Here is a 257,500-nt window from a genome sequence, read left to right as displayed (position 1 = left end):
CATCAGCATCAAAATATTTACAGATAGATGAATTAAACCTGTCGCTCATATCTTTTGTTTTTGCGCTTATAACGTCATAGATCACATGATAACGTCAACATGGCGTATCTCATTCATACTCAACGAGATTTGGCTGTAAAGTACGTACTCTTTTAGCACTCGTTAAGTAAGTACTTCTTGAAAAAAAGTACCTACTCGTTGAGTATGCGGTTTCGGATGCAGCCTGTGTCTAGTAAGAGCTTGATTAGCTGGTTCAAGTGTGTTTAATTAGGGTTGGAGCTAAACTCTGCAGGACACCGGCCCTCTAGGACCAAGTTTGGAGCTGTAGGATCAAATTATTTTTATTTACATTTTATTTACTTTAGGTACACAGCAAAAAATGTGAAAGTGTTAAAATAAGAGTGTTAAATTAACACTGAAGCAGAGTTAAAGTTAATGAGGTAATTAAGAGTTTCATTGAGTGGTGATTAGATTAGATTAGATTAGATTCAACTTTATTGTCATTGCACATGTAAGGTACAAGGCAACGAAATGCAGTTAGCATCTAACCAGAAGTGCAATAAGCAGAGGTACAGGATATACAGTGCCTACAATGTTACATATGTACAGAATATACAGATAAGGCAGTAGTACTATGGACATAATTTACAAGTTTTTAAATACTATCAGTATGATATACAGATGGGTGATATGAACATACTATACAGATGGGTTGTGCAGTAAATGTATGTACACTATGAGCAAAAACTATGAAAATAATTACAAATGGATATGAATAAGCTATAAATTAAGATATATAAACACTAGTGCAATGAACATTGAAAGTGCATAAAAATAAAAATTTACAGTACATAGTACTCAGTGTGTAGATTGGTTGTTTTTTTTTGTTTTGTTTTTTTAATCGATTTAATGATGGGGAGGGGTGAAGAGTTTGTAGTGGTGTGTGAGGGGGGTATCATTGGGCAGAGTTTAGTAGGGAAACAGCTGTAGGGAAAAAGCTGTTCCTGAGTCTGCTTGTCCTTGTTCGGAGGCTCCTGAAGCGCCTCCCAGAGGGCAGTAAGTTAAACAGTCTATGGTCAGGGTGAGAGGAGTCCTTAAGAATGCCGCGAGCTCGACGTAAACAGCGTTTTCTCTGGACGTCCTCAATGGCAGGGAGTGGTGTCCCTGTGATGCGTTGGGCGGTTTTCACCACCCTCTGTAGTGCCTTGCGGTCAGCAGCTGAGCAGTTCCCATACCAGACTGTGATGCAGTTGGTCAGGATGCTTTCAATTGCACACCGGTAGAAGTTCCGCTGGATGATTGGAGACAGGTGGTTCTTCTTCAGTGTCCTAAGGAAGAAGAGGCGTTGGTGAGCCTTCTTGACTAGGCTGGATGTGTTGGTGGTCCAGGTCAGGTCCTCCGAGATGTGGGTTCCCAGGAACTTGAAGCTGGAGACACGTTCAACAACCATCCCGTTAATGTGGATGGGGTCATGCGTTCCACTTTTCTTCTTCCTGAAGTCCACAATGAGTTCCTTTGTCTTGCTGGTGTTGAGGAGCAGGCTATTGTCAGCACACCATGCAGCCAGGTGCTGTACCTCCTCCCTGTAGGCAGTCTCATCGTTGTCTCTGATGAGGCCAATCACTGTGGTGTCGTCAGCAAACTTGATGATGGAGTTGGATCCATGCACAGGCCTGCAGTCATGGGTGTAGAGGGAGTAGAGAAATGGGCTCAGCACACAGCCCTGTGGTACGCCGGTGTTGAGTGTGATGGTGGTGGAGCAGGTGAGGCCTGACCTAACATGCTGAGGTCTGTTGGTCAGAAAGTCCATAATCCAGCTGCAAAGGGAGGTGTTAACACCCAAGTCTCCAAGTTTAGTGGTCAGCTTGGAGGGAATGACGGTGTTGAATGCTGAGCTGAAATCAACAAATAATATCCGTGCATATGTGTTGTTGTTTTCCAGGTGTGTGAGTACCGAGTGCAGTACTGTGCCTACTGCATCCTCAGTGCTTCTATTGCTTCTATAGGCAAATTGGTGTGGGTCCAGTGTGGGTGGGAGGCAGTTCTTGAGGTGTGCCAGGACCAGTCGCTCAAAGCACTTCATAACAATGGGTGTGAGTGCTACGGGGCGGTAGTCATTCAGGCACGTTGGGGAGGAGTGTTTCGGCACTGGCACAATGGATGTCGACTTAAAGCATGTTGGCACCATTGCTTGGGTGAGTGACAGGTTGAAAATGTCTGTGAAGACCCCTGCGAGCTGCTCTGCACATGTCCTGAGCACACGTCCAGGAATGCCGTCGGGGCCAGCAGCCTTGTATGCGTTGATCCGGCTCAATGCTGTGCAGACATCTGTGGAGGTGAGTTTGAGGGTCTGATGGTCTCCTGAGAGTGTGATCTTGGTGGCTGTCTCCTTGTTGTTGTTGTCAAAGCGAGCATAAAAGTCATTTAGCTCGTTAAGGAAGGAGACGTCTGTGACCGTTGGAGTGGAGTTGCATGGCTTGTAGTCACTGATGACCTGGATGCCCTGCCACATGCGCCGGGGGTCAGAGTTGGAAAAATGCTCCTCTACCTTTAGCTTGTAGCAGTGCTTGGCCTTCTTGATGCCCCTCTTCAGGTTAGCCCTGGATATGCTGTAGGCCTGAGCATCATCTGATCTGAAAGCAGTGTTGCGGGCTTTCAGCAAGAGCCGCACTTCCTTGTTCATCCATGGCTTCTGATTAGGGTACGTTGTGATCTGTTTCTCTGTTGTGACACTGTCAATGGAGGTATTGATGTAGTCCAGTACAGAGGTGGTATAGATGTCAATGTCCGTGTGAGAGCCACTGGCAGCCTGAGAAGCAAACATACTCCAGTCTGTGTGTTGAAACTTGTCCTGAAGTACAGACTCTGCTCCCATTGGCCACACTGTGATGGTCTTCACTGATGGCTTCACACGGTTGATGAGGGGTGAATACTTGGGGGTGAGAAACAAAGAAAGGTGATCAGACTGTCCGAGGTGGGGGAGGGGAGTCGCGATGTAAGCTCCTGCGATGTTTGTGTAAACATGATCCAAAGTTTTTTCTCCTCTAGTGTGGCAGGAGACATGCTGATGGAATTTGGGGAGCACTGTCTTTAAGTTGGAGTGATTAAAATCACCCGCAACAATAAATGCAGCTTCCGGGTGTACAGTCTGTTGTTTACTAATGGCCGCATGCAGTTCGTTCATAGCAAGCTTGGCATTAGCATCCGGGGGAATATAGGCTGCAGTTATGATGGTGGAAGTGAACTCCCGCGGCAGATAGAAAGGTCTACACTTCACCATGAGAAACTCTAGGTTAGGTGAGCAGTGTTTTCCAACAATGTCAGAGTTCGTACACCAAGCTTTGTTTACATAAATGCACAATCCTCCGCCTCTGGTCTTGCCGGAGTCATCTGCCGTTCTATCTGCTCGGAGCGTGTAGCGTCCGGTTAGATCAATAGCATTATTGGGTATGTCGCTATGTAGCCATGTTTCAGTGAAAACCATGACATTGCAGTCCAAAAGTTTCTTACTATGGGTGATGCGAAGTCGTATCTCATCCATTTTGTTCACCAATGACCGCACATTAGCGAGGAAAATGCTGGGTAAAGAGAGCCGGTGCGGTGTTAGCTTTAGCTTAGCTCTTAGTCCTCCACGCTTCCCCCGCCTTTGTTTACGATCTCGGCGCCGCCTGTGAGCACTTCCACCCGGCCGAGCAGAGTGCGTTGCCTCGGGTGTTCTGGAGATCTCCGGGATGAGTCGATGATTGGTTATAAGATTGTTGGAAAAGAGCAGACCGATATCCAAAAGCTCCTGTCGGGTGTATGATGTTAAGGCAAAGCTGTTCAGTGAGAACAGACCCGAGATGAGCAGGAAAAATACTGCAAAATTGCAAAAACTGGTGAGACGCTGAGCCTCGCGATGTGTTCGCGCCGCCATCTTGGTCGATGTGATTGACCATTATTGAAGACACCTGATGTTAACGAGCAGAATCACCAAAGACGAAAATCACAATTTCTGTGTCACCATTATAGTGGTCAGCGTTTACTTTAGTTGGGCTTTAGATTTTGCTTTGCTGTTAAAACCGAATTAGAACAGACAGACAAACAAGGTGTGTGTGTGTGTGTGTGTGTGTGTGTGTGTGTGTGTGCGCGTGCGTGTGCGTGCGTGCGTGCGTGTGTGCGCGCGTGTGTGCGTGCACCTGGTATTCATCACGTCCTGGGGACCAAATGTCCCCACAAGGATAGTAATACCAGTAAATCTTAATCTTGTGGGGACATTTTTTGGTCCCCATGAGGAAACAAGCTTATAAATCATACAGCATAAAGGTTTTTGAAAATCTAAAAATGCAGCATGTTTCCTGTGAGGGCTAAGTTTAGGTGTAGGGTTGGTGTAGGGCAATAGCACATACAGATTGTACAGTATAAAAACCCTTATGCCTATGAGATGTCCCCATAAAACATGGAAACCCAACATGTGTGTGTGTGTGTGTGTGTGTGTGTGTGTGTGTGTGCGTGCGTGCGTGTGTCTGTCTGCGTGTGTGCGCGTGTGCGCGTGTCCGTGTGTCCTCATTGTTGATTATAGCAGTCTTGTGATTCATTAGCAAAGGATTACCAGCATTTTCAATACAAGCCAAGGGATTTCTTAAAGTTGTTTGTTCGAAAATCTTTGAAAAGAGTCTATTATTTAGACACACAAACATCAAGAATCAACCTGTGAATCTCAACAACTGTGACAATCAAAAAAGCATGTTGCAGTGCATTCTGGGTGCCACCAATCAATTTCATCCATGGCTCCCATGATGCATTGCAGTGTGAATAAATTATTAGCTGAATTTTTTTAGTAATTTCCTTTATTCTTACTATTTTTTTTGTGACTTTTAGTAGCTTGTTTTCTAATGTTTAGAGTTGATCTGTTTATGCTGTTTGTCACCGTTGTTGAGATTCATACACTGATTCTTGATATCTGTGTGTGTCTAAAATAAGATTTTTTTTCTTTTAATTAACAGAACAACTTTCAAGGAACCCTTTTAATTATTGAATACTGTTGAATAACAGGATATTTATAATCAAAAAGATAAATCTGACTGTTTTAGGTTCTAAATGAGTTTGGTGATATAGATCAAATGATCACTCTTGAGTGTGGTCTCACATGTACTCCAAGGAGAGTTAATTTCACTCTGGCTTAAGTGCAACTTCACATTTTCATTTTTTTTTATTATAGTGTAACAGTATTGTTATACAATATTATATATAATATATTATATACACTCACCTAAAGGATTATTAGGAACACCTGTTCAATTTCTCATTAACTCAATTATCTAATCAACCAATCACATGGCAGTTGCTTCAATGCATTTAGGGGTGTGGTCCTGGTCAAGACAATCTCCTGAACTCCAAACTGAATGTCAGAATGGGAAAGAAAGGTGATTTAAGCAATTTTGAGCGTGGCATGGTTGTTGGTGCCAGACGGGCCGGTCTGAGTATTTCACAATCTGCTCAGTTACTGGGATTTTCACGCACAACCATTTCTAGGGTTTACAAAGAATGGTGTGAAAAGGGAAAAACATCCAGTATGCGGCAGTCCTGTGGGACGAAAATGCCTTGTTGATGCTAGAGGTCAGAGGAGAATGGGCCGACTGATTCAAGCTGATAGAAGAGCAACTTTGACTTAAATAACCACTCGTTACAACCGAGGTATGCAGCAAAGCATTTGTGAAGCCACAACACGCACAACCTTGAGGCGGATGGGCTACAACAGCAGAAGACCCCACCGGGTACCACTCATCTCCACTACAAATAGGAAAAAGAGGCTACAATTTGCACGAGCTCACCAAAATTGGACGGTTGAAGACTGGAAAAATGTTGCCTGGTCTGATGAGTCTCGATTTCTGTTGAGACATTCAGATGGTAGAGTCAGAATTTGGCGTAAACAGAATGAGAACATGGATCCATCATGCTTTGTTACCACTGTGCAGGCCGGTGGTGGTGGTGTAATGTTGTGGGGGATGTTTTCTTGGCACACTTTAGGCCCCTTAGTGCCAATTGGGCATCATTTAAATGCCACGGCCTACCTGAGCATTGTTTCTGACCATGTCCATCCCTTTATGACCACCATGTACCCATCCTCTGATGGCTACTTCCAGCAGGATAATGCACCATGTCACAAAGCTCGAATCATTTCAAATTGGTTTCTTGAACATGACAATGAGTTCACTGTACTAAAATGGCCCCCACAGTCCCATGAATAATTAACTGTGCATATTAGGGCCAACAAAAAAACTAAAAAAAGACAAGAACTAGCCAATCAGCTTCATCCTTTCCCGTAACAAAATTGAAAGCTAAGCCAAGATGGAGAGACAGCTGATCATAGCTGTACAAGGATAGCCATTTTTTAAATAAAGTTAGTTGCAGAGCTACTGCAAGGAATTTTTAGTGCTGGAAATCAATTTATCCTTTGCTGAAACTGCTGCGTCTTCATGGAGAGCACAGGTCATGGTTGCTTAGCAACGGCAGACGCCACAGGAGCGCGAGCATAGAGCGCAGCTACAAAGTGCTTTGGAAAAAAGGAGAATATTAGGCGCGACATGCGAATGTGGTTTTGTTTTGAAGGAGAAAAAAAGCATAATGCTGGACTCGGTCGAGACCAACGAGAACATTTGGCGAGTCCAATAACCAAGCCCGAGACAAGTCCGATTGCAAACACCAACGAGTCCGAGACGTACTACAGCCCATGTATGTATGCATGTATGTATGTATATGTATGTATGTATGTGTATGTATGTATGTCATCATAGGTACACTTCAACTATGAGAGACAGAATGGGGGGAAAGAATCCAGGAAATCACATTGTTGGATTTTTTTAATGAATTAATTGGTAAATTCCTCGTTAAAGTAAGTATTTGGTCACCTACGAAACAAACAAGATTTCTGGCTCTCACAGACCTGTAACTTCTTCTTTAAGAGGCTCCTCTGTCCTCCACTCGTTACCTGTATTAATGGCACCTGTTTGAACTAGTTATCAGTATAACAGACACCTGTCCACAACCTCAAACAGTCACACTCCAAACTCCACTATGGCCAAGACCAAAGAGCTGTCGAAGGACACCAGAAACAAAATTTTAGACCTGCACCAGGCTGGGAAGACTGAATCTGCAATAGGCAAGTAGCTCGGTGTGAAGAAATCAACTGTGGGAGCAATTATTAGAAAATGGAAGACATACAAGACCACTGATAATCTCCCTCGATCTGGGGCTCCACGCAAGATCTCACCCGGTGGGGTCAAAATGATCACAAGAACGGTGAGCAAAAATCCCAGAACCACACGGGGGGACCTAGTGAATGACCTGCAGAGAGCTGGGACCAAAGTAACAAAGGCTACCATCAGTAACACACTACGCCGCCAGGGACTCAAATCCTGCAGTGCCAGACGTGTCCCCCTGCTTAAGCCAGTACATGTCCGGGCCCGTCTGAAGTTTGCTAGAGAGCATTTGGATGATCCAGAAGAGGATTGGGAGAATGTCATATGGTCAGATGAAACCAAAATATAACTTTTTGGTAAAAACTCAACTCTTCGTGTTTGGAGGAGAAAGAATGCTGAGTTGCATCCAAAGAACACCATACCTACTGTGAAGCATGGGGGTGGAAACATCATGCTTTGGGGCTGTTTTTCTGCAAAGGGACCAGGATGACTGATCCGTGTAAAGGAAAGAATGAATGGGTCCATGTATCGTGAGATTTTGAGTGAAAACCTCCTTCCATCAGCAAGGGCATTGAAGATGAAACGTGGCTGGGTCTTTCAGCATGACAATGATCCCAAACACACCGCCCGGGCAACGAAGGAGTGGCTTCGTAAGACGCATTTCAAGGTCCTGGAGTGGCCTAGCCAGTCTCCAGATCTCAACCCCATAGAAAATCTTTGGAGGGAGTTGAAAGTCCGTGTTGCCCAGCGACAGCCCCAAAACATCACTGCTCTAGAGGAGATCGGCATGGAGGAATGGGACAAAATACCAGCAACAGTGTGTGAAAACCTTGTGAAGACCTACAGAAAACGTTTGACCTCTGTCATTGCCAACAAAGGGTATATAACAAAGTATTGAGATGAACTTTTGTTATTGACCAAATACTTATTTTCCACCCATAATTTGCAAATAAATTCTTTAAAAAATCAGACAATGTGATTTCCTGGATTCTTTCCCCCCATCTGTCTCTCATAGTTGAAGTGTACCTATGATGAAAATTACAGGCCTTTCATCTTTTTAAGTGGGAGAACTTGCACAATTGGTGGCTGACTAAATACTTTTTTGCCCAACTGTACTTTAAGACTTTTTCTCAAGTAATATTCTAGACGGTGACTTCAATTTCTATCAAAGTCTTTTTCTAGCAAGATATCTGTACTTTTACTTGAGTGTGGCTTTCATGAACTTTATACACCAGGGGTTCTCAAAGTCTACATTCAAAGGTCCAAATCTGAATATTCATCGACGTCAAAGGTCCGAACAATTGGTTATTACAAAACTTGTTTTTAATAAACATACAAAACAAACAAACAAATAAAAACACTATTTTTTTTTTAAATAAAGTGCCCTTTGCATTCAAAATACATTAACAAGTGCAAAAGTGGCAAAACAATTTTTTTCTCTGGCCGATGCCGATATTTATGATTTTATTTTTTTTTTGGCTGATATGTTTGTTTAAAATTGCAATTTTCTTTTTTTCCCCCCTTTATCTCATAAAAGAGAGTAGAGTAATTGTTTATTGCAGGGCATCAGATGGTAGTAGTAGTAGTAGTAGTAGCCTAATTTATAGTAATAATACATGGCTCAAAACTTAAGCATCTTCTCAAAACAGTTCTGGGGCCTGTTTCATTAAACAGATTTACCAAATAAGCCAGGTTTATTTCAGTTAGTCTGATTTATTGTCAATTGATTTGGCTCAAAATAAATCAGATTAAATGAAATAAGCCTGACTTGTTTGGTAAACGTGTTTAATGATCAAGCCCCCTGAAGCATGCTTTTTGTTTATATTTGCTGACACCAGTGTTTCCCAAAGACTTACAAATGCAAATTGATTCTCTGCCAGCAGGTAGCACTGCTGGAGCGGGAGATATAGTGGTTTCCACGGTAACGGCTGTAATCAAATCAGTGCTGTGCTCACAAGTACTACTTTATCAGGCATTACAGGAAACACGAAATGAAAATTACATCAAAGCTTTTCTGAAGACGATCGGTTCTTTTCAAAGATACCGCTGGTCAGTTTGCTGTTGAACCGGCTGCCGAAACTGCTGGTCAGTTTCTTCTCGTTTGGCTCGCAGCGAAGGCGGACGCATTTTCTCTCCCTCCCTGCCCTAGCCTTCCCTGCTTTTGCTTCTTCGTCTCGTCTCACTGAGAGACTCTTTCTGCAATGCTCACCAAACTGAAAAATCATGGATTTGATCAACTGGTCTCTCAACGAAATTGACACCATCTTCTCAACGAGAAGCTCCGACATCTACCTATTTGGAACCACGATAACGGGTTTACTGCTGATTGGATTAGGCTTTGCTCTGTATTATCAAAGAATTAAGGAGACGGAAATAGCTGTCCAAAGCCTCACAAGGCTGCCCGTCATGATTGAAGCAGTGGGCAGAGCGGTCAGCTCTGTCTGAGACTATTAACCGCAATATGGATACCATCACGGGGAAGCTCACGGCTTTTGCAAAGGAAAATTTGATTTGGAGACCAGTAATGGACTAAGAGAGTAGCCGTCAAATTGGAATGCGGCTACTCGCCCCAAGACCAAACAATCGAATCTTATCTTCTTTCGGCTCCCCTCAACCAGCTGGCTCGGCAAGGTCACTGCTGGTGTAAACAACCCCGGAAGAAGCACTGCAGTGAAGACGCTCTCGCGTTCCTCTCCCCTTCCAGACACCTGCTGTTGACGACTGTCTGGGACCTGATCAAGGCTGTTTCCGTGGCAACCTGCTGTGTGGCTATTACAATCTGCGGACTGAGGCAACTTGATTTGAATTCCAGCGTGACGACACGCCAGGCCAACGAACACACGAACTCCATCACGTATACTGATATGCATTCACCTCCCAACCCCCATCCAACGCCTTCGCCGCTTCGCACCGCCACTGTGAATAAGCGGGTCTGTGACCGGCGCCTTGGAAGGCCGCAGGACCAGATGGCTGCTTGCCAGAGCTGGATTATCACCCCCCGTTGCTAGTCATGTGTCTATATTATGATTATGTGCTTCTGTTGCTGAGGTTTTTTTTTCCTGTTCTCATACTGTACTCCCGCAGGAGCATAGTCTGGGGGCTATATATTTTTTTCCTCTCCCTTCCTTATGTTTATGCTGTATTATCTTCCTAAATTCCCTGTCTTCCTGTCCTGTCTACCCCCTTGTCATATTGTATGTATGTTGTGTATGTATGGACAGGTTGATGGCTAATTTCGCTGGTACTTGTGACTAGTGACAATAAAAAGCTACTACTATAAAGATACATTCATATAAAACACCTGCGTTGCATTTCATTTTTGAAACGTGCAGAGCTCAGTTTATTCAACCAAGTACAAGCCTTTTAGAAAATCTATTTGTGGCGGTCAGTTTTGATATTGTGACGGGCCGCAACAAATAACTCAGTGTATGGGAAACATTGGACACTGTCAAATAGCCATAATCTAAGTGCTAAAAAAAATCTAATGTTTTTAAAAAAAATTACTCATTAGCGGTGAAATGTTGTCCGATTATGTGAAACGTCACACACACAGTGGATGTCATGACAACAAATGCCATGAAGGAAAAGTTTCAATATCTCGCCCTTGTTTACATTTCGGACCATCTCCATAAAGACCATAGCAACTAAACAAATGATTTACAAGTTTAGCATGCGTTTATCAAAGTAGGAAATGTAATTAGTGCTCTTGGAATACGAAATGGAGGTGGGTCCGGATTGAATTCCCCCCGGGTCCGGACTTTGAGAAGCACTATTATACACCAATGGTGTTTTCTGAATGAGAACATGGTTAAACCTGTGCAAAAGGAGGGCATTTTGTGTAGTGTTTTGCAGAAAAGGTTAAGCAAATTGGATCATGTGTGAAAGCAGGTGAAATATGTTGAAAGTATTGAGAAATGTCTTTTTGAACTGAACGAAGACAATAAAAAAAAAAAAAACAGCGGGTTAAAATAAAATTCTACTCGAGCAGATTGTTAGCTTGTATTTATGATCCCACAGAAGTGTCTTGCAGGCTATTGCACTTTTAGTTTCTTAAAGAATTCAAATATCTTTCTTGGAGATAAAAAGAAGGTAATTTATAAATGTACATTTTTGCAAGAAATAATAATAAATTAATTATAAACTTATTAAATTGAATCCAAATCAGAATGAGAATGAGTTTTATTGCAGGTATGTTTACACATACGAGGAATTTGTTTTCGTGACAGAAGCTCCACAGTGCAACAGAATGTAACCGTGACGGAACAAAAATATTATTTTATTTTACAATGTGATTAGGTTATTTAATTTCTAACTTTTGTTCTAGACTCCTTTTGTTTGTTATGTCGGCCTGTGGTCACCCCAAAGAGATGCTCTTTGTTTCACCAATTCTCATTAATAAACCTCACAGTTTTGCTTACTTAATCCGTGCGCTTGTTTGGTCCCCGATCAGAGTGATTTCTTCTTTAATTTGTTTGGGAATCCATTACCAACCTTATCTTCATTATGCCCCATTCGTTCCCTAGACTCGGAGCGTAATAATCATACATTTTTAGCTGATAAAAAAGCTTGTGGATAAATTCATTGTTATAAGAGTCAGTCACTTTCGATAATAAACACACTGATTTCAAAGTAAGTGAATAATTGTTTCATCAAACTGATGACCAAAGGAGCAACGGGGTGAAATACTGTAATTGAGCAGGTGTATAATTAACTGATTCGTTTCAAGAGAGACTTGAAACTTTGTTGTGCAAAAGATATTTTTGTCAAAGAAGCCAGAAGTTTTTCCGCTCTGTCACTGAATGTATTTTTTGAGAACAAGCTGATCTGAGCTGACAGAATCGGGGATCATTTTCATGTGAGTCACACATAAAGAATCTGACTGGAGGAACAGGATAATAAGATGACGCTAAAATCCAGTTAGGTAATATACAGCCCCGTTTGAACCCCAGAATAACCATTCTGTCATTCCTGAGTTACCCTCAGTGTCGTCTGGAGAAGTCTCATACCGGAGTCTTTTTCTACTAAACTTCTTTATAATCGCTAGGACACTTTTCTCAAATAATTTTTTTTAAAACTCTTCACACAGTTATCCTAACCATCTTTCAGCTTGACACAGCAGTTGATTTCACATTCAAAACACACTAAAACTAGCTAAACACTTCATTAATGCCTCAAATCATGCTATTCTTACATAACACTAGCAAACAAACACATCAGAATCAGAATGAGCTTTATTGGCCAAGTATGTTTACACATACAAGGAATTTGTTGTAGTGACAGAAGCTCCACAGTGCAACAGAAAGACAGCAACAGGACAGGCCACAGGTAATAAAACAAAATAACAAGAAATAGCCAATAACCATGGTGGTGATGGCGCAGTGGATAAGACACATGCCTTTGGTGTGAGAGACCCGGGTTCGAATCCACTGTGAGACACCAATGTGTCCCTGAGCAAGACACTTAACCCCTAGTTGCTCCAGAGGCGTGCGACCTCTGACATATATAGCAATTGTAAGTCGCTTTGGATAAAAGCATCAGCTAAATGAATAAATGTAAATGTAAATGCAACCAATGTACAAAGCAGCAAAAAAATAAAAAATACACAATATATAATATATAATATAGGCGACTATGTATGTACAGGTCAAGTATGTGCAAATTAGAAATGATAAAAATAAAAATAAAATAAGTGAGTGTGGTGAATGGATAATGAATTAGTTGTGTGTTCCACGTTTATTTATTGAGTGTTCATGAGATGGATTGCCTGAGGGAAGAAACTGTTCCTGTGTCTGGTCGTTCTGGTGCTCAGAGCTCTGTAGCGTCGACCAGACGGTAACAGTTCAAAGAGGTTGTGTGCTGGATGTGAGGGGTCCATCACTCTTGACACCCATCACTCATAACACTACAACCTAAAAACACTGACAACAGGGAGAATTATACGTTTTCTACTGTAAAATTTCTTTACAAAATAAGAATGATACTCTCTACTGTTTATAATTCACTGTAGTATATGCTCCATGTTTATATTACAGTACAGAATTATTCCTAAGTTTTCTCCTTTTGTACAGATGGTAATGAAAGTCAAAGACTAACACTTGTGAAGATGTTCAGCTATATGCAACTGCTTTGATAGTATTTCAGTGTTTACATTCAGAATATTTTTCTATATGATATTACTGTAGAAATTATGCAGATTTCTGCCTTATTCATATGCCTTATTTGGTTTTGAGCTGAAGTTTAACAGTTTTAAAAACAGTATGTTAACATGCAAATTGGCTTGTATAGCACATAAAACGTTTTGGTGGTGTTTGTGTCGAAGTGACAAAAGAATTCATGTAATTTCACAGATGACGTCAATTAATGCATTTTGTGCCAAAGCAGTGATAAATGATCCATAGTTTATCCCACAGACTCTGATGTTGTGCTCGCTGTGTGAAGAGGTTTGAAAAAGTGACCCAAGTATTGAGAAATGTGTCCTAGCAATCGTCAAAAACTTGTTGATGGGCCCGCTGATGAATTTGCCCATGATTATGGAGTTGAGGTCGAGCGTCGTATCTCAACAGGAATATACAGGATAAATAGGGAATAACTGCCAACAGACTGTTGACTTACTGAACATGAATGGAAACCACACAGGAAAGCAGATTTATGCCTCTGGGTTTGTCAATCTAAACATTCACCAGAATCTTCTGCGAAACTCAAGGGTGTTCATGTGAACCTGTCAATCACCACACAAAGAAATACATAAACTGCAGCTGAAGATGACGCATTAGATGTGCGGAGCCAGAACAGATAAATTCTCTGCATTTTTGGGCTGGGTTATGAATGTTTATTATGAAAACACAGCTTACACTGAAAATCACAAAATGTTCAAAGTATGATTTCTCACTGCACAGAGGTGACAATATGTCATGGAGGTGGACTGGGATGGACCACATTACATCTACAGCTAAACAATATATAGAAATAAAACATGAATAAATAAAAATTAGTGTGATGAATAAACACTACTAAACAATCAACAGTAGCACATTTATAAATTTCTAAATGGCTGCTAAGGTTAAAAGAGCTGTGCACTGGTAAAGAGTTACCAATATGATGTAGTCATATTCAGTCATGTGGTCAACATGTAATCGACCACTGTCTCTTTCTCAGCAATGTGTCTAAAAGCAGTAGGATATCAAACTACACAGTATTCATGAGGGGTGGTGATGGCGCAGTGGATAAGACACATGCCTTTGGTGTGAGAGACCCGGGTTCGAATCCACTGTGAGACACCAATGTGTCCCTGAGCAAGACACTTAACCCCTAGATGCTCCAGAGGCGTGCGACCTCTGACATATATAGCAATTGTAAGTCTATTTGTTTATTTGTATAATCATTTTCACAAAGCACATATATGAAGGAGGAATTTATGACTGTCAGTTTTCACTAAAAAACAATTCCTTGAGTCTTAGTTGTTCTGAAGACCTAATAAGGGATAAGAAGATGTTTCAGTCCTGAACAATTGGCGAAAGCTTGATGTTTAAAACTAATTGTACACAAAATGCAGTGGAGAATTACACTTTCTTTGTCATTCTAAACTACTGAAAGCTAAAACATTGTATCCAGAAAACACCATCCATGAGGGTGAATTTCACAAAACCTGTCCGGCTCATATTGTCTAGAGATGCATTACTGGAATTACGTCTTTGTGATGATGTTTATCATCATGATTTAGTTTGGCATGACTCATTTTCCTGAAGGCAATGACAGAAAGAGACCAAACCACATTCCTTTAGGGATTTCCTCATTTGTAAAACTGGTATGTAAAAGTAATGTAAACAATTTTGTTTGTTTGTTTTAATTGTAAAACTGCAGATCATTTTCTGTGAGGGGTAGGGTTCTATAATGTTCCCATTTAAGTCAAGTCAAGTCAAGTCACCTTTATTTATATAGCGCTTTTAACAATGTAAATTGTGTCAAAGCAACTGCACAATATCCAAAAAAAAAAGGAAATAGTGTGTCAATAGTGTAAAATGAAAAAAGAAAAAAAAATTGCAATCAGGTCGACGATATCACTGGAAATGAATTGTCCCCAACTAAGCAAGCCAGAGGCGACAGCGGCAAGGAACCAAAACTCCATCAGAGACAGAATGGAGAAAAAAACCAGGCTCAGTCGGGGGCCAGTTCTCCTCTGGCCAAACGAACCAGCAGTTCAATTCCAACTGCAGCAAAGTCAGATTGTAAGGTCTCAACTGGTTCCAGTGGTCATTTGGTAATTCTGTATGTTGTCTGAGCGTTGGCATCCTCCGAAATCCTCTGAGGGGTTGGCATTATCTTTTCTCAGGTGTTCGGTCATCTCAGATCATTTAGGGGTTGGATCCAGACTGAAGCTTCTGTAATTCCTAGTTACCACGGGATGTTAATCCCGTGGCAGAAACAGAGACAAATAGAGACATAATTAGCATTTAGATCTTTGATGTCACATCATATTTTTGATTGGAAATATTGGCGCCAGGCCTGCTGAAAAATCCAGCATATGCTGGTTAGGTAAGCATGTTTTGAAGCATGGCTGCTGGTTTAAGCTGGGGTGTATTCCAGAAAGCAGGTTATGTGACATACCCGGGTAAGTTTGAGGATAAGCGAGCAGATAAACTCGGCTTTCGGTTCCAAAATCGGAGGTTACTTTCGGGGGTATGTAAGTAACCATAGTAACTTGCTTTCTGAAGATAACCTGCTCCGGAGCAGGTTATGTTCCAGGGTTAGTTCACTTCAGTGCTATCAGAGCACACCTGACCTACTGACCAGCCTTCAGTGGGCCTGACAGATAGAGCACAACGTTATATAATATTAGATTATGTAATATAGTCTTATATATATATATATATATATATATATATATATATAAAGCGCTAATATAAATAATAAATAAGGTAATATATTATTCTAATATGGTTATTTTATTGGCATATATAACAGTTATCTGTATAAATTATAAAACACTATGACAAGGTAATGTTTAATTTATTATATATACTTATTACATTTTATATTATCATCTCACACATGGATTGGCATTTTCTATAATGTATTTCTATAATAAAATACATATCTGATATGACTTAATATATAATTAGCGTCAAACTAAAAATATAAGTCATATTCAAAAAGATTAAAGATTAAACGGGAAAAAAAAATGATTACACAACCGTCAATTAGGTGGCGATATGCACTAAGCATGTAAACGACCATTGAAGAAAAGAAGAAGAAAGAAACCGCATGGTGCGCTTTTTCTTAGCGTCCGTTTCCATAGTGACTCGTCGATTCGTCGCTCTGTTGAGAATGTCTTGAGTCTTAATCAGGAACATTCTCTGTATTGAATGAACTTACTCCCGGACGCGTTTTTGGAACCACATACCTCGAGTAAGCAAGGTTTGGGGTTAATCAACCCAAAGTTCAGGGTTTAGCTGAAGGTAAGTTAACCGTGCTTTCTGGAATACACCACAGGTCATGTGCTGGTCCTGAGCAGGAGCTAGTTGCTTAAGACCAGCTTAAACCAGCTCAAACCAGCAGCCATGCTTCAAAACATAACTAACCAGCATATGCTGGATTTTTCAGCAGGGAGGGCATTGATTGACTTAAATAATTTGATACTAATTTCATATTAAGAAGCACCTTTGAATTAAGTGACAATGATCACATTTCTATCCAAAATGACTTGTATTTGATCAGTTGATGAGTGACCTTGGCACTGTCAGCACTGGTAAGAGCCATGACTAATGAACATTTATTCCAGTGTTTAATGGTCAGAAGAAGAAGCGAGAGCTATGGAGCCAAAGGCAGAGGACGACTCAGGGAAAACCAGACTATGCCAAGCATGATCAGCAAACCGGCTCGACCGGTGTTTTAGGTAAGTCCTTAGGTAATATATTTCATAAGAGCACACAACTGATATTTGAATTCAGAGAAATTATTTGATCTGATAACTTTCACACTTAAATTATGAGACATCAACAATCTAATGTAATTATGTACTTCATGAGCTATGCAGTGTTGTAAATGTGCTACTTTTAAGATGGCTGAAAACTGATTCAGATATGTAACATAGCAGAATCAAGAATAGATGTTTGTACAGCCCAACCCAAGGGTTAGCTTCCCTCTATATTTTCTCTAGAACCTCAACCATCTGCACTGATGGAGGATTTCATACGGTAACTGGGTCCAACCATCACATGCCAACACAACACCGTCACACATCTTAAAACACTCCGGCCGTCGCCTGAGAACACTGAAAATAACACAGAGGAGCAGAAAAACAACAATAAAAGCAACTTGCATACAGCCAGCGTTATTCATAGCACATAATGTGGGGTTTAGTATAACACAAGACTTATAACACAAGATATTTAGCAAATCTCTACTCTACTGGAGAGATGGACACACACTAGTCCTCTAGTACACACACTAGTACACCCACTAGTCCTCTAGTACACACACTAGTCATCTAGTACACACTAGTACACAAACTAATCTTCTTGTACACACACTATTGCACACACTAGTCCTCTTGTACACACACTGGTACACACACTAGTCCTCTAGTACACACACTAGTACACACACTAGTCCTCGAGTACACACCCTAGTACACTCACTAGTCCTCTAGTCCTCTAGTTCATAACTAGTCCTCTAGTACACACCCTAGTACACACACTAGTCCTCTGATACATACAGGTACACACGCTAGTCCTCTAGTACACAAACAAGTCCTCTAGTACACACAAACTGGTGCACACACTAGTCCTATAGTACACACACTAGTACACACACTAGTCCTCTAGTACACACACTAGTACACAAAATAGTCTTCTAGTACACACACTAGTCCTCTAGTACACACACTAGTCCTCTAGTACACAAACTAGTCCTATAGTACACCCACTAGTGCAGAGGTCTTCAACCCTATTTCTCGGGACCCACTATCCTGAAGAGTTTAGCTACAACCCTAATCAAACACACTTGAAGCGGCCAATCAAGGTCGTCAAGACTACTTGAAAATTGCAGGCAGGTGTGCTGAAGCCGGTTGGAAATAAACTTTCCAGGAGAGTGGGTCCCCAGGAGCAGGGTTGAAGACCTCTTCACTAGTGTATGAAATGCCTTTAGCTGAAAATTGAGTGTTTAATCTTGTCATTTTGCATTATTGCCACATTATTTTCCTATTTTGATATTGTAAAGTTTCTTTGACGCAATCTGTATTGTTAAAAGTGTTATATACACTTGTCATCTAGTACACTTGTCCTTTAGTACACTATTCCTCTAGTACACTGGTATTGGGGTGTGGCGCTGCTCCAGTATCAGTCCTGAAGGCCAGAGTTTCTATTTGATCGTTTAGTGTGTTCAGGAGTGAGATCAGAACAGGTTTGACACCTACAGTCTGTTCACACCAAGATGAATGTTCAGCATGTGATTGGTTTGTTCAAACAATGTGAAGAAAAGATCAGACCGACTGAATGAATGTGCAAAGTGACTCTGATAGGAAGCAGAAACACCCCAAAAGGAAAGCATGCAGTAGATTCCAATTCAACCTACGCAAAAAAAAAAAAAACTATTTGCATCAGTCTTTTTGAATCATGGCCGCTTCTAATATTTAATAGAACTTTTGTTCAACCCAAAAACTACACTGAGTTAGAGGAACTTAATATGTAACATAAACCTAAATTGTGTGTTTGATTACTCAGAAACATGTAGTTGCTCCAACTAACAGAGTTTTGACTCTGGAAGCAGCTAATCTTGTGTGTTTGAGTTCAAATCAACAGATAACACAATAGCATGTGCTAAATGCTACTTATGTAGGACATCAATTTAATGAGCAGTTGTAGTAACACGTGGTCTGAATTGATTGTTAGAGTGTTTTTAACAAGTGCTATCCATATTTCTGTATTAATGATTTGGATTATGATTTGTACGTGACAAGACAAGGAACCTAGTTACACATAAAATAACACAAAGTGCTATATTTAGAAACAGTAATGGATTGATATATATATATATATATATATATATATATATATATATATATATATATATATAAAACTAAAACAATCAATACACAAATATTTATCATTAAAAAAACACATGCTGTTGTTCTCACGCACACGCTCTGCATTCGAAAGTTATGAATCATAGACCACAAAAAAAAGAGAAGCTTTGGCTCTGTCAGTGCATTCTAAACGCTCAAGACTCTGTTGCTTATTTATACAGTATTATGCATAGAAAAAAATATTGTCTCTATTTTTTGGTTTATTTTTTTAATAATAATAAAAAAAAGATTTACAAGGTACGTTGTTTACATTTGTCATCCGAGATTCAATTGCACAGCAGTTTGACGGCTGAAAGAAAACCCCTAAGGAACATTCAGCTGTATCTGAATCAAACTCCAGTCTGTTTAGGGGCTTGTTTTAAAAGCAGGAGTGGAACGGGCTGATCAGGCCACATTTTCTCTGACCGCTGCTCATTCTGCAGGATAATATCAGCAGCATCCCTTCCTTTAACTGACTCATGGCCCTTGTTAGCACACGATGAACCATTCCAAGATCTGGTCCTCTTCATCCTTTATTCCTCCAGCAGTTGGAGGAATCAAAGACCACATACGTTTCTGAAGCAGATTTGTCTAATGAACTCAGAATGCTTAGTCAGCTGATGAGCCTGATGGAGACGATGGATCTTAAAACAGAGAGAACAGGTTGATCTCTAACTGAATTCTGCATTCCTGTCATTCCTGTCAGAGAACCGATCACTTTTCACCCTATAATATTACAGATACGTGATTTATAATGTTTGAATTGTGTGATTCTCTACATCCCTTCAGGTGAGCCTATCTGTCCTTCATGAAATGGGTGTGTTCAGGGTCAGTGGGGTCACTAGAGCTCTGTCCAGAGTCAGTCAAACTGGACTCATCTCTTCTGGGTGTGATCAGCACTCAGATGACTGATGCCTGCAGGTCCGACTGTATACCTGAGGAACACACACACTCACACACTCCCTCTCTCTCTCTCACACACACGCAACGTACGGGTAAGAGCTGGATACTTTGTGAATATCATCTTTAGAAGCAGCAAATCTCTTAAGAATAAAGATCTGGGTGAAAACAGGGTTATATTTGTAATGAATCATCAAATGTCTCCGCTTAATTGCTTATGATAGATTTCAATAAAAGGAGTTCAGGAGAACTCATCAGCTGATATTTCATATGTTTCTGTCTATAGATTTTTTTTCTTGGTTAGTTTTTAAGAAAAGAGCTGTTTATTCACTTAGATTTCTTTAGCAGACAGATAGAAGCAGAAGCACTTTTAGTTATTTGTTTGTTTGTTTTTTTGGTGGGGGGTAACTGACAATTGTCATGAACATTTTTATAATTACATTTTATAATTTTTATAATGACTTATTAACTAATTGGTTTCAGTAAGATTATGTGTGTTTTGGAACAAAGATTGTTGTATTCACCAAGGCTGCATTTATCGGAGTACAAATACAAATGTTATTCTAATGTAAAACTGCTGTTTTCTCCGTGAATGTGTTAAACTGTAATGTATTTCTGTGATCTGCAGCTGTATTTTCAGCATCATTACTCCAGTCTTCAGTGTCACATGATCCTTCAGAAATCGTTCTAATATACTGATTTACTGATCAAGAAGCATTTCTGATTATTATTAATGTTGAAAACAGTTGTGCTGCACAATATTTTTGTGGAAACTGTGATACATTTTATTTTTCAGGATTCACAGATGAATAGAAAGTTCAAAAGAACAGCATTTATTCGAAATATAAATTTTTCGTAACATTATAAATGTCTTTACTGTCACTTTTGATCAGCTTAATGTGGCCTTGATGAATAAGAGACTAAACTTATTTTTTTTTTAAACTGAGTAGTAGGGTATATATATGTATGCTTTATATATGCTTTAAATAGTCAGCCTATAGGCTTATAAGTGTTTATTAAATTTACACTTGTGGTCTGATATATATAAATTCAAATGTGCAAATATTACTCATCTACTGTCACCAGTGGCCCACTTGTTATTATAACTATTATCTTGACAAAATATATATAATTTGAAAGCTTAAAGACATCACTTTCCTATTTTGTGACTGATTTTCAATATATTTTACAGAGCAAATGTAGTTTATTAATTTGCAATAAGAGTACTCAAGAGTCAATGAGCAAGTTCTGATCTTTATTTTTAAATAGTGATGCACATATAAAACCACAAAAAATGTGTTGTCCATGAATATAAAGAAAAACGATAGATTCTCTGTTTGTGATGCAGTGTGAACTATGACGAACGTCCAGGGTTCATGCTACATGTCTTTTATGTGTTTGTTAGAGGTTGAATTCAAATCAAATGCTGGCATACTGCCCATAATGCTTCTCAATATTATTCCTCCTTCATGAAAATTGTGAAAAGTATGGAATAACGTGGTTCAGGTCACTCAAACCATCTATGGAAATATGGGTGCCCTAGCAGTATATGGTGACTAATGGAGTTTGGTGGTCATCTAGTGGAAAAGTTTGATACTGCGCCCTACTCAAAATCCTACTGAAAGCTCTTTTTTTTTTTTTTAATATCAACCTTAAATTTGGAACTCTAATTTTTGCCATTTTAGAGTTCAACGGGTTTTGTCAAATATACATTTTACATAAAATATTAACATTTACAGTTTTATTTTGCTATCACAAACTCAAACTTGCATAACTTTCTTATTTTAATTTTTCTACAATAAGTTGCCAAAACAGACTGGACTTAAAGGGATAGTTCACCCAAAACAGAAACATTTGCTGTTAATTTGCTTTCTGTCAGGCCATCCGAGATGTAGGTGACTTTTTTCTTCAGTAGAACAATAAAGAAGATTTTTAGCTGAAATTGCGCTCCTTGGTGATTCATAACATGGAAGTCAATGGCTACCGGCACTTTGAGAGTAAAAAAAAAAAATAATTATATCAGGCAACACAAAATAAATAGCCGTGGCTCCTGACGATAAACTGAGGTCTAATGAAGTGAACCTGTAATCCTGAGTTTCAGATAGATGGGGAAATACGATTCTTTTCCATCAATGAACTGGTTCAGTTCACTAGTGTAACCACGATGGCACAACCTATACTCAATTATATTATTAAAGCACCCAATAATGATGTGAAAAGATGTTTTACATGTCTAAAGCATATAATGTGAATAAATGAATCATTATCAGCTCACATTTTTACATAAACAATGAGAACCCATAAAATCGTTAATTTCACCCTATCATTCTAGCTCTCAGTTCACACATGCTCATATCAGCGCCTCATCTGTCTTCGGTCCGAGTCAGAGTGACTGTCGGGCGTCTGAAAGTGAGTTTTGATTGAGTAACGTCATAACGTAGATCTGAGCTGCTCGAGCCGCCAACTGATTCACACTCTTCAGTCCGATTTGATGAAAGGGTTCCACTAATTCACTAAAAGAACCAGTTCAAAAGAATGATTAATTCACAAACTGAACCGTATGTCTGAGGCTCTGGATTACAGGTAATAATGCTGTAAATAATCGTAGACCTCAATATATCATCAGGAGTCACGGCTATTCATTGTTGCCTGATGTGTGCTTTTTTGACTCTCAAAGCCACTGACTTGCATTTAATGAATCACCAAGAGCATGGTTTCAACTAAGAATTGTCTTTATTGTTCCACTGAAGAAAAAAAAGTCACCTACATTTTACATGGCCTGAAGGTGAGTAAATAGACAGCAAATTTTCATTTTTGGGTGAACTATACCTTTAAGTCTGCGCTCCAAAGTATTCTAGATTTAGAACAGTTGAAGTTGGAAATGTTATTTTCTGGTCAATGCTCACGAAGTGGAACTGACAGCCAACCGGGTAATCATTATGAGCTCTTGAAGGTTCTTTGTATAATAGTAACATATTGTACAATCATCATAAAATTGTTGTGTAGAAAGGTTTTAGGACAGTAAGACATGTCACGTCAGCCAGTCATTTATTTCTAATATGCTGACTCTGTATCTGATGTGTCATTCCAGATATAAACACCATGATTTGATATGACGATGACGGCAACAACGAGGAAAAAACTGCTCAGCAACAAAGTTCTTATTGTGTTTATTCTCTTCTGCGGTGAGTTACACAAACGCTTTATTTTATTTTGTATTATGATGCAATGAAATATAGTGCTGCCGTGATTATGTACATTTTCACCCTGTTTCTCTCCACAAAAACGTACGTTTTTCTTTCATAGTATTTTGCATTATTGCAGAAAAATATGATCTCCAACCAACAAAAGTTTGATTCCTACATGTTTTGTTCATCGTGATAACATTGAGAAATAAACTTGACATGAACATGAATTTTAAAGACTATATACTATCAGCAGAAGTAAAAAGGTAAATGTAGGCTATAAACAAACTACATCACAGTCACATGACTTTAAGGTGGCCACCATTAAGCTTCTGACAACTCTCTGTCTTCCTTTAAAAACATGCGGCCTGATGACGTTTAATGCCATTTAGACACTTGATGGCAACTTCCTTTTTCCAAGACAAATAAAAGCTTTAAAAATGTCAAGGAGGTTTTACTGATGTATTTTATGTCATAGAATAAAATATAGAAAAAACTTGAGCTTGTGTTCACCACAGGCCTTATTTTAGGCATTTAACTAAAAACCAATTCAAATAATCACTGACCTCAGTATGATAGAACTGGATTTGATAAAATGCAACTGGTTTCTGGGTTTTGGCCTACAAAACCACTTCTGCACTTTATCGGGTGTGCAGTCTGTGTCGTACTTAAAGCAGTTCAAATAAAATAAAGACGCTGAAAGGAGTTGAGGCCCCTGCATTATTTTAATTATTTTAATTAGTCCGATGGCTGTTTGTGTGAATGCAGTGGACATTTACATTGCAACTATGATTACAGTTAATTAGGATTAAAGACATCTGTGGTGATTAATATTTATTTACTGAGTGTATTATGTCATTGTACCTCAAACCTCTCTAATATGTCTGATATTTAATACAGTAAAGCTAAAGTTGCTTTGTTTAATACTGTTTAATAATACTGTAATACTGCAAAGCTGCTTTGACACTCGAATAGTCCAAATCAATGTAATGAACTTGACCTGGTATCACTGTAGGGCTCCTGTGACTGCAGTGAGCGCCATAAGTCAAGTCAAGTCAAAATTATTTGTATAGCGCTTTTAACAAATGCAAATTGTGTCAAAGCAGCTTTACATCGGCTTGATATAAAGCTGGGTGGCTTTATATCAGCTTTACAGTATTTAGACGGGGAAATAGCTTGTCGAAATAGTGTCATTCTCCTCTGGCCAGACAAAATAAGCAGTTTAAATCTAGGCTAAAGCAGAATGAGATTGTGCAAAGGACTCATCTGGTTCCTGTGGTCTTGTCCCGATGGCCGTCTTGGAGACAGGGTCTTCACTGGGGATCAGTCTCTGGGGCTCATCTAGGTGTCCTGGCTGTGGAGGTCATCTCTAGGTGCTGATCCACGGCAATACACAATAAAAGCGCTATATAAATGCATCATTCATTCATTCATTCACTCTAAAATGTGCAGTTTTATCACACAGCACAATGCCACAGATGTCGCAAGTTTTGAGGGAGCATGCAATTGGCATGCTGACTGCAGGAATGTCCTCCAGAGCTGTTGCCCGTGAATTGAATGTTCATTTGTCTTCCATAAGCCGTCTCCAAAGGTGTTTCAGAGAATTTGGCTGTACATCCAACCGGCCTCACAACCGCAGACCACGTGTAACCACACCAGCCCAGGACCACCACATCCAGGATCTTCACCTCCAAGATCGTCTGAGACCAGCCACCCGGACAACTGCTACAACAATCGGTTTGCATAACCAAAGAATTTCTGCACAAACTGTCAGAAACTGTCTCATGGAAGCTCATCTGCATGCTCGTCGTCCTCATCGGGGTCTCAATCTAACTGAAATTCGTCGTCGTAACCGACTTGAGTGTGCAAATGCTCACATTCGATGGCGTCTGGCACTTTGGAGAGGTGTTCTCTTCACGGAAGAATCCTGGTTTTCACTGTACAGGCCAGATGGCAGACAGCGTGTATGGTGTCGTGTGGGTTAGCGGTTTGCTGATGTCAATGTTGTGGATCGAGTGGCCCACGGTGGCGGTGGGGTTATGGTATGGGCAGGTGTATGTTATGGACAACGAACACAAGTGCATTTTATTGATGGCATTTTGAATGCACAGAGATACCGTGACGAGATCCTGAGGCCCATTGTTGTGCCATTCATCCACAACCATCACTTCATGTTGCAGCATGATAATGCACGGCCCCATGTTGCAAGGATCTGTACACAATTCCTGGAAGCTGAAAACATCCCAGTTCTTGCATGGCCAGCATACTCACCGGACATGTCACCCATTGAGCATGTTTGGGATGCTCTGGATCGGCATATACGACAGCGTGTTCCAGTTCCTGCCAATATCCAGCAAATTCGCACAGCCATTGAAGAGGAATGGACCAACATTCCACAGGCCACAATCAATAACCTGATCAACTCTATGCGAAGGAGATGTGTTGTGAGGCAAATGGTGGCCACACTAGATACTGACCCCCCCGGACCCCCCCAATTCAGTAAAACGTGTCAGGTTACGTATGTAACCTTGGTTCCCTGAGATTAGGGAATGAGACACTGCGTCCTCTAGGGGTCGCTATGGGGAACCCCTTGGCGTGACCGGTGTGTGCTGCTCCGGGTGTGTGTTCACGGTGTGTGTGTGTGTGTTCACTGCTGTGTGTATGTTCACTGCTGTGTGTGTGCACGTTGGATGGGTTAAATGCAGAGCACGAATTCCGAGTATGGGTCACCATACTTGGCTGAATGTCACTTCACTTCACTTCACTTGGCGTGACCGGTGTCTTGAAGCATATATCTAATCACGACAATAACATTGGCCGGCGACAGCCTATGACGTTACTTCCTGCGCGGCCACAGTATAAAGGGGCGCCGGGAAAATACGTCATTCACTTCTTCGTCTGAAGCTTGCGTCCGAAGCATGGCACCAAACCTAGAGGACGCAGTGTCTCGTTCCCTACTCTCAGGGAACCAAGGTTACATACGTAACTTGAGATGTTCCCTTTCGAGGGAACTTCGAACTGCGTCCTCTAGGGGTCGCTATGAGGAACAGAATACCCACGCCACCATGCTGAGGAGAGTGCAAGCCAAGCACAAAAGTCAAGCACTAAGTACCAACTCTACCCGGCTAAGGGAGTTGCCCCTGGGATGGTAGGACGGCTGTCAGTGACATTATCCCCTTCGGCCAAAGGCCTGAGCTGCATACCCCAGAACTTACCTCTTAGGGGCCGGGCCTCCTGGACCCAGGGTAGAGCTCAAAGGCTTGGAATCAGAAGAAGAGATTCCTTTAAGGGGATACGACCAAGCGCTTAGGATAGTAACCAAGTCTTGGCCTGTCATCTAGGGGCTACTGCTTGCTCTGCAAGAGCTCGCTGAAGGAACTGTCTCAAAAAATCCTTGGTAGCAACACCCTGTTCAAGTAGTATCACTGGGGATACATAGGTAGAGTGGGGCCCAAGGTGAAACCGGGGTCTGACCGACTCAAAGAAGGGCACGAAGCCACAGCACATAACCCATACCGTACAGGATTTTAGAAAGACCACAAAACACTTGGTGTGCGATCTTACCACAACGTGGCTTTAAGAAAGTGCACAGAGACATGCGTGCGCACTTACCATATCATGGATTTGAAATATTCTCGGGAGGGAGCAGTATGCTCATAGGTTACCCTCTATGCTGAGGGAAGCGAAGCTAGCTCTACCAACAAGGAGAGCAACTTTACAGGGAGGCAGAGAGAAGCCTAACAACCTGAAGTTGCTGACTCACAGAGCTGAATTCTTTTCAGATGCTCTATCATGGCTTAGAGCTCTGGAGAGCGGAGAACTTAACGCTCAGCATGAGAGGGCACTCAGCACATACATAGGTAGAGTGGGGCCCAAGGTCAAACCAGGGCCTGACCGACTCAAAGAATGGGAACGAAGCCGCAGCGTGTAACCCATACCGTACAGGATTTTAGAAAGGCCGCAAAACACTTGGTGTGCGATCTTACCACAACGTGGCTATCAGAAAGTGCAGAGACTAGCATGCGCACTTACCATAACATGGATTTGTAAACACCATCTTTTCAAATGCTCTGGAGGGAGCAGCATGCTCATAGGTGACTCTCTATAGTGAGGGGAGCAATGCTAGCTCTACCAAGGCAGAGCTCTGGAGAGTAACTCAGACGCTCAGAAGGGAGCGGCATGCTCATAGGTGACCCTCTAAGTTAAGGGGAGCAATGCTAGCTCGACCAACAAGGAGAGTTCGTGAGGGAGCAGCATGCTCATAGGTGACCCTCTATAGTGAGGGGAGCAATGCTAGCTCTATCAAGGCAGAGCTGTGGAGAGCGGAGAACTTAACTCTCAGCATGAGAGGGAACTCAGATGCTCAGAAGGGAGCGGCATGCTCATAGGTGACCCTCTAAGTTGAGGGGAGCAATGCCAGCTCGACCAACAAGGAGAGCTCGGGAGGGAGCAGCATGCTCATAGGTGACCCTCTATAGTGAGGGGAGCAATGCTAGCTCTACCAAGGCAGAGCTCTGGAGAGCGGAGAACTTAACTCTCAGCATGAGAGGGAACTCAGACGCTCAGAAGGGAGTGGCATGCTAATAGGTGACCCTCTAAGTTGAGGGGAGCAATGCCAGCTCGACCAACAAGGAGAGCTCGTGAGGGAGCAGTATGCTCATAGGTGACCCTCTATAGTGAGGGGGGCAATGCTAGCTCTACCAAGGCAGAGCTCTGGAGAGTAACTCAGATGCTCAGAAGGGAGCAGCATGCTCATAGGTGACCCTCTAAGCTGAGGGGAGCAATGCCAGCTCGACCAACAAGGAGAACTCGGGAGGGAGCAGCATGCTCATAGGTGACCCTCTATAGTGAGGGGAGCAATGCTAGCTCAACCAAAAAACAGCCTACGAGGGTTACCGTGTGTCAGGCTACCGTGTGTCTCTCACGCCACGTCCCCTCTCCTCCTAGCGTGATTTCCAGGAGCAGACAATCACGTGACAGAGGGAGCGTTCGTGCGCACCACATAAACACAATTACACAAATGTAAAACAAGAGTTAATTACAGACTTCGATTCGTGCAGTTATCTGGGTGCGCTCCCACGTCTCATTCTGGTTCTCCCGCACAGGTGTCTGTCTGCCAATTCTCCAGTTGCCTAAGAACAATAAACCCTCTTGCCTGAATGACTATCGCCCAGTTGCCCTCACATCTATAGTCATGAAGGTTTTTGAGAGACTTGTAAAGAGCCACATCTGCTCCTCCATACCTGATACTTTGGACCCTCTTCAGTTTGCCTATCGCCCAAACAGATCTACGGACGATGCCATCTCTCACGTCCTCCACTCTTCTCTCACACACTTGGACAGCAACAATGGGAATTATGTAAGGCTGCTATTCATTGACTATAGCTCAGCTTTCAACACTATAGTCCCCATCAAGCTGGCCTCTAAACTCACAGACCTCGGCCTAAACTCGTCACTCTGTGACTGGATTCAAGACTTCCTCACCGGCAGACCTCAAGTGGTGAAAGTTGGCCAGTTCACCTCAAACTCCATCACACTGAATGTAGGAGAGGGCTGTGGGGTTGCGTCCTGAGTCCCCTGCTCTACTCTCTCTACACGCATGACTGCGTGTCCTCTCACAGCTCCACATCTATTGTCAAATTCGCTGATGATACTTCGGTTCTGGGCCTCATCTCCAACAACGATAAGACTGTATACTTGGATGAGGTAGAGAGACTCACATCATGGTGCCAGGACAACTGTCTCTCTCTGAATGTGAGCAAAACTAAAGAGCTGATCATGGACTTTAGGAAGAGACAGCAGCAGCCCTACACTCTTCTTATGATCAGTGGGACCCCTGTGGAGAGGGTGAGTAACTTCAAGTACCTCGGTGTAAAAATCTCCGAGAACCTGACTTGGACTACACACATCCAAACACAGGTTAAGAAAGCCAGGCAAAGACTGTACCATCTGCGACAGCTGAGGAAATTCAGGGTCTCACCAGCAATCCTGAAAACTTTCTATTCAGGGTCCATAGAAAATGTATTGACTCAGTGCATCTCAGTGTGGTATGGAAACAGTTCCAATCAGGACTGCAAAGCACTACAGAAAGTTGTGCGCTTAGCTGAGCGCACCTCAGGGTCTGCTCTCCCCTCTATGCAGGACATCTACCTCAAACGCTGCAAAAGAAGAGCTGTTAAAATCATCAAGGACTCAAATCACCCTGGTAACCATCTATTCACTTTGCTTCCATCTGGTAAGCGCTTCTGTAGCCTGATGGCAAAGACTGAGAGACTTAGGAGGAGCTTCTTCCCCGGGCCATCAGGCTCCTAAACTCTAACTCTGTGTCATAACATCACTTGACTCCATGTAAATATCATCATATCAATAAGCTATTCATAATTTTTTCTACCTCATATTGCTGCTATTTAAATACCCTGTACAACTTTTTGCACATTCTTTTTGCACATTCCTCTTTATTACTATCTAAGTCAACAACATACTGACCCATACTGGGGAAGCACTCGAGCAGCAGAGTTTTGTATAAAGATTTAGCTGGATGATTAAATGGTTAGAAGTGCATGCGTTAGCGTTATCAGCTCAGCGTTTAAATTTTTAAAGGTTTGGATAGCAGAGCACACTATTAAGCAGTGGAGACTAAGCTCTTCTTTTTCTGTTGGACTCAACACGATGAGTCTAACACTGCATTCTTCACATCAGAGCCGCTAGCGTAACACTTGCACCTTCATCAGGTCTGTTTGGCTGGCTTGGGATTTCCCTGCTTTTCTTCTACAGATGTATTTCATTACCGCTCTCTGCAGTTTTTGCCAAGCTCTCCTGAAGGCGCCTGTGCCTGGCATGCTTTGTTATTGTTCCCACTATAGGCCTGCTTTCACATCTCGTTTCAAAGTATTCTGTTCAACAGGTCTGTCTACAGGAATGTTTCCTTTCATGGGTGTTTCTTTGAGCAATTTGCCACTCTTTTTGCCAGTGTCATAAGAGACCATTCAGTATGAAATGATTGCAAGTCAGATGACGTCTAAATACTAATGAGGAAGACAAATCCTCAAAACGTAACAAACTGTAAGCAAAGAACATACTCAAGCATCATTTATTTTGAAGTATATTTCTCAAGTCATTGGCAGAGGCTTCCTATTACAAGAGATTTTTACAGAATTCATGCCACGTTGAAATGCAGGCTGGGTCATTGTTGGATTAAATGCACCATGATATGTCTTTTCATTAGTAGCCTGTGGAAATATTTGGCAATGCTGCTTATCTCATTGTTTTAAAGAATGAAAACGTAAATTTATGCCAGAATGAAAACGTAAATTTATGCCAGAATGAAAAACATTTGCACATTGGAATGTAATCCATTCCACTGTATTGCATTTCGTTACGGGACCTTTACACTTGGCAAGCGAAATACACTGCTCAAGATGGTGTCTAAACATGCAAATATCATGCCACAGTGAGGATGTAATCACTATCTAATCATAGGCCTGAAGAGAAAGGGCTGTGTGACAAGGAGACTATTTGTAGCTAATTGGCCAATTTCTTTAACTTAACCTACACCTGCTGTGATTTGAATTACTCATGTTAAGAAAATGATATAAAGCTGAAGCAGAACTGTATCTTCGCTGGGCTTTCGTTAGCTTGAAAGTCAGCATCTGTTTTTTTTTACAAACCCCGCTCTAAATTTGGATTGGCGTTTATCCAGCAAAATACATCAATGAGTCTGAGAGAGAATTCAGCATTGCTTAGAAATCCGGTTCTTCTCTTCACCTGAGCCGTGCCTGATGAGTTTGATAGACTGCTAGCATCTTCTGAGCAAGACGTATGGCCTTCCGTTGCTCACATTAATCAACAGGCATAAGTGAAGATACGTGACAGAAAGACAGATACCAGGGAGAGTTCGGAAGCTATAATGAGGCTTTAAATCACTGACAAAATGAGCTAAAAGAAACGGAGGTAAAAACAGCAGAGGGCACATGAACAAGCAAAGGAGTCAGAAGAAAGGTGTGGCCACAGGGAATCTCCCAAGATGCCTGATTTCTGCTGCCTCAGATAAAAGAAATGAATGCATTTAATACATTTATTTGATCTTCTCCTTAGGCTACTTTACTTCAGTACTGCATGGACAGGTAAGTAGAGCAAATGCATACAATTAATAATAATAATGATAATAATAAAATGATCTAAATCTAAATCAGTGTTACCCAATCCTGTTCCTGGAGATCTGCCTTCATGTAAAGTTTAGCTCCAACCCTAATCAAACACATCTGAAGCAGCTAATTAAGATCTTCAGGCGCACTTGACAATTACAGGCAGATATGTTGGATCAGGGTTAGATCTCCAGGAACAGGACTGGGAAACCCTGTTTAAATCAATGAACTCTGACAACCTCTCCATGATGCTGGAACAACCTCCTGGCAAACTGCAGCATTGCAGTGAAGTGAAGATTGTTTTTTTTCTAAATCACTATTTAGTGTGACCACTCTTTTTTCCTTGGCACACTTGCCCACAATTTTTAAAGCTGCAGTCTGTAACTTTTTTTGGTTAAAAATGATCCAATATCAATATTTGAGCAAGTACATCACCAACCAGTGTTCAAAACTATTGCTTTACTTTAGCCAGATTCACAACGGTTAGGTTATAATAATGTTTTCTAATTTGAGTGGTACGGGTAGGTTTTCGCTGGAAATTTGAGCACGGCATTGTGTCATTACATCACGTCTGTAAACATGAAGAAGTTTTCTCGGCTAGTAGGCTATCGCATGTGAGGATCCTGCAGGTGACGGATCGTTTATAGTCTTTTCTCACAGCAGCTGAAATAATTACATTTATCATTTTGATGGCGGATTGTAATCCAGAAAGGATTATGTGTTTATGAAACACATGTGAATGAAATTAAATTATATTCCAGTTTTAAATGTGCTTCTGATTGCAGATAGCCTGGGATTACACAAGATTTGTATTTTAAAGACAACCAGTTCGAAGAGAGCATACTTTGCTTTTTGGGTTAAAATAATTTATTAATAGGAAATTCGAATGGCATGACAATTAGTTTAGACTGTACAGAAATTGAAATCTACACGCTAATACACATTATACCCATAGTTACGCAATGCTGATGTTGTTAACATTAATAATTTGAGAATAAAGTATAACAATAATAATAATTTGCACGGTTTGATGTGATATGAGCTAACCGATCAATAGATTTAATCACCATTGGTTGCGTGATTTATTATAATAATTTTTTTCCTCAGTTGAGCGGTTCCTTGTTACTTACTTGTTCAGATGGCAATATATGGTGAAAATTCTTATTTGGGTCATATATTCCAAGACATAGGCTAGAATCTGTGATTCTGAAGTACAGTAAACATCCAAAACACCGGTGCGGTGACTGACAGCTACACATTCACCTCAAAACATTAGATTAATCCGCGCTGGAGCCGTGCCGGAGCACAACGCCACGCAAGCAAGATAATTCCGCAAGCAGCTGCAATTCCAGGTTTTCAAACAGAGATAGTGACAAAGAGGCAAAACTTATGAACTGCAGCTTGAAGGTAGTTTCTAGGTTGGTCATTCCGGCATCTTGAAGGATTGCTACAGTTCTTCTATGGATCTAAGCTTTTATCTCAATTGCTTCTGTATAATTTTAACATAATATCATTTAATATGACTTTTAAAACATGATTTTTCATTTTCATTATTAATGCATCCAATATTTGATTTTATGTTTTACATGACACCCTTTTCACAAAAAGAAAAAAATCTTTCACATTTATTTTTCCTTATTTCTGCAAAAAACCCGATGACACTTGGTGTAGTGGGGCATGATAACTACATTCAATGGTTCCTAGTTCTGTGCAGTAGCATGTCAAATAGAGAACGTTTACAACTATTTAACTTATTTCTCCTGATAATATTTTGGATGAAGCACTATTGTTCTGAATATGTTGCTCTTAAATTGTTGTGCTTTGTTTTATCTTTAGTATGTCACAGATCATTTTAATGGTAAGTTCAAACATAGTTATATTGACCCCATTAAGTGTATATATATATATATATATATATATATATATATATATATATATATAAAATAGTTCAGAATAATTCTAGTGTGATTACACAGAACACTGTAGCTGTTGAAACTGAGCTGTCTGCTACTGTTCATTTTCTTTCCCAGCAGAGATTCAGCAGGCTGAGTCAGAGAACAGGTCCGAACAGCTTTGTGATTATGCCTACCTTCCTAAATTCATAGCATTGTAAAAAGTCTAAAGAGAAAAAGTGTTTTTTTTTTTTGTTCCCAAACAGGACGCTGAATGTCTCGATAGAAACTTATGACTCGGCAGAGGTGAACCACACAACCTCAGCGGTAAGGACGTCTGCCCACCAAAGGCCTCAGCCTAAAATACCTCCCTAAACAGCTGTTAACAGTAATATATCTGACACCTTGTTCATGTTGATGGAACAAACCAGCAGTACATAACCTTTAGATCAGTGATAGGATAAATCGATTAAGTGATGGAAACGTCTCCAGTGATAAACATGTAGCTCAGTCATATAACCGAATCAGAGCTGGATTTCTCTGTGGAGCTGGTCCGTAAACTCACACAACACACGAGTCCAGCTCCATCTCTTATGTAGCTTTCTAAGCTCGACGAGTCACAGTTTTCTGTCTTTTACAGGGCTCACAGAAAAATGTCAGTGTGGCTGATTTCTTCGCTTCTTTGGACGATCTCACTGAAACAACCATCCATGATCTAGCGTTTGTTGAGAACTGGCTGTATTTGAGGTTTCTGCCTGTTCTGTCATATATGAATGAGGAGTTTGTGACACAACTGAGCTGGATGAACTTCACCTGTGGGGCCTTCCAAGTCATGTACATGAAATTACCTGAAACACCATAAAAATACATACATTCATATTTAAATATTTCACCTTAATACCATGAGTGCTAGTACAGCAATGTTCTTTTCTGAATGGACAGTGTGGAAGTTCTCGGCAGGGAGGAATCGCTGATCACAGACAGGCAGCAGAAGCTGATCTTCACGCATCTCATTTACTCTTTCCTGTCCAGAGCAGATACAGCAGGTACACAGACATTAACTGTCAAGTGTATCAAAAGGATCCTTATGGAGCATTGGAAGTCACTGATGCAAAATGTTTAATTTCAGATCCAGGCTGCCATTCAAACATCACCAGTAACCATGAATGGATGCAGAGGAATTTCGGGATCTTCTCCAAATATGCAACACTCAGCCAACTGCAAATATTGGACAGCCATTTCACTGAGGTGAGTTGAGTTCTGAAAGTAATGATCTAACAACGGTTATGATGCAAATAAGCTCCAGCTAACGACTTTTTGTATTTTGTAGTTTGATTTGTTAGGGTTATTGAGTCCATCTCAACTAGCAGAGCTGACAGCGACTTCTGGAGTGCTGAACAGTGCGAATATGATCGACAGCATTTTTGACCGTCTAGAGGAAGGTGATGCTTTCCAGAACATGGATCAGTTTTTCTGGACACTCGTTCAATCTGAGGTAAAAAAAAAAAAAAGAGGAAAAATAGTGTGTAATAATGCAAAAAGACAACAGAAAACCATACATTTTCAGTTTACAGTCAGTTGATCGCTGATTCAGTGATGTCATCATCCCGCTCAGTTCAGTTTAAATAGTATCTGTGCAATCAAGTCGGCTATATCACTGGAAATGAAGTGTCCCCAACTAAGCAAGCCAGAGGTGACAGCGGTGACAGAATGGAGAAAAAAACCTTGGGAGAAACCAGGCTCAGTCAGGGGGCTACTTCTCCTCTATTTCCAATAGGGTCTGGCTGCAGACTTGCACTTGCACTCTCAGTATTTGCACTCTCAGACTTGCACTCTCAGGCACCTGTGCTTCCGCGAGTGACGTCACTTGCAGTCTTTTTTATTTTGTTCTGTTTATTGATTTTTTTTTTTTTGGAATCTCTCAACATTTTACAACAGTAGCTAGGTGGTGAAGACAAGAAAAAATAAATTAAATTACGTCACTTGCAATTGCCGCTTGCACATTCCGCTACCTGCAACGTCACTTGCATTCGACACAAATCGTGTGCGTTGCCAATGGAGACAAGATGCCGTGGTGGTTAAACGATTAAAACTAATTTAGTACAATAACAAACAGAGTCCTGCAAGTCATCTGTAGGAGAAAAAGACAAGACCCGCAAGAACAGCAGAATATGAACGCAATGCGCAGAGTTTCTCATTAAGCGTTTTCCTCCCGCAGAAAACCATAAACACTTAATATGGCTTAATGTGTTAAAATACATTAAGTGCAATTAAAAGATAAAATTCAATGTATAGTTATTATTAAATGTACTACAAGGTAAGCAGACGCCCACAATACGCAAATTTTCACTTGTCCTCCCATACAGTAAAACGCTCAATGTGGTATAATGGACTAAATTTAATATAATAATAATAATAATAAGGGACTTAAGCAATTACATCGCTTTCCTTGATCTGAGCGGTACAATACTTGGCTACTTTTCCTAAGTTTGGCACCTGAACACACACACACAAATGGACTTGATTCAACCAAGTTAATTGGTTGAAAAAAAAAATCCCAAATTTGTCCTTCATGGACAAAAGTGGGCACCCATAGGAAGTGAATGGGAAGTACACATTTACATTTACATTTATTCATTTAGCTGACGCTTTTATCCAAAGCGACTTACAATTGCTATATATGTCAGAGGTCGCACGCCTCTGGAGCATCTAGGGGTTAAGTGTCTTGCTCAGGGACACATTGGTGTCTCACAGTGGATTCGAACCCGGGTCTCTCACACCAAAGGCATGTGTCTTATCCACTGCACCATCACCACCCCCAAGTACTATAATTCAGAACTTTTTTTTTTTATTTGTCCAATAAAAATCAATAAATCATAATGAAACATAATGCAACATAATGCAGATCATACATACACATAAATGAAGGGGTGAGCCTATACAACATTCTCAATGTGGAAAACATTCACACACACACATGTTGGTTTTTGTGGTTTATGGGGACTCTCCATAGGCGTAATGGTTTTTATACTGAACAAACTGTGTGTGCTATTGCCCTACACCAACCCTACACCTAAACATAGCCCTCACAGGAGACTTTGTGCATTTTAGTATGTTTTTTAAGCCTTTTGAATTGAATTGAAAGTGCAGAAGGGCACTCCGAGAAACAGTTGTTTGGTCCTCTACACCCTTCAACCCTTCGAAGTTCTCACTCCGGAGGGTAAACCCTTTGAAGAGATTAGGGCATAGGGATGAGCTCTTCCAAATGGAACGCAGGGATAGACTAACTTTTTCTTCTTCTTCTTATAATGGCAGCTTGCATCCTTGGTGTTGCATTACCGCCATCTTCTGGAGCTAGTTACTTCCCATGTACATCATCTTGTTTTTCAAATTCTTGATATTAGTCTCATCTTAGTAAAAAGAAACAAAACAAATCAAATATTTTATTCCTTGTCCGCTCCTTCTGCATTCCAGTATGTTCTTTAATCCACAACTAGTTTATCCTGTTTCCGCCATGTCTTTTACAAATATCATCCTTTGAATTTCATATTTTGTGCAATACACAATCACGTGTTCTACATTCTCAGGTACTTGGCACTGGTCACAAAGTCCTGTTGGAGGTTTCCCTATCATATGAAGCATACTATTTAATTTACTGTGTTCGATTCTTAATCTGGTTAAAATAGTCTCTTCTCTCCTGTTTTTCCCTTTTACTTTCCACTGTACCAACTCTTTTCTTTAATACATATAGATGTCTTCCTTTTAGTTCTTGATACCACCTCTGCTGCCATTCTTTAATTATATGTCTCCATACAATACTCCTTCTTTCTGATCTTGAAAGACTGATAGCAATATCTATATTCTCTTTTTGAAATGCTTGCTTAGCTATTTTATCTACGTTTTTGTTTCCTAGAATACCCATATGGACTGGAACCCACATAAATACAATTCTGTCAGGACCGCTATTGTCAAAATGATAGACACTTAGCATACAGTTTGGTTTGGCGGTAAGCTTCTGTTCTGGGCAAAAAACTCCCTGCCCATCCATGCAGCCTGTTATGAATGAGCAGGGAGAGCAGCGATAATAAACCTAGTTATTAACTAGGGTTAACAGAACAGAACAAAGCAGATATCATTACATTACTCAAGATAAAGGAGTCTGATTCAAAAAGTAATATCAGAAAGCCAAGTCTTGATTGTGGCAAAAGGAGGAGTTGGCGATGGAGGAGAGTAATTACTCCTGAGCAAGCAAAAAGCTGCTGAATAATACTGAATAGAGCTTATGTAGGAATGATGCGGTAGGTGTTGTATTCCTATAGGTAGATGTGATCAGCAGAGAGTCGGCTGATGCAAGCTTGACTCACGTGACCTGCCAGAACGAACGCTATACGATAAATTTTCATAATCCTCAGTCCAACCAAAACTTATTTTTCTCTTTTCCTTTTTACCATCAATCTTTCAATAAACTTTTGGTTGGGTGACTATCTATATAACGGGGCGAAGGAGACGTGAGGCAAGCAGATCCAAGTGCAAGCTTTTATTAATAAATATAGTCAAATCACAGGCAGGGTCAAACAACAGCAAACGGATATGGCATGGGCAAGACACAAGCGTAATCCTAGGGCAAGCGTGGGTCTTGATCGGCAAACAATATCCAACAGGGCAAGGCAGAGAGATAATCCAGGAACACGAGCAATAGTCCAAGAGAGGTGCAAACAGAGTCTGAACGGCAAGGCAAAGGGTTAATCCAGGAAACACAAGCAAGAATCAAAACCAGAGAAAACGCACAAGGCAAGGCAAGACTATGACAACTACGTGGGCTCCGCAGAGTAGCTATCACTAGGAGAGTGATAAACGCTATACAAAACTCGGCAATGACAGAGAGGAAGTCCAAGGCTTATAAAGAGTGTGTGATTGTGTGATCAGCTGTGTAAACAGAGCAATGTGAGATTGGTGACAGCCATAGGCGTAATTTATGGGTGGGACATGTCCCCACCACTTTTTACCAGGCTCGATATTGTCCCCACCACTTTTAAAAAGTATCTGAAAAATAGATTGCGTAAGGTATATATTAAAGGAAAAGCACCATCTACAAATCGTCACTCTTCATAATCTAATTCATTCATTTAACAAATTTTTCCGCCGGTCAGAAGCTTTTCAACGTCCTCAAAGATGAATATTAAGTCTCGTTGTGAAACTACCGCGAGATACGCGATATGCGTCATGGGATATGTAGTTTCCTTTCCCTATAGTCTACAGATCCTGTACCTCTTTTAAAATTTATTTGTAGTCTACAATGTTAATACTGTATTTTAATTTTAAGGTCTCTGCACACTGAGTCCAAAATTTTCGCATGCGTTTTTTCGCATTCGCAATCTTAAAAATTCGTCACGCACAGACACTGAGTCCGATGCGTTTTAATTAATCCGTTGCGAAAAAATTCACAAAACTATACAAAATGTCTTCATGCAGTGAGGATGATTTTGTTGTCCTCTCTCTTTTTAAAAAAAGAAAAAGAAAAAGGAAATATTGGGTCCATCCAATCCTTAGATTGCGCAGCGAGGAAGGAGAGTTCCACCTCCTTATCAAAGAGCAGCGGGATTATCCCAAGAGATTCAAAGTTTATTTCAGGATGTCAGTGCCTCAGTTTGATACTTTGCTAGCGATACTGAATCCACATTTTAAAAAGAAGACCACCAATTTCCGTGAACCAATTTATCCTGAACAGAGACTGTCTGAGGTATGGATACACCAACAGACACACACACACACACACACACACACCGAACTGCGGCATCGGAAAGGTGCGTGCCAGGCATAAAAAAATAGGCTACAGCAGTTCTTTATATTCTGTATCTTTGTATTCCGCAATTTGTTTGTCATAAAGTGCTCTGTGCTGCAAGACGAAGTGTATTAATTTGTCTGACACTATTTTGGATTTTGGCTTTCGCTTGTACGGTGGCTCTGAATGGTCAAAACACCTTCTCAAAGCATCTCAAAATGCTTTATACGGATGCGAAAAACGCAAAAAATCGAACCCGATCCGAATTTCTTTTTGACGGACGACAATTTCGGAGGCAGTGTGCAAACGTGATTGACAACGTGAGGTCGTATTTATTTTTCAACGTGCGAAAATTTCGGACGAAAAATTCGGACTCAGTGTGCAATGGCCTTTACTGTGCGTGGCTGCTTCACTAAAAATCTTTTGGACATTTTGTTGATGTTTTAACATTTATGCTATAGGTAGCAACATTTACCGTTAATTAGCCTTTACATGTGGGGTGGGGGAGGAAAAAATAGAGCTTTTATAAAAACGTAATAAAAAAAAGATTTGTCAAAACAATTTCATTTATTTAATTATTTAATTAATAAAGGTAGTTTAACCATTTTAAACACAAATTAACTCTGTTTACTATGTTTTACACGAGGTTTTGTGTAGTTCAGGATTGGTAAATTATTTGATTGGATGAGGAAACATTTTGTGGGCTTGTCTTGACTCTTGACGTAATGTTGATTCTTCCATGTTCAGCGCGTGCATCGATTACACCTGCTTTTAGCAAGTTGTCCGGCTGGTATTAAGAGAAAATTCATTCATTCAAGTAATTCAAAGTAGAATGAATCGTAATACACACACACACACACACACACACACAATTGTGCAATTAATGAATACGCTGCAGCTGAGCTGACCATGAAATGGTAAGTTCACCATATTTATCTTGCGTATTTTGATTGATATTAGCTACCCTGGATGTGTTGTGATAAGCAAAACGTAACATTCACATTGTGAATGTTACGTTTTGCTTATTTGGATGTTTATAGACATATTTGTGAATGTGATGCATGTGTACATCAAAGTGAAAATTAAGTGCATTTCCAACTCTGAACTCAGTCCCCAAGTAAATTCGGTTATTAAATAAACAAATAGCAAAACGAGTTGTGCGGTGTCCCCACCACTTTTCAAAGCAAAGTTACGCCACTGGTGACAGCTGTGTGTCGTCGGTGCAATGGATGATGGAAAATGTAGTCCAATGGTGAAGTGCAACAGTGGTGTAATGCAAGAGTCCATGCGGTGAGCGGGTGACCTCTGGTGGTGAGTGAATGGATGTTCATGGACCGGATTCGTGACAATCTATATGCCCTCACAAACTAATCCTGTAATTCACTAGTAACTGCCTTCACTGTAGGGTCAAAGGCATTTCCTCTGCCTCTACCTGCAAGGAAAGGAAAAGGAAAGGAATTGATGTGTGGCCAAGTATGGTGTCCCATACTTGTTGTTGTTGTTTGTTTATTTATAAAGCACATTTAAAAACAACCCAAAGGTTTACCAAAGTGCTGTACTGAAGGTAAAACTTTAAAATACTGTTCCATCATTAATGAATAACTACACAAGAACACATGAATAACGCAATATTAGAACTAGTAACTATTAGTAATTAACAAGAAACTCTGATTAATGAATTAGTAAGTAATAGTGCTTAGTCGAATGTGGTAGTTCATTATTAGCTAATCAGTAATTATTATTTTTTCATACCTCCCCATTCTATCTACTAAGAAATACTGCATACAGGTTCATAATTAATATGAATAATACATAATGTATAATTAATTCTAAAGTAAAGGTCATGGTAACCCACTAGTAATGACTCGAACTGGAATAATGACTGGAATTACCAAATTCTTCAGAAGGAATTACTAATTATATGGATCAGTATTCTAAAGTGAAGATCATGATAACTCCCTAGTAACGAATGAAATCATTGTAAGCTTTTGAGAGTGTTGTAAAGCATTGGATAGTAATTATTCAGGTGTTACTACATCCTTCTAAAGGAATTACTAATTACTAATTCGCCATGATCCAAGATGGCAGCATGGTCAGACGCAGCGGCTGCTCCGGGTCCCAAAGACAGTGCTTTTATGTCTTTTAATGTAGTCTGTTCGTCTCCAAATAGTGTAAAATTACCGCTAACTCGCAAGGAAATCAATCCAAAACACATCTATGATCGCCAAAGCCTTTTGAATATCGGCAACGCATACAAACAACAACTCTTGCCAGCGGCTAATGAGAAGCTACGAGGCCTTTGTTTACTGCTGGAGCCGCACCTCGAGACCGCGGCCTCGCCTACTGACGCTACCCGCACAAGGCAGCGTCGCAATCGGTGTGAGAGAGGACGGAAGCGCGGTAAGCGCGGAGGTATACGAGCTAGGCTAAGAGCTAACCCAACAAGACCGGCTCTTCCAACACTCATGCTCTCAAATGTTCGCTCTCTGGAAAACATACTGGACTTAATTCAACTCAGTCGGTCTACACAGCATGCGGCAAGGGATTGTTGTGTGTTTGTTTTCACTGAAACATGGTTAAACGACAACATCCCAGACTCCGCCATGCAGCAGCACGGGCTAACCAGCTACCGAGCGGATCTGGTAAGACCCGCGGAGGTGGCTTGTGTGTGTATATCAACAAAGACTGGTGTAACAATGTTGCGGTATTACCAAAACACTGTTCATCGCTGGTGGAGTTTATGTTTGTGAAGTGTCGACCATTCTATCTGCTGCGGGAGTTCACGGCCATTGTTATCGTCGCGGTTTACATCCCCCCCGTGTGCAAACGCTAAGGACGCGCTTCGTGAACTGTACAGCGCCATCAGCGAACAACAAACAAATAACCCTGACGGCTTTTTCATCATGAAGTGAAGTGATATGACATACTGCGAAGTATGGTGACCCATACTCGGAATTCGTGCTCTGCATTTAACCCATCCAACGTGCACACACACAGCAGTGAACACAAACACACACACACACACCGTGAACGCACACCCGGAGCAGTGGGCAACCATTTATGCTGCGGCGCCCGGGGAGCAGTTGGGGGTTCGGTGCCTTGCTCAAGGGCAACTCAGTCGTGGTATTGAGGGTGGAGAGAGCGCTGGACATTCACTCCCCCCACCTACAATCCCTGCCGGCCCGAGACTCGAACCTGCAACCTTTGGATTACGAGTCCGACTCTCTAACCATTAGGCCACGACTTCCCTTAATCACAGCCGGTGACTTCAACCACGCAAACTTAAAGACTGTTTTGCCAAAGTTCTACCAACATGTGAACTTTGCAACAAGGGGAAACAACACACTGGACTTTGTTTACACAACAGTAAAGAACGCTTAAAAAGGCTGTACCCCGCCCCCACCTCGGGTACTCAGACCACATCTCTGTTATGCTAATCCTAGCATATAGACCACTTCTCAAACTTGCCAAACCAGTTCAAAAGCAGATCACAGTATGGCCAGACAATGCCACCTCAGCAATACAGGACTGCTTTCAGTGCACAGACTGGAACATGCTTAAAGAGGCAGCCAAACAGTAAACTCCCCAGAGTAAAATTAACTCTATTCAGAGAACATTTGGCCCCACTCTAAATAGAGTTAAATTAACACTGAAGCAGAGTTAAAGTTTGTGAGCTAATTAAGTGACTAATTAAATGATGATTGAGCATTAGTGATGAACACATGTTGTTAACAAGCAGAATCACTTAGGAAAAGAGAAACACAAGAACTACAACTGACTTCAGCCTCAGATGAAATCAGCTGAAATAAAATAAGACGTGAAATCTCTGAAGATCTGATTAAACAACTCCACAAACATACTAACCAGACTGAGTTTATTGTATGTCTACAGAAACTCTAATTGAGAATTTACAAAGGTTTATGTTGATGTTTTATTGGTCAAGAAACAAACAACAACAACAACAACAAACAACAACAAACACATGATACCACCATAATAGTGGTCAGTGTTTACTTTAGTTGGGCTCTTGACTCGTTTAATAACTCATAATTTTTTGCTTTTGAGCAATTGCAATATTGTTTCACAGCAATTATTTATGCACTGCTAAATCAAAAGTTGGAAGTAGCAGAGTAATGATTTCTGCTTATAACTCATTTGAATGAAAACCAAAACAAATAATAATAATATAATGCTTCAGTTTTGAATATAAAAAAATAAAAAAAACTGCATCAACTCAGGCTTTTAGACATGGATACGTATCATATGATCCTCAATAGTGGTGACAATAATTATTCATACAGCAGTGCATGATGGGATTTTTTTTTACTGTGCTGGTACACAGCATGCATTGCAGCATGAAGTGTTTTGTATATTGTCGCCATTGTTGAGATACATATACTGGTTCTTGATGTCTGTGTATCTGCATAATACAGATGTTTGACATTTTTCATCAATTATATGGACTTAAAATCATTCACAATAACTATTAGAACAGCACTTTGTTTGGCAGCTGTAGTTTCACAGGGTTGATTATGCAAAACCTAAACACTTAATGAGAAGGGAAAAAAAAATTACATGTAATCAAATCAACTCATGATGACTATTTTATCATACAAACAGCTAATATGTGCTTAATGTATACCACTGATCTCTCTGCTTTATAACACCACATGCATTGCTACAGAGAGAGATCTCACAGAGGAGTCAAGGGTCAAGAGACCAAATAAAGTAAACACTGCTCTCCATGATGGTGGCATCATTTTAACCAATAAAACATCAACATCTGATCCTCTGTAATTCTCAGTAAGAGCTTCTGTAGACATGTGATAGAAATATAGTCAGTCTGGTTGGTAATGGGTGAAGCTGGTGATGCTGTTTGTGGAGTTGTTTAATCCTCCTCTGCTGAGATTTAGGTCTGGTTTCACAAACGGGGCTTAGCTTAAACCGGGACTAGGCCTTAGTTAACCCTCTGAGGTCTGAGGTAATTTTGGTAAATTTTTACATTTAAAAAATGTAGCTGAAATAAAGCCATAAAAGCCACACTAAATCGTCCTGAATAAGACTTTTGTGTAATCAGTCTTGTAGGCTAGAATATTTACTTCACAATTATGTGAAAATCATTCAGCTTACTCATTCACAGAAAACAATATATTGATTTAAATGTTTAAAGACATGTTTTGTGATCGAAAGCCAATATGCGAGGGAGTGGTAATAGCCTTGAATATTAAGTGATTCTCACCTGAGAGACAAAGGGCCCTCCCCTAAAGCTGCTAATGGCCCATCAGTGTGACTGTGACTGAGGCAGGTAAGAGAGAGAGTGTGAGGAGACTGAAAAAAATTTGGGTTTTTAAATTATTTGTATTTTATTTACAACACAGTATAATCAAAACATACATAATGAAGGTCAAAGACACATTATTGTGCACACTGATCTAACCACAGAGATGTGAAGAGACTTTGAGTCATTCCTGCAACAGATTCTGTTCAACAAGTGAAACAAGTACCTGAAATTTACTTATTTCCATGGATTCAAGAAGAAAAAAGCATAATCAGTAGTCAAGGATCTTGTTTTACCATAGAATATCAGTGTAGTTGACCATCTGATGTTGGTACAGCGCTCTCAGAGGAAAACATCTTGAAGAAAGTCATCAGGATTCATCTGTGGTTCAGGCACCTGATTCAATAAAATACAAACAACCAAAAAAAAAACATTTGTGAGCATAGACTCATGCATGCTTTGTACTATCGTACACAAAAAAAGACATTTTATATCTGAGAAATTAATTATTATTGTTTAGTACGTTATTAAAAACTATTTTTGAACAGAGAAGACTATTAATAATAAACATGTTGTAAACATACTTAGACTCGTAGCATTCATCATGTTACAATGTACTCTCATATTACTTTTATTGTTTTATATAGAGCATGAAAACAACAGTTTGGGGAAAAAAAAACAAAAAAACACAACTATGATTTTGTAGTCATACCGCCTAGTATGCATGATTTTATAGAAGCTGTTATGATTCTGCAGCCATAGACTCATGTATGCTGTGAACCACAAAAGGATGTAATTTGTACTATAAAAAATATTTTATATCTGAGAAACTATTTATTATTGTTTAGCACATTATTTAAATCTATTTTTGAACAGAGAAGACTATTAATAATAAACATGTTGTAAACATACTTAGACTCGTAGCATTCATCATGTTACAATGTACTCTCATAATACTTTTGTTTTGTATAGAGCATGAAAACATCATTGTGCCGTAAGAAATTTAAATACAATGAATTGTCCATCATATTCAAACACTGTAGTCTGGAATTACAGTTTGGGAGAAAAACAACTATGATTTTGCAGTCATATAGTCTAGTATGCATGATTTTATAGAAGCTGTTATGATTCTGCAGCCATGACTCACGCATGCTGTGAACTACAAAAGGATGTACTTTGTACCATTAAAAAAATGATATTTTATATCTGAGAAACTAATTGTTATTGTTTAGCACGATATTAAATCTATTTGTGAACATTAAACATTCTTAGATGCGTAGCATTCATCATGTTGTCGTTTGGGAAAAACCCAACTAAACGCGTTCAGGTTTGTCACAATAACACGCTAACTAATGCAAAAACAAGCTTTACTTACTCAGATCGATCGATGTCTTCTGGATGAACTCTTGCTGTTATTCTGAGGTAAATCCAGCCTTTACTCAGCGCGTCTTCTTCCAGCAGAGATGAACAGAGTCTTGTGACTGTTTGTTTGTTGTTGGGCGTCTCCAAGCGCGTGCAGGTCACGTGGTTATTTACATGTGAACACGAGGGGACGGGATCTCATTAGAAATAATGAGTTAGACTGGACAGACTGAACATCGTGTCGGTTTCATACGGATTACTTTATCACAGAACATTTGTTTTCGACAGTTGAAACAAACTTACTTCAGTTGAAAGCAGACACTTTAGGCTTTCTATAGAGATAACTCTCATGTTTCTGCGTTGAGTATTTGCTGAGTTACACTTCATTTTAGTGACGCGTTACTATAAACAGATCGCGGAGACAGAGAAGACAGAGAGCGCACCCTGTTTGTTTTCTTTTTTCCCCAAAACCACAAAGTTTTGTTGTAATCGTGAGTGTACTCAAAAAAAAGTAGACACTTAACAGTTTCGATTGATGTATAACACTTATTTGTATGACCAAAATCAACAGAGTATTTTTAGTGTCTTTTGCACTTATCTTAAAAAAACAGAGTTCATATCGCCGGCGATACAGCCGACCCCAATGGGTTAAATTAAGATATTTAAGCAACTTTTACAAAAATGCCTTAGAAGAAAACATTACAGGTGTATATCTTGACACAGAACAGTGACCCTGACCCTGACATATTTTAAGATAAGACATATTTTGAAATATTTTAAAATAGTTTGAGTTGAGACAGCTCAAACACGCATTTTAGTCTGGGACTAGCTTAAGACTTGTCTGTGAAACCAGGGGTATATGTCTTATTTTATTTAGTTGATTTAATCTGCGGCTGAAGTCAGTTGCAGTTCTTGTGTTTCTCTTTTCTTCAGTGATTCTGCTTGTTAACAACAGGTGTTCATCACTAATGATCTATAATCATTTAATTAGTCACTTAATTTGCTCATTAACTTTAACTCTGCTTCAGTGTTAATTTAACTCTATTTAGAGTGGGACCAAATGTTCTCTGAATAGAGTTAATTTTACTCTGGGGAGTTTACAGTGCACCAACAACAACCACACAGACCTGCATGAGTACACTGAAACTGTGACTGCTTACATCAAAAAGTGCACTGATGATGTGACAGTCACCAAGACCATCACCACACGTGCAAACCAGAAGCCATGGATGACAGCAAAGGTTCGTGGGCTGCTAAAGACCAGAGATGAAGCATTCAGATCAGGAGATAGAGTAGCCTTCAAAACAGCAAGAGCCAATGTGTCCTGTGGCATCAAAAATGCAAAATGGTCACATGCTCAATAAATCCACAATCACTTCACAAACAGCAGAGACACACGGAGCCTGTGGCAAAGCCATTCAGATCATCACTGACTACAAGCCACTGCCACAGGCCTGTGATGATGACACATCCCTCCCCGATGCACTCAACCACTTTTATTCACGGTTTGAAATGCAGAATGACACACCTGCACAAAAACTGCCCACACCTCCCAACGACCGGGCGCTCTGTCTGTCTCCAGACGACGTAAGGAAGACCCTATCTAGGATTAACCCATGCAAGGCTGCGGGTCCTGACAACATACCTGGCCGTGTTCGGAGAGACTGTGCTGCACAGCTGACAGATGTCCTAACAGATATCTTCAGCACCTCACTGAGCCAGGCAGTCGTCCCCACATGTCTCAAATCCACAACAATCATACCGGTGCCAAAGAAATCACCTGTGTCCTGTCTAAATGACTACCATCCCATAGCACTGACTCCAATCATGATGAAGTGCTTTGAGAGGCTAGTCATGCACAACATCAAATCCAGCCTCCCCAACACACTCGACCCGCTCCAGTTTGCATACCGTCCAAACCGCTCTACAGACGATGCAATTTCCTCCACCCTCCACCTGGCTCTTACCCACCTAGAAAATAAAGACTCCTTTGTTAGAATGCTGTTCACTGACTTCAGCTCGGCTAATAATCCAACAACAGCTCATAAATAAACTAAACTTGCTGGGCGTTAACAATTCCCTTTGTAATTGGATCCTGGGCTTTCTAACCGGAAGACCTCAGTCAGTCCGTGTTGGCCACAACACCTCGAGCACTACCACACTGAGCACAGGTGCTCCACAAGGCTGTGTGCTCAGCCCGCTGCTCTTCACACTGCTGACCCACGACTGCACTGTCAAGTTAAGCTCCAACCACATCATCAAGTTTGCTGATGACACAACAGTGGTAGATCTCATCAGCAACAACGATGAAACGCACTACAGAGAGGAAGTGGCACAGCTGGCTGAATGGTGTGGCACTAACAATCTGTCCCTCAATGTGGAGAAGACAAAGGAGGTTGTGATGGACTTCAGAAGAAACTCCGTTGACCAGCCCCCACTGACCATCGACAGCTCGACTGTGGAGAGAGTCAGCAGCACTAAATTCCTGGGGGTGCACATCACAGAGGATCTCACCTGGACCACCAACACCATGTCACTCTCCAAAAAGGCACAACAGCGCCTACACTTTCTCCGCCGGCTGAAAAGAGCAAGTCTCCCTCCACCCATCCTTACCACATTCTACAGGGGCACCATTGAGAGTGTGCTGACCAGCTGCATCACTGTCTGGTACAGGAGCTGCAGTGCTGCTGACCGCAGGAACCTCCAGCGGACAGTGAACACAGCTGCAAAGATCATCGTTGCCCCTCTCCCCTCCATCCTGGACATTTTCCTTACACGATGCTCCAGCAAAACCATCAGCATCGTGAAGGACTCCACCCATCTCTCCCACAGTCTCTTCTAGCTGCTACCATCAGGAAGATGGTACCGAGCATCAGAGCCCGCTCCGCCAGACTGCTCAACAGCTTTTTCCCCCAGGCTGTGAGAGCCCTGAACTCATACCACTCCACCCCCCTCTGAAACCCCATGCAAACCCCTACTTCCTGAAACATGGAACATTGGTAAGTTGTTCCATAGTTTAGGGCCTACCCATGCAAAGGCTCTGCCCCCTCTATGTTTTAGCTTAGTCCTGCACACAAAGAGTAGTCCAAGATCCCCAGACTTAAGTGACCTAGTTTGCTTATGAGGGAGTACCATGACAGACAGGTAACCTGGAACTTTTATAACTTCAACAGTTTTAATTTGTGATAAAATCTCAAGCTTAAGAGATTAAGTTCTTTACAAAAATAGTCTGATAGTATCAAGTATCAATAGTATCAGCCTATATGCAGCCATTGAATACTATAGCCAAATAGAGGTTTTTCATATTTGTATACCATCTTTTGTCACCAAAATTTTAGATTTTTGCTGTCTGAATTACTGGATTTTCTTTTTAAGTAAACAAAACAAACAGAAGTAAAACAAATTTTAAATGTAGCATAAAAGTGAGCATATTTCACCCCCAAAATATGGTAATTTTAGAGGTAAATAAAAAACACACCAAAAATTGCATAAATTCATAGTTTTTATTTGATCAAATATAGTGATGTCACGTTTATTTAAAAAAACAACAACCACCTCTGGGCCCAAATGTGTCCACAAAGGACCAATTAAAGGCTAAATGAAGGATGCTTAAGGGTTAAAAAAGCATTAAAAACCAGTTTTAAAAGACATATTAAAAATGTGTGGAACATTAAAGAAATTACCTTTTATTTAATTTTCTTTTTCACATTTTTGTCAAGTCAATATTATTTGTATAGTGCTTTTAACAATGCAAATTGTGTCAAAGCAGCTTTACATCGACTTGATATGAAGCTGGGTGGCTTTATATCAGCTTTACAGTATTTAGACGGGGAAATAGTTTGTCAAAATAGTGTCATTCTCCTCTGGCCAGACAAAATGAGCAGTTTAAATCTAGGCTAAAGCAGAATCAGATTCTGCAAAGGACTCATCTGGCTCCTGTGGTCTTGTCCCGATGGCCGTCTTGGAGACAGGGTCTTCACTGGGGATCAGTCTCTGGGGCTCACCTAGGTGTCCTGGCTGTAGAGATCATCTCTAGGTGCTGATCCACCATCTGATCTGGATACAGTCTGGATCTGGGTGGCTACGGTGACCTCGGAATAAGAAAAAAACAGACTAATATTAGCGTGGATGCCATTCTTCTAACAATGAAACAAGTACATCAGGTGTTTTAGGAAGTGTTCCCGGTTCCGGTTGACAATCCTTTAACGGATTTGAATTATAGAAATGCGATAGTGTATTATGTGTAAGCCAGGTTAAAGAGAGTGGGGGCAGTAGTGGCCTAATGGATAGAGAGTTGGACTTGTAACCCGACGGTCGTGGGTTCGAGTCTCAGGTCCGGCAACCACGACTGAGGTGAGACCCTTGAGCAAGGCACCGAACCCCTCAACTGCTCCCCGGGCGCCGCATTGATGGCTGCCCGCTGCTCCAGGTGTTCCTGGATGGGTTAAATGCAGAGAACGTCCCTTTCCCCCTTCCCCTTGGGGAAGTCGTGGCCTAATGGTTAGAGAGTCGGACTCGTAATCGAAAGGTTGCGAGTTCGAGCCCCCGGCTGGCAGGAATTGTAGGTGGGGGGAGGGAATGTCCAGCGCTCTCTCCACCCTCAATACCACGACTGAGGTGCCCTTGAGCAAGGCACCGAACCCCCAATTGCTCCCCGGGCGCTGCAGCATGGCTGCCCACTGCTCCGGGTGTGTGTTCACGGTGTGTGTGTGTGTGTGTGTGTGTGGATTTGTTCACTACTCACTGCTGTGTGTGTGCACTTGGATGGGTTAAACGCAGAGCACCAATTTCGAGTATGGGTCACCATACTTGACAATACGTCACGACTTTTTAAACTTTAATGTAGATTCAAACTGACAGAGTGTGTCTGCTTCCCGAACAGTGTTAGGTTGATTGTTCCAGAGTTTGGGTGCTAAATAGGAAAACGATCTCCCACCCGCAGTTCATTTTGATATTCTAGGTATTATGAAATGGCCAGAGTTTTGAGATCGGAGCGGACGTGAAGGACTATAATGCAATAAGAGCTCACTCAAATACTGAGGTGCCAAACCATTCAGGGCTTTAGGTAATTAGTAAGATCTTAAAATGTATACAATGTTTAACAGGGAGCCAGTGCAGTGTTGACAGAACCGGGCTTATGTGGTCATACTTCCTGGTTCTAGTAAGAACTCTTGCTGCTGAATTTTGAATCAGCTGGAGTTTGTTTATTAAACGTGCAGAGCAACCACTCAATAAAGCATTACAATAATCTAGCCTCGAGGTCATGAACGCATGAATTAATGTTTCTGCATTTGACATTGAGAACACACAGTAGGTCGTAATTTAGATATATTTTTAAGATGGAAAAATGCAGTTTTATAAATGCTATAAACATGTTTTTCGGAGGAAAGATGATATAAAAAAGTACACCTAGGTTCCTAACTGATGACGAAGAATTTACAGAGCAGCCATCAAGTATTAGACAGTGATCTAGGTTATTACATGCAAAAGTTTTTGGTACAATAATTAACACCTGTTATTTCAGAATTTAGCAGTAAGAAATTGCTAGTCATCCAGTTTTTTATATCAACTATACATTCCGTTAGTTGTATAGCAAATTGGTAAGTTTCATCAGGTCGCAAAGAAATATAGAACTGGGTATCATCAGCATAACAGTGAAAGCTAACACCATGTTTCCTAATGATATCTCCCAAGGGTAACATGTTAAGCGTGAAAAGTAAGGGACCAAGTACTGAGCCTTGAGATACTCCATACTGCACTTGTGATTGGTATGATACCTCTTCATTTACTGCCACAAACTGATGGTGGTCAGGTAAGTACGATTTGAACCATGCCAGTGCACTTCCTCTAATGCCAACATAATTTTCTAGTCTATTTAAAAGAATGTTGTGGTCAATAGTGTCAAACGCGGCGCCAAACACGGTGTCAAAAGTAGCACTAATAGAGAGATACAACCACGATCAGATGATAAAAGCAGGTCGTTTGTAATATGATATGGTCTAAAACCTGACTGGAAATCCTCACATATATCATTTTTCTCTAAGAAGGAACATAGTTATGTTGATACTACCTCTTCTAATATCTTTGACAGAAAAAGGAGATTCGAGATCGGTCTGTAATTAATTAATTCTTTGGGGTCAAGTTGTGTTTTTTTAATGAAAGGCTTAATAACAGCCATTTGGAAAGTTTTTGGGACATATCCTAATGACAATGATGAGTTAATAATATTCAGAACAGGATCTATTACTTCTGGAAGCACCTCTTTTAGGAGCTTAGATGGAACAGGGTCTAAAATACAGGTTGTTGGTTTAGATGATTTAACAAGTTTATACAATTCTTCATCTCCAGTAGTAGAGAATGAGTGGAATTGTTCCTCAGCTGATCTATAGTGCATCTATCTGATGCAATACTGTGGCTGACAGCTGCATGGTTACAATTTTATCTCTAATAGGAAGTATCTTGGAAGTAAAGTAGTTCATAAAGTCATTACTACTGTGTTGCTGGGTAATGTCTGCACCTGCTGATGTTATATTTTTTGTTAATTTAGCTACTGTATTAAATAAATACATGGGGTTGTGTTTGTTTTCTTCTAAAAGAGACGTAAAGTAAGCAGATCTAGCAGTTTTTAATGCTTTTCTGTAGGATAGGGTACTTTCCTGCCAAGCAATACGAAATACATCTAATTTTGTTTTTCTCCAGCTCTGCTCCATTTTCCGGGCTGCTCTCTTTAGTGCCCAAGTGTGCTCATTATACCGCGGTGTTGGACTCTTTTCCTTAATCTTCCTTAAGCGTAAAGGAGCAACCGTATCTAAAGTGCTAGAAAAGTGAGAGTCAGTAGTTTCTGTTACATCATCAAGTTGTTCTGAGCTATTGGATATGCTGAGGAATTGAGATAAATCAGGAAGATTATTTATAAAGTAGTCTTTTGTGGTAGAAGTGATGGTTCTACCATATTTGCAACAAGGAGTTGGCTTTACAGCTTTAGCTATATGGAATATAAACGAAACTAGATAATGATCTGAGATATCATCGCTCTGCTGCAATATTTCAACGCCACTGACATCAATTCCATGTAACAGTATTAAATCTAGAGTATGATTTCAACAATGAGTAGGTCCTGAAACGTGTTGTTTAACACCAATGGAGTTTAGAATGTCTATAAATGCTAATCCCAATGAATCTCTTTCATTATCAACATGGATATTAAAATCACCAGCAATTAGGACTTTATCTGCAGCCAGCACTACCTCAGATAGAAAATCAGCTAATTCTTTAATAAAGTCTGTATGGTGCCCTGGTGGCCTGTATACAGTAGCCAGTACAAACATTGCAGGGGATTTATCATTAACACTAGTTTCTTTGGATAATGCTATATATAATGCCACGGGGAAGTCGGACTCGTAATCCAAAGGTTGTGGGTTCGAGTCTCGGGCCGGCAGGAATTGTAGGTGGGGGGTGTGAATGTCCAGCGCTCTCTCCACCCTCAATACCACGACTGAGGTGCCCTTGAGCAAGGCACCGAACCCCCAACTGCTCCCCGGGCGCTGCAGCATAAAATGGCTGCCCACTGCTCCGGGTGTATGTTCACGGTGTGTGTGTGTTCACTGCTGTGTGTGTGCACGTTGGATGGGTTAAATGCAGAGCACGAATTCCGAGTATGGGTCACCATACTTGGCTGAATGTCACTTCACTTCATATAATTATTCTTAAGTAATTACTGTAATTCACAAAGCTTTTTTTTTTTCTCCAAAGTTTGTAGTACATTCCTAGTGACTAGACTGACTTACTATAGGTGAAATTTTGCTAATACCTCCCTTAATGTGCATAAAGTACATCGATATTTTATACTACAACCTTTGGAACATGAACAATTCCTTTTTTGGGTTCTTACTGATTTTGTTTTGTTTTTGTTTTAAATAATTGTAAATTGTACATACAGTAAGGGAGATATTGGCAAAATGTCAACGTACTACAACCTGTGGAACATGAAAAACCCTTATATAGTTTTTCAAAAAATATATTTGTGTACTGTTCATACCTAGCAACGTACTACTGTTGGAACATGAGAAAAAAAAAAATAATAATCTTTGCAGGGATTTTTTTATATGTAAATAATTGTGTACTGTACATATATAAAAAGGGCGGTATTGGCACAATCTCATCTGTAGTAAATCACTATGAGCAATACAAGCTTTACAGTTTGAAAGCGTGTTATTTTAAATGTTAAGTCATTTGAATTTAAATACATTGGACGTTTTAACCCAGTCGGTGGAATTGTCAGACGGCCCCTTACGTGCGAAAGCGCGTCAATGCATTCTGCGGTTTACATTTGCAGCAACAATACACCTAGGCGGTTTTGAACTCCTTTTTTATGTCGATATAAAGTGGTTGCTTACTGTTAAAACTAATCGTGGTATTGATATATTTGTAGGACTGTCGACTCTACAGATCAGTGGTAAGGGAAAGCAACAAAAATGCAGCGTGTTGCGTTCTTCTGACCTCATTTGCTTGTCTGTATATAGTTGGCATAATCATCAGTAAAGTGTTCTGAGATCTGAGGTCTTGTATCACTGTATTAGTTATATCACTGAGGCGCGTTACGCGTCATCGGGGAATGCTGGATTGTGACGGGGAACCCCAGTATTACAGCACAGTCACACAAGCCATGATACAAAGTTACAGAAACTAAGCAACCGAAATAAAGAATTAAAAATAATCAAAACTTCTACTTAGAGCTTGCTCCATTTCTGCAAATCAGTTTTTGTGAATGAATGGCCTTCATCAACAGCCGATTGCGCCACCTGCTGGTGAGTGGTTGACATCAGCTGGAGATCATGCATCGATGCTCTACTGCTATTCCTGCGGGTTCCGGATGTGCAACGCTGAATTTTCTGCCGAATTTTAACCACTGAATTTGTGGCAGCGAATTCGGAAAGTGAAATAAAATGACCGAAATTTGCCTGTCGAATATTATACATCGCATTTTTAAACAGACTGAATATTTTGGAAGTGAATTCTGTAAGGTGAATATGAATTATTGAATTTTTAATTATGAAAATGTGTGTGAAATATTTAGAATTTAAATATTCACAGTTTAAATAAACAACTATGTTCAATTTCAGGACCTAAAAATGCAAGCCCTGGAAATACAAGGCATTAAAATGCAAGCACTGTTAATTGCAAAGCATCTTTTTTTTCGATTTGTGGAATTCAGCATGCTTTATGTTTCAAAAACTATTGGCATTCTTCTGCTTCCATAGAAAAAATTCTACATTTATGAACTGTCCAGAAATACGTATAACGCAGGTTAATTTTACAGCTTCATGCTACAGTACATTCACTGTTTATCTAAGACTATATACCTCCACTTATCACTGGTTGACAGTAATTAGATATAGCACTAATGTTTCGAAAATAAAAAAGCATTCCTTAAAATTTTGGTAACTGATCAAGGATCAAATTTACATAATAAAAATACGGTAAAACTCTGAAGGCTTATGGATGAATATAGGATTATGCAGGTGTACAGGTCCTTCTCAAAAAATTAGCATATTGTGATAAAGTTCATTATTTTCTGTAATGTACTGATAAACATTAGACTTTCATATATTTTAGATTCATTACAACACAACTGAAGTAGTTCAAGCCTTTTATTGTTTTAATATTGATGATTTTGGCATACAGCTCATGAAAACCCAAAATTCCTATCTCAAAAAATTAGAACACCAAGCCTTATTCTGTGTGGGAAAAAAAAAAAAAAACATTTCGAAGTGCATTCGTGACAAAATTCCAGATGTGACAATCGCTTTCTTTGGGTCATTTCCTCTAGGATTTGGACATCAACCATGTGGTGAGGGACATCATGATGAATCGAACCTTCACCATCATCAGTCTTCATTTTGCCGACTTTGTGACCTACGACTGGGTTTCCTGGTTCACGGTGAAACTGATTCCTCTGCTTCCCAGCTTGACTGCAGAGATGCTCCAGACAGCAACATTAAACACCGACTGCAACGAATACCACATCATGTACGTAGCGCTCCCTAAGATTTTGACCGCTCTGAAATGCCTTTGTCATAATACTGTCAAAAAGAATGTGAGGGTGTTTCTAAAGCAGTTTCAGAGGGTGGTGAAAATCGATGTTACTTAGGCATCGTCCTTACCTTTTGTTTTGATCTTTGCACTGTAGCGTTGGTGCTCTGAGCAGCATCTTTGAGCAGATGACTTCGCTGAGACAGCAGGAGCTCGCTCAAGTCCTGTTGGGCTACCTGAAGCAGAGACACGCCTCGGGTAGGTCCAATAAGGGTTATGATTTTTTTTGTGTTTTGTGCCAAAAGCCTGCGCTGCTCTGGTTCTGTGAATGTCTGCGTCTCCTAATGAGCGTTTCCTGTGCATTATCGTTGCAGGCTCACCTTGTGGGTCCGACACCAGCAGCCTCAGTGCTTGGCTTGAGGAGAGCTTTGGCAAATTCTCCATCTATCTGGATTACAACGACCTGCGTGAGATCAACACGGGCTTTGACAGCGTAAGCGTACCGTCATGCTAGCCAGTTGTTCACCTTACTGTTTTGGCCAACCATGTTATTTCTAATGATGTTTTTGTTTTCTCCCCTGAAGTTTGAGGCGCTGGACATTCTGAGCACTTCTCAGGTTGCTCAACTGACGCTAGAGTCTGGAGCGTTGAACAGCGAAGCTCTGATAAACATGGTCTTTGAACGTCTAGAGCACGGCAACTCTTTCCAAAATGTTGAAGAGTTCTTTGTGACTCTCACCCAGACCTCACAGGTTCGTTCTTATTACTAAGATGGCAAGCCTTATTCTGTGTGGGAAAAAAAAAAAAAAAACATTTTGAAGTGCATTCGTGACAAAATTCCAGATGTGACAATCGCTTTCTTTGGGTCATTTCCTCTAGGATTTGGTCATCAACCCTGTGGTGAGGGACATCATGATGAATCGAACCTTCACCATCATCAGTCTTCATTTTGCCGACTTTGTGACCTACGACTGGGTTTCCTGGTTCACGGTGAAACTGATTCCTCTGCTTCCCAGCTTGACTGCAGAGATGCTCGAGACAGCAACATTAAACACCGACTGCAACGAATACCACATCATGTACGTAGCGCTCCCTAAGATTTTGACCGCTCTGAAATGCCTTTGTCATAATACTGTCAAAAAGAATGTGAGGGTGTTTCTAAAGCAGTTTGAGAGGGTGGTGAAAATCGATGTTACTTAGGCATCGTCCTTACCTTTTGTATTGATCTTTGCACTGTAGCGTTGGTGCTCTGAGCAGCATCTTTGAGCAGATGACTTCACTGAGAAAGCAGGAGCTCACTCAAGTCCTGTTGGGCTACCTGAAGCAGAGACACGCCTCGGGTAGGTCCAATGAGGTTTATAATTTTTTTTGTGTTTTGTGCCGAAAGCCTGCGCTGCCCTGGTTCTGTGAATTTCTGCGTCTCCTAATGAACGTTTTCTTTGCATTATCGTTGCAGGCTCACCTTGTGGGTCCGACACCAGCAGCCTCAGTGCTTGGCTTGAGGAGAGCTTTGGCAAATTCTCCATCTATGTGGATTACAACGACCTGCGTGAGATCAACACGGGCTTCGACAGCGTAAGCGTACCGTCATGCTAGCCAGTTGTTCACCTTACTGTTTTTGCCAACCATGTTATTTCTAATGATATTTTTGTTTTCTCCCCTGAAGTTTGAGGCGCTGGACATTCTGAGCTCTTCTCAGGTTGCTCAACTGACGCTAGAGTCTGGAGCGTTGAACAGCGAAGCTCTGATAAACATGGTCTTTGAACGTCTAGAGCACGGCAACTCTTTCCAAAATGTTGAAGAGTTCTTTGTGACTCTCACCCAGACCTCACAGGTTCGTTCTTATTACTAAGATGGCAAGCCTTATTCTGTGTGGGAAAAAAGAAAAAAAAACATTTTGAAGTGCATTCGTGACAAAATTCCAGATGTCACAATCGCTTTCTTTGGGTCATTTCCTCTAGGATTTGGACATCAACCCTGTGGTGAGGGACATCATGATGAATCGAACCTTCACCATCATCAGTCTTCATTTTGCCGACTTTGTGACCTACGACTGGGTTTCCTGGTTCACGGTGAAACTGATTCCTCTGCTTCCCAGCTTGACTGCAGAGATGCTCCAGACAGCAACATTAAACACCAACTGCAACGAATACAACATCATGTACGTAGCGCTCCCTAAGATTTTGACCGCTCTGAAATGCCTTTGTCATAATACTGTCAAAAAGAATGTGAGGGTGTTTCTAAAGCAGTTTGAGAGGGTGGTGAAAATCGATGTTACTTAGGCATCGTCCTTACCTTTTGTTTTGATCTTTGCACTGTAGCGTTGGTGCTCTGAGCAGCATCTTTGAGCAGATGACTTCGCTGAGACAGCAGGAGCTCGCTCAAGTCCTGTTGGGCTACCTGAAGCAGAGACACGCCTCGGGTAGGTCGAATAAGGGTTATGATTTTTTTTGTGTTTTTTGCCAAAAGCCTGCGTTGCTCTGGTTCTGTGAATGTCTGCGTCTCCTAATGAGCGTTTCCTGTGCATTATCGTTGCAGGCTCAGCTTGTGGGTCCGACACCAGCAGCCTCAGTGCTTGGCTTGAGGAGAGCTTTGGCAAATTCTCCATCTATGTGGATTACAACGACCTGCGTGAGATCAACACGGGCTTTGACAGCGTAAGCGTACCGTCATGCTAGCTAGTTGTTCACCTGACTGTTTTGGCCAACCATGTTATTTCTAATGATGTTTTTGTTTTCTCCCCTGAAGTTTGAGGCGCTGGACATTCTGAGCACTTCTCAGGTTGCTCAACTGACGCTAGAGTCTGGAGCGTTGAACAGCGAAGCTCTGATAAACATGGTCTTTGAACGTCTAGAGCACGGCAACTCTTTCCAAAATGTTGAAGAGTTCTTTGTGACTCTCACCCAGACCTCACAGGTTCGTTCTTATTACTAAGATGGCAAGCCTTATTCTGTGTGGGAAAAAAGAAAAAAAACATTTTGAAGTGCATTCGTGACAAAATTCCAGATGTGACAATCGCTTTCTTTGGGTCATTTCCTCTAGGATTTGGACATCAACCCTGTGGTGAGGGACATCATGATGAATCGAACCTTCACCATCATCAGTCTTCATTTTGCCGACTTTGTGACCTACGACTGGGTTTCCTGGTTCACGGTGAAACTGATTCCTCTGCTTCCCAGCTTGACTGCAGAGATGCTCCAGACAGCAACATTAAACACCAACTGCAACGAATACAACATCATGTACGTAGCGCTCCCTAAGATTTTGACCGCTCTGAAATGCCTTTGTCATAATACTGTCAAAAAGAATGTGAGGGTGTTTCTAAAGCAGTTTCAGAGGGTGGTGAAAATCGATGTTACTTAGGCATCGTCCTTACCTTTTGTTTTGATCTTTGCACTGTAGCGTTGGTGCTCTGAGCAGCATCTTTGAGCAGATGACTTCGCTGAGACAGCAGGAGCTCGCTCAAGTCCTGTTGGGCTACCTGAAACAGAGACACGCCTCGGGTAGGTCCAATAAGGGTTATGATTTTTTTTGTGTTTTGTGCCAAAAGCCTGCGCTGCTCTGGTTCTGTGAATGTCTGCGTCTCCTAATGAGCGTTTCCTGTGCATTATCGTTGCAGGCTCACCTTGTGGGTCCGACACCAGCAGCCTCAGTGCTTGGCTTGAGGAGAGCTTTGGCAAATTCTCCATCTATGTGGATTACAACGACCTGCGTGAGATCAACACGGGCTTCGACAGCGTAAGCGTACCGTCATGCTAGCCAGTTGTTCACCTTACTGTTTTTGCCAACCATGTTATTTCTAATGATGTTTTTGTTTTCTCCCCTGAAGTTTGAGGCGCTGGACATTCTGAGCACTTCTCAGGTTGCTCAACTGACGCTAGAGTCTGGAACGTTGAACAGCGAAGCTCTGATAAACATGGTCTTTGAACGTCTAGAGCACGGCAACTCTTTCCAAAATGTTGAAGAGTTCTTTGTGACTCTCACCCAGACCTCACAGGTTCGTTCTTATTACTAAGATGGCAAGCCTTATTCTGTGTCGGGAAAAAAAAAAAAAAACATTTTGAAGTGCATTCGGGACAAAATTCCAGATGTGACAATCGCTTTCTGTGGGTCATTTCCTCTAGGATTTGGGCATCAACCCTGTGGTGAGGGACATCATGATGAATCGAACCTTCACCATCATCAGTCTTCATTTTGCCGACTTTGTGACCTACGACTGGGTTTCCTGGTTCACGGTGAAACTGATTCCTCTGCTTCCCAGCTTGACTGCAGAGATGCTCCAGACAGCAACATTAAACACCGACTGCAACGAATACAACATCATGTACGTAGCACTCCCTAAGTTTTTGACCGCTCTGAAATGCCTTTGTCATAATACTGTCAAAAAGAATGTGAGGGAGTTTCTATAGCAGTTTCAGAGGGTGGTGAAAATCGATGTTACTTAGGCATCGTCCTTACCTTTTGTTTTGATCTTTGCACTGTAGCGTTGGTGCTCTGAGCAGCATCTTTGAGCAGATGACTTCGCTGAGACAGCAGGAGCTCGCTCAAGTCCTGTTGGGCTACCTGAAGCAGAGACACTCCTCGGGTAGGTCCAATGAGGTTTATAATTTTTTTTGTGTTTTGTGCCGAAAGCCTGCGCTGCCCTGGTTCTGTGAATTTCTGCGTCTCCTAATGAACGTTTTATTTGCATTATCGTTGCAGGCTCAGCTTGTGGGTCCGACACCAGCAGCCTCAGTGCTTGGCTTGAGGAGAGCTTTGGCAAATTCTCCATCTATGTGGATTACAACGACCTGCGTGAGATCAACACAGGCTTTGACAGCGTAAGCGTACCGTCATGCTAGCCAGTTGTTCACCTTACTGTTTTTGCCAACCATGTTACTTCTAATGATGTTTTTGTTTTCTCCCCTGAAGTTTGAGGCGCTGGACATTCTGAGCACTTCTCAGGTTGCTCAACTGACGCTAGAGTCTGGAGCGTTGAACAGCGAAGCTCTGATAAACATGGTCTTTGAACGTCTAGAGCACGGCAACTCTTTCCAAAATGTTGAAGAGTTCTTTGTGACTCTCACCCAGACCTCACAGGTTCGTTGTTATTACTAAGATGGCAAGCCTTATTCTGTGTGGGAAAAAAGAAAAAAAAATTTTTGAAGTGCATTCGTGACAAAATTCCAGATGTGACAATTGCTTTCTTTGGGTCATTTCCTCTAGGATTTGGACATCAACCCTGTGGTGAGGGACATCATGATGAATCGAACCTTCACCATCATCAGTCTTCATTTTGCCGACTTTGTGACCTACGACTGGGTTTCCTGGTTCACGGTGAAACTGATTCCTCTGCTTCCCAGCTTGACTGCAGAGATGCTCCAGACAGCAACATTAAACACCGACTGCAACGAATACAACATCATGTACGTAGCGCTCCCTAAGATTTTGACCGCTCTGAAATGCCTTTGTCATAATACTGTCAAAAAGAATGTGAGGGTGTTTCTAAAGCAGTTTCAGAGGGTGGTGAAAATCGATGTTACTTAGGCATCGTCCTTACCTTTTGTTTTGATCTTTGCACTGTAGCGTTGGTGCTCTGAGCAGCATCTTTGAGCAGATGACTTCGCTGAGACAGCAGGAGCTCGCTCAAGTCCTGTTGGGCTACCTGAAGCAGAGACACGCCTCGGGTAGGTCCAATAAAGGTTATGATTTTTTTTGTGTTTTGTGCCAAAAGCCTGCGCTGCTCTGGTTCTGTGAATGTCTGCGTCTCCTAATGAGCGTTTCCTGTGCATTATCGTTGCAGGCTCAGCTTGTGGGTCCGACACCAGCAGCCTCAGTGCTTGGCTTGAGGAGAGCTTTGGCAAATTCTCCATCTATGTGGATTACAACGACCTGCGTGAGATCAACACGGGCTTTGACAGCGTAAGCGTACCGTCATGCTAGCTAGTTGTTCACCTGACTGTTTTGGCCAACCATGTTATTTCTAATGATGTTTTTGTTTTCTCCCCTGAAGTTTGAGGCGCTGGACATTCTGAGCACTTCTCAGGTTGCTCAACTGACGCTAGAGTCTGGAGCGTTGAACAGCGAAGCTCTGATAAACATGGTCTTTGAACGTCTAGAGCACGGCAACTCTTTCCAAAATGTTGAAGAGTTCTTTGTGACTCTCACCCAGACCTCACAGGTTCGTTCTTATTACTAAGATGGCAAGCCTTATTCTGTGTGGGAAAAAAGAAAAAAAACATTTTGAAGTGCATTCGTGACAAAATTCCAGATGTGACAATCGCTTTCTTTGGGTCATTTCCTCTAGGATTTGGACATCAACCCTGTGGTGAGGGACATCATGATGAATCGAACCTTCACCATCATCAGTCTTCATTTTGCCGACTTTGTGACCTACGACTGGGTTTCCTGGTTCACGGTGAAACTGATTCCTCTGCTTCCCAGCTTGACTGCAGAGATGCTCCAGACAGCAACATTAAACACCAACTGCAACGAATACAACATCATGTACGTAGCGCTCCCTAAGATTTTGACCGCTCTGAAATGCCTTTGTCATAATACTGTCAAAAAGAATGTGAGGGTGTTTCTAAAGCAGTTTCAGAGGGTGGTGAAAATCGATGTTACTTAGGCATCGTCCTTACCTTTTGTTTTGATCTTTGCACTGTAGCGTTGGTGCTCTGAGCAGCATCTTTGAGCAGATGACTTCGCTGAGACAGCAGGAGCTCGCTCAAGTCCTGTTGGGCTACCTGAAACAGAGACACGCCTCGGGTAGGTCCAATAAGGGTTATGATTTTTTTTGTGTTTTGTGCCAAAAGCCTGCGCTGCTCTGGTTCTGTGAATGTCTGCGTCTCCTAATGAGCGTTTCCTGTGCATTATCGTTGCAGGCTCACCTTGTGGGTCCGACACCAGCAGCCTCAGTGCTTGGCTTGAGGAGAGCTTTGGCAAATTCTCCATCTATGTGGATTACAACGACCTGCGTGAGATCAACACGGGCTTCGACAGCGTAAGCGTACCGTCATGCTAGCCAGTTGTTCACCTTACTGTTTTTGCCAACCATGTTATTTCTAATGATGTTTTTGTTTTCTCCCCTGAAGTTTGAGGCGCTGGACATTCTGAGCACTTCTCAGGTTGCTCAACTGACGCTAGAGTCTGGAACGTTGAACAGCGAAGCTCTGATAAACATGGTCTTTGAACGTCTAGAGCACGGCAACTCTTTCCAAAATGTTGAAGAGTTCTTTGTGACTCTCACCCAGACCTCACAGGTTCGTTCTTATTACTAAGATGGCAAGCCTTATTCTGTGTCGGGAAAAAAAAAAAAAAACATTTTGAAGTGCATTCGGGACAAAATTCCAGATGTGACAATTGCTTTCTGTGGGTCATTTCCTCTAGGATTTGGGCATCAACCCTGTGGTGAGGGACATCATGATGAATCGAACCTTCACCATCATCAGTCTTCATTTTGCCGACTTTGTGACCTACGACTGGGTTTCCTGGTTCACGGTGAAACTGATTCCTCTGCTTCCCAGCTTGACTGCAGAGATGCTCCAGACAGCAACATTAAACACCGACTGCAACGAATACAACATCATGTACGTAGCGCTCCCTAAGTTTTTGACCGCTCTGAAATGCCTTTGTCATAATACTGTCAAAAAGAATGTGAGGGAGTTTCTATAGCAGTTTCAGAGGGTGGTGAAAATCGATGTTACTTAGGCATCGTCCTTACCTTTTGTTTTGATCTTTGCACTGTAGCGTTGGTGCTCTGAGCAGCATCTTTGAGCAGATGACTTCGCTGAGACAGCAGGAGCTCGCTCAAGTCCTGTTGGGCTACCTGAAGCAGAGACACTCCTCGGGTAGGTCCAATGAGGTTTATAATTTTTTTTGTGTTTTGTGCCGAAAGCCTGCGCTGCCCTGGTTCTGTGAATTTCTGCGTCTCCTAATGAACGTTTTATTTGCATTATCGTTGCAGGCTCAGCTTGTGGGTCCGACACCAGCAGCCTCAGTGCTTGGCTTGAGGAGAGCTTTGGCAAATTCTCCATCTATGTGGATTACAACGACCTGCGTGAGATCAACACAGGCTTTGACAGCGTAAGCGTACCGTCATGCTAGCCAGTTGTTCACCTTACTGTTTTTGCCAACCATGTTACTTCTAATGATGTTTTTGTTTTCTCCCCTGAAGTTTGAGGCGCTGGACATTCTGAGCACTTCTCAGGTTGCTCAACTGACGCTAGAGTCTGGAGCGTTGAACAGCGAAGCTCTGATAAACATGGTCTTTGAACGTCTAGAGCACGGCAACTCTTTCCAAAATGTTGAAGAGTTCTTTGTGACTCTCACCCAGACCTCACAGGTTCGTTGTTATTACTAAGATGGCAAGCCTTATTCTGTGTGGGAAAAAAGAAAAAAAAATTTTTGAAGTGCATTCGTGACAAAATTCCAGATGTGACAATTGCTTTCTTTGGGTCATTTCCTCTAGGATTTGGACATCAACCCTGTGGTGAGGGACATCATGATGAATCGAACCTTCACCATCATCAGTCTTCATTTTGCCGACTTTGTGACCTACGACTGGGTTTCCTGGTTCACGGTGAAACTGATTCCTCTGCTTCCCAGCTTGACTGCAGAGATGCTCCAGACAGCAACATTAAACACCGACTGCAACGAATACAACATCATGTACGTAGCGCTCCCTAAGATTTTGACCGCTCTGAAATGCCTTTGTCATAATACTGTCAAAAAGAATGTGAGGGTGTTTCTAAAGCAGTTTCAGAGGGTGGTGAAAATCGATGTTACTTAGGCATCGTCCTTACCTTTTGTTTTGATCTTTGCACTGTAGCGTTGGTGCTCTGAGCAGCATCTTTGAGCAGATGACTTCGCTGAGACAGCAGGAGCTCGCTCAAGTCCTGTTGGGCTACCTGAAGCAGAGACACGCCTCGGGTAGGTCCAATAAAGGTTATGATTTTTTTTGTGTTTTGTGCCAAAAGCCTGCGCTGCTCTGGTTCTGTGAATGTCTGCGTCTCCTAATGAGCGTTTCCTGTGCATTATCGTTGCAGGCTCAGCTTGTGGGTCCGACACCAGCAGCCTCAGTGCTTGGCTTGAGGAGAGCTTTGGCAAATTCTCCATCTATGTGGATTACAACGACCTGCGTGAGATCAACACGGGCTTCGACAGCGTAAGCGTACCGTCATGCTAGCCAGTTGTTCACCTTACTGTTTTTGCCAACCATGTTATTTCTAATGATGTTTTTGTTTTCTCCCCTGAAGTTTGAGGCGCTGGACATTCTGAGCACTTCTCAGGTTGCTCAACTGACGCTAGAGTCTGGAGCGTTGAACAGCGAAGCTCTGATAAACATGGTCTTTGAACGTCTAGAGCACGGCAACTCTTTCCAAAATGTTGAAGAGTTCGTTGTGACTCTCACCCAGACCTCACAGGTTCGTTCTTATTACTAAGATGGCAAGCCTTATTCTGTGTGGGAAAAAAAAAAAAATTTTTTTTGAAGTGCATTCGTGACAAAATTCCAGATGTCACAATCGCTTTCTTTGGGTCATTTCCTCTAGGATTTGGACATCAACCCTGTGGTGAGGGACATCATGATGAATCGAACCTTCACCATCATCAGTCTTCATTTTGCCGACTTTGTGACCTACGACTGGGTTTCCTGGTTCACGGTGAAACTGATTCCTCTGCTTCCCAGCTTGACTGCAGAGATGCTCCAGACAGCAACATTAAAGACCGACTGCAACGAATACCACATCATGTACGTAGCGCTCCCTAAGATTTTGACCGCTCTGAAATGCCTTTGTCATAATACTGTCAAAAAGAATGTGAGGGTGTTTCTAAAGCAGTTTGAGAGGGTGGTGAAAATCGATGTTACTTAGGCATCGTCCTTACCTTTTGTTTTGATCTTTGCACTGTAGCGTTGGTGCTCTGAGCAGCATCTTTGAGCAGATGACTTCACTGAGAAAGCAGGAGCTCACTCAAGTCCTGTTGGGCTACCTGAAGCAGAGACACGCCTCGGGTAGGTCCATTGAGGGTTATGATTTATTTTGTGTTTTGTGCCGAAAGCCTGCGCTGCTCTGGTTCTGTGAATGTCTGCGTCTCCTAATGAGCGTTTCCTGTGCATTATCGTTGCAGGCTCAGCTTGTGGGTCCGACACCAGCCGCCTCAGTGCTTGGCTTGAGGAGAGCTTTGGCAAATTCTCCATCTATGTGGATTACAACGACCTGCGTGAGATCAACACGGGCTTCGACAGCGTAAGCGTACCGTCTTGCTAGCCAGTTGTTCACCTTCCTGTTTTTGCCAACCATGTTACTTCTAATGATGTTTTTGTTTTCTCCCCTGAAGTTTGAGGCGCTGGACATTCTGAGCACTTCTCAGGTTGCTCAACTGACGCTAGAGTCTGGAGCGTTGAACAGCGAAGCTCTGATAAACATGGTCTTTGAACGTCTAGAGCACGGCAACTCTTTCCAAAATGTTGAAGAGTTCTTTGTGACTCTCACCCAGACCTCACAGGTTCGTTCTTATTACTAAGATGGCAAGCCTTATTCTGTGTGGGAAAAAAGAAAAAAAACATTTTGAAGTGCATTCGTGACAAAATTCCAGATGTGACAATTGCTTTCTTTGGGTCATTTCCTCTAGGATTTGGACATCAACCCTGTGGTGAGGGACATCATGATGAATCGAACCTTCACCATCATCAGTCTTCATTTTGCCGACTTTGTGACCTACGACTGGGTTTCCTGGTTCACGGTGAAACTGATTCCTCTGCTTCCCAGCTTGACTGCAGAGATGCTCGAGACAGCAACATTAAACACCGACTGCAACGAATACCACATCATGTACGTAGCGCTCCCTAAGATTTTGACCGCTCTGAAATGCCTTTGTCATAATACTGTCAAAAAGAATGTGAGGGTGTTTCTAAAGCAGTTTGAGAGGGTGGTGAAAATCGATGTTACTTAGGCATCGTCCTTACCTTTTGTTTTGATCTTTGCACTGTAGCGTTGGTGCTCTGAGCAGCATCTTTGAGCAGATGACTTCGCTGAGACAGCAGGAGCTCGCTCAAGTCCTGTTGGGCTACCTGAAGCAGAGACACGCCTCGGGTAGGTCCAATAAGGGTTATGATTTTTTTTGTGTTTTTTGCCAAAAGCCTGCGTTGCTCTGGTTCTGTGAATGTCTGCGTCTCCTAATGAGCGTTTCCTGTGCATTATCGTTGCAGGCTCAGCTTGTGGGTCCGACACCAGCAGCCTCAGTGCTTGGCTTGAGGAGAGCTTTGGCAAATTCTCCATCTATGTGGATTACAACGACCTGCGTGAGATCAACACGGGCTTTGACAGCGTAAGCGTACAGTCATGCTAGCTAGTTGTTCACCTGACTGTTTTGGCCAACCATGTTATTTCTAATGATGTTTTTGTTTTCTCCCCTGAAGTTTGAGGCGCTGGACATTCTGAGCACTTCTCAGGTTGCTCAACTGACGCTAGAGTCTGGAGCGTTGAACAGCGAAGCTCTGATAAACATGGTCTTTGAACGTCTAGAGCACGGCAACTCTTTCCAAAATGTTGAAGAGTTCTTTGTGACTCTCACCCAGACCTCACAGGTTCGTTCTTATTACTAAGATGGCAAGCCTTATTCTGTGTGGGAAAAAAGAAAAAAAACATTTTGAAGTGCATTCGTGACAAAATTCCAGATGTGACAATCGCTTTCTTTGGGTCATTTCCTCTAGGATTTGGACATCAACCCTGTGGTGAGGGACATCATGATGAATCGAACCTTCACCATCATCAGTCTTCATTTTGCCGACTTTGTGACCTACGACTGGGTTTCCTGGTTCACGGTGAAACTGATTCCTCTGCTTCCCAGCTTGACTGCAGAGATGCTCCAGACAGCAACATTAAACACCAACTGCAACGAATACAACATCATGTACGTAGCGCTCCCTAAAATTTTGACCGCTCTGAAATGCCTTTGTCATAATACTGTCAAAAAGAATGTGAGGGTGTTTCTAAAGCAGTTTCAGAGGGTGGTGAAAATCGATGTTACTTAGGCATCGTCCTTACCTTTTGTTTTGATCTTTGCACTGTAGCGTTGGTGCTCTGAGCAGCATCTTTGAGCAGATGACTTCGCTGAGACAGCAGGAGCTCGCTCAAGTCCTGTTGGGCTACCTGAAACAGAGACACGCCTCGGGTAGGTCCAATAAGGGTTATGATTTTTTTTGTGTTTTGTGCCAAAAGCCTGCGCTGCTCTGGTTCTGTGAATGTCTGCGTCTCCTAATGAGCGTTTCCTGTGCATTATCGTTGCAGGCTCACCTTGTGGGTCCGACACCAGCAGCCTCAGTGCTTGGCTTGAGGAGAGCTTTGGCAAATTCTCCATCTATGTGGATTACAACGACCTGCGTGAGATCAACACGGGCTTCGACAGCGTAAGCGTACCGTCATGCTAGCCAGTTGTTCACCTTACTGTTTTTGCCAACCATGTTATTTCTAATGATGTTTTTGTTTTCTCCCCTGAAGTTTGAGGCGCTGGACATTCTGAGCACTTCTCAGGTTGCTCAACTGACGCTAGAGTCTGGAGCGTTGAACAGCGAAGCTCTGATAAACATGGTCTTTGAACGTCTAGAGCACGGCAACTCTTTCCAAAATGTTGAAGAGTTCTTTGTGACTCTCACCCAGACCTCACAGGTTCGTTCTTATTACTAAGATGGCAAGCCTTATTCTGTGTCGGGAAAAAAAAAAAAAAACATTTTGAAGTGCATTCGGGACAAAATTCCAGATGTGACAATCGCTTTCTGTGGGTCATTTCCTCTAGGATTTGGGCATCAACCCTGTGGTGAGGGACATCATGATGAATCGAACCTTCACCATCATCAGTCTTCATTTTGCCGACTTTGTGACCTACGACTGGGTTTCCTGGTTCACGGTGAAACTGATTCCTCTGCTTCCCAGCTTGACTGCAGAGATGCTCCAGACAGCAACATTAAACACCGACTGCAACGAATACAACATCATGTACGTAGCGCTCCCTAAGTTTTTGACCGCTCTGAAATGCCTTTGTCATAATACTGTCAAAAAGAATGTGAGGGAGTTTCTATAGCAGTTTCAGAGGGTGGTGAAAATCGATGTTACTTAGGCATCGTCCTTACCTTTTGTTTTGATCTTTGCACTGTAGCGTTGGTGCTCTGAGCAGCATCTTTGAGCAGATGACTTCGCTGAGACAGCAGGAGCTCGCTCAAATCCTGTTGGGCTACCTGAAGCAGAGACACGCCTCGGGTAGGTCCATTGAGGGTTATGATTTATTTTGTGCCGAAAGCCTGCGCTGCTCTGGTTCTGTGAATGTCTGCGTCTCCTAATGAGCGTTTCCTGTGCATTATCGTTGCAGGCTCAGCTTGTGGGTCCGACACCAGCAGCCTCAGTGCTTGGCTTGAGGAGAGCTTTGGCAAATTCTCCATCTATGTGGATTACAACGACCTGCGTGAGATCAACACGGGCTTCGACAGCGTAAGCGTACCGTCTTGCTAGCCAGTTGTTCACCTTCCTGTTTTTGCCAACCATGTTACTTCTAATGATGTTTTTGTTTTCTCCCCTGAAGTTTGAGGCGCTGGACATTCTGAGCACTTCTCAGGTTGCTCAACTGACGCTAGAGTCTGGAGCGTTGAACAGCGAAGCTCTGATAAACATGGTCTTTGAACGTCTAGAGCACGGCAACTCTTTCCAAAATGTTGAAGAGTTCTTTGTGACTCTCACCCAGACCTCACAGGTTCGTTCTTATTACTAAGATGGCAAGCCTTATTCTGTGTGGGAAAAAAGAAAAAAAACATTTTGAAGTGCATTCGTGACAAAATTCCAGATGTGACAATTGCTTTCTTTGGGTCATTTCCTCTAGGATTTGGACATCAACCCTGTGGTGAGGGACATCATGATGAATCGAACCTTCACCATCATCAGTCTTCATTTTGCCGACTTTGTGACCTACGACTGGGTTTCCTGGTTCACGGTGAAACTGATTCCTCTGCTTCCCAGCTTGACTGCAGAGATGCTCCAGACAGCAACATTAAACACCGACTGCAACGAATACCACATCATGTACGTAGCGCTCCCTAAGATTTTGACCGCTCTGAAATGCCTTTGTCATAATACTGTCAAAAAGAATGTGAGGGTGTTTCTAAAGCAGTTTCAGAGGGTGGTGAAAATCGATGTTACTTAGGCATCGTCCTTACCTTTTGTTTTGATCTTTGCACTGTAGCGTTGGTGCTCTGAGCAGCATCTTTGAGCAGATGACTTCGCTGAGACAGCAGGAGCTCGCTCAAGTCCTGTTGGGCTACCTGAAGCAGAGACACGCCTCGGGTAGGTCCAATGAGGTTTATTATTTTTTTTGTGTTTTGTGCCGAAAGCCTGCGCTGCCCTGGTTCTGTGAATTTCTGCGTCTCCTAATAAACGTTTTCTTTGCATTATCGTTGCAGGCTCACCTTGTGGGTCCGACACCAGCAGCCTCAGTGCTTGGCTTGAGGAGAGCTTTGGCAAATTCTCCATCTATGTGGATTACAACGACCTGCGTGAGATCAACACGGGCTTTGACAGCGTAAGCGTACCGTCATGCTAGCTAGTTGTTCACCTGACTGTTTTGGCCAACCATGTTATTTCTAATGATGTTTTTGTTTTCTCCCCTGAAGTTTGAGGCGCTGGACATTCTGAGCACTTCTCAGGTTGCTCAACTGACGCTAGAATCTGGAGCGTTGAACAGCGAAGCTCTGATAAACATGGTCTTTGAACGTCTAGAGCACGGCAACTCTTTCCAAAATGTTGAAGAGTTCTTTGTGACTCTCACCCAGACCTCACAGGTTCGTTCTTATTACTAAGGTGACAAGCCTTATTCTGTGTGGGGAAAAAAAAAAAAACACATTTTGAAGTGCATTCGTGACAAAATTCCAGATGTGACAATCGCTTTCTGTGGGTCATTTCCTCTAGGATTTGGGCATCAACCCTGTGGTGAGGGACATCATGATGAATCGAACCTTCACCATCATCAGTCTTCATTTTGCCGACTTTGTGACCTACGACTGGGTTTCCTGGTTCACGGTGAAACTGATTCCTCTGCTTCCCAGCTTGACTGCAGAGATGCTCCAGACAGCAACATTAAACACCGACTGCAACGAATACCACATCATGTACGTAGCGCTCCCTAAGATTTTGACCACTCTGAAATGCCTTTGTCATAATACTGTCAAAAAGAATGTGAGGGTGTTTCTAAAGCAGTTTCAGAGGGTGGTGAAAATCGATGTTACTTAGGCATCGTCCTTACCTTTTGTTTTGATCTTTGCACTGTAGCGTTGATGCTGTGAGCAGCATCTTTGAGCAGATGACTTCGCTGAGACAGCAGGAGCTCGCTCAAGTCCTGTTGGGCTACCTGAAACAGAGACACGCCTCGGGTAGGTCCAATAAGGGTTATGATTTTTTTTGTGTTTTGTGCCAAAAGCCTGCGCTGCTCTGGTTCTGTGAATGTCTGCGTCTCCTAATGAGCGTTTCCTGTGCATTATCGTTGCAGGCTCACCTTGTGGGTCCGACACCAGCAGCCTCAGTGCTTGGCTTGAGGAGAGCTTTGGCAAATTCTCCATCTATGTGGATTACAACGACCTGCGTGAGATCAACACGGGCTTCGACAGCGTAAGCGTACCGTCATGCTAGCCAGTTGTTCACCTTACTGTTTTTGCCAACCATGTTATTTCTAATGATGTTTTTGTTTTCTCCCCTGAAGTTTGAGGCGCTGGACATTCTGAGCACTTCTCAGGTTGCTCGACTGACGCTAGAGTCTGGAGCGTTGAACAGCGAAGCTCTGATAAACATGGTCTTTGAACGTCTAGAGCACGGCAACTCTTTCCAAAATGTTGAAGAGTTCTTTGTGACTCTCACCCAGACCTCACAGGTTCGTTCTTATTACTAAGATGGCAAGCCTTATTCTGTGTCGGGAAAAAAAAAAAAAAAACATTTTGAAGTGCATTCGGGACAAAATTCCAGATGTCACAATCGCTTTCTTTGGGTCATTTCCTCTAGGATTTGGACATCAACCCTGTGGTGAGGGACATCATGATGAATCGAACCTTCACCATCATCAGTCTTCATTTTGCCGACTTTGTGACCTACGACTGGGTTTCCTGGTTCACGGTGAAACTGATTCCTCTGCTTCCCAGCTTGACTGCAGAGATGCTCCAGACAGCAACATTAAACACCGACTGCAACGAATACCACATCATGTACGTAGCGCTCCCTAAGATTTTGACCGCTCTGAAATGCCTTTGTCATAATACTGTCAAAAAGAATGTGAGGGTGTTTCTAAAGCAGTTTCAGAGGGTGGTGAAAATCGATGTTACTTAGGCATCGTCCTTACCTTTTGTTTTGATCTTTGCACTGTAGCGTTGGTGCTCTGAGCAGCATCTTTGAGCAGATGACTTCACTGAGAAAGCAGGAGCTCACTCAAGTCCTGTTGGGCTACCTGAAGCAGAGACACGCCTCGGGTAGGTCCATTGAGGGTTATGATTTATTTTGTGTTTTGTGCCGAAAGCCTGCGCTGCTCTGGTTCTGTGAATGTCTGCGTCTCCTAATGAGCGTTTCCTGTGCATTATCGTTGCAGGCTCAGCTTGTGGGTCCGACACCAGCAGCCTCAGTGCTTGGCTTGAGGAGAGCTTTGGCAAATTCTCCATCTATGTGGATTACAACAACCTGCGTGAGATCAACACGGGCTTCGACAGCGTAAGCGTACCGTCATGCTAGCCAGTTGTTCACCTTCCTGTTTTTGCCAACCATGTTACTTCTAATGATGTTTTTGTTTTCTCCCCTGAAGTTTGAGGCGCTGGACATTCTGAGCACTTCTCAGGTTGCTCAACTGACGCTAGAGTCTGGAGCGTTGAACTTCGAAGCTCTGATAAACATGGTCTTTGAACGTCTAGAGCACGGCAACTCTTTCCAAAATGTTGAAGAGTTCTTTGTGACTCTCACCCAGACCTCACAGGTTCGTTCTTATTACTAAGATGGCAAGCCTTATTCTGTGTGGGAAAAAAGAAAAAAAAACATTTTGAAGTGCATTCGTGACAAAATTCCAGATGTGACAATCGCTTTCTTTGGGTCATTTCCTCTAGGATTTGGACATCAACCCTGTGGTGAGGGACATCATGATGAATCGAACCTTCACCATCATCAGTCTTCATTTTGCCGACTTTGTGACCTACGACTGGGTTTCCTGGTTCACGGTGAAACTGATTCCTCTGCTTCCCAGCTTGACTGCAGAGATGCTCCAGACAGCAACATTAAACACCAACTGCAACGAATACAACATCATGTACGTAGCGCTCCCTAAGATTTTGACCGCTCTGAAATGCCTTTGTCATAATACTGTCAAAAAGAATATGAGGGTGTTTCTAAAGCAGTTTGAGAGGGTGGTGAAAATCGATGTTACTTAGGCATCGTCCTTACCTTTTGTTTTAATCTTTGCACTGTAGCGTTGGTGCTCTGAGCAGCATCTTTGAGCAGATGACTTCGCTGAGACAGCAGGAGCTCGCTCAAGTCCTGTTGGGCTACCTGAAGCAGAGACACGCCTCGGGTAGGTCCAATAAGGGTTATGATTTTTTTTGTGTTTTGTGCCAAAAGCCTGCGTTGCTCTGGTTCTGTGAATGTCTGCGTCTCCTAATGAGCGTTTCCTGTGCATTATCGTTGCAGGCTCAGCTTGTGGGTCCGACACCAGCAGCCTCAGTGCTTGGCTTGAGGAGAGCTTTGGCAAATTCTCCATCTATGTGGATTACAACGACCTGCGTGAGATCAACACGGGCTTCGACAGCGTAAGCGTACCGTCATGCTAGCCAGTTGTTCACCTTACTGTTTTTGCCAACCATGTTATTTCTAATGATGTTTTTGTTTTCTCCCCTGAAGTTTGAGGCGCTGGACATTCTGAGCACTTCTCAGGTTGCTCAACTGACGCTAGAGTCTGGAGCGTTGAACAGCGAAGCTTTGATAAACATGGTCTTTGAACGTCTAGAGCACGGCAACTCTTTCCAAAATGTTGAAGAGTTCTTTGTGACTCTCACCCAGACCTCCCAGGTTCGTTCTTATTACTAAGATGGCAAGCCTTATTCTGTGTGGGAAAAAAAAATAAAATTTTTTTGAAGTGCATTCGTGACAAAATTCCAGATGTGACAATCGCTTTCTTTGGGTCATTTCCTCTAGGATTTGGACATCAACCCTGTGGTGAGGGACATCATGATGAATCGAACCTTCACCATCATCAGTCTTCATTTTGCCGACTTTGTGACCTACGACTGGGTTTCCTGGTTCACGGTGAAACTGATTCCTCTGCTTCCCAGCTTGACTGCAGAGATGCTCCAGACAGCAACATTAAACACCAACTGCAATGAATACAACATCATGTACGTAGCGCTCCCTAAGATTTTGACCGCTCTGAAATGCCTTTGTCATAATACTGTCAAAAAGAATGTGAGGGTGTTTCTAAAGCAGTTTGAGAGGGTGGTGAAAATCGATGTTACTTAGGCATCGTCCTTACCTTTTGTTTTGATCTTTGCACTGTAGCGTTGGTGCTCTGAGCAGCATCTTTGAGCAGATGACTTCGCTGAGACAGCAGGAGCTCGCTCAAGTCCTGTTGGGCTACCTGAAGCAGAGACACGCCTCGGGTAGGTCCAATAAGGGTTATGATTTTTTTTGTGTTTTGTGCCAAAAGCCTGCGTTGCTCTGGTTCTGTGAATGTCTGCGTCTCCTAATGAGCGTTTCCTGTGCATTATCGTTGCAGGCTCAGCTTGTGGGTCCGACACCAGCAGCCTCAGTGCTTGGCTTGAGGAGAGCTTTGGCAAATTCTCCATCTATGTGGATTACAACGACCTGCGTGAGATCAACACGGGCTTCGACAGCGTAAGCGTACCGTCATGCTAGCCAGTTGTTCACCTTCCTGTTTTTGCCAACCATGTTACTTCTAATGATGTTTTTGTTTTCTCCCCTGAAGTTTGAGGCGCTGGACATTCTGAGCACTTCTCAGGTTGCTCAACTGACGCTAGAGTCTGGAGCGTTGAACAGCGAAGCTCTGATAAACATGGTCTTTGAACGTCTAGAGCACGGCAACTCTTTCCAAAATGTTGAAGAGTTCTTTGTGACTCTCACCCAGACCTCACAGGTTCGTTCTTATTACTAAGATGGCAAGCCTTATTCTGTGTGGGAAAAAAGAAAAAAAACATTTTGAAGTGCATTCGTGACAAAATTCCAGATGTGACAATCGCTTTCTTTGGGTCATTTCCTCTAGGATTTGGACATCAACCCTGTGGTGAGGGACATCATGATGAATCGAACCTTCACCATCATCAGTCTTCATTTTGCCGACTTTGTGACCTACGACTGGGTTTCCTGGTTCACGGTGAAACTGATTCCTCTGCTTCCCAGCTTGACTGCAGAGATGCTCCAGACAGCAACATTAAACACCGACTGCAACGAATACCACATCATGTACGTAGCGCTCCCTAAGATTTTGACCGCTCTGAAATGCCTTTGTCATAATACTGTCAAAAAGAATGTGAGGGTGTTTCTAAAGCAGTTTCAGAGGGTGGTGAAAATCGATGTTACTTAGGCATCGTCCTTACCTTTTGTTTTGATCTTTGCACTGTAGCGTTGGTGCTCTGAGCAGCATCTTTGAGCAGATGACTTCACTGAGAAAGCAGGAGCTCACTCAAGTCCTGTTGGGCTACCTGAAGCAGAGACACGCCTCGGGTAGGTCCATTGAGGGTTATGATTTATTTTGTGTTTTGTGCCGAAAGCCTGCGCTGCTCTGGTTCTGTGAATGTCTGCGTCTCCTAATGAGCGTTTCCTGTGCATTATCGTTGCAGGCTCAGCTTGTGGGTCCGACACCAGCAGCCTCAGTGCTTGGCTTGAGGAGAGCTTTGGCAAATTCTCCATCTATGTGGATTACAACGACCTGCGTGAGATCAACACGGGCTTCGACAGCGTAAGCGTACCGTCATGCTAGCCAGTTGTTCACCTTACTGTTTTTGCCAACCATGTTATTTCTAATGATGTTTTTGTTTTCTCCCCTGAAGTTTGAGGCGCTGGACATTCTGAGCACTTCTCAGGTTGCTCAACTGACGCTAGAGTCTGGAGCGTTGAACAGCGAAGCTCTGATAAACATGGTCTTTGTACGTCTAGAGCACGGCAACTCTTTCCAAAATGTTGAAGAGTTCTTTGTGACTCTCACCCAGACCTCACAGGTTCGTTCTTATTACTAAGATGGCAAGCCTTATTCTGTGTGGGAAAAAAGAAAAAAAAACATTTTGAAGTGCATTCGTGACAAAATTCCAGATGTGACAATCGCTTTCTGTGGGTCATTTCCTCTAGGATTTGGACATCAACCCTGTGGTGAGGGACATCATGATGAATCGAACCTTCACCATCATCAGTCTTCATTTTGCCGACTTTGTGACCTACGACTGGGTTTCCTGGTTCACGGTGAAACTGATTCCTCTCCTTCCAAGCTTGACTGCAGAGATGCTCCAGACAGCAACATTAAACACCGACTGCAACGAATACAACATCATGTACGTAGCGCTCCCTAAGATTTTGACCGCTCTGAAATGCCTTTGTCATAATACTGTCAAAAAGAATGTGAGGGTGTTTCTAAAGCAGTTTCAGAGGGTGGTGAAAATCGATGTTACTTAGGCATCGTCCTTACCTTTTGTTTTGATCTTTGCACTGTAGCGTTGGTGCTCTGAGCAGCATCTTTGAGCAGATGACTTCACTGAGAAAGCAGGAGCTCACTCAAGTCCTGTTGGGCTACCTGAAGCAGAGACACGCCTCGGGTAGGTCCATTGAGGGTTATGATTTATTTTGTGTTTTGTGCCGAAAGCCTGCGCTGCTCTGGTTCTGTGAATGTCTGCGTCTCCTAATGAGCGTTTCCTGTGCATTATCGTTGCAGGCTCAGCTTGTGGGTCCGACACCAGCAGCCTCAGTGCTTGGCTTGAGGAGAGCTTTGGCAAATTCTCCATCTATGTGGATTACAACGACCTGCGTGAGATCAACACGGGCTTCGACAGCGTAAGCGTACCGTCATGCTAGCCAGTTGTTCACCTTCCTGTTTTTGCCAACCATGTTACTTCTAATGATGTTTTTGTTTTCTCCCCTGAAGTTTGAGGCACTGGACATTCTGAGCACTTCTCAGGTTGCTCAACTGACGCTAGAGTCTGGAGCGTTGAACAGCGAAGCTCTGATAAACATGGTCTTTGAACGTCTAGAGCACGGCAACTCTTTCCAAAATGTTGAAGAGTTCTTTGTGACTCTCACCCAGACCTCACAGGTTCGTTCTTATTACTAAGATGGCAAGCCTTATTCTGTGTGGGAAAAAAGAAAAAAAACATTTTGAAGTGCATTCGTGACAAAATTCCAGATGTGACAATCGCTTTCTTTGGGTCATTTCCTCTAGGATTTGGACATCAACCCTGTGGTGAGGGACATCATGATGAATCGAACCTTCACCATCATCAGTCTTCATTTTGCCGACTTTGTGACCTACGACTGGGTTTCCTGGTTCACGGTGAAACTGATTCCTCTCCTTCCAAGCTTGACTGCAGAGATGCTCCAGACAGCAACATTAAACACCGACTGCAACGAATACAACATCATGTACGTAGCGCTCCCTAAGATTTTGACTGCTCTGAAATGCCTTTGTCATAATACTGTCAAAAAGAATGTGAGGGTGTTTCTAAAGCAGTTTCAGAGGGTGGTGAAAATCGATGTTACTTAGGCATCGTCCTTACCTTTTGTTTTGATCTTTGCACTGTAGCGTTGGTGCTCTGAGCAGCATCTTTGAGCAGATGACTTCGCTGAGACAGCAGGAGCTCGCTCAAGTCCTGTTGGGCTACCTGAAGCAGAGACACGCCTCGGGTAGGTCCAATAAAGGTTATGATTTTTTTTGTGTTTTGTGCCAAAAGCCTGCGCTGCTCTGGTTCTGTGAATGTCTGCGTCTCCTAATGAGCGTTTCCTGTGCATTATCGTTGCAGGCTCAGCTTGTGGGTCCGACACCAGCAGCCTCAGTGCTTGGCTTGAGGAGAGCTTTGGCAAATTCTCCATCTATGTGGATTACAACGACCTGCGTGAGATCAACACGGGCTTCGACAGCGTAAGCGTACCGTCATGCTAGCCAGTTGTTCACCTGACTGTTTTGGTCAACCATGTTATTTCTAATGATGTTTTTGTTTTCTCCCCTGAAGTTTGAGGCGCTGGACATTCTGAGCACTTCTCAGGTTGCTCAACTGACGCTAGAGTCTGGAGCGTTGAACAGCGAAGCTCTGATAAACATGGTCTTTGAACGTCTAGAGCACGGCAACTCTTTCCAAAATGTTGAAGAGTTCTTTGTGACTCTCACCCAGACCTCACAGGTTCGTTCTTATTACTAAGATGACAAGCCTTATTCTGTGTCGGGAAAAAAAAAAAAACATTTTGAAGTGCATTCGGGACAAAATTCCAGATGTGACAATCGCTTTCTGTGGGTCATTTCCTCTAGGATTTGGGCATCAACCCTGTGGTGAGGGACATCATGATGAATCGAACCTTCACCATCATCAGTCTTCATTTTGCCGACTTTGTGACCTACGACTGGGTTTCCTGGTTCACGGTGAAACTGATTCCTCTGCTTCCCAGCTTGACTGCAGAGATGCTCCAGACAGCAACATTAAACACCGACTGCAACGAATACAACATCATGTACGTAGCGCTCCCTAAGTTTTTGACCGCTCTGAAATGCCTTTGTCATAATACTGTCAAAAAGAATGTGAGGGTGTTTCTATAGCAGTTTCAGAGGGTGGTGAAAATCGATGTTACTTAGGCATCGTCCTTACCTTTTGTTTTGATCTTTGCACTGTAGCGTTGGTGCTCTGAGCAGCATCTTTGAGCAGATGACTTCGCTGAGACAGCAGGAGCTCGCTCAAGTCCTGTTGGGCTACCTGAAGCAGAGACACTCCTCGGGTAGGTCCAATGAGGTTTATAATTTTTTTTGTGTTTTGTGCCGAAAGCCTGCGCTGCCCTGGTTCTGTGAATTTCTGCGTCTCCTAATGAACGTTTTATTTGCATTATCGTTGCAGGCTCAGCTTGTGGGTCCGACAGCAGCAGCCTCAGTGCTTGGCTTGAGGAGAGCTTTGGCAAATTCTCCATCTATGTGGATTACAACGACCTGCGTGAGATCAACACGGGCTTCGACAGCGTAAGCGTACCGTCATGCTAGCCAGTTGTTCACCTTACTGTTTTTGCCAACCATGTTATTTCTAATGATGTTTTTGTTTTCTCCCCTGAAGTTTGAGGCGCTGGACATTCTGAGCACTTCTCAGGTTGCTCAACTGACGCTAGAGTCTGGAGCGTTGAACAGCGAAGCTCTGATAAACATGGTCTTTGTACGTCTAGAGCACGGCAACTCTTTCCAAAATGTTGAAGAGTTCTTTGTGACTCTCACCCAGACCTCACAGGTTCGTTCTTATTACTAAGATGGCAAGCCTTATTCTGTGTGGGAAAAAAGAAAAAAAACATTTTGAAGTGCATTCGTGACAAAATTCCAGATGTGACAATCGCTTTCTTTGGGTCATTTCCTCTAGGATTTGGACATCAACCCTGTGGTGAGGGACATCATGATGAATCGAACCTTCACCATCATCAGTCTTCATTTTGCCGACTTTGTGACCTACGACTGGGTTTCCTGGTTCACGGTGAAACTGATTCCTCTGCTTCCCAGCTTGACTGCAGAGATGCTCCAGACAGCAACATTAAACACCAACTGCAACGAATACAACATCATGTACGTAGCGCTCCCTAAGATTTTGACCGCCCTGAAATGCCTTTGTCATAATACTGTCAAAAAGAATGTGAGGGTGTTTCTAAAGCAGTTTCAGAGGGTGGTGAAAATCGATGTTACTTAGGCATCGTCCTTACCTTTTGTTTTGATCTTTGCACTGTAGCGTTGGTGCTCTGAGCAGCATCTTTGAGCAGATGACTTCGCTGAGACAGCAGGAGCTCGCTCAAGTCCTGTTGGGCTACCTGAAGCAGAGACACGCCTCGGGTAGGTCCAATAAAGGTTATGATTTTTTTTGTGTTTTGTGCCAAAAGCCTGCGCTGCTCTGGTTCTGTGAATGTCTGCGTCTCCTAATGAGCGTTTCCTGTGCATTATCGTTGCAGGCTCAGCTTGTGGGTCCGACACCAGCAGCCTCAGTGCTTGGCTTGAGGAGAGCTTTGGCAAATTCTCCATCTATGTGGATTACAACGACCTGCGTGAGATCAACACGGGCTTCGACAGCGTAAGCGTACCGTCATGCTAGCCAGTTGTTCACCTGACTGTTTTGGTCAACCATGTTATTTCTAATGATGTTTTTGTTTTCTCCCCTGAAGTTTGAGGCGCTGGACATTCTGAGCACTTCTCAGGTTGCTCAACTGACGCTAGAGTCTGGAGCGTTGAACAGCGAAGCTCTGATAAACATGGTCTTTGAACGTCTAGAGCACGGCAACTCTTTCCAAAATGTTGAAGAGTTCTTTGTGACTCTCACCCAGACCTCACAGGTTCGTTCTTATTACTAAGATGGCAAGCCTTATTCTGTGTCGGGAAAAAAAAAAAAAACATTTTGAAGTGCATTCGGGACAAAATTCCAGATGTGACAATCGCTTTCTGTGGGTCATTTCCTCTAGGATTTGGGCATCAACCCTGTGGTGAGGGACATCATGATGAATCGAACCTTCACCATCATCAGTCTTCATTTTGCCGACTTTGTGACCTACGACTGGGTTTCCTGGTTCACGGTGAAACTGATTCCTCTGCTTCCCAGCTTGACTGCAGAGATGCTCCAGACAGCAACATTAAACACCGACTGCAACGAATACAACATCATGTACGTAGCGCTCCCTAAGTTTTTGACCGCTCTGAAATGCCTTTGTCATAATACTGTCAAAAAGAATGTGAGGGTGTTTCTATAGCAGTTTCAGAGGGTGGTGAAAATCGATGTTACTTAGGCATCGTCCTTACCTTTTGTTTTGATCTTTGCACTGTAGCGTTGGTGCTCTGAGCAGCATCTTTGAGCAGATGACTTCGCTGAGACAGCAGGAGCTCGCTCAAGTCCTGTTGGGCTACCTGAAGCAGAGACACTCCTCGGGTAGGTCCAATGAGGTTTATAATTTTTTTTGTGTTTTGTGCCGAAAGCCTGCGCTGCCCTGGTTCTGTGAATTTCTGCGTCTCCTAATGAACGTTTTATTTGCATTATCGTTGCAGGCTCAGCTTGTGGGTCCGACACCAGCAGCCTCAGTGCTTGGCTTGAGGAGAGCTTTGGCAAATTCTCCATCTATGTGGATTACAACGACCTGCGTGAGATCAACACGGGCTTCGACAGCGTAAGCGTACCGTCATGCTAGCCAGTTGTTCACCTTACTGTTTTTGCCAACCATGTTATTTCTAATGATGTTTTTGTTTTCTCCCCTGAAGTTTGAGGCGCTGGACATTCTGAGCACTTCTCAGGTTGCTCAACTGACGCTAGAGTCTGGAGCGTTGAACAGCGAAGCTCTGATAAACATGGTCTTTGAACGTCTAGAGCACGGCAACTCTTTCCAAAATGTTGAAGAGTTCTTTGTGACTCTCACCCAGACCTCACAGGTTCGTTCTTATTACTAAGATGGCAAGCCTTATTCTGTGTGGGAAAAAAGAAAAAAAACATTTTGAAGTGCATTCGTGACAAAATTCCAGATGTGACAATCGCTTTCTTTGGGTCATTTCCTCTAGGATTTGGACATCAACCCTGTGGTGAGGGACATCATGATGAATCGAACCTTCACCATCATCAGTCTTCATTTTGCCGACTTTGTGACCTACGACTGGGTTTCCTGGTTCACGGTGAAACTGATTCCTCTGCTTCCCAGCTTGACTGCAGAGATGCTCCAGACAGCAACATTAAACACCAACTGCAACGAATACAACATCATGTACGTAGCGCTCCCTAAGATTTTGACCGCTCTGAAATGCCTTTGTCATAATACTGTCAAAAAGAATGTGAGGGTGTTTCTAAAGCAGTTTGAGAGGGTGGTGAAAATCGATGTTACTTAGGCATCGTCCTTACCTTTTGTTTTGATCTTTGCACTGTAGCGTTGGTGCTCTGAGCAGCATCTTTGAGCAGATGACTTCGCTGAGACAGCAGGAGCTCGCTCAAGTCCTGTTGGGCTACCTGAAGCAGAGACACGCCTCGGGTAGGTCCAATAAAGGTTATGATTTTTTTTGTGTTTTGTGCCAAAAGCCTGCGCTGCTCTGGTTCTGTGAATGTCTGCGTCTCCTAATGAGCGTTTCCTGTGCATTATCGTTGCAGGCTCAGCTTGTGGGTCCGACACCAGCAGCCTCAGTGCTTGGCTTGAGGAGAGCTTTGGCAAATTCTCCATCTATGTGGATTACAACGACCTGCGTGAGATCAACACGGGCTTCGACAGCGTAAGCGTACCGTCATGCTAGCCAGTTGTTCACCTGACTGTTTTGGTCAACCATGTTATTTCTAATGATGTTTTTGTTTTCTCCCCTGAAGTTTGAGGCGCTGGACATTCTGAGCACTTCTCAGGTTGCTCAACTGACGCTAGAGTCTGGAGCGTTGAACAGCGAAGCTCTGATAAACATGGTCTTTGAACGTCTAGAGCACGGCAACTCTTTCCAAAATGTTGAAGAGTTCTTTGTGACTCTCACCCAGACCTCACAGGTTCGTTCTTATTACTAAGATGGCAAGCCTTATTCTGTGTCGGGAAAAAAAAAAAAAACATTTTGAAGTGCATTCGGGACAAAATTCCAGATGTGACAATCGCTTTCTGTGGGTCATTTCCTCTAGGATTTGGGCATCAACCCTGTGGTGAGGGACATCATGATGAATCGAACCTTCACCATCATCAGTCTTCATTTTGCCGACTTTGTGACCTACGACTGGGTTTCCTGGTTCACGGTGAAACTGATTCCTCTGCTTCCCAGCTTGACTGCAGAGATGCTCCAGACAGCAACATTAAACACCGACTGCAACGAATACAACATCATGTACGTAGCGCTCCCTAAGTTTTTGACCGCTCTGAAATGCCTTTGTCATAATACTGTCAAAAAGAATGTGAGGGTGTTTCTATAGCAGTTTCAGAGGGTGGTGAAAATCGATGTTACTTAGGCATCGTCCTTACCTTTTGTTTTGATCTTTGCACTGTAGCGTTGGTGCTCTGAGCAGCATCTTTGAGCAGATGACTTCGCTGAGACAGCAGGAGCTCGCTCAAGTCCTGTTGGGCTACCTGAAGCAGAGACACTCCTCGGGTAGGTCCAATGAGGTTTATAATTTTTTTTGTGTTTTGTGCCGAAAGCCTGCGCTGCCCTCGTTCTGTGAATTTCTGCGTCTCCTAATGAGCGTTTCCTGTGCATTATCGTTGCAGGCTCAGCTTGTGGGTCCGACACCAGCAGCCCCAGTGCTTGGCTTGAGGAGAGCTTTGGCAAATTCTCCATCTATGTGGATTACAACGACCTGCGTGAGATCAACACGGGCTTCGACAGCGTAAGCGTACCGTCATGCTAGCCAGTTGTTCACCTTACTGTTTTTGCCAACCATGTTATTTCTAATGATGTTTTTGTTTTCTCCCCTGAAGTTTGAGGCGCTGGACATTCTGAGCACTTCTCAGGTTGCTCAACTGACGCTAGAGTCTGGAGCGTTGAACAGCGAAGCTCTGATAAACATGGTCTTTGAACGTCTAGAGCACGGCAACTCTTTCCAAAATGTTGAAGAGTTCTTTGTGACTCTCACCCAGACCTCACAGGTTCGTTCTTATTACTAAGATGGCAAGCCTTATTCTGTGTGGGAAAAAAAAAAAAAATTTTTTTGAAGTGCATTCGTGACAAAATTCCAGATGTCACAATCGCTTTCTTTGGGTCATTTCCTCTAGGATTTGGACATCAACCCTGTGGTGAGGGACATCATGATGAATCGAACCTTCACCATCATCAGTCTTCATTTTGCCGACTTTGTGACCTACGACTGGGTTTCCTGGTTCACGGTGAAACTGATTCCTCTGCTTCCCAGCTTGACTGCAGAGATGCTCCAGACAGCAACATTAAACACCGACTGCAACGAATACCACATCATGTACGTAGCGCTCCCTAAGATTTTGACCGCTCTGAAATGCCTTTGTCATAATACTGTCAAAAAGAATGTGAGGGTGTTTCTAAAGCAGTTTCAGAGGGTGGTGAAAATCGATGTTACTTAGGCATCGTCCTTACCTTTTGTTTTGATCTTTGCACTGTAGCGTTGGTGCTCTGAGCAGCATCTTTGAGCAGATGACTTCACTGAGAAAGCAGGAGCTCACTCAAGTCCTGTTGGGCTACCTGAAGCAGAGACACGCCTCGGGTAGGTCCATTGAGGGTTATGATTTATTTTGTGTTTTGTGCCGAAAGCCTGCGCTGCTCTGGTTCTGTGAATGTCTGCGTCTCCTAATGAGCGTTTCCTGTGCATTATCGTTGCAGGCTCAGCTTGTGGGTCCGATACCAGCAGCCTCAGTGCTTGGCTTGAGGAGAGCTTTGGCAAATTCTCCATCTATGTGGATTACAACGACCTGCGTGAGATCAACACGGGCTTCGACAGCGTAAGCGTACCGTCATGCTAGCCAGTTGTTCACCTTCCTGTTTTTGCCAACCATGTTACTTCTAATGATGTTTTTGTTTTCTCCCCTGAAGTTTGAGGCGCTGGACATTCTGAGCACTTCTCAGGTTGCTCAACTGACGCTAGAGTCTGGAGCGTTGAACAGCGAAGCTCTGATAAACATGGTCTTTGAACGTCTAGAGCACGGCAACTCTTTCCAAAATGTTGAAGAGTTCTTTGTGACTCTCACCCAGACCTCACAGGTTCGTTCTTATTACTAAGATGGCAAGCCTTATTTTGTGTGGGAAAAAAGAAAAAAAACATTTTGAAGTGCATTCGTGACAAAATTCCAGATGTGACAATCGCTTTCTTTGGGTCATTTCCTCTAGGATTTGGACATCAACCCTGTGGTGAGGGACATCATGATGAATCGAACCTTCACCATCATCAGTCTTCATTTTGCCGACTTTGTGACCTACGACTGGGTTTCCTGGTTCACGGTGAAACTGATTCCTCTGCTTCCCAGCTTGACTGCAGAGATGCTCCAGACAGCAACATTAAACACCAACTGCAACGAATACAACATCATGTACGTAGCGCTCCCTAAGATTTTGACCGCTCTGAAATGCCTTTGTCATAATACTGTCAAAAAGAATGTGAGGGTGTTTCTAAAGCAGTTTGAGAGGGTGGTGAAAATCGATGTTACTTAGGCATCGTCCTTACCTTTTGTTTTGATCTTTGCACTGTAGCGTTGGTGCTCTGAGCAGCATCTTTGAGCAGATGACTTCGCTGAGACAGCAGGAGCTCGCTCAAGTCCTGTTGGGCTACCTGAAGCAGAGACACTCCTCGGGTAGGTCCAATGAGGTTTATAATTTTTTTTGTGTTTTGTGCCGAAAGCCTGCGCTGCCCTGGTTCTGTGAATTTCTGCGTCTCCTAATGAACGTTTTATTTGCATTATCGTTGCAGGCTCAGCTTGTGGGTCCGACACCAGCAGCCTCAGTGCTTGGCTTGAGGAGAGCTTTGGCAAATTCTCCATCTATGTGGATTACAACGACCTGCGTGAGATCAACACGGGCTTCGACAGCGTAAGCGTACCGTCATGCTAGCCAGTTGTTCACCTTACTGTTTTTGCCAACCATGTTATTTCTAATGATGTTTTTGTTTTCTCCCCTGAAGTTTGAGGCGCTGGACATTCTGAGCACTTCTCAGGTTGCTCAACTGACGCTAGAGTCTGGAGCGTTGAACAGCGAAGCTCTGATAAACATGGTCTTTGTACGTCTAGAGCACGGCAACTCTTTCCAAAATGTTGAAGAGTTCTTTGTGACTCTCACCCAGACCTCACAGGTTCGTTCTTATTACTAAGATGGCAAGCCTTATTCTGTGTGGGAAAAAAGAAAAAAAACATTTTGAAGTGCATTCGTGACAAAATTCCAGATGTGACAATCGCTTTCTTTGGGTCATTTCCTCTAGGATTTGGACATCAACCCTGTGGTGAGGGACATCATGATGAATCGAACCTTCACCATCATCAGTCTTCATTTTGCCGACTTTGTGACCTACGACTGGGTTTCCTGGTTCACGGTGAAACTGATTCCTCTGCTTCCCAGCTTGACTGCAGAGATGCTCCAGACAGCAACATTAAACACCAACTGCAACGAATACAACATCATGTACGTAGCGCTCCCTAAGATTTTGACCGCTCTGAAATGCCTTTGTCATAATACTGTCAAAAAGAATGTGAGGGTGTTTCTAAAGCAGTTTCAGAGGGTGGTGAAAATCGATGTTACTTAGGCATCGTCCTTACCTTTTGTTTTGATCTTTGCACTGTAGCGTTGGTGCTCTGAGCAGCATCTTTGAGCAGATGACTTCGCTGAGACAGCAGGAGCTCGCTCAAGTCCTGTTGGGCTACCTGAAGCAGAGACACGCCTCGGGTAGGTCCAATAAAGGTTATGATTTTTTTTGTGTTTTGTGCCAAAAGCCTGCGCTGCTCTGGTTCTGTGAATGTCTGCGTCTCCTAATGAGCGTTTCCTGTGCATTATCGTTGCAGGCTCAGCTTGTGGGTCCGACACCAGCAGCCTCAGTGCTTGGCTTGAGGAGAGCTTTGGCAAATTCTCCATCTATGTGGATTACAACGACCTGCGTGAGATCAACACGGGCTTCGACAGCGTAAGCGTACCGTCATGCTAGCCAGTTGTTCACCTGACTGTTTTGGTCAACCATGTTATTTCTAATGATGTTTTTGTTTTCTCCCCTGAAGTTTGAGGCGCTGGACATTCTGAGCACTTCTCAGGTTGCTCAACTGACGGTAGAGTCTGGAGCGTTGAACAGCGAAGCTCTGATAAACATGGTCTTTGAACGTCTAGAGCACGGCAACTCTTTCCAAAATGTTGAAGAGTTCTTTGTGACTCTCACCCAGACCTCACAGGTTCGTTCTTATTACTAAGATGGCAAGCCTTATTCTGTGTCGGGAAAAAAAAAAAAAACATTTTGAAGTGCATTCGGGACAAAATTCCAGATGTGACAATCGCTTTCTGTGGGTCATTTCCTCTAGGATTTGGGCATCAACCCTGTGGTGAGGGACATCATGATGAATCGAACCTTCACCATCATCAGTCTTCATTTTGCCGACTTTGTGACCTACGACTGGGTTTCCTGGTTCACGGTGAAACTGATTCCTCTGCTTCCCAGCTTGACTGCAGAGATGCTCCAGACAGCAACATTAAACACCGACTGCAACGAATACAACATCATGTACGTAGCGCTCCCTAAGTTTTTGACCGCTCTGAAATGCCTTTGTCATAATACTGTCAAAAAGAATGTGAGGGTGTTTCTATAGCAGTTTCAGAGGGTGGTGAAAATCGATGTTACTTAGGCATCGTCCTTACCTTTTGTTTTGATCTTTGCACTGTAGCGTTGGTGCTCTGAGCAGCATCTTTGAGCAGATGACTTCGCTGAGACAGCAGGAGCTCGCTCAAGTCCTGTTGGGCTACCTGAAGCAGAGACACTCCTCGGGTAGGTCCAATGAGGTTTATAATTTTTTTTGTGTTTTGTGCCGAAAGCCTGCGCTGCCCTGGTTCTGTGAATTTCTGCGTCTCCTAATGAGCGTTTCCTGTGCATTATCGTTGCAGGCTCAGCTTGTGGGTCCGACACCAGCAGCCTCAGTGCTTGGCTTGAGGAGAGCTTTGGCAAATTCTCCATCTATGTGGATTACAACGACCTGCGTGAGATCAACACGGGCTTCGACAGCGTAAGCGTACCGTCATGCTAGCCAGTTGTTCACCTTACTGTTTTTGCCAACCATGTTATTTCTAATGATGTTTTTGTTTTCTCCCCTGAAGTTTGAGGCGCTGGACATTCTGAGCACTTCTCAGGTTGCTCAACTGACGCTAGAGTCTGGAGCGTTGAACAGCGAAGCTCTGATAAACATGGTCTTTGAACGTCTAGAGCACGGCAACTCTTTCCAAAATGTTGAAGAGTTCTTTGTGACTCTCACCCAGACCTCACAGGTTCGTTCTTATTACTAAGATGGCAAGCCTTATTCTGTGTGGGAAAAAAAAATAAAAAATTTTTGAAGTGCATTCGTGACAAAATTCCAGATGTCACAATCGCTTTCTTTGGGTCATTTCCTCTAGGATTTGGACATCAACCCTGTGGTGAGGGACATCATGATGAATCGAACCTTCACCATCATCAGTCTTCATTTTGCCGACTTTGTGACCTACGACTGGGTTTCCTGGTTCACGGTGAAACTGATTCCTCTGCTTCCCAGCTTGACTGCAGAGATGCTCCAGACAGCAACATTAAACACCGACTGCAACGAATACCACATCATGTACGTAGCGCTCCCTAAGATTTTGACCGCTCTGAAATGCCTTTGTCATAATACTGTCAAAAAGAATGTGAGGGTGTTTCTAAAGCAGTTTCAGAGGGTGGTGAAAATCGATGTTACTTAGGCATCGTCCTTACCTTTTGTTTTGATCTTTGCACTGTAGCGTTGGTGCTCTGAGCAGCATCTTTGAGCAGATGACTTCACTGAGAAAGCAGGAGCTCACTCAAGTCCTGTTGGGCTACCTGAAGCAGAGACACGCCTCGGGTAGGTCCATTGAGGGTTATGATTTATTTTGTGTTTTGTGCCGAAAGCCTGCGCTGCTCTGGTTCTGTGAATGTCTGCGTCTCCTAATGAGCGTTTCCTGTGCATTATCGTTGCAGGCTCAGCTTGTGGGTCCGATACCAGCAGCCTCAGTGCTTGGCTTGAGGAGAGCTTTGGCAAATTCTCCATCTATGTGGATTACAACGACCTGCGTGAGATCAACACGGGCTTCGACAGCGTAAGCGTACCGTCATGCTAGCCAGTTGTTCACCTTCCTGTTTTTGCCAACCATGTTACTTCTAATGATGTTTTTGTTTTCTCCCCTGAAGTTTGAGGCGCTGGACATTCTGAGCACTTCTCAGGTTGCTCAACTAACGCTAGAGTCTGGAGCGTTGAACAGCGAAGCTCTGATAAACATGGTCTTTGAACGTCTAGAGCACGGCAACTCTTTCCAAAATGTTGAAGAGTTCTTTGTGACTCTCACCCAGACCTCACAGGTTCGTTCTTATTACTAAGATGGCAAGCCTTATTTTGTGTGGGAAAAAAGAAAAAAAACATTTTGAAGTGCATTCGTGACAAAATTCCAGATGTGACAATCGCTTTCTTTGGGTCATTTCCTCTAGGATTTGGACATCAACCCTGTGGTGAGGGACATCATGATGAATCGAACCTTCACCATCATCAGTCTTCATTTTGCCGACTTTGTGACCTACGACTGGGTTTCCTGGTTCACGGTGAAACTGATTCCTCTGCTTCCCAGCTTGACTGCAGAGATGCTCCAGACAGCAACATTAAACACCAACTGCAACGAATACAACATCATGTACGTAGCGCTCCCTAAGATTTTGACCGCTCTGAAATGCCTTTGTCATAATACTGTCAAAAAGAATGTGAGGGTGTTTCTAAAGCAGTTTGAGAGGGTGGTGAAAATCGATGTTACTTAGGCATCGTCCTTACCTTTTGTTTTGATCTTTGCACTGTAGCGTTGGTGCTCTGAGCAGCATCTTTGAGCAGATGACTTCGCTGAGACAGCAGGAGCTCGCTCAAGTCCTGTTGGGCTACCTGAAGCAGAGACACGCCTCGGGTAGGTCCAATAAGGGTTATGATTTTTTTTTGTGTTTTGTGCCAAAAGCCTGCGTTGCTCTGGTTCTGTGAATGTCTGCGTCTCCTAATGAGCGTTTCCTGTGCATTATCGTTGCAGGCTCAGCTTGTGGGTCCGACACCAGCAGCCTCAGTGCTTGGCTTGAGGAGAGCTTTGGCAAATTCTCCATCTATGTGGATTACAACGACCTGCGTGAGATCAACACGGGCTTCGACAGCGTAAGCGTACCGTCATGCTAGCCAGTTGTTCACCTTACTGTTTTTGCCAACCATGTTATTTCTAATGATGTTTTTGTTTTCTCCCCTGAAGTTTGAGGCGCTGGACATTCTGAGCACTTCTCAGGTTGCTCAACTGACGCTAGAGTCTGGAGCGTTGAACAGCGAAGCTTTGATAAACATGGTCTTTGAACGTCTAGAGCACGGCAACTCTTTCCAAAATGTTGAAGAGTTCTTTGTGACTCTCACCCAGACCTCACAGGTTCGTTCTTATTACTAAGATGGCAAGCCTTATTCTGTGTGGGAAAAAAAAAAAAATTTTTTTGAAGTGCATTCGTGACAAAATTCCAGATGTCACAATCGCTTTCTTTGGGTCATTTCCTCTAGGATTTGGACATCAACCCTGTGGTGAGGGACATCATGATGAATCGAACCTTCACCATCATCAGTCTTCATTTTGCCGACTTTGTGACCTACGACTGGGTTTCCTGGTTCACGGTGAAACTGATTCCTCTGCTTCCCAGCTTGACTGCAGAGATGCTCCAGACAGCAACATTAAACACCGACTGCAACGAATACCACATCATGTACGTAGCGCTCCCTAAGATTTTGACCGCTCTGAAATGCCTTTGTCATAATACTGTCAAAAAGAATGTGAGGGTGTTTCTAAAGCAGTTTCAGAGGGTGGTGAAAATCGATGTTACTTAGGCATCGTCCTTACCTTTTGTTTTGATCTTTGCACTGTAGCGTTGGTGCTCTGAGCAGCATCTTTGAGCAGATGACTTCACTGAGAAAGCAGGAGCTCACTCAAGTCCTGTTGGGCTACCTGAAGCAGAGACACTCCTCGGGTAGGTCCAATGAGGTTTATAATTTTTTTTGTGTTTTGTGCCGAAAGCCTGCGCTGCCCTGGTTCTGTGAATTTCTGCGTCTCCTAATGAACGTTTTATTTGCATTATCGTTGCAGGCTCAGCTTGTGGGTCCGACACCAGCAGCCTCAGTGCTTGGCTTGAGGAGAGCTTTGGCAAATTCTCCATCTATGTGGATTACAACGACCTGCGTGAGATCAACACGGGCTTCGACAGCGTAAGCGTACCGTCATGCTAGCCAGTTGTTCACCTTACTGTTTTTGCCAACCATGTTATTTCTAATGATGTTTTTGTTTTCTCCCCTGAAGTTTGAGGCGCTGGACATTCTGAGCACTTCTCAGGTTGCTCAACTGACGCTAGAGTCTGGAGCGTTGAACAGCGAAGCTCTGATAAACATGGTCTTTGTACGTCTAGAGCACGGCAACTCTTTCCAAAATGTTGAAGAGTTCTTTGTGACTCTCACCCAGACCTCACAGGTTCGTTCTTATTACTAAGATGGCAAGCCTTATTCTGTGTGGGAAAAAAGAAAAAAAACATTTTGAAGTGCATTCGTGACAAAATTCCAGATGTGACAATCGCTTTCTTTGGGTCATTTCCTCTAGGATTTGGACATCAACCCTGTGGTGAGGGACATCATGATGAATCGAACCTTCACCATCATCAGTCTTCATTTTGCCGACTTTGTGACCTACGACTGGGTTTCCTGGTTCACGGTGAAACTGATTCCTCTGCTTCCCAGCTTGACTGCAGAGATGCTCCAGACAGCAACATTAAACACCAACTGCAACGAATACAACATCATGTACGTAGCGCTCCCTAAGATTTTGACCGCTCTGAAATGCCTTTGTCATAATACTGTCAAAAAGAATGTGAGGGTGTTTCTAAAGCAGTTTCAGAGGGTGGTGAAAATCGATGTTACTTAGGCATCGTCCTTACCTTTTGTTTTGATCTTTGCACTGTAGCGTTGGTGCTCTGAGCAGCATCTTTGAGCAGATGACTTCGCTGAGACAGCAGGAGCTCGCTCAAGTCCTGTTGGGCTACCTGAAGCAGAGACACGCCTCGGGTAGGTCCAATAAAGGTTATGATTTTTTTTGTGTTTTGTGCCAAAAGCCTGCGCTGCTCTGGTTCTGTGAATGTCTGCGTCTCCTAATGAGCGTTTCCTGTGCATTATCGTTGCAGGCTCAGCTTGTGGGTCCGACACCAGCAGCCTCAGTGCTTGGCTTGAGGAGAGCTTTGGCAAATTCTCCATCTATGTGGATTACAACGACCTGCGTGAGATCAACACGGGCTTCGACAGCGTAAGCGTACCGTCATGCTAGCCAGTTGTTCACCTGACTGTTTTGGTCAACCATGTTATTTCTAATGATGTTTTTGTTTTCTCCCCTGAAGTTTGAGGCGCTGGACATTCTGAGCACTTCTCAGGTTGCTCAACTGACGCTAGAGTCTGGAGCGTTGAACAGCGAAGCTCTGATAAACATGGTCTTTGAACGTCTAGAGCACGGCAACTCTTTCCAAAATGTTGAAGAGTTCTTTGTGACTCTCACCCAGACCTCACAGGTTCGTTCTTATTACTAAGATGGCAAGCCTTATTCTGTGTCGGGAAAAAAAAAAAAAACATTTTGAAGTGCATTCGGGACAAAATTCCAGATGTGACAATCGCTTTCTGTGGGTCATTTCCTCTAGGATTTGGGCATCAACCCTGTGGTGAGGGACATCATGATGAATCGAACCTTCACCATCATCAGTCTTCATTTTGCCGACTTTGTGACCTACGACTGGGTTTCCTGGTTCACGGTGAAACTGATTCCTCTGCTTCCCAGCTTGACTGCAGAGATGCTCCAGACAGCAACATTAAACACCGACTGCAACGAATACAACATCATGTACGTAGCGCTCCCTAAGTTTTTGACCGCTCTGAAATGCCTTTGTCATAATACTGTCAAAAAGAATGTGAGGGTGTTTCTATAGCAGTTTCAGAGGGTGGTGAAAATCGATGTTACTTAGGCATCGTCCTTACCTTTTGTTTTGATCTTTGCACTGTAGCGTTGGTGCTCTGAGCAGCATCTTTGAGCAGATGACTTCGCTGAGACAGCAGGAGCTCGCTCAAGTCCTGTTGGGCTACCTGAAGCAGAGACACTCCTCGGGTAGGTCCAATGAGGTTTATAATTTTTTTTGTGTTTTGTGCCGAAAGCCTGCGCTGCCCTGGTTCTGTGAATTTCTGCGTCTCCTAATGAGCGTTTCCTGTGCATTATCGTTGCAGGCTCAGCTTGTGGGTCCGACACCAGCAGCCTCAGTGCTTGGCTTGAGGAGAGCTTTGGCAAATTCTCCATCTATGTGGATTACAACGACCTGCGTGAGATCAACACGGGCTTCGACAGCGTAAGCGTACCGTCATGCTAGCCAGTTGTTCACCTTACTGTTTTTGCCAACCATGTTATTTCTAATGATGTTTTTGTTTTCTCCCCTGAAGTTTGAGGCGCTGGACATTCTGAGCACTTCTCAGGTTGCTCAACTGACGCTAGAGTCTGGAGCGTTGAACAGCGAAGCTCTGATAAACATGGTCTTTGAACGTCTAGAGCACGGCAACTCTTTCCAAAATGTTGAAGAGTTCTTTGTGACTCTCACCCAGACCTCACAGGTTCGTTCTTATTACTAAGATGGCAAGCCTTATTCTGTGTGGGAAAAAAAAATAAAAAATTTTTGAAGTGCATTCGTGACAAAATTCCAGATGTCACAATCGCTTTCTTTGGGTCATTTCCTCTAGGATTTGGACATCAACCCTGTGGTGAGGGACATCATGATGAATCGAACCTTCACCATCATCAGTCTTCATTTTGCCGACTTTGTGACCTACGACTGGGTTTCCTGGTTCACGGTGAAACTGATTCCTCTGCTTCCCAGCTTGACTGCAGAGATGCTCCAGACAGCAACATTAAACACCGACTGCAACGAATACCACATCATGTACGTAGCGCTCCCTAAGATTTTGACCGCTCTGAAATGCCTTTGTCATAATACTGTCAAAAAGAATGTGAGGGTGTTTCTAAAGCAGTTTCAGAGGGTGGTGAAAATCGATGTTACTTAGGCATCGTCCTTACCTTTTGTTTTGATCTTTGCACTGTAGCGTTGGTGCTCTGAGCAGCATCTTTGAGCAGATGACTTCACTGAGAAAGCAGGAGCTCACTCAAGTCCTGTTGGGCTACCTGAAGCAGAGACACGCCTCGGGTAGGTCCATTGAGGGTTATGATTTATTTTGTGTTTTGTGCCGAAAGCCTGCGCTGCTCTGGTTCTGTGAATGTCTGCGTCTCCTAATGAGCGTTTCCTGTGCATTATCGTTGCAGGCTCAGCTTGTGGGTCCGATACCAGCAGCCTCAGTGCTTGGCTTGAGGAGAGCTTTGGCAAATTCTCCATCTATGTGGATTACAACGACCTGCGTGAGATCAACACGGGCTTCGACAGCGTAAGCGTACCGTCATGCTAGCCAGTTGTTCACCTTCCTGTTTTTGCCAACCATGTTACTTCTAATGATGTTTTTGTTTTCTCCCCTGAAGTTTGAGGCGCTGGACATTCTGAGCACTTCTCAGGTTGCTCAACTAACGCTAGAGTCTGGAGCGTTGAACAGCGAAGCTCTGATAAACATGGTCTTTGAACGTCTAGAGCACGGCAACTCTTTCCAAAATGTTGAAGAGTTCTTTGTGACTCTCACCCAGACCTCACAGGTTCGTTCTTATTACTAAGATGGCAAGCCTTATTTTGTGTGGGAAAAAAGAAAAAAAACATTTTGAAGTGCATTCGTGACAAAATTCCAGATGTGACAATCGCTTTCTTTGGGTCATTTCCTCTAGGATTTGGACATCAACCCTGTGGTGAGGGACATCATGATGAATCGAACCTTCACCATCATCAGTCTTCATTTTGCCGACTTTGTGACCTACGACTGGGTTTCCTGGTTCACGGTGAAACTGATTCCTCTGCTTCCCAGCTTGACTGCAGAGATGCTCCAGACAGCAACATTAAACACCAACTGCAACGAATACAACATCATGTACGTAGCGCTCCCTAAGATTTTGACCGCTCTGAAATGCCTTTGTCATAATACTGTCAAAAAGAATGTGAGGGTGTTTCTAAAGCAGTTTGAGAGGGTGGTGAAAATCGATGTTACTTAGGCATCGTCCTTACCTTTTGTTTTGATCTTTGCACTGTAGCGTTGGTGCTCTGAGCAGCATCTTTGAGCAGATGACTTCGCTGAGACAGCAGGAGCTCGCTCAAGTCCTGTTGGGCTACCTGAAGCAGAGACACGCCTCGGGTAGGTCCAATAAGGGTTATGATTTTTTTTTGTGTTTTGTGCCAAAAGCCTGCGTTGCTCTGGTTCTGTGAATGTCTGCGTCTCCTAATGAGCGTTTCCTGTGCATTATCGTTGCAGGCTCAGCTTGTGGGTCCGACACCAGCAGCCTCAGTGCTTGGCTTGAGGAGAGCTTTGGCAAATTCTCCATCTATGTGGATTACAACGACCTGCGTGAGATCAACACGGGCTTCGACAGCGTAAGCGTACCGTCATGCTAGCCAGTTGTTCACCTTACTGTTTTTGCCAACCATGTTATTTCTAATGATGTTTTTGTTTTCTCCCCTGAAGTTTGAGGCGCTGGACATTCTGAGCACTTCTCAGGTTGCTCAACTGACGCTAGAGTCTGGAGCGTTGAACAGCGAAGCTTTGATAAACATGGTCTTTGAACGTCTAGAGCACGGCAACTCTTTCCAAAATGTTGAAGAGTTCTTTGTGACTCTCACCCAGACCTCACAGGTTCGTTCTTATTACTAAGATGGCAAGCCTTATTCTGTGTGGGAAAAAAAAAAAAATTTTTTTGAAGTGCATTCGTGACAAAATTCCAGATGTCACAATCGCTTTCTTTGGGTCATTTCCTCTAGGATTTGGACATCAACCCTGTGGTGAGGGACATCATGATGAATCGAACCTTCACCATCATCAGTCTTCATTTTGCCGACTTTGTGACCTACGACTGGGTTTCCTGGTTCACGGTGAAACTGATTCCTCTGCTTCCCAGCTTGACTGCAGAGATGCTCCAGACAGCAACATTAAACACCGACTGCAACGAATACCACATCATGTACGTAGCGCTCCCTAAGATTTTGACCGCTCTGAAATGCCTTTGTCATAATACTGTCAAAAAGAATGTGAGGGTGTTTCTAAAGCAGTTTCAGAGGGTGGTGAAAATCGATGTTACTTAGGCATCGTCCTTACCTTTTGTTTTGATCTTTGCACTGTAGCGTTGGTGCTCTGAGCAGCATCTTTGAGCAGATGACTTCACTGAGAAAGCAGGAGCTCACTCAAGTCCTGTTGGGCTACCTGAAGCAGAGACACTCCTCGGGTAGGTCCAATGAGGTTTATAATTTTTTTTGTGTTTTGTGCCGAAAGCCTGCGCTGCCCTGGTTCTGTGAATTTCTGCGTCTCCTAATGAACGTTTTATTTGCATTATCGTTGCAGGCTCAGCTTGTGGGTCCGACACCAGCAGCCTCAGTGCTTGGCTTGAGGAGAGCTTTGGCAAATTCTCCATCTATGTGGATTACAACGACCTGCGTGAGATCAACACGGGCTTCGACAGCGTAAGCGTACCGTCATGCTAGCCAGTTGTTCACCTTACTGTTTTTGCCAACCATGTTATTTCTAATGATGTTTTTGTTTTCTCCCCTGAAGTTTGAGGCGCTGGACATTCTGAGCACTTCTCAGGTTGCTCAACTGACGCTAGAGTCTGGAGCGTTGAACAGCGAAGCTCTGATAAACATGGTCTTTGTACGTCTAGAGCACGGCAACTCTTTCCAAAATGTTGAAGAGTTCTTTGTGACTCTCACCCAGACCTCACAGGTTCGTTCTTATTACTAAGATGGCAAGCCTTATTCTGTGTGGGAAAAAAGAAAAAAAACATTTTGAAGTGCATTCGTGACAAAATTCCAGATGTGACAATCGCTTTCTTTGGGTCATTTCCTCTAGGATTTGGACATCAACCCTGTGGTGAGGGACATCATGATGAATCGAACCTTCACCATCATCAGTCTTCATTTTGCCGACTTTGTGACCTACGACTGGGTTTCCTGGTTCACGGTGAAACTGATTCCTCTGCTTCCCAGCTTGACTGCAGAGATGCTCCAGACAGCAACATTAAACACCAACTGCAACGAATACAACATCATGTACGTAGCGCTCCCTAAGATTTTGACCGCTCTGAAATGCCTTTGTCATAATACTGTCAAAAAGAATGTGAGGGTGTTTCTAAAGCAGTTTCAGAGGGTGGTGAAAATCGATGTTACTTAGGCATCGTCCTTACCTTTTGTTTTGATCTTTGCACTGTAGTGTTGGTGCTCTGAGCAGCATCTTTGAGCAGATGACTTCGCTGAGACAGCAGGAGCTCGCTCAAGTCCTGTTGGGCTACCTGAAGCAGAGACACGCCTCGGGTAGGTCCAATAAAGGTTATGATTTTTTTTGTGTTTTGTGCCAAAAGCCTGCGCTGCTCTGGTTCTGTGAATGTCTGCGTCTCCTAATGAGCGTTTCCTGTGCATTATCGTTGCAGGCTCAGCTTGTGGGTCCGACACCAGCAGCCTCAGTGCTTGGCTTGAGGAGAGCTTTGGCAAATTCTCCATCTATGTGGATTACAACGACCTGCGTGAGATCAACACGGGCTTCGACAGCGTAAGCGTACCGTCATGCTAGCCAGTTGTTCACCTGACTGTTTTGGTCAACCATGTTATTTCTAATGATGTTTTTGTTTTCTCCCCTGAAGTTTGAGGCGCTGGACATTCTGAGCACTTCTCAGGTTGCTCAACTGACGCTAGAGTCTGGAGCGTTGAACAGCGAAGCTCTGATAAACATGGTCTTTGAACGTCTAGAGCACGGCAACTCTTTCCAAAATGTTGAAGAGTTCTTTGTGACTCTCACCCAGACCTCACAGGTTCGTTCTTATTACTAAGATGGCAAGCCTTATTCTGTGTCGGGAAAAAAAAAAAAAACATTTTGAAGTGCATTCGGGACAAAATTCCAGATGTGACAATCGCTTTCTGTGGGTCATTTCCTCTAGGATTTGGGCATCAACCCTGTGGTGAGGGACATCATGATGAATCGAACCTTCACCATCATCAGTCTTCATTTTGCCGACTTTGTGACCTACGACTGGGTTTCCTGGTTCACGGTGAAACTGATTCCTCTGCTTCCCAGCTTGACTGCAGAGATGCTCCAGACAGCAACATTAAACACCGACTGCAACGAATACAACATCATGTACGTAGCGCTCCCTAAGTTTTTGACCGCTCTGAAATGCCTTTGTCATAATACTGTCAAAAAGAATGTGAGGGTGTTTCTATAGCAGTTTCAGAGGGTGGTGAAAATCGATGTTACTTAGGCATCGTCCTTACCTTTTGTTTTGATCTTTGCACTGTAGCGTTGGTGCTCTGAGCAGCATCTTTGAGCAGATGACTTCGCTGAGACAGCAGGAGCTCGCTCAAGTCCTGTTGGGCTACCTGAAGCAGAGACACTCCTCGGGTAGGTCCAATGAGGTTTATAATTTTTTTTGTGTTTTGTGCCGAAAGCCTGCGCTGCCCTGGTTCTGTGAATTTCTGCGTCTCCTAATGAGCATTTCCTGTGCATTATCGTTGCAGGCTCAGCTTGTGGGTCCGACACCAGCAGCCTCAGTGCTTGGCTTGAGGAGAGCTTTGGCAAATTCTCCATCTATGTGGATTACAACGACCTGCGTGAGATCAACACGGGCTTCGACAGCGTAAGCGTACCGTCATGCTAGCCAGTTGTTCACCTTACTGTTTTTGCCAACCATGTTATTTCTAATGATGTTTTTGTTTTCTCCCCTGAAGTTTGAGGCGCTGGACATTCTGAGCACTTCTCAGGTTGCTCAACTGACGCTAGAGTCTGGAGCGTTGAACAGCGAAGCTCTGATAAACATGGTCTTTGAACGTCTAGAGCACGGCAACTCTTTCCAAAATGTTGAAGAGTTCTTTGTGACTCTCACCCAGACCTCACAGGTTCGTTCTTATTACTAAGATGGCAAGCCTTATTCTGTGTGGGAAAAAAAAAAAAATTTTTTTTGAAGTGCATTCGTGACAAAATTCCAGATGTCACAATCTCTTTCTTTGGGTCATTTCCTCTAGGATTTGGACATCAACCCTGTGGTGAGGGACATCATGATGAATCGAACCTTCACCATCATCAGTCTTCATTTTGCCGACTTTGTGACCTACGACTGGGTTTCCTGGTTCACGGTGAAACTGATTCCTCTGCTTCCCAGCTTGACTGCAGAGATGCTCCAGACAGCAACATTAAACACCGACTGCAACGAATACCACATCATGTACGTAGCGCTCCCTAAGATTTTGACCGCTCTGAAATGCCTTTGTCATAATACTGTCAAAAAGAATGTGAGGGTGTTTCTAAAGCAGTTTCAGAGGGTGGTGAAAATCGATGTTACTTAGGCATCGTCCTTACCTTTTGTTTTGATCTTTGCACTGTAGCGTTGGTGCTCTGAGCAGCATCTTTGAGCAGATGACTTCACTGAGAAAGCAGGAGCTCGCTCAAGTCCTGTTGGGCTACCTGAAGCAGAGACACGCCTCGGGTAGGTCCATTGAGGGTTATGATTTATTTTGTGTTTTGTGCCGAAAGCCTGCGCTGCTCTGGTTCTGTGAATGTCTGCGTCTCCTAATGAGCGTTTCCTGTGCATTATCGTTGCAGGCTCAGCTTGTGGGTCCGATACCAGCAGCCTCAGTGCTTGGCTTGAGGAGAGCTTTGGCAAATTCTCCATCTATGTGGATTACAACGACCTGCGTGAGATCAACACGGGCTTCGACAGCGTAAGCGTACCGTCATGCTAGCCAGTTGTTCACCTTACTGTTTTTGCCAACCATGTTATTTCTAATGATGTTTTTGTTTTCTCCCCTGAAGTTTGAGGCGCTGGACATTCTGAGCACTTCTCAGGTTGCTCAACTGACGCTAGAGTCTGGAGCGTTGAACAGCGAAGCTCTGATAAACATGGTCTTTGTACGTCTAGAGCACGGCAACTCTTTCCAAAATGTTGAAGAGTTCTTTGTGACTCTCACCCAGACCTCACAGGTTCGTTCTTATTACTAAGATGGCAAGCCTTATTCTGTGTGGGAAAAAAGAAAAAAAACATTTTGAAGTGCATTCGTGACAAAATTCCAGATGTGACAATCGCTTTCTTTGGGTCATTTCCTCTAGGATTTGGACATCAACCCTGTGGTGAGGGACATCATGATGAATCGAACCTTCACCATCATCAGTCTTCATTTTGCCGACTTTGTGACCTACGACTGGGTTTCCTGGTTCACGGTGAAACTGATTCCTCTGCTTCCCAGCTTGACTGCAGAGATGCTCCAGACAGCAACATTAAACACCAACTGCAACGAATACAACATCATGTACGTAGCGCTCCCTAAGATTTTGACCGCTCTGAAATGCCTTTGTCATAATACTGTCAAAAAGAATGTGAGGGTGTTTCTAAAGCAGTTTCAGAGGGTGGTGAAAATCGATGTTACTTAGGCATCGTCCTTACCTTTTGTTTTGATCTTTGCACTGTAGCGTTGGTGCTCTGAGCAGCATCTTTGAGCAGATGACTTCGCTGAGACAGCAGGAGCTCGCTCAAGTCCTGTTGGGCTACCTGAAGCAGAGACACGCCTCGGGTAGGTCCAATGGGGTTTATTATTTTTTTTGTGTTTTGTGCCGAAAGCCTGCGCTGCCCTGGTTCTGTGAATTTCTGCGTCTCCTAATAAACGTTTTCTTTGCATTATCGTTGCAGGCTCAACTTGTGGGTCCGACACCAGCAGCCTCAGTGCTTGGCTTGAGGAGAGCTTTGGCAAATTCTCCATCTATGTGGATTACAACGACCTGCGTGAGATCAACACAGGCTTTGACAGCGTAAGCGTACCGTCATGCTAGCCAGTTGTTCACCTTACTGTTTTTGCCAACCATGTTATTTGTAATGATGTTTTTGTTTTCTCCCCTGAAGTTTGAGGCGCTGGACATTCTGAGCACTTCTCAGGTTGCTCAACTGACGCTAGAGTCTGGAGCGTTGAACAGCGAAGCTCTGATAAACATGGTCTTTGAACGTCTAGAGCACGGCAACTCTTTCCAAAATGTTGAAGAGTTCTTTGTGACTCTCACCCAGACCTCACAGGTTCGTTCTTATTACTAAGATGGCAAGCCTTATTCTGTGTGAAAAAAAAAAAAAAAACATTTTGAAGTGCATTCGTGACAAAATTCCAGATGTGACAATCGCTTTCTGTGGGTCATTTCCTCTAGGATTTGGACATCAACCCTGTGGTGAGGGACATCATGATGAATCGAACCTTCACCATCATCAGTCTTCATTTTGCCGACTTTGTGACCTACGACTGGGTTTCCTGGTTCACGGTGAAACTGATTCCTCTCCTTCCAAGCTTGACTGCAGAGATGCTCCAGACAGCAACATTAAACACCGACTGCAACGAATACAACATCATGTACGTAGCGCTCCCTAAGATTTTGACTGCTCTGAAATGCCTTTGTCATAATACTGTCAAAAAGAATGTGAGGGTGTTTCTAAAGCAGTTTCAGAGGGTGGTGAAAATCGATGTTACTTAGGCATCGTCCTTACCTTTTGTTTTGATCTTTGCACTGTAGCGTTGGTGCTCTGAGCAGCATCTTTGAGCAGATGACTTCGCTGAGACAGCAGGAGCTCGCTCAAGTCCTGTTGGGCTACCTGAAGCAGAGACACGCCTCGGGTAGGTCCAATAAAGGTTATGATTTTTTTTGTGTTTTGTGCCAAAAGCCTGCGCTGCTCTGGTTCTGTGAATGTCTGCGTCTCCTAATGAGCGTTTCCTGTGCATTATCGTTGCAGGCTCAGCTTGTGGGTCCGACACCAGCAGCCTCAGTGCTTGGCTTGAGGAGAGCTTTGGCAAATTCTCCATCTATGTGGATTACAACGACCTGCGTGAGATCAACACGGGCTTCGACAGCGTAAGCGTACCGTCATGCTAGCCAGTTGTTCACCTGACTGTTTTGGTCAACCATGTTATTTCTAATGATGTTTTTGTTTTCTCCCCTGAAGTTTGAGGCGCTGGACATTCTGAGCACTTCTCAGGTTGCTCAACTGACGCTAGAGTCTGGAGCGTTGAACAGCGAAGCTCTGATAAACATGGTCTTTGAACGTCTAGAGCACGGCAACTCTTTCCAAAATGTTGAAGAGTTCTTTGTGACTCTCACCCAGACCTCACAGGTTCGTTCTTATTACTAAGATGGCAAGCCTTATTCTGTGTCGGGAAAAAAAAAAAAAACATTTTGAAGTGCATTCGGGACAAAATTCCAGATGTGACAATCGCTTTCTGTGGGTCATTTCCTCTAGGATTTGGGCATCAACCCTGTGGTGAGGGACATCATGATGAATCGAACCTTCACCATCATCAGTCTTCATTTTGCCGACTTTGTGACCTACGACTGGGTTTCCTGGTTCACGGTGAAACTGATTCCTCTGCTTCCCAGCTTGACTGCAGAGATGCTCCAGACAGCAACATTAAACACTGACTGCAACGAATACAACATCATGTATGTAGCGCTCCCTAAGTTTTTGACCGCTCTGAAATGCCTTTGTCATAATACTGTCAAAAAGAATGTGAGGGTGTTTCTATAGCAGTTTCAGAGGGTGGTGAAAATCGATGTTACTTAGGCATCGTCCTTACCTTTTGTTTTGATCTTTGCACTGTAGCGTTGGTGCTCTGAGCAGCATCTTTGAGCAGATGACTTCGCTGAGACAGCAGGAGCTCGCTCAAGTCCTGTTGGGCTACCTGAAGCAGAGACACTCCTCGGGTAGGTCCAATGAGGTTTATAATTTTTTTTGTGTTTTGTGCCGAAAGCCTGCGCTGCCCTGGTTCTGTGAATTTCTGCGTCTCCTAATGAGCGTTTCCTGTGCATTATCGTTGCAGGCTCAGCTTGTGGGTCCGACACCAGCAGCCTCAGTGCTTGGCTTGAGGAGAGCTTTGGCAAATTCTCCATCTATGTGGATTACAACGACCTGCGTGAGATCAACACGGGCTTCGACAGCGTAAGCGTACCGTCATGCTAGCCAGTTGTTCACCTTACTGTTTTTGTCAACCATGTTATTTCTAATGATGTTTTTGTTTTCTCCCCTGAAGTTTGAGGCGCTGGACATTCTGAGCACTTCTCAGGTTGCTCAACTGACGCTAGAGTCTGGAGCGTTGAACAGCGAAGCTCTGATAAACATGGTCTTTGTACGTCTAGAGCACGGCAACTCTTTCCAAAATGTTGAAGAGTTCTTTGTGACTCTCACCCAGACCTCACAGGTTCGTTCTTATTACTAAGATGGCAAGCCTTATTCTGTGTGGGAAAAAAGAAAAAAAACATTTTGAAGTGCATTCGTGACAAAATTCCAGATGTGACAATCGCTTTCTTTGGGTCATTTCCTCTAGGATTTGGACATCAACCCTGTGGTGAGGGACATCATGATGAATCGAACCTTCACCATCATCAGTCTTCATTTTGCCGACTTTGTGACCTACGACTGGGTTTCCTGGTTCACGGTGAAACTGATTCCTCTGCTTCCCAGCTTGACTGCAGAGATGCTCCAGACAGCAACATTAAACACCGACTGCAACGAATACAACATCATGTACGTAGCGCTCCCTAAGATTTTGACCGCTCTGAAATGCCTTTGTCATAATACTGTCAAAAAGAATGTGAGGGTGTTTCTATAGCAGTTTCAGAGGGTGGTGAAAATCGATGTTACTTAGGCATCGTCCTTACCTTTTGTTTTGATCTTTGCACTGTAGCGTTGGTGCTCTGAGCAGCATCTTTGAGCAGATGACTTCGCTGAGACAGCAGGAGCTCGCTCAAGTCCTGTTGGGCTACCTGAAGCAGAGACACTCCTCGGGTAGGTCCAATGAGGTTTATAATTTTTTTTGTGTTTTGTGCCGAAAGCCTGCGCTGCCCTGGTTCTGTGAATTTCTGCGTCTCCTAATGAGCGTTTCCTGTGCATTATCGTTGCAGGCTCAGCTTGTGGGTCCGACACCAGCAGCCTCAGTGCTTGGCTTGAGGAGAGCTTTGGCAAATTCTCCATCTATGTGGATTACAACGACCTGCGTGAGATCAACACGGGCTTCGACAGCGTAAGCGTACCGTCATGCTAGCCAGTTGTTCACCTTACTGTTTTTGCCAACCATGTTATTTCTAATGATGTTTTTGTTTTCTCCCCTGAAGTTTGAGGCGCTGGACATTCTGAGCACTTCTCAGGTTGCTCAACTGACGCTAGAGTCTGGAGCGTTGAACAGCGAAGCTCTGATAAACATGGTCTTTGAACGTCTAGAGCACGGCAACTCTTTCCAAAATGTTGAAGAGTTCTTTGTGACTCTCACCCAGACCTCACAGGTTCGTTCTTATTACTAAGATGGCAAGCCTTATTCTGTGTGGGAAAAAAAAAAAAATTTTTTTTGAAGTGCATTCGTGACAAAATTCCAGATGTCACAATCTCTTTCTTTGGGTCATTTCCTCTAGGATTTGGACATCAACCCTGTGGTGAGGGACATCATGATGAATCGAACCTTCACCATCATCAGTCTTCATTTTGCCGACTTTGTGACCTACGACTGGGTTTCCTGGTTCACGGTGAAACTGATTCCTCTGCTTCCCAGCTTGACTGCAGAGATGCTCCAGACAGCAACATTAAACACCGACTGCAACGAATACCACATCATGTACGTAGCGCTCCCTAAGATTTTGACCGCTCTGAAATGCCTTTGTCATAATACTGTCAAAAAGAATGTGAGGGTGTTTCTAAAGCAGTTTCAGAGGGTGGTGAAAATCGATGTTACTTAGGCATCGTCCTTACCTTTTGTTTTGATCTTTGCACTGTAGCGTTGGTGCTCTGAGCAGCATCTTTGAGCAGATGACTTCGCTGAGACAGCAGGAGCTCGCTCAAGTCCTGTTGGGCTACCTGAAGCAGAGACACTCCTCGGGTAGGTCCAATGAGGTTTATAATTTTTTTTGTGTTTTGTGCCGAAAGCCTGCGCTGCCCTGGTTCTGTGAATTTCTGCGTCTCCTAATGAGCGTTTCCTGTGCATTATCGTTGCAGGCTCAGCTTGTGGGTCCGACACCAGCAGCCTCAGTGCTTGGCTTGAGGAGAGCTTTGGCAAATTCTCCATCTATGTGGATTACAACGACCTGCGTGAGATCAACACGGGCTTCGACAGCGTAAGCGTACCGTCATGCTAGCCAGTTGTTCACCTTACTGTTTTTGCCAACCATGTTATTTCTAATGATGTTTTTGTTTTCTCCCCTGAAGTTTGAGGCGCTGGACATTCTGAGCACTTCTCAGGTTGCTCAACTGACGCTAGAGTCTGGAGCGTTGAACAGCGAAGCTCTGATAAACATGGTCTTTGAACGTCTAGAGCACGGCAACTCTTTCCAAAATGTTGAAGAGTTCTTTGTGACTCTCACCCAGACCTCACAGGTTCGTTCTTATTACTAAGATGGCAAGCCTTATTCTGTGTGGGAAAAAAAAAAAAATTTTTTTTGAAGTGCATTCGTGACAAAATTCCAGATGTCACAATCTCTTTCTTTGGGTCATTTCCTCTAGGATTTGGACATCAACCCTGTGGTGAGGGACATCATGATGAATCGAACCTTCACCATCATCAGTCTTCATTTTGCCGACTTTGTGACCTACGACTGGGTTTCCTGGTTCACGGTGAAACTGATTCCTCTGCTTCCCAGCTTGACTGCAGAGATGCTCCAGACAGCAACATTAAACACCGACTGCAACGAATACCACATCATGTACGTAGCGCTCCCTAAGATTTTGACCGCTCTGAAATGCCTTTGTCATAATACTGTCAAAAAGAATGTGAGGGTGTTTCTAAAGCAGTTTCAGAGGGTGGTGAAAATCGATGTTACTTAGGCATCGTCCTTACCTTTTGTTTTGATCTTTGCACTGTAGCGTTGGTGCTCTGAGCAGCATCTTTGAGCAGATGACTTCACTGAGAAAGCAGGAGCTCACTCAAGTCCTGTTGGGCTACCTGAAGCAGAGACACGCCTCGGGTAGGTCCATTGAGGGTTATGATTTATTTTGTGTTTTGTGCCGAAAGCCTGCGCTGCTCTGGTTCTGTGAATGTCTGCGTCTCCTAATGAGCGTTTCCTGTGCATTATCGTTGCAGGCTCAGCTTGTGGGTCCGATACCAGCAGCCTCAGTGCTTGGCTTGAGGAGAGCTTTGGCAAATTCTCCATCTATGTGGATTACAACGACCTGCGTGAGATCAACACGGGCTTCGACAGCGTAAGCGTACCGTCATGCTAGCCAGTTGTTCACCTTACTGTTTTTGCCAACCATGTTATTTCTAATGATGTTTTTGTTTTCTCCCCTGAAGTTTGAGGCGCTGGACATTCTGAGCACTTCTCAGGTTGCTCAACTGACGCTAGAGTCTGGAGCGTTGAACAGCGAAGCTCTGATAAACATGGTCTTTGTACGTCTAGAGCACGGCAACTCTTTCCAAAATGTTGAAGAGTTCTTTGTGACTCTCACCCAGACCTCACAGGTTCGTTCTTATTACTAAGATGGCAAGCCTTATTCTGTGTGGGAAAAAAGAAAAAAAACATTTTGAAGTGCATTCGTGACAAAATTCCAGATGTGACAATCGCTTTCTTTGGGTCATTTCCTCTAGGATTTGGACATCAACCCTGTGGTGAGGGACATCATGATGAATCGAACCTTCACCATCATCAGTCTTCATTTTGCCGACTTTGTGACCTACGACTGGGTTTCCTGGTTCACGGTGAAACTGATTCCTCTGCTTCCCAGCTTGACTGCAGAGATGCTCCAGACAGCAACATTAAACACCAACTGCAACGAATACAACATCATGTACGTAGCGCTCCCTAAGATTTTGACCGCTCTGAAATGCCTTTGTCATAATACTGTCAAAAAGAATGTGAGGGTGTTTCTAAAGCAGTTTCAGAGGGTGGTGAAAATCGATGTTACTTAGGCATCGTCCTTACCTTTTGTTTTGATCTTTGCACTGTAGCGTTGGTGCTCTGAGCAGCATCTTTGAGCAGATGACTTCGCTGAGACAGCAGGAGCTCGCTCAAGTCCTGTTGGGCTACCTGAAGCAGAGACACGCCTCGGGTAGGTCCAATGGGGTTTATTATTTTTTTTGTGTTTTGTGCCGAAAGCCTGCGCTGCCCTGGTTCTGTGAATTTCTGCGTCTCCTAATAAACGTTTTCTTTGCATTATCGTTGCAGGCTCAACTTGTGGGTCCGACACCAGCAGCCTCAGTGCTTGGCTTGAGGAGAGCTTTGGCAAATTCTCCATCTATGTGGATTACAACGACCTGCGTGAGATCAACACAGGCTTTGACAGCGTAAGCGTACCGTCATGCTAGCCAGTTGTTCACCTTACTGTTTTTGCCAACCATGTTATTTGTAATGATGTTTTTGTTTTCTCCCCTGAAGTTTGAGGCGCTGGACATTCTGAGCACTTCTCAGGTTGCTCAACTGACGCTAGAGTCTGGAGCGTTGAACAGCGAAGCTCTGATAAACATGGTCTTTGAACGTCTAGAGCACGGCAACTCTTTCCAAAATGTTGAAGAGTTCTTTGTGACTCTCACCCAGACCTCACAGGTTCGTTCTTATTACTAAGATGGCAAGCCTTATTCTGTGTGAAAAAAAAAAAAAAAACATTTTGAAGTGCATTCGTGACAAAATTCCAGATGTGACAATCGCTTTCTGTGGGTCATTTCCTCTAGGATTTGGACATCAACCCTGTGGTGAGGGACATCATGATGAATCGAACCTTCACCATCATCAGTCTTCATTTTGCCGACTTTGTGACCTACGACTGGGTTTCCTGGTTCACGGTGAAACTGATTCCTCTCCTTCCAAGCTTGACTGCAGAGATGCTCCAGACAGCAACATTAAACACCGACTGCAACGAATACAACATCATGTACGTAGCGCTCCCTAAGATTTTGACTGCTCTGAAATGCCTTTGTCATAATACTGTCAAAAAGAATGTGAGGGTGTTTCTAAAGCAGTTTCAGAGGGTGGTGAAAATCGATGTTACTTAGGCATCGTCCTTACCTTTTGTTTTGATCTTTGCACTGTAGCGTTGGTGCTCTGAGCAGCATCTTTGAGCAGATGACTTCGCTGAGACAGCAGGAGCTCGCTCAAGTCCTGTTGGGCTACCTGAAGCAGAGACACGCCTCGGGTAGGTCCAATAAAGGTTATGATTTTTTTTGTGTTTTGTGCCAAAAGCCTGCGCTGCTCTGGTTCTGTGAATGTCTGCGTCTCCTAATGAGCGTTTCCTGTGCATTATCGTTGCAGGCTCAGCTTGTGGGTCCGACACCAGCAGCCTCAGTGCTTGGCTTGAGGAGAGCTTTGGCAAATTCTCCATCTATGTGGATTACAACGACCTGCGTGAGATCAACACGGGCTTCGACAGCGTAAGCGTACCGTCATGCTAGCCAGTTGTTCACCTGACTGTTTTGGTCAACCATGTTATTTCTAATGATGTTTTTGTTTTCTCCCCTGAAGTTTGAGGCGCTGGACATTCTGAGCACTTCTCAGGTTGCTCAACTGACGCTAGAGTCTGGAGCGTTGAACAGCGAAGCTCTGATAAACATGGTCTTTGAACGTCTAGAGCACGGCAACTCTTTCCAAAATGTTGAAAAGTTCTTTGTGACTCTCACCCAGACCTCACAGGTTCGTTCTTATTACTAAGATGGCAAGCCTTATTCTGTGTCGGGAAAAAAAAAAAAAAACATTTTGAAGTGCATTCGGGACAAAATTCCAGATGTGACAATCGCTTTCTGTGGGTCATTTCCTCTAGGATTTGGGCATCAACCCTGTGGTGAGGGACATCATGATGAATCGAACCTTCACCATCATCAGTCTTCATTTTGCCGACTTTGTGACCTACGACTGGGTTTCCTGGTTCACGGTGAAACTGATTCCTCTGCTTCCCAGCTTGACTGCAGAGATGCTCCAGACAGCAACATTAAACACTGACTGCAACGAATACAACATCATGTACGTAGCGCTCCCTAAGTTTTTGACCGCTCTGAAATGCCTTTGTCATAATACTGTCAAAAAGAATGTGAGGGTGTTTCTATAGCAGTTTCAGAGGGTGGTGAAAATCGATGTTACTTAGGCATCGTCCTTACCTTTTGTTTTGATCTTTGCACTGTAGCGTTGGTGCTCTGAGCAGCATCTTTGAGCAGATGACTTCGCTGAGACAGCAGGAGCTCGCTCAAGTCCTGTTGGGCTACCTGAAGCAGAGACACTCCTCGGGTAGGTCCAATGAGGTTTATAATTTTTTTTGTGTTTTGTGCCGAAAGCCTGCGCTGCCCTGGTTCTGTGAATTTCTGCGTCTCCTAATGAGCGTTTCCTGTGCATTATCGTTGCAGGCTCAGCTTGTGGGTCCGACACCAGCAGCCTCAGTGCTTGGCTTGAGGAGAGCTTTGGCAAATTCTCCATCTATGTGGATTACAACGACCTGCGTGAGATCAACACGGGCTTCGACAGCGTAAGCGTACCGTCATGCTAGCCAGTTGTTCACCTTACTGTTTTTGTCAACCATGTTATTTCTAATGATGTTTTTGTTTTCTCCCCTGAAGTTTGAGGCGCTGGACATTCTGAGCACTTCTCAGGTTGCTCAACTGACGCTAGAGTCTGGAGCGTTGAACAGCGAAGCTCTGATAAACATGGTCTTTGTACGTCTAGAGCACGGCAACTCTTTCCAAAATGTTGAAGAGTTCTTTGTGACTCTCACCCAGACCTCACAGGTTCGTTCTTATTACTAAGATGGCAAGCCTTATTCTGTGTCGGGAAAAAAAAAAAAAACATTTTGAAGTGCATTCGGGACAAAATTCCAGATGTGACAATCGCTTTCTGTGGGTCATTTCCTCTAGGATTTGGGCATCAACCCTGTGGTGAGGGACATCATGATGAATCGAACCTTCACCATCATCAGTCTTCATTTTGCCGACTTTGTGACCTACGACTGGGTTTCCTGGTTCACGGTGAAACTGATTCCTCTGCTTCCCAGCTTGACTGCAGAGATGCTCCAGACAGCAACATTAAACACTGACTGCAACGAATACAACATCATGTACGTAGCGCTCCCTAAGTTTTTGACCGCTCTGAAATGCCTTTGTCATAATACTGTCAAAAAGAATGTGAGGGTGTTTCTATAGCAGTTTCAGAGGGTGGTGAAAATCGATGTTACTTAGGCATCGTCCTTACCTTTTGTTTTGATCTTTGCACTGTAGCGTTGGTGCTCTGAGCAGCATCTTTGAGCAGATGACTTCGCTGAGACAGCAGGAGCTCGCTCAAGTCCTGTTGGGCTACCTGAAGCAGAGACACTCCTCGGGTAGGTCCAATGAGGTTTATAATTTTTTTTGTGTTTTGTGCCGAAAGCCTGCGCTGCCCTGGTTCTGTGAATTTCTGCGTCTCCTAATGAGCGTTTCCTGTGCATTATCGTTGCAGGCTCAGCTTGTGGGTCCGACACCAGCAGCCTCAGTGCTTGGCTTGAGGAGAGCTTTGGCAAATTCTCCATCTATGTGGATTACAACGACCTGCGTGAGATCAACACGGGCTTCGACAGCGTAAGCGTACCGTCATGCTAGCCAGTTGTTCACCTTACTGTTTTTGCCAACCATGTTATTTCTAATGATGTTTTTGTTTTCTCCCCTGAAGTTTGAGGCGCTGGACATTCTGAGCACTTCTCAGGTTGCTCAACTGACGCTAGAGTCTGGAGCGTTGAACAGCGAAGCTCTGATAAACATGGTCTTTGAACGTCTAGAGCACGGCAACTCTTTCCAAAATGTTGAAGAGTTCTTTGTGATTCTCACCCAGACCTCACAGGTTCGTTCTTATTACTAAGATGGCAAGCCTTATTCTGTGTGGGAAAAAAAAAAAAATTTTTTTTGAAGTGCATTCATGACAAAATTCCAGATGTCACAATCTCTTTCTTTGGGTCATTTCCTCTAGGATTTGGACATCAACCCTGTGGTGAGGGACATCATGATGAATCGAACCTTCACCATCATCAGTCTTCATTTTGCCGACTTTGTGACCTACGACTGGGTTTCCTGGTTCACGGTGAAACTGATTCCTCTGCTTCCCAGCTTGACTGCAGAGATGCTCCAGACAGCAACATTAAACACCGACTGCAACGAATACCACATCATGTACGTAGCGCTCCCTAAGATTTTGACCGCTCTGAAATGCCTTTGTCATAATACTGTCAAAAAGAATGTGAGGGTGTTTCTAAAGCAGTTTCAGAGGGTGGTGAAAATCGATGTTACTTAGGCATCGTCCTTACCTTTTGTTTTGATCTTTGCACTGTAGCGTTGGTGCTCTGAGCAGCATCTTTGAGCAGATGACTTCACTGAGAAAGCAGGAGCTCACTCAAGTCCTGTTGGGCTACCTGAAGCAGAGACACGCCTCGGGTAGGTCCATTGAGGGTTATGATTTATTTTGTGTTTTGTGCCGAAAGCCTGCGCTGCTCTGGTTCTGTGAATGTCTGCGTCTCCTAATGAGCGTTTCCTGTGCATTATCGTTGCAGGCTCAGCTTGTGGGTCCGATACCAGCAGCCTCAGTGCTTGGCTTGAGGAGAGCTTTGGCAAATTCTCCATCTATGTGGATTACAACGACCTGCGTGAGATCAACACGGGCTTCGACAGCGTAAGCGTACCGTCATGCTAGCCAGTTGTTCACCTTCCTGTTTTTGCCAACCATGTTACTTCTAATGATGTTTTTGTTTTCTCCCCTGAAGTTTGAGGCGCTGGACATTCTGAGCACTTCTCAGGTTGCTCAACTAACGCTAGAGTCTGGAGCGTTGAACAGCGAAGCTCTGATAAACATGGTCTTTGAACGTCTAGAGCACGGCAACTCTTTCCAAAATGTTGAAGAGTTCTTTGTGACTCTCACCCAGACCTCACAGGTTCGTTCTTATTACTAAGATGGCAAGCCTTATTTTGTGTGGGAAAAAAGAAAAAAAACATTTTGAAGTGCATTCGTGACAAAATTCCAGATGTGACAATCGCTTTCTTTGGGTCATTTCCTCTAGGATTTGGACATCAACCCTGTGGTGAGGGACATCATGATGAATCGAACCTTCACCATCATCAGTCTTCATTTTGCCGACTTTGTGACCTACGACTGGGTTTCCTGGTTCACGGTGAAACTGATTCCTCTGCTTCCCAGCTTGACTGCAGAGATGCTCCAGACAGCAACATTAAACACCAACTGCAACGAATACAACATCATGTACGTAGCGCTCCCTAAGTTTTTGACCGCTCTGAAATGCCTTTGTCATAATACTGTCAAAAAGAATGTGAGGGTGTTTCTAAAGCAGTTTGAGAGGGTGGTGAAAATCGATGTTACTTAGGCATCGTCCTTACCTTTTGTTTTGATCTTTGCACTGTAGCGTTGGTGCTCTGAGCAGCATCTTTGAGCAGATGACTTCGCTGAGACAGCAGGAGCTCGCTCAAGTCCTGTTGGGCTACCTGAAGCAGAGACACTCCTCGGGTAGGTCCAATGAGGTTTATAATTTTTTTTGTGTTTTGTGCCGAAAGCCTGCGCTGCCCTGGTTCTGTGAATTTCTGCGTCTCCTAATGAGCGTTTCCTGTGCATTATCGTTGCAGGCTCAGCTTGTGGGTCCGACACCAGCAGCCTCAGTGCTTGGCTTGAGGAGAGCTTTGGCAAATTCTCCATCTATGTGGATTACAACGACCTGCGTGAGATCAACACGGGCTTCGACAGCGTAAGCGTACCGTCATGCTAGCCAGTTGTTCACCTTACTGTTTTTGCCAACCATGTTATTTCTAATGATGTTTTTGTTTTCTCCCCTGAAGTTTGAGGCGCTGGACATTCTGAGCACTTCTCAGGTTGCTCAACTGACGCTAGAGTCTGGAGCGTTGAACAGCGAAGCTCTGATAAACATGGTCTTTGAACGTCTAGAGCACGGCAACTCTTTCCAAAATGTTGAAGAGTTCTTTGTGATTCTCACCCAGACCTCACAGGTTCGTTCTTATTACTAAGATGGCAAGCCTTATTCTGTGTGGGAAAAAAAAAAAAATTTTTTTTGAAGTGCATTCGTGACAAAATTCCAGATGTCACAATCTCTTTCTTTGGGTCATTTCCTCTAGGATTTGGACATCAACCCTGTGGTGAGGGACATCATGATGAATCGAACCTTCACCATCATCAGTCTTCATTTTGCCGACTTTGTGACCTACGACTGGGTTTCCTGGTTCACGGTGAAACTGATTCCTCTGCTTCCCAGCTTGACTGCAGAGATGCTCCAGACAGCAACATTAAACACCGACTGCAACGAATACCACATCATGTACGTAGCGCTCCCTAAGATTTTGACCGCTCTGAAATGCCTTTGTCATAATACTGTCAAAAAGAATGTGAGGGTGTTTCTAAAGCAGTTTCAGAGGGTGGTGAAAATCGATGTTACTTAGGCATCGTCCTTACCTTTTGTTTTGATCTTTGCACTGTAGCGTTGGTGCTCTGAGCAGCATCTTTGAGCAGATGACTTCACTGAGAAAGCAGGAGCTCACTCAAGTCCTGTTGGGCTACCTGAAGCAGAGACACGCCTCGGGTAGGTCCATTGAGGGTTATGATTTATTTTGTGTTTTGTGCCGAAAGCCTGCGCTGCTCTGGTTCTGTGAATGTCTGCGTCTCCTAATGAGCGTTTCCTGTGCATTATCGTTGCAGGCTCAGCTTGTGGGTCCGATACCAGCAGCCTCAGTGCTTGGCTTGAGGAGAGCTTTGGCAAATTCTCCATCTATGTGGATTACAACGACCTGCGTGAGATCAACACGGGCTTCGACAGCGTAAGCGTACCGTCATGCTAGCCAGTTGTTCACCTTCCTGTTTTTGCCAACCATGTTACTTCTAATGATGTTTTTGTTTTCTCCCCTGAAGTTTGAGGCGCTGGACATTCTGAGCACTTCTCAGGTTGCTCAACTAACGCTAGAGTCTGGAGCGTTGAACAGCGAAGCTCTGATAAACATGGTCTTTGAACGTCTAGAGCACGGCAACTCTTTCCAAAATGTTGAAGAGTTCTTTGTGACTCTCACCCAGACCTCACAGGTTCGTTCTTATTACTAAGATGGCAAGCCTTATTTTGTGTGGGAAAAAAGAAAAAAAACATTTTGAAGTGCATTCGTGACAAAATTCCAGATGTGACAATCGCTTTCTTTGGGTCATTTCCTCTAGGATTTGGACATCAACCCTGTGGTGAGGGACATCATGATGAATCGAACCTTCACCATCATCAGTCTTCATTTTGCCGACTTTGTGACCTACGACTGGGTTTCCTGGTTCACGGTGAAACTGATTCCTCTGCTTCCCAGCTTGACTGCAGAGATGCTCCAGACAGCAACATTAAACACCAACTGCAACGAATACAACATCATGTACGTAGCGCTCCCTAAGATTTTGACCGCTCTGAAATGCCTTTGTCATAATACTGTCAAAAAGAATGTGAGGGTGTTTCTAAAGCAGTTTGAGAGGGTGGTGAAAATCGATGTTACTTAGGCATCGTCCTTACCTTTTGTTTTGATCTTTGCACTGTAGCGTTGGTGCTCTGAGCAGCATCTTTGAGCAGATGACTTCGCTGAGACAGCAGGAGCTCGCTCAAGTCCTGTTGGGCTACCTGAAGCAGAGACACGCCTCGGGTAGGTCCAATAAGGGTTATGATTTTTTTTTGTGTTTTGTGCCAAAAGCCTGCGTTGCTCTGGTTCTGTGAATGTCTGCGTCTCCTAATGAGCGTTTCCTGTGCATTATCGTTGCAGGCTCAGCTTGTGGGTCCGACACCAGCAGCCTCAGTGCTTGGCTTGAGGAGAGCTTTGGCAAATTCTCCATCTATGTGGATTACAACGACCTGCGTGAGATCAACACGGGCTTCGACAGCGTAAGCGTACCGTCATGCTAGCCAGTTGTTCACCTTACTGTTTTTGCCAACCATGTTATTTCTAATGATGTTTTTGTTTTCTCCCCTGAAGTTTGAGGCGCTGGACATTCTGAGCACTTCTCAGGTTGCTCAACTGACGCTAGAGTCTGGAGCGTTGAACAGCGAAGCTTTGATAAACATGGTCTTTGAACGTCTAGAGCACGGCAACTCTTTCCAAAATGTTGAAGAGTTCTTTGTGACTCTCACCCAGACCTCACAGGTTCGTTCTTATTACTAAGATGGCAAGCCTTATTCTGTGTGGGAAAAAAAAAAAAATTTTTTTGAAGTGCATTCGTGACAAAATTCCAGATGTCACAATCGCTTTCTTTGGGTCATTTCCTCTAGGATTTGGACATCAACCCTGTGGTGAGGGACATCATGATGAATCGAACCTTCACCATCATCAGTCTTCATTTTGCCGACTTTGTGACCTACGACTGGGTTTCCTGGTTCACGGTGAAACTGATTCCTCTGCTTCCCAGCTTGACTGCAGAGATGCTCCAGACAGCAACATTAAACACCGACTGCAACGAATACCACATCATGTACGTAGCGCTCCCTAAGATTTTGACCGCTCTGAAATGCCTTTGTCATAATACTGTCAAAAAGAATGTGAGGGTGTTTCTAAAGCAGTTTCAGAGGGTGGTGAAAATCGATGTTACTTAGGCATCGTCCTTACCTTTTGTTTTGATCTTTGCACTGTAGCGTTGGTGCTCTGAGCAGCATCTTTGAGCAGATGACTTCACTGAGAAAGCAGGAGCTCACTCAAGTCCTGTTGGGCTACCTGAAGCAGAGACACTCCTCGGGTAGGTCCAATGAGGTTTATAATTTTTTTTGTGTTTTGTGCCGAAAGCCTGCGCTGCCCTGGTTCTGTGAATTTCTGCGTCTCCTAATGAACGTTTTATTTGCATTATCGTTGCAGGCTCAGCTTGTGGGTCCGACACCAGCAGCCTCAGTGCTTGGCTTGAGGAGAGCTTTGGCAAATTCTCCATCTATGTGGATTACAACGACCTGCGTGAGATCAACACGGGCTTCGACAGCGTAAGCGTACCGTCATGCTAGCCAGTTGTTCACCTTACTGTTTTTGCCAACCATGTTATTTCTAATGATGTTTTTGTTTTCTCCCCTGAAGTTTGAGGCGCTGGACATTCTGAGCACTTCTCAGGTTGCTCAACTGACGCTAGAGTCTGGAGCGTTGAACAGCGAAGCTCTGATAAACATGGTCTTTGTACGTCTAGAGCACGGCAACTCTTTCCAAAATGTTGAAGAGTTCTTTGTGACTCTCACCCAGACCTCACAGGTTCGTTCTTATTACTAAGATGGCAAGCCTTATTCTGTGTGGGAAAAAAGAAAAAAAACATTTTGAAGTGCATTCGTGACAAAATTCCAGATGTGACAATCGCTTTCTTTGGGTCATTTCCTCTAGGATTTGGACATCAACCCTGTGGTGAGGGACATCATGATGAATCGAACCTTCACCATCATCAGTCTTCATTTTGCCGACTTTGTGACCTACGACTGGGTTTCCTGGTTCACGGTGAAACTGATTCCTCTGCTTCCCAGCTTGACTGCAGAGATGCTCCAGACAGCAACATTAAACACCAACTGCAACGAATACAACATCATGTACGTAGCGCTCCCTAAGATTTTGACCGCTCTGAAATGCCTTTGTCATAATACTGTCAAAAAGAATGTGAGGGTGTTTCTAAAGCAGTTTCAGAGGGTGGTGAAAATCGATGTTACTTAGGCATCGTCCTTACCTTTTGTTTTGATCTTTGCACTGTAGCGTTGGTGCTCTGAGCAGCATCTTTGAGCAGATGACTTCGCTGAGACAGCAGGAGCTCGCTCAAGTCCTGTTGGGCTACCTGAAGCAGAGACACGCCTCGGGTAGGTCCAATGGGGTTTATTATTTTTTTTGTGTTTTGTGCCGAAAGCCTGCGCTGCTCTGGTTCTGTGAATTTCTGCGTCTCCTAATAAACGTTTTCTTTGCATTATCGTTGCAGGCTCACCTTGTGGGTCCGACACCAGCAGCCTCAGTGCTTGGCTTGAGGAGAGCTTTGGCAAATTCTCCATCTATGTGGATTACAACGACCTGCGTGAGATCAACACAGGCTTTGACAGCGTAAGCGTACCGTCATGCTAGCCAGTTGTTCACCTTACTGTTTTTGCCAACCATGTTATTTGTAATGATGTTTTTGTTTTCTCCCCTGAAGTTTGAGGCGCTGGACATTCTGAGCACTTCTCAGGTTGCTCAACTGACGCTAGAGTCTGGAGCGTTGAACAGCGAAGCTCTGATAAACATGGTCTTTGAACGTCTAGAGCACGGCAACTCTTTCCAAAATGTTGAAGAGTTCTTTGTGACTCTCACCCAGACCTCACAGGTTCGTTCTTATTACTAAGATGGCAAGCCTTATTCTGTGTGAAAAAAAAAAAAAAAACATTTTGAAGTGCATTCGTGACAAAATTCCAGATGTGACAATCGCTTTCTGTGGGTCATTTCCTCTAGGATTTGGACATCAACCCTGTGGTGAGGGACATCATGATGAATCGAACCTTCACCATCATCAGTCTTCATTTTGCCGACTTTGTGACCTACGACTGGGTTTCCTGGTTCACGGTGAAACTGATTCCTCTCCTTCCAAGCTTGACTGCAGAGATGCTCCAGACAGCAACATTAAACACCGACTGCAACGAATACAACATCATGTACGTAGCGCTCCCTAAGATTTTGACTGCTCTGAAATGCCTTTGTCATAATACTGTCAAAAAGAATGTGAGGGTGTTTCTAAAGCAGTTTCAGAGGGTGGTGAAAATCGATGTTACTTAGGCATCGTCCTTACCTTTTGTTTTGATCTTTGCACTGTAGCGTTGGTGCTCTGAGCAGCATCTTTGAGCAGATGACTTCGCTGAGACAGCAGGAGCTCGCTCAAGTCCTGTTGGGCTACCTGAAGCAGAGACACGCCTCGGGTAGGTCCAATAAAGGTTATGATTTTTTTTGTGTTTTGTGCCAAAAGCCTGCGCTGCTCTGGTTCTGTGAATGTCTGCGTCTCCTAATGAGCGTTTCCTGTGCATTATCGTTGCAGGCTCAGCTTGTGGGTCCGACACCAGCAGCCTCAGTGCTTGGCTTGAGGAGAGCTTTGGCAAATTCTCCATCTATGTGGATTACAACGACCTGCGTGAGATCAACACGGGCTTCGACAGCGTAAGCGTACCGTCATGCTAGCCAGTTGTTCACCTGACTGTTTTGGTCAACCATGTTATTTCTAATGATGTTTTTGTTTTCTCCCCTGAAGTTTGAGGCGCTGGACATTCTGAGCACTTCTCAGGTTGCTCAACTGACGCTAGAGTCTGGAGCGTTGAACAGCGAAGCTCTGATAAACATGGTCTTTGAACGTCTAGAGCACGGCAACTCTTTCCAAAATGTTGAAGAGTTCTTTGTGACTCTCACCCAGACCTCACAGGTTCGTTCTTATTACTAAGATGGCAAGCCTTATTCTGTGTCGGGAAAAAAAAAAAAACATTTTGAAGTGCATTCGGGACAAAATTCCAGATGTGACAATCGCTTTCTGTGGGTCATTTCCTCTAGGATTTGGGCATCAACCCTGTGGTGAGGGACATCATGATGAATCGAACCTTCACCATCATCAGTCTTCATTTTGCCGACTTTGTGACCTACGACTGGGTTTCCTGGTTCACGGTGAAACTGATTCCTCTGCTTCCCAGCTTGACTGCAGAGATGCTCCAGACAGCAACATTAAACACCGACTGCAACGAATACAACATCATGTACGTAGCGCTCCCTAAGTTTTTGACCGCTCTGAAATGCCTTTGTCATAATACTGTCAAAAAGAATGTGAGGGTGTTTCTATAGCAGTTTCAGAGGGTGGTGAAAATCGATGTTACTTAGGCATCGTCCTTACCTTTTGTTTTGATCTTTGCACTGTAGCGTTGGTGCTCTGAGCAGCATCTTTGAGCAGATGACTTCGCTGAGACAGCAGGAGCTCGCTCAAGTCCTGTTGGGCTACCTGAAGCAGAGACACTCCTCGGGTAGGTCCAATGAGGTTTATAATTTTTTTTGTGTTTTGTGCCGAAAGCCTGCGCTGCCCTGGTTCTGTGAATTTCTGCGTCTCCTAATGAGCGTTTCCTGTGCATTATCGTTGCAGGCTCAGCTTGTGGGTCCGACACCAGCAGCCTCAGTGCTTGGCTTGAGGAGAGCTTTGGCAAATTCTCCATCTATGTGGATTACAACGACCTGCGTGAGATCAACACGGGCTTCGACAGCGTAAGCGTACCGTCATGCTAGCCAGTTGTTCACCTTACTGTTTTTGCCAACCATGTTATTTCTAATGATGTTTTTGTTTTCTCCCCTGAAGTTTGAGGCGCTGGACATTCTGAGCACTTCTCAGGTTGCTCAACTGACGCTAGAGTCTGGAGCGTTGAACAGCGAAGCTCTGATAAACATGGTCTTTGAACGTCTAGAGCACGGCAACTCTTTCCAAAATGTTGAAGAGTTCTTTGTGACTCTCACCCAGACCTCACAGGTTCGTTCTTATTACTAAGATGGCAAGCCTTATTCTGTGTGGGGAAAAAAAAAAAAATTTTTTTTGAAGTGCATTCGTGACAAAATTCCAGATGTCACAATCTCTTTCTTTGGGTCATTTCCTCTAGGATTTGGACATCAACCCTGTGGTGAGGGACATCATGATGAATCGAACCTTCACCATCATCAGTCTTCATTTTGCCGACTTTGTGACCTACGACTGGGTTTCCTGGTTCACGGTGAAACTGATTCCTCTGCTTCCCAGCTTGACTGCAGAGATGCTCCAGACAGCAACATTAAACACCGACTGCAACGAATACCACATCATGTACGTAGCGCTCCCTAAGATTTTGACCGCTCTGAAATGCCTTTGTCATAATACTGTCAAAAAGAATGTGAGGGTGTTTCTAAAGCAGTTTCAGAGGGTGGTGAAAATCGATGTTACTTAGGCATCGTCCTTACCTTTTGTTTTGATCTTTGCACTGTAGCGTTGGTGCTCTGAGCAGCATCTTTGAGCAGATGACTTCACTGAGAAAGCAGGAGCTCACTCAAGTCCTGTTGGGCTACCTGAAGCAGAGACACGCCTCGGGTAGGTCCATTGAGGGTTATGATTTATTTTGTGTTTTGTGCCGAAAGCCTGCGCTGCTCTGGTTCTGTGAATGTCTGCGTCTCCTAATGAGCGTTTCCTGTGCATTATCGTTGCAGGCTCAGCTTGTGGGTCCGATACCAGCAGCCTCAGTGCTTGGCTTGAGGAGAGCTTTGGCAAATTCTCCATCTATGTGGATTACAACGACCTGCGTGAGATCAACACGGGCTTCGACAGCGTAAGCGTACCGTCATGCTAGCCAGTTGTTCACCTTACTGTTTTTGCCAACCATGTTATTTCTAATGATGTTTTTGTTTTCTCCCCTGAAGTTTGAGGCGCTGGACATTCTGAGCACTTCTCAGGTTGCTCAACTGACGCTAGAGTCTGGAGCGTTGAACAGCGAAGCTCTGATAAACATGGTCTTTGTACGTCTAGAGCACGGCAACTCTTTCCAAAATGTTGAAGAGTTCTTTGTGACTCTCACCCAGACCTCACAGGTTCGTTCTTATTACTAAGATGGCAAGCCTTATTCTGTGTGGGAAAAAAGAAAAAAAACATTTTGAAGTGCATTCGTGACAAAATTCCAGATGTGACAATCGCTTTCTTTGGGTCATTTCCTCTAGGATTTGGACATCAACCCTGTGGTGAGGGACATCATGATGAATCGAACCTTCACCATCATCAGTCTTCATTTTGCCGACTTTGTGACCTACGACTGGGTTTCCTGGTTCACGGTGAAACTGATTCCTCTGCTTCCCAGCTTGACTGCAGAGATGCTCCAGACAGCAACATTAAACACCAACTGCAACGAATACAACATCATGTACGTAGCGCTCCCTAAGATTTTGACCGCTCTGAAATGCCTTTGTCATAATACTGTCAAAAAGAATGTGAGGGTGTTTCTAAAGCAGTTTCAGAGGGTGGTGAAAATCGATGTTACTTAGGCATCGTCCTTACCTTTTGTTTTGATCTTTGCACTGTAGCGTTGGTGCTCTGAGCAGCATCTTTGAGCAGATGACTTCGCTGAGACAGCAGGAGCTCGCTCAAGTCCTGTTGGGCTACCTGAAGCAGAGACACGCCTCGGGTAGGTCCAATGGGGTTTATTATTTTTTTTGTGTTTTGTGCCGAAAGCCTGCGCTGCCCTGGTTCTGTGAATTTCTGCGTCTCCTAATAAACGTTTTCTTTGCATTATCGTTGCAGGCTCACCTTGTGGGTCCGACACCAGCAGCCTCAGTGCTTGGCTTGAGGAGAGCTTTGGCAAATTCTCCATCTATGTGGATTACAACGACCTGCGTGAGATCAACACAGGCTTTGACAGCGTAAGCGTACCGTCATGCTAGCCAGTTGTTCACCTTACTGTTTTTGCCAACCATGTTATTTGTAATGATGTTTTTGTTTTCTCCCCTGAAGTTTGAGGCGCTGGACATTCTGAGCACTTCTCAGGTTGCTCAACTGACGCTAGAGTCTGGAGCGTTGAACAGCGAAGCTCTGATAAACATGGTCTTTGAACGTCTAGAGCACGGCAACTCTTTCCAAAATGTTGAAGAGTTCTTTGTGACTCTCACCCAGACCTCACAGGTTCGTTCTTATTACTAAGATGGCAAGCCTTATTCTGTGTGAAAAAAAAAAAAAAAACATTTTGAAGTGCATTCGTGACAAAATTCCAGATGTGACAATCGCTTTCTGTGGGTCATTTCCTCTAGGATTTGGACATCAACCCTGTGGTGAGGGACATCATGATGAATCGAACCTTCACCATCATCAGTCTTCATTTTGCCGACTTTGTGACCTACGACTGGGTTTCCTGGTTCACGGTGAAACTGATTCCTCTCCTTCCAAGCTTGACTGCAGAGATGCTCCAGACAGCAACATTAAACACCGACTGCAACGAATACAACATCATGTACGTAGCGCTCCCTAAGATTTTGACTGCTCTGAAATGCCTTTGTCATAATACTGTCAAAAAGAATGTGAGGGTGTTTCTAAAGCAGTTTCAGAGGGTGGTGAAAATCGATGTTACTTAGGCATCGTCCTTACCTTTTGTTTTGATCTTTGCACTGTAGCGTTGGTGCTCTGAGCAGCATCTTTGAGCAGATGACTTCGCTGAGACAGCAGGAGCTCGCTCAAGTCCTGTTGGGCTACCTGAAGCAGAGACACGCCTCGGGTAGGTCCAATAAAGGTTATGATTTTTTTTGTGTTTTGTGCCAAAAGCCTGCGCTGCTCTGGTTCTGTGAATGTCTGCGTCTCCTAATGAGCGTTTCCTGTGCATTATCGTTGCAGGCTCAGCTTGTGGGTCCGACACCAGCAGCCTCAGTGCTTGGCTTGAGGAGAGCTTTGGCAAATTCTCCATCTATGTGGATTACAACGACCTGCGTGAGATCAACACGGGCTTCGACAGCGTAAGCGTACCGTCATGCTAGCCAGTTGTTCACCTGACTGTTTTGGTCAACCATGTTATTTCTAATGATGTTTTTGTTTTCTCCCCTGAAGTTTGAGGCGCTGGACATTCTGAGCACTTCTCAGGTTGCTCAACTGACGCTAGAGTCTGGAGCGTTGAACAGCGAAGCTCTGATAAACATGGTCTTTGAACGTCTAGAGCACGGCAACTCTTTCCAAAATGTTGAAGAGTTCTTTGTGACTCTCACCCAGACCTCACAGGTTCGTTCTTATTACTAAGATGGCAAGCCTTATTCTGTGTCGGGAAAAAAAAAAAAAACATTTTGAAGTGCATTCGGGACAAAATTCCAGATGTGACAATCGCTTTCTGTGGGTCATTTCCTCTAGGATTTGGGCATCAACCCTGTGGTGAGGGACATCATGATGAATCGAACCTTCACCATCATCAGTCTTCATTTTGCCGACTTTGTGACCTACGACTGGGTTTCCTGGTTCACGGTGAAACTGATTCCTCTGCTTCCCAGCTTGACTGCAGAGATGCTCCAGACAGCAACATTAAACACTGACTGCAACGAATACAACATCATGTACGTAGCGCTCCCTAAGTTTTTGACCGCTCTGAAATGCCTTTGTCATAATACTGTCAAAAAGAATGTGAGGGTGTTTCTATAGCAGTTTCAGAGGGTGGTGAAAATCGATGTTACTTAGGCATCGTCCTTACCTTTTGTTTTGATCTTTGCACTGTAGCGTTGGTGCTCTGAGCAGCATCTTTGAGCAGATGACTTCGCTGAGACAGCAGGAGCTCGCTCAAGTCCTGTTGGGCTACCTGAAGCAGAGACACTCCTCGGGTAGGTCCAATGAGGTTTATAATTTTTTTTGTGTTTTGTGCCGAAAGCCTGCGCTGCCCTGGTTCTGTGAATTTCTGCGTCTCCTAATGAGCGTTTCCTGTGCATTATCGTTGCAGGCTCAGCTTGTGGGTCCGACACCAGCAGCCTCAGTGCTTGGCTTGAGGAGAGCTTTGGCAAATTCTCCATCTATGTGGATTACAACGACCTGCGTGAGATCAACACGGGCTTCGACAGCGTAAGCGTACCGTCATGCTAGCCAGTTGTTCACCTTACTGTTTTTGCCAACCATGTTATTTCTAATGATGTTTTTGTTTTCTCCCCTGAAGTTTGAGGCGCTGGACATTCTGAGCACTTCTCAGGTTGCTCAACTGACGCTAGAGTCTGGAGCGTTGAACAGCGAAGCTCTGATAAACATGGTCTTTGAACGTCTAGAGCACGGCAACTCTTTCCAAAATGTTGAAGAGTTCTTTGTGACTCTCACCCAGACCTCACAGGTTCGTTCTTATTACTAAGATGGCAAGCCTTATTCTGTGTGGGAAAAAAAAATAAATTTTTTTTGAAGTGCATTCGTGACAAAATTCCAGATGTCACAATCTCTTTCTTTGGGTCATTTCCTCTAGGATTTGGACATCAACCCTGTGGTGAGGGACATCATGATGAATCGAACCTTCACCATCATCAGTCTTCATTTTGCCGACTTTGTGACCTACGACTGGGTTTCCTGGTTCACGGTGAAACTGATTCCTCTGCTTCCCAGCTTGACTGCAGAGATGCTCCAGACAGCAACATTAAACACCGACTGCAACGAATACCACATCATGTACGTAGCGCTCCCTAAGATTTTGACCGCTCTGAAATGCCTTTGTCATAATACTGTCAAAAAGAATGTGAGGGTGTTTCTAAAGCAGTTTCAGAGGGTGGTGAAAATCGATGTTACTTAGGCATCGTCCTTACCTTTTGTTTTGATCTTTGCACTGTAGCGTTGGTGCTCTGAGCAGCATCTTTGAGCAGATGACTTCACTGAGAAAGCAGGAGCTCACTCAAGTCCTGTTGGGCTACCTGAAGCAGAGACACGCCTCGGGTAGGTCCATTGAGGGTTATGATTTATTTTGTGTTTTGTGCCGAAAGCCTGCGCTGCTCTGGTTCTGTGAATGTCTGCGTCTCCTAATGAGCGTTTCCTGTGCATTATCGTTGCAGGCTCAGCTTGTGGGTCCGATACCAGCAGCCTCAGTGCTTGGCTTGAGGAGAGCTTTGGCAAATTCTCCATCTATGTGGATTACAACGACCTGCGTGAGATCAACACGGGCTTCGACAGCGTAAGCGTACCGTCATGCTAGCCAGTTGTTCACCTTCCTGTTTTTGCCAACCATGTTACTTCTAATGATGTTTTTGTTTTCTCCCCTGAAGTTTGAGGCGCTGGACATTCTGAGCACTTCTCAGGTTGCTCAACTGACGCTAGAGTCTGGAGCGTTGAACAGCGAAGCTCTGATAAACATGGTCTTTGAACGTCTAGAGCACGGCAACTCTTTCCAAAATGTTGAAGAGTTCTTTGTGACTCTCACCCAGACCTCACAGGTTCGTTCTTATTACTAAGATGGCAAGCCTTATTCTGTGTGGGAAAAAAAAATAAATTTTTTTTGAAGTGCATTCGTGACAAAATTCCAGATGTCACAATCGCTTTCTTTGGGTCATTTCCTCTAGGATTTGGACATCAACCCTGTGGTGAGGGACATCATGATGAATCGAACCTTCACCATCATCAGTCTTCATTTTGCCGACTTTGTGACCTACGACTGGGTTTCCTGGTTCACGGTGAAACTGATTCCTCTGCTTCCCAGCTTGACTGCAGAGATGCTCCAGACAGCAACATTAAACACCGACTGCAACGAATACCACATCATGTACGTAGCGCTCCCTAAGATTTTGACCGCTCTGAAATGCCTTTGTCATAATACTGTCAAAAAGAATGTGAGGGTGTTTCTAAAGCAGTTTCAGAGGGTGGTGAAAATCGATGTTACTTAGGCATCGTCCTTACCTTTTGTTTTGATCTTTGCACTGTAGCGTTGGTGCTCTGAGCAGCATCTTTGAGCAGATGACTTCACTGAGAAAGCAGGAGCTCACTCAAGTCCTGTTGGGCTACCTGAAGCAGAGACACGCCTCGGGTAGGTCCAATAAAGGTTATGATTTTTTTTGTGTTTTGTGCCAAAAGCCTGCGCTGCTCTGGTTCTGTGAATGTCTGCGTCTCCTAATGAGCGTTTCCTGTGCATTATCGTTGCAGGCTCAGCTTGTGGGTCCGACACCAGCAGCCTCAGTGCTTGGCTTGAGGAGAGCTTTGGCAAATTCTCCATCTATGTGGATTACAACGACCTGCGTGAGATCAACACGGGCTTCGACAGCGTAAGCGTACCGTCATGCTAGCAAGTTGTTCACCTTACTGTTTTTGCCAACCATGTTATTTCTAATGATGTTTTTGTTTTCTCCCCTGAAGTTTGAGGCGCTGGACATTCTGAGCACTTCTCAGGTTGCTCAACTGACGCTAGAGTCTGGAGCGTTGAACAGCGAAGCTCTGATAAACATGGTCTTTGAACGTCTAGAGCACGGCAACTCTTTCCAAAATGTTGAAGAGTTCTTTGTGACTCTCACCCAGACCTCACAGGTTCGTTCTTATTACTAAGATGGCAAGCCTTATTCTGTGTGGGAAATAAAAATAAAATTTTTTTGAAGTGCATTCGTGACAAAATTCCAGATGTCACAATCGCTTTCTTTGGGTCATTTCCTCTAGGATTTGGACATCAAACCTGTGGTGAGGGACATCATGATGAATCGAACCTTCACCATCATCAGTCTTCATTTTGCCGACTTTGTGACCTACGACTGGGTTTCCTGGTTCACGGTGAAACTGATTCCTCTGCTTCCCAGCTTGACTGCAGAGATGCTCCAGACAGCAACATTAAACACCGACTGCAACGAATACCACATCATGTACGTAGCGCTCCCTAAGATTTTGACCGCTCTGAAATGCCTTTGTCATAATACTGTCAAAAAGAATGTAAGGGTGTTTCTAAAGCAGTTTCAGAGGGTGGTGAAGATCGATGTTACTTAGGCATCGTCCTTACCTTTTGTTTTGATCTTTGCACTGTAGCGTTGGTGCTCTGAGCAGCATCTTTGAGCAGATGACTTCACTGAGAAAGCAGGAGCTCACTCAAGTCCTGTTGGGCTACCTGAAGCAGAGACACGCCTCGGGTAGGTCCATTGAGGGTTATGATTTATTTTGTGTTTTGTGCCGAAAGCCTGCGCTGCTCTGGTTCTGTGAATGTCTGCGTCTCCTAATGAGCGTTTCCTGTGCATTATCGTTGCAGGCTCAGCTTGTGGGTCCGACACCAGCAGCCTCAGTGCTTGGCTTGAGGAGAGCTTTGGCAAATTCTCCATCTATGTGGATTACAACGACCTGCGTGAGATCAACACGGGCTTCGACAGCGTAAGCGTACCGTCATGCTAGCCAGTTGTTCACCTTCCTGTTTTTGCCAACCATGTTACTTCTAATGATGTTTTTGTTTTCTCCCCTGAAGTTTGAGGCGCTGGACGTTCTGAGCACTTCTCAGGTTGCTCAACTGACGCTAGAGTCTGGAGCGTTGAACAGCGAAGCTCTGATAAACATGGTCTTTGAACGTCTAGAGCACGGCAACTCTTTCCAAAATGTTGAAGAGTTCTTTGTGACTCTCACCCAGACCTCACAGGTTCGTTCTTATTACTAAGATGGCAAGCCTTATTCTGTGTGGGAAAAAAGAAAAAAAACATTTTGAAGTGCATTCGTGACAAAATTCCAGATGTGACAATCGCTTTCTTTGGGTCATTTCCTCTAGGATTTGGACATCAACCCTGTGGTGAGGGACATCATGATGAATCGAACCTTCACCATCATCAGTCTTCATTTTGCCGACTTTGTGACCTACGACTGGGTTTCCTGGTTCACGGTGAAACTGATTCCTCTCCTTCCCAGCTTGACTGCAGAGATGCTCCAGACAGCAACATTAAACACCAACTGCAACGAATACAACATCATGTACGTAGCGCTCCCTAAGATTTTGACCGCTCTGAAATGCCTTTGTCATAATACTGTCAAAAAGAATGTGAGGGTGTTTCTAAAGCAGTTTGAGAGGGTGGTGAAAATCGATGTTACTTAGGCATCGTCCTTACCTTTTGTTTTGATCTTTGCACTGTAGCGTTGGTGCTCTGAGCAGCATCTTTGAGCAGATGACTTCGCTGAGACAGCAGGAGCTCGCTCAAGTCCTGTTGGGCTACCTGAAGCAGAGACACGCCTCGGGTAGGTCCAATAAGGGTTATGATTTTTTTTGTGTTTTGTGCCAAAAGCCTGCGTTGCTCTGGTTCTGTGAATGTCTGCGTCTCCTAATGAGCGTTTCCTGTGCATTATCGTTGCAGGCTCAGCTTGTGGGTCCGACACCAGCAGCCTCAGTGCTTGGCTTGAGGAGAGCTTTGGCAAATTCTCCATCTATGTGGATTACAACGACCTGCGTGAGATCAACACGGGCTTCGACAGCGTAAGCGTACCGTCATGCTAGCCAGTTGTTCACCTTACTGTTTTTGCCAACCATGTTATTTCTAATGATGTTTTTGTTTTCTCCCCTGAAGTTTGAGGCGCTGGACATTCTGAGCACTTCTCAGGTTGCTCAACTGACGCTAGAGTCTGGAGCGTTGAACAGCGAAGCTTTGATAAACATGGTCTTTGAACGTCTAGAGCACGGCAACTCTTTCCAAAATGTTGAAGAGTTCTTTGTGACTCTCACCCAGACCTCACAGGTTCGTTCTTATTACTAAGATGGCAAGCCTTATTCTGTGTGGGAAAAAAAAATAAAAATTTTTTGAAGTGCATTCGTGACAAAATTCCAGATGTCACAATCGCTTTCTTTGGGTCATTTCCTCTAGGATTTGGACATCAAACCTGTGGTGAGGGACATCATGATGAATCGAACCTTCACCATCATCAGTCTTCATTTTGCCGACTTTGTGACCTACGACTGGGTTTCCTGGTTCACGGTGAAACTGATTCCTCTGCTTCCCAGCTTGACTGCAGAGATGCTCCAGACAGCAACATTAAACACCGACTGCAACGAATACCACATCATGTACGTAGCGCTCCCTAAGATTTTGACCGCTCTGAAATGCCTTTGTCATAATACTGTCAAAAAGAATGTGAGGGTGTTTCTAAAGCAGTTTGAGAGGGTGGTGAAAATCGATGTTACTTAGGCATCGTCCTTACCTTTTGTTTTGATCTTTGCACTGTAGCGTTGGTGCTCTGAGCAGCATCTTTGAGCAGATGACTTCGCTGAGACAGCAGGAGCTCGCTCAAGTCCTGTTGGGCTACCTGAAGCAGAGACACGCCTCGGGTAGGTCCAATAAGGGTTATGATTTTTTTTGTGTTTTGTGCCAAAAGCCTGCGTTGCTCTGGTTCTGTGAATGTCTGCGTCTCCTAATGAGCGTTTCCTGTGCATTATCGTTGCAGGCTCAGCTTGTGGGTCCGACACCAGCAGCCTCAGTGCTTGGCTTGAGGAGAGCTTTGGCAAATTCTCCATCTATGTGGATTACAACGACCTGCGTGAGATCAACACGGGCTTCGACAGCGTAAGCGTACCGTCATGCTAGCCAGTTGTTCACCTTACTGTTTTTGCCAACCATGTTATTTCTAATGATGTTTTTGTTTTCTCCCCTGAAGTTTGAGGCGCTGGACATTCTGAGCACTTCTCAGGTTGCTCAACTGACGCTAGAGTCTGGAGCGTTGAACAGCGAAGCTTTGATAAACATGGTCTTTGAACGTCTAGAGCACGGCAACTCTTTCCAAAATGTTGAAGAGTTCTTTGTGACTCTCACCCAGACCTCACAGGTTCGTTCTTATTACTAAGATGGCAAGCCTTTTTCTGTGTGGGAAAAAAAAATAAAAATTTTTTGAAGTGCATTCGTGACAAAATTCCAGATGTCACAATCGCTTTCTTTGGGTCATTTCCTCTAGGATTTGGACATCAACCCTGTGGTGAGGGACATCATGATGAATCGAACCTTCACCATCATCAGTCTTCATTTTGCCGACTTTGTGACCTACGACTGGGTTTCCTGGTTCACGGTGAAACTGATTCCTCTGCTTCCCAGCTTGACTGCAGAGATGCTCCAGACAGCAACATTAAACACCGACTGCAACGAATACCACATCATGTACGTAGCGCTCCCTAAGATTTTGACCGCTCTGAAATGCCTTTGTCATAATACTGTCAAAAAGAATGTGAGGGTGTTTCTAAAGCAATTTCAGAGGGTGGTGAAAATCGATGTTACTTAGGCATCGTCCTTACCTTTTGTTTTGATCTTTGCACTGTAGCGTTGGTGCTCTGAGCAGCATCTTTGAGCAGATGACTTCACTGAGAAAGCAGGAGCTCACTCAAGTCCTGTTGGGCTACCTGAAGCAGAGACACGCCTCGGGTAGGTCCAATAAAGGTTATGATTTTTTTTGTGTTTTGTGCCAAAAGCCTGCGCTGCTCTGGTTCTGTGAATGTCTGCGTCTCCTAATGAGCGTTTCCTGTGCATTATCGTTGCAGGCTCAGCTTGTGGGTCCGACACCAGCAGCCTCAGTGCTTGGCTTGAGGAGAGCTTTGGCAAATTCTCCATCTATGTGGATTACAACGACCTGCGTGAGATCAACACGGGCTTCGACAGCGTAAGCGTACCGTCATGCTAGCCAGTTGTTCACCTTACTGTTTTTGCCAACCATGTTATTTCTAATGATGTTTTTGTTTTCTCCCCTGAAGTTTGAGGCGCTGGACATTCTGAGCACTTCTCAGGTTGCTCAACTGACGCTAGAGTCTGGAGCGTTGAACAGCGAAGCTCTGATAAACATGGTCTTTGAACGTCTAGAGCACGGCAACTCTTTCCAAAATGTTGAAGAGTTCTTTGTGACTCTCACCCAGACCTCACAGGTTCGTTCTTATTACTAAGATGGCAAGCCTTATTCTGTGTGGGAAATAAAAATAAATTTTTTTTGAAGTGCATTCGTGACAAAATTCCAGATGTCACAATCGCTTTCTTTGGGTCATTTCCTCTAGGATTTGGACATCAAACCTGTGGTGAGGGACATCATGATGAATCGAACCTTCACCATCATCAGTCTTCATTTTGCCGACTTTGTGACCTACGACTGGGTTTCCTGGTTCACGGTGAAACTGATTCCTCTGCTTCCCAGCTTGACTGCAGAGATGCTCCAGACAGCAACATTAAACACCAACTGCAACGAATACAACATCATGTACGTAGCGCTCCCTAAGATTTTGACCGCTCTGAAATGCCTTTGTCATAATACTGTCAAAAAGAATGTGAGGGTGTTTCTAAAGCAGTTTGAGAGGGTGGTGAAAATCGATGTTACTTAGGCATCGTCCTTACCTTTTGTTTTGATCTTTGCACTGTAGCGTTGGTGCTCTGAGCAGCATCTTTGAGCAGATGACTTCGCTGAGACAGCAGGAGCTCGCTCAAGTCCTGTTGGGCTACCTGAAGCAGAGACACGCCTCGGGTAGGTCCAATAAGGGTTATGATTTTTTTTGTGTTTTGTGCCAAAAGCCTGCGTTGCTCTGGTTCTGTGAATGTCTGCGTCTCCTAATGAGCGTTTCCTGTGCATTATCGTTGCAGGCTCAGCTTGTGGGTCCGACACCAGCAGCCTCAGTGCTTGGCTTGAGGAGAGCTTTGGCAAATTCTCCATCTATGTGGATTACAACGACCTGCGTGAGATCAACACGGGCTTCGACAGCGTAAGCGTACCGTCATGCTAGCCAGTTGTTCACCTTACTGTTTTTGCCAACCATGTTATTTCTAATGATGTTTTTGTTTTCTCCCCTGAAGTTTGAGGCGCTGGACATTCTGAGCACTTCTCAGGTTGCTCAACTGACGCTAGAGTCTGGAGCGTTGAACAGCGAAGCTTTGATAAACATGGTCTTTGAACGTCTAGAGCACGGCAACTCTTTCCAAAATGTTGAAGAGTTCTTTGTGACTCTCCCCCAGACCTCACAGGTTCGTTCTTATTACTAAGATGGCAAGCCTTATTCTGTGTGGGAAAAAAAAATAAAAATTTTTTGAAGTGCATTCGTGACAAAATTCCAGATGTCACAATCGCTTTCTTTGGGTCATTTCCTCTAGGATTTGGACATCAACCCTGTGGTGAGGGACATCATGATGAATCGAACCTTCACCATCATCAGTCTTCATTTTGCCGACTTTGTGACCTACGACTGGGTTTCCTGGTTCACGGTGAAACTGATTCCTCTGCTTCCCAGCTTGACTGCAGAGATGCTCCAGACAGCAACATTAAACACCGACTGCAACGAATACCACATCATGTACGTAGCGCTCCCTAAGATTTTGACCGCTCTGAAATGCCTTTGTCATAATACTGTCAAAAAGAATGTGAGGGTGTTTCTAAAGCAGTTTCAGAGGGTGGTGAAAATCGATGTTACTTAGGCATCGTCCTTACCTTTTGTTTTGATCTTTGCACTGTAGCGTTGGTGCTCTGAGCAGCATCTTTGAGCAGATGACTTCACTGAGAAAGCAGGAGCTCACTCAAGTCCTGTTGGGCTACCTGAAGCAGAGACACGCCTCGGGTAGGTCCATTGAGGGTTATGATTTATTTTGTGTTTTGTGCCGAAAGCCTGCGCTGCTCTGGTTCTGTGAATGTCTGCGTCTCCTAATGAGCGTTTCCTGTGCATTATCGTTGCAGGCTCAGCTTGTGGGTCCGACACCAGCAGCCTCAGTGCTTGGCTTGAGGAGAGCTTTGGCAAATTCTCCATCTATGTGGATTACAACGACCTGCGTGAGATCAACACGGGCTTCGACAGCGTAAGCGTACCGTCATGCTAGCCAGTTGTTCACCTTACTGTTTTTGCCAACCATGTTATTTCTAATGATGTTTTTGTTTTCTCCCCTGAAGTTTGAGGCGCTGGACATTCTGAGCACTTCTCAGGTTGCTCAACTGACGCTAGAGTCTGGAGCGTTGAACAGCGAAGCTCTGATAAACATGGTCTTTGTACGTCTAGAGCACGGCAACTCTTTCCAAAATGTTGAAGAGTTCTTTGTGACTCTCACCCAGACCTCACAGGTTCGTTCTTATTACTAAGATGGCAAGCCTTATTCTGTGTGGGAAAAAAGAAAAAAAACATTTTGAAGTGCATTCGTGACAAAATTCCAGATGTGACAATCGCTTTCTTTGGGTCATTTCCTCTAGGATTTGGACATCAACCCTGTGGTGAGGGACATCATGATGAATCGAACCTTCACCATCATCAGTCTTCATTTTGCCGACTTTGTGACCTACGACTGGGTTTCCTGGTTCACGGTGAAACTGATTCCTCTCCTTCCAAGCTTGACTGCAGAGATGCTCCAGACAGCAACATTAAACACCGACTGCAACGAATACAACATCATGTACGTAGCGCTCCCTAAGATTTTGACTGCTCTGAAATGCCTTTGTCATAATACTGTCAAAAAGAATGTGAGGGTGTTTCTAAAGCAGTTTCAGAGGGTGGTGAAAATCGATGTTACTTAGGCATCGTCCTTACCTTTTGTTTTGATCTTTGCACTGTAGCATTGGTGCTCTGAGCAGCATCTTTGAGCAGATGACTTCGCTGAGACAGCAGGAGCTCGCTCAAGTCCTGTTGGGCTACCTGAAGCAGAGACACGCCTCGGGTAGGTCCAATAAAGGTTATGATTTTTTTTGTGTTTTGTGCCAAAAGCCTGCGCTGCTCTGGTTCTGTGAATGTCTGCGTCTCCTAATGAGCGTTTCCTGTGCATTATCGTTGCAGGCTCAGCTTGTGGGTCCGACACCAGCAGCCTCAGTGCTTGGCTTGAGGAGAGCTTTGGCAAATTCTCCATCTATGTGGATTACAACGACCTGCGTGAGATCAACACGGGCTTCGACAGCGTAAGCGTACCGTCATGCTAGCCAGTTGTTCACCTTACTGTTTTTGCCAACCATGTTATTTCTAATGATGTTTTTGTTTTCTCCCCTGAAGTTTGAGGCGCTGGACATTCTGAGCACTTCTCAGGTTGCTCAACTGACGCTAGAGTCTGGAGCGTTGAACAGCGAAGCTCTGATAAACATGGTCTTTGAACGTCTAGAGCACGGCAACTCTTTCCAAAATGTTGAAGAGTTCTTTGTGACTCTCACCCAGACCTCACAGGTTCGTTCTTATTACTAAGATGGCAAGCCTTATTCTGTGAGGGAAAAAAAAATAAAAAAATTTTGAAGTTCATTCGTGACAAAATTCCAGATGTCACAATCGCTTTCTTTGGGTCATTTCCTCTAGGATTTGGACATCAACCCTGTGGTGAGGGACATCATGATGAATCGAACCTTCACCATCATCAGTCTTCATTTTGCCGACTTTGTGACCTACGACTGGGTTTCCTGGTTCACGGTGAAACTGATTCCTCTGCTTCCCAGCTTGACTGCAGAGATGCTCCAGACAGCAACATTAAACACCAACTGCAACGAATACAACATCATGTACGTAGCGCTCCCTAAGATTTTGACCGCTCTGAAATGCCTTTGTCATAATACTGTCAAAAAGAATGTGAGGGTGTTTCTAAAGCAGTTTCAGAGGGTGGTGAAAATCGATGTTACTTAGGCATCGTCCTTACCTTTTGTTTTGATCTTTGCACTGTAGCGTTGGTGCTCTGAGCAGCATCTTTGAGCAGATGACTTCGCTGAGACAGCAGGAGCTCGCTCAAGTCCTGTTGGGCTACCTGAAGCAGAGACACTCCTCGGGTAGGTCCAATGGGGTTTATTATTTTTTTTGTGTTTTGTGCCGAAAGCCTGCGCTGCCCTGGTTCTGTGAATTTCTGCGTCTCCTAATAAACGTTTTCTTTGCATTATTGTTGCAGGCTCACCTTGTGGGTCCGACACCAGCAGCCTCAGTGCTTGGCTTGAGGAGAGCTTTGGCAAATTCTCCATCTATGTGGATTACAACGACCTGCGTGAGATCAACACGGGCTTCGACAGCGTAAGCGTACCGTCATGCTAGCCAGTTGTTCACCTTACTGTTTTTGCCAACCATGTTATTTCTAATGATGTTTTTGTTTTCTCCCCTGAAGTTTGAGGCGCTGGACATTCTGAGCACTTCTCAGGTTGCTCAACTGACGCTAGAGTCTGGAGCGTTGAACAGCGAAGCTCTGATAAACATGGTCTTTGAACGTCTAGAGCACGGCAACTCTTTCCAAAATGTTGAAGAGTTCTTTGTGACTCTCACCCAGACCTCACAGGTTCGTTCTTATTACTAAGATGGCAAGCCTTATTCTGTGAGGGGAAAAAAAAATAAAAAAATTTTGAAGTTCATTCGTGACAAAATTCCAGATGTCACAATCGCTTTCTTTGGGTCATTTCCTCTAGGATTTGGACATCAACCCTGTGGTGAGGGACATCATGATGAATCGAACCTTCACCATCATCAGTCTTCATTTTGCCGACTTTGTGACCTACGACTGGGTTTCCTGGTTCACGGTGAAACTGATTCCTCTGCTTCCCAGCTTGACTGCAGAGATGCTCCAGACAGCAACATTAAACACCAACTGCAACGAATACAACATCATGTACGTAGCGCTCCCTAAGATTTTGACCGCTCTGAAATGCCTTTGTCATAATACTGTCAAAAAGAATGTGAGGGTGTTTCTAAAGCAGTTTCAGAGGGTGGTGAAAATCGATGTTACTTAGGCATCGTCCTTACCTTTTGTTTTGATCTTTGCACTGTAGCGTTGGTGCTCTGAGCAGCATCTTTGAGCAGATGACTTCGCTGAGACAGCAGGAGCTCGCTCAAGTCCTGTTGGGCTACCTGAAGCAGAGACACTCCTCGGGTAGGTCCAATGGGGTTTATTATTTTTTTTGTGTTTTGTGCCGAAAGCCTGCGCTGCCCTGGTTCTGTGAATTTCTGCGTCTCCTAATAAACGTTTTCTTTGCATTATTGTTGCAGGCTCACCTTGTGGGTCCGACACCAGCAGCCTCAGTGCTTGGCTTGAGGAGAGCTTTGGCAAATTCTCCATCTATGTGGATTACAACGACCTGCGTGAGATCAACACAGGCTTTGACAGCGTAAGCGTACCGTCATGCTAGCCAGTTGTTCACCTTACTGTTTTTGCCAACCATGTTATTTCTAATGATGTTTTTGTTTTCTCCCCTGAAGTTTGAGGCGCTGGACATTCTGAGCACTTCTCAGGTTGCTCAACTGACGCTAGAGTCTGGAGCGTTGAACAGCGAAGCTCTGATAAACATGGTCTTTGAACGTCTAGAGCACGGCAACTCTTTCCAAAATGTTGAAGAGTTCTTTGTGACTCTCACCCAGACCTCACAGGTTCGTTCTTATTACTAAGATGGCAAGCCTTATTCTGTGTGGGAAAAAAGAAAAAAAACATTTTGAAGTGCATTCGTGACAAAATTCCAGATGTGACAATCGCTTTCTTTGGGTCATTTCCTCTAGGATTTGGACATCAACCCTGTGGTGAGGGACATCATGATGAATCGAACCTTCACCATCATCAGTCTTCATTTTGCCGACTTTGTGACCTACGACTGGGTTTCCTGGTTCACGGTGAAACTGATTCCTCTGCTTCCCAGCTTGACTGCAGAGATGCTCCAGACAGCAACATTAAACACCGACTGCAACGAATACAACATCATGTACGTAGCGCTCCCTAAGATTTTGACTGCTCTGAAATGCCTTTGTCATAATACTGTCAAAAAGAATGTGAGGGTGTTTCTAAAGCAGTTTCAGAGGGTGGTGAAAATCGATGTTACTTAGGCATCGTCTTTACCTTTTGTTTTGATCTTTGCACTGTAGCGTTGGTGCTCTGAGCAGCATCTTTGAGCAGATGACTTCGCTGAGACAGCAGGAGCTCGCTCAAGTCCTGTTGGGCTACCTGAAGCAGAGACACGCCTCGGGTAGGTCCAATAAAGGTTATGATTTTTTTTGTGTTTTGTGCCAAAAGCCTGCGCTGCTCTGGTTCTGTGAATGTCTGCGTCTCCTAATGAGCGTTTCCTGTGCATTATCGTTGCAGGCTCAGCTTGTGGGTCCGACACCAGCAGCCTCAGTGCTTGGCTTGAGGAGAGCTTTGGCAAATTCTCCATCTATGTGGATTACAACGACCTGCGTGAGATCAACACGGGCTTCGACAGCGTAAGCGTACCGTCATGCTAGCCAGTTGTTCACCTTACTGTTTTTGCCAACCATGTTATTTATAATGATGTTTTTGTTTTCTCCCCTGAAGTTTGAGGCGCTGGACATTCTGAGCACTTCTCAGGTTGCTCAACTGACGCTAGAGTCTGGAGCGTTGAACAGCGCACCTCTGATAAACATGGTCTTTGAACGTCTAGAGCACGGCAACTCTTTCCAAAATGTTGAAGAGTTCTTTGTGACTCTCACCCAGACCTCACAGGTTCGTTCTTATTACTAAGATGGCAAGCCTTATTCTGTGTGGGAAAAAAAAAAAAATTTTTTTTGAAGTGCATTCGTGACAAAATTCCAGATGTCACAATCGCTTTCTTTCGGTCATTTCCTCTAGGATTTGGACATCAACCCTGTGGTGAGGGACATCATGATGAATCGAACCTTCACCATCATCAGTCTTCATTTTGCCGACTTTGTGACCTACGACTGGGTTTCCTGGTTCACGGTGAAACTGATTCCTCTGCTTCCCAGCTTGACTGCAGAGATGCTCCAGACAGCAACATTAAACACCGACTGCAACGAATACCACATCATGTACGTAGCGCTCCCTAAGATTTTGACCGCTCTGAAATGCCTTTGTCATAATACTGTCAAAAAGAATGTGAGGGTGTTTCTAAAGCAGTTTCAGAGGGTGGTGAAAATCGATGTTACTTAGGCATCGTCCTTACCTTTTGTTTTGATCTTTGCACTGTAGCGTTGGTGCTCTGAGCAGCATCTTTGAGCAGATGACTTCACTGAGAAAGCAGGAGCTCACTCAAGTCCTGTTGGGCTACCTGAAGCAGAGACACGCCTCGGGTAGGTCCATTGAGGGTTATGATTTATTTTGTGTTTTGTGCCGAAAGCCTGCGCTGCTCTGGTTCTGTGAATGTCTGCGTCTCCTAATGAGCGTTTCCTGTGCATTATCGTTGCAGGCTCAGCTTGTGGGTCCGACACCAGCAGCCTCAGTGCTTGGCTTGAGGAGAGCTTTGGCAAATTCTCCATCTATGTGGATTACAACGACCTGCGTGAGATCAACACGGGCTTCGACAGCGTAAGCGTACCGTCATGCTAGCCAGTTGTTCACCTTCCTGTTTTTGCCAACCATGTTACTTCTAATGATGTTTTTGTTTTCTCCCCTGAAGTTTGAGGCGCTGGACATTCTGAGCACTTCTCAGGTTGCTCAACTGACGCTAGAGTCTGGAGCGTTGAACAGCGAAGCTCTGATAAACATGGTCTTTGAACGTCTAGAGCACGGCAACTCTTTCCAAAATGTTGAAGAGTTCTTTGTGACTCTCACCCAGACCTCACAGGTTCGTTCTTATTACTAAGATGGCAAGCCTTATTCTGTGTGGGAAAAAAGAAAAAAAACATTTTGAAGTGCATTCGTGACAAAATTCCAGATGTGACAATCGCTTTCTTTGGGTCATTTCCTCTAGGATTTGGACATCAACCCTGTGGTGAGGGACATCATGATGAATCGAACCTTCACCATCATCAGTCTTCATTTTGCCGACTTTGTGACCTACGACTGGGTTTCCTGGTTCACGGTGAAACTGATTCCTCTGCTTCCCAGCTTGACTGCAGAGATGCTCCAGACAGCAACATTAAACACCGACTGCAACGAATACCACATCATGTACGTAGCGCTCCCTAAGATTTTGACCGCTCTGAAATGCCTTTGTCATAATACTGTCAAAAAGAATGTGAGGGTGTTTCTAAAGCAGTTTCAGAGGGTGGTGAAAATCGATGTTACTTAGGCATCGTCCTTACCTTTTGTTTTGATCTTTGCACTGTAGCGTTGGTGCTCTGAGCAGCATCTTTGAGCAGATGACTTCGCTGAGACAGCAGGAGCTCGCTCAAGTCCTGTTGGGCTACCTGAAGCAGAGACACGCCTCGGGTAGGTCCAATAAGGTTTATGATTTTTTTTGTGTTTTGTGCCAAAAGCCTGCGCTGCTCTGGTTCTGTGAATGTCTGCGTCTCCTAATGAGCGTTTCCTGTGCATTATCGTTGCAGGCTCAGCTTGTGGGTCCGACACCAGCAGCCTCAGTGCTTGGCTTGAGGAGAGCTTTGGCAAATTCTCCATCTATGTGGATTACAACGACCTGCGTGAGATCAATACGGGCTTCAACAGCGTAAGCGTTCTGCCATGCTAGCCAGTTGTTCCCCTGACTGTTTTGGCCAACCATGTTATTTCTAATGATGTTTTTGTTTTCTCACCTGAAGTTTGAGGCGCTGGACATTCTGAGCACTTCTCAGGTTGCTCAACTGACACTAGAATCTGGAGCGTTGAACAGCGCAGCTCTGATAAACATGGTCTTTGAACGTCTAGAGCACGGCAACTCTTTCCAGAATGTTGAAGAGTTCTTTGTGACTCTCACCCAGACCACACAGGTTCGTTCTTATTACTAAGATGGCAAGCCTTATTCTGTGTGGGGGAAAAAAATTTTTTTTGAAGTGCATTCGTGACAAAATTCCAGATGTGACAATAGCTTTCTGTGGGTCATTTCCTCTAGGATTTGGACATCAACCCTGTGGTGAGGGACATCATGATGAATCGAACCTTCACCATCATCAGTCTTCATTTTGCCGACTTTGTGACCTACGACTGGGTTTCCTGGTTCACGGTGAAACTGATTCCTCTCCTTCCCAGCTTGACTGCAGAGATGCTCCAGACAGCAACATTAAACACCGACTGCAACGAATACCACATCATGTACGTAGCGCTCCCTAAGTTTTTGACCGCTCTGAAATGCCTTTGTCATAGCACTGTCAAAAAGAATGTGATGGTGTTTCTAAAGCAGTTTCAGAGGGTGGTGAAAATCTATGTTACTTAGGCATCGTCCTTACCTTTTGTTTTGATCTTTGCACTGTAGCGTTGATGCTCTGAGCAGTATCTTTGAGCAGATGACTTCACTGAGAAAGCAGGAGCTCACTCAAGTCCTGTTGGGCTACCTGAAGCAGAGACACGCCTCTGGTAGGTCCATTGAGGGTTATGATTTATTTTGTGTTTTGTGCCGAAAGCCTGCGCTGCCCTGGTTCTGTGAATGTCTGCGTCTCCTAATGAACGTTTCCTGTGCATTATCGTTGCAGGCTCACCTTGTGGGTCTGACACCAGCAGCCTCAGTGCTTGGCTTGAGGAGAGCTTTGGCAAATTCTCCATCTATGTGGATTACAACGACCTGCGTGAGATCAACACGGGCTTCAACAGCGTAAGCGTTCTGCCATGCTAGCCAGTTGTTCCCCTGACTGTTTTGGCCAACCATGTTATTTCTAATAATGTTTTTGTTGTCTCCCCTGAAGTTTGAGGCGCTGGACATTCTGAGCACTTCTCAGGTTGCTCAACTGACACTAGAATCTGAAGCGTTGAACAGCGCAGCTCTGATAAACATGGTCTTTGAACGTCTAGAGCACGGCAACTCTTTCCAGAATGTTGAAGAGTTCTTTGTGACTCTCACCCAGACCACACAGGTTCGTTCTTATTACTAAGATGGCAAGCCTTATTCTGTGTGGGGAAAAAAAAAACATTTTGAAGTGCATTCGTGACAAAATTCCAGATGTGACAATCGCTTTCTGTGGGTCATTTCCTCTAGGATTTGGACATCAACCCTGTGGTGAGGGACATCATGATGAATCGAACCTTCACCATCATCAGTCTTCATTTTGCCGACTTTGTGACCTACGACTGGGTTTCCTGGTTCACGGTGAAACTGATTCCTCTCCTTCCCAGCTTGACTGCAGAGATGCTCCAGACAGCAACATTAAACACCGACTGCAACGAATACCACATCATGTACGTAGCGCTCCCTAAGATTTTGACCGCTCTGAAATGCCTTTGTCATAATAATGTCAAAAAGAATGTGAGGGTGTTTCTAAAGCAGTTTCAGAGGGTGGTGAAAATCGATGTTACTTAGGCATCGTCCTTACCTTTTGTTTTGATCTTTGCACTGTAGCGTTGGTGCTCTGAGCAGCATCTTTGAGCAGATGACTTCACTGAGAAAGCAGGAGCTCACTCAAGTCCTGTTGGGCTACCTGAAGCAGAGACACGCCTCGGGTAGGTCCATTGAGGGTTATGATTTATTTTGTGTTTTGTGCCGAAAGCCTGCGCTGCTCTGGTTCTGTGAATGTCTGCGTCTCCTAATGAGCGTTTCCTGTGCATTATCGTTGCAGGCTCAGCTTGTGGGTCCGACACCAGCAGCCTCAGTGCTTGGCTTGAGGAGAGCTTTGGCAAATTCTCCATCTATGTGGATTACAACGACCTGCGTGAGATCAACACGGGCTTCGACAGCGTATGCGTACCGTCATGCTAGCCAGTTGTTCACCTTACTGTTTTTGCCAACCATGTTATTTCTAATGATGTTTTTGTTTTCTCCCCTGAAGTTTGAGGCGCTGGACATTCTGAGCACTTCTCAGGTTGCTCAACTGACGCTAGAGTCTGGAGCGTTGAACAGCGAAGCTCTGATAAACATGGTCTTTGAACGTCTAGAGCACGGCAACTCTTTCCAAAATGTTGAAGAGTTCTTTGTGACTCTCACCCAGACCTCACAGGTTCGTTCTTATTACTAAGATGGCAAGCCTTATTCTGTGTGGGAAAAAAAACAAAAACATTTTGAAGTGTATTCGTGACAAAATTCCAGATGTGACAATCGCTTTCTTTGGGTCATTTCCTCTAGGATTTGGACATCAACCCTGTGGTGAGGGACATCATGATGAATCGAACCTTCACCATCATCAGTCTTCATTTTGCCGACTTTGTGACCTACGACTGGGTTTCCTGGTTCACGGTGAAACTGATTCCTCTCCTTCCCAGCTTGACTGCAGAGATGCTCCAGACAGCAACATTAAACACCGACTGCAACGAATACCACATCATGTACGTAGCGCTCCCTAAGTTTACGACCGCTCTGAAATGCCTTTGTCATAGCACTGTCAAAAAGAATGTGATGGTGTTTCTAAAGCAGTTTCAGAGGGTGGTGAAAATCGATGTTACTTAGGCATCGTCCTTACCTTTTGTTTTGATCTTTGCACTGTAGCGTTGATGCTGTGAGCAGCATCTTTGAGCAGATGACTTCACTGAGAAAGCAGGAGCTCACTCAAGTCCTGTTGGGCTACCTGAAGCAGAGACACTCCTCGGGTAGGTCCAACGAGGTTTATTATTTTTTTTGAGTTTTGTGCCGAAAGCCTGCACTGCCCTGGTTCTGTGAATGTCTGCGTCTCCTAATTAGCGTTTCCTGTGCATTATCGTTGCAGGCTCACCTTGTGGGTCCGACACCAGCAGCCTCAGTGCTTGGCTTGAGGAGAGCTTTGGCAAATTCTCCATCTATGTGGATTACAACGACCTGCGTGAGATCAATACGGGCTTCAACAGCGTAAGCGTTCTGCCATGCTAGCCAGTTGTTCCCCTGACTGTTTTGGCCAACCATGTTATTTCTAATGATGTTTTTGTTTTCTCACCTGAAGTTTGAGGCGCTGGACATTCTGAGCACTTCTCAGGTTGCTCAACTGACACTAGAATCTGGAGCGTTGAACAGCGCAGCTCTGATAAACATGGTCTTTGAACGTCTAGAGCACGGCAACTCTTTCCAGAATGTTGAAGAGTTCTTTGTGACTCTCACCCAGACCACACAGGTTCGTTCTTATTACTAAGATGGCAAGCCTTATTCTGTGTGGGGGAAAAACATTTTTTTTGAAGTGCATTCGTGACAAAATTCCAGATGTGACAATAGCTTTCTGTGGGTCATTTCCTCTAGGATTTGGACATCAACCCTGTGGTGAGGGACATCATGATGAATCGAACCTTCACCATCATCAGTCTTCATTTTGCCGACTTTGTGACCTACGACTGGGTTTCCTGGTTCACGGTGAAACTGATTCCTCTCCTTCCCAGCTTGACTGCAGAGATGCTCCAGACAGCAACATTAAACACCGACTGCAACGAATACCACATCATGTACGTAGCGCTCCCTAAGTTTTTGACCGCTCTGAAATGCCTTTGTCATAGCACTGTCAAAAAGAATGTGATGGTGTTTCTAAAGCAGTTTCAGAGGGTGGTGAAAATCTATGTTACTTAGGCATCGTCCTTACCTTTTGTTTTGATCTTTGCACTGTAGCGTTGATGCTCTGAGCAGTATCTTTGAGCAGATGACTTCACTGAGAAAGCAGGAGCTCACTCAAGTCCTGTTGGGCTACCTGAAGCAGAGACACGCCTCTGGTAGGTCCATTGAGGGTTATGATTTATTTTGTGTTTTGTGCCGAAAGCCTGCGCTGCCCTGGTTCTGTGAATGTCTGCGTCTCCTAATGAACGTTTCCTGTGCATTATCGTTGCAGGCTCACCTTGTGGGTCTGACACCAGCAGCCTCAGTGCTTGGCTTGAGGAGAGCTTTGGCAAATTCTCCATCTATGTGGATTACAACGACCTGCGTGAGATCAACACGGGCTTCAACAGCGTAAGCGTTCTGCCATGCTAGCCAGTTGTTCCCCTGACTGTTTTGGCCAACCATGTTATTTCTAATAATGTTTTTGTTGTCTCCCCTGAAGTTTGAGGCGCTGGACATTCTGAGCACTTCTCAGGTTGCTCAACTGACACTAGAATCTGAAGCGTTGAACAGCGCAGCTCTGATAAACATGGTCTTTGAACGTCTAGAGCACGGCAACTCTTTCCAGAATGTTGAAGAGTTCTTTGTGACTCTCACCCAGACCACACAGGTTCGTTCTTATTACTAAGATGGCAAACCTTATTCTGTGTGGGGAAAAAAAAAACATTTTGAAGTGAATTCGTGACAAAATTCCAGATGTGACAATCGCTTTCTGTGGGTCATTTCCTCTAGGATTTGGACATCAACCCTGTGGTGAGGGACATCATGATGAATCGAACCTTCACCATCATCAGTCTTCATTTTGCCGACTTTGTGACCTACGACTGGGTTTCCTGGTTCACGGTGAAACTGATTCCTCTCCTTCCCAGCTTGACTGCAGAGATGCTCCAGACAGCAACATTAAACACCGACTGCAACGAATACCACATCATGTACGTAGCGCTCCCTAAGTTTACGACCGCTCTGAAATGCCTTTGTCATAGCACTGTCAAAAAGAATGTGAGGGTGTTTCTAAAGCAGTTTCAGAGGGTGGTGAAAATCTATGTTACTTAGGCATCGTCCTTACCTTTTGTTTTGATCTTTGCACTGTAGCGTTGATGCTGTGAGCAGCATCTTTGAGCAGATGACTTCACTGAGAAAGCAGGAGCTCTCTCAAGTCCTGTTGGGCTACCTGAAGCAGAGACACGCCTCGGGTAGGTCCATTGAGGGTTATGATTTATTTTGTGTTTTGTGCCGAAAGCCTGAGCTGCCCTGGTTCTGTGAATGTCTGCGTCTTCTAATTAGCATTTCCTGTGCATTATCGTTGCAGGCTCACCTTGTGGGTCCGACACCAGCAGCCTCAGTGCTTGGCTTGAGGAGAGCTTTGGCAAATTCTCCATCTATGTGGATTACAACGACCTGCGTGAGATCAACACGGGCTTCAACAGCGTAAGCGTTCTGCCATGCTAGCCAGTTGTTCCCCTGACGGTTTTGGCCAACCATGTTTTTCTAATGATGTTTTTGTTTTCTCCCCTGAAGTTTGAGGCGCTGGACATTCTGAGCACTTCTCAGGTTGCTCAACTGACACTAGAATCTGGAGCATTGAACAGCGCAGCTCTGATAAACATGGTCTTTGAACGTCTAGAGCACGGCAACTCTTTCCAGAATGTTGAAGAGTTCTTTGTGACTCTCACCCAGACCACACAGGTTCGTTCTTATTACTAAGATGGCAAGCCTTATTCTGTGTGGGGAAAAAAAAATTTTTTTGAAGTGAATTCGTGACAAAATTCCAGATGTGACAATAGCTTTCTGTGGGTCATTTCCTCTAGGATTTGGACATCAACCCAGTGGTGAGGGACATCATGATGAATCGAACCTTCACCATCATCAGTCTTCATTTTGCCGACTTTGTGACCTACGACTGGGTTTCCTGGTTCACGGTGAAACTGATTCCTCTGCTTCCCAGCTTGACTGCAGAGATGCTCCAGACAACAACATTAAACACCGACTGCAACGAATACCACATCATGTACGTAGCGCTCCCTAAGATTTTGACCGCTCTGAAATGCCTTTGTCATAATACTGTCAAAAAGAATGTGAGGGTGTTTCTAAAGCAGTTTCAGAGGGTGGTGAAAATCGATGTTACTTAGGCATCGTCCTTACCTTTTGTTTTGATCTTTGCACTGTAGCGTTGGTGCTCTGAGCAGCATCTTTGAGCAGATGACTTCACTGAGAAAGCAGGAGCTCACTCAAGTCCTGTTGGGCTACCTGAAGCAGAGACACGCCTCGGGTAGGTCCATTGAGGGTTATGATTTATTTTGTGTTTTGTGCCGAAAGCCTGCGCTGCTCTGGTTCTGTGAATGTCTGCGTCTCCTAATGAGCGTTTCCTGTGCATTATCGTTGCAGGCTCAGCTTGTGGGTCCGACACCAGCAGCCTCAGTGCTTGGCTTGAGGAGAGCTTTGGCAAATTCTCCATCTATGTGGATTACAACGACCTGCGTGAGATCAACACGGGCTTCGACAGCGTAAGCGTACCGTCATGCTAGCCAGTTGTTCACCTTACTGTTTTTGCCAACCATGTTATTTCTAATGATGTTTTTGTTTTCTCCCCTGAAGTTTGAGGCGCTGGACATTCTGAGCACTTCTCAGGTTGCTCAACTGACGCTAGAGTCTGGAGCGTTGAACAGCGAAGCTCTGATAAACATGGTCTTTGAACGTCTAGAGCACGGCAACTCTTTCCAAAATGTTGAAGAGTTCTTTGTGACTCTCACCCAGACCTCACAGGTTCGTTCTTATTACTAAGATGGCAAGCCTTATTCTGTGTGGGAAAAAAAACAAAAACATTTTGAAGTGTATTCTTGACAAAATTCCAGATGTGACAATCGCTTTCTTTGGGTCATTTCCTCTAGGATTTGGACATCAACCCTGTGGTGAGGGACATCATGATGAATCGAACCTTCACCATCATCAGTCTTCATTTTGCCGACTTTGTGACCTACGACTGGGTTTCCTGGTTCACGGTGAAACTGATTCCTCTCCTTCCCAGCTTGACTGCAGAGATGCTCCAGACAGCAACATTAAACACCAACTGCAACGAATACCACATCATGTACGTAGCGCTCCCTAAGTTTACGACCGCTCTGAAATGCCTTTGTCATAGCACTGTCAAAAAGAATGTGATGGTGTTTCTAAAGCAGTTTCAGAGGGTGGTGAAAATCTATGTTACTTAGGCATCGTCCTTACCTTTTGTTTTGATCTTTGCACTGTAGCGTTGATGCTGTGAGCAGCATCTTTGAGCAGATGACTTCACTGAGAAAGCAGGAGCTCACTCAAGTCCTGTTGGGCTACCTGAAGCAGAGACACTCCTCGGGTAGGTCCAACGAGGTTTATTATTTTTTTTGAGTTTTGTGCCGAAAGCCTGCACTGCCCTGGTTCTGTGAATGTCTGCGTCTCCTAATTAGCGTTTCCTGTGCATTATCGTTGCAGGCTCACCTTGTGGGTCCGACACCAGCAGCCTCAGTGCTTGGCTTGAGGAGAGCTTTGGCAAATTCTCCATCTATGTGGATTACAACGACCTGCGTGAGATCAACACGGGCTTCAACAGCGTAAGCGTTCTGCCATGCTAGCCAGTTGTTCCCCTGACTGTTTTGGCCAACCATGTTATTTCTAATGATGTTTTTGTTTTCTCACCTGAAGTTTGAGGCGCTGGACATTCTGAGCACTTCTCAGGTTGCTCAACTGACACTAGAATCTGGAGCGTTGAACAGCGCAGCTCTGATAAACATGGTCTTTGAACGTCTAGAGCACGGCAACTCTTTCCAGAATGTTGAAGAGTTCTTTGTGACTCTCACCCAGACCACACAGGTTCGTTCTTATTACTAAGATGGCAAGCCTTATTCTGTGTGGGGGAAAAAAATTTTTTTTGAAGTGCATTCGTGACAAAATTCCAGATGTGACAATAGCTTTCTGTGGGTCATTTCCTCTAGGATTTGGACATCAACCCTGTGGTGAGGGACATCATGATGAATCGAACCTTCACCATCATCAGTCTTCATTTTGCCGACTTTGTGACCTACGACTGGGTTTCCTGGTTCACGGTGAAACTGATTCCTCTCCTTCCCAGCTTGACTGCAGAGATGCTCCAGACAGCAACATTAAACACCGACTGCAACGAATACCACATCATGTACGTAGCGCTCCCTAAGTTTTTGACCGCTCTGAAATGCCTTTGTCATAGCACTGTCAAAAAGAATGTGATGGTGTTTCTAAAGCAGTTTCAGAGGGTGGTGAAAATCTATGTTACTTAGGCATCGTCCTTACCTTTTGTTTTGATCTTTGCACTGTAGCGTTGATGCTCTGAGCAGTATCTTTGAGCAGATGACTTCACTGAGAAAGCAGGAGCTCACTCAAGTCCTGTTGGGCTACCTGAAGCAGAGACACGCCTCTGGTAGGTCCATTGAGGGTTATGATTTATTTTGTGTTTTGTGCCGAAAGCCTGCGCTGCCCTGGTTCTGTGAATGTCTGCGTCTCCTAATGAACGTTTCCTGTGCATTATCGTTGCAGGCTCACCTTGTGGGTCTGACACCAGCAGCCTCAGTGCTTGGCTTGAGGAGAGCTTTGGCAAATTCTCCATCTATGTGGATTACAACGACCTGCGTGAGATCAACACGGGCTTCAACAGCGTAAGCGTTCTGCCATGCTAGCCAGTTGTTCCCCTGACTGTTTTGGCCAACCATGTTTTTCTAATGATGTTTTTGTTTTCTCCCCTGAAGTTTGAGGCGCTGGACATTCTGAGCACTTCTCAGGTTGCTCAACTGACACTAGAATCTGGAGCGTTGAACAGCGCAGCTCTGATAAACATGGTCTTTGAACGTCTAGAGCACGGCAACTCTTTCCAGAATGTTGAAGAGTTCTTTGTGACTCTCACCCAGACCACACAGGTTCGTTCTTATTACTAAGATGGCAAGCCTTATTCTGTGTGGGGAAAAAAAAAAATTTTTGAAGTGCATTCGTGACAAAATTCCAGATGTGACAATAGCTTTCTGTGGGTCATTTCCTCTAGGATTTGGACATCAACCCTGTGGTGAGGGACATCATGATGAATCGAACCTTCACCATCATCAGTCTTCATTTTGCCGACTTTGTGACCTACGACTGGGTTTCCTGGTTCACATTGAAACTGATTACTCTGCTTCCCAGCTTGACTGCAGAGATGCTCCAGACAGCAACATTAAACACCGACTGCAACGAATACCACATCATGTACGTAGCGCTCCCTAAGTTTTTGACCGCTCTGAAATGCCTTTGTCATAATACTGTCAAAAAGAATGTGAGGGTGTTTCTAAAGCAGTTTCAGAGGGTGGTGAAAATCTATGTTACTTAGGCATCGTCCTTACCTTTTGTTTTGATCTTTGCACTGTAGCGTTGATTCTCTGAGCAGCATCTTTGTGCAGATGACTTCGCTGAGACAGCAGGAGCTCACTCAAGTCCTGTTGGGCTACCTGAAGCAGAGACACGCCTCGGGTAGGTCCATTGAGGGTTATGATTTATTTTGTGTTTTGTGCCGAAAGCCTGCGCTGCCCTGGTTCTGTGAATGTCTGCGTCTCCTAATGAGCGTTTCCTGTGCATTATCGTTGCAGGCTCACCTTGTGGGTCAGACACCAGCAGCCTCAGTGCTTGGCTTGAGGAGAGCTTTGGCAAATTCTCCATCTATGTGGATTACAACGACCTGCGTGAGATCAACACGGGCTTCAACAGCGTAAGCGTTCTGCCATGCTAGCCAGTTGTTCCCCTGACTGTTTTGGCCAACCATGTTATTTCTAATAATGTTTTTGTTTTCTCCCCTGAAGTTTGAGGCGCTGGACATTCTGAGTACTTCTCAGGTTGCTCAACTGACACTAGAATCTGAAGCGTTGAACAGCGCAGCTCTGATAAACATGGTCTTTGAACGTCTAGAGCACGGCAACTCTTTCCAGAATGTTGAAGAGTTCTTTGTGACTCTCACCCAGACCACACAGGTTCGTTCTTATTACTAAGATGGCAAGCCTTATTCTGTGTGGGGAAAAAAAAAACATTTTGAAGTGCATTCGTGACAAAATTCCAGATGTGACAATCACTTTCTGTGGGTCATTTCCTCTAGGATTTGGACATCAACCCTGTGGTGAGGGACATCATGATGAATCGAACCTTCACCATCATCAGTCTTCATTTTGCCGACTTTGTGACCTACGACTGGGTTTCCTGGTTCACGGTGAAACTGATTCCTCTCCTTCCCAGCTTGACTGCAGAGATGCTCCAGACAGCAACATTAAAAACGGACTGCAACGAATACCACATCATGTACGTAGCGCTCCCTAAGTTTACGACCGCTCTGAAATGCCTTTGTCATAGCACTGTCAAAAAGAATGTGATGGTGTTTCTAAAGCAGTTTCAGAGGGTGGTGAAAATCTATGTTACTTAGGCATCGTCCTTACCTTTTGTTTTGATCTTTGCACTGTAGCGTTGATGCTCTGAGCAGCATCTTTGAGCAGATGACTTCACTGAGAAAGCAGGAGCTCACTCAAGTCCTGTTGGGCTACCTGAAGCAGAGACACGCCTCGGGTAGGTCCATTGAGGGTTATGATTTATTTTGTGTTTTGTGCCGAAAGCCTGCGCTGCCCTGGTTCTGTGAATGTCTGCGTCTCCTAATGAGCGTTTCCTGTGCATTATCGTTGCAGGCTCACCTTGTGGGTCAGACACCAGCAGCCTCAGTGCTTGGCTTGAGGAGAGCTTTGGCAAATTCTCCATCTATGTGGATTACAACGACCTGCGTGAGATCAACACGGGCTTCAACAGCGTAAGCGTTCTGCCATGCTAGCCAGTTGTTCCCCTGACTGTTTTGGCCAACCATGTTATTTCTAATAATGTTTTTGTTTTCTCCCCTGAAGTTTGAGGCGCTGGACATTCTGAGCACTTCTCAGGTTGCTCAACTGACACTAGAATCTGAAGCGTTGAACAGCGCAGCTCTGATAAACATGGTCTTTGAACGTCTAGAGCACGGCAACTCTTTCCAGAATGTTGAAGAGTTCTTTGTGACTCTCACCCAGACCACACAGGTTCGTTTTTATTACTAAGATGGCAAGCCTTATTCTGTGTGGGGGAAAAAAAAAACATTTTGAAGTGCATTCGTGATAAAATTCCAGATGTGACAATCGCTTTCTGTGGGTCATTTCCTCTAGGATTTGAACATCAACCCTGTGGTGAGGGACATCATGATGAATCGAACCTTCACCATCATCAGTCTTCATTTTGCCGACTTTGTGACCTACGACTGGGTTTCCTGGTTCATGGTGAAACTGATTCCTCTCCTTCCCAGCTTGACTGCAGAGATGCTCCAGACAGCAACATTAAACACCGACTGCAACGAATACCACATCATGTACGTAGCGCTCCCTAAGTTTACGACCGCTCTGAAATGCCTTTGTCATAGCACTGTCAAAAAGAATGTGATGGTGTTTCTAAAGCAGTTTCAGAGGGTGGTGAAAATCTATGTTACTTAGGCATCGTCCTTACCTTTTGTTTTGATCTTTGCACTGTAGCGTTGATGCTGTGAGCAGCATCTTTGAGCAGATGACTTCACTGAGAAAGCAGGAGCTCTCTCAAGTCCTGTTGGGCTACCTGAAGCAGAGACACGCCTCGGGTAGGTCCATTGAGGGTTATGATTTATTTTGTGTTTTGTGCCGAAAGCCTGCGCTGCCCTGGTTCTGTGAATGTCTGCGTCTTCTAATTAGCGTTTCCTGTGCATTATCGTTGCAGGCTCACCTTGTGGGTCCGACACCAGCAGCCTCAGTGCTTGGCTTGAGGAGAGCTTTGGCAAATTCTCCATCTATGTGGATTACAACGACCTGCGTGAGATCAACACGGGCTTCAACAGCGTAAGCGTTCTGCCATGCTAGCCAGTTGTTCCCCTGACTGTTTTGGCCAACCATGTTTTTCTAATGATGTTTTTGTTTTCTCCCCTGAAGTTTGAAGCGCTGGACATTCTGAGCACTTCTCAGGTTGCTCAACTGACGCTAGAGTCTGGAGCGTTGAACAGCGCACCTCTGATAAACATGGTCTTTGAACGTCTAGAGCACGCCAACTCTTTCCAGAATGTTGAAGAGTTCTTTGTGACTCTCACACAGACCACACAGGTTCGTTCTTATTACTAAGATGGCAAGCCTTATTCTGTGTGGGGAAAAAAAATTTTTTTTGAAGTGCATTCGTGACAAAATTCCAGATGTGACAATCGCTTTCTGTGGGTCATTTCCTCTAGGATTTGGACATCAACCCTGTGGTGAGGGACATCATGATGAATCGAACCTTCACCATCATCAGTCTTCATTTTGCCGACTTTGTGACCTACGACTGGGTTTCCTGGTTCACGGTGAAACTGATTCCTCTCCTTCCCAGCTTGACTGCAGAGATGCTCCAGACAGCAACATTAAACACCGACTGCAACGAATACCACATCATGTACGTAGCGCTCCCTAAGTTTACGACCGCTTTGAAATGCCTTTGTCATAGCACTGTCAAAAAGAATGTGATGGTGTTTCTAAAGCAGTTTCAGAGGGTGGTGAAAATCTATGTTACTTAGGCATCGTCCTTACCTTTTGTTTTGATCTTTGCACTGTAGCGTTGATGCTGTGAGCAGCATCTTTGAGCAGATGACTTCACTGAGAAAGCAGGAGCTCACTCAAGTCCTGTTGGGCTACCTGAAGCAGAGACACGCCTCAGGTAGGTCCATTGAGGGTTATGATTTATTTTGTGTTTTGTGCCGAAAGCCTGCGCTGCCCTGGTTCTGTGAATGTCTGCGTCTTCTAATTAGCGTTTCCTGTTCATTATCGTTGCAGGCTCACCTTGTGGGTCCGACACCAGCAGCCTCAGTGCTTGGCTTGAGGAGAGCTTTGGCAAATTCTCCATCTATGTGGATTACAACGACCTGCGTGATATCAACACGGGCTTCAACAGCGTAAGCGTTCTGCCATGCTAGGCAGTTGTTCCCCTGACTGTTTTGGCCAACCATGTTATTTCTAATAATGTTTTTGTTTTCTCCCCTGAAGTTTGAAGCGCTGGACATTCTGAGCACTTCTCAGGTTGCTCAACTGACGCTAGAGTCTGGAGCGTTGAACAGCGCACCTCTGATAAACATGGTCTTTGAACGTCTAGAGCACGGCAACCCTTTCCAGAATGTTGAAGAGTTCTTTGTGACTCTCACCCAGACCACACAGGTTCGTTCTTATTACTAAGATGGCAAGCCTTATTCTGTGTGGGGAAGAAAAAACATTTTGAAGTGCATTCGTGACAAAATTCCAGATGTGACAATCGCTTTCTGTGGGTCATTTCCTCTAGGATTTGGACATCAACCCTGTGGTGAGGGACATCATGATGAATCGAACCTTCACCATCATCAGTCTTCATTTTGCCGACTTTGTGACCTACGACTGGGTTTCCTGGTTCACGGTGAAACTGATTCCTCTCCTTCCCAGCTTGACTGCAGAGATGCTCCAGACAGCAACATTAAACACCGACTGCAACGAATACCACATCATGTACGTAGCGCTCCCTAAGTTTACGACCGCTTTGAAATGCCTTTGTCATAGCACTGTCAAAAAGAATGTGATGGTGTTTCTAAAGCAGTTTCAGAGGGTGGTGAAAATCTATGTTACTTAGGCATCGTCCTTACCTTTTGTTTTGATCTTTGCACTGTAGCGTTGATGCTGTGAGCAGCATCTTTGAGCAGATGACTTCACTGAGAAAGCAGGAGCTCACTCAAGTCCTGTTGGGCTACCTGAAGCAGAGACACGCCTCGGGTAGGTCCATTGAGGGTTATGATTTATTTTGTGTTTTGTGCCGAAAGCCTGCGCTGCCCTGGTTCTGTGAATGTCTGCGTCTTCTAATTAGCGTTTCCTGTTCATTATCGTTGCAGGCTCACCTTGTGGGTCCGACACCAGCAGCCTCAGTGCTTGGCTTGAGGAGAGCTTTGGCAAATTCTCCATCTATGTGGATTACAACGACCTGCGTGATATCAACACGGGCTTCAACAGCGTAAGCGTTCTGCCATGCTAGGCAGTTGTTCCCCTGACTGTTTTGGCCAACCATGTTATTTCTAATAATGTTTTTGTTTTCTCCCCTGAAGTTTGAAGCGCTGGACATTCTGAGCACTTCTCAGGTTGCTCAACTGACGCTAGAGTCTGGAGCGTTGAACAGCGCACCTCTGATAAATATGGTCTTTGAACGTCTAGAGCACGGCAACCCTTTCCAGAATGTTGAAGAGTTCTTTGTGACTCTCACCCAGACCACACAGGTTCGTTCTTATTACTAAGATGGCAAGCCTTATTCTGTGTGGGGAAAAAAAAACATTTTGAAGTGCATTCGTGACAAAATTCCAGATGTGACAATCGCTTTCTGTGGGTCATTTCCTCTAGGATTTGGACATCAACCCTGTGGTGAGGGACATCATGATGAATCGAACCTTCACCATCATCAGTCTTCATTTTGCCGACTTTGTGACCTACGACTGGGTTTCCTGGTTCACAGTGAAACTGATTCCTCTGCTTCCCAGCTTGACTGCAGAGATGCTCCAGACAGCAACATTAAAAACCAACTGCAACGAATACAACATCATGTACGTAGCGCTCCCTAAGATTTTGACCGCTCTGAAATGCCTTTGTCATAATACTGTCAAAAAGAATGTGAGGGTGTTTCTAAAGCAGTTTCAGAGGGGGGTGAAAATCTATGTTACTTAGGCATCGTCCTTACCTTTTGTTTTGATCTTTGCACTGTAGCGTTGGTGCTCTGAGCAGCATCTTTGAGCAGATGACTTCGCTGAGACAGCAGGAGCTCGCTCAAGTCCTGTTGGGCTACCTGAAGCAGAGACACTCCTCAGGTAGGTCCAATGGGGTTTATTATTTTTTTTGTGTTTTGTGCCGAAAGCCTGCGCTGCCCTGGTTCTGTGAATTTCTGCATCTCCTAATGAACGTTTTCTTTGCATTATCATTGCAGGCTCACCTTGTGGGTCCGACACCAGCAGCCTCAGTGCTTGGCTTGAGGAGAGCTTTGGCAAATTCTCTATCTATGTGGATTACAACGACCTGCGTGAGATCAACACGGGCTTCAACAGCGTAAGCGTTCTGCCGTGCTAGCCAGTTGTTCCCCTAACTGTTTTGGCCAACCATGTTATTTCTAATGATGTTTTTGTTTTCTCCCCTGAAGTTTGAGGCGCTGGACATTCTGAGTACTTCTCAGGTTGCTCAACTGACACTAGAATCTGAAGCGTTGAACAGCGCAGCTCTGATAAACATGGTCTTTGAACGTCTAGAGCACGGCAACTCTTTCCAGAATGTTGAAGAGTTCTTTGTGACTCTCACCCAGACCACACAGGTTCGTTCTTATTACTAAGATGGCAAGCCTTATTCTGTGTGGGGAAAAAAAAAACATTTTGAAGTGCATTCGTGACAAAATTCCAGATGTGACAATCCCTTTCTGTGGGTCATTTCCTCTAGGATTTGGACATCAACCCTGTGGTGAGGGACATCATGATGAATCGAACCTTCACCATCATCAGTCTTCATTTTGCCGACTTTGTGACCTACGACTGGGTTTCCTGGTTCACGGTGAAACTGATTCCTCTCCTTCCCAGCTTGACTGCAGAGATGCTCCAGACAGCAACATTAAAAACGGACTGCAACGAATACCACATCATGTACGTAGCGCTCCCTAAGTTTACGACCGCTCTGAAATGCCTTTGTCATAGCACTGTCAAAAAGAATGTGATGGTGTTTCTAAAGCAGTTTCAGAGGGTGGTGAAAATCTATGTTACTTAGGCATCGTCCTTACCTTTTGTTTTGATCTTTGCACTGTAGCGTTGATGCTCTGAGCAGCATCTTTGAGCAGATGACTTCACTGAGAAAGCAGGAGCTCACTCAAGTCCTGTTGGGCTACCTGAAGCAGAGACACGCCTCGGGTAGGTCCATTGAGGGTTATGATTTATTTTGTGTTTTGTGCCGAAAGCCTGCGCTGCCCTGGTTCTGTGAATGTCTGCGTCTCCTAATGAGCGTTTCCTGTGCATTATCGTTGCAGGCTCACCTTGTGGGTCAGACACCAGCAGCCTCAGTGCTTGGCTTGAGGAGAGCTTTGGCAAATTCTCCATCTATGTGGATTACAACGACCTGCGTGAGATCAACACGGGCTTCAACAGCGTAAGCGTTCTGCCATGCTAGCCAGTTGTTCCCCTGACTGTTTTGGCCAACCATGTTATTTCTAATAATGTTTTTGTTTTCTCCCCTGAAGTTTGAGGCGCTGGACATTCTGAGCACTTCTCAGGTTGCTCAACTGACACTAGAATCTGAAGCGTTGAACAGCGCAGCTCTGATAAACATGGTCTTTGAACGTCTAGAGCACGGCAACTCTTTCCAGAATGTTGAAGAGTTCTTTGTGACTCTCACCCAGACCACACAGGTTCGTTTTTATTACTAAGATGGCAAGCCTTATTCTGTGTGGGGGAAAAAAAAAACATTTTGAAGTGCATTCGTGATAAAATTCCAGATGTGACAATCGCTTTCTGTGGGTCATTTCCTCTAGGATTTGAACATCAACCCTGTGGTGAGGGACATCATGATGAATCGAACCTTCACCATCATCAGTCTTCATTTTGCCGACTTTGTGACCTACGACTGGGTTTCCTGGTTCACGGTGAAACTGATTCCTCTCCTTCCCAGCTTGACTGCAGAGATGCTCCAGACAGCAACATTAAAAACGGACTGCAACGAATACCACATCATGTACGTAGCGCTCCCTAAGTTTACGACCGCTCTGAAATGCCTTTGTCATAGCACTGTCAAAAAGAATGTGATGGTGTTTCTAAAGCAGTTTCAGAGGGTGGTGAAAATCTATGTTACTTAGGCATCGTCCTTACCTTTTGTTTTGATCTTTGCACTGTAGCGTTGATGCTCTGAGCAGCATCTTTGAGCAGATGACTTCACTGAGAAAGCAGGAGCTCACTCAAGTCCTGTTGGGCTACCTGAAGCAGAGACACGCCTCAGGTAGGTCCATTGAGGGTTATGATTTATTTTGTGTTTTGTGCCGAAAGCCTGCGCTGCCCTGGTTCTGTGAATGTCTGCGTCTCCTAATGAGCGTTTCCTGTGCATTATCGTTGCAGGCTCACCTTGTGGGTCCGACACCAGCAGCCTCAGTGCTTGGCTTGAGGAGAGCTTTGGCAAATTCTCCATCTATGTGGATTACAACGACCTGCGTGAGATCAACACGGGCTTCAACAGCGTAAGCGTTCTGCCATGCTAGCCAGTTGTTCCCCTGACTGTTTTGGCAAACCATGTTATTTCTAATAATGTTTTTGTTTTCTCCCCTGAAGTTTGAAGCTCTGGACATTCTGAGCACTTCTCAGGTTGCTCAACTGACGCTAGAGTCTGGAGCGTTGAACAGCGCACCTCTGATAAACATGGTCTTTGAACGTCTAGAGCACGGCAACTCTTTCCAAAATGTTGAAGAGTTCTTTGTGACTCTCACCCAGACCTCACAGGTTCGTTCTTATTACTACGATGGCAAGCCTTATTCTGTGTGGGGGAAAAAAAAAACATTTTTAAGTGCATTCGTGACAAAATTCCAGATGTGACAATCGCTTTCTTTGGGTCATTTCCTCTAGGATTTGGACATCAACCCTGTGGTGAGGGACATCATGATGAATCGAACCTTCACCATCATCAGTCTTCATTTTGCCGACTTTGTGACCTACGACTGGGTTTCCTGGTTCACGGTGAAACTGATTCCTCTCCTTCCCAGCTTGACTGCAGAGATGCTCCAGACAGCAACATTAAACACCGACTGCAACGAATACCACATCATGTACGTAGCGCTCCCTAAGTTTACGACCGCTTTGAAATGCCTTTGTTATAGCACTGTCAAAAAGAATGTGATGGTGTTTCTAAAGCAGTTTCAGAGGGTGGTGAAAATCTATGTTACTTAGGCATCGTCCTTACCTTTTGTTTTGATCTTTGCACTGTAGCGTTGATGCTGTGAGCAGCATCTTTGAGCAGATGACTTCACTGAGAAAGCAGGAGCTCACTCAAGTCCTGTTGGGCTACCTGAAGCAGAGACACGCCTCGGGTAGGTCCATTGAGGGTTATGATTTATTTTGTGTTTTGTGCCGAAAGCCTGCGCTGCCCTGGTTCTGTGAATGTCTGCGTCTTCTAATTAGCGTTTCCTGTGCATTATCGTTGCAGGCTCACCTTGTGGGTCCGACACCAGCAGCCTCAGTGCTTGGCTTGAGGAGAGCTTTGGCAAATTCTCCATCTATGTGGATTACAACGACCTGCGTGATATCAACACGGGCTTCAACAGCGTAAGCGTTCTGCCATGCTAGGCAGTTGTTCCCCTGACTGTTTTGGCCAACCATGTTATTTCTAATAATGTTTTTGTTTTCTCCCCTGAAGTTTGAAGCGCTGGACATTCTGAGCACTTCTCAGGTTGCTCAACTGACGCTAGAGTCTGGAGCGTTGAACAGCGCACCTCTGATAAACATGGTCTTTGAACGTCTAGAGCACGGCAACCCTTTCCAGAATGTTGAAGAGTTCTTTGTGACTCTCACCCAGACCACACAGGTTCGTTCTTATTACTAAGATGGCAAGCCTTATTCTGTGTGGGGAAAAAAAAACATTTTGAAGTGCATTCGTGACAAAATTCCAGATGTGACAATCGCTTTCTGTGGGTCATTTCCTCTAGGATTTGGACATCAACCCTGTGGTGAGGGACATCATGATGAATCGAACCTTCACCATCATCAGTCTTCATTTTGCCGACTTTGTGACCTACGACTGGGTTTCCTGGTTCACGGTGAAACTGATTCCTCTCCTTCCCAGCTTGACTGCAGAGATGCTCCAGACAGCAACATTAAACACCGATTGCAACGAATACCACATCATGTACGTAGCGCTCCCTAAGTTTACGACCGCTTTGAAATGCCTTTGTCATAGCACTGTCAAAAAGAATGTGATGGTGTTTCTAAAGCAGTTTCAGAGGGTGGTGAAAATCTATGTTACTTAGGCATCGTCCTTACCTTTTGTTTTGATCTTTGCACTGTAGCGTTGATGCTGTGAGCAGCATCTTTGAGCAGATGACTTCACTGAGAAAGCAGGAGCTCACTCAAGTCCTGTTGGGCTACCTGAAGCAGAGACACGCCTCGGGTAGGTCCATTGAGGGTTATGATTTATTTTGTGTTTTGTGCCGAAAGCCTGCGCTGCCCTGGTTCTGTGAATGTCTGCGTCTTCTAATTAGCGTTTCCTGTTCATTATCGTTGCAGGCTCACCTTGTGGGTCCGACACCAGCAGCCTCAGTGCTTGGCTTGAGGAGAGCTTTGGCAAATTCTCCATCTATGTGGATTACAACGACCTGCGTGATATCAACACGGGCTTCAACAGCGTAAGCGTTCTGCCATGCTAGGCAGTTGTTCCCCTGACTGTTTTGGCCAACCATGTTATTTCTAATAATGTTTTTGTTTTCTCCCCTGAAGTTTGAAGCGCTGGACATTCTGAGCACTTCTCAGGTTGCTCAACTGACGCTAGAGTCTGGAGCGTTGAACAGCGCACCTCTGATAAACATGGTCTTTGAACGTCTAGAGCACGGCAACCCTTTCCAGAATGTTGAAGAGTTCTTTGTGACTCTCACCCAGACCACACAGGTTCGTTCTTATTACTAAGATGGCAAGCCTTATTCTGTGTGGGGAAGAAAAAACATTTTGAAGTGCATTCGTGACAAAATTCCAGATGTGACAATCGCTTTCTGTGGGTCATTTCCTCTAGGATTTGGACATCAACCCTGTGGTGAGGGACATCATGATGAATCGAACCTTCACCATCATCAGTCTTCATTTTGCCGACTTTGTGACCTACGACTGGGTTTCCTGGTTCACGGTGAAACTGATTCCTCTCCTTCCCAGCTTGACTGCAGAGATGCTCCAGACAGCAACATTAAACACCGACTGCAACGAATACCACATCATGTACGTAGCGCTCCCTAAGTTTACGACCGCTTTGAAATGCCTTTGTCATAGCACTGTCAAAAAGAATGTGATGGTGTTTCTAAAGCAGTTTCAGAGGGTGGTGAAAATCTATGTTACTTAGGCATCGTCCTTACCTTTTGTTTTGATCTTTGCACTGTAGCGTTGATGCTGTGAGCAGCATCTTTGAGCAGATGACTTCACTGAGAAAGCAGGAGCTCACTCAAGTCCTGTTGGGCTACCTGAAGCAGAGACACGCCTCGGGTAGGTCCATTGAGGGTTATGATTTATTTTGTGTTTTGTGCCGAAAGCCTGCGCTGCCCTGGTTCTGTGAATGTCTGCGTCTTCTAATTAGCGTTTCCTGTTCATTATCGTTGCAGGCTCACCTTGTGGGTCCGACACCAGCAGCCTCAGTGCTTGGCTTGAGGAGAGCTTTGGCAAATTCTCCATCTATGTGGATTACAACGACCTGCGTGATATCAATACGGGCTTCAACAGCGTAAGCGTTCTGCCATGCTAGGCAGTTGTTCCCCTGACTGTTTTGGCCAACCATGTTATTTCTAATAATGTTTTTGTTTTCTCCCCTGAAGTTTGAAGCGCTGGACATTCTGAGCACTTCTCAGGTTGCTCAACTGACGCTAGAGTCTGGAGCGTTGAACAGCGCACCTCTGATAAATATGGTCTTTGAACGTCTAGAGCACGGCAACCCTTTCCAGAATGTTGAAGAGTTCTTTGTGACTCTCACCCAGACCACACAGGTTCGTTCTTATTACTAAGATGGCAAGCCTTATTCTGTGTGGGGAAAAAAAAACATTTTGAAGTGCATTCGTGACAAAATTCCAGATGTGACAATCGCTTTCTGTGGGTCATTTCCTCTAGGATTTGGACATCAACCCTGTGGTGAGGGACATCATGATGAATCGAACCTTCACCATCATCAGTCTTCATTTTGCCGACTTTGTGACCTACGACTGGGTTTCCTGGTTCACAGTGAAACTGATTCCTCTGCTTCCCAGCTTGACTGCAGAGATGCTCCAGACAGCAACATTAAAAACCAACTGCAACGAATACAACATTATGTACGTAGCGCTCCCTAAGATTTTGACCGCTCTGAAATGCCTTTGTCATAATACTGTCAAAAAGAATGTGAGGGTGTTTCTAAAGCAGTTTCAGAGGGGGGTGAAAATCTATGTTACTTAGGCATCGTCCTTACCTTTTGTTTTGATCTTTGCACTGTAGCGTTGGTGCTCTGAGCAGCATCTTTGAGCAGATGACTTCGCTGAGACAGCAGGAGCTCGCTCAAGTCCTGTTGGGCTACCTGAAGCAGAGACACTCCTCAGGTAGGTCCAATGGGGTTTATTATTTTTTTTGTGTTTTGTGCCGAAAGCCTGCGCTGCCCTGGTTCTGTGAATTTCTGCATCTCCTAATGAACGTTTTCTTTGCATTATCATTGCAGGCTCACCTTGTGGGTCCGACACCAGCAGCCTCAGTGCTTGGCTTGAGGAGAGCTTTGGCAAATTCTCTATCTATGTGGATTACAACGACCTGCGTGAGATCAACACGGGCTTCAACAGCGTAAGCGTTCTGCCGTGCTAGCCAGTTGTTCCCCTGACTGTTTTGGCCAACCATGCTATTTCTAATGATGTTTTTGTTTTCTCCCCTGAAGTTTGAGGCGCTGGACATTCTGAGTACTTCTCAGGTTGCTCAACTGACACTAGAATCTGAAGCGTTGAACAGCGCAGCTCTGATAAACATGGTCTTTGAACGTCTAGAGCACGGCAACTCTTTCCAGAATGTTGAAGAGTTCTTTGTGACTCTCACCCAGACCACACAGGTTCGTTCTTATTACTAAGATGGCAAGCCTTATTCTGTGTGGGGAAAAAAAAAACATTTTGAAGTGCATTCGTGACAAAATTCCAGATGTGACAATCACTTTCTGTGGGTCATTTCCTCTAGGATTTGGACATCAACCCTGTGGTGAGGGACATCATGATGAATCGAACCTTCACCATCATCAGTCTTCATTTTGCCGACTTTGTGACCTACGACTGGGTTTCCTGGTTCACGGTGAAACTGATTCCTCTCCTTCCCAGCTTGACTGCAGAGATGCTCCAGACAGCAACATTAAAAACGGACTGCAACGAATACCACATCATGTACGTTGCGCTCCCTAAGTTTACGACCGCTCTGAAATGCCTTTGTCATAGCACTGTCAAAAAGAATGTGATGGTGTTTCTAAAGCAGTTTCAGAGGGTGGTGAAAATCTATGTTACTTAGGCATCGTCCTTACCTTTTGTTTTGATCTTTGCACTGTAGCGTTGATGCTCTGAGCAGCATCTTTGAGCAGATGACTTCACTGAGAAAGCAGGAGCTCACTCAAGTCCTGTTGGGCTACCTGAAGCAGAGACACGCCTCAGGTAGGTCCATTGAGGGTTATGATTTATTTTGTGTTTTGTGCCGAAAGCCTGCGCTGCCCTGGTTCTGTGAATGTCTGCGTCTCCTAATGAGCGTTTCCTGTGCATTATCGTTGCAGGCTCACCTTGTGGGTCCGACACCAGCAGCCTCAGTGCTTGGCTTGAGGAGAGCTTTGGCAAATTCTCCATCTATGTGGATTACAACGACCTGCGTGAGATCAACACGGGCTTCAACAGCGTAAGCGTTCTGCCATGCTAGCCAGTTGTTCCCCTGACTGTTTTGGCAAACCATGTTATTTCTAATAATGTTTTTGTTTTCTCCCCTGAAGTTTGAAGCGCTGGACATTCTGAGCACTTCTCAGGTTGCTCAACTGACGCTAGAGTCTGGAGCGTTGAACAGCGCACCTCTGATAAACATGGTCTTTGAACGTCTAGAGCACGGCAACCCTTTCCAGAATGTTGAAGAGTTCTTTGTGACTCTCACCCAGACCACACAGGTTCGTTCTTATTACTAAGATGGCAAGCCTTATTCTGTGTGGGGAAAAAAAAACATTTTGAAGTGCATTCGTGACAAAATTCCAGATGTGACAATCGCTTTCTGTGGGTCATTTCCTCTAGGATTTGGACATCAACCCTGTGGTGAGGGACATCATGATGAATCGAACCTTCACCATCATCAGTCTTCATTTTGCCGACTTTGTGACCTACGACTGGGTTTCCTGGTTCACGGTGAAACTGATTCCTCTCCTTCCCAGCTTGACTGCAGAGATGCTCCAGACAGCAACATTAAACACCGACTGCAACGAATACCACATCATGTACGTAGCGCTCCCTAAGTTTACGACCGCTTTGAAATGCCTTTGTCATAGCACTGTCAAAAAGAATGTGATGGTGTTTCTAAAGCAGTTTCAGAGGGTGGTGAAAATCTATGTTACTTAGGCATCGTCCTTACCTTTTGTTTTGATCTTTGCACTGTAGCGTTGATGCTGTGAGCAGCATCTTTGAGCAGATGACTTCACTGAGAAAGCAGGAGCTCACTCAAGTCCTGTTGGGCTACCTGAAGCAGAGACACGCCTCGGGTAGGTCCATTGAGGGTTATGATTTATTTTGTGTTTTGTGCCGAAAGCCTGCGCTGCCCTGGTTCTGTGAATGTCTGCGTCTTCTAATTAGCGTTTCCTGTTCATTATCGTTGCAGGCTCACCTTGTGGGTCCGACACCAGCAGCCTCAGTGCTTGGCTTGAGGAGAGCTTTGGCAAATTCTCCATCTATGTGGATTACAACAACCTGCGTGAGATCAACACGGGCTTCAACAGCGTAAGCGTTCTGCCATGCTAGCCAGTTGTTCCCCTGACTGTTTTGGCCAACCATGTTATTTCTAATAATGTTTTTGTTTTCTCCCCTGAAGTTTGAAGCGCTGGACATTCTGAGCACTTCTCAGGTTGCTCAACTGACGCTAGAGTCTGGAGCGTTGAACAGCGCACCTCTGATAAACATGGTCTTTGAACGTCTAGAGCACGGCAACTCTTTCCAAAATGTTGAAGAGTTCTTTGTGACTCTCACCCAGACCTCACAGGTTCGTTCTTATTACTAAGATGGCAAGCCTTATTCTGTGTGGGGGAAAAAAAAAACATTTTTAAGTGCATTCGTGACAAAATTCCAGATGTGACAATCGCTTTCTTTGGGTCATTTCCTCTAGGATTTGGACATCAACCCTGTGGTGAGGGACATCATGATGAATCGAACCTTCACCATCATCAGTCTTCATTTTGCCGACTTTGTGACCTACGACTGGGTTTCCTGGTTCACGGTGAAACTGATTCCTCTGCTTCCCAGCTTGACTGCAGAGATGCTCCAGACAGCAACATTAAACACCGACTGCAACGAATACCACATCATGTACGTAGCGCTCCCTAAGTTTACGACCGCTTTGAAACGCCTTTGTCATAGCACTGTCAAAAAGAATGTGATGGTGTTTCTAAAGCAGTTTCAGAGGGTGGTGAAAATCTATGTTACTTAGGCATCGTCCTTACCTTTTGTTTTGATCTTTGCACTGTAGCGTTGATGCTGTGAGCAGCATCTTTGAGCAGATGACTTCACTGAGAAAGCAGGAGCTCACTCAAGTCCTGTTGGGCTACCTGAAGCAGAGACACGCCTCGGGTAGGTCCATTGAGGGTTATGATTTATTTTGTGTTTTGTGCCGAAAGCCTGCGCTGCCCTGGTTCTGTGAATGTCTGCGTCTTCTAATTAGCGTTTCCTGTTCATTATCGTTGCAGGCTCACCTTGTGGGTCCGACACCAGCAGCCTCAGTGCTTGGCTTGAGGAGAGCTTTGGCAAATTCTCCATCTATGTGGATTACAACAACCTGCGTGAGATCAACACGGGCTTCAACAGCGTAAGCGTTCTGCCATGCTAGCCAGTTGTTCCCCTGACTGTTTTGGCCAACCATGTTATTTCTAATAATGTTTTTGTTTTCTCCCCTGAAGTTTGAGGCGCTGGACATTCTGAGTACTTCTCAGGTTGCTCAACTGACACTAGAATCTGAAGCGTTGAACAGCGCAGCTCTGATAAACATGGTCTTTGAACGTCTAGAGCACGGCAACTCTTTCCAGAATGTTGAAGAGTTCTTTGTGACTCTCACCCAGACCACACAGGTTCGTTCTTATTACTAAGATGGCAAGCCTTATTCTGTGTGGGGAAAAAAAAAACATTTTGAAGTGCATTCGTGACAAAATTCCAGATGTGACAATCACTTTCTGTGGGTCATTTCCTCTAGGATTTGGACATCAACCCTGTGGTGAGGGACATCATGATGAATCGAACCTTCACCATCATCAGTCTTCATTTTGCCGACTTTGTGACCTACGACTGGGTTTCCTGGTTCACGGTGAAACTGATTCCTCTCCTTCCCAGCTTGACTGCAGAGATGCTCCAGACAGCAACATTAAACACCGACTGCAACGAATACCACATCATGTACGTAGCGCTCCCTAAGTTTACGACCGCTTTGAAACGCCTTTGTCATAGCACTGTCAAAAAGAATGTGATGGTGTTTCTAAAGCAGTTTCAGAGGGTGGTGAAAATCTATGTTACTTAGGCATCGTCCTTACCTTTTGTTTTGATCTTTGCACTGTAGCGTTGATGCTGTGAGCAGCATCTTTGAGCAGATGACTTCACTGAGAAAGCAGGAGCTCACTCAAGTCCTGTTGGGCTACCTGAAGCAGAGACACGCCTCGGGTATGTCCATTGAGGGTTATGATTTATTTTGGGTTTTGTGCCGAAAGCCTGCACTGCCCTGGTTCTGTGAATGTCTGCGTCTTCTAATTAGCGTTTCCTGTTCATTATCGTTGCAGGCTCACCTTGTGGGTCCGACACCAGCAGCCTCAGTGCTTGGCTTGAGGAGAGCTTTGGCAAATTCTCCATCTATGTGGATTACAACGACCTGCGTGATATCAACACGGGCTTCAACAGCGTAAGCGTTCTGCCATGCTAGGCAGTTGTTCCCCTGACTGTTTTGGCCAACCATGTTATTTCTAATAATGTTTTTGTTTTCTCCCCTGAAGTTTGAAGCGCTGGACATTCTGAGCACTTCTCAGGTTGCTCAACTGACGCTAGAGTCTGGAGCGTTGAACAGCGCACCTCTGATAAACATGGTCTTTGAACGTCTAGAGCACGGCAACCCTTTCCAGAATGTTGAAGAGTTCTTTGTGACTCTCACCCAGACCACACAGGTTCGTTCTTATTACTAAGATGGCAAGCCTTATTCTGTGTGGGGAAAAAAAAACATTTTGAAGTGCATTCGTGACAAAATTCCAGATGTGACAATCGCTTTCTGTGGGTCATTTCCTCTAGGATTTGGACATCAACCCTGTGGTGAGGGACATCATGATGAATCGAACCTTCACCATCATCAGTCTTCATTTTGCCGACTTTGTGACCTACGACTGGGTTTCCTGGTTCACAGTGAAACTGATTCCTCTGCTTCCCAGCTTGACTGCAGAGATGCTCCAGACAGCAACATTAAAAACCAACTGCAACGAATACAACATCATGTACGTAGCGCTCCCTAAGATTTTGACCGCTCTGAAATGCCTTTGTCATAATACTGTCAAAAAGAATGTGAGGGTGTTTCTAAAGCAGTTTCAGAGGGGGGTGAAAATCTATGTTACTTAGGCATCGTCCTTACCTTTTGTTTTGATCTTTGCACTGTAGCGTTGTTGCTCTGAGCAGCATCTTTGAGCAGATGACTTCGCTGAGACAGCAGGAGCTCGCTCAAGTCCTGTTGGGCTACCTGAAGCAGAGACACTCCTCAGGTAGGTCCAATGGGGTTTATTATTTTTTTTGTGTTTTGTGCCGAAAGCCTGCGCTGCCCTGGTTCTGTGAATTTCTGCATCTCCTAATGAACGTTTTCTTTGCATTATCATTGCAGGCTCACCTTGTGGGTCCGACACCAGCAGCCTCAGTGCTTGGCTTGAGGAGAGCTTTGGCAAATTCTCTATCTATGTGGATTACAACGACCTGCGTGAGATCAACACGGGCTTCAACAGCGTAAGCGTTCTGCCGTGCTAGCCAGTTGTTCCCCTGACTGTTTTGGCCAACCATGTTATTTCTAATGATGTTTTTGTTTTCTCCCCTGAAGTTTGAGGCGCTGGACATTCTGAGTACTTCTCAGGTTGCTCAACTGACACTAGAATCTGAAGCGTTGAACAGCGCAGCTCTGATAAACATGGTCTTTGAACGTCTAGAGCACGGCAACTCTTTCCAGAATGTTGAAGAGTTCTTTGTGACTCTCACCCAGACCACACAGGTTCGTTCTTATTACTAAGATGGCAAGCCTTATTCTGTGTGGGGAAAAAAAAAACATTTTGAAGTGCATTCGTGACAAAATTCCAGATGTGACAATCACTTTCTGTGGGTCATTTCCTCTAGGATTTGGACATCAACCCTGTGGTGAGGGACATCATGATGAATCGAACCTTCACCATCATCAGTCTTCATTTTGCCGACTTTGTGACCTACGACTGGGTTTCCTGGTTCACGGTGAAACTGATTCCTCTCCTTCCCAGCTTGACTGCAGAGATGCTCCAGACAGCAACATTAAAAACGGACTGCAACGAATACCACATCATGTACGTAGCGCTCCCTAAGTTTACGACCGCTCTGAAATGCCTTTGTCATAGCACTGTCAAAAAGAATGTGATGGTGTTTCTAAAGCAGTTTCAGAGGGTGGTGAAAATCTATGTTACTTAGGCATCGTCCTTACCTTTTGTTTTGATCTTTGCACTGTAGCGTTGATGCTCTGAGCAGCATCTTTGAGCAGATGACTTCACTGAGAAAGCAGGAGCTCACTCAAGTCCTGTTGGGCTACCTGAAGCAGAGACACGCCTCAGGTAGGTCCATTGAGGGTTATGATTTATTTTGTGTTTTGTGCCGAAAGCCTGCGCTGCCCTGGTTCTGTGAATGTCTGCGTCTCCTAATGAGCGTTTCCTGTGCATTATCGTTGCAGGCTCACCTTGTGGGTCCGACACCAGCAGCCTCAGTGCTTGGCTTGAGGAGAGCTTTGGCAAATTCTCCATCTATGTGGATTACAACGACCTGCGTGAGATCAACACGGGCTTCAACAGCGTAAGCGTTCTGCCATGCTAGCCAGTTGTTCCCCTGACTGTTTTGGCAAACCATGTTATTTCTAATAATGTTTTTGTTTTCTCCCCTGAAGTTTGAAGCTCTGGACATTCTGAGCACTTCTCAGGTTGCTCAACTGACGCTAGAGTCTGGAGCGTTGAACAGCGCACCTCTGATAAACATGGTCTTTGAACGTCTAGAGCACGGCAACTCTTTCCAGAATGTTGAAGAGTTCTTTGTGACTCTCACCCAGACCTCACAGGTTCGTTCTTATTACTAAGATGGCAAGCCTTATTCTGTGTGGGGGAAAAAAAAAACATTTTTAAGTGCATTCGTGACAAAATTCGAGATGTGACAATCGTTTTCTTTGGGTCATTTCCTCTAGGATTTGGACATCAACCCTGTGGTGAGGGACATCATGATGAATCGAACCTTCACCATCATCAGTCTTCATTTTGCCGACTTTGTGACCTACGACTGGGTTTCCTGGTTCACGGTGAAACTGATTCCTCTCCTTCCCAGCTTGACTGCAGAGATGCTCCAGACAGCAACATTAAACACCGACTGCAACGAATACCACATCATGTACGTAGCGCTCCCTAAGTTTACGACCGCTTTGAAATGCCTTTGTCATAGCACTGTCAAAAAGAATGTGATGGTGTTTCTAAAGCAGTTTCAGAGGGTGGTGAAAATCTATGTTACTTAGGCATCGTCCTTACCTTTTGTTTTGATCTTTGCACTGTAGCGTTGATGCTGTGAGCAGCATCTTTGAGCAGATGACTTCACTGAGAAAGCAGGAGCTCACTCAAGTCCTGTTGGGCTACCTGAAGCAGAGACACGCCTCGGGTAGGTCCATTGAGGGTTATGATTTATTTTGTGTTTTGTGCCGAAAGCCTGCGCTGCCCTGGTTCTGTGAATGTCTGCGTCTTCTAATTAGCGTTTCCTGTTCATTATCGTTGCAGGCTCACCTTGTGGGTCCGACACCAGCAGCCTCAGTGCTTGGCTTGAGGAGAGCTTTGGCAAATTCTCCATCTATGTGGATTACAACGACCTGCGTGATATCAACACGGGCTTCAACAGCGTAAGCGTTCTGCCATGCTAGGCAGTTGTTCCCCTGACTGTTTTGGCCAACCATGTTATTTCTAATAATGGTTTTGTTTTCTCCCCTGAAGTTTGAAGCGCTGGACATTCTGAGCACTTCTCAGGTTGCTCAACTGACGCTAGAGTCTGGAGCGTTGAACAGCGCACCTCTGATAAACATGGTCTTTGAACGTCTAGAGCACGGCAACCCTTTCCAGAATGTTGAAGAGTTCTTTGTGACTCTCACCCAGACCACACAGGTTCGTTCTTATTACTAAGATGGCAAGCCTTATTCTGTGTGGGGAAAAAAAAACATTTTGAAGTGCATTCGTGACAAAATTCCAGATGTGACAATCGCTTTCTGTGGGTCATTTCCTCTAGGATTTGGACATCAACCCTGTGGTGAGGGACATCATGATGAATCGAACCTTCACCATCATCAGTCTTCATTTTGCCGACTTTGTGACCTACGACTGGGTTTCCTGGTTCACAGTGAAACTGATTCCTCTGCTTCCCAGCTTGACTGCAGAGATGCTCCAGACAGCAACATTAAAAACCAACTGCAACGAATACAACATCATGTACGTAGCGCTCCCTAAGATTTTGACCGCTCTGAAATGCCTTTGTCATAATACTGTCAAAAAGAATGTGAGGGTGTTTCTAAAGCAGTTTCAGAGGGGGGTGAAAATCTATGTTACTTAGGCATCGTCCTTACCTTTTGTTTTGATCTTTGCACTGTAGCGTTGGTGCTCTGAGCAGCATCTTTGAGCAGATGACTTCGCTGAGACAGCAGGAGCTCGCTCAAGTCCTGTTGGGCTACCTGAAGCAGAGACACTCCTCAGGTAGGTCCAATGGGGTTTATTATTTTTTTTGTGTTTTGTGCCGAAAGCCTGCGCTGCCCTGGTTCTGTGAATTTCTGCATCTCCTAATGAACGTTTTCTTTGCATTATCATTGCAGGCTCACCTTGTGGGTCCGACACCAGCAGCCTCAGTGCTTGGCTTGAGGAGAGCTTTGGCAAATTCTCTATCTATGTGGATTACAACGACCTGCGTGAGATCAACACGGGCTTCAACAGCGTAAGCGTTCTGCCGTGCTAGCCAGTTGTTCCCCTGACTGTTTTGGCCAACCATGTTATTTCTAATGATGTTTTTGTTTTCTCCCCTGAAGTTTGAGGCGCTGGACATTCTGAGTACTTCTCAGGTTGCTCAACTGACACTAGAATCTGAAGCGTTGAACAGCGCAGCTCTGATAAACATGGTCTTTGAACGTCTAGAGCACGGCAACTCTTTCCAGAATGTTGAAGAGTTCTTTGTGACTCTCACCCAGACCACACAGGTTCGTTCTTATTACTAAGATGGCAAGCCTTATTCTGTGTGGGGAAAAAAAAAACATTTTGAAGTGCATTCGTGACAAAATTCCAGATGTGACAATCACTTTCTGTGGGTCATTTCCTCTAGGATTTGGACATCAACCCTGTGGTGAGGGACATCATGATGAATCGAACCTTCACCATCATCAGTCTTCATTTTGCCGACTTTGTGACCTACGACTGGGTTTCCTGGTTCACGGTGAAACTGATTCCTCTCCTTCCCAGCTTGACTGCAGAGATGCTCCAGACAGCAACATTAAAAACGGACTGCAACGAATACCACATCATGTACGTAGCGCTCCCTAAGTTTACGACCGCTCTGAAATGCCTTTGTCATAGCACTGTCAAAAAGAATGTGATGGTGTTTCTAAAGCAGTTTCAGAGGGTGGTGAAAATCTATGTTACTTAGGCATCGTCCTTACCTTTTGTTTTGATCTTTGCACTGTAGCGTTGATGCTCTGAGCAGCATCTTTGAGCAGATGACTTCACTGAGAAAGCAGGAGCTCACTCAAGTCCTGTTGGGCTACCTGAAGCAGAGACACGCCTCAGGTAGGTCCATTGAGGGTTATGATTTATTTTGTGTTTTGTGCCGAAAGCCTGCGCTGCCCTGCTTCTGTGAATGTCTGCGTCTCCTAATGAGCGTTTCCTGTGCATTATCGTTGCAGGCTCACCTTGTGGGTCCGACACCAGCAGCCTCAGTGCTTGGCTTGAGGAGAGCTTTGGCAAATTCTCCATCTATGTGGATTACAACGACCTGCGTGAGATCAACACGGGCTTCAACAGCGTAAGCGTTCTGCCATGCTAGCCAGTTGTTCCCCTGACTGTTTTGGCAAACCATGTTATTTCTAATAATGTTTTTGTTTTCTCCCCTGAAGTTTGAAGCTCTGGACATTCTGAGCACTTCTCAGGTTTCTCAACTGACGCTAGAGTCTGGAGCGTTGAACAGCGCACCTCTGATAAACATGGTCTTTGAACGTCTAGAGCACGGCAACTCTTTCCAAAATGTTGAAGAGTTCTTTGTGACTCTCACCCAGACCTCACAGGTTCGTTCTTATTACTAAGATGGCAAGCCTTATTCTGTGTGGGGGAAAAAAAAAACATTTTTAAGTGCATTCGTGACAAAATTCCAGATGTGACAATCGCTTTCTTTGGGTCATTTCCTCTAGGATTTGGACATCAACCCTGTGGTGAGGGACATCATGATGAATCGAACCTTCACCATCATCAGTCTTCATTTTGCCGACTTTGTGACCTACGACTGGGTTTCCTGGTTCACAGTGAAACTGATTCCTCTACTTCCCAGCTTGACTGCAGAGATGCTCCAGACAGCAACATTAAACACCGACTGCAACGAATACAACATCATGTACGTAGCGCTCCCTAAGTTTTTGACCGCTCTGAAATGCCTTTGTCATAATACTGTCAAAAAGAATGTGAGGGTGTTTCTAAAGCAGTTTCAGAGGGTGGTGAAAATCTATGTTACTTAGGCATCGTCCTTACCTTTTGTTTTGATCTTTGCACTGTAGCGTTGATGCTCTGAGTAGCATCTTTGAGCAGATGACTTCACTGAGAAAGCAGGAGCTCACTCAAGTCCTGTTGGGCTACCTGAAGCAGAGACACGCCTCTGGTGGGTCCATTGAGGGTTATGATTTATTTTGTGTTTTGTGCCGAAAGCCTGCGCTGCCCTGATTCTGTGAATGTCTGTGTCTCCTAATGAACGTTTCCTGTGCATTATCGTTGCAGGCTCACCTTGTGGGTCTGACACCAGCAGCCTCAGTGCTTGGCTTGAGGAGAGCTTTGGCAAATTCTCCATCTATGTGGATTACAACGACCTGCGTGAGATCAACACGGGCTTCAACAGCGTAAGCGTTCTGCCATGCTAGCCAGTTGTTCCCCTGACTGTTTTGGCCAACCATGTTATTTCTAATAATGTTTTTGTTTTCTCCCCTGAAGTTTGAAGCGCTGGACATTCTGAGCACTTCTCAGGTTGCTCAACTGACGCTAGAGTCTGGAGCGTTGAACAGCGCACCTCTGATAAACATGGTCTTTGAACGTCTAGAGCACGGCAACTCTTTCCAAAATTTTGAAGAGTTCTTTGTGACTCTCACCCAGACCTCACAGGTTCGTTCTTATTACTAAGATGGCAAGCCTTATTCTGTGTGGGGGAAAAAAAAAACATTTTTAAGTGCATTCGTGACAAAATTCGAGATGTGACAATCGTTTTCTTTGGGTCATTTCCTCTAGGATTTGGACATCAACCCTGTGGTGAGGGACATCATGATGAATCGAACCTTCACCATCATCAGTCTTCATTTTGCCGACTTTGTGACCTACGACTGGGTTTCCTGGTTCACGGTGAAACTGATTCCTCTGCTTCCCAGCTTGACTGCAGAGATGCTCCAGACAGCAACATTAAACACCGACTGCAACGAATACAACATCATGTACGTAGCGCTCCCTAAGTTTTTGACAGCTCTGAAATGCCTTTGTCATAATACTGTCAAAAAGAATGTGAGGGTGTTCCTAAAGCAGTTTCAGAGGGTGGTGAAAATCTATGTTACTTAGGCATCGTCCTTACCTTTTGTTTTGATCTTTGCACTGTAGCGTTGATGCTCTGAGCAGCATCTTTGAGCAGATGACTTCACTGAGAAAGCAGGAGCTCACTCAAGTCCTGTTGGGCTACCTGAAGCAGAGACACGCCTCAGGTAGGTCCATTGAGGGTTATAATTTATTTTGTGTTTTGTGCCGAAAGCCTGCGCTGCCCTGGTTCTGTGAATGTATGCGTCTTCTAATTAGCGTTTCCTGTGCATTATCGTTGCAGGCTCACCTTGTGGGTCCGACACCAGCAGCCTCAGTGCTTGGCTTGAGGAGAGCTTTGGCAAATTCTCCATCTATGTGGATTACAACGACCTGCGTGAGATCAACACGGGCTTCAACAGCGTAAGCGTTCTGCCATGCTAGCCAGTTGTTCCCCTGACGGTTTTGGCCAACCATGTTATTTCTAATAATGTTTTTGTTTTCTCCCCTGAAGTTTGAAGCGCTGGACATTCTGAGCACTTCTCAGGTTGCTCAACTGACGCTAGAGTCTGGAGCGTTGAACAGCGCACCTCTGATAAACATGGTCTTTGAACGTCTAGAGCACGGCAACTCTTTCCAAAATGTTGAAGAGTTCTTTGTGACTCTCACCCAGACCTCACAGGTTCGTTCTTATTACTAAGATGGCAAGCCTTATTCTGTGTGGGGGAAAAAAAAAACATTTTTAAGTGCATTCGTGACAAAATTCCAGATGTGACAATCGCTTTCTTTGGGTCATTTCCTCTAGGATTTGGACATCAACCCTGTGGTGAGGGACATCATGATGAATCGAACCTTCACCATCATCAGTCTTCATTTTGCCGACTTTGTGACCTACGACTGGGTTTCCTGGTTCACGGTGAAACTGATTCCTCTCCTTCCCAGCTTGACTGCAGAGATGCTCCAGACAGCAACATTAAACACCGACTGCAACGAATACCACATCATGTACGTAGCGCTCCCTAAGTTTACGACCGCTCTGAAATGCCTTTGTCATAATACTGTCAAAAAGAATGTGAGGGTGTTTCTAAAGCAGTTTCAGAGGGGGGTGAAAATCTATGTTACTTAGGCATCGTCCTTACCTTTTGTTTTGATCTTTGCACTGTAGCGTTGGTGCTCTGAGCAGCATCTTTGAGCAGATGACTTCGCTGAGACAGCAGGAGCTCGCTCAAGTCCTGTTGGGCTATCTGAAGCAGAGACATTCCTCAGGTAGGTCCAATGGGGTTTATTATTTTTTTTGTGTTTTGTGCCGAAAGCCTGCGCTGCCCTGGTTCTGTGAATTTCTGAATCTCCTAATGAACGTTTTCTTTGCATTATCATTGCAGGCTCACCTTGTGGGTCCGACACCAGCAGCCTCAGTGCTTGGCTTGAGGAGAGCTTTGGCAAATTCTCTATCTATGTGGATTACAACGACCTGCGTGAGATCAACACGGGCTTCAACAGCGTAAGCGTTCTGCCGTGCTAGCCAGTTGTTCCCCTGACTGTTTTGGCCAACCATGTTTTTCTAATGATGTTTGTTTTCTCCCCTGAAGTTTGAAGCGCTGGACATTCTGAGCACTTCTCAGGTTGCTCAACTGACGCTAGAGTCTGGAGCGTTGAACAGCGCACCTCTGATAAACATGGTCTTTGAACGTCTAGAGCACGGCAACTCTTTCCAGAATGTTGAAGAGTTCTTTGTGACTCTCACACAGACCACACAGGTTCGTTCTTATTACTAAGATGGCAAGCCTTATTCTGTGTGGGGAAAAAAATTTTTTTTTGAAGTGCATTCGTGACAAAATTCCAGATGTGACAATCGCTTTCTGTGGGTCATTTCCTCTAGGATTTGGACATCAACCCTGTGGTGAGGGACATCATGATGAATCGAACCTTCACCATCATCAGTCTTCATTTTGCCGACTTTGTGACCTACGACTGGGTTTCCTGGTTCACAGTGAAACTGATTCCTCTGCTTCCCAGCTTGACTGCAGAGATGCTCCAGACAGCAACATTAAACACCGACTGCAACGAATACAACATCATGTACGTAGCGCTCCCTAAGTTTTTGACAGCTCTGAAATGCCTTTGTCATAATACTGTCAAAAAGAATGTGAGGGTGTTTCTAAAGCTGTTTCAGAGGGTGGTGAAAATCTATGTTACTTAGGCATCGTCCTTACCTTTTGTTTTGATCTTTGCACTGTAGCGTTGATGCTCTGAGCAGCATCTTTGAGCAGATGACTTCACTGAGAAAGCAGGAGCTCACTCAAGTCCTGTTGGGCTACCTGAAGCAGAGACACGCCTCAGGTAGGTCCATTGAGGGTTATAATTTATTTTGTGTTTTGTGCCGAAAGCCTGCGCTGCCCTGGTTCTGTGAATGTATGCGTCTTCTAATTAGCGTTTCCTGTGCATTATCGTTGCAGGCTCACCTTGTGGGTCCGACACCAGCAGCCTCAGTGCTTGGCTTGAGGAGAGCTTTGGCAAATTCTCCATCTATGTGGATTACAACGACCTGCGTGAGATCAACACGGGCTTCAACAGCGTAAGCGTTCTGCCGTGCTAGCCAGTTGTTCCCCTGACTGTTTTGGCCAACCATGTTATTTCTAATGATGTTTTTGTTTTCTCCCCTGAAGTTTGAAGCGCTGGACATTCTGAGTACTTCTCAGGTTGCTCAACTGACACTAGAATCTGAAGCGTTGAACAGCGCAGCTCTGATAAACATGGTCTTTGAACGTCTAGAGCACGGCAACTCTTTCCAGAATGTTGAAGAGTTCTTTGTGACTCTCACCCAGACCACACAGGTTCGTTCTTATTACTAAGATGGCAAGCCTTATTCTGTGTGGGGAAAAAAAAAACATTTTGAAGTGCATTCGTTACAAAATTCCAGATGTGACAATCACTTTCTGTGGGTCATTTCCTCTAGGATTTGGACATCAACCCTGTGGTGAGGGACATCATGATGAATCGAACCTTCACCATCATCAGTCTTCATTTTGCCGACTTTGTGACCTACGACTGGGTTTCCTGGTTCACGGTGAAACTGATTCCTCTCCTTCCCAGCTTGACTGCAGAGATGCTCCAGACAGCAACATTAAAAACAGACTGCAACGAATACCATATCATGTACGTAGCGCTCCCTAAGTTTACGACCGCTCTGAAATGCCTTTGTCATAGCACTGTCAAAAAGAATGTGAGGGCGTATCTAAAGCAGTTTCAGAGGGTGGTGAAAATCTATGTTACTTAGGCATCGTCCTTACCTTTTGTTTTGATCTTTGCACTGTAGCGTTGGTGCTCTGAGCAGCATCTTTGAGCAGATGATTTCGCTGAGACAGCAGGAGCTCACTCAAGTCCTGTTGGGCTACCTGAAGCAGAGACACGCCTCGGGTAGGTCCATTGAGGGTTATGATTTATTTTGTGTTTTGTGCCGAAAGCCTGCGCTGCCCTGGTTCTGTGAATGTCTGCGTCTTCTAATTAGCGTTTCCTGTGCATTATCGTTGCAGGCTCACCTTGTGGGTCCGACACCAGCAGCCTCAGTGCTTGGCTTGAGGAGAGCTTTGGCAAATTCTCCATCTATGTGGATTACAACGACCTGCGTGAGATCAACCCGGGCTTCGACAGCGTAAGCGTACCGCCGTGCTAGCCAGTTGTTCCCCTGACTGTTTTGGCCAACCATGTTATTTCTAATGATGTTTTTGTTTTTTCCCCTGAAGTTTGAGGCGCTGGACATTCTGAGCACTTCTCAGGTTGCCCAACTGACGCTAGAGTCTGGAGCGTTGAACAGCGCACCTCTGATAAACATGGTCTTTGAACGTCTAGAGCACGGCAACTCTTTCCAAAATGTTGAAGAGTTCTTTGTGACTCTCACCCAGACCTCACAGGTTCGTTCTTATTACTAAGATGGCAAGCCTTATTCTGTGTGGGGGAAAAAAATTTTTTTTGAAGTGCATTCGTGACAAAATTCCAGATGTGACAATCGCTTTCTGTGGGTCATTTCCTCTAGGATTTGGACATCAACCCTGTGGTGAGGGACATCATGATGAATCGAACCTTCACCATCATCAGTCTTCATTTTGCCGACTTTGTGACCTACGACTGGGTTTCCTGGTTCACAGTGAAACTGATTCCTCTGCTTCCCAGCTTGACTGCAGAGATGCTCCAGACAGCAACATTAAACACCGACTGCAACGAATACAACATCATGTACGTAGCGCTCCCTAAGTTTTTGACCGCTCTGAAATGCCTTTGTCATAATACTGTCAAAAAGAATGTGAGGGTGTTTCTAAAGCAGTTTCAGAGGGTGGTGAAAATCTATGTTACTTAGGCATCGTCCTTACCTTTTGTTTTGATCTTTGCACTGTAGCGTTGATGCTCTGAGTAGCATCTTTGAGCAGATGACTTCACTGAGAAAGCAGGAGCTCACTCAAGTCCTGTTGGGCTACCTGAAGCAGAGACACGCCTCTGGTGGGTCCATTGAGGGTTATGATTTATTTTGTGTTTTGTGCGAAAGCCTGCGCTGCCCTGGTTCTGTGAATGTCTGCGTCTCCTAATGAGCGTTTCCTGTGCATTATCGTTGCAGGCTCACCTTGTGGGTCCGACACCAGCAGCCTCAGTGCTTGGCTTGAGGAGAGCTTTGGCAAATTCTCCATCTATGTGGATTACAACGACCTGCGTGAGATCAACACGGGCTTCAACAGCGTAAGCGTTCTGCCATGCTAGCCAGTTGTTCCCTTGACTGTTTTGGCCAACCATGTTATTTCTAATAATGTTTTTGTTTTCTCCCCTGAAGTTTGAAGCGCTGGACATTCTGAGCACTTCTCAGGTTGCTCAACTGACGCTAGAGTCTGGAGCGTTGAACAGCGCACCTCTGATAAACATGGTCTTTGAACGTCTAGAGCACGGCAACTCTTTCCAAAATGTTGAAGAGTTCTTTGTGACTCTCACCCAGACCTCACAGGTTCGTTCTTATTACTAAGATGGCAAGCCTTATTCTGTGTGGGGGAAAAAAAAACATTTTTAAGTGCATTCGTGACAAAATTCCAGATGTGACAATCGCTTTCTGTGGGTCATTTCCTCTAGGATTTGGACATCAACCCTGTGGTGAGGGACATCATGATGAATCGAACCTTCACCATCATCAGTCTTCATTTTGCCGACTTTGTGACCTACGACTGGGTTTCCTGGTTCACGGTGAAACTGATTCCTCTCCTTCCCAGCTTGACTGCAGAGAAGCTCCAGACAGCAATATTAAACACAGACTGCAACGAATACCACATCATGTACGTAGTGCTCCCTAAGTTTGTGACCGCTCTGAAATGCCTGTGTCATTGCACTGTCAAAAAGAATGTGAGGGTATTTCTAAAGCATTTTCAGAGGGTGCTGAAAATCTATGTTACTTAGGCATCATCCTTACCTTTTGTTTTGAACTTTGCACTGTAGCGTTGGTGCTTTGAGCAGCGTCTTTGAGCAGATGACTTCACTGAGACAGCAGGAGCTGTCCTTTGTCCTAGTGAACTACCTGAAATTGAGTAATGAAACAGGTAGGCCAATTAGATTTAACACTGAGCTTTTGAGTGCATTTAAGTAGATATTATTAATCTTATTTGATTTATTGTTCTTTATTTCATATATATTATCTTAATCATGTTTTAAAACTTTATACCAATCATTTTGAAAGCTTTCAATACTAATTTCTATTCTGCTTTTTCAATGTTTCAGTGAAAATCATGAAAAGTTAGGTTAGGTGCATCAATATAGGAAAGGAAAGTGGTATGTGGCCAAGTATGGTGACCCATACTCGGAATTTGTGCTCTGCATTTATCTCATCCAAGTGTACACACAGTAGTGAACATACTCCCGGAGCAGTGGGCAGCCAATGGTGCCCGGGAGCAGTTGGGGGTTTGGTGCCTTGCTCAAGGGTCTCACCTCAGTCATGGTATTGAGGGTGGAGAGGGTGCTGCTTATTCACTACCCTCACCTACAATCCCTTCCGGACCTGAGACTCGAACCCACAACATTCGTGTTACAAGTCCGACTCTCTATCCATTAGGCCATGAGTGCCCATATACACCTGGATGACAATATATGTCTGTTTATATTTTAGGTATTTGCTAATGAAATACAAATAATGTATAGTAAATCAAGACATTTGATGGGACACAATATAATACACATAAAATTAGAGAAGTGTAGTCTGAGTTTCCTTAAAAAATCTTCAATGAGTTGCTTTAGGTCATCGCATTGTTATTTGTTTTATCCTAGTAGTTTACTTGTGTTTTTCCCCTCTAAATTTTTTACTTAGCTTGCCAAGGGGATTCCACAGTTAATTCGTCTTGGATATCTATCAACTTTGGTCCTTTTTCCAGTCACATCACATATAATAATTTAAAGGAGATGAAAATCAATGTGGTAATTAACTTTATCCTCAGTTATTTTACCCAAGTAATGGATGACAAGTATTTTGACCTGTTTTTGTCCTTCCTTTTAGATGAAAGTTCTAAATTCCCTTCCAGCAACTCTGAAAGCAGAATTAATCTTTGATCCATCTAATGGTGTACTTCAGAATGAGACAATTATGAGGATGGTTTTGTCCTCTATTCTGAGATCCCCAGATGATGGGCAGCTAGAACAGTTCTTTACAGCTTTTACTTACATCACCACAAAGGTGAACAGTTTGCTTGTTATAATTTTTATTTTTTTGCGAATATTTTGTGAATAAACTTAAAATTATTTAGGCAGACACTTTCATAGGGGAAGACAATCCTTAAAAGCATCACACAAATAATACATGCTTTTTTAAGAGGATATTAAATATTTTGTTAATTTATTATTATTTTTTTTGAATTTCAGAGAAATATCACAATGATTGAAAACACAGCTGTACGAGACACAATGCTGAACCTAACTGTGAAGGCTCTTTCTCCCAAATTCCCCTTCTTCCAAACCAGTGACTATATGTTGTGGTTCCAAATAAATCTTGTTGTACTGCTGGCCAGTTTTCGTCCATCATATTTGGTGGTTATCCCCACAAACCTCAGCTGTGACTCTTACGATGCAATGTGTGTGATCTGATTAAATTTTAATTATCATGGTTTCACTCAGCATGCAGATTTTTTTTTTTGTAATTTTTTTTTTGTGTGTGTGATTTTAAACAGATTAAAAGGCTTAGAAAAAGCTTTGGCAATTGTACCAAATGAACTTCTGCAGGACTTGAAGACAAGCAAAGAAATTCTTATTCTTTCACTAACAAACGGTTTGTGATAGCCAATTTTAGTTGAATAATTCTGTATTTTTTTAAATATGTATTAAACAGTGTGTTTTTTTTTTTTTTTGCATGTGCCATAGGCTGTCCTCAGATAAATACTCCCTTATCAGTAGGCTCTAAATATGTCACCACTGCAACTACATCTTCAATGTCAACCACTCAACTACCAACTAAGGCATCCACAGGTCCAGCAGTGCCAGGCGAAGTATTTGTTATTCTGCAGATCCATTTGCATATGCAGTATGTTGCTGCTTACAATAATCCTGCTTCATTGGAGTATCAGACTCTATCCAGAAACATCACAATGGAGGTATTCAAAGAGCTATTTTCACTTTTTCTGTAGTAAAAGTAAAATAGTTGTTTTCCCTAATTCTGCTTGAATTATGTTGATAGTGAAATGTATTTGTATGTTATAGTTTACATCTGTTTCTTTTCATTTTAGCTGAATCATTTCTACTGGAAATTGTATGAGCCACACTTTCTCAGATGCTACTTGCTGAGATTCTGGTACAAGATTTTCATATATTATATAAAATTGTTTCACGCAAAAAGTTATCCTTAGGTGTGTAGAACAAGAAATTAAATATTCAGAATCCTATCGAGAATGCTCTTCACACTCTGAATTGATAACCAGAACACAGCTGCCTATCAAAACATTTATTCATTTTTTCCTGCATGCTGCAAAAAAGTACAAAAGTACAATAAAAAATAGACCAGTGAGCAGATGTTTCAGCCTACAGCTTTCTTCACTGCTCACTGTTTTTTGAAGTCAAATAATTGCAAATTGAGACTAGTTTTTTTTTATGTATTCATATTCTTTCTCTAGCTGTTCCCCGGGCACCACAGGAATATTGCTGTCCACTGCTTCGGGTGTGTGTTCACTACTGTGTGTGCACTTGGATGGGTTAAATGCAGAGCACAAATTCTGAGTATGAGTCACCACATGTGACTTCACTCATTCACTTTTGTTGTATGTAGGAAAAACAAAGCATGCCATTGAGAAATCTACTCACCACAAACTTAGGAGGCTTGCTAATTTTCTTTTTCTTTTTTCTTTTTTTTTGGTTAACTGTTTATTGATTTTTTTTCTGGGAAGAGTAGCACAAAACAAAAAGCAGCTGTACAAATCCAGAACCCACCCCACCCCCCGGCAGACCCCACAAAAAATAATAAAACAAATAAATAAATAAAATAAAATAAACAATAATAATACAAATAAATGTATTAATATTAATAGATAAATAAATAACAATAAAATAATTTTTACAAAGATTTTAGAAAAGATGACACAACATCAAAAGCTGAATGCCACGAATCCACAGCCTTCACACTAGATCCATGTATACAAGAAGTTGAGAGTTCCATCGAGATAATGTCCAAAAGAGATCCATTGTGTGAGGAGTATTCCAACAGTTGACTAGCAATTTTATTGCTGCTTTGAGAGCAGCTAATGCTGGGTACACACTAAAAGATTTTTAAAATCTTATAAGATCTTCAAAATGTGAGAGACCACAAACATGAGGACAAAAAAATCCTAGATTTAACTGTTTTGCTCCTATATTGTGTGGTGTCCTCGGGGTTTCCCCCCACACATCAGGATTTCTGATCATAAATATTCATCATGTTGAATATTTATGATTCCCAATTGGGGCGCCTCCGACGTTCTTATGAGAGGATTCAGTCAGTCTTAACACCCCTCAAACCACAGGAGAATCTGATAAGATAATCTTGAGCCTGGTTTCTCCCAAGGTTTTTTTTCTCCATTCTGTTACAGAGGGAGTTTTGGTTCCTTGCCGCTGTCGCCATTGGCTTGCTCAGTTGGGGACACTTAATTTCTAGCGATTATCGTCTATTTGATTTCACAGATACTGTTTAAACTAAACTGAGCTAGACAATTACATTTCTGAATTCAATAAAGAAATGTCTTTAACTGAAAATTGAGTGTTTAAGATAATCAGGGACACCAAGATAATCGGGACATTATAGCATTGTCGGAAGGGGAGAAATCGGCCCAAAACAGCCCGATTATCTTGTGGTTTGTACCCAACATAACAGTAAACATCTTTGTTGGATGAACAAGGTGAAGTCACAAAAGTCAATCATGAAAAAAATGACACGGAGTCAAACATATATCAGTACCCAACAAATACGATAGGTCATGTGAGAGCTGAGTCCAAAAAGGTGAGAGAGAGGGGCACTCCCAGGAGAAAAAAAAACCTGCCTAAAACTCCTTGGGAAAAGAGTTTATACGACAGATTCATAAAAAAACGTTTAATTGGAGTCAAGTAAACCCTATGCAGCAATTTCCAATTAATCATTTGGTGATTAGGATTTTTAGAAGACAATTTAAACATACCCCATACCCGAACTGAAAATAGAACATGCACATCCTCATTAAGATCATGAAGAGATAGGTTGAAATAACAGATAAAAAGTAGGGTCAGGAGTACAAGGGGCATAAACTGAAAGAAACACAATATTTCTATTCTCCACTATTGTTTTTATATGTGTTATTCTACCGTCTGTATCACAACCTTTATCTAAAATAGTAATATTTAAAGTCCTCTGTACCAATATTAGGACACCCTTGGTTTTAGTATCCGAAGATGAGTGAGATACTACTTCATAAAACTTATTACACCTGCGTATATCCTCCTCTTTCAAATGGGATTCTTGAACTAACACTATATCAATCTTTCTTCTTCGCAAAAAATTCTGAAAACCTGTACGTTTGTGAGGGCCATTTAGGCCATTAATATTACAACTCAGAATATTAAGGTCAGTCATAGGTATCAAACAGAATTACTGCATGAGACAAAATACAAGTTTGAAAATAAAACCAGTTGAATCTACTATTAAACCACTCCCCACCCTTCCCATCACTTTAAAAAAAAAAGCATAAACACATTCCCATGAACTATGGCAGATCAAACCAAGAACAAACCTTGATCTGCCAGCACCTCTTAATATGATCCATGCCATCAACAAAAACCTGTACATTACTGTAGCACCAACATTGGCCCCATAGTCACATATTGACTAGGTAGTATCGCTATTAAATATATTTTTAATAAAATACAAGAAAGAAAGAAAAGGAATACAACTAAACCATAAATAAAATAACATCATAATCAGTAAGCGATACTGTATGCACAATGAAAGCTTCTTGTAACTATGAATTAAGAAGTGAACATTAAAGTGAACAGTGAAAGACACAGTCACCTAACCATTTAGAGCATCTCTTCTCCGATTAGACTGCAAATGTCCAGCTGAAGTTCACTGAGAGTTGGTGGATGAATGGGATCTGAGAAAAACTCGCTTATTCTGGGGAGTGTACCATTTTAGGTTCACCTTGATTGAGAATGAAATTCAGCATTGCAGGATAAAGAAGAAAATTCTGGATGCCAGCTTCTCTCATTTCCTTCCTAATTGGCACACACGAACTTCCTTTTTTTTGGGGTGAACGGAGAAAAATCTGGAAAGAAAGACAGCGTTGCTCCGTCGGATGTTTTCACCGGGGCGTGAAGTCTGGCAGCCCGCAGAATGAGCTCCCTGTCCATGTACCGCAACAATTTAAAGATGAAACCCCGTGGTTTAGCGCGATCTGAGGAGAGCCTTGTGTACACGCAATGCGCTTGCTCCACTTCAATGTCTTTGCCCTCCAGAGACGGGAGCCACGTCGGTAGCGATCTTTTCAAAAAGCCCATAGAGTCATCCTTTTCTGAACCTTCCGGCAATCCGACCAGACGCAGATTACTGCGCCTATTGCGATCCTGTAAATCTACAACCTGTTGCTCGAGGGCGGCTACTTGCCTATCATGATCTGCAACAACTTTATTTTGTTCTCTCATCTCCCCTGTTAGAAGATCCATTTCAGAGCAAAGCAACTGAACAACTGACATGTGAGAAGCGAATTCGTCAACTCAGTTCTTAGAATGTCCTCAAAGTGTGTAACAGTGTTTGCTATCTTCAGAATCAGAATCAGAATCAGAATGAGCTTTATTGGCCAAGTATGTTTACACATACAATGAATTTGTTGTAGTGACAGAAGCTCCACAGTGCAACAGAAAGACAGTAACAGGACAGGACACAGGTAATAAAAACTAAATAACTAGATATAGCCAATAACCAATGTACAAAGCAGCAAAAAAAAAACTAAAAAAAACACAATATATAATATAGACAACTATTTATGTACAGGTCAAGTATGTGCAAGTTAGAAATTATAAAAATAAAAATAAAATAAGTGAGTGTGGTGAATGGATAATGTATTAGATGTGTGTTCCACGTTTATTATTGAGTGTTCATGAGATGGATTGCCTGAGGAAAGAAACTGTTCCTGTATCTGGTTGTTCTGGTGCACAGAGCTCTGTAGCGTCGACCAGATGGTAACAGTTCAAAGAGGTTGTGTGCTGGATGTGAGGGGTCCAGAGTGATTTTGCCAGCCCTTTTGGTCACTCTGGATGAGTACAGTTATTGGAGAGTGGGGAGGGTTGCACCAATGATTTGCTCAGCAGTCCGGACTACCCTCCGTAGTCTTCTGAGGTCAGATTTGGTAGCTGAGCTGAACCAGACAGTTATTGAGGTGCAGAGGATGGATTCGATGATGGCGGAGTAGAACTGTTTCAGTAAGTCCTGTGGCAGGTTGAACTTCCTCAGCTGGCGAAGAAAGTACAACCTCTGCTGGGCCTTCCTGACAATGGAGTCAATGTGAATGTCCCACTTCAGGTCCTGAGAGATGGTGGTGCCCAGGAATCTGAATGACTCCACTGCAGCCACAGTGCTGTTCATGATGGTGAGTGGGGGGAGTGCAGGGGGGTTTCTCCTGAAGTCCACGATCATCTCCACAATTTTGAGCGTGTTAAGTTCCAGGTTGTTGAGACAGCACCAGACAGCCAGCTCCTTAACCTCCTGTCTGTAAGCAGACTCGTCACCGTCCTGGATGAGGCCGATGAGTGTGGTGTCGTCTGCAAACTTCAGGAGCTTGACAGAGGGGTCTTTAGATGTGCAGTCGTTGGTGTAGAGGGAGAAGAGCAGTGGGGAGAGAACGCAGCCCTGAGGAGCTCCAGTGCTGATGGTTCGAGTGCTGGATGTGAATTTACAAAGCTTTACTAACTGCTGTCTGTCTGTCAGGAAGCTGTTGATCCACTGGCAGACGGAGGTGGGGACGGAGAGCTGAGTTTATTTTGAATGGTTTCTGTGATAATGGTGTTAAAAGCGGAGCTGAAGTCCACAAACAGGATCCTCACATAAGTCCCTGGTCTGTCCAGATGCTGCAGGATGAAGTGCAGTCCCATGTTGACTGCATCATCCACAGACCTGTTTGCTCTGTAGGCAAACTGCAGGGGGTCCAGTAAGGGTCCAGTGATGTCCTTCAGATAAGCCAAAACCAGTCTTTCGAATGATTTCATGGCTACAGACGTTAGGGCCACAGTTCTGTAGTCATTAAGTCCAGTAATTTTGGGTTTCTTTGGGACGGGGATGATGGTGGAGCGTTTGAAGCATGAGGGGACTTCACACAGCTCCAGTGATCTGTTGAAGATCTGTGTGAAGATGGGGGCCAGCTGATCAGCACAGATTTTTAGGCAGGCTGGTGACACACCGTCTGGACCTGGTGCTTTCCTTCTTTTGTTCTTCCTGAAGACCTGGCACACATCATCTTCGCTGATTTGAATTGTAGGTGTGGGGGAGAGAGGGGTTGCTGAAGGTGTGAATGGTTGTGTGAAGAGGTGTTCTGGGTGGGTGTGGGGTGATCGTTCAACACGACAAAAGAACTCGTTTAAGTCGTCTGCCAGGTGTTGATTTTCCAGAGTGCTGGGGGATGGTGTCTTGTAGCTGGTGATGTCCTTCATTCCTATCCACACTGAAGCAGGATCACTGGAAGAGAATTTGTTCCTGAGCTTGTCAGAATAATTCCTCTTTGCCACTCTGATCTCCTTTTCCAGTGTGTATTTGGCCTGTTTGTACAAGACTTTATCCCCCTTTCTGTGAGCATCTTCTTTGGCCTGACGGAGCTGTCTGAGTTTGGCAGTGAACCATGGTTTGTCATTGTATTAGAAGAGATCCTGGTAGGAATACACATGTCCTCACAGAAACTCATATAAGATGTTACAGTCTCTGTGAGCTCGTCCAGATCATTTGCAGCAGCTTCAAAAACAGTCCAATCAGTCAGGTCGAAACAGGCTTGTAGATCCCGCTCTGTTTCGTTAGTCCATCTTTTAACAGATCTTAATACAGGCTTTGCAGACTTAAGTTTCTGCCTGTAGGACGGAATAAGATGAACCAAACAGTGATCAGAGAGTCCTAAAGCTGCTCGTGGAACCGAGTGATATGCGTCCTTTATTGTTGTGTAACAGTGATCCAATATATTACTGTCTCTGGTGGGACATGTGATGTGTTGTCTGTATTTTGGCAGTTCGCGGGAGAGATTTGCTTTATTAAAGTCCCCGAGAATGATTAAAACAGAGTCCGGGTGTTGTTGCTCACTCTCTGTGATCAGATCAGTGAGTTTCTGTAAAGCTGTGCTCACGTGCGCTTGCGGTGGAATGTAAACACTCACGAGAATGAACGAGCAGAACTCCCGCGGCGAATAGAACGGCTTGCAGTTAATGAAGAGTGTTTCTAGATCTGAACAGCACATCTTCTTTAACACAGTTACATCTGTACACCACCTCTCATTGATGTAAAAGCACATCCCGCCGCCGCGTGATTTCCCCGTTGATTCTGTGTCCCGATCTGCTCTGATCAGCTGGTAATTAGGCAGATGAATCGCGCTGTCCGGTATGTCACCATTCAGCCAGGTTTCCGTGAAACACAAAGCAGCAGAGTTAGAAAAATCCTTGTTTGTCCGGAAGAGCAGAAGGAGTTTGTCCGTTTTTTTGGGTAGAGAGCGGAGATTCGCCAGATGGATGCTAGGCAACAGCATTCGAAATCCACGCTGACGAAGCTTCACCAGCGCTCCGGCTCTCTTCCCTCGTCTGCACCTCCTGTAGCGTTTGACCAGAGCTACGGCTTCGCCAACTACAATGTCCAGCAAAACGTCCGAAAAATCAAAAACTGGTAGAAGATTTTGTGGTGTGTTCTGCCGAATGTTCAGCAGATCATCCCTGGTAAAACTGATCTTATTTGAAAAACAAAAAACAGGAAAAACAAACAAAAACAATACGAACACTGAAGAGCAACGCACAATAGCTGCCATCACCGGCGCCATGTAGAAGATATCTTGTCCATCATATCGCTCATGGTCGGTAGCTTGGATTTCTTCTTAATCGGAGAAGCCGACGGAGACAACTCCTGCTGTTTCTGATTGTATTCCATCAGGGAAAGTATTAATAATGAATAAAACTTAAAATAAAAAGAAAACAAAACAGCAAAAAGGGTCCAAACTTACGGAGCTCTACTCAAGTGTGACTAGGTTTGTGAGCACGTCACGTGACTCAATCAGGCTTGCTGAATTCTTTAGTTAAACTCTTTAATCACCAGGCATGGGTTAGGATAATGGTTAAGGTTAGGGATAGAGGTGGATCTTGCATGTTTTCTTTAACAATGTGTTAAAGAAATGTGTATGCATGTATATTGACATGTCTATTTATTTTTTGTTATTTTATGTTTTCCTCTGTATTATACCTTTTGTCTGTATCATATTCTTAATTCTACACTTTGAAATGGAGCTCTACAAATTTGAAGGTTGGTCTCAATTTGTAGTTATTTATTTACAAAATCAAAAAGTTGCTGTTTGTTGTGCATTGAGGAAAGCTATGGGCTGAAATGTCTCTTCACATGTCTGTTTTTAATTTCACTTTGCACTTTTTTGCATCATGCTAACTTAAAAAACTGAAGAAAAAGAATTAACATATTTTGATTGACTTCTGTAATCTGGCTTTCTATTCAGAGTGCAGAAAGCATATGCTATGGATTCTGAATGTTATGCATTAGAAAATCAGCCTTGTAACCAAATGTTAGCGCAAACATGATGGATACAGAGAAGATGATGCAGGTTGAAAGGGTCATCACAGAGATTCAGTAGATAATATGTGCATTTTCATGTCATGTACGGAAGAGCATGCATTTTCGTAGGAGGCCAAGTCCTTAAAGTTTTCAGAAGCTCTGTTTCTGCGTCATTTAAGGTAGATGTCATACAGAGTGTGGCGATCTGTCCCTGAGATGTATTCAGCCATGTGTGTCACTCTCTGCAGGGCTTTGTAGTCCTGGTTAGAACTGTCCCATGAGTTAATGTGCTTTCTATGGCTCTTGTATATGAAGTTTTCAGGATTGCTGATGAGACCCTGCTGTTGATGGTACAGCTGTCATCTAGCTTTATCCACCAGAGCTGATGTGTGTGCAGTCCAGGTCAGCTTCCCAGAGATGTTAGAGTTATTCCAAGGTCTTTAAAGTTGCTCACACTCTCCTTGGGGGTACTGCTTGCCTTTGGACAGTGGAGTAGGTTCGCTGTTGGCTCTTCCTGAAGTGTACTATCAGCTCCTTGGTTAGAGAGATACAGATGTCCTAGCGCAACTTTTACACCCATTAAGCTAATCGGTGCAAGATCTCAAAACACGGACAGAACAATACCATCTGACTGGCAGATGCGCTTTAGCATGTAGTACCACAAGATATTCAGCCCAGCCACAGTTTCTGACTACAGAAAATCTTTGTAGTGATAGTATATGATTCTTCATCAGTTAACATCTGTGAACGCAATGATGACAGCTAAGCTCTCCTTTAATGTGTCCCACTCAATGACATATAGAGCCCCCTGTAGCATAGCTTCTGATTGGGTGGACCAGCATTTGACCACTAAAAATGTATTTAGTTACCATTTGTAGTACACCTGAACCCATCTGTCATACACTAGTGGGTTCAAATGTACTACGTGTTAACTTTTTTTTTCTTTTTTTTAAATACAGAGATAGTATGTTAAAAGCACATTTTAGTTCATATTCATGGTGTCTCAAAAATTGCACTTTTGAGTACAATTAGATGTTCTTAAGATTATCTTAAGAAGTACTAAAAAAAAATATTTTTAGTATATTAAAATTAGTGAGTGAAAATAGACCACTTTAAATACATTATGGCAGTGCATGTGTTTTTTGCATTGGTTAAACTTGTTTACTGAATTTGAAGCTATATAACTAGTATTATCCATTCAAAGGCCAATGGAAGAATTTCTTCACAATGTTGGTATTGTTTCAACAAGCTTGGGACAATTTGGGAGAAGTGTTGAGCAGATTTTTTGTTGTGCTGCAGTTTGTTTGATATTGTTTATATCTTGCCATTTTTGCACACTCCTGCGGTATCGACTGCTCAGGTACTTTCCTTCAAGCTACTGTTCTTTATTTGTCAAGATCACTGTTAGACAATGCATAATTAAATTTTTGGTAAGGTCGGCCACATATTAAATTACTGTGTGTTGCATACTTTTACTATCCAAATGAATATCAAAATCCAAAAACGTAAGAGCAAGCAGAATCAAACCTGAACATTCATTATAGTAATTTAGGAACTTTTACATGTGTAACATTAATGTCAAATATCTTTCTCTCTAGGCCTGGGTCTGTGGGTGTGGATATACAACTCATTTTTAAAAGTGACACTGTGCTTCCAAATACAGAAAGCATTGAAGACAATCTTAAGTCAGCAATTGTTGAATCAAAAGTGTTTCTTGATGTTATTCCTTCCAGTATCATTGTTGGTGAGTGCCTCATTCACTAAAGCTATTTAAATGTAGGTACTGTTTTTGTTGTAATCTTTCCTTCAGTGACTGTTTTATACTCATTTTCATGTTGTTTCAGAGAATCAAGAGGGTTTAACTTTGACCACCAGACAAACCCAGTCATCACAAAATGTTCTGATTATGCAAACATCATCTGCTGCAGCACCAGTTCTTTCTAGTGTTGTACCCACTATCACACGTACTGATCTTTCAAGCACAGCTCCTCCTAATAATGTTTCAATCACTGTAGTTCCTGATCCATCAACCATAATAGTTCCTACGGATCTTTCAGACACTTCTGTCACTACTGGTCCATCAGTCACAGCTAATCTATCAAACACAACAGGTGACACTCATCCGTCAAGTACTACATCTCCTAATGGTCCTGTACTCTCTGCAGTTCCTACTCAGAAAACAAGCATAACTGCTCCTCCTGGAACATTAAGCACAGCAGACCCTGCTCATCTATCACACACTGCTCCATATGGACATTCAAGCACTGGGGATCCTACAAATCATTCAAACACAACTGCTCGCACTGATCCATCAATCACTGCAGTTTTAACTAATCAAACAAGCCCAACTGTTGGATCAAGCGCTACAGTTCATATTGAGCGACCAAGCACAACTGTTCATACCGGAACCTTGACCACTGCAGTTCCTACTGATCATTCTAACACAACTGCTCCCACTGATCCCTCAATCACTTCAGTTTTAAATTATCAAACAAGCCCAACTATTGGATCAAGCTCTACAATTCATATTGAGCGAACAAGCACAACTGTTCATTCCGGAACCTTGACCACCGCAGTTCCTACTGATCCTTCAAACACAACTGCTTGCACTAATCCCTCAATCACTTCAGTTTTAAATAATCAAACAAGCCAAACTATTGGATCAAGCTCTACAATTCATATTGAGCGACCAAGCACAACTGTTCATACCAGAACCTTGACCACTGCAATTCCTTCTGATCATTCTAACAAAACTGCTCCCACTGATCCCTCAATCACTTTAGTTTTGAATAATCAAACAAGCCCGACTGTTGGATCAAGCACTACAGTTCATATTGAGCGACCAAGCACAACTGTTCATACCGGAACCTTGACCACTGCGGTTCATACTGATCAGTCTAAGACAACTGCTTCCACTGATCCCTCAATCACTGCAGTTTTAACTAGTCAAACAAGCCCAGCTGTTGGATCAAGCACTACAGGTTATATTGAGCGATCAAGCACAACTGTTTATACCGGAACCTTGACCACTGTAGTTCCTACTGATAATTCAAATACAACTGCTCGCACTGATCTCTCAATCACTTCAGTTTTAAATAATCAAACAAGCCCAACTATTGGATCAAGCTCTACAGTTCATATTGAGCGACCAAGCACAACTGTTCATACCGGAACCTTGACCACCGCAGTTCCTACTGATCATTCAAACACAACTGCTCGCACTGATCCCTCAATCACTTCAGTTTTAAATAATCAAACAAGCCGAACTATTGGAACAAGCTCTACAGGTTATATTGAGCGATCAAGCACAACTGTTCATACCGGAACCTGGACCACTGCAGTTCCTACTGATCCTTCAAACACAACTGCTCGCACTGATCCCTCAATCACTGCAGTTTTAAATAGTCAAACAACCCCAACTGTTGGATCAAGCACTACAGTTGATATTGAGCGACCAAGCACAACTGTTCATTCCAGAACCTTGACCACTGCAGTTCCTACTGATCTTTCTAACATAACTGCTCCCACTGATGCCTCAATCACTGCCGTTTTAAATAATCAAACAAGCCCAACTGTTGGATCAAGGACTACAGGTCATATTGAGCAACCAAGCACAAATGTTCATACTGGAACCTCAAACACTGCAGTTCCTATTGACTTATCAATCACAACTGCCCCTACTGCCTCTTTCATCACTAAAGGTCCTACCAATCAATCAGCTGATCCTCCTGGTCCCTTAACCAGTGAAGTACCTACTGATTTTACAGTCACAACTGTTTCCTCAATCACAGCAGATCATACTGATCCATCAAGCACTGCTTTTCATATTGGTACAACACACCCTGCAGTACCTACTGATCAGTCAAACACAACTATTCCTCTAGGCCCTTCAAGCAGTGCAGCTCTTCCCAGTCTATTAACCACAGTAGCTCCTACTGATCTGCCAAACAGCTCTGTTCCTAATGACCCTTCAAATATCTCAGGTCATACTGATCAATTAAGCATGACTATTCCTATTGGTCCCTCTACTCCAGTTCCCATTAATCTTTCAAACACAACTGTTCAGCCAGGCTCTTCCACCTCGACAGTGACAACCTCTCCCTCAAGTGCAATTATTCTGCCTGCTAAAATGAACACCACTGTCTCTACTTATCCGTCAAGCAAAGCCATTTCTTATTATCCAAATACCACAATTTCAACCAATACACCAATTACAACTGCTCCAGTTGGGCATTCAAATAATGCAGTTCATACCGTTTTATCAAACACAACTATTTCTGCTGGAATGTCAAGCAGTGTACATCATACAGATGTATCAAACACAACTGTTCTTTCTAGTCCATCTGGCATTACAGTGTCTGTATCCAGTGCAGCTGGTAATCATATCACCACATCTGGAATATTTTCAAACTCAACAGACTCTAAATTTGTCACCACCTCAACCACATCTTCACTTCAAACCACTCATCTATCAACTAAAGCCTCCACAGGTTCAGCAGTGCAAGGCGAGGGATTTGTTATTCTGCAGATCCGTTTACAGAGACAATACATTGATGCTTACAATAATCCTGCTTCTATGGACTACCAGATTCTGTCCAGAAACATCACTATTGAGGTTGTCTAAGAATTAGTTTTTTCTTAATTTTGTCCATACGACATCTGTGAGTTTAGTGTAATTTAATTTCTCTTTGTGTTTCTGTAGCTCAATCGAATCTACCGGGAAATTTATGGGATCCGCTTCCTCAGATGCTATGTGAAAAGATTCTGGTACCAATCTCTCATATATCTCTATATCTCTTTATCTCTTTCTGTTTCTTTCTTTGTGATCCCAATAGACAAATTATCCCAGTAGTCTCCCACAAACACAAACATGGAGGATGTAGACAGGAAGATGTAGGGTGAAAAGGTCATTACAAAGATGATGCAGAGGGGGGATATCTGTTCACAGATGACTATGCATATTTAAATAGTAAGATGCAGTCAAAACATCATGTGAACAAATGCTGGAAATTACTACAGCAGGAGGCAAAAATGAAAGATGCACCCCTCTGCAAAATCTTTGTTATGCTCCGGTATTTGAAAGGGTTAATGGTCTCATCTTTTCATATTCATATATATATATATATATATATATATATATATATGAAAAGATGTTTGGTGATGTGCATAATGAACCATGACCATAATGAATGTGATGGATTATAGTGCAATAGAAAGTCCCGAGGTTTTCAAACTGTAGGGTGCATGTGTGGGGTGTGTGTGCATAAATGTATACAGTGCTCTGAAAAGGTGTTTGCCCCCTTCCTGTTTTTTTTTTATTTGTTGCAAACTTGTCACACTTAAAAGATTCAGTCAAATCAAGTCACTTTTATTTACATAGCACTTTTAACAATACAGATTGTGTCAAAGCAACTTTCCAGTATCAAAATAGGAAAATAGTGTGACAAAGTAAAATGACAAGGTTAAACACTCATTTTCAAATACAACGGGTGTTATTGGAAGTTTTCCTGGTTCTGGTTGAACTAATTAATGCAGCCTACCAATCCTTTTAACGGATTTGAATATTAGAAGCATATTAGTGTTTTGTGTACACCGGGTTAAAAAGATGGATCTTTAATCTAGATTGAAACTGACAGAGTGTGTCTGCCTCCCAAACAGTGTTAGGTAGATTGTTTCAGAGTTTAGGCGCTAAGTAGGAAAAGGATCTGCCGCCTACAGTTGATTTTGATATTCTAGGTATTATCAATGTCAGGGTTTTGTCACAGCAGTTTACTAGAGAGAGATCCAGATGCAGAATTATCAAGGGAGTGACGTTTTATTGACAAGACTGGGATTAACTTGTTAACCTTCGCCCCCCATTGTGGGCCTCACAGGTGAAAATAACCTACCTAAATTAAAATGGTAACAGTTCCTGACAAAGTGTGCTACACAAACAAATTAGGTATCTTTGGAAAGAAGACACTCTAGGCTTTACTATCTATCATCCAGAGTTGATAATGTTCAAAAAGATAGAAAGTTATAGACACTGACGTGCCTTGAAAAATATTTTCCCACACTGAATGTTTTTTTTCATTTCATATACAAATACATGAAATAAGTCCTGGAGCAATCCAGAAAAGTAATGGATTGAAAGCCACATGTCTCATGAGTTCATATTTCAAATTTGAAGAAGATACCATGAATAATGAGATTCCTGCAATATTTTTTCTGAAACTATTTATAGTCCCCCCACACCCCTGTTTGAGGAAAAATAACCACCAAATGTATTGCAGAATTATACAAAGTATTTTAGTCATTATACATATTCCTGCATAGTTTTTCAATTATAAAATAATATACAGATTTATTCGAGCACTAAAAAATACAAAAACAATTATTTGAGTAATAAAAAAAATAAAATAAAAAAAAGGCTTTGTATATAGTATGTATACTGAAGTATTCTGATTGCCAGACATGAAGTGATATTGGCAGACATGGTCATACAGTCAGCAGATCACATTCTGTCAGCAAATCACATACATATGATAATCATGCAGACACGGCCACATTCCCCACACAATACGCACACACACACATAACAAATGTAGAAGAAAAAAAAAAAAACATTTTTTTATGGCAAAGCAGATCGCTAAATTACGCCCCGCTCAGCTGCGTCACAGCGTGCATCACGGCTGGCAGGAGAGAGCGCCAAATTCAAATAAACTATATTCCGCTTTTCTGAGACTTTTTTTTGTCTCATTCTGTTTGTAAAACGGTATGCTACAGCACCGTGTTGTTTTTTTACCACCAAGACGCTGTTTTTGAGTGGAATTTATTCCATAACGGACGCAAACAATAACTCTCCCGAAGAAATGAAATGTAAACAAAGGAATATTCATCCTTATTACAACGTTATTGTTTCGCTGGACTAAAAGTGCTCGCTGGGATGTTGTTCTGTGGACCCTTATCTCTCTAACTAAACTGGGATTTCAGCAGTGGACACGTTTGTGGCTCGTTATTACAATGATGATGGTACTTACTGCTTTTTTATTCTGCATGTTTTGATGTGTACTGCTTACACAAATGTAGCAAATACATTCCTTATAAGCTTTCCATCGAAAAACAGCGATATGTCGTCGATCCTTGAGGTTTAGGCCTTCAGAATGATATATAGTTTGTCAAGATTAATAATATTCTTTCATGTTAAATTCATTCATAAACATTAAACTAGTGGGGAAAAAAACGCTTCAGTGTGCCGTCGCTCTGGTAAACGTTAACAGGTTTTAACAGGGCTGAAGTGAGTCACAACAGGAGGCTTTTAAAGGGCAGTTTGCTGGAGAAAAGGAAGATGGCTGAAGTCAGACCTGGACAAAGCTTGGCTGGAGAACAAAGGAAATAGAGCAGCACCAGTCAGTCAATGAGATCACTGGAGATCAGGCAGCAGCTTGAGCAGCCAGAACTTGATACTTTGAGCTGTAGTGAAACCAGTCCAGTCAGATAGCCAGGTCTTGACAACAGCAGCCAGGGGGAATCAGGACATGGAACAGGAACGGACACTAGACAAAACATACCACACAAGACAAAGACAGAACAAGCAAACAAATTAGACATTAACTACACACTATGACTAGAAAGGGAAAAAACTAATTCAAACTTTTCAAACTGCAGAGAGCAAATAAAACAAAAGAATGACCCAAAAGGCAAATTCCAGGAATCGATAACTGGAATATAAACTGGCTAAGACACAATCAAAATAAAGAAAGAAGCCAAACTAAAGGCTTGAGAAACCTAGAGTAAAAATAAAGACAGAAACTAGAGCAAAATAACAAAAGCAAAGAAATCCCGATAAACTTCAAGAGAACTAACGCAAAGCTAGAATGATAAGGAGAGTAAAAAAACAACACCACTAATACGACTAGTTAACTGACAATAAATTATCTTACACGCAAGGAACTAACGCAACAAACCAGCAGAGACATGAGGGAAAGAGGCACAATACAAAGGAGCTCATGAGCATCAGGTGGATATAATCACGTAAACGAGGACTAGAGCATAGGTGTGTTCGACTTCATGCAGCACCGCACAGACCTATTGCCAAGAGTAGCCGCTTGCAGTCGGGGGCGGAACTGAAAGCGGAGACGTGAAGTCGGACTCTTTCTGCTCCCGGTAGTGATGGTCTCGCGGTGTTTGGATACTCATTTCACAGATGAAGTGAATAACATGCAATATTTGTCAAATGCACGGAAGTTTCAGAAATGTTTTCATGAGCAACAGAAACACTTTTTCCCCCGGTTTCACAGACAAGGTTTAAGCCTAGTCCTGGACTAAAATGCAAGTCTGAGCTGTTTCAACTGAAATAAACTTGCTCTGACTGATCTTAAAATATATCAGTGCCTTTGTTTTGTCTCAAGATGCACCCCATAAACATGCTTAGAAAAAAAACATTACGGGGTGCATCTTGAGACAAAACAAAGGCACTGATCTTAAAATATATCAGTGCCTTTGTTTTGTCTCAAGATGCACCCCGTAATGTTTTTTTTCTAAGCATGTTTATGAAAATGACTTAAATGTCCTAATTGAACAATGGCCTAATCCTGGCTTAGTCTAAGCCCTGTCTTTGAAACCGGACCAGTATATACTGCTTAATACAGGGCCATCTGTTCAAGAATAAAGTTCAATATAAACATATTCTATTTACATACCAATAAAGTGGGGGTATATTTGCTTTTATTAGTGTTTTTTATTAAATGTGACTCAATATAGCATTGGGACTATACAGTAAAAAAGATTTGACTGTTCTAAAAACAGATTTGTGAGCAGTATTTTTTTTTTTTATTATGCAAAAATTATACAAGGGTTTTTACTAGCAAGTACAAAAACAAATAAACATTCTTAAGAATATGTAAAGTGAAACAATTCATGCCAGGGGGTACAATTACAACAATTCAAAGTAAAAAAAAAAAAAGCTTCATAGATCTTTCTTGCTTTTTGTTCTTAATTTTATCAAATGTAGTACCATACTGTTTAATATCTTTTATAAAATGTTCATAGTTTGGCTTAGCTTTAGTCTATTTTTTCACATGAATGTGATATTTTCCAAGTAAAATAAAATTTATGAGCAGTATTGAATTTGAAGATGTTAGAAACACACATCATTGTTGTCATGTGTTGAATTTGGCCAATCCTGAAATAGTTGTGTCGTCATCAGCTCTCCCGCAGTCGCTCTGGAGAAACTGTGGCGGCTGAGGGAGCCGGCTGCTCTCGAAACGCTCTCGCGGTAATTTGATGCCACACGTGACAGTGACGTGGCGTGGCGTCGGCTCCAGTTCAAGTTGGACAAATTTTTTAACTGGCATGCACTGCTTCAAGTCAGCCACCGATCGGTTTTCATGGCGCTGCATGAAGTCGAACACACTTTAGGACTAAAAAAGGGGGTGGGGTAACTGGAAACCAGGAGGCAGGGCAAGAGGAGCATATGGCCAACAAAAACAAAGACAAAACCATGTGCTCAGACACAAGACAAACAAAGACAGAACAGACATGACTGGTCATTTGATTGTCAGGATCCTGTCCTGACAGAGTTTTGAGAATGTAGTGGGTGTGGAGGACTATAATGCGATAAGAGCTTGCTCAAGTACTGAGGAGCTAAACCATTCAGGGCTTTATAAGTAATTAACAAAATTTTCAAATCTATACGATGTTTAATAGGAAGCCAGTGCAGTGCAGTGACAGAACCGGGCTAATGTGGTTGTCAAACAAATTCAGATCAAATATATTTTAATATTATACAAAGATAACCCGAGTAAATGCAAAATGCAGTTTTCAAATAATGATTTAATTTAAGGGGAAAAAGCGGTCCAAACGTGCCTGGCCCTATGTGAAAAAGTAATTGCCCCCTAAATCTAATAACTGGTTGTGTCACCCTTTGCAGCAACAACTACAATCAAGCATTTGCGATAACTGGCAATCAGTCTTTCACATCGCTGTGGAGGAATTTTCACCCACTCTTCTTTGCATAATTGTTTTAATTCAGCCAAATTGGAGGCTTTTCGAGCATGAATGGACTGTTTAAGGTCATGCCACAGCATCTCAATCGGATTTAAGCCCGGAAATTTGGCTATATGGGGGTGCTCAAATGTCTAATTTCACATAGAACTACCGGTTTTCTCCCAATAAGTTAATATACAGCCTTTTGAGATAGTGATGTAATAAGAATCTGAAAAGAAGGAAGCTTTAAATAAATATTTTAGCGTGCAAAATCCAGCCACCCCTATATATATAAATTTCACTTTCCATAATCCATGACCGACAGAGGCGCATCTTGGTGGCAGGGATTTAAATCTTTAACAAAACACAAATTGACACAGGCAGAGTGAAAGACTGGATTTTTCCCGATCAGGTAGGGTACAAGTGTTTTCAAAACATTTCAGCCGGTTTATAAATATAATGTATATATTATTTATCTCGTATAAGATGCATTTGGTTGAGTTGCGCTGCAGTAAAGCACTTCATTGTATTACGATGATTATCTCTTCAGCGCACAGCATGAGCAGTACAAACAATAATGCAGAATATTAATAACTATGACTGGGACATTATAATGAGAATACTATTATAATAAAACACTGTGAATTTTTAGCGTTTAGGCCCTGTGTTTCTGCACATTGTTGTGTGAGGAATGCGTTCACAAAAGGAGTTCATTCTGAGCCGCACAGACACGTTCATGTATATTAACGTTATGTTGTATAAATAATGACGCGTATTGCGTAATGCAGTAACCAGCAATATTAACTTCTCTATTGCTGTTCAGTTGTTGTACAAGTAACATTAGGATGATTGGTCGGTGTAGTGTTTGTCCCGCCCCTCCTCCATTGATTGCCCTTTACCGAAAGCTAAAGTTTATCAATTCTCAGCTACAAAAAAACGGAGCAAATTAACTTGTAAAATATTATAATGGCAGTGCATCAAATTCAGTGTCATCAGTTTGCCAAAATGAACACACAATTTTTTACACACCATTTACATGTGGTAGGGAGCAGATGTAAATTTCTTTCATACCAACTAACATTTTGAAAATTGCGAACATTTTCATGAATTCAAATGTTTATGTCACAATGGCTTTACAATTGATTTACACAAAAATTCGATCTGCTCTTGTTTCATGAATGAGGCCCAATAAATTCTTAAAAAATCTTAATAAAATAATTTAATCAAAATATAAAGCATTACTTTTGTATCTGCGAGGCATCTGTTAGACATTTTCCCTGTGTGTTAAAGTCATTATTTATTACTGTTGAATGTCTGATTACTTGACTCTTGGTAATGTATTTTGCTCCCCACCTCCAAACATATGATTGGACTATCATTCGACTATCGGCAAGATCCAAAAATTCCAATTCGACTATGAAAATCCTTAGTCGGGGACAACCCTAATATATATAAATATATATATATATATATATATATATATATATATATATATATATATATATATATAAACATTCCATATATATAAAATATGGAATGTTTATATATATATATATACACATGTAAAGGCATGTAAATATTTTCTAAATATATACTGCATGTGTGTGCTTTTATATATACACATAATAAATATGTATATATACTATTGGCAGTGTAATGAAATAGTCTTTAAGAGAAGCAGTCTGTCAGCCGAAGTTTAAAATCAGCTCGCAAGTGTATTTACTTGTCTCAGTGTTTAGCGCATTTGCCGTTGCTAGGAAACGCTTTTTGTTTACTGTGTTGAGAGTTGCTGAAATCGCGTTTGGTCTCGTACTGTATCGCGTATCTTGTCAGTGTGTGCACTTGCTTGGCCATTTTTAGTTGATTAACAGGAAAGTGGGTTCAAGCGCCAGCAGAAGGCAGTGTAATGAAATAGTCTTTAAGAGAAGCAGTCTGTCAGCCGAAGTTTAAAATCAGCTCGTAAGTGTATTTACTTGTCTCAGTGTTTAGCGCATTTGCCGTTGCTAGGAAACGCTTTTTGTTTACTGTGTTGAGAGTTGCTAAAATCGCGTTTGGTCTCGTACTGTATCGCGTATCTTGTCAGTGTGTGCACTTGCTTGGCCATTTTTAGTTGATTAACAGGAAAGTTGGTCCAGCTGAATTAAAATGGTGATTTGTTGGCTTGGTATAAAAAATGTTATTATACCGCGGCAGCGGTCGCGGCAGTCGTCGTGTGAAGCCTTCTTAGTGTGAAGACCAAAGAGTGTAAAGACCATCAACTCTACCATGTGACTCCACCGGGCAGGGACACCAGCATGGGATAGAAGTATCGGTTTTTATTTTAGTTTTTCCATTTATTTGTTTATTATTGAAATGTTATATGCATGTGTCAATTTTATTTAATTTCTTTATTTTCTTAAATATGTAGGTATATAGTATTTATAGAGTTGTAACTTTTAGTTTTAGTTACTTTTTCTTATTTGTAAGTCGCTTTGGACAAAAGCATCTGCTAAATGACAAAAGTAAAAAGTAAGTAAAAGTAAATATACCCATTACTAGGGCTGTCCCCTAATAGTTGACTAACCATTAGTTGACCAGAAGAGGCTTAGTTGACCAAAATTGTATTAGTTGCTACGTCGCAGAAAAAAGAAATCCACAGGCGAAGTCACGCAGTCCACGATGGACAGATCATTTACGGCCGGGCTATGTGGTAATACAGTACTCGGGCAGGACATCCAAACGCTCGCCTATCATTCATCAACGTCAATTAAGACTGATCATCTGAAATATGTTAGAAGCAGCAACTTTACATGGCCTCTCAATCTAATGTTAACCTGAAATATGTGCTATTCAAGTGTCTGTGAGGTGTGCGGAAGCTGAACAGTAGCTCTTACTGCAGGACAGATGGAGGTGCCGGTGCGCTCACTTGCTCTTAAAATGCTCTGTCATTTTTGGTCATACAGATAAGAGTGATACAGCTTTCGAATCTATAAAGACTCTACATTTATTTGTGTGCACTGACAAGAATAACAAAACAGGATGCGATTTCTGCTGTCTTGGTCTCTCTGAACTTGAGCATGAAACTCCGAAACTCTGTGTATGTTTGCCTTACAGATATCTATAGAGAGTGAAATGTCTACTTTCAAATTAACCAGTTCAAATGGAAAACATTATTCTCAGATTATGTAATTCTTTTTATGTGAAATATATATATACATATGGGGTTTGTGGTGATCTCTGCTGTTATGTCCCCACCAATATCAAAAGAAAATCTATGCCCTTGTATGTGTGTGTGTTTTTATATATATATATATATATATATATATGTATATGTGTTTGTGTGTGTGTGTGTGTGTGTATGACTAGGGGCCTCATTTATAAAGCATGCATATGCACAGATTTGATCATAGAGTGTGCGTACGCTTAAATCCACGCCAACGCTCATATTTGTAAAAACTGTCTTTGACGTGGAATAGTGCTTAGTGTCATGTCAGGGTCTGAGCAGATGTAGGCACTTTTTCTCGTCTACAGTGCTACAGGTTTTTGGAAATGTAAGCTGTTCTTGCAGCTCGCTGTTCTAAATTAAAGAATTTGGATGATGACTGGTGATCTTTTATATGTTAACGACATTAATTACGACATTAATTGTAAATTATCGTTTACAAGGCAGAGAGCTGAAACCATTCAGTTGTACGCAAGTTCAAGATAATTTGTGATTCATAGATTTCACATCTGAAAGAGACATGTACATGCATTTTCTGTACGTATGTTCATTCTATGAATCACACGTACGCATATTCGAGAGATGATCGTAAAATCAAATTTAGGATAGTTTCTGCACAACATTTTATGAATGAGGCCCCAGGAGAATGGCTGCTCTAATCAAAAACAATGAAGAACCAACTACATATTAATAATTGATTACATTGTAATCAATATATATATATATATATATATATATATATATATATATATATATATTGAAAGCTTTTTGTTTTTCATTGTGTTTTTGCATAGTACAATAAAACTCATAGTCCATAATAAGTTGGAGTTTGACTTTCTTGACTAATAATTTTGTCATTTTAATTTCTTAACTTAAACGAGAGCGAGTAATTAAAATCAAGCCTACGCCTTTATTGTAGGAGTTTAGGTATTGTCATATATAACATTGTTAAAATATTTTTTTCCCAGGCCTGGGTCAGTGGGTGTGGATACAGAACTTATTTTTAAAAACCAGACTGTGCTACCAAATGCAACAAGCATTGAAGAATCTCTAAAGAAAGCAATTGCTGAAGCAAAAGTGTTCCTTGGCGTGATTCCTTCCAGTATTACTGTTGGTGAGTTTCCTCATCTCCTCATACTGTTTTTGAATGTAGCTAATGATTTGCTGGAATTGTTCCTTCATTAGTTGGTTTGTACTTGTTTTCCTATACTTTCAGTGGAACAGCAAGATTCAACTTCAACCACCAGCCAAACTCAGACATCACAAAGTGTTCCTATAATGCAAACATCATCTGCTGTTGCACCGGTTTTGTCTTGTATGTTCATGCTTCTACTTCTGCTATGGAATGAAACACTGTAATTCTGCAAAGCTTTTCTCCATGTGTTAAATTCAAACCTACAATCAATATTATGAAAACTCTATTATCTCATATAGTGATACATTATTCTTGGTTTCATGTAATGGAAATCATTGCATGCATCAGATTAACCTGATGCATGCAATAATTATTCTTCAGGCATTTCTTGGGAATTTCAGCACCTATAACACAATAACTTCCATTTTGCATTTTCTTTTCATGTATCTTAAATAAATTAAAATACAATGTATTATAAATAAAAAGAATATTATATAAACATTATATAATTTTAATTTATTTTGTTGAATTTAATTGTAAAAATCTAGTAATCTGTACTATTTGTGCACTATGCTTTTATTCATAAAAGTGTAGTTACGATATATTGATTTGTATGAGTACCAAATTGTCAAGCTAGTTTTTTTTCCAGAATGCGTTGCTTCAATAAATGCTGAAATTATTTAATGACTTTTGTTATTATTATTATTAGTAGTAGTAGTAGTAGTAGTAGTAATAGTTGTAGTAGTAGTACAAGTCAAGTCACTATTATTTGTATAGCGATTTTAACAATGCAAATTGTGTCAAAGCAACTTTACATCAGCTTGATATAAAGCTGGGTGGCTTTATATCAGCTTTACAGTATTTAGACAGGGAAATAGTTTGTCGAAATAGTGTCATTCTCTTCTGGCCAGACAAAATCAGCAGTTTAAATCTAGGCTAAAGCAGAGTCAGATTGTGCAAAGGACTCATCTGGTTCCTGTGGTCTTGTCCCGATGGCCGTCTAGGAGACTTCACTGGGGATCAGTCTCTAGGGCTCATCTAGTTGTCCTGGTCTCCGCTGACTTTCAGGGCTGTAGAGGTCATCTCTATGTGCTGATCCACCATCTGAACTGGATACGGACTGGATCCGAGTGGCTGCAGTGACCATCTGATCTGGATACAGTCTGGAAAGGGGTGTCTACGGTGACCTCGGAAAAAAAAAGAAACAGACTAATATTAGTGTAAATGCCATTCTTCTAATGATGTAACAAGTACATCAGGGGCCTCATTTATAAAATTTTGCACAGTAACCATCCTAAATTTGATCTTACGATCATTTCTAAGATTTGCATCTCTTTCAGATGTGAAATCTATGAATCGCAAATGTCCTTGAACTTGCACACAATTGAATAGTTTCAGCTCTCTGCCTGGTAAACAACTCCTAATTAATATCATTAACATATCAAATAAATATCACCAATTATCATAATTTAGAACAGCAAGCTGTAAGAACAGCTTATATTTTAAAAAACCTGCAATACTCTGACAATCAAAAGTGCGTACGTCTGCTCAGACCCTGACGTGACAGTAAGCACTTTTCCACGTCAAAGAAAGTTTTTATGAATAAAAACGTTGGCGAGGATTTAAGCGTATGCTCACTCTAAGATCAAATCTGAGAGCATGCACGCTTTATAAATGAGGCCCCTGGTTTTTTGGGAAGTGTTCCCGGTTCCGGTTGATCTAATTAATGCAGCCTAACAATCCTTTAATGGATTTGAATTAGGGTTAGGGTTAGGGAGTAAATATCCAGAAGTCAGAGCAATGTCTGGCTCCGGTTGTGCACTGTCCATACTACTTCCCTGACCACTCCCAGTCCTGTTACGATCAGGCCCAGGTCCCAAAAACAGTCCACTATACATTTTGTATAAATGTATATATTATTTATTTGAAATATTTATTTATATGAATTGAATATGAATCTGTGTGTAAATATGTATTTTTTTGTATAGTGTGGAATTGTAAATAGTATTTTCATCTGTCATCTGAAGTGAAGTGACATACTGCCAAGTATGGTGACCCATACTCGGAATTCGTGCTCTGCATTTAACCCTCTGGGGTCTGTTGGAAACTTTTCCTTCGTCAAAGCAGAGACCAGGAGATTTTGGGATAAGTTACTCTTTATTGAGAACTCGCTGTAGTCGTCCAAGTCTGACTCAAACAGTATAAATTGTAGTTTATATACATTTCAAGGGGGAGGGATACAGAGGTGGAGACAATCTAAACAAAGCATGCAAATACAGTACAGGAATCGGCCCATTACCAGAATTTCTCCAGCCCTGACATCATCAGCATAACAGTGTGATTCAAATGCATAGGTGCTTGTTGTGTTTTCTGTGGAGTTTTGTCATTTGTGAAGTTTTGTTATTTACATGTTTAATTAAATGTTTAATGTTTAAATCTACTTTAAACTAGAGCTACCAATGTTGCAATTTACACTTTAGCAGCCAAATAGTGCAGTGTCTCTTTAAGAGAGGAGTGTGCTGTGAGCACATGTGACCGGTATTTACTACGTGAAAAGGAAGCGTGAGATTCATTCAGTTTGTAATAACTTTCAACCTGGTGTGCAGCCACTTGGTAAACTCTCTTAATCTCAAATGTTTTCTTGTCTACTTTAATGATGTATGTTTTATGATGTTTGCTGTCGCCATGCTATGTTGTTGTACTGTGTTTATGTCCGTTGCACGTTAAAGATAGCGGAATAGCGTTATTCTTCGGTAGATCAAAGTAGATTAGTTTACTTATAGAGATAACGCTATGCGCTGTATGAGTTATAAATTGATGAGGTGGCGAAGTCGTGGGATTAACATTTAGATTCATAACATTACTATACTATACGTGTTCATTTGTATTTACTTTATTTAGTTTTATAATGTTTGATGAAGTAGGAATCGCGGACTTCCTGGTTTGCCGCGGGGCATTTTGGGAGCTGTAGTTTTCTGCTTACAGAAAAGATTGCATGCATTTTGCATAGAGTTGTGGTAGGACTTGAGTATGATGCATAATGTTTGAAGTGTAAATTGTGTACATTTAAATTATGAAATTATTATTATTATTATTATTATTATAGTATATTAATATTATTTATATTGTATTTTGATTAATGTTATTTATTGTTGCTTATTGTTATTGGGCTGTTGAGGTAAAGAACTGGGGCTGGTTGTAGTATGCACATGGAAATTGAAACGTTGTATTTCTTGTAATTTCAGGTTTATTACCTGGTTATCCTTTTTGAGCAAAAAATAAACAAACAAATGTGGAATACCTAGTAATATCCTCTTTGTACACTGGGTTGCCCTTTCCGTGGGAAGAAAACGGAACATTGGAGCTCCCCCCATGTGCTCCCCGAGGGGGTCCGGCCGAGCGTGGGACGAAATCATGTCCTCATCTCCAACACAACAGCAATATTAACTCACCTGAACAAACATTAGCCAAAGCTCTAATAACTGTGAATCAACCAAATTATGCTTAATAACGTGTCTTTTAATGAGACAGAAGGGCTTCGTCTCTTTTATGTATTTAGTGCATGTTGCACCTCAGAATGCAGATGCAAAGCAGTTTGACTCTTTACTTGCATTAATCAATGACAGAAAGGCAAACAGTAGTATACTAATCAGTAGTGTATGTTGTTGGGTTGTTCCGTTTTCTTCCCACGGAAAGGGCAACCCAGTGTACAAAGAGGATATTACTCGGTATTCCACATTTGTTTGTTTATTTTTAGCTGCTGTAATCAACATCACTTGATGTGGTCCGTGCCACTTAGGCTCTAATGGCTTGTTTCCGAATGACTTTATCATGACCCATTGACCTGGGATGATTGTGTGTCCACCTTCTGGTGGAGTCTGCCAACAAGACTCAACTCTCTCTTTGGCACTCTGTACTGCCTTTGTGAGGTTTTCACAGTAAGCAATTAGGGCATCTGAGGCAATGTGTACATCAGCATTTCTAAGATCAATCACACCTGGCATCTGCATTGGGCATCCAGTAATAATCTCATGAGGGCTCAGTCCTACTGATCTGTTAGGTGACGCTTTCATACTACACAGTACTGCTGGCAGCGCTTCGACCCATGGTACTCCTTCCTGATGCATTTTGCTTAGCCTCGTTTTGATTGTTCTGTTCGATCGTTCAACCTGTCCTGATGCTTGTGGCATATATGGGCAGTGAAGATTCCACTTAATCTTCAACATTCTAGACACTTCCTTGACTACCTGTCCTGTGAAGTGTGTACCTTGATCTGAATCAATGCAATCTGGTAATCCCCATCTGGGAATGAAATCAGTGACAAGACATTTAGCAGTATGTGCAGCTGTAGCACGCCCTGTTGGATAAGCTTCTATCCATCTTGAGAACTTGTCTATTACAACCAAAACATCAGTTTTTCCCTTACAACGAGGCAACAATATTTAATCAACTTGTAGGTGACGAAATGGTCCTGGTGGAGCTGGGGTATGTGTTGCTGCTGGCACATCATTATTTTTCTGACATGTAACACATCTCTTGACTGTTTCGGTGGCTACCTTTCTGAATTTTGGATTCCACCATTGATTTGAGAACCTGTGATTCATCGTTGCTGGACCACTGTGACCCAAATTGTGTATTTGTTGAGCCAAATATGGCAGCAGTAATTCAGGGGCAACATACTTTCCCCCTTTGGTCCAGCAGCCGGATGAATCCACAGTGGCTCCTTTGTCTAACCATGTCCATGCTTCATATAGAGGAACGTCTTTGTACAGATCAATAATTGATTCAGGAGGCAGAATTGTCTTCTGTGCTGTACTACCTGAACACACTTGTACAGTTGCATAGGAACAAGCTTGTTTAGCCGCTACATCAGCAAGAGCATTACCTTTAGCTTCCGTAGTATTAGTTGTGAGATGTGCCTTCACTTTGATCACCGCTAATTTCTTTGGAAGTTTCATGGCAAACATTAGATCTTTCACTAATCCAGCATGCTTAATGGGGGATCCAGCAGAAGTTAAAAACTGTCTGCTTTGCCAAATGACACCAAAATCATGAATTACCCCAAAAGCATACCTGGAATCTGTGTAGATATTTGCAACTGATCCTGAAGCTAGCGTGCATGCTCTAGTTAAGGCTACTAGTTCTGCAGCTTGAGCTGAAAAATGATCTGGAAAACAACCTGAAGCTACAACTTCAGTGATAGAAGTAACTGCATAACCTGCTCGTCTGTTACCTTCAATGACTTGAGGTGAACCATCAACAAACAACTCAAATTCTGAATTCTCTAAGGGAGTTTCTTTTACTTCACTCGTAGGTGTGTATGTAAGCGTAACACAAATCGTGAGTCATTTCTCCTTCATCCTCTAACACAACTTCAGTCATTGCAGACATCATACATGAGGATGGGTTCGTGACTGGCGCACGCTGTAAAACAATGTTCGGGGCTGTGAGGGTAGTTAACCAATTTCCCCAACAGGAGGAGGTGACAGAAGTGACTTTTGCTTGATTCATTAGTGCGGACACTGCATGAGGGCATTTTACTTTTACAGTCTGACCTAACACCATTACTGATGAAGTCTGAAGAGCTAGATGAACTGCCTGCACTGCTCTAAGACATGGGCCCATACCTTGAGCGACTATGTCAAGTTTACCAGAATAGTAATGAATTGGGCGTAAACTGCCCCCATGATCTTGCATTAGACATGCAGTCATAAAGCCCAAGTGTTCATGGACATAAAGCACAAAGGGTCTATCAGATTGAGCAATTCCTAGTGCTGGTGCTTGACATAGTGCTCTCTTCAAATCATTGAAAGCTTTGAAATGTTCTTCCATACAAATAGTATCAGAATCTTTAACATGACCTTTCAAGAAGTCATAGAGCGGCTGCGCAATCGAGGCATAGTCTTCAAATCCAAGGTCTACAGTAACCTGCTGTTCCTAAAAATGATCGGAGTGTTTTAATGGTAGTAGGCGGAGGTATGGCTTTTACTGAAGCAGCTCGATCCTGTGTAATAGATCTATTTCCTGCACCAATTGTTTGACCCAGAAACATGACTTGGTTTTTAGCAATTTGAGCTTTGTGAAAGCTGCATTTGTGTCCTTTTTTCTGCAAATAATCCAGCAATGCTGCCAATTCAGTTTGATGTACCTCGTGATCTGTTGAGGCAATCAAAATATCATCGACATATTGACTCATAGTGGACTGTTTGACTGGACATTCTGGGTCACACAAATCACGTCTTACAGCCTGATGGTATATGGTTGGGGAATTCTGAAATCCCTGTGGCAACCGTGTCCACTGGTACTGCTCATAGTCAACTGTGAAAGCTAACCATGTCTGGCTGTCAGAGTGTAAGGGTACAGAAAAGAATCCATTAGACATATCAATTACTGAAAAAAACTTACAATCTAATGGTAAGCCATTACAAATTGTAGATGGATCTGCTACTAGGGGGGTGATTTTATCAATGTGTTTATTGGCTACTCTGTAGTCTATGGTGAGTCTCCATGTCCCATTGGATTTCTTGATGGGCCATATGGGTGAGTTACAGGGACTGTTGGTTTTAACTAGCACTCCTTGCTTCAGTTTTCTACAATAGGTTTGATTCCCTGTATAGCTTCCTTACCGATCTTATATTGTTTGGTAACCGGAGGTGGAGTTCCTGTCAATTTGACTGGTTCTACGCCTGTCAAAAACCCACAATCATCCTTGTCTTTAGCCCAAATTGGATGATACTCTGGAGGGATTGCATTATTGGTAGAAACTTGTGCTGAGGACATGTTTATGCTAGCAGATTCTGAGGACATGTCTAAAGTTAGATGTACTTGTCTCATGAGATCCATGCCTAAAATTGCAACTGTATTTAATGGAGCACATAGCAATTTTGTAGTCAGAGTTTTTGGGCCAAATTTGACCTCTATGGGAGGGGTTTCATACAAAACGGAATCTTCACCTATTACGCCAGTTAAACAAAGTTTGGTTTTCTTGTACGGGATGTTTAAACCTTTAGCCAATTTAGTAGGAATTACTGTAATTTCTGCACCTGTATCAAGCAAAAAGTTAATCTCTTTCTCTTGTATGCTACCTTTCACAAAAATTATTTTGTCATTGTGATGGATTACCGGTAAAAGGTAGCTACTCACAGCCCCAACAATTAGCTTTTTTCCTGTTCTTGTTGTGCTCTTAGAAGAGCCTGAGCGAGCTGTCCTAAAGTTTCAGTGGACACTGGTGGAACTACTTCAGGGTTGTAGGCGGGCTGAGAAGGAGCAGAATTATGCATAGTATTTCTTCTACCATCTTGCAACTTCTTCCTACACTCTTTCTCCCAATGTCCTAATTTTCAACAGTAGTTACATTTGCCTTCTCTTTTAGGCCATCTATTGTCTTGTTTTGTTGTGTTAAACGTAGCTGCTGCTACTCTCACTTTGGCCTTAACATCAACATCTCTTTCCCATGTAGCTAACCTGTCTAGGTTATTTCTGAGAGTTCTGTTAGACCAAGTTAGATCTAGAAATGACAAGGCTCTTCTGTATTCAGCTACAAGGCCATCTGCCCAGAGGCGGACTAGGGGTCCTTTGTCATCTAACACACTTTCAGAATCATCAACTATTCCACTGTAAGTTACGGCTGACTGACAAAACCTTTCAGTGTATTCACTTACACTTTCTTCTTTCCTTTGCACACAGTTAGTGATTCTGGACAAGTCTATTTTGGGTCCCATGATATTCTTTAGAATTTTCAAAACACCTTCTCTCAAATCGCCTTAACTGGCATGTTGTAGTTCAGAAGTAACAGCGGACTCAAAACTGTTGAATTCAGATTCAGTTAGAATTTCTGACATTAGCTGTGTGACTTCTGCCAACTACATGTCATAGAGACGCATTTTGCTGATCAATGCTCTTCTAAATTCAGAAAAATTTGTGCGTGCTGAGGGTAAACTCTGGGATAGTCTCTCTATATCTTTAGGTCCTAGCACTTTGGCAACAGTTTGTATTTGGACAACAGAAGAGTTGGGAGGAACACTTTCAGTTCCCTCAATTCCCTGAGATCTTCTCCTAGCGCCACATACCTTCACTGAATCTACAGGCACATCAGTTACTGATTGGATGGATACATCTGTTTCAAAGAAAGCTTGTAAGTCAGGATAATTGCTATCAGGCTGACTAACTTCTTCCACATCAGTTTTTGCTGAAGCTTTGTTGCGGTTCAATTTCTTAGTCAAAGAGGATACTCTAGCACGGAGCTCTTTGTTCTGTTCCTCTAGCTCTGAGTTACGCTGAGACTGTTGTGTAGCTAGTGCTAAACCAAATTCTCTGTGGCAGCATATAATGCCTTTCATGTTGTTCTTGCGAATACATGCTCCTAGTACCTTTTTACACTCATCTACAGACCAGGTCTTGTCTGGATGCATCTCATATTTCTGAGTTAGTTCTTGTCTAACTTTCTCAGTGACTATTAGGTTCATTTGCACTCCTAACAGTGATTTGAATTCGCTATCTGACCACAAAGGAGTCGCTAGACCACCTTTTTCAGTTGTGGGGATCAGTCTAGCATTCTTTCTAAACATTTTGTGAGTTTCTTTGTTACCACACAATCAAAACACTAAAACTTCTCTGTTCAACAGAGGGTATGCTTGTTAACACATCAACTATTGTTAACCTTCCTTGCCAGAGCAACAGATAACGTAAATTACTAGCACTTTACGCTAATCTTCTCTGCCGAAACAGAGGGTTACAAATATTAGCACGTAATGCTAATCTTCCCTGCCTGAACAGAGGATAACAAATTCTTTCCTGCCAAAACAGAGGATAAAAAATTCTTCCCTGCCGAAACAGAGGGTAACAAATATTAGCACGTAATGCTAATCTTCCCTGCCTGAACAGAGGATAACCAATATTAACATGTAATGCTAATCTTCCCTGCCTGAATAGAGGATAAATTTCATCTCTAAAAGAAAACTTTAGAGGATAACTTACTTAACCAAACCCTACAGATGTCTGTTAACCCTCTGGGCCCTGAGGGTGTTTTGGGGGCCTGGAGAACTTTCGACATGTCCTGACATTTGTGCTTTTTTCAGTTGCTTATAAAAATATAAATGGCTAAAGTCTAATAACACTGTAAACAGCACAAACAGGGCTACAATAATATGTTAGCAGCATTTATGTATATGATTGTGTTTTTGAGAAAACAACGTTTATGCGTGGTTAGGGCTTAAAAAAAAAAAAAAAAAAAAAAGTCCAATTCCGGTCGTCCTCAGAATCCGGTCCGGGTTTTGCTCCAATCCAGGATACCGCAGAATCCGGTCGTCCTGAGAATCCGGTCCGGGTTATGCTCCAATCCAGGATACCGCAGAATCCGGTCGTCCTCGGAATGCGGTCCGGGTTTTGCTCCAATCCAGGAGACCGCAGAATCCGGTTTTCCTAGGAATCCGGTCCAGGTTTTGCTCCAATACATGATTTATGAAAATGTCCATCTGAAACGCATGATTTTTTAAAACAATTTCCATCTGAAATACATGATTTTTGAAAATTATTTCCTTCTGAAATACATGATTTTTTAAAACAATTTCCAATGTGAAATACATGATTCATGAAAATGTCCATCTGAAACACATGATTTTTGAAAACAATTTCCATCTGAAATATATGGTTTATGACAGCGATTTATGAAAATGTCCATCTGAAACAGGGTTAAGGCTTAAAAAAAAAAAAGTCAAATTCCGGTCGTCCTCAGAATCCGGTCCGGATATTGCTCCAATCCAGGATACCGCAGAATCCGGTCGTCCTCGGATTCCGGTCCTGGTTTTGCTCCAATCCAGGAGACCGAAGAATCCGGTCGTCCTGAGAATCCGATCCAGGTTTTGCTCCAATACATGATTTATGAAAATGTCCATCTGAAACACATGATTTTTTAAAACAATTTCCAATGTGAAATAAATGATTCATGAAAATGTCCATCTGAAACACATGATTTTTGAAAACAATTTCCATCTGAAATATATGGTTTATGACAGCGATTTATGAAAATGTCCATCTGAAACAGGGTTAGGGCTTAAAAAAAAAAAAGTCAAATTCCGGTCGTCCTCAGAATCCGGTCCGGATATTGCTCCAATCCAGGAGACCGAAGAATCCGGTCGTCCTGAGAATCCGATCCAGGTTTTGCTCCAATACATGATTTATGAAAATGTCCATCTGAAACACATGATTTTTGAAAACAATTTCCATCTGAAATATATGGTTTATGATAGCGATTTATGAAAATGTCCATCTGAAACAGGGTTAGGGCTTAAAAAAAAAAAAAGTCCAATTCCGGTCGTCCTCAGAATCCGGTCCGGGTATTGCTCCAATCCAGGATAACGCAGAATCCGGTCGTCCTCGGATTCCGGTCCTGGTTTTGCTCCAATCCAGGAGACCGAAGAATCCGGTCGTCCTGAGAATCCTATCCAGGTTTTGTTCCAATACATGATTTATAAAAATGTCCATCTGAAACACATGATTTTTTAAAACAATTTCAATTTGAAATACATGATTTTTGAAAATTATTTCCTTCTGAAATACATGATTTTTTAAAACAATTTCCAATGTGAAATACATGATTTATGAAAATGTCCATCTGAAACACATGATTAAAAAAAAAAATTCCTTCTGAAATACATGATTTTTGAAAACAATTTAAATCTGAAATATATGGTTTATGACAGCGATTTATGAAAATGTCCATCTGAAACAGGGTTAGGGCTTAAAAAAAAATTAAAACAAAGTCCAATTCTGATCGTCCGCAGAATCCGGTCCGGGTTTTCCTCCAATCCAGAATACCGCAGAATTCGGTCGTCCTGAATATCCGGTCTGGGTTTTGTTCCAGTACATGATTTATGAAAATGTCCATCTGAAACACATGATTTTTAAAAACAATTTCCGATGTGAAATACATGATTTATGAAAATGTCCATCTGAAACACATGATTTAAAAAAAAAATTCCATCTGAAATACATGATTCATGAAAATGTCCATCTGAAAAACATGATTTTTGAAAACAATTTCCATCTGAAATATATGGTTTATGACAACGATTTATGAAAATGTCCATCTGAAACAGAGTTAGGGCTTAAAAAAAAAAAAAAAAAAAAAAGTCCAATTCCAGTCGTCCTCAGAATCCGGTCCGGGTTTTGCTCCAATCCAGGATACCTCAGAATCCGGTCATCCTGAGAATCCGGTCCGGGTTTTGCTCCAATCCAGGATACCGCAGAATCCGGTCGTCCTGAGAATCCGGTCCGGGTTTTGCTCCAATCCAGGATACCGCAGAATCCGGTCGTCCTGAGAATCCGGTCCGGGTTTTGCTCCAATCCAGGAGACCGCAGAATCCGGTTTTTCTCGGAATCCGGTCCGGGTTTTGCTCCAATCCAGGATACCGCCGAATCCGGTTTTCCTAGGAATCCGGTCCGGGTTTTGCTCCAATCCAGGATACCGCAGAATCCGGTCGTCCTCGGAATCCGTCCGGGTTTTGCTCCAGTACATGATTTATGAAAATGTCCATCTGAAGCACATTATTTTCGAAAACAATTTCCATCTGAAATACATGATTTATGAAAATGTCCATCTCAAACACATAATTAAAAAAAAAAATTCCATCTGAAATACATGATTCATGAAAATGTCCATCTGAAACACATGATTTTTGAAAACAATTTCCATCTGAAATATATGGTTTATGACAACGATTTATGAAAATGTCCATCTGAAACAGAGTTAGGGTTTTAAAAAAAAAAAAAAAAAAGAAAAAGTCCAATTCCGGTCGTCATCAGAATCCGGTCCGGGTTTTGCCCCAATCCAGGATACCGCAGAATCCGGTCATCCTCGGAAACCGGTCCGGGTTTTGCTCCAATCCAGGAGACCGCAGAATCCGGTTTTCCTCGGAATCCGGTCCGGGTTTTGCTCCAATCCAAGAGACCGCAGAATCCGGTCGTCCTCGGAATCCGGTCCGGGCTTTGCTCCAATCCAGGAGACGGCAGAATCCGGTCGTGCTCAGAATCTGGTCGGGGTTTTGCTCCGATCCAGGAGACGAAGAATCCGGTGTCGTGCTCAGAATCTGGTCGGGGTTTTGCTCCGATCCAGGAGACGAAGAATCCGGTCGTCCTGAGAATCCGGTCCAGGTTTTGCTCCAATACATGATTTATGAAAATGTCCTTCTGAAACACATGATTTTTTAAAACAATTTCAATTTGAAATACATGATTTTTGAGAATTATTTCCTTCTGAAATACATGATTTTTAAAAAAAAAAATATATGTGAAATTATTTATGAAAATGTCCATCTAAAATATATGATTTAAAAAAAAAATTCCATCTGAAATACATGATTCATGAAAATGTCCATCTGAAACACATGATTTTTGAAAAAAATTTCCATCTGAAATATATGGTTTATGACAACGATTTATGAAAATGTCCATCTGAAACAGGGTTAGGGCTTAAAAAAAATTAAAACAAAGTCCAATTCCGATCGTCCGCAGAATCCGGTCCGGGTTTTCCTCCAATCCAGAATGCCGCAGAATTCGGTCGTCCTGAATATCCGGTCTGGGTTTTGTTCCAGTACATGATTAATGAAAATGTCCATCTGAAACACATGATTTTTGAAAACAATTTCCATCTGAAATATATGGTTTATGACAACGATTTATGAAAATGTCCATCTGAAACAGAGTTAGGGATTAAAAAAAAAAAAAAAAAAAAAAAAAAAAGTCAAATTCTAGTCGTACTCAGAGTCCGGTCATGGTTTTGCCCCAATCCAGGATACCTGAGAATCTGGTCGTCCTGAGAATCCGGTCCGGGTTTTGCTCCAATCCAGGATACCGCAGAATCCGGTCGTCCTGAGAATCCGGTCCGGGTTTTGCTCCAATCCAGGAGACCGCAGAATCCGTTTTTTCTCGGAATCCGGTCCGGGTTTTGCTCCAATACATGATTTATGAAAATGTCCATCTGAAACCCATGATTTTTTAAAACAATTTCAATTTGAAATACATGATTTTTGATAATTATTTCCTTCTGAAATACATGATTTTTTAAAACAATTTCCAATGTGAAATACATGATTTATGAAAATGTCCATCTGAAACACATGATTTAAAAAAAAAAATTCCATCTGAAATACATGATTTATGAAAATGTCCATCTAAAATATATGATTTAAAAAAAAAATTCCATCTGAAATACATGATTCATGAAAATGTCCATCTGAAACACATGATTTTTGAAAACAATTTCCATCTGAAATATATGGTTTATGACAACGATTTATGAAAATGTCCATCTGAAACAGGGTTAGGGCTTAAAAAAAAATTAAAACAAAGTCCAATTCCGATCGTCCGCAGAATCCGGTCTGGGTTTTCCTGCAATCCAGGATACCGCCGAATCCGGTTTTCCTAGGAATCCGGTCCGGGTTTTGCTCCAATCCAGGATACCGCAGAATCCGGTCGTCCTGAGAAACCGGTCCGGGTTTTGCTCCAATCCAGGAGACCGCAGAATCCGGTTTTTCTCGGAATCCGGTCCGGGTTTTGCTCCAATCCAGGATACCGTCGAATCCGGTTTTCCTAGGAATCCGGTCCGTTTTTTGCTTCAATCCAGGATACCGCAGAATCCGGTCGTCCTCGGAATCCGGTCAGGGTTTTGCTCCGATCCAGGAGACCGCAGAGTCCGGTTTTCCTCGGAATCCGGTCCAGGTTTTGCTCCAATCCAGGATACCGCAGAATCCGGTCTTCTTCGGATTCCGGTTCGGGTTTTGCTCCAATCCAGGAGACCGCAGAATCCGGTCGTGCTCAGAATCCGGTCGGGGTTTTGCTCCGATCCAGGAGACGAAGAATCCGGTCGTCCTGAGAATCCGGTCCAGGTTTTGCTCCAATACATGATTTATGAAAATGTCATGTCATGATTTTTTAAAACAATTTCAATTTGAAATGCATGATTTTTGAGAAATATTTCCTTCTGAAATACATGATTTTTTTTTAAAAATTTTTAATGTGAAATACATGATTTATGAAAATGTCCATCTGAAACACATGATTTAAAAGAAAAAATCCATCTAAAATACATGATTTATGAAAATGTCCATCTAAAACACGATTTAAAAAAAAAATTCCATCTGAAATACATGATTCATGAAAATGTCCATCTGAAACACATGATTTTTGAAAACAATTTCCATCAGAAATATATGGTTTATGACAACGATTTATGAAAATGTCCATCTGAAACAGGGTTAGGGCTTAAAAAAAAATTAAAACAAAGTCCAATTCCGATCGTCCGCAGAATCCGGTCTGGGTTTTCCTGCAATCCAGAATACCGCTGAATCCGGTTTTTCTCGGAATCCGGTCCGGGTTTTGCTCCAATCCAGGATACCGCATAATCCGGTTTTCCTCGGAATCCGGTCTGGGTTTTGCTCCAATCCAGGATATCGCAGAATCCGGTCGTCCTGAGAATCCGGTCTGGGTTTTGCTCCAATCCAGGATACCGCAGAATCCGGTCGTCCTGAGAATCCGGTCCGGGTTTCGCTCCAATCCAGGAGACCGCAGAATCCGGTTTTTCTCGGAATCCGGTCGGGGTTTTGCTCCAATCCAGGATACCGCCGAATCCGGTTTTCCTAGGAATCCGGTCCGGGTTTTGCTCCAATCCAGGATACCGCAGAATCCGGTCGTCCTCGGAATCCGGTCCGGGTTTTGCTCCGATCCAGGAGACCGCAGAATCCGGTTTTTCTCGGAATCCGGTCCGGGTTTTGCTCCAATCCAGGATACCGTCGAATCCGGTTTTCCTAGGAATCCAGTCCGGGTTTTGCTTCAATCCAGGATACCGCAGAATCCGGTCGTCCTCGGAATCCGGTCCGGGTTTTGCTCCAATCCAGGATACCGCAGAATCCGGTCGTCCTGAGAATCCGGTCCGGGTTTTGCTCCAATCCATGATACCGCAGAATCCGGTCGTCCTGAGAATCCGGTCCGGGTTTTGCTCCAATACATGATTTATGAAAATGTCCATCTGAAACACATGATTTTTTAAAACAATTTCAACTTGAAATACATGATTTTTGAGAATTATTTCCTTCTTAAATACATGCTTTTTTAAAACAATTTCCAATGTGAAATACATGATTTATGAAAATGTCCATCTGAAACACATGATTTAAAAAAAAAATTCCATCTGAAATACATGATTTATGAAAATGTCCATCTAAAATATATGATTTAAAAAAAAAATTCCATCTGAAATACATGATTCATGAAAATGTCCATCTGAAACACATGATTTTTGAAAACAATTTCCATCTGAAATATATGGTTTATGACAACGATTTATGAAAATGTCCATCTGAAACAGGGTTAGGGCTTAAAAAAAAATTAAAACAAAGTCCAATTCCGATCGTCCGCAGAATCCGGTCCGGGTTTTCCTGCAATCCAGAATACCGTAGAATCCGGTCGTCCTGAAAATCCGGTCTGGGTTTTGCTCCAGTACATGATTTATGAAAATGTCCATCTGAAACACATGATTTTTTTAAAACAATTTCCAATGTGAAATACATGATTTATGAAAATGTCCATCTGAAACACATGATTTAAAAAAAAAATTCCATCTGAAATACATGATTCATGAAAATGTCCATCTGAAAAACATGATTTTTGAAAACAATTTCCATCGGAAATATATGGTTTATGACAACGATTTATGAAAATGTCCATCTGAAACAGAGTTAGGGCTTAAAAAAAAAAAAAAAAAAAAAAAAAAGTCCAATTCCAGTCGTCCTCAGAATCCGGTCCGGGTTTTGCTCCAATCCAGGATACCGCAGAATCCGGTCGTCCTCGGAATCCGGTCCGGGTTTTGCTCCAATCCAGGATACCGCAGAATCCGGTCGTCCTGAGAATCCGGTCCGGGTTTTGCTCCAATCCATGATACCGCAGAATCCGGTCGTCCTGAGAATCCGGTCCGGGTTTTGCTCCAATACATGATTTATGAAAATGTCCATCTGAAACACATGATTTTTTAAAACAATTTCAACTTGAAATACATGATTTTTGAGAATTATTTCCTTCTTAAATACATGCTTTTTTAAAACAATTTCCAATGTGAAATACATGATTTATGAAAATGTCCATCTGAAACACATGATTTAAAAAAAAAATTCCATCTGAAATACATGATTTATGAAAATGTCCATCTAAAATATATGATTTAAAAAAAAAATTCCATCTGAAATACATGATTCATGAAAATGTCCATCTGAAACACATGATTTTTGAAAACAATTTCCATCTGAAATATATGGTTTATGACAACGATTTATGAAAATGTCCATCTGAAACAGGGTTAGGGCTTAAAAAAAAATTAAAACAAAGTCCAATTCCGATCGTCCGCAGAATCCGGTCCGGGTTTTCCTGCAATCCAGAATACCGTAGAATCCGGTCGTCCTGAAAATCCGGTCTGGGTTTTGCTCCAGTACATGATTTATGAAAATGTCCATCTGAAACACATGATTTTTTTAAAACAATTTCCAATGTGAAATACATGATTTATGAAAATGTCCATCTGAAACACATGATTTAAAAAAAAAATTCCATCTGAAATACATGATTCATGAAAATGTCCATCTGAAAAACATGATTTTTGAAAACAATTTCCATCGGAAATATATGGTTTATGACAACGATTTATGAAAATGTCCATCTGAAACAGAGTTAGGGCTTAAAAAAAAAAAAAAAAAAAAAAAAAGTCCAATTCCAGTCGTCCTCAGAATCCGGTCCGGGTTTTGCTCCAATCCAGGATACCTCAGAATCCGGTCGTCCTGAGAATCCGGTCCGGGTTTTGCTCCAATCCAGGATACCGCAGAATCCGGTCGTCCTGAGAATCCGGTCCGGGTTTTGCTCCAATCCAGGATACCGCAGAATCCGGTCGTCCTGAGAATCCGGTCCGGGTTTTGCTCCAATCCAGGATACCGCAGAATCCGGTCGTCCTGAGAATCCGGTCCGGGTTTTGCTCCAATCCAGGATACCGCCGAATCCGGTTTTCCTAGGAATCCGGTCCGGGTTTTGCTCCAATCCAGGATACCGCAGAATCCGGTCGCCCTCGGAATCCGGTCCGGGTTTTGCTCCGATCCAGGAGACCGCAGAATCCGGTTTTTCTCGGAATCCGGTCCGGGTTTTGCTCCAATCCAGGATACCGTCTAATCCGGTTTTCCTAGGAATCCGGTCCGTTTTTTGCTTCAATCCAGGATACCGCAGAATCCGGTCGTCCTCGGAATCCGGTCAGGGTTTTGCTCCGATCCAGGAGACCGCAGAGTCCGGTTTTCCTCGGAATCCGGTCCAGGTTTTGCTCCAATCCAGGATACCGCAGAATCCGGTCTTCTTCGGATTCCGGTTCGGGTTTTGCTCCAATCCAGGAGACCGCAGAATCCGGTCGTCCTCGGAATCCAGTCCGGGTTTTGCTCCAATCCAGGAGACCACAGAATCCGGTCGTGCTCAGAATCCGGTCGGGGTTTTGCTCCGATCCAGGAGACGAAGAATCCGGTCGTCCTGAGAATCCGGTCCAGGTTTTGCTCCAATACATGATTTATGAAAATGTCATGTCATGATTTTTTAAAACAATTTCAATTTGAAATGCATGATTTTTGAGAAATATTTCCTTCTGAAATACATGATTTTTTTTTAAAAATTTTTAATGTGAAATACATGATTTATGAAAATGTCCATCTGAAACACATGATTTAAAAGAAAAAATCCATCTAAAATACATGATTTATGAAAATGTCCATCTAAAACACGATTTAAAAAAAAAATTCCATCTGAAATACATGATTCATGAAAATGTCCATCTGAAACACATGATTTTTGAAAACAATTTCCATCAGAAATATATGGTTTATGACAACGATTTATGAAAATGTCCATCTGAAACAGGGTTAGGGCTTAAAAAAAAATTAAAACAAAGTCCAATTCCGATCGTCCGCAGAATCCGGTCTGGGTTTTCCTGCAATCCAGAATACCGCTGAATCCGGTTTTTCTCGGAATCCGGTCCGGGTTTTGCTCCAATCCAGGATACCGCAGAATCCGGTTTTCCTCGGAATCCGGTCTGGGTTTTGCTCCAATCCAGGATATCGCAGAATCCGGTCGTCCTGAGAATCCGGTCTGGGTTTTGCTCCAATCCAGGATACCGCAGAATCCGGTCGTCCTGAGAATCCGGTCCGGGTTTCGCTCCAATCCAGGAGACCGCAGAATCCGGTTTTTCTCGGAATCCGGTCGGGGTTTTGCTCCAATCCAGGATACCGCCGAATCCGGTTTTCCTAGGAATCCGGTCCGGGTTTTGCTCCAATCCAGGATACCGCAGAATCCGGTCGTCCTCGGAATCCGGTCCGGGTTTTGCTCCGATCCAGGAGACCGCAGAATCCGGTTTTTCTCGGAATCCGGTCCGGGTTTTGCTCCAATCCAGGATACCGTCGAATCCGGTTTTCCTAGGAATCCAGTCCGGGTTTTGCTTCAATCCAGGATACCGCAGAATCCGGTCGTCCTCGGAATCCGGTCCGGGTTTTGCTCCAATCCAGGATACCGCAGAATCCGGTCGTCCTGAGAATCCGGTCCGGGTTTTGCTCCAATCCATGATACCGCAGAATCCAGTCGTCCTGAGAATCCGGTCCGGGTTTTGCTCCAATACATGATTTATGAAAATGTCCATCTGAAACACATGATTTTTTAAAACAATTTCAACTTGAAATACATGATTTTTGAGAATTATTTCCTTCTTAAATACATGCTTTTTTAAAACAATTTCCAATGTGAAATACATGATTTATGAAAATGTCCATCTGAAACACATGATTTAAAAAAAAAATTCCATCTGAAATACATGATTTATGAAAATGTCCATCTAAAATATATGATTTAACCTGTTAGCCTGCACCAGAGCGACCTCGCACTGAACGCTCTTTGTTTGCATGTGTCATTGTTTTCTAATAGAATAAATGAAACGGGACAAAGTTAATCTTGTCAAACTCTATATCATTCTGAGGGTCTAAGCCTCAAGCATCGACGACAGATCGCTGTTTTTCGATGGAAAGCTTATAAGGAATGAGTGGCACAAATTTGCTACATTTGTGTAAGCAGTACACATCCAAACACGCAGAGTAAAAAAGCCGTACGTACCTTTATCATTGTAATAACGAGCCACAAACGCGTCCACTGCTGAAATCCCAGTTTAGTTAGAGAGGTAAGGGTCCACAGAAAAACATCCCAGCGAGCACTTTTAGTCCAGCGAAACAATAACGTTGTAATAAGGATGAATATTCCTTTGTTTACGTTTCATTTCTTCAGAGAGTTATTGTTCGCGTCCGTTATGGAATAAATTACGCTCAAAAACAGCGTCTTGGTGGTAAAAAAACAAAACGATTTTGTAGAATACGGTCTTACAAACATAATGAGACCGTCTACGGAAAAAAAAGTCTCAGAAAAGCGGAATATAGATTATTTGAATTTGGCGCTCCCTCCTGCCGGCAGTGACGCTTCTGTGACGCACGCTGTCATCTGAGCGGGGCATAACTTAGCGATCTGCTTTATCCATAAAAAACTGTTTTTTTTTTCTTCTACATTTTTTATATGTGTGTGTGTGTATTGTGTGGGGAATGTGGCCGTGTCTGCATGATTATAATCTGTATGGACGCACATCAGCGTGTTTATTAGCGACTCTATGACGGCTATCATTGTGATTCATTGATCAGCTATTATTGATTATATGGCCCATCTGTTTGATTATAATCTGAATGGAAGCACATCAGCGTGTGTTTACTGACTCTATGACCATGTCTGGCAATATCACTTCACGTCTGGCAGTGATATTTATCATTGTAATAACGAATAACGAAGAATACTTCAGTATACATACTATATACAAAGCATTTTTTTCTATTTTTTTCCCTTTTTTATTACTCAAATAATTATTTTTGTATTTTTTAGTGCTCAAATAAATCTGTCTATTATTTTATAATTGAAAAACTATGCAGGAACATGTATAATGACTAAAATAGCTTGTATAATTCTGCAATCCATTTGGTGGTTATTTTTCCTCAAACAGGGGGGTGGGGGGACTATAAATAGTTTCAGAAAAAATATTGCAGGAATCTCATTTTTCATGGTATCTTCTTCAAATTTGAAATATGAACTGATGAGACACATGGCTTTCGATCCATTACTTTTCTGGATTGCTCCAGGACTTATTTCATGTATTTGTATATGAAATAAAAAAACATTCAGTGTGGAAAAATATTTTTCAAGGCACGTCAGTGTCTATAACTTTTTATCTTTTTGAGCATTATCAACTCTGGATGATAGATAGTAAAGCCCAGAGTCTCTTCTTTCCAAAGATACCTAATTTGTTTGTGTAAGCACACTTTGTCACAAACTGTTACCATTTTAATTCAGGTAGGTTATTTTCACCTGCGAGGCCCTAAATGGGGTTGAAGGTTAAAGTGTTAAAAAAAAAATTCCATCTGAAATACATGATTCATGAAAATGTCCATCTGAAACACATGATTTTTGAAAACAATTTCCATCTGAAATATATGGTTTATGACAACGATTTATGAAAATGTCCATCTGAAACAGGGTTAGGGCTTAAAAAAAAATTAAAACAAAGTCCAATTCCGATCGTCCGCAGAATCCGGTCCAGGTTTTCCTGCAATCCAGAATACCGTAGAATCCGGTCGTCCTGAAAATCCGGTCTGGGTTTTGCTCCAGTACATGATTTATGAAAATGTCCATCTGAAACACATGATTTTTTTAAAACAATTTCCAATGTGAAATACATGATTTATGAAAATGTCCATCTGAAACACATGATTTAAAAAAAAAATTCCATCTGAAATACATGATTCATGAAAATGTCCATCTGAAAAACATGATTTTTGAAAACAATTTCCATCGGAAATATATGGTTTATGACAACGATTTATGAAAATGTCCATCTGAAACAGAGTTAGGGCTTAAAAAAAAAAAAAAAAAAAAAAAAAGTCCAATTCCAGTCGTCCTCAGAATCCGGTCCGGGTTTTGCTCCAATCCAGGATACCTCAGAATCCGGTCGTCCTGAGAATCCGGTCCGGGTTTTGCTCCAATCCAGGATACCGCAGAATCCAGTCGTCCTGAGAATCCGGTCCGGGTTTTGCTCCAATCCAGGATACCGCAGAATCCGGTCGTCCTGAGAATCCGGTCCGGGTTTTGCTCCAATCCAGGATACCGCAGAATCCGGTCGTCCTGAGAATCCGGTCCGGGTTTTGCTCCAATCCAGGAGACCGCAGAATCCGTTTTTTCTCGGAATCCGGTCCGGGTTTTGCTCCAATCCAGGATACCGTCGAATCCGGTTTTCCTAGGAATCCGGTCCGGGTTTTGCTCCAATCCAGGATACCGCAGAATCCGGTCGTCCTGAGAATCCGGTCCGGGTTTTGCTCCAATCCAGGATACCGCCGAATCCGGTTTTCCTAGGAATCCGGTCCGGGTTTTGCTCCAATCCAGGATACCGCAGAATCCGGTCGCCCTCGGAATCCGGTCCGGGTTTTGCTCCAATCCAGGATACCGCAGAATCCGGTCGCCCTCGGAATCCGGTCCGGGTTTTGCTCCGATCCAGGAGACCGCAGAATCCGGTTTTTCTCGGAATCCGGTCCGGGTTTTGCTCCAATCCAGGATACCGCAGAATCCGGTCTTCTTCGGATTCCGGTTCGGGTTTTGCTCCAATCCAGGAGACCGCAGAATCCGGTCGTCCTCGGAATCCAGTCCGGGTTTTGCTCCAATCCAGGAGACCACAGAATCCGGTCGTGCTCAGAATCCGGTCGGGGTTTTGCTCCGATCCAGGAGACGAAGAATCCGGTCGTCCTGAGAATCCGGTCCAGGTTTTGCTCCAATACATGATTTATGAAAATGTCATGTCATGATTTTTTAAAACAATTTCAATTTGAAATGCATGATTTTTGAGAAATATTTCCTTCTGAAATACATGATTTTCTTTTTAATTTTTTTAATGTGAAATACATGATTTATGAAAATGTCCATCTGAAACACATGATTTAAAAGAAAAAATCCATCTAAAATACATGATTTATGAAAATGTCCATCTAAAACACGATTTAAAAAAAAAATTCCATCTGAAATACATGATTCATGAAAATGTCCATCTGAAACACATGATTTTTGAAAACAATTTCCATCAGAAATATATGGTTTATGACAACGATTTATGAAAATGTCCATCTGAAACAGGGTTAGGGCTTAAAAAAAAATTAAAACAAAGTCCAATTCCGATCGTCCGCAGAATCCGGTCTGGGTTTTCCTGCAATCCAGAATACCGCTGAATCCGGTTTTTCTCGGAATCCGGTCCGGGTTTTGCTCCAATCCAGGATACCGCAGAATCCGGTTTTCCTCGGAATCCGGTCCGGGTTTTGCTCCAATCCAGGATATCGCAGAATCCGGTCGTCCTGAGAATCCGGTCTGGGTTTTGCTCCAATCCAGGATACCGCAGAATCCGGTCGTCCTGAGAATCCGGTCCGGGTTTCGCTCCAATCCAGGAGACCGCAGAATCCGGTTTTTCTCGGAATCCGGTCGGGGTTTTGCTCCAATCCAGGATACCGCCGAATCCGGTTTTCCTAGGAATCCGGTCCGGGTTTTGCTCCAATCCAGGATACCGCAGAATCCGGTCGTCCTCGGAATCCGGTCCGGGTTTTGCTCCGATCCAGGAGACCGCAGAATCCGGTTTTTCTCGGAATCCGGTCCGGGTTTTGCTCCAATCCAGGATACCGTCGAATCCGGTTTTCCTAGGAATCCGGTCCGTTTTTTGCTTCAATCCAGGATACCGCAGAATCCGGTCGTCCTCGGAATCCGGTCAGGGTTTTGCTCCGATCCAGGATACCGCAGAATCCGGTTTTCCTCGGAATCCGGTCCAGGTTTTGCTCCAATCCAGGATACCGCAGAATCCGGTCTTCTTCGGATTCCGGTTCGGGTTTTGCTCCAATCCAGGAGACCGCAGAATCCGGTCGTCCTCGGAATCCAGTCCGGGTTTTGCTCCAATCCAGGAGACCACAGAATCCGGTCGTGCTCAGAATCCGGTCGGGGTTTTGCTCCGATCCAGGAGACGAAGAATCCGGTCGTCCTGAGAATCCGGTCCAGGTTTTGCTCCAATACATGATTTATGAAAATGTCATGTCATGATTTTTTAAAACAATTTCAATTTGAAATGCATGATTTTTGAGAAATATTTCCTTCTGAAATACATGATTTTTTTTAAAAAATTTTTAATGTGAAATACATGATTTATGAAAATGTCCATCTGAAACACATGATTTAAAAGAAAAAATCCATCTAAAATACATGATTTATGAAAATGTCCATCTAAAACACGATTTAAAAAAAAATTCCATCTGAAATACATGATTCATGAAAATGTCCATCTGAAACACATGATTTTTGAAAACAATTTCCATCAGAAATATATGGTTTATGACAACGATTTATGAAAATGTCCATCTGAAACAGGGTTAGGGCTTAAAAAAAAATTAAAACAAAGTCCAATTCCGATCGTCCGCAGAATCCGGTCTGGGTTTTCCTACAATCCAGAATACCGCAGAATCCGGTTTTTCTCGGAATCCGGTCCGGGTTTTGCTCCAATCCATGATACCGCAGAATCCGGTCGTCCTGAGAATCCGGTCCGGGTTTTGCTCCAATACATGATTTATGAAAATGTCCATCTGAAACACATGATTTTTTAAAACAATTTCAATTTGAAATACATGATTTTTGAGAATTATTTCCTTCTGAAATACATGATTTTTTAAAACAATTTCCAATGTGAAATACATGATTTATGAAAATGTCCATCTGAAACACATGATTTAAAAAAAAAATTCCATCTGAAATACATGATTTATGAAAATGTCCATCTAAAATATATGATTTAAAAAAAAAAATTCCATCTGAAATACATGATTCATGAAAATGTCCATCTGAAACACATGATTTTTGAAAACAATTTCCATCTGAAATATATGGTTTATGACAACGATTTATGAAAATGTCCATCTGAAACAGGGTTAGGGCATAAAAAAAAATTAAAACAAAGTCCAATTCCGATCGTCCGCAGAATCCGGTCCGGGTTTTCCTGCAATCCAGAATACCGTAGAATCCGGTCGTCCTGAAAATCCGGTCTGGGTTTTGCTCCAGTACATGATTTATGAAAATGTCCATCTGAAACACATGATTTTTTTAAAACAATTTCCAATGTGAAATACATGATTTATGAAAATGTCCATCTGAAACACATGATTTAAAAAAAAAATTCCATCTGAAATACATGATTCATGAAAATGTCCATCTGAAAAACATGATTTTTGAAAACAATTTCCATCGGAAATATATGGTTTATGACAACGATTTATGAAAATGTCCATCTGAAACAGAGTTAGGGCTTAAAAAAAAAAAAAAAAAAAAAAAAGTCCAATTCCAGTCGTCCTCAGAATCCGGTCCGGGTTTTGCTCCAATCCAGGATACCTCAGAATCCGGTCGTCCTGAGAATCCGGTCCGGATTTTGCTCCAATCCAGGATACCGCAGAATCCGGTCGTCCTGAGAATCCGGTCCGGGTTTTGCTCCAATCCAGGAGACCGCAGAATCCGGTTTTTCTCGGAATCCGGTCCGGGTCTTGCTCCAATCCAGGATACCGCCGAATCCGGTTTTCCTAGGAATCCGGTCCAGGTTTTGCTCCAATCCAGGATACCGCAGAATCCGGTCGCCCTCGGAATCCGGTCCGGGTTTTGCTCCGATCCAGGAGACCGCAGAATCCGGTTTTTCTCGGAATCCGGTCCGGGTTTTGCTCCAATCCAGGATACCGTCGAATCCGGTTTTCCTAGGAATCCGGTCCGTTTTTTGCTTCAATCCAGGATACCACAGAATCCGGTCGTCCTCGGAATCCGGTCAGGGTTTTGCTCCGATCCAGGAGACCGCAGAGTCCGGTTTTCCTCGGAATCCGGTCCAGGTTTTGCTCCAATCCAGGATACCGCAGAATCCGGTCTTCTTCGGATTCCGGTTCGGGTTTTGCTCCAATCCAGGAGACCGCAGAATCCGGTCGTCCTCGGAATCCAGTCCGGGTTTTGCTCCAATCCAGGAGACCACAGAATCCGGTCGTGCTCAGAATCCGGTCGGGGTTTTGCTCCGATCCAGGAGACGAAGAATCCGGTCGTCCTGAGAATCCGGTCCAGGTTTTGCTCCAATACATGATTTATGAAAATGTCATGTCATGATTTTTTAAAACAATTTCAATTTGAAATGCATGATTTTTGAGAAATATTTCCTTCTGAAATACATGATTTTTTTTTTTATTTTTTTAATGTGAAATACATGATTTATGAAAATGTCCATCTGAAACACATGATTTAAAAGAAAAAATCCATCTAAAATACATGATTTATGAAAATGTCCATCTAAAACACGATTTAAAAAAAAATTCCATCTGAAATACATGATTCATGAAAATGTCCATCTGAAACACATGATTTTTGAAAACAATTTCCATCAGAAATATATGGTTTATGACAACGATTTATGAAAATGTCCATCTGAAACAGGGTTAGGGCTTAAAAAAAAATTAAAACAAAGTCCAATTCCGATCGTCCGCAGAATCCGGTCTGGGTTTTCCTACAATCCAGAATACCGCAGAATCCGGTTTTTCTCGGAATCCGGTCCGGGTTTTGCTCCAATCCAGGATACCGCAGAATCCGGTCGTCCTGAGAATCCGGTCCGGGTTTTGCTCCAATCCAGGATACCGCAGAATCCGGTCGTCCTGAGAATCCGGTCCGGGTTTTGCTCCAATCCAGGAGACCGCAGAATCCGGTTTTTCTCGGAATCCGGTCCGGGTTTTGCTCCAATCCAGGATACCGTCGAATCCGGTTTTCCTAGGAATCCGGTCCGGGTTTTGCTCCAGTCCAGGATACCGCAGAATCCGGTCGTCCTGAGAATCCGGTCCGGGTTTTGCTCCAATCCAGGATACCGCAGAATCCGGTCGTCCTGAGAATCCGGTCCGGGTTTTGCTCCAATCCAGGAGACCGCAGAATCCGGTTTTTCTCGGAATCCGGTCCGGGTCTTGCTCCAATCCAGGATACCTCCGAATCCGGTTTTCCTAGGAATCCGGTCCGGGTTTTGCTCCAATCCAGGATACCGCAGAATCCGGTCGCCCTCGGAATCCGGTCCGGGTTTTGCTCCGATCCATTAGACCGCAGAATCCGGTTTTTCTCGGAATCCGGTCCGGGTTTTGCTCCAATCCAGGATACCGTCGAATCCGGTTTTCCTAGGAATCCGGTCCGTTTTTTGCTTCAATCCAGGATACCGCAGAATCCGGTCGTCCTCGGAATCCGGTCAGGGTTTTGCTCCGATCCAGGAGACCGCAGAGTCCGGTTTTCCTCGGAATCCGGTCCAGGTTTTGCTCCAATCCAGGATACCGCAGAATCCGGTCTTCTTCGGATTCCGGTTCGGGTTTTGCTCCAATCCAGGAGACCGCAGAATCCGGTCGTCCTCGGAATCCGGTCCGGGTTTTGCTCCAATCCAGGAGACCGCAGAATCCGGTCGTGCTCAGAATCCGGTCGGGGTTTTGCTCCGATCCAGGAGACCGCAGAATCCGGTTTTCCTCGGAATCCGGTCCGGGTTTTGCTCCAATCCAGGAGACCGCAGAATCCGGTCGTGCTCAGAATCCGGTCGGGGTTTTGCTCCAATCCAGGATACCGCAGAATCCTGTTTTCCTCGGAATCCGGTCCGGGTTTTGCTCCAATCCAGGATACCGCAGAATCCGGTCGTCCTGAGAATCCGGTCCGGGTTTTGCTCCGATCCAGGAGACGAAGAATCCGGTCGTCCTGAGAATCCGGTCCAGGTTTTGCTCCAATACATGATTTATGAAAATGTCATGTCATGATTTTTTAAAACAATTTCAATTTGAAATGCATGATTTTTGAGAAATATTTCCTTCTGAAATACATGATTTTTTAAAAAAATTTTTAATGTGAAATACATGATTTATGAAAATGTCCATCTGAAACACATGATTTAAAAGAAAAAATCCATCTAAAATACATGATTTATGAAAATGTCCATCTAAAACACGATTTAAAAAAAAAATTCCATCTGAAATACATGATTCATGAAAATGTCCATCTGAAACACATGATTTTTGAAAACAATTTCCATCAGAAATATATGGTTTATGACAACGATTTATGAAAATGTCCATCTGAAACAGGGTTAGGGCTTAAAAAAAAATTGAAACAAAGTCCAATTCCGATCGTCCGCAGAATCCGGTCTGGGTTTTCCTGCAATCCAGAATACCGCAGAATCCGGTTTTTCTCGGAATCCGGTCCGGGTTTTGCTCCGATCCAGGAGACGAAGAATCCGGTCGTCCTGAGAATCCGGTCCAGGTTTTGCTCCAATACATGATTTAAGAAAATGTCATGTCATGATTTTTTAAAACAATTTCAATTTGAAATGCATGATTTTTGAGAAATATTTCCTTCTGAAATACATGATTTTTTTAAAAAAAATTTAATGTGAAATGCATGATTTATGAAAATGTCCATCTGAAACACATGATTTAAAAGAAAAAATCCATCTAAACTACATGATTTATGAAAATGTCCATCTAAAACACGATTTAAAAAAAAAATTCCATCTGAAATACATGATTCATGAAAATGTCCATCTGAAACACATGATTTTTGAAAACAATTTCCATCAGAAATATATGGTTTATGACAACGATTTATGAAAATGTCCATCTGAAACACGGTTAGGGCTTAAAAAAAAATTAAAACAAAGTCCAATTCCGATCGTCCGCAGAATCCGGTCCGGGTTTTCCTGCAATCCAGAATACCGCAGAATCCGGTCGTCCTGAAAATCCGGTCTGGGTTTTGCTCCAGTACATGATTTATGAAAATGTCCATCTGAAACACATGATTTTTTAAAACAATATCCAATGTGAAATACATGATTTATGAAAATGTCCATGTAAAACACATCATTTAAAAAAAAAATTCCATCTGAAATACATGATTTATGAAAATGTCCATCTAAAATATATGATTTAAAAAAAAAAATTCCATCTGAAATAAATGATTAATGAAAATGTCCATCTGAAACACATGATTTTTGAAAACAATTTCCATCTGAAATATATGGTTTATGACAACGATTTATGAAAATGTCCATCTGAAACAGAGTTAGGGATAAAAAAAAAAAAAAAAAAAAAAAAAATTCAAATTCTAGTCGTACTCAGAATCCGGTCCGGGTTTTGCTCCAATCCAGGATACCTCAGAATCCGGTCGTCCTGAGAATCCGGTCCGGGTTTTGCTCCAATCCAGGATACCGCAGAATCCAGTCGTCCTGAGAATCCGGTCCGGATTTTGCTCCAATCCAGGATACCGCAGAATCCGGTCGTCCTGAGAATCCGGTTCGGGTTTTGCTCCAATCCAGGATACCGCAGAATCCGGTCGTCCTGAGAATCCGGTCCGGGTTTTGCTCCAATCCAGGAGACCGCAGAATCCGGTTTTTCTCGGAATCCGGTCCGGGTCTTGCTCCAATCCAGGATACCGCCGAATCCGGTTTTCCTAGGAATCCGGTCCGGGTTTTGCTCCAATCCAGGATACCGCAGAATCCGGTCGCCCTCGGAATCCGGTCCGGGTTTTGCTCCGATCCAGGAGACCGCAGAATCCGGTTTTTCTCGGAATCCGGTCCGGGTTTTGCTCCAATCCAGGATACCGTCGAATCCGGTTTTCCTAGGAATCCGGTCCGTTTTTTGCTTCAATCCAGGATACCGCAGAATCCGGTCGTCCTCGGAATCCGGTCAGGGTTTTGCTCCGATCCAGGAGACCGCAGAGTCCGGTTTTCCTCGGAATCCGGTCCAGGTTTTGCTCCAATCCAGGATACCGCAGAATCCGGTCTTCTTCGGATTCCGGTTCGGGTTTTGCTCCAATCCAGGAGACAGCAGAATCCGGTCGTCCTCGGAATCCAGTCCGGGTTTTACTCCAATCCAGGAGACCACAGAATCCGGTCGGGGTTTTGCTCCGATCCAGGAGACGAAGAATCCGGTCGTCCTGAGAATCCGGTCCAGGTTTTGCTCCAATACATGATTTATGAAAATGTCATGTCATGATTTTTTAAAACAATTTCAATTTGAAATGCATGATTTTTGAGAAATATTTCCTTCTGAAATACATGATTTTTTTTAAAAAAATTTTAATGTGAAATACATGATTTATGAAAATGTCCATCTGAAACACATGATTTAAAAGAAAAAATCCATCTAAAATACATGATTTATGAAAATGTCCATCTAAAACACGATTTAAAAAAAAAATTCCATCTGAAATACATGATTCATGAAAATGTCCATCTGAAACACATGATTTTTGAAAACAATTTCCATCAGAAATATATGGTTTATGACAACGATTTATGAAAATGTCCATCTGAAACAGGGTTAGGGCTTAAAAAAAAATTAAAACAAAGTCCAATTCCGATCGTCCGCAGAATCCGGTCCGGGTTTTCCTGCAATCCAGAATACCGTAGAATCCGGTCGTCCTGAAAATTTGGTCTGGGTTTTGCTCCAGTACATGATTTATGAAAATGTCCATCTGAAACACATGATTTTTTTAAAACAATTTCCAATGTGAAATACATGATTTATGAAAATGTCCATCTGAAACACATGATTTTAAAAAAAAATTCCATCTGAAATACATGATTCATGAAAATGTCCATCTGAAAAACATGATTTTTGAAAACAATTTCCATCGGAAATATATGGTTTATGACAACGATTTATGAAAATGTCCATCTGAAACAGAGTTAGGGCTTAAAAAAAAAAAAAAAAAAAAAAAGTCCAATTCCAGTCGTCCTCAGAATCCGGTCCGGGTTTTGCTCCAATCCAGGATACCTCAGAATCCGGTCATCCTGAGTATCCGGTCCGGGTTTTGCTCCAATCCAGGATACCGCAGAATCCGGTCGTCCTGAGAATCCGGTCCGGGTTTTGCTCCAATCCAGGATACCGCAGAATCCGGTCGTCCTGAGAATCCGGTCCGGGTTTTGCTCCAATCCAGGATACCGCAGAATCCGGTCGTCCTGAGAATCCGGTCCGGGTTTTGCTCCAATCCAGGAGACCGCAGAATCCGGTTTTTCTCGGAATCCGGTCCGGGTTTTGCTCCAATCCAGGATACCGTCGAATCCGGTTTTCCTAGGAATCCGGTCCGGGTTTTGCTCCAGTCCAGGATACCGCAGAATCCGGTCGTCCTGAGAATCCGGTTCGGGTTTTGCTCCAATCCAGGATACCGCAGAATCCGGTCGTCCTGAGAATCCGGTCCGGGTTTTGCTCCAATCCAGGAGACCGCAGAATCCGGTTTTTCTCGGAATCCGGTCCGGGTCTTGCTCCAATCCAGGATACCGCCGAATCCGGTTTTCCTAGGAATCCGGTCCGGGTTTTGCTCCAATCCAGGATACCGCAGAATCCGGTCGCCCTCGGAATCCGGTCCGGGTTTTGCTCCGATCCATTAGACCGCAGAATCCGGTTTTTCTCGGAATCCGGTCCGGGTTTTGCTCCAATCCAGGATACCGTCGAATCCGGTTTTCCTAGGAATCCGGTCCGTTTTTTGCTTCAATCCAGGATACCGCAGAATCCGGTCGTCCTCGGAATCCGGTCAGGGTTTTGCTCCGATCCAGGAGACCGCAGAGTCCGGTTTTCCTCGGAATCCGGTCCAGGTTTTGCTCCAATCCAGGATACCGCAGAATCCGGTCTTCTTCGGATTCCGGTTCGGGTTTTGCTCCAATCCAGGAGACCGCAGAATCCGGTCGTCCTCGGAATCCGGTCCGGGTTTTGCTCCAATCCAGGAGACCGCAGAATCCGGTCGTGCTCAGAATCCGGTCGGGGTTTTGCTCCGATCCAGGAGACCGCAGAGTCCGGTTTTTCTCGGAATCCGGTCCGGGTTTTGCTCCAATCCAGGATACCGCAGAATCCGGTTTTCCTCGGAATCCGGTCCGGGTTTTGCTCCAATCCAGGATACCGCAGAATCCGGTCGTCCTGAGAATCCGGTCCGGGTTTTGCTCCGATCCAGGAGACGAAGAATCCGGTCGTCCTGAGAATCCGGTCCAGGTTTTGCTCCAATACATGATTTATGAAAATGTCATGTCATGATTTTTTAAAACAATTTAAATTTGAAATGCATGATTTTTGAGAAATATTTCCTTCTGAAATACATGATTTTTTAAAAAAATTTTTAATGTGAAATACATGATTTATGAAAATGTCCATCTGAAACACATGATTTAAAAGAAAAAATCCATCTAAAATACATGATTTATGAAAATGTCCATCTAAAACACGATTTAAAAAAAAAATTCCATCTGAAATACATGATTCATGAAAATGTCCATCTGAAACACATGATTTTTGAAAACAATTTCCATCAGAAATATATGGTTTATGACAACGATTTATGAAAATGTCCATCTGAAACAGGGTTAGGGCTTAAAAAAAAATTGAAACAAAGTCCAATTCCGATCGTCCGCAGAATCCGGTCTGGGTTTTCCTGCAATCCAGAATACCGCAGAATCCGGTTTTTCTCGGAATCCGGTCCGGGTTTTGCTCCGATCCAGGAGACGAAGAATCCGGTCGTCCTGAGAATCCGGTCCAGGTTTTGCTCCAATACATGATTTAAGAAAATGTCATGTCATGATTTTTTAAAACAATTTCAATTTGAAATGCATGATTTTTGAGAAATATTTCCTTCTGAAATACATGATTTTTAAAAAAAAATTTGAATGTGAAATGCATGATTTATGAAAATGTCCATCTGAAACACATGATTTAAAAGAAAAAATCCATCTAAACTACATGATTTATGAAAATGTCCATCTAAAACACGATTTAAAAAAAAAATTCCATCTGAAATACATGATTCATGAAAATGTCCATCTGAAACACATGATTTTTGAAAACAATTTCCATCAGAAATATATGGTTTATGACAACGATTTATGAAAATGTCCATCTGAAACACGGTTAGGGCTTAAAAAAAAATTAAAACAAAGTCCAATTCCGATCGTCCACAGAATCCGGTCCGGGTTTTCCTGCAATCCAGAATACCGCAGAATCCGGTCGTCCTGAAAATCCGGTCTGGGTTTTGCTCCAGTACATGATTTATGAAAATGTCCATCTGAAACACATGATTTTTTAAAACAATTTCCAATGTGAAATACATGATTTATGAAAATGTCCATGTAAAACACATCATTTAAAAAAAAAATTCCATCTGAAATAAATGATTAATGAAAATGTCCATCTGAAACACATGATTTTTGAAAACAATTTCCATCTGAAATATATGGTTTATGACAACGATTTATGAAAATGTCCATCTGAAACAGAGTTAGGGATTAAAAAAAAAAAAAAAAAAAAAAAAATTCAAATTCTAGTCGTACTCAGAATCCGGTCCGGGTTTTGCTCCAATCCAGGATACCTCAGAATCCGGTCGTCCTGAGAATCCGGTCCGGGTTTTGCTCCAATCCAGGATACCGCAGAATCCAGTCGTCCTGAGAATCCGGTCCGGATTTTGCTCCAATCCAGGATACCGCAGAATCCGGTCGTCCTGAGAATCCGGTCCGGGTTTTGCTCCAATCCAGGATACCGCAGAATCCGGTCGTCCTGAGAATCCGGTCCGGGTTTTGCTCCAATCCAGGATACCGTCGAATCCGGTTTTCCTAGGAATCCGGTCCGTTTTTTGCTTCAATCCAGCATACCGCAGAATCCGGTCGTCCTCGGAATCCGGTCAGGGTTTTGCTCCGATCCAGGAGACCGCAGAGTCCGGTTTTCCTCGGAATCCGGTCCAGGTTTTGCTCCAATCCAGGATACCGCAGAATCCGGTCGTCCTGAGAATCCGGTCCGGGTTTTGCTCCAATCCATGATACCGCAGAATCCGGTCGTCCTGAGAATCCGGTCCGGGTTTTGCTCCAATACATGATTTATGAAAATGTCCATCTGAAACACATGATTTTTTAAAACAATTTCAATTTGAAATACATGATTTTTGAGAATTATTTCCTTCTGAAATACATGATTTTTTAAAACAATTTCCAATGTGAAATACATGATTTATGAAAATGTCCATCTGAAACACATGATTTAAAAAAAAAATTCCATCTGAAATACATGATTTATGAAAATGTCCATCTAAAATATATGATTTGAAAAAAAAATTCCATCTGAAATACATGATTCATGAAAATGTCCATCTGAAACACATGATTTTTGAAAACAATTTCCATCTGAAATATATGGTTTATGACAACGATTTATGAAAATGTCCATCTGAAACAGGGTTAGGGCTTAAAAAAAAATTAAAACAAAGTCCAATTCCGATCGTCCGCAGAATCCGGTCCGGGTTTTCCTGCAATCCAGAATACCGTAGAATCCGGTCGTCCTGAAAATCCGGTCTGGGTTTTGCTCCAGTACATGATTTATGAAAATGTCCATCTGAAACACATGATTGTTTTAAAACAATTTCCAATGTGAAATACATGATTTATGAAAATGTCCATCTGAAACACATGATTTAAAAAAAAAATTCCATCTGAAATACATGATTCATGAAAATGTCCATCTGAAAAACATGATTTTTGAAAACAATTTCCATCGGAAATATATGGTTTATGACAACGATTTATGAAAATGTCCATCTGAAACAGAGTTAGGGCTTAAAAAAAAAAAAAAAAAAAAAAAAAGTCCAATTCCAGTCGTCCTCAGAATCCGGTCCGGGTTAGGTTAGGGTTAGGGTTAGGGTTAGGTTAGGGTTAGGATAGAAGAGAGTTTTCCCAGGATAGGACCCTGAGGGTCCCACTCTGGGTTGTGCACGGTCCATCCCTCCACTGGTCACCCCCAATTCACATAAAGACCAAGAGAGGTCACAGCAGGCCAACTGTTAAAGGCTGTTCATAGGGCTATTGAGGCCAGGGCTATTGAGGCCAGGGCTATTCAGCTTTAGGTCTGGTTAAGTTTAGGTTTGTGCAGGATGGGTCTGTAAAATCCAAGGTATGAATCCCGGGGTGTCTGGTGGGTTTTAGGTTTTAGGTATGGTGAGTTGGTTAGGTTTAGGTTGTGTTATGGTTAGTCGGTTAGGTTTAGGTTTGGGTTAGGGTCAGGTAGATCTCCTAAGTCTCATTAAGACCTCTTGGAAATTTTGTATCAAGTCTCATGATCCATAATCTTTCAAATTTCAGTCTATCACACAGCGACCAAAATGGGTCGGACTGAAGTCCAGTCACCCTGAGGGTCTCAAGGCCGTGGGTAAGAAAGTGCTGGACTACGTGTCTACGTTTTTCTATTTTATTTTTTATGTTGTGTGTGTGCTGATAGACTCGGACCCTTAAAGCATTTTTTGTCTGGCCTACATATTGTTTGGAACACTTTGCACAATAAATTAAATAAATACAGTTCTCTGTTACTGGAGTGAGTTGCTGTGGGACTTGAAAGACTTGTTTTGTTGAACGATTGAATACCCATTTTTTATGATCAAAGTATTTACAGATTAACTTTTTGTTCTGCGGTGCCATAGGTCTGAGTTTGCTATTCACTAGAATGTCTGATAAATTTGTATTTCTCCTATAGGCAGCTATTTGCTTGTGTTTCTGCAGGAAGGGAGTGTTTTCAAAGAACCTTTCAAAGTTAGACTTAGCTGCACGGTTTAATTGTTTGCTCATTAACGAGAAATTGGACACTAATGGAATAATTTTTGTTTCTCCACCCTCTGTAGGGTTCCTTGGAGTCCTGGGGAGGAGAAAGGTCTTCAGGGCCCTTCTTAAGAAGGACCTTGAGTATCCTCTGTCCCTCAGGGCCCTGAACAGAATTTTTGTTGCTTCCATAAAGCAGGAATGTTCTGTGCATATCCTGTGAAATCTGAGTAACTGGGATTTTACTATCCCTTTAAATGTATGTTTAGGATGGAAGCTGTGTTTGTGCAGTAAGGAATGCGTGTCCGTTTCTTTGAAATACACTTTAAAGTCTAGCTGTCCTGTCTCTTCGAATTTCTGTCCCTTATATGACACCACATCTAGAAAGTTGACCTCGGTGGGGTCAATTGTATATTTAATTGTTATAGATCTCTGATGGGTATTCAGGTGTTCTGCAAAGTCCTTAAAATCATCCATGGAGTAAGACCACACTCCCCATATATCATCCAGAAATCTAAAGTAATGTAGAGGCCTTTTTGTGCACGAACCCAGAGCCGATTGTTCCCATCTCGCCATGAAGATGTTCGCGTAGGAGGGGGCAAACTTTTTGCCCATGGCTGTGCCTTTAACTTGCAAATAATATTTAGAATTAAATTCAAAATCATTTTTAGTTAGGTTAATATTTAATAATTTTAAAATATAATCATCAGGCCTTTTTGGGTCTGGATATTGAAGCATGCACTCCTGGACTGCCTGGAGGCCTGCTTCAGTTTCTATGTTCGTATATAGGCTATCAATATCTATGGTGAATAAAAAGGCTCCTCTGGGAATACTGATATCTTTAACTTTCTGGATGAAATCATAAGTGTCCTTCAAATAGCTCGGGTGTTTCTGAGAGATGGGGTTCAGAAAATACTCGATGTACTCAGCTGTCTGATAAGTTTCACTGTTGCAATCGGACACTATGGGTCTGCCGGGTGGAATCTCGTGTGGAATACTCCATTTTTCAGGTTCCTTGTGAATCTTTGGCAATAAATAAAATCTTCTCATTCGAGGAGTGCCACTGCCACTTAAATATTCCCTCTGTTTTGAGTTAATGATACCCTTGTCATACATCTGTTCTAAGATTTTTCTAACCTGTTTCATGGTTTCAGAATAAATGGGTTTTTCTAACGGTTTGTAGTGGTCACTGATGTTTAATTGTCTCTCTCCCTCCCAGACATATTGCTCTCTATCCATGATGACAATGGCATTTCCCTTGTCAGCAGGTTTAATAACAATTTCTCTGAGGTTTTTTAGTGTGTTCAAGGCTCTCAGTTCCTCTCTCTGGAGGTTGGGCCTTGGTTTCAAGCTCCAATTCAGATTTTTAAAGGCATACTCATCAGCTGTGATCAGCTGGCCTACTTGCTTGGGAAGTCTGCTCAAGGCTGGAGTCCAATCCGAATTGTGTGTGAAAGGTAATCTTTGTTTTTTAGTCTTTTTGCCCTCAAAGAAAACCTCTAATTTTATTCTTCTATGAAATTTTTGTAAATCTAGTCTAAGCTGATGTTTGAAGTCTTTCATTTTTTGGACAGACGGAATAAATGTGAGGCCTTTCATGAGCAGGGATGACTGTGAGGGAGAGACACTAAAATGTTTGGAAAGATTCACAACAAGCCTATGGGCACCCTTTCTCGGGTGTTCACTCACTACAAGTTTAAATATCGTGCCCAGTGCTCCAACATGTTCCTGGCTGTCTCTGCAGTCCAGTGCAGGCCGTCACTCTCTACCTGAAACTGTTCCTCTGGCAGGAGGGGGATGAAGGAATAATTTTCCTCTATGTAATTGTTCAATTCATCTAAAAATATTTTTTCTCCTTCTGGGAGAGATTGGGGGATATTGATCAGGGGGATCCACAGCTGGGCCTCTGGTAGTCTCTCTTGTGCCATCTGATCCAATCTGGCACACTCTCTCATCGCTGAGATGCGTAATCTCTGTGTGCGGTTATTCAGGCCAAACGCCAAGACTATTTTTTCTACTTTTGTCTCTACTGTAGCTTTTTCTATCAGATTGGCAGCGTGCTGCAATTTAGCCCCTGGAAAACTGTCAATCTGTAAATCTGGAATGTCAAAAGCGGGAATCCTGCTCAAATTAGAGTCCCCGATGATCACGTGTTTCTCTTTGAGTGCCAGTTTCCACTCGTTGAACTTCTTGTTAGTTCTAAGGTGCGTGTACGGCTTATGTGGTGACCTTTGACCTTGAATGTCGGCTACAGAGATTTCAATTGTTTTACTCATTTTCTCTGCTTGTCTGTTTTTTTCTGTTTCAGAGATAATTTTTTCCATTTTTTTGGAAGTTTCCCCCCTCTCTGTCCCCTGAGGAGTCCCTGGTTGGAGAGATGTCACAGAATATACTGAGAAATCAAAGTCTGAGAGATTTGGGGACCCTGACGGATTTTGGAAGATCTGGGCACTCTCAGCTGTGTCCGTTAGAGGATTTACTGCATACACCGTACTGGCTACAATGGGGACCAGAGAAGGCAGGCCAGTGGTTATCGGGGCCTCAGCCTCCGAGGGGGCAAAAGGAGAGAAAAGTTCCTGTGACAGATGACCCGTAATCTCATCTAAATCCTCCAGTCTATCTCCCTGTGCAGGAGTTAACTGATCCTCCTCCTCATCATCATCATCGTCAAAACTCACTAAGAGATTTTTCTCTGCTTGTTCTATAAAGACTGGTGGGGTTTTTTGTCTCTGTTCTGTCAGGTGTTTTTTCTTTTCTGTTCTCTTCCCCTTAGGAGACTGTATAGGGGCCTGTACAGGAGGGTTCAGAGGTGGAAAATCATCTCCCAAAAGCCAGTCGTTCCTCATAGGAGACCAGCCTGACATTAAAGTGGGCGATGTCTGTATCTGGATGTGTGTGACCCCTGTTTTAGGTCTGACAACCCCTGTGTTGACCGTTTCTGTCCCCTGCTGAACCGAGGCTTGATCTGCACCACTAACCACCTGAGCAAATGTTCTGTTGCTACTGGTTTCAGAATTCGATGGTACTCTAGACCCGGATGGAGTCCCAGAACGCAACTCGGTCAGGACCAAAGTTTCGGCCTGCCGAATTGCCCTCTGGGAGATCCTTTTGCCAAAGTTTCGCATCGCCCATTTGGCAGCGATCTCAAAAGCGTGTAACCAGTCTTTTCTCTGTGTCTCTCCCCGTAAGATCCCCAGTGTGTGCTCTATGATATCCTCATAGTGTTGCTGTAATACCAACTGTGTCGTAAACGCCCAGTTCTTTGCATTACCCTCCAGCAATTCTTTTGTGGACATTGTGGGGGCAAAGGGTTTGATCACACTCTTAAGAAGCTCAGTTAACCTTTTCAGAGTGACAGGCTGGTTATTTTCTACCCGTGTGTCAATATTACTGAGGTGATGGACCGATCTGATCAGATGATACATATTCTTAATGATTCTCCGAAAGGTGGGAGAAGCAGGAGAGTATTCTGATTTTTTCTGTGAATCAAAGTGAGTTTTTTGGCCCATTCTTTTTTTCTGGTGAGCATAGTTTTGTGCAAACTGGCCATTCTCACGTCTCCTGTTCTTCTCTACATTACGAGGAGAATATTGTGTGTTTCTGTATCTCTGGTCAGTACATCTATTCTCCTCAGTGGGGTAAATAATCCTATTTTCCCCAAAAGTCACTCTCTTTCGTTTGGGTTTAAAACCCCGATTTAAAGGGCGTCGATCACGTGACTGACGACGGAAAGGATTTACAGTATTCTCCGATCGAGTTTCATTCTGTACTCTGTTACTGTAACCCGTGAGTGATTCTTCGTGTCCGACGACCTCGTATGGGAAGTCACGAGATCGCTCGACAAAATAATCGTCCCTCATAAATCGTCCCCGTCTGGGGAAATCCCTGCTATCTCTGTGAGGGACCAAACGCGCTCGAGGGGTCGTGAAACGACCCTTGTTCTGAAAGATGAACACCATCCTTAATTTACTGAACGATCAGATCCACAACTGTATATTGTTTTAATCTTTTTTCTATTTCTTAAAGTTTAAAAGAAATATGTTTTTTTGTATTTTTTTCTTTTTTAAACTTTTTTTTGGATTTTCTTGTGCTTTTTTTTAACAATAAAGAGATGAAACAACCTTCTTTGGATTTCGTTGTGTTTTTTTTAAAAACAGTATGAAATGAACCAACACTAGATGTGTGATTATATATGAAAATCAAAAGAAAGGGATAAAAGGGAAAAGATCAAAATAAAATTTCAAATAATGGAAAAAACAAAAATATATTTTTCTTTTAGAAAAATAAATGTTTCTGTGTTCAAGCCTATATCGCGACGTTTCGATACTTTGATGTATCTTCTTCAGGCAGGCTTGAACTTTTAAATTCTCTGTTTTATCTCGAGATACAAAGTAACCGTTTTACTAGATGACCAACCAAGATGTTACTGCAAGCAGTCCAACAATCCTTCTGATTCAAACTGCGTTCCGTTAGGTATATCAAAGCCAGTCGATGACGTCACTGACACGCCTTCCACCAATCCCTTCAAACCAATACAATATTCAAACCAAACAGGCACACGATGCATTTTCAAATTGGAATTATGTACGTTGCATTTTTATTTTTTATTTTTATTCTTATATTTTAAATCGATGCATGTTGCTTTTTTTATATAGAAAATTTTTTTCGTTGCTTTTTTCAAATTTAAACGATGCTCTTTGCCTCTTTCAATTTGAAAAATGCAGCTGCTCAGTCTGCATGTATCAAAAAAATAATGCATCCCTCAAATGTGCTCTAAGTAGTCATAAATAATGTTTTTTAATCCTTTATGACTCTTAAAACCCTCTAGTGCCTCATATGTATTTATATTAATAGTATATTTATGTATATTCAGTTCTTTTTCTGTATGTTTTTCACAATCATCTCTTTCTGTTTTTATAGATAATTACAGAAAAATATATATATATATCTTCTAGTGCCCTTGAAGTATTTATAATTTTATCTTTATGCTTTTTTATGCTTTTTATACTGTATTATATTTATCCTCGTGTGTCTTTATAAGTGATCCATGAAAACCATGAATTCTAGTGCCCATGAAGTATGTATTCATATTTTTATTTCTTAATATGTATTAGGGTGTATATTTATTTATTTATTTTAATGGGAATAAACGCTAAAGAATATATAGATTATGACAGCCCATAAAGTGTGGTTCCGCTGAGTACCCACTAGAGGTCATGAGAAGAGAGGGCCCAGAGAGGGAGGCTCAGGCTGGGTTAGGATAGAAGAGAGTTTTCCCAGGATAGGACCCTGAGGGTCCCACTCTGGGTTGTGCACGGTCCATCCCTCCACTGGTCACCCCCAATTCACATAAAGACCAAGAGAGGTCACAGCAGGCCAACTGTTAAAGGCTGTTCATAGGGCTATTGAGGCCAGGGCTATTGAGGCCAGGGCTATTCAGCTTTAGGTCTGGTTAAGTTTAGGTTTGTGCAGGATGGGTCTGTAAAATCCAAGGTATGAATCCCGGGGTGTCTGGTGGGTTTTAGGTTTTAGGTATGGTGAGTTGGTTAGGTTTAGGTTGTGTTATGGTTAGTCGGTTAGGTTTAGGTTTGGGTTAGGGTCAGGTAGATCTCCTAAGTCTCATTAAGACCTCTTGGAAATTTTGTATCAAGTCTCATGATCCATAATCTTTCAAATTTCAGTCTATCACACAGCGACCAAAATGGGTCGGACTGAAGTCCAGTCACCCTGAGGGTCTCAAGGCCGTGGGTAAGAAAGTGCTGGACTACGTGTCTACGTTTTTCTATTTTATTTTTTATGTTGTGTGTGTGCTGATAGACTCGGACCCTTAAAGCATTTTTTGTCTGGCCTACATATTGTTTGGAACACTTTGCACAATAAATTAAATAAATACAGTTCTCTGTTACTGGAGTGAGTTGCTGTGGGACTTGAAAGACTTGTTTTGTTGAACGATTGAATACCCATTTTTTATGATCAAAGTATTTACAGATTAACTTTTTGTTCTGCGGTGCCATAGGTCTGAGTTTGCTATTCACTAGAATGTCTGATAAATTTGTATTTCTCCTATAGGCAGCTATTTGCTTGTGTTTCTGCAGGAAGGGAGTGTTTTCAAAGAACCTTTCAAAGTTAGACTTAGCTGCACGGTTTAATTGTTTGCTCATTAACGAGAAATTGGACACTAATGGAATAATTTTTGTTTCTCCACCCTCTGTAGGGTTCCTTGGAGTCCTGGGGAGGAGAAAGGTCTTCAGGGCCCTTCTTAAGAAGGACCTTGAGTATCCTCTGTCCCTCAGGGCCCTGAACAGAATTTTTGTTGCTTCCATAAAGCAGGAATGTTCTGTGCATATCCTGTGAAATCTGAGTAACTGGGATTTTACTATCCCTTTAAATGTATGTTTAGGATGGAAGCTGTGTTTGTGCAGTAAGGAATGCGTGTCCGTTTCTTTGAAATACACTTTAAAGTCTAGCTGTCCTGTCTCTTCGAATTTCTGTCCCTTATATGACACCACATCTAGAAAGTTGACCTCGGTGGGGTCAATTGTATATTTAATTGTTATAGATCTCTGATGGGTATTCAGGTGTTCTGCAAAGTCCTTAAAATCATCCATGGAGTAAGACCACACTCCCCATATATCATCCAGAAATCTAAAGTAATGTAGAGGCCTTTTTGTGCACGAACCCAGAGCCGATTGTTCCCATCTCGCCATGAAGATGTTCGCGTAGGAGGGGGCAAACTTTTTGCCCATGGCTGTGCCTTTAACTTGCAAATAATATTTAGAATTAAATTCAAAATCATTTTTAGTTAGGTTAATATTTAATAATTTTAAAATATAATCATCAGGCCTTTTTGGGTCTGGATATTGAAGCATGCACTCCTGGACTGCCTGGAGGCCTGCTTCAGTTTCTATGTTCGTATATAGGCTATCAATATCTATGGTGAATAAAAAGGCTCCTCTGGGAATACTGATATCTTTAACTTTCTGGATGAAATCATAAGTGTCCTTCAAATAGCTCGGGTGTTTCTGAGAGATGGGGTTCAGAAAATACTCGATGTACTCAGCTGTCTGATAAGTTTCACTGTTGCAATCGGACACTATGGGTCTGCCGGGTGGAATCTCGTGTGGAATACTCCATTTTTCAGGTTCCTTGTGAATCTTTGGCAATAAATAAAATCTTCTCATTCGAGGAGTGCCACTGCCACTTAAATATTCCCTCTGTTTTGAGTTAATGATACCCTTGTCATACATCTGTTCTAAGATTTTTCTAACCTGTTTCATGGTTTCAGAATAAATGGGTTTTTCTAACGGTTTGTAGTGGTCACTGATGTTTAATTGTCTCTCTCCCTCCCAGACATATTGCTCTCTATCCATGATGACAATGGCATTTCCCTTGTCAGCAGGTTTAATAACAATTTCTCTGAGGTTTTTTAGTGTGTTCAAGGCTCTCAGTTCCTCTCTCTGGAGGTTGGGCCTTGGTTTCAAGCTCCAATTCAGATTTTTAAAGGCATACTCATCAGCTGTGATCAGCTGGCCTACTTGCTTGGGAAGTCTGCTCAAGGCTGGAGTCCAATCCGAATTGTGTGTGAAAGGTAATCTTTGTTTTTTAGTCTTTTTGCCCTCAAAGAAAACCTCTAATTTTATTCTTCTATGAAATTTTTGTAAATCTAGTCTAAGCTGATGTTTGAAGTCTTTCATTTTTTGGACAGACGGAATAAATGTGAGGCCTTTCATGAGCAGGGATGACTGTGAGGGAGAGACACTAAAATGTTTGGAAAGATTCACAACAAGCCTATGGGCACCCTTTCTCGGGTGTTCACTCACTACAAGTTTAAATATCGTGCCCAGTGCTCCAACATGTTCCTGGCTGTCTCTGCAGTCCAGTGCAGGCCGTCACTCTCTACCTGAAACTGTTCCTCTGGCAGGAGGGGGATGAAGGAATAATTTTCCTCTATGTAATTGTTCAATTCATCTAAAAATATTTTTTCTCCTTCTGGGAGAGATTGGGGGATATTGATCAGGGGGATCCACAGCTGGGCCTCTGGTAGTCTCTCTTGTGCCATCTGATCCAATCTGGCACACTCTCTCATCGCTGAGATGCGTAATCTCTGTGTGCGGTTATTTAGGCCAAACGCCAAGACTATTTTTTCTACTTTTGTCTCTACTGTAGCTTTTTCTATCAGATTGGCAGCGTGCTGCAATTTAGCCCCTGGAAAACTGTCAATCTGTAAATCTGGAATGTCAAAAGCGGGAATCCTGCTCAAATTAGAGTCCCCGATGATCACGTGTTTCTCTTTGAGTGCCAGTTTCCACTCGTTGAACTTCTTGTTAGTTCTAAGGTGCGTGTACGGCTTATGTGGTGACCTTTGACCTTGAATGTCGGCTACAGAGATTTCAATTGTTTTACTCATTTTCTCTGCTTGTCTGTTTTTTTCTGTTTCAGAGATAATTTTTTCCATTTTTTTGGAAGTTTCCCCCCTCTCTGTCCCCTGAGGAGTCCCTGGTTGGAGAGATGTCACAGAATATACTGAGAAATCAAAGTCTGAGAGATTTGGGGACCCTGACGGATTTTGGAAGATCTGGGCACTCTCAGCTGTGTCCGTTAGAGGATTTACTGCATACACCGTACTGGCTACAATGGGGACCAGAGAAGGCAGGCCAGTGGTTATCGGGGCCTCAGCCTCCGAGGGGGCAAAAGGAGAGAAAAGTTCCTGTGACAGATGACCCGTAATCTCATCTAAATCCTCCAGTCTATCTCCCTGTGCAGGAGTTAACTGATCCTCCTCCTCATCATCATCATCGTCAAAACTCACTAAGAGATTTTTCTCTGCTTGTTCTATAAAGACTGGTGGGGTTTTTTGTCTCTGTTCTGTCAGGTGTTTTTTCTTTTCTGTTCTCTTCCCCTTAGGAGACTGTATAGGGGCCTGTACAGGAGGGTTCAGAGGTGGAAAATCATCTCCCAAAAGCCAGTCGTTCCTCATAGGAGACCAGCCTGACATTAAAGTGGGCGATGTCTGTATCTGGATGTGTGTGACCCCTGTTTTAGGTCTGACAACCCCTGTGTTGACCGTTTCTGTCCCCTGCTGAACCGAGGCTTGATCTGCACCACTAACCACCTGAGCAAATGTTCTGTTGCTACTGGTTTCAGAATTCGATGGTACTCTAGACCCGGATGGAGTCCCAGAACGCAACTCGGTCAGGACCAAAGTTTCGGCCTGCCGAATTGCCCTCTGGGAGATCCTTTTGCCAAAGTTTCGCATCGCCCATTTGGCAGCGATCTCAAAAGCGTGTAACCAGTCTTTTCTCTGTGTCTCTCCCCGTAAGATCCCCAGTGTGTGCTCTATGATATCCTCATAGTGTTGCTGTAATACCAACTGTGTCGTAAACGCCCAGTTCTTTGCATTACCCTCCAGCAATTCTTTTGTGGACATTGTGGGGGCAAAGGGTTTGATCACACTCTTAAGAAGCTCAGTTAACCTTTTCAGAGTGACAGGCTGGTTATTTTCTACCCGTGTGTCAATATTACTGAGGTGATGGACCGATCTGATCAGATGATACATATTCTTAATGATTCTCCGAAAGGTGGGAGAAGCAGGAGAGTATTCTGATTTTTTCTGTGAATCAAAGTGAGTTTTTTGGCCCATTCTTTTTTTCTGGTGAGCATAGTTTTGTGCAAACTGGCCATTCTCACGTCTCCTGTTCTTCTCTACATTACGAGGAGAATATTGTGTGTTTCTGTATCTCTGGTCAGTACATCTATTCTCCTCAGTGGGGTAAATAATCCTATTTTCCCCAAAAGTCACTCTCTTTCGTTTGGGTTTAAAACCCCGATTTAAAGGGCGTCGATCACGTGACTGACGACGGAAAGGATTTACAGTATTCTCCGATCGAGTTTCATTCTGTACTCTGTTACTGTAACCCGTGAGTGATTCTTCGTGTCCGACGACCTCGTATGGGAAGTCACGAGATCGCTCGACAAAATAATCGTCCCTCATAAATCGTCCCCGTCTGGGGAAATCCCTGCTATCTCTGTGAGGGACCAAACGCGCTCGAGGGGTCGTGAAACGACCCTTGTTCTGAAAGATGAACACCATCCTTAATTTACTGAACGATCAGATCCACAACTGTATATTGTTTTAATCTTTTTTCTATTTCTTAAAGTTTAAAAGAAATATGTTTTTTTGTATTTTTTTCTTTTTTAAACTTTTTTTTGGATTTTCTTGTGCTTTTTTTTAACAATAAAGAGATGAAACAACCTTCTTTGGATTTCGTTGTGTTTTTTTTAAAAACAGTATGAAATGAACCAACACTAGATGTGTGATTATATATGAAAATCAAAAGAAAGGGATAAAAGGGAAAAGATCAAAATAAAATTTCAAATAATGGAAAAAACAAAAATATATTTTTCTTTTAGAAAAATAAATGTTTCTGTGTTCAAGCCTATATCGCGACGTTTCGATACTTTGATGTATCTTCTTCAGGCAGGCTTGAACTTTTAAATTCTCTGTTTTATCTCGAGATACAAAGTAACCGTTTTACTAGATGACCAACCAAGATGTTACTGCAAGCAGTCCAACAATCCTTCTGATTCAAACTGCGTTCCGTTAGGTATATCAAAGCCAGTCGATGACGTCACTGACACGCCTTCCACCAATCCCTTCAAACCAATACAATATTCAAACCAAACAGGCACACGATGCATTTTCAAATTGGAATTATGTACGTTGCATTTTTATTTTTTATTTTTATTCTTATATTTTAAATCGATGCATGTTGCTTTTTTTATATAGAAAATTTTTTTCGTTGCTTTTTTCAAATTTAAACGATGCTCTTTGCCTCTTTCAATTTGAAAAATGCAGCTGCTCAGTCTGCATGTATCAAAAAAATAATGCATCCCTCAAATGTGCTCTAAGTAGTCATAAATAATGTTTTTTAATCCTTTATGACTCTTAAAACCCTCTAGTGCCTCATATGTATTTATATTAATAGTATATTTATGTATATTCAGTTCTTTTTCTGTATGTTTTTCACAATCATCTCTTTCTGTTTTTATAGATAATTACAGAAAAATATATATATATATCTTCTAGTGCCCTTGAAGTATTTATAATTTTATCTTTATGCTTTTTTATGCTTTTTATACTGTATTATATTTATCCTCGTGTGTCTTTATAAGTGATCCATGAAAACCATGAATTCTAGTGCCCATGAAGTATGTATTCATATTTTTATTTCTTAATATGTATTAGGGTGTATATTTATTTATTTATTTTAATGGGAATAAACGCTAAAGAATATATAGATTATGACAGCCCATAAAGTGTGGTTCCGCTGAGTACCCACTAGAGGTCATGAGAAGAGAGGGCCCAGAGAGGGAGGCTCAGGCTGGGTTAGGATAGAAGAGAGTTTTCCCAGGATAGGACCCTGAGGGTCCCACTCTGGGTTGTGCACGGTCCATCCCTCCACTGGTCACCCCCAATTCACATAAAGACCAAGAGAGGTCACAGCAGGCCAACTGTTAAAGGCTGTTCATAGGGCTATTGAGGCCAGGGCTATTGAGGCCAGGGCTATTCAGCTTTAGGTCTGGTTAAGTTTAGGTTTGTGCAGGATGGGTCTGTAAAATCCAAGGTATGAATCCCGGGGTGTCTGGTGGGTTTTAGGTTTTAGGTATGGTGAGTTGGTTAGGTTTAGGTTGTGTTATGGTTAGTCGGTTAGGTTTAGGTTTGGGTTAGGGTCAGGTAGATCTCCTAAGTCTCATTAAGACCTCTTGGAAATTTTGTATCAAGTCTCATGATCCATAATCTTTCAAATTTCAGTCTATCACACAGCGACCAAAATGGGTCGGACTGAAGTCCAGTCACCCTGAGGGTCTCAAGGCCGTGGGTAAGAAAGTGCTGGACTACGTGTCTACGTTTTTCTATTTTATTTTTTATGTTGTGTGTGTGCTGATAGACTCGGACCCTTAAAGCATTTTTTGTCTGGCCTACATATTGTTTGGAACACTTTGCACAATAAATTAAATAAATACAGTTCTCTGTTACTGGAGTGAGTTGCTGTGGGACTTGAAAGACTTGTTTTGTTGAACGATTGAATACCCATTTTTTATGATCAAAGTATTTACAGATTAACTTTTTGTTCTGCGGTGCCATAGGTCTGAGTTTGCTATTCACTAGAATGTCTGATAAATTTGTATTTCTCCTATAGGCAGCTATTTGCTTGTGTTTCTGCAGGAAGGGAGTGTTTTCAAAGAACCTTTCAAAGTTAGACTTAGCTGCACGGTTTAATTGTTTGCTCATTAACGAGAAATTGGACACTAATGGAATAATTTTTGTTTCTCCACCCTCTGTAGGGTTCCTTGGAGTCCTGGGGAGGAGAAAGGTCTTCAGGGCCCTTCTTAAGAAGGACCTTGAGTATCCTCTGTCCCTCAGGGCCCTGAACAGAATTTTTGTTGCTTCCATAAAGCAGGAATGTTCTGTGCATATCCTGTGAAATCTGAGTAACTGGGATTTTACTATCCCTTTAAATGTATGTTTAGGATGGAAGCTGTGTTTGTGCAGTAAGGAATGCGTGTCCGTTTCTTTGAAATACACTTTAAAGTCTAGCTGTCCTGTCTCTTCGAATTTCTGTCCCTTATATGACACCACATCTAGAAAGTTGACCTCGGTGGGGTCAATTGTATATTTAATTGTTATAGATCTCTGATGGGTATTCAGGTGTTCTGCAAAGTCCTTAAAATCATCCATGGAGTAAGACCACACTCCCCATATATCATCCAGAAATCTAAAGTAATGTAGAGGCCTTTTTGTGCACGAACCCAGAGCCGATTGTTCCCATCTCGCCATGAAGATGTTCGCGTAGGAGGGGGCAAACTTTTTGCCCATGGCTGTGCCTTTAACTTGCAAATAATATTTAGAATTAAATTCAAAATCATTTTTAGTTAGGTTAATATTTAATAATTTTAAAATATAATCATCAGGCCTTTTTGGGTCTGGATATTGAAGCATGCACTCCTGGACTGCCTGGAGGCCTGCTTCAGTTTCTATGTTCGTATATAGGCTATCAATATCTATGGTGAATAAAAAGGCTCCTCTGGGAATACTGATATCTTTAACTTTCTGGATGAAATCATAAGTGTCCTTCAAATAGCTCGGGTGTTTCTGAGAGATGGGGTTCAGAAAATACTCGATGTACTCAGCTGTCTGATAAGTTTCACTGTTGCAATCGGACACTATGGGTCTGCCGGGTGGAATCTCGTGTGGAATACTCCATTTTTCAGGTTCCTTGTGAATCTTTGGCAATAAATAAAATCTTCTCATTCGAGGAGTGCCACTGCCACTTAAATATTCCCTCTGTTTTGAGTTAATGATACCCTTGTCATACATCTGTTCTAAGATTTTTCTAACCTGTTTCATGGTTTCAGAATAAATGGGTTTTTCTAACGGTTTGTAGTGGTCACTGATGTTTAATTGTCTCTCTCCCTCCCAGACATATTGCTCTCTATCCATGATGACAATGGCATTTCCCTTGTCAGCAGGTTTAATAACAATTTCTCTGAGGTTTTTTAGTGTGTTCAAGGCTCTCAGTTCCTCTCTCTGGAGGTTGGGCCTTGGTTTCAAGCTCCAATTCAGATTTTTAAAGGCATACTCATCAGCTGTGATCAGCTGGCCTACTTGCTTGGGAAGTCTGCTCAAGGCTGGAGTCCAATCCGAATTGTGTGTGAAAGGTAATCTTTGTTTTTTAGTCTTTTTGCCCTCAAAGAAAACCTCTAATTTTATTCTTCTATGAAATTTTTGTAAATCTAGTCTAAGCTGATGTTTGAAGTCTTTCATTTTTTGGACAGACGGAATAAATGTGAGGCCTTTCATGAGCAGGGATGACTGTGAGGGAGAGACACTAAAATGTTTGGAAAGATTCACAACAAGCCTATGGGCACCCTTTCTCGGGTGTTCACTCACTACAAGTTTAAATATCGTGCCCAGTGCTCCAACATGTTCCTGGCTGTCTCTGCAGTCCAGTGCAGGCCGTCACTCTCTACCTGAAACTGTTCCTCTGGCAGGAGGGGGATGAAGGAATAATTTTCCTCTATGTAATTGTTCAATTCATCTAAAAATATTTTTTCTCCTTCTGGGAGAGATTGGGGGATATTGATCAGGGGGATCCACAGCTGGGCCTCTGGTAGTCTCTCTTGTGCCATCTGATCCAATCTGGCACACTCTCTCATCGCTGAGATGCGTAATCTCTGTGTGCGGTTATTTAGGCCAAACGCCAAGACTATTTTTTCTACTTTTGTCTCTACTGTAGCTTTTTCTATCAGATTGGCAGCGTGCTGCAATTTAGCCCCTGGAAAACTGTCAATCTGTAAATCTGGAATGTCAAAAGCGGGAATCCTGCTCAAATTAGAGTCCCCGATGATCACGTGTTTCTCTTTGAGTGCCAGTTTCCACTCGTTGAACTTCTTGTTAGTTCTAAGGTGCGTGTACGGCTTATGTGGTGACCTTTGACCTTGAATGTCGGCTACAGAGATTTCAATTGTTTTACTCATTTTCTCTGCTTGTCTGTTTTTTTCTGTTTCAGAGATAATTTTTTCCATTTTTTTGGAAGTTTCCCCCCTCTCTGTCCCCTGAGGAGTCCCTGGTTGGAGAGATGTCACAGAATATACTGAGAAATCAAAGTCTGAGAGATTTGGGGACCCTGACGGATTTTGGAAGATCTGGGCACTCTCAGCTGTGTCCGTTAGAGGATTTACTGCATACACCGTACTGGCTACAATGGGGACCAGAGAAGGCAGGCCAGTGGTTATCGGGGCCTCAGCCTCCGAGGGGGCAAAAGGAGAGAAAAGTTCCTGTGACAGATGACCCGTAATCTCATCTAAATCCTCCAGTCTATCTCCCTGTGCAGGAGTTAACTGATCCTCCTCCTCATCATCATCATCGTCAAAACTCACTAAGAGATTTTTCTCTGCTTGTTCTATAAAGACTGGTGGGGTTTTTTGTCTCTGTTCTGTCAGGTGTTTTTTCTTTTCTGTTCTCTTCCCCTTAGGAGACTGTATAGGGGCCTGTACAGGAGGGTTCAGAGGTGGAAAATCATCTCCCAAAAGCCAGTCGTTCCTCATAGGAGACCAGCCTGACATTAAAGTGGGGGATGTCTGTATCTGGATGTGTGTGACCCCTGTTTTAGGTCTGACAACCCCTGTGTTGACCGTTTCTGTCCCCTGCTGAACCGAGGCTTGATCTGCACCACTAACCACCTGAGCAAATGTTCTGTTGCTACTGGTTTCAGAATTCGATGGTACTCTAGACCCGGATGGAGTCCCAGAACGCAACTCGGTCAGGACCAAAGTTTCGGCCTGCCGAATTGCCCTCTGGGAGATCCTTTTGCCAAAGTTTCGCATCGCCCATTTGGCAGCGATCTCAAAAGCGTGTAACCAGTCTTTTCTCTGTGTCTCTCCCCGTAAGATCCCCAGTGTGTGCTCTATGATATCCTCATAGTGTTGCTGTAATACCAACTGTGTCGTAAACGCCCAGTTCTTTGCATTACCCTCCAGCAATTCTTTTGTGGACATTGTGGGGGCAAAGGGTTTGATCACACTCTTAAGAAGCTCAGTTAACCTTTTCAGAGTGACAGGCTGGTTATTTTCTACCCGTGTGTCAATATTACTGAGGTGATGGACCGATCTGATCAGATGATACATATTCTTAATGATTCTCCGAAAGGTGGGAGAAGCAGGAGAGTATTCTGATTTTTTCTGTGAATCAAAGTGAGTTTTTTGGCCCATTCTTTTTTTCTGGTGAGCATAGTTTTGTGCAAACTGGCCATTCTCACGTCTCCTGTTCTTCTCTACATTACGAGGAGAATATTGTGTGTTTCTGTATCTCTGGTCAGTACATCTATTCTCCTCAGTGGGGTAAATAATCCTATTTTCCCCAAAAGTCACTCTCTTTCGTTTGGGTTTAAAACCCCGATTTAAAGGGCGTCGATCACGTGACTGACGACGGAAAGGATTTACAGTATTCTCCGATCGAGTTTCATTCTGTACTCTGTTACTGTAACCCGTGAGTGATTCTTCGTGTCCGACGACCTCGTATGGGAAGTCACGAGATCGCTCGACAAAATAATCGTCCCTCATAAATCGTCCCCGTCTGGGGAAATCCCTGCTATCTCTGTGAGGGACCAAACGCGCTCGAGGGGTCGTGAAACGACCCTTGTTCTGAAAGATGAACACCATCCTTAATTTACTGAACGATCAGATCCACAACTGTATATTGTTTTAATCTTTTTTCTATTTCTTAAAGTTTAAAAGAAATATGTTTTTTTGTATTTTTTTCTTTTTTAAACTTTTTTTTGGATTTTCTTGTGCTTTTTTTTAACAATAAAGAGATGAAACAACCTTCTTTGGATTTCGTTGTGTTTTTTTTAAAACAGTATGAAATGAACCAACACTAGATGTGTGATTATATATGAAAATCAAAGAAAGGGATAAAAGGGAAAAGATCAAAATAAAATTTCAAATAATGGAAAAAACAAAAATATATTTTTCTTTTAGAAAAATAAATGTTTCTGTGTTCAAGCCTATATCGCGACGTTTCGATACTTTGATGTATCTTCTTCAGGCAGGCTTGAACTTTTAAATTCTCTGTTTTATCTCGAGATACAAAGTAACCGTTTTACTAGATGACCAACCAAGATGTTACTGCAAGCAGTCCAACAATCCTTCTGATTCAAACTGCGTTCCGTTAGGTATATCAAAGCCAGTCGATGACGTCACTGACACGCCTTCCACCAATCCCTTCAAACCAATACAATATTCAAACCAAACAGGCACACGATGCATTTTCAAATTGGAATTATGTACGTTGCATTTTTATTTTTTATTTTTATTCTTATATTTTAAATCGATGCATGTTGCTTTTTTTATATAGAAAATTTTTTTCGTTGCTTTTTTCAAATTTAAACGATGCTCTTTGCCTCTTTCAATTTGAAAAATGCAGCTGCTCAGTCTGCATGTATCAAAAAAATAATGCATCCCTCAAATGTGCTCTAAGTAGTCATAAATAATGTTTTTTAATCCTTTATGACTCTTAAAACCCTCTAGTGCCTCATATGTATTTATATTTATAGTATATTTATGTATATTCAGTTCTTTTTCTGTATGTTTTTCACAATCATCTCTTTCTGTTTTTATAGATAATTACAGAAAAATATATATATATATCTTCTAGTGCCCTTGAAGTATTTATAATTTTATCTTTATGCTTTTTTATGCTTTTTATACTGTATTATATTTATCCTCGTGTGTCTTTATAAGTGATCCATGAAAACCATGAATTCTAGTGCCCATGAAGTATGTATTCATATTTTTATTTCTTAATATGTATTAGGGTGTATATTTATTTATTTATTTTAATGGGAATAAACGCTAAAGAATATATAGATTATGACAGCCCATAAAGTGTGGTTCCGCTGAGTACCCACTAGAGGTCATGAGAAGAGAGGGCCCAGAGAGGGAGGCTCAGGCTGGGTTAGGATAGAAGAGAGTTTTCCCAGGATAGGACCCTGAGGGTCCCACTCTGGGTTGTGCACGGTCCATCCCTCCACTGGTCACCCCCAATTCACATAAAGACCAAGAGAGGTCACAGCAGGCCAACTGTTAAAGGCTGTTCATAGGGCTATTGAGGCCAGGGCTATTGAGGCCAGGGCTATTCAGCTTTAGGTCTGGTTAAGTTTAGGTTTGTGCAGGATGGGTCTGTAAAATCCAAGGTATGAATCCCGGGGTGTCTGGTGGGTTTTAGGTTTTAGGTATGGTGAGTTGGTTAGGTTTAGGTTGTGTTATGGTTAGTCGGTTAGGTTTAGGTTTGGGTTAGGGTCAGGTAGATCTCCTAAGTCTCATTAAGACCTCTTGGAAATTTTGTATCAAGTCTCATGATCCATAATCTTTCAAATTTCAGTCTATCACACAGCGACCAAAATGGGTCGGACTGAAGTCCAGTCACCCTGAGGGTCTCAAGGCCGTGGGTAAGAAAGTGCTGGACTACGTGTCTACGTTTTTCTATTTTATTTTTTATGTTGTGTGTGTGCTGATAGACTCGGACCCTTAAAGCATTTTTTGTCTGGCCTACATATTGTTTGGAACACTTTGCACAATAAATTAAATAAATACAGTTCTCTGTTACTGGAGTGAGTTGCTGTGGGACTTGAAAGACTTGTTTTGTTGAACGATTGAATACCCATTTTTTATGATCAAAGTATTTACAGATTAACTTTTTGTTCTGCGGTGCCATAGGTCTGAGTTTGCTATTCACTAGAATGTCTGATAAATTTGTATTTCTCCTATAGGCAGCTATTTGCTTGTGTTTCTGCAGGAAGGGAGTGTTTTCAAAGAACCTTTCAAAGTTAGACTTAGCTGCACGGTTTAATTGTTTGCTCATTAACGAGAAATTGGACACTAATGGAATAATTTTTGTTTCTCCACCCTCTGTAGGGTTCCTTGGAGTCCTGGGGAGGAGAAAGGTCTTCAGGGCCCTTCTTAAGAAGGACCTTGAGTATCCTCTGTCCCTCAGGGCCCTGAACAGAATTTTTGTTGCTTCCATAAAGCAGGAATGTTCTGTGCATATCCTGTGAAATCTGAGTAACTGGGATTTTACTATCCCTTTAAATGTATGTTTAGGATGGAAGCTGTGTTTGTGCAGTAAGGAATGCGTGTCCGTTTCTTTGAAATACACTTTAAAGTCTAGCTGTCCTGTCTCTTCGAATTTCTGTCCCTTATATGACACCACATCTAGAAAGTTGACCTCGGTGGGGTCAATTGTATATTTAATTGTTATAGATCTCTGATGGGTATTCAGGTGTTCTGCAAAGTCCTTAAAATCATCCATGGAGTAAGACCACACTCCCCATATATCATCCAGAAATCTAAAGTAATGTAGAGGCCTTTTTGTGCACGAACCCAGAGCCGATTGTTCCCATCTCGCCATGAAGATGTTCGCGTAGGAGGGGGCAAACTTTTTGCCCATGGCTGTGCCTTTAACTTGCAAATAATATTTAGAATTAAATTCAAAATCATTTTTAGTTAGGTTAATATTTAATAATTTTAAAATATAATCATCAGGCCTTTTTGGGTCTGGATATTGAAGCATGCACTCCTGGACTGCCTGGAGGCCTGCTTCAGTTTCTATGTTCGTATATAGGCTATCAATATCTATGGTGAATAAAAAGGCTCCTCTGGGAATACTGATATCTTTAACTTTCTGGATGAAATCATAAGTGTCCTTCAAATAGCTCGGGTGTTTCTGAGAGATGGGGTTCAGAAAATACTCGATGTACTCAGCTGTCTGATAAGTTTCACTGTTGCAATCGGACACTATGGGTCTGCCGGGTGGAATCTCGTGTGGAATACTCCATTTTTCAGGTTCCTTGTGAATCTTTGGCAATAAATAAAATCTTCTCATTCGAGGAGTGCCACTGCCACTTAAATATTCCCTCTGTTTTGAGTTAATGATACCCTTGTCATACATCTGTTCTAAGATTTTTCTAACCTGTTTCATGGTTTCAGAATAAATGGGTTTTTCTAACGGTTTGTAGTGGTCACTGATGTTTAATTGTCTCTCTCCCTCCCAGACATATTGCTCTCTATCCATGATGACAATGGCATTTCCCTTGTCAGCAGGTTTAATAACAATTTCTCTGAGGTTTTTTAGTGTGTTCAAGGCTCTCAGTTCCTCTCTCTGGAGGTTGGGCCTTGGTTTCAAGCTCCAATTCAGATTTTTAAAGGCATACTCATCAGCTGTGATCAGCTGGCCTACTTGCTTGGGAAGTCTGCTCAAGGCTGGAGTCCAATCCGAATTGTGTGTGAAAGGTAATCTTTGTTTTTTAGTCTTTTTGCCCTCAAAGAAAACCTCTAATTTTATTCTTCTATGAAATTTTTGTAAATCTAGTCTAAGCTGATGTTTGAAGTCTTTCATTTTTTGGACAGACGGAATAAATGTGAGGCCTTTCATGAGCAGGGATGACTGTGAGGGAGAGACACTAAAATGTTTGGAAAGATTCACAACAAGCCTATGGGCACCCTTTCTCGGGTGTTCACTCACTACAAGTTTAAATATCGTGCCCAGTGCTCCAACATGTTCCTGGCTGTCTCTGCAGTCCAGTGCAGGCCGTCACTCTCTACCTGAAACTGTTCCTCTGGCAGGAGGGGGATGAAGGAATAATTTTCCTCTATGTAATTGTTCAATTCATCTAAAAATATTTTTTCTCCTTCTGGGAGAGATTGGGGGATATTGATCAGGGGGATCCACAGCTGGGCCTCTGGTAGTCTCTCTTGTGCCATCTGATCCAATCTGGCACACTCTCTCATCGCTGAGATGCGTAATCTCTGTGTGCGGTTATTCAGGCCAAACGCCAAGACTATTTTTTCTACTTTTGTCTCTACTGTAGCTTTTTCTATCAGATTGGCAGCGTGCTGCAATTTAGCCCCTGGAAAACTGTCAATCTGTAAATCTGGAATGTCAAAAGCGGGAATCCTGCTCAAATTAGAGTCCCCGATGATCACGTGTTTCTCTTTGAGTGCCAGTTTCCACTCGTTGAACTTCTTGTTAGTTCTAAGGTGCGTGTACGGCTTATGTGGTGACCTTTGACCTTGAATGTCGGCTACAGAGATTTCAATTGTTTTACTCATTTTCTCTGCTTGTCTGTTTTTTTCTGTTTCAGAGATAATTTTTTCCATTTTTTTGGAAGTTTCCCCCCTCTCTGTCCCCTGAGGAGTCCCTGGTTGGAGAGATGTCACAGAATATACTGAGAAATCAAAGTCTGAGAGATTTGGGGACCCTGACGGATTTTGGAAGATCTGGGCACTCTCAGCTGTGTCCGTTAGAGGATTTACTGCATACACCGTACTGGCTACAATGGGGACCAGAGAAGGCAGGCCAGTGGTTATCGGGGCCTCAGCCTCCGAGGGGGCAAAAGGAGAGAAAAGTTCCTGTGACAGATGACCCGTAATCTCATCTAAATCCTCCAGTCTATCTCCCTGTGCAGGAGTTAACTGATCCTCCTCCTCATCATCATCATCGTCAAAACTCACTAAGAGATTTTTCTCTGCTTGTTCTATAAAGACTGGTGGGGTTTTTTGTCTCTGTTCTGTCAGGTGTTTTTTCTTTTCTGTTCTCTTCCCCTTAGGAGACTGTATAGGGGCCTGTACAGGAGGGTTCAGAGGTGGAAAATCATCTCCCAAAAGCCAGTCGTTCCTCATAGGAGACCAGCCTGACATTAAAGTGGGCGATGTCTGTATCTGGATGTGTGTGACCCCTGTTTTAGGTCTGACAACCCCTGTGTTGACCGTTTCTGTCCCCTGCTGAACCGAGGCTTGATCTGCACCACTAACCACCTGAGCAAATGTTCTGTTGCTACTGGTTTCAGAATTCGATGGTACTCTAGACCCGGATGGAGTCCCAGAACGCAACTCGGTCAGGACCAAAGTTTCGGCCTGCCGAATTGCCCTCTGGGAGATCCTTTTGCCAAAGTTTCGCATCGCCCATTTGGCAGCGATCTCAAAAGCGTGTAACCAGTCTTTTCTCTGTGTCTCTCCCCGTAAGATCCCCAGTGTGTGCTCTATGATATCCTCATAGTGTTGCTGTAATACCAACTGTGTCGTAAACGCCCAGTTCTTTGCATTACCCTCCAGCAATTCTTTTGTGGACATTGTGGGGGCAAAGGGTTTGATCACACTCTTAAGAAGCTCAGTTAACCTTTTCAGAGTGACAGGCTGGTTATTTTCTACCCGTGTGTC

The 257,500-nt window shown here is 42.9% G+C and overlaps 1 protein-coding gene across 1 annotated transcript; it reads left to right on the top strand.

Annotated features, from left to right (window-relative positions):
* Positions 1-31,442: 31,442 nt before the first annotated feature.
* LOC306872242 (uncharacterized protein) lies at positions 31,443-151,671 on the top strand (the record flags this gene model as incomplete). The annotated part of the gene is made up of 16 exons (XM_079420735.1): positions 31,443-31,450; positions 33,630-33,690; positions 34,004-34,197; positions 34,306-34,409; positions 34,493-34,611; positions 34,694-34,805; positions 149,122-149,240; positions 149,332-149,499; positions 149,623-149,822; positions 149,983-150,083; positions 150,200-150,318; positions 150,409-150,576; positions 150,699-150,898; positions 151,059-151,159; positions 151,276-151,394; positions 151,486-151,671. The coding sequence occupies 16 exons, from the start codon at positions 31,443-31,445 to the stop codon at positions 151,669-151,671; spliced, it is 2,079 nt and encodes a 692-aa protein (XP_079276861.1).
* Between the last annotated feature and the right edge of the window lie 105,829 nt (positions 151,672-257,500).

Source organism: Barbus barbus, assembly GCF_936440315.1.
Source record: "Barbus barbus genome assembly, chromosome: 7".
Taxonomy (NCBI): Eukaryota; Metazoa; Chordata; class Actinopteri; order Cypriniformes; family Cyprinidae; genus Barbus; species Barbus barbus.
Note: the sequence above shows the minus strand (reverse complement) of the source record. Positions and strands in the feature narration are given on the sequence as shown.